General features: G+C 38.0%; 2 protein-coding genes across 3 annotated transcripts in view; one reads left to right on the top strand and one right to left on the bottom strand.

Annotated features, from left to right (window-relative positions):
- Positions 1-70,108: 70,108 nt before the first annotated feature.
- PHF14 (PHD finger protein 14) lies at positions 70,109-254,720 on the bottom strand. Of its 2 annotated transcripts, none has more exons than XM_066239510.1 (18): positions 254,550-254,720; positions 253,997-254,107; positions 239,367-240,163; positions 232,710-232,854; positions 221,412-221,571; positions 215,423-215,534; positions 211,099-211,236; positions 208,148-208,294; positions 207,243-207,513; positions 206,822-206,928; positions 205,270-205,365; positions 203,659-203,762; positions 202,046-202,177; positions 191,904-192,072; positions 174,545-174,595; positions 174,308-174,429; positions 134,883-135,000; positions 70,109-70,483 (listed from the first exon to the last, which is right to left on the bottom strand). In XM_066239510.1, coding segments are annotated over exons 1-18 (2,805 nt in total). In that variant the 5' UTR covers positions 254,551-254,720; the 3' UTR covers positions 70,109-70,459. The 2 variants fall into 2 exon arrangements, with proteins under 2 accessions (XP_066095607.1, XP_066095606.1); XM_066239509.1 differs by lacking the exon at positions 70,109-70,483 and adding an exon at positions 88,400-88,594.
- Positions 254,721-286,965: 32,245 nt separating this feature from the next.
- The window catches only part of NDUFA4 (NDUFA4 mitochondrial complex associated), a 6,301-nt gene continuing 4,908 nt past the window's right edge, over positions 286,966-288,358 (top strand). The window contains exon 1 of the mRNA XM_066239297.1: positions 286,966-287,124. Coding sequence (XP_066095394.1) covers positions 287,083-287,124 — 42 coding nt within the window. The 5' untranslated portion in view covers positions 286,966-287,082. The remainder of the gene's footprint in view (positions 287,125-288,358) is intronic.

Here is a 288,358-nt window from a genome sequence, read left to right as displayed (position 1 = left end):
ACATTGAAGAAATTGGTAGGATACAGCAAGATCATGTTTCTCATAAACACAAAAATGAAAAAACAACACATTCGCACTGGGACCTGCCGAATTTACTAAATCTTACTAAGAATGTATCTATATATATAAAAAGATAACTTTTTGTCATTTTTTTACATTTTTAAGCCCTCTTTTTCTTTTATTGATTTTAATTTATTGTGTTTACATAGATTCTAGTGTGCCCTCGAATGCATTCCCCCTCCCCTGTGTTCCCCTCAACATCCCCCTTGCTGCCCTTCGGGCAATGCCCTCCCTCCTTCCCTCCAGAACTATCCCATCCTATCATCCCCTTCCCTCCAGAACTATCCCATCCTCTCATCCCCTTCCCTCCAGAACTATCCCATCCTATCATCCCCTTCCCTCCAGAACTATCCCATCCTCTCATCCCCTTCCCTCCAGAACTATCCCATCCTCTCATCCCCTTCCCTCCAGAACTATCCCATCCTCTCATCCCCTTCCCTCCAGAACTATCCCATCCTATCACCCCCTTCCCTCCAGAACTATCCCATCCTATCATCCCCTTCCCTCCAGAACTATCCCATCCTATCATCCCCTTCCCTCCAGAACTATCCCATCCTATCACCCCCTTCCCTCCAGAACTATCCCATCCTCTCACCCCCTTCCCTCCAGAACTATCCCATCCTCTCATCCCCTTCCCTCCAGAACTATCCCATCCTATCATCCCCTTCCCTCCAGAACTATCCCATCCTATCATCCCCTTCCCTCCAGAACTATCCCATCCTCTCATCCCCTTCCCTCCAGAACTATCCCATCCTATCATCCCCTTCCCTCCAGAACTATCCCATCCTCTCATCCCCTTCCCTCCAGAACTATCTCATCCTATCATCCCCTTCCCTCCAGAACTATCCCATCCTATCATCCCCTTCCCTCCAGAACTATCCCATCCTCTCATCCCCTTCCCTCTCTTTGCTTTCCCTCTGGTTCCTTTATGAATTCTAAAAAAGCATAACTCAAAAAATGTAGCATAAAAATATTTTTTAATGTCAAAATAAATTTAATTTTGTTGTATTTATTTTGTTTAATAACCATAAAAGCATGCTTGGACTTTATTTTTTTTATTTGACTTAATTATTATAACATATTTCTCATAAATTTATATATACTGTGTCTACAATTATTTGTAGGATTTTATTTATTTACTTTTTTAGATTTTATTTATTCATTTTTAGCAGAGAGAGAGGGGAGAGAGAGAGAGAGGGAGAGATAGAGAGAGAACAGGGGAGGATCAGGAAGCATCAACTCCTATTTGTGCCTTGACCAGGCAAGCCCAGGGTTTTGAACCGGCGACCTCAGCATTCCAGGTCGACGCTTTATCCACTGTGCCACCACAGGTCAGGCCTATTTGTAGGATTTTAAATGCGCCTCGACTTCAAAAAGTTTGAGAACCACTGCCTTAGACACTGGGATGCGAAGAAGCAGAGAGAGGCCACAATCCATTCTGTCAGTCTCAGCAGTAAAGGCAGCAGGTGTATGTTTCCTAAAGGTGGTCGCAGGGGAGGGGGTTCTCACATGATCTCTCTGGTCCAGCATTGAGCAGGGAGGTGGTTCTGGTGGAGATATTCGTTCTCAGCAGTGCTGTCTTGATGGACCAGTTCTGCAGAATGATTTAGATTTTGACTAGGTAGTCTAATTTTCAGCAGCCACAGAGATTATTGACTATCTAACAGTCTTAATAAATATGATGTTCTACATAAATTAACCAGAGGTGGTTCTATCACTTGAAAATGAAATTCCTGGTGGATGCTCCTTTCAGTGAACACAATTCCAGTCTCTGCCACTATGAATGGTTTCCTCTCTGTTTAAAACAGCTTTTGTCAGGGTAAATGCTCAGTTTCACAGAGTTCTGCCCTCTTCTCTTTTTCTCCCACAAAAAGTACCTAGGTGTGCAGAGTCCAATAGAGCAGCCATAGTCACAAGGAGCTGTTGAGCACGAGCAGTGTGGCTACTCTAGATTGAGATGTGCTGTAAGTGTGAAAAACATGCTGGATTTCAAAGTGTTAGTACCAAAAAAAAAAAAAAGTAGACTGTCTCAATAATGTTTTATACTGTGGTGGGATTCAAATAATTTAACAACCAGTTCTTGATCCTAATGACTGTTTTACATATAAAAAAGGTAGTTTATGGCCCTGGCCAGATGGCTCAGTGGTAGAGCGTCAGCCTGGCGTGCAGGAGTCCCGGGTTTGATTCCCGGCCAGGGCACACAGGAGAAGTGCCCATCTGCTTCTCCACCCCTCCCCCTCTCCTTCCTCTCTGTCTCTTTCTTCCCCTCCCACAGCAAGGGCTCCATTGGAGCAAAGTTGGCCCGGGCGCTGAGATGGCTCTATGGCCTCTGCCTCAGGTGCTAGAATGCCTCTGGTTGCAACAGAGCAATGCCCCAGATGGGCAGAGCATCACCCCCTGGTGAGTATGCCGGGTGGATCCCGGTAGGGCGCATGCGGGAGTTTGTCTGACTGCCTCCCCGTTTCCAACTTCAGAAAAATACAAAAAAATTAGATAAAAAGGTAGTTTATTATTTCATGCATTTAATATTTAAATTAAAAAATAAGAGGTATAAAAAATTAGATTATGTTATAAGAAAGAGTTTTAAAATAGTAATGAAAAATATATTAAATAATACCTGACAAAAAACAACTATTATTTAAGATATTTCCAATCACAGCTTGTCACTCCCTGGTTGTTTTACACTTTTTACATATATGTTTGTTTACTGAAGTAACAAATGTGAGGGAATTAAAATGTAGTCTTCCATCAAAGGTACAATGAGTTTTATGTCATTTCATTTATAAATAAATATTACAAGCATAGTTCCGTCAAATTTGTTTCACCTATGGATGGAATGAACATTACTAAGGGTGCTTAGAATACGCTGTTGCACAGATGAACATTTAAATATGAATGTAAGGAGTGTAAATTTGTGATTTCCACTTTGGGTGGCTGCTCAGGCGCCCACATTAGAGAGAACCCTGATTACAAGTGCCATTTTAACAACCAGTTTGCTGAACTCAACAAAATAGTTATTGGTTCTCCCGAACCAGTGCAAACTGGCTGAATGCCACCATTGGCCATAATCTACCTAGCTCACTGCCTAAGTGGTCTGTCTACCTCTGTACTGGTGGGGACTGGGGTCTGGGATAGACTGCTGACATCACAGCAAGTTTTTCGGAAGAATACATTTAACGTATTGAATTCTCCTAAGTAGCTTTACTTGAAAACTTTAAAAAATAAATTAGATGATATCTAAAGGGCCCCAAAATAAGCTAAAAGGAGAGATATAAAGAATGATCTGAGCCTAAAGAAGAGCACAGAATAACAGTGAAGTTGAGAATAATAGACTCTCAGACTTCAAACACAGGAATGATTGCTATAAACTGAATTGATCCAAGGAGTTTATGAGGTCTGAGAAGGGAATGGGCACTGGAGGAGGAAAGCTAAGAGAACCTCAGAAGTGAAAATATAAAGGCAGGGAAGAGAATTGCATTTCCTAAGACAGCTAAAAAATAAAGTTCATTGGAGTAGAATGTGAAAAATGAACGGGAAATCGGATGGAACATTTCTACTGTAGCCTATATTGTGAAATATCTTGAATGCCAGACTAGAGGGTTTGGATATTATCTTATACGTTATGAAGTAATATTAAACAATTTTATGCAAAATGACGAGACTGTATTAGTTTGATGAGATTCTGAGCTAATGAGATCAAAGTGAGGAACAGGAGACGAGAGGCGTATGATGGAACAGGTACTGACAGAACAGTGGCTCTGGTGAGGAATAAGGATGGGGGTTGAATCCAAACTGAAACTGGAGAACCAAGCCTGGAAGTTCAGGAGGACTTAAGTAAGGATAAAAATGCAGATAATATGGACATTGGAAGAGGAGGCTAATTTAGAAGAAGATCCTAAATTCTATGGATTCTGAGTTAACACTACAAACAAGACCCAAGCCACTCGAGGCTGTGGAAAGGATGGGGGGGGGGGGGTTGAGGGGTTTTGTTTGCCAAATGTACTAAATTCATTGAGTGAATTAAAGCAGTAAGAACAGTCCAAATCACTGAAAAATTACTTATTACTTATTAGATTTACCTCTTACCTTGAATTACTTCCTGATTCTAGTTGAAATTATATAATGAAGTGATTATTCAAGAGAAATCCCAAGCAATTGAACAAACAAACATGCATGCAGGAGCAGAGACGACTAAAGGCATTTATCCTTGGAAGCTATAGAACACCTAATCTATTGCTTTACTATTTTGTTATTCATTGGAATGCATCTTTTGTTGAACATGATACAATTTCTCACAACAGATACAGTTCACCTTACGCTTGACTTTTTAAAAATATATCTAAAACATTTCATTTTTATTCCATATCACTTTTATATTGTGCACCCAAATGTAGAAAGTGAGAGAACTAAGAGTGTATTGACTGGTATTGAATTTGTTGATTCCTTTAATATGTTTTATATGTTTAACCAAGATTATTGTTAAATTATTTCAACCATATGATCCTACAAGAAGTATATAGCAACTTGATTTGGGAAGGATTCAATTGGGGAATTGGTTCTCTATTTGACCACATACTCAAGAGTAATTGTTTATAATAGATTGAGCTTTATTAACCCTTCTGGGGTTTGGGGGGGGGGCTTTGTTGTTTGTTTGTTTGTTTGTTTTTTACCTAAAATTACTTTACAAGGTCTTATTCTAGGTCAAATAGTCTCAGAAATTATTATGACTTGGGACTTTAAGAGTATTATAACTTGACTAATGCTTGATGATCCCTTCATTTTAATAGTCAAGAAAATTACTTGTATATTTTTCTTCCTGACCCACCTCTACACTACAACTATAATCGAGACACTATGAACTTCATCTTGATTCACTTGAAAAAGCACAAGTACATAAAAAAAATTCAAAGATAAATGGACTGTATTACTGGCACCACAGCTATTAATATTATTTATAATTGTGACTCCTTCTAAAAGGAGGCCCTTGCCAAAGGGATCATAAATGCTACCGATTTCCACTTTGGTAGAAATGGATTTGTGGATATTAATGTCTCCTTTTGTCACATCTTTTTATTTTATCCAGCAAAGTAGAGAGAAAAGCTAAACTAGGCAGAACAAATAGAAGTTCTGTGACTTGTGTGACAGAAAATTCCCCCAGGTGAAAGCTTCAAACAGCTATAATAAATCTTGATTTAGGGAAGTATAATATTTCATGATAAAAGATATTTCATTTCCCTAAACTGCTGTGTTGCACATGCCTATAACGTGAGAGCAAGAAACATGAAATTTTTATTGTTTGATAAAAAAAACAGGACTGATAGTTACTTAGGGTTTGAAAAAAAACCCAAAAAAACCCCAGTAAGCTAATTTGTGAAGTTAAGATTAAACTATAAATTGTAAGATGGTATTAGTATCTACATCATAGAAACAGACTCATAGATACAGAGAACAGACAGCTGTCAGAGGGGAAAGAGTTTGGGGGGGCTGGGTGAGAAAGGTAAAGGAATGAAGCAAAGAAAAAAGAGACACAGACAACAGTGTGGTGATTGGCAAGAGGGAAAGGAGGTGGGAAGAGGTGGCAGAGAACGAAGTGGGGATAATGGTGGCATGAGACTTGACTTTGGGCAGTAAGCACGTGATGCGGTGTGCAGATGGTGTGGTATGGAATTGTCCACCTGAAACCCGTATGGTTTTGTTAACTGATGGGACCCCAATAAATTCCATTTAAGAAAAAGAAAAATGAGCAAATAACAAAAATAGACACTTCAGAACAGGGGTCGGGAACCTATGGCTCACAAGCCAGATGTGGTTCTTTTGCGGTTGCATCTGGCTCACAGACAAATCTTTAATAAAAAAAATAATAACGTTAAAAATATAAAACATTCTCATGTATTACAATCCATTCATTTCCTACCGCTCATGTTCATGGTTGCAGGTGGCTGGAGCCAATCACAGCTGTCCTCCGGGACAACATCAAATTTTTATTGGATAATGCGTAAGGTACACGGGTCGTTGTATGGCTCTCACAGAATTACATTTTAAAATATGTGGTGTTCATGGCTCTCTCAGCCAAAAAAGTTTCCCAACCCCTGCTTCAGAAGAAGCTACCAATAGGAAAATAAATATATAAAAATAAAGTAAATCTGTTAAAAATGACTGCAGTGAACTATTGTTCATCCACTAGATTTCCTAAAATTAAAAAAAAAAAAAAGACAGTAGTAAGTATTGGTGCGAATGTTATCTTTATTTCAGCTGGAACCAAAACAAAAGTGAGCTGAACTTTTTGAAAAGTGATGACTCTATTATTATCAATTAAAGGAACTAAATACTTGTTGAATAAAAAAAAAAGAGCAAGAATATGAATAAGGTCCTGGTCACAATCAATATCCCACTCTAGGTATTCCATCAAACTATTACCAACACCACTAGTATTATTTCTGTTACTACTAACATAACTCAAGCAACCTAGTAATTAAAAATATTTATATTATATTTAAATGACTTTCCTTATTTTAGAGGTTATATTAGAAACCATGCTATTTTTTCCTATTTATTTTCACACTTGAATGCAATTTAATATAAATCAGGATTAGTGTATAGTCATCATAAACCTATTTGATAATTTTAATGAACAAAGACCAATGTGAGTTAGCCAATTCTTTGCTATAAATATTCAATTTCAGTTTATTTAAACTATTAATAATTAAGCCTAGAAAGAGTTCACAGACTATTTCATGAAGATATGCTGGAGGCCATCAGCAGGTGGTAACCAGAGGGGCTAGACTGGAAAGAATGGGATATTGGCAGAAAGATTAGCTAGCAAGTTGTTGGAGTTATCCAAGAATAAATTAAATAAGAAAGTGTTCATTTTTCCAAATAATATAAAATAAAATAAAAAAGATACAGTAATATCTCCCTTAGATAGAAATCAACTTCTGGCAGTTTCAGAATTTGAAATAAAAATACTTAAAAAAAAAACAACCCAAAAAACGGCCACGGGTACACACAATATAGAGTTGCCCTGAGACCTTACTTTGAGTCTATTTTTACTTTGCAAATTATGCAATCCACCCAAGGTTGTAAAGAAAGTGTTTCAAGATAAGGAAGAATAAAAACATACATGAAAGCAGAAAATCTCTTCTAAAAACAACAATCTGATGCCCTTGATGTGGGGAACATATGACCCAACGCACAGCAGTACCTCTAAGGAACAACGTAATCTAATATCATCATCAAAATGGGTTTGTTATATTTATAACTCAGCGAGAGGGAGAAAGTGTTTTCTCCAGAATTCTTGAGAGCTACAGATGGTTAGTAGCAAAGTGAGTCTGATTCCTAAGGGGGTGGAGAATAGAGGTAGGGAGGGTAGAGCTAGCGGTAGAGAGGGCAGCATCAGAGAGTGGACTTGGGCGGAGCAGGGTGGAGGCCATAGGCGTGGGAGGTGAAGCAATGCCATGAAACACACAGGAACAGTGCAACCGCTTCCTAGCTCCAGCTGGAACCAAGGTTCAGAACAACATCTGCCTGGCTTTCTCAAACAGTAGTTTTCAGTGACATCAACATTCTGATTAATGAGAAACCCTGTTCTATGCAGGTCCTAATGTTTAAATTTTCTGTCACCTGAAACAAACTAGCTTAACAGTTTTAAGAAACTGACTTTGGAGCTAGGCAGATCTAAGGTTAAATCCCTATTTCATCCTTGCTGTATTACTTTGGAAAAGATACTTAGTCCTGACCAGTGGTGCAGGGGATAGAGCATCATCCTGGAGGTCTGAGGGGTCACCAGTTTATTCCTAGGGGTTGGTGGCTTGAACCCAAGGTCACCATCAGGACCCCTGGTCAGGGCACATATGAGAAGCATTCAGTGAGTGCACAACTAAGTGGAACAAGTTGATGCTTCTCTCTCTCTCTCTCTCTCTCTCTCTCTCTCTCTCTCTCTTGCTGCTTTTTTTAAAGTGTGGGGAAAGAAAAGGTATTTAATCACCCAAGTTTCTCTTCATAGTAGTAATAATAATACCTACTTTATTGCATTGTTATAAAGACAAAATAACGTGTTGAAAGTTCTATTAGTTATTGACTGTTGGGTAACAAGTTACCTGAAAACTTAGTGGCTAAAAATAACAAGCTTTGCTCACATCACAGTCACTAAATTCAGCCCACACTCTGGTGAAGGTATTAATTACATTGATATGAATTCAGGCCCTGGCTGGTTGGCTCAGTGGTAGAGCGTCAGCCTGGCATGCAGAAGTCCCGGGTTCAATTCCTGGCCAGGGCACACAGGAGAAGTGCCCATCTGCTTCTCCACCCCTCCCACTCTCCTTCCTCTCTGTCTCTCTCTTCCCCTCCCACAGCCAAGGCTCCATTGGAGCAAAGTTGGCCTGGGTGCTGAGGATGGCTCCATGGCCTCTGCCTCAGGTGCTAGAATGGCTCTGGTTGCGACAGAGCAATGCCCCAGATGGGCAGAGCATCGCCCCCTGGTGGGCGTGCCGGGTGGATCCCGGTAGGGCGCATGCGGGAGTCTGTCTGACTGCCTCCCCGTTTCCAACTTCATAAAAATACAAAAAAAAAAAAAAAAGAGAGAGAGAGAAGCACCCAAGTATAAAACTCCAGTCCCCAAACATTAATCCAGCAAGTTACATCTGAACACATAATAGTAGAAACCATTTGTATCTGGGAAGGCGAAGGAACAGTCGGAGGCAGAGGCCATGGGAGAAGGAGTGTCATCTATCCACTCTGAAGACTGGCACAAGTGGCCCATTCTCTCTGTGACCACCAGATTCTTCCACTCCGTACCTGAGGACACCTGAACTAACTAATGCCCTGCTCTCTCTGCTCGGTGGTGGGTCAGATGTTGAAGTGGAGAGAAGAAAATTAAGAGTCCATTAGCACAGGAATTGGCAAGATGGTTAGACTACAATTTTCATAAATCAAATAAGATTTCACTCAGACTATGAAGATACAAGCTGAAAGAGGAAAGAAAGGGAGAATCCTAAATTCTGAACTAAAATAGCAGTCTTGCTATCTTTGCCAAGAATTATTAAAGATGTCAAAAACGGGTCATTACCACTGTTATAATACATGAACAGCCCTCAGACTAGCACAGTCTTGGATACTGTGGTTACCCTGAAACTGACAAGCTCAAATCTGTTACACTCTAAATTGCATATTCGTCCCCAACCCACCCACCAGCATAATGTCCTAGGACAGCTGCTAATTTAAAGGCAGAATTAATTATAAGTGACTCAGTGACAGATGCTCTGCACTGGAACTCCAGCTGAAAAGCCTCTATGTTCTGGGCATGATGATGGTGTTCTACTCTAAAGATTTCGCTATAGCCACGCAGTGCTTCTTGGTGGATGGCTTGCTTGCAACCTGTTTGGGCGAACCACTGTGACTTAGCCTAGTTTTCTGATTTCCCCGGCTTGCTGTCCTTCTTGCTGGCACTCTCCTTTTCTCCCTGTGGCTAAGGCACAGTCTTGTCACAGTGTGTGAAGGATGCATCCCAGAGTAATGTTTCTGCCCTCCTTTCTATATCAGCAAACAAGGGACTCCAGACGGAAAGACTGACCCTGCACAGGCAGTCATTTCCCTCTTTGGTACTAGTCTTTGCCTTAATAGTTCCCAGCTACTATGTCAGTCAAAATTCCCACTTCCCCACAAACCCTTTGATTCTTCACATGCTAGAAAAGAAACCTCGAGTTTTTTAATACATTGTTCACAAAAATTAGGGGATACTTCAAAATGAATATGAAGCAATCAGAAAAAGAAGCATTTGTGGGTTTTTTTATGAAACAAGAACATCCGAAAAGCAAACAAGTCAAAGAAAGTTGTTCAGTTATGCAAATGAGATGCAAAACCAACTTTTTTTCATTGGTGAAAATGCACTATACAAAAGGCTGAAAGTACTGGAGTATCTATCCGTACATTCCCTGATCTTAAAAGCGCATTTCGAAATACCCCCTAAATTTTGTGAGCAGTATATTTGTTTTAAAAAGTAATACATTTGCATTTTAGAAAGTTGGAAACACAGAACCTTTTTAAAAAAGAAAATACATAGTTGGAATATACATTCCAGTCTGTTAGATGAATTATTTTAAAGAGTTATTCATGTCTTATATTTGCTAAAGCCCTTGGTATGTATCAAGCTTAGAGAAAAAGTTTTGCCTTAATTTTATACCTTATATGCCTGGACTAAATGTTGGCCAATGATATTCCTTATGTTTTTCATTTTGATTAACATGTTCCTAAGTTCCATCCAGCATATTTTGAACCCAGAATTCCAATATGTCTTAGAACAGGGGTCCCCAAACTACGGCCCGCGGGCTGTATGCGGCCCCCTGAGGCCATTTATCCGGCCCCCGCCGCAGTTCTGGAAGGGGCACCTCTTTCATTCGTGGTCAGTGAGAGGAGCATAGTTCCCATTGAAATACTGGTCAGTTTGTTGATTTAAATTTACTTGTTCTTTATTTTAAATATTGTATTTGTTCCCGTTTTATTTTTTTACTTTAAAATAAGATATGTGCAGTGTGCATAAGGATTTGTTCATAGTTTTTTTATAGTCTGGCCCTCCAACGGTCTGAGAGACAGTGAACTGGCCCCCTGTGTAAAAAGTTTGGGGACCCCTATCTTAGAAGATAAGGTAACCGATTTTATTAATTATTTTTCTTTGTAAAAATTAAGCTTCACCCTTTGATAGGTTTGCAGAGTATTTGGATGCTTGGGAAACACTGATTTCCTTTTTGCCAACTTAAAACATATATATTTTAGGATATGCTTGACTCTACAAATGTTACTCTGAGCTCATATCTTCTGCCCACCAAACTACCAGAGCCCTATCAATCTCTCATAGTATCTGCCTTTCAGCCTGACATGCTCATATTGTGTCATCATTATATTCAACAATCATGACTTAAAAAATATAATATAAAGAAAATATATTTCTGTCTCTTAGTAATCTTAAAGTATACTCTGTGGACTAGATCTTTCCTAGTACCTAGAAGAAAATAAAAGCTGGCTTTTTTGACGTTTTCTGGCACATCTTAGATAATAAAAAGCCCTATGCTCATCTCATAATACAGTCACTGTGGAGTAATTGAGTTATTTACTCTGACACACCGGTCAAATTCAATCTTCCTTTAAAGTTAAGACAAATACCTCCTTTGAAAATTTTGCATCATGGTTTTGTACCCCACTTAGAAATATGGTATCAATGTTCTCAGAACTTCAACTAAACCTTCTATGACAACATTCTTTTCCTACATTTCCCTTTCTCTTCTTACGTTCAAATGTTTAGCAGTTATACTGGAGTCCCACAGTATCAGCTGGTAGTATATTTTAAAGCAACTGTTCTCTACGTCAAATAAAAAATAACACAAACCTGATCTGTCAACAGATTTATTTTGTTTACCTTTCAGAAACAAACAACATTGCCTTATTATTTGTTTTATTGTTTACCTTTCAGAAACAAACAACATTGCCTTATTATTTGTTTTATCTTCTACTTACCACAAAAGATCATAGCTTTCTTGAGACTGGGACAACAAAAGATCTAAATTCTAGCTGCAGGACCGTCACTGAAACCCAGAGAAGAGAACTGTATTTTAGTAAAACCCACCTACTTTCCTCTCATAGCATTGGAGTTCCTCCTGCCTGGTCACCTCAGCATTCCTGGTTCCCACTGCTCCGTGAATGATCTCATCCGGTCAGATACCCTGATTTTTCATTACACCCATCTCCAACCCCTGGACCCCCATCAATCTGGCTCCTACCCAAGTTCCAACCCACTGCTTTCTTCATCCTAGTTTTTTGCATCAATACCCCTGGCACCCAAACCCACCACCTTTATGTAAATGAAAAGCTCAACCAAATCAACATCATAATGTGTGAAAACTGGTTACCCTTCCTTTTTTTATTAGCTCTGGTCCTAACTGAAATTAAACAATGCACTGACAACATGTCCCTTACAGGCCTCTCTGGTATAGGCTTCCCTGCCTCTGGCTCTTTCAATTCAGAGCAGACTAGAGACTAAAAGGATGCCCACCGTCTCTGCCTTTCTCTCCCGCTCGGCTGTGTCGTTAGTGTGTCATTTCACATGGTCATCCATAGAGCAATTCAGGTCAGGCACGTCATAACCACGTCTTAGGACTTAGCTCTCCTACATGTAGTTTATGCCACACCTGTGAAATCTATTCTGTCTTCATGTAACTCAACCTTAAATCACTTACCTCCTAAACTTAGGATAGATTTGAGCTCCTGCACTATGTAGCGACCCATCCTTACTACATTGAAGATTGGGTTGCCAGATTTAGCAAATAAAAATAAGGAATTTTATCTAGCAACCCTAAAGGAAGAATAACCCATTGCAACAGAGACCATACTACTCCCCAACCATATGCATGCTATGCTTGCTACAATTTAAAATTCTAAAATATCAGTAGAGCATGAACGTTAATCAGTTGGTCTTCTGCCAGCATCCATGAAACTAACGTTGACAGGCCAACTTGTAAGCTTATAAGTGCAGTAAACTTTCTGAACCTTCATAGATGCTGATACTGCCTTGTTATTGAACTGTTTCACGTATGTAAACCTAATGTCTCCAGCTAGATTATACTGTTATTCCACCTTCCTTTCAGTGACCAGCTCTACACATAGTGATAGCTCCACAAAAAATCTCATTGAATGACACTTACAAGATATATTGAGAGGCAATCGACAAATGTAAAGAGGAAGGGGTAAAAAAAGATGCTTAGGAAAGACTATAAACAAGAAAGAAAATCTTTTTTAAAAATGGGTGTTTGCTAAAAGTTAAGACAAAGGCTAAACTCAGAATGTTAGGAAAAGATGCAGATAAAGTGAAAGGATAAGAAACCATTTCCAGGCCTGACCAGGCGGTGGCGCAGTGGATAGAGTGTCGGACTGGGACGTGGAAGACCCAGGTTCGAGACCCCAAGGTTGCCAGCTTGGGTGCTGGCTCATCTGGTTTGAGCAAAAAAAAAAGCTCACCAGCTTGAGCCCAAGGTTGCTGGCTCAAGCAAGGGATTACTCGGTCTGCTGAAGGCCCGCAGTCAAGGCACATATGAGAAAGCAATCAATGAACAATTAAGGTGTTGCAACGCACAACGAAAAACTAATGATTTGGTGCTTCTCATCTCTTCGTTCCTGTCTGTCTGTCCCCCTGTCTATCCCCCTCTCTGACTCTCTCTCTGTCTCTGAAAAAAAAAAAAAAAGAAACCATTTCCTAATCTGATCTCTGAACCTGTGCTGCATATTGGCACTGCCCAGTTCGAGAAAAGCCTACCTCGTTACCATCCTTGCGCCTCCAGGGGATTATTTCCTTCTCCCTATGCCTCCTTGAGAGCGTTCAGGATTCCACTGTCATGACAGTACAGTTGGACTGCAGGAATTAGGAAGGCAGAAACAGAGAGCTTCTCTAAGCCTTGAACTGAGTACGCATGGGCCGGATGTAGCAATTGTCTGGCTGTAGACCTTCAAACAACTACAGGCCACCCTGGCATTAGCAACTGGCCAGTGTGAAGACCCTGTGAACATTGCTCTCAAGTAGAGGGTCATGGACCAGAGCATTATGCTACATGAAAACTACATTTTCGTTACACACACACACACACACACACACACACACACACACACACGGCCTGACATTAAAATGGCTTTAAGCGACCTGTATTTATTTAGGAGGAAAAACTTGTAGTGTCGTTCACTCTAGAAGCCTAGGTAAAAGTGCTCATATTATTACTGAACTGCCCTCCCCAATGTTCCACAGGTGATCTGTGGTAAAAATACATAACCCATGATAAAGGGAAAAAAAACCCCGAAGGAATGACACTTGATTTTTAAGTGCTAAAGGTCAAATTTGGAAAATCAAAACCTTTCTTGACTTGAAATTTTAAATTCCAAATAGGCACATGATTATGAACTAAATGTTGAGATTTTTCTAGCCCTCTTGCCCTGATTTTTTTTTTAATTTCACAAGACAGTTTTTGATGCCCTCATGCTGAGTCTCATCACTCATCAGAACATTTAAATTAAAAACATCTGACAGACAGACGTGGTTTCTGAATTCATTTCCATAATGTTCCAATATCTACATCAAGGCTCTGTGCCTGGTAAGTGGCTTTTTAAAAATAAGCATATTATAAACCAGCAGGAGTCATCTTGCTAGTTACGTTCTCAAGCAAGAATTAGGTACTAGGAGATTCCTAGGTCAGTGTAATCAACTGCAATTTAAACTTTTTATTTTTTTTTAGAACTTATCAACTTCTAGAAATGGGCTATAATATCTTCCAAATGGGATGAAAATAACAGGGGGAAAAAAAAGATATTGTATTGTGATGCTTTTCTGATATCCTCAAGCTCCTTACTTTGAAACCTTTAACTAAAGTATAAAAGGTGATTAACACAACAGGTTTATGAACATATTCTACAAGTTTTTTTTCCTTTCCCTTTCAATAAGACCGAAAACTTGGATATCAACAGAGATATTCTTGTCTACATCCTTAACCTTGGCCTGACTCACTCCCCCACGCTCCTCATTAGCTGCCGAGGCTCTCAAACCTGCCCCAGGTGATATTGTCCAGATCTCTCTGCTTGAGGCTTGGCTCCAGGCTTTCAGAGTGTAGCCACACCCAATGACTAATTATGCCTTAGTAGAGAAGTCACCATTGGACACATTATTCTTCTGAGCCTCCCCTGCCAAATGTCCTTCATTCCAGGCTGAGAATTAATTTCCTTTACACTAGAAGGTTACTCTAATAGTCAACTAATATAGTCCCTGACACATTACATGAGCTCGATCAATAGCTTTTTAACCGAACTGAACAAATCATGATAATTTGTGGTAGTTCAAGAAAAAAAGATATTCTGGTTCTCACATATTTTGCACTGCACAGACACAGAGAGAGAGAGCAACTGACTGATGAATCTTGCAGAGAGAGAGAGAGAGAGAGAGAGTTATACCAGACATGGCTGAATACAGCCAAAAATCAGACGGAAAACATTACTAAATAATTCATTGTACAAACAAATTTGAGCCACTTGATAGTTATTATCAATTCTTTGGGTCAGATAACAAATCATAATGCCATAAAATAAGAGTTGTAAGAACTCATTATGCACTACGTATTATGGTCATCATGTTATATAGATTGCCTCTGCAGTGAGTTATACCACATGTATCAGTCAGGGCATGTTAATTAATGCTACGGAACAAATAGCCCTAAAATATTAGTTGCTCAAAACAGCAGGTATTTATTTCTGGCCCACATTACGTGGCCAGCAGAACACCATGACAACCCCTGCTTCCACAATCTCCGTGATGGGGAGAGGTTATGGCAACTTGTGCACTGGTTTGTGGAGGTTTCTACCTGGAAAAGACACACATCACTTCTACTCATATTTTGTTGGTCAAACAAATTACTGACTTCATGTGTGCCCAGAAGAAGAACCCAGTATTATTAACAGCTCTAGTGGTACCACCTTACAGACTGAGAGCCTCATAAAATTTCAGAGATTATCTTGTAATATCTTGTCATTTACAGACATACAGTAGAGACTCAGAGAGATGAAAGTCACCTAGCCCTTCAGTGGTAGAGCCAGAGAGAGTTTGGATCCTGATATAGGTCTTTTACCCCAAGCAGTCATTGCGATTGAGTTGCGTAGGTCTGTTTGCATAGGAATAACCATAGATAAGGCAGCATTTTTGCTAAGGAGAGTTGTGTTGGTTTACTTAGCTCAAAGAGAGTCATGCTAAGTTTTAGTTCGACTCTGTTCTGTCTAGATATTTACCGATGCTACAACCTATAATGGTCTTTACATAAAGTTCTTAGAACGACAATAAAGAATTAATTTCTAGTAACTGGACTACCTAATGCTAATATGATATCTTCAAACCATAATAATAGCAAAAGGGTTTGCAGATTTTCTGTGTACCAGGCACCATTGTGACAGTTAATAGATATACTTAATTCTCAGAATAGAAAGTATAATATAGGTAGGTACTAATACTTTCCCCATTTGATTGAGATAACTGAGGAACTAAGAAGTTAAATAACTTGTCCAGGGCCATACAGCTATTAAGTAGTAGACATAAGATTTGAACTTAGACCTTCCAGCTACAATTGAGATTTTGCAAGTGGACAAATGAAAATACTAATACTCTTATACTCCGCCATCCTAAACCACTGCACTACCTGTGAGGACTACATTTACCTATTAATCTAAGTGTAAAAAAATACACAGAACAATTTGCGGTTAATACATTGTATCAGTCTAATTCTAATTTCTAGTTAGCAAAAGAAACATCCCTGGCCTCTATGGCTATTCCATTCTATCTGCTGTGCCCAGTAAATCCCTGTAGGGCAGACAGCAGGACAACGTCCAGCATTATGCTAGCAACATAATTGATGTTTAATAAATATTTGTGGAGTGAATGGATGAATTAAAATTCTCCATTGCTTCTGATTTATCACTGTCACTCATAATATCTTAACTAAAATGTTCTGCTATTAAATAGCTTTAAAAATTTTTAACACATTTAAAAAACCTTTAGGTTCTTGGTCTAAAAGGTCAAATATAGTTTTTATCAACTGTAATTTCTTCCAATGCACTCTGTAAACTTTTGGCTGTGTGTTTTGCCCAAGAAATAGCTTTTTGGTGTCTATTGCACTATATATTATTCCCATCTCCCCCCTGCTGTTCAGCCATTTGGTACCATGTCCTGCCGCCTCCCTGCACCCCCTCCAGCATCCTGAGCAGAAGGTGCTCCCGGAGTTCATGGGAAGAAATTCCGCTGCCTGTTACCCTAGTAAACACGAGTTCCCCACCGCCCCTTGTGCCTTCCCCACTGTCCAGCAGCCAGGCTCAAAATTTGTAGAAACAGGTCAGAAATCCGATACCAAATATAAAATTCACAGAATTGCCCATTTCTGTGTCAACATGTACACTGGAATTCTTTTTTACTTTCATATATTATTAATCACCAGCTGTAACAAAATAGGGAAGAATTAAATACAGAAAGGGAAAACCAGAGGGGGAAAAAAGAGACTGCAAGATAGACTGTTATACTCTTTTTTTTTTTAAGATTTTTTTATTTATTCATTTTAGAGAGAGGAGGGAGAGAGAGAGAGAGAGAGAGAGAGAGAAAGAGGCTGGGAGAAGAGCAGGAAGCATGAACTTGTAGTTGCTTCCCATATGTGCCTAGACAGGGCAAGCCCAGGGCTTCGAACTGGTGACTTGAGCATTCCAGGTCGCTGCTTTGTCCACTGCGCCACCACAGGTCAGGCCAGACTATTATACTCTTAACTCCGTTGTCCATATCAAGAGAAGGACTGTGTTGTGACTCCCTTTCTGATTGCTGTATTAACTACCTAGTTTCCTATATGAACTCTTTATGAGCTACTAGGCTTTATGTAGCTAGTAGGAAGTTTTTAAAGAATTTTTAAAAAGCCATTGACCTAGAGTATTCCCCAAATTGTGTTCCCTTAGCTTAGTTTTCCTCAAAATGATTATGTATTTGTCATGTTAAATGGTTCTTTGATCAAATAGACTGAAAAGAAAAGTGGGTGTAAGACAATTAAATGGTTTCTTTGTACAGACTGCTCAGATACTTTCAACACATACAATTATACAAATTGTATGTAGAAATTCTGCGGTACCTTACACTTACTCTACTTTCCCACTCTTATACCAGCATTGTGAAATAAAGCTATGCTTCTGAATATCCGTTTTTCTATAGAAAATGTATCTTTGTAGAACCATTCTTGACAAGTAATTTCTTCCAAATCCAAAACTGAGGACTTAAATTTTTGAAAAGCTTTATTGTTTAAAACTCACATGTCAAATGAACATGCCATTTTAACACTTAGCCCTTCTAAGCACAGACTGTATACACACACACATACACACACACACACACACACACACACTAAACTTTATCTTGTTTGGTGGAATTAATGATTCAGTATCTTGCAGTACCTTCTTGGGCAGGACCTTTCTGTAAGTCGGACATTCACCGTCCACCTATTAATGCAACAAGAATGACTACTAGGACTATTTATTAGCTCTATACAATCCAGCCATATGCTTAAAACTTATGATCTTTCTCATTATACTTCTTTCCCTTTGACTATTTGAGCGAGAAGAGCTACGTTCAACTTCTATTTTTATCACTTATTCTCTGTGTATGTTATTTCATCCTTGCTAATCTGTTTCCTCACTTACATTGAGAACAGTAATACTTCTCTTGCAGAGTACTCATGAGGTTAAATGAGAACATTTATGAAAGCAGGCTAGCACAACTCAATGACAGGCGGCACACCACAGATGCTACTGCCTAATGTTCTGTCACTCACCTCATCTCTGTCCCCCTTTTACTTTCCCGTCTAATCTCCCTAGGTCTTCTAGTAAGAAAATAAAATATTCCAAAGCATACTGCGTATTCTTCCTAAGTCATTTAACCAATTTCAAAATTGGCTACCTAATTGTTACAGTGATGTTCTCTTAAGAGGTGAAAGGATAAAGGAAAATTGAAGGTACTACCATGCTATGATGGGATACATTTATCCAGGCATCCTCTTCTGATCCGTCCAACCATAACTGAACATATGAGACAGTTCCTTCACGGACCGTGTTGCAGACAAGCCTTGTGAGAAGATGTCTAGTGTTGACTTGGCTGAAGGAACTAATTCAATAAACAAGTACTGAGATGGCTGGAGGATGAGATTGATTGACATCCATAGAAGTGTCATGTTGTCTTTTATAGTACGGCACTTTTGATGAGAATTCAAATAAGACTAAAATATTCTCCAATCCTGGGACCATCTAAAAAATTCTAAAAGTGTTTCTTTTCTTTTAGACCTTTTTGTTACCAATCCTTGAATGTTTCTGTTTCCAAGACCCTGATCATCCAGCCAATCTTAATCATTAGCCATGAGTCACACAGTTCTTTACCTCAAGCCTTTTCTTCTTTCAAAGAGGACAATATGATATATTTTAAATTAAGCCCACTTATAGAATTTTTCCTCCCACCATGCTTCAGAAGCACTATATTAGCATGCAGCACCATCCAAAATTCAGACTTGAATCTTCTGAATAAATAGGCCATAACAATCTCCTCCAGTAGTTATGACTGTGCATTCATAAAGGGATGGCAGTGAGGAGTAGGCATACTGAGAGTCTGAACTACCTACTCGGGCAATTTCCTTGTGCCCTTGGTATCTGCTGGTTTGGCATTCTGTTGGATGATGGAATGCTAGGGGGCATGCGCAATTTAATGGCTAGACATCACCAATTTAAAGGAGGCAGTTTAGGTCACTTAATCTCATGGCACTATGGTCTCTACTGAGCTAGTTACAGATAAGACCTGCTTCTTCATGAGTACAGTGACTAACCCAAAGGGAATTATTTTGCATCCTCTCTGCTATGGACCCTTTCCCTGGAGCTTGACTTGTTTCCACTAAATTTCCCAATTTGCCACAGACAATTTTATTATTCCAATATCTGCTAGTTCATTAAAGTAGAGGGCACAGTTGCTTGCCTGGACCAGTTAGACAGTTCTTGTACTCTGGAAATATTCAAGGTCACAGAACGCATGCAGATATAAAATGCATTACCTCTAAAGCAACACCCCCCCACACACACACAAAATCCCAAGGAACTGTACTTTCTAGTGACAACAGGATCAATGAATTTTTTTTTTTTACTTTGAACAAATTATCTTGCTATTCCCCAAGTATTTCATATAGGTGACAGGATGCTATATTGTTAAGATTTTTATCTTCCCCTTCTAGTACTTGCTAAAATGTTGTCCTAAGGCTTCCAGGGCTTCTTCCACTTCCCATTTTCCTCATATTTTCAGGATCTGGTAAATGTGGTGAACCAATATGACCTCAATGAAACAGTGACATGGCCACTTTTCCTTTGGTCAAGACTGTAGCCCAAAGCTGAATCAAACCCTGAGGCAAGACAGTAAGAGTGTACTGTTTTCCCTTCCAGGTAAGAACAAACTGCTTCTGTTATTTTTTTTTATTATTTGCTGGAAAAAAAGGGAACATATTCAACAGTTAAATAGCTACATAACAGATTCAATAGAATGTAATGATTTTCTCAACTAAGGAGACTTTATCAAGAAAAGGAGCTATAGTTGCACTCACTATCTGATTAAGCTTATAATAACCCACCATTATCCTCTAACATACATTTGTCTTCTGCATTAATCTAACTAGTGATGTAATAAGAATTATTAATTTTCATCTTTCAAGTCTTTAATAGTGGCACTAACACCTACAATTTCTCTAGAGATACAGAATTGATTTTGATTTACTCTTCTGGAAGAGAATGGAAATTCTAGATGCTTCCACTCTGCCATTTCTACCACAGTGGAATTTATACCAGGTGTTCTCAACCCACAGCTAAATTGTAATATAAGAAAACATCTTCTGCCCTGGCCGGTTGGCTCAGTGGTAGAGCATTGGCCTGGCGTGCAGAGGTCCCGGGTTCGATTCCCAGCCAGGGCACACAGGAGAAGCGCCCATCTGCTTCTCCACCCCTCCCCCTCTCCTTCCTCTCTGTCTCTCTCTTCCCCTCCCGCAGCGAAGCTCCATTGGAGCAAGGATGGCCCGGGCGCTGGGGATGGCTCCTTGGCCTCTGCCCCAGGCGCTAGAGTGGCTCTGGTTGCAAAAGAGAGACGCCCAGGAGGGGCAGAGCATCGCCCCCTGGTGGGCAGAGCGTCGCCCCCTGGTGGGCGTGCCAGGTGGATCCCGGTCGGGCGCATGCGGGAGTCTGTCTGACTGTCTCTCCCCATTTCCAGCTTCAGAAAAATACAAAAAAAAAAAAAAAAAAGAAAAAGAAAAAAAGAAAGAAAACATCTTGTGTGTGTGTGTGTGTGTGTGTGTGTAAAATACAACAGAGAAGTACCATCATATGATTTCACTTACATATATAATCTAATGAATAAACTCACAAAATAGTAACAGACTCAGATACAGGAAACAGACTGACAGCTGTCAGAAGGGAAGAGGTCTGGGGACTGGGTTAAAAAGGTAAAGGGATGAAGCAAAAAAATCATGAACTCTGACAATAGTCTGGTTATTACAGAAGGGGAAAATGGGTTGCCAGAGGCAGAAGAGGATAAAGGGGGGATAAATGGTGATGGAAGAAAATCTGACCTGGGATGGTGTATACACTGTACAATATACAGATAATGTATTATAGAATTGTACACCTGAAACCTATAGAATTGTATTAACCAATGTTACTCCAATAAACCCAATCAATATAATAATAATAATAATAATAATAATAATAATAAAGTATCACTATATCCCTCCTTTATTTCCCTTTTCTTCCTTACTCACAACTTGGAAAACTTACTGCTTGGTTTCTAACCTCTTCCTAAAGCAAAGCATGAGAAGACATTGCTGTCATTTCCCTTTGAAATACATTTCATGTCCAATTTTTTTTAAAAAGATATAAACTTCAAAGAACCCAAAGGATTCCTAATTGTAAACCCATCACTTGCTAAATCATGTGAGGCTTTGCCCACATTAATTAATTTCTCTAAGCCTCAGGTTTTTTTGTCTATTAAAGGGTGGTAAGTCTAAAGACTTATGAGGCAAAAATCACTGATCATGGGCATTTGTAGAAACCACAGGATGGTGTAGGCTGATGTTTTGCCTAAAATATTCCAATTCCACAACCTTTCTACACTTCCTTTGGACTTTTTGTGGAAAACATACTGTTCCCATTTTCTGTTTAGGTCAAATTCCCTCTTATATATACATCTTTAGTGTCATCTCTCCCCTTTCTAGTATTTGTCTCGTTTATTATCTTATAGTCATTTTTGTATTTATTGATTATTGTCTATCTTTCTCAACCTCTCTATGCTCCCTCAGGCAAAGCCACATCTGCTTTTGCTTCTTTTCATAGTCAGTGGTTGGCACACGGCTTGACTATTGTGGTCATTTAAAAATTAGTTGAATGAATGGAAAACGATCACAATAGAACAACTAATCAGCACTTGCTATGGGTAACACTCTATGCAGTGTGCTTTATATCCACTACACATATAATGCCCCAACATCCCTTATATTTCTTCATTATAAATTTTAAAAAGTGAGATTTAGAGGAGGCTGAATGCTGAAATCCTTTTCACCATTTTCCTCATTGGTCTGGGTATCCTCCCACTTCACACAACGTCTCTGTCACACATTCGAAAATCTCAGGTCCGTGATCTAATCTGTCTGCACTCTCAAGACCGCCAATACAATACAGTTTAGGAACGCTAGTCTGCATCGGAAACTTAAGAAACGTGGTGTAAGAACTTCCCTGGTGCGTAGAGATTCTAATTCTGCAATTCGGGAGAGAGATCAGAGTACATGTGTTTTTATAAAATACCTCAGTTGATGCTGATGCAAAGACTGCATAGGACAGTTCAGAAATTTTGAAATCTAGGAGCCTGGAGGTAGGGAAGGAAACAGGTGGTGCAGTGAGAATGTTCAGTGGCAGCTCCCAGAGAACTTCGTTTTTAGGGAGAAGAGATTCTCAATCTTGGAAGCTGAACCCCAGTGTTCTGTAATGCTCATGTGTTCTGGTTGGGCAGAGGTTGTTAACTAATACTATAATGTGCAAAGAAACCATAGACACTGACAACTTTAAATATATGTACTACAAAATAGACTGGAAAAATAGTCTGGGAATTTTTGATTTGATGGTAAAAGAAACACAAGAATTATTTATTTGAACTACTTTCCATTTATGCCTAATTACCAGGCAGCCTAGCAATACTCATGCAGACCACTAAATGTGTGTCAGATGCTTTTGTTTTATAGGAAAAGGGATTTGTGTGGGTCTCAGTCTTTTTAGATGACCTGCCTAGAACCTCAGATATCTGATAAAACCTCACAATACATAGTGAATGTCTGATTTCTATAGTTACGTATATCAGAGAGAAAGAGAGATTTGAAGTACTTGTTTTTAGAATTGTCCTATATCCCACTGGAAGGAGAAAACTGGTGTATATACTCTCTGGAGAGCATATACCATCTCTGAGAATGACAACTGAGATTTTGCAGATGGACATAGAATGATCTGGGCTTCCGTAACTACTCCATGTGCTGTCTATAAGCAGTGGACAAAGCAGCCTCGTTTGCCCTCATTGAAACCCATATTTTAAATGCTAACACTGGACTTCACTTTTAAGAACTGGCACTTTCACTCTCAGTTAAATGATATACTTTGCCTTTGTTCGTCATGAAGATTATCAGACCATTTTTCTTTAAAATATACCTATGAAAAACAAATAGGATTTTTCACATGCACATTCCACCCAGCCATCTCCGTCATATAATTCTCTTTATTCTTCAAATATTAACATTTAGACAGGTACGACGAAACTCAACAAACTGAGCTAAAAGTAAATAGATTATCAAATCAAAGAAAATTAAAAACTGATTGTATAGATTTCAAGTTCAGGCAATTCTTCAAAATAGTATTAATATTATATGGATACATGTAATTGTTAATCTAAAACTCTAAAATCATACTGATCATAGTTTAAATATAAGCTCTACAATTTACTAGCTGAGTGTTCAGAAGCAAATTTTCCAACTTTTCTAAGACCTAGCCCATTCATTAGTAAAATGGGAATATCTAATGCACAGATTTGATGTGAGAATTAAACACAAGCTTGTATTTAAGAGTGCATTAGAAATGTACCTGGTGCAAGGCAGATATCAAGAATTATTTTTTATTATTACCAGTCATCATTAATGATAAAAAAAAATCACTGTGAACAATCATCATAGTGATTACCATGGGGATCTGGGAAAAAGGACCAGCAGGTCTTCTATATATCTCAAATCTGGAAGTATAAATATTTTAGATTGTGCCATAGTTGTCTTTAAACTCTGACTCTTTTCAATTCTGCCTTTTTAAACTCTGATAGATACTCTTCTTTCTCAGCTCAGTTGTAAAAAAAAAAAAAGTTAAGAATTTGGGGTTATCCTACTTGTTAAAGAAAATGACAAAGGTTCCTTTGGTTCCCAGTTTTTAAATTTCATGCTTGTTTTGTTGTTTAGTTAATGCTCAAATACTAGGAGCACTTTTACCAGACAGTTCATCAGTCAGTTTTCTTGCTATGAAAAGCTGAACGGGGTCCACAGGGCTGTCATTTAGCATTCTTACCCATGAAAAGAAAAATGGTGGACATGGCTGGTTGGCTCAGCCGTAAAGTGTCGGCCTGGCGTGTGGATATCTTGGGTTTAATTCCCAGTCAGGGCATACAGAAGCGACCATCTGCCTCTCTACCCCTCTCCCTCTCTCTTCTCTCTTTCTCTCTTCTCCTCCCATAGCCATGGCTCAGTTGGAACAAGCTGGCCCCAGGCACTGAGGATAGCTCCATGGCCTCACCTCAGGCGCTAAAGTAGCTCAGTTGCTGAGCAATGGAGCAACAGCCCCAGATGGGCAGAACACTGCCTCACAGGGGGCTTACTGGGTAGATCAGGTCAGGGCATATGTGGGAGTCTGTTTCTCTGCCTCCCTGCTTCTCATTTAATAAAAAAAGAAGAAAATAAAGATGGTGACTTGCTATTTTTCTGTTTCAAAAAATAAGACAAGGCCAGTAAAACTGTCATCAGGTCACCATTCTCAGAAAAGCATTGGCTGTCATCCCAAAGGCAAATTGAATTGTGGAAAACAACCCCGTTTATTTCTGTGGGACAAAGCAGAGTAACTGAGGACAAAGCAGGCTGGGCTGAAAATGAAGAAGAAAACCAAAGTGTAAATGAACACCCATGAACTCACATTAATGCTGCCTTTGCTCTATTTCCTAAACGAAGAAATAATTTGGGATTTGATTTTACTGTTAAATACCTGGCTAAAAGTTTATTAACATACAAGTATTTAATCTGAATCACTTAAATTGAGATGAGGTGTAGCTAACTTCTATGAATGTTAACTTTGGACTTAGAATTAGAGATAATGACCAAGGCAACTCTCTGTCATCCAGACTTGCTACATTAGAATATAATCCTATAGGGTGGTTTTGTTTCAAGTAACTCAATTTGTGTTACTTTGGATCTGAGGGGATATCATAATTTGACTCACATTCTAATGGAATATAGAAGAGAAAGGGAAAATAGTAGTGATGAGTACAGATATAATCACATCATACTTCACTAACTCTTTTTCATTTGGCAAAATAACACTACAAATAATAGCACTGCTTTTATAAAACTTTTATCCTTAAGCATAATACTTCAAAGACGAAAAAAAAAAGACATTATAATTAACTAATAAAATAATTCATGGGAATAAGAAAAGATGGAGAGTTATTTGCTTTCTTCCCCATAGTTCCTCTTCACTAGCTTTTATTAGATGAAATATGCTTCTGAGTGAAATTCCTAATGGAAAATGTTTATATTTATATTATCTTGGGTAATTTTTTACATCCACTTAGATTCAAGTTACAGAAACATCCTATTAGGGTAGATGTCCGTTTAAAGAAAAAGAGGGTGGCCAGGAATTCTAAGGGCAGCTAGAAGTTAAAAACTGCAATAAATAGTAACTAAAAAATAAAGGGTATATTTATATGACTTACAAAGAGGGTATTTTTTCCTGAAAGTTGAGACGGTCCTCTATCAAAGTATTATTTTTGGATTATCAGTAAAGAATGTTAAACATACTAAGCCCTAATTTCTAATGATTTTTGTGGGAAACTTAATAATCTAGTCCAAAAACATAAAGAGGCATATGAATGGGAAAATTATGTTAAAAATGAGGAAATGGGCCCTGGCTGGTAGCTCAGTGGATAGAGCATTGGCCTGGCATATGGATGTCCTGGGTTTGATTCACAGTCAGGGCACACAGGAGAAGTGACCACCTACTTCTCCCCCCTTCCCCTTCTCTCCCTTTTCTCCTCTCACAGCCAGTGGCTCTATTGGCTGGAGCATGGCCTCTGGTGCTGAAGATAGCTCCATTGGAGTGCATCAGCCTCAGATGCTAAAAATAGCTCTGTACTCGAGCATCAGCCCTAGATGGGGTTGCCAGGTGGATCCTGGTTGGGGCATATGCAGGAGTCTGCCTCACTCTCTCCCCTCCTGTCACCTAAAAAAAAAAAAAAAAAAAAAAAAAAAAGAGCAAATAATCATGTTATGACAAAGGGCTATAAACTTTTATGAACAAGTGGATTAGTGAATATCATAAAATGAAGGTACCATATACTTAGCAGAATACAACATAAATTATGAAGCTCTATAAATAGGTTAGTGCCAAGAAAATGAATTTAGAACTATAGGCATAAACCTATATACACTCTTATCTAAACCAGTATATATACTTGAATGGAAATTGTAATCCATAATTTAAATAGTCTTTCATGACATCTCTGTTTTTTAATAACAATTGAGTCAACTAACTATAGTTTTTGCTTTGTTTTGTTTTTTGGAGGTACATTTGACATATAGCATTATATTAATTGCAGGTATATAATGTAATGATTCAGTATTTGGGCAAAATGATCACCATGTATGTCTAGTCAGTGGTCCCCAATCTTTTTTGGGCCATGGACCGGTTTAATGTCAGAAAATATTTTCACGGCCTGGCCTTTAGGGTGGGACAGATAAATGTATCACATGACTGAGACAAGCATCAAGAGTGAGTCTTAGCCCTGGCCGGTTGGCTCAGCGGTAGAGCGTCGGCCTAGCGTGTGGAGGACCCGGGTTCGATTCCCGGCCAGGGCACACAGGAGAAGCGCCCATTTGCTTCTCCACCCCTCCGCCGCGCTTTCCTCTCTGTCTCTCTCTTCCCCTCCCGCAGCCAAGGCTCCATTGGAGCAAAGATGGCCCGGGCGCTGGGGATGGCTCCTTGGCCTCTGCCCCAGGCGCTAGAGTGGCTCTGGTCGCAAAAGAGAGACGCCCAGGAGGGGCAGAGCATCGCCCCCTGGTGGGCAGAGCGTCGCCCCCTGGTGGGCGTGCCGGGTGGATCCCGGTCGGGCGCATGCGGGAGTCTGTCTGACTGTCTCTCCCTGTTTCCAGCTTCAGAAAAATGAAAAAAAAAAAAGAGTGAGTCTTAGACAGATGTAACAGAGGGAATCTGGTCATTTTTTAAAAATAAAACATCGTTCAGACTTAAATATAAATAAAACAAAAATAATGTAAGTTATTTATTCTTTCTCTGCGGACCAATACCAAATGGCCCACGGACCAGTACCAGTCCGTGGCCTGGGGGTTGAGAACCACTGTGTCTAGTTACTGAGTTACAAAAATTCTTTTTCTTATGATGAAAACTTTTAAGATTTACTGTCTTAGCAACTTTCAAATATATAACAGTATGATCAATTACAGTCACCATGCTGAAGCTCTTTGACTTATTGTTAACCCTGCCCTCACTCTCAGTCGTCTCTTTAACCCAGGGTCCCCAAACTTTTTACACAGGGGGCCAGTTCACTGTCCCTCAGACTGTTGGAGGGCCGGACTATAAAAAAACTATGAACAAATCCCTATGCACACTGCACATACCTTATTTTAAAGTACAAAAACAAAACGGGAACAAATACAATATTTAAAATAAAGAACAAGTAAATTTAAATCAACAAACTGACCAGTATTTCAAATGGGAACTATGGGCCTGCTTTTGGCTAATGCAGGGGTCCCCAAACTACGGCCCGTGGGCCACATGTGGCCCCCTGAGGCCATTTATCCGGCCCTCGCAGCACTTCCCGAAGGGTACCTCTTTTCATTGGTGGTCAGTGAGAGGAGCATAGTTCCCATTGAAATACTGGTCAGTTTGTTGATTTAAATTTACTTGTTCTTTATTTTACATATTGTATTTGTTCCCGTTTTGGTTTTTTACTTTAAAATAAGGTATGTGCAGTGTGCATAGGGATTTGTTCATAGTTTTTTTTATAGTCCGGCTCTCCAACGGTCTGAGGGACAGTGAACTGGCCCCCTGTGTAAAAAGTTTGGGGACCCCTGGGCTAATGAGATGATCAATGTCCAGTTCCATATTTGTCACTGCTAGCTGTAACAAGTGATATGACGCACTTCCAGAGCGGTGACATGTACGTCCGTCCGGCGTACGTGAGTAACGTGCTTTGCTGCGCACGTGAGATGCCTGCAAAACTTTTCACTGACCACCAATGAGAGAGAGGCCCCTTCCAGAAGTGCAGGGGACAGGGGAGAGGGAGAGAAAGAAAGAAAACAAAGATGTCTCCCATTATTTGGAGCTGGGCAGATGAAGAGCAGCACCTGCCAGGAAAGAAAAACTTAAAAAGAGAGGGGAAAAAAAGGAAAAAAAAGCGAGAGTTTATTTTTAAAAAAGATGGCAGCCCCTGGCTGCAGTGAGGCATGGGGAGGGGGGGTAGAGTAGAGATTGGGGGACGGCAGAGCCACAGTGTGAAGAGAGCGCTCACTGGCTGGAGTAATAATGCAGAGGCCAAGCGGAGACGGAGCCCACCAGTCAGGAAAAAAGAATAAAATGCACAAACCAGCCTAGAATTAAATAAATTGTTCCTGCGACTGGAGCAAGATGGAGGGCAGGCACTAAGATGGTGCCTCTAGCTGGAGGAAGGCAGATGGACGGTGTAGGATGGCTCATCTGGGAAAGAAAGAAAAACATAAAGGAAAACAAAACCACCAGACTTAACAAATAAGTGAAGAGCAGCTGAAGCAAGGGGAGAGGAAAGACCAAGATGGCGCCCGCCATGCTCCGTCCGCAGGGCACCCAGTGTGATCCCGGATGTGCCCGTCCCGTGCCGCCCCTGGGGCCAGCACCCCACAACCAGCGAACCGGCCTCTCCAGCCTCCAGTCCAAGCCTGGGCCCCCCATGGCGGCTTCTGCCCTGCACCCAGCCATGGTGAGTCCACGGGTGGGAGCCCTAAATTCTTTGTATCTCGGATCTCGAGTCCTGTGGCTTTTGTGGACGTGAGCCTGTTCGTTTGCAAAGCAACGTGTTCTGGAGGCGTGTCGCTCAGGTGCAGATCCTCAAGGTCAGGGTGCGGGTGTGAGGTTTGGGCCTTTGGGGCCTCATGGAGCAGCAGCTCTGGTTTTGAGTCCCTCCTCCACCCCCTGCACCGGAGTGGGGGTGCTGCTGGTGGTGACGTTAATGGTGAAGACATTGCGTCCCAGCTTCTCCTACCACCTGTGTTTGGCCTTCATTTGCCAGAGGCTTAGTAGTAGGTCAGCCTGTTTTTCGGTTTTTGTCCGAGAAGGTTCTTCCATGTGCAGCCCTAGGTTCGCTGTGTGCATCGGAGGCCGTGAGTTGGGGACCTCTTTCGCCTCTACCTAAGCATGACTTTGGTGTGTGTGTGATGAGGACCAAACACAGTGTATTCCAGAAACTCTCACTTAAAATGCAAATATGTTAAACCACTGATACCAACCAACATTTATTCTTTTATTACAAATGTTTAGTAAGTACCTACCATAAACCGGAGACTTTTCTCTGTCCTATAAATAAAGGAAGAAACAGAGTCTATGAACCCATGGAATTTACATTCTAAAGGAGAGTCAATACGTATAATTTAAAATAATGGCAGATACAAGTTTTTAAAAAATAAGTTAAAATTATAGGGTGTTATTTTCCACTGGGAGACCAACAAATTCCTTCTTTTAGGAAGTGGCAGTTGGAGCAGTAAATGGAATGAGGGGAGAAGAGTGAGACGGAGGGAGAAAAAAAACAAAACATTTGGGAGCGGTAGCCATGGCCCTGGTAGAAATATCTAGAAACACTGTTAGTGCATCAGTAGATGCAGAGTCCTGAGGACAGAGAATAGTTGAGTTCGGGAGAGATTTACAGTGTAAGAAAAAAAATGAAAGTATTATTGTACCGGTAGCGTGCACCTCAATTTTCTCATTGAAAACCTGCAAATCTCAGAAGGGGTGGGGGTGGGGGAACTTTTACATGTAAATCATAGACTGTAAAATTAAGAACTGTTTTCAGCATAATGGAAATATCAAATCCTTAGGGCGCTAAGGATTGCAGAAAGAGAAAGCTTGTCAATTTTCTCATTATCCTCAACAAAAGGACAAAATCATTAAAGTCATGATCAAAACACTTACTGTGGAAGGACTGTGTAAAACATAGAGGTGATTACAGCCCTGTAAACCACTACTATTAATGGTTATATTAATTGTTCCAAGGAAAAAATAGAGCATGTACTTATCTTACGATTTGTGATACAAACTATCTAGAACAAAAGATAGGATAGTTTGCTTTATGGTGCTAACCACAGCAAATGATAGCAGGGTGTTCCGTTTATTTGCCATAATTACACATTTTACTCAGAATGTTGCCTTACATTGATCAAGCTTGCCAATAATTTCCCTGAAATGTTAAAATCCTGTACATCAAAAAGAAACATAACATTTTCTTTACCTTCTACCTATTGTTGATAATTGAGAATCTATACATGCACACATATCACACAAACAGCTTGGAAATCTTCAAGGAGTAACAAAAATGTAATGACCATGTTTAATAAACTTTGTTCATTATCTTTCCAGGATAGATGGATGCATGAAACCCAATTGGTGCCCAGATAGTAATCCGGGTGTTTAGTTTGTTTGTTTAATTTTCTAATTCTAGACTATATAAATATATTTGAGATAAAAAAAAATAAGAAGATAGCAACAAGATTAAGCTTTGAAATGTCATAAAGCAAATACTTCAAAGAAAGTATGTTTTCTTTGAAACATTGTAAAGGGCTTCGATAGCATGTTGTCAGCAAACAAAAAGTAATTCAAGACCCTGGCTGGGTAGTAAGGCATACACTTGTTATGCCAAGGATGTGGGCTTGATTCCTGGTCAGGACACTTACAAGAATCAACTAAGCAATGCGTAACTAAGTGGAACAATAAGTCGATGTCTCCCCCTCTCCCTCTCCCTCTCCCTCTCCCTCTCCCTCTCCCTCTCCCTCTCCCTCTCCCTCTCCCTCTCCCTCTCCCTCTCCCTCTCCCTCTCCCTCTCCCTCTCCCTCTCCCTCTCCCTCCCCCTCCCCCTCCCCCTCCCCCTCCCCCTCCCCCCCCTCCCCCCCCTCCCCCCCTCCCCCCCCTCCCCCTCTCCCCCTCTCCCCCTCTCCTCTCTCCTCTCTAAAATTAACTTGAAAAAATTTTTATAAAGCAATCCAGTGTCATCATTTATGACAGAGCACACAACACGATGAAGAGGAATTTGGGCTGAGTAAAGAGATGATCCTAAAATGCTTCCGACAGTTTGTAACAGCACTTTAAGATGGGAGCAGCCTTGCAGTCTTCCTCTTCTTTTTGGTTTTTTTTTTTTTTTTTTAACACCTATTGGTTGCCAGCCCACTAAAATAAGAATTGGACCATGCTGGTATTATTAAAAGTTGAATGAATGAAAAAAAAAAAAAGGCAATCTCATTAAATCTCATTAAACACTGCCAATAGCTCCAGATTACTATGAGTGTCCCCATATAGCAGCCAATAATCCAATAATAATGTTTCCAATAATATATCTAAGTATGTCTGATTACAAATAGTTGTGACTTGACAGTCCATAAATGTGTTGCACAGTGAAATTTGTTTTATTGCACAAAAACTTAATACTGTTTTATAAAATTTGGCTATTGAGTAAAATAAATCAGTACTGTAAGAAACTATACCTAACAACCTAAAGTACCTGAAATATTCATCTTTTCCTTTTTTGAAATGTATAAACTGTCCTCCTATGGCTTCCGTCAAGGTGGACAAACTAAACTTTGCTTAGTTGTTCTAATTCATCTGGATATCTACCTGGTCCCTCACAAATTTTTTTCTTGGTTTGTTTTCAAGGCCTCTTTTATTCTCTGAATCACCCTCTCAGCCAATATACTTGCATGCCAGTTTTCAAATTTGGTGTTTGGCTTTTTAGAACAAGAATGTTTAACCTCAATAAAAAATGCAGGTGGCAGCAACCGTGAACAATAGTAACTGACAATCCATGTAATGGGCTGTCAGGATTTTAGCTGCATTTACAGCATGTATTGTGTTGGTTTTAATGAATGATACCAATCTGTAGAGAAGAATGTGGACAATTGAAATGTTCACTCCATGAATAGAGGGATAAAAATTTTAGAAAGACGAATGTGACACATGGTAAGGAAGGGATGAGAAATGTTATCAGTAGGAAAATTTAACATAGTTAAAATGAGGGGAAAATTTAGGATATAAATATTCTGCTCTGGGGTAAAAGCAGTAAATTAAATCAATAGATTAGACAAATGTGATTCAGAGCATAAATGATGTCTTGGTCCACAGGGACTGTCGTTAAGGTGGAGTTTCTTAAGAAGAAAATGACAGATCATATGGGAAGAAAAGGGTTTGTTATAATGAAAGGAGAATTTTGAGTTCATGAATTCAAATGCATCTGTGTGATCAAGTAAATCAAGTTTTCATAGCTCATGATGCCTCCCAGACCTGGGTTCTGCCATCAGAACCTGAAGAAATTCTAGGGGAGTAGGGCTTAGAGCAGGGTTCGGGAACCTTTTTGGCTGAGAGAGCCATGAATGCCACATATTTTAAAATGTAATTCCATGAGAGCCATACAACAACCCATGTACTTTATGCATTATCCAATAAAAATTTGTTGTTGTCCCGGTAGACAGCTGTGATTGGCTCCAGCTACCCGCAACCATGAACAGGAGCGGTAGGAAATGAATGGATTGTAATACATGAGAATGTTTTATATTTTTAATATTATTTTTTTTCTTAAAGATTTGTCTGCGAGCCAGATGAAGCCATCAAAAGAGCCATAGGTTCCCGACTCCTGGCTTAGAGAATCTATGTGTGGTCATATTTTGCTCTTTTATAAGTAGATCAGTGATATTACTTATCCAAATAAGGAAGTTTTCGAGAGAGGGGCAACTAGATACAATTAAACTAGCATGATAATAGCCATAACTGTAACTATCCCAGGCAAACTACATTTGTTGACCCTACTTTTAAGACTCTAGAATTTCTGATTTCTAGAATGCACGTTGCCTCCGTTCTTGTACCTGTTATCCTTAAAAATTGCCAGTCATTTTATGATACCACAAGTGTAGATGTAATTTCAAAGTCATGAAATTGTATACATTAAATATGTGCAGTTTTTTGAATACCAATTATACATTGATAAAGATAGAACAGAATTGCCAGTTCTAAGTGTTACCTATGGCTTCTGGGATCTCTATGCTAGTGTGGGTTGCTGAGAATAAGCTAGGCATTCTACCTCACACAGGAGGTTTAAAAGGGACACGGAGTGAAGCAGATCTGTGGTTATCAATCACGACTGTCCCAGATCACCCAGGGAGTATTTGAAAAATCTCTAGACCAACCGAATCAGAATGTCTGTGAGTAGGATGCCAGCATACTCACCCCAGGTGATTGCAAAGCACACATTGAGGGTAGAGAAACAGTTGGCTAACCTTGCTACTCAAGTGTGGTCTGTGGACCGGAAGCATCAGTGTCACCAGGGAGCTCATAAAAACGCAGGAGCTCAGGCCTCTCCCCAGACCTGCTGAATCCAGGTCTGCCTTTTAACAAGATCCCCAGGAGATTTCTATGTGCATGGATGTTCATTTTTGTTTGTATTTTGGATGCCTTTTTCACTTTTCCTAGTTATTCGTGTTTCTTGGTCTGTAATAAATTGGAAATTAAAAAATACAGCAGGCCCTCTGTCCCAGACAAGCTAAGAAGCACTGGCCTCTAGAGCCCTTTCCATCTTCAAGTTAGGAATCAAAATGAATTTTGTCATCTACAGCCCCGAATGGGTTCACCCTTTTGAATCATTGTCAGAGGCCTGGTCGGGTAGCTCAGTCAGTTAAGAGTGTCATCCTCATGTGCCGGCGTTGCAGATTCAATCCCCGGTAAGAGCACATACAAGGATCACCAACAAGTGCATAAATGAGTGGGACAACAAATCGGTTTCTCTCTCTTTCTTTCTCCATTCTCTTCTCTCTAAAATTAATAAATAAATTTAAAAATAAAATATTATTGTTCAGTTTATGGGACCCCCAACTACTCCAATGTCTCCTAAATGAGCAACCCATATGCCCACAGTGACATTTTCCCCTCCTCCATCTTCTCCCATATATTCAACCTACCTAAATATTTCTCAGTTCTGTCTTCTTGCCATCCTTCCTTCCACCGTCTCATTTCATGCCCTCATGTTCTCCCTCCTGGCCCACAACAGCCAACGTGTGGAAACAACTAAATGTCCATAGACAAATGAATGGGCTAAAAAAAGTGATTAGATATACAATGGAATATTGATCAGGATATGGATTCCTGGTAGGATACCTGCCTCCAGCTCCTACTTCATTCCCTGAAAACCCATCCTCTCAAAGCCCACCAGGTCATATGTGTGACTCCAGGATCATCCATATCACTGTACTCTTTAAATAGCTTTAGTGAACAGCCATCCCTATGTTACAGAAGCTCCCACATCCACCCAGGTAACCTAGCCACTGCTTGCTTCATCTTTTGCTTACCTTTACTTAACCAATGGATAATATCAAACTGTAGTTTATGATTGACCTCGACACATGACACTGTTGTCCCTGAGACTTCTGCTACTAGATTTCTGACTGACCTTATCTCATCCCTTCACACCTTAAGAACCTGGGAGTGCTAATATCTCTTTTAGATCCTGATATCAATTCATTTAGATAAATACGCAGATGTGGGATTGATGCATTATATGGTAGTTTCTATATTTAATGTTTTGAGAAACCTCCATACTGTTTTCCATAGTAACTGCACCATTTTGCATTGCTATCAACTGTGCAAGGATTTAAATTTCTCTACATCCTCACCAACACTTGCTGTCATATATCTATAAATATATCATCCTGACAAGTTTGAGGTGATATAGCAGCCTGATTTTGATATGTATTTCCCTGATGATTAGTGACATTGAACATTTTTTCATATACCTGTTGGCTTTTGTAGCACTATTTACAATAGCCAAAATGTGGAAACAACTAAATGTCCATAGACAGATGAATGGATAAAGTGAAAGTTGTATATACAGACAATGGAATATTAATAAAAGGAAACTCTGCAATATGCAACGACATGGATGGACACTGAGGACATTATGCCAAGTGAAATAAGCCAGTCACACAAAAGACAAATATTTCATGGTTCCCCCCACTTGAGCTGTACATTTCTTTTTTTGCCTGTGGGAAGGTGGATGGTGATTATTCTGTAGATGCCCTCTCCAGAGATTGTGTGCTGTCCTCGTTTTATGTTTTCATGTACATCTACTGGATAAACTGTTTCATGGCCTTCTATTCATTCCAACAAATGCATGTTTTCTAAAATTTATTGTACATTCTTGAGAGAAAGTAAATGACTCTTCCTTGTTTGGATTAGAAAAGCACCTAAAGTCAGGAAGGGGAACAAAGTTCAGTGAGAAGGAGACCTCCCAGTAGCTTGCAGACAAGCTGGGACACTTTGTCAGGTGGGGTCTAAACCTGGAAGTTTTCCTCTTCTTCCTGTCAGTAGTATTGTCAACAAGTTACAGATACGGCAAAGGAGTCACTAACATCTGAGGATGAAGGGGCAAGCTGTAAACAGAAGTCTGTTCAGCTGCTTTCATCTCCTAACGGAAGGCCATATTGTGTCTAGAAGATTTTACTAGTAGACTTGACACCTTCAAGTTTAATGGGATAGAGAAAGGGAATCGTTAATTGTGATGAAAGTGTATAGCACAGCATGTCAGTGGATTTCTGGGTCATTGTTCAAGAAATGTGAGCTTCCTCAATTAAAATGCGCACTCTTGCTCTTCTTTCCTTTCTTCCTTAGAAAAGGACACCTGCTTGTATTGGTTATGTCAACAGAAGGAAAGTGAAATGAACTAGAGATTAGATAAGTAACCCTAAACATCATCAAGGAGTCTGGAGGAAGAGGGGAGGCCACGTGACATACTTAGGAATTAGAGGTGGCAGGGATTAAGAGAGGAGGAGGAAATGCTGATATAAAAGAATCGAATCAGTTATTTAGCCTCATACAATCTTTCTAAAGACCAATTATATGTTTGAAAATGTAGCTTCCAATTCAGTGAGTATATTTTTAGTGTCTAGCCTGCGGAGGCCATGTGTAATACTAAAGAAATGTAGCACCTTATAACAGCAGTCAAAGAGCTTACAGCAGCATTTTCTGTGCCTGTGATCAGTGTTGTTCAAAAGTTATAAATATTACCTGTGGATGTTGGAGAAGACAAATGAAGCACTGTTGTTAAGAACTTTAATTAGTAAAATATTTCTGGAGAGCAGATTGGCAATATAAATCAAAGGCTTTAAAATTTTGTGCACTTGACCTCCCTGATCACTAAGATAATGCAACTGCCCATCAAGACCATAACAAGATATTACTTCATACCCATTAGGATGGCTGCAGTGTGAGCTTGCTAGGGCTGCCATAACAGAACACACAGACGAGGAGCTTAAACAACAGACATTTATTTTCTCACAATTTGGGAGACTAAAAATCCAAGAAAAGGTGTGGAAAGGTTTGGTTTCCTCTTAGACCCGGGGTTGGGAACCTTTTGGCTAAGAGAGCCATGAACACCACATATTTTAAAATGTAATTCTATGAGAGCCATACACGTACGTTACACATTATCCAATAAAAATTTGGTGTTGTCCTGGAGGACAGCTGTGATTGGCTCCAGCCACCCGCAACCATGAACACGAGTGGTAGGAAAAATGAATGGATTGTAATACATGAGAATATTTTATATTTTTAACGTTATTTTTTTTCTTAAAGATTAGTCTGCGAGCCAGATGCAGCCACCAAAAGAGCCACATCTGGCTCGCGAGCCATAGGTTCCCGACCCCTGACTTAGACCAAAGTGAAGGTTTGGCTCCTTCACTTGCAGATGGTCACTTTCTCACTATGTTCTCTCATGGCCGGCCTTCTGTGCATCCATGGGGAGGGAGAGAAATCTCTGGTGGTGCTTATTCTTCAGAAGGACACCAATTCTCTAGGATTAGGTCCCCATCCTTATGACCTCATTTATTCTCAGTTACAACCTTAAAGCTATTCAAATACAGTCATACTGGGGATTAGGATTTCAACATATAAATTTGTTGTCGGGGGGGGGGGGTAGTGGGGTCACACAATTCGATCTATAACAACTTTATTGTTTACAATAGGTAAAGGTTGCAAATAACCGAAATGCCCACAAATAGGAAATTAACTGAACATACCTCTGTAGGTTCGTACAATGGAATGCTATGCCGGCGTTAAATAAGATGATTTACATGCACAAGCATACCTCAGAGAAGTATTTTGGTTTCTTAGTGCATATAAAAGTTATATTTTTACTATACTACAGTCTATTAAATGTGCAATAGCATTAGGTCTAAGAAAACATTGTACGTATTTTAATTTTAAAGTACTTTATTGCTAATAATATGCTAATCGTCATGTCGGCCTTCAGCTGAGTCATCATCTTTTTGCTGGTAAAGGATCTTGGCTTGTTGAAAAAACATCTGCAAAGCACAATAAAATGAGGCATGCCTGTTTATTTATTAACAAGGATAGATGCTGTGACATAGTGAAATGTTAGAAGACATGTTTCAAAGTAACATGTATGATCTCACTGTGCAGGTATAGAAAAATGCACGAGCAAATACATTTTTGAATTCCTCAGTGTGTTTGTGTATGTGTGTGTGTGTGTGTGTGTGTGTGTGTAAATCATCTGGATAGTTAGATAAAGTAAAGCTAGGAATAATTTTACTAGGTGATGTGTTACGGTTTTTTCATTTTAGAATCATTTTATTGCATGATTATTTGGATTTGAGCGTATTTTATTTATATATTCCCAAAATATAAGGTTATTTTTATTCTTTAAAAATTTATTACAATTGAAATGGGAATACTTAGATTTAAAAGGTAATCTGAAATGAATAGGCAAAGGAATCCGTTGGTTAATTTTTGACATAGGGGCAGTTCCCAGTCACAAATGCGATCGGGTCTATAGGTTTGTTCGAAAGTTGACTTTGTATGTAAGCTGGCACAGGTGCCTTTATCTACTAAATGCAACTTACACAGATGTTTGTCTTAACGTAGCATTTATTTTTACCTTTCTGTGCACATAAATACTTAGACATTTTCAAATATAACCTTCAACAATCTTGGTTGATGCAGATGACGGACATGTTGGAGAGTCTGGGACTGCTGTTAGAGAGTCAGGTGTGATTCTCCTGCTGGAGTCAGTTTCTGGAAGTCGGCATCGATGGAAGTTTGTGCAAAGCTTTTCTTTTCCGCATCCTAAATGGCCCTGTAGCATCTCAGACCCTCAGTAACTGTACCATAAACTTTGGTGAACCTCTTTGTATCAGAATCTTGCTCCTTAACTTTGCCATTTCTGCTTCAATGAGTCAAGAAATATCAGCTAAGTCTTTTGTAGAAAACTATTTTGGTTTTGGAGTTTCTAGGTCCCTGTTTTCTTCCCTAAATGCTGTCGTCTGATGCTCTAGCTCTGTTGGTTAGATTTTTGCCATGGAAGTTGAGTAAGTTTGTAATATCATTTTCACTGACGTCCAACTGCAGTTGATTACCAATAGCCCTTATGCTGCTCCGTTCATAAATAAGTTGTATGTAAGTCGGATATTTGTAACTCGGGGACTTACTATATCCTCCTCTGGGTGTTGTAGCAAAACCCAGAGGCTGTGGATTGGACTCAAGTTCTGCCACTAAGTTTTCAGCACATATATCTGTTTCCTGCATTTTTTTCATCTGGCAGTATCCTTCAGAAGATCTTATGATTAAAGCTGAGAAAATGATTGGTTTTGTGCCTGCTAATAGACATATGGCACCATCCTGACCCTACAGTAATTTGGCATTCAGCTGGCTTTCCTCAGATCTTTGAAACAGTACAGTGAGTCCGTAAAGTCATGGTGCACTTTTGACCTGTCAACAGGAAAGCAACAAAAGATGATACAAATGTGAAATCTGCACCAAATAAAAGGAAAACGCTCCCAGTTTCATACCTATTCAGTACAGTTCGATGTGGGCTCACGCACAGATTTTTTAGGGCTCCTTGGGTAGTTATCCCGTATAGCCTCTACAGACTCGTCATTGATGGCCTACCAGAACGGGGTTTCTCCACCAAACTGCTGGTTTCCTTCAACTGCTTATCCCACCGAGTAATGTTATTCCTATGAGGTGGCGCTTCGTTATAAACGTGCCTATATTCACGTTGCACTTTGGTCACGGATTCGAATTTAGGGAGCCACAGAACACACTGAACTTTCCACATCTCGACTGGCATGGCCGTGGCTGCTCCGCTGTATACGTGGTGTTACATCATCATCTGCACATGCGCACATGCTGCCACATCATCCTACAGAAACGGGGAGGGTTTTCTTTTTATTTGGTGCAGATTTCACATTTCTATTGTCTTTTGTTGCTTTCCTGTGACCAGTCAAAAGTGCACCATGATTTTATGGACACACTGTAGTATGTCCTAGGCCCTGGTCAGCAAACAACGGCTCGCGAGCCACATGTGGCTCTTCGGCTCTTTGGCCCCTTGAGTGTGGCTCTTCCACAAAATACCACATGCGAGCGCTACCTCGATAAGGAATGTACCTACCTATATAGTTTAAAGTTTAAAAAATTAGGCTCTCAAAAGAAATTTCAGTTGTTGTACTGTTGATATTTGGCTCTGTTGACTAATGAATTTGCCGACCACTTCCATAGACAGCAATTTACCAATTCATTTCCTTTTCTGAGTCCATGTACTGATAGACCAGATTGTCCTCTCTATTGTAAACCAAATGACAATTGGTATTCTCTCTGGAAGCCACCCAACCCTACCTGGAAAAGCAGGTCTCATTGAATAAAGGTCATCAAAAAATGGGTTTTTTTATAGTGTGTTTTACCTATTTTCAAGCTGTTGAAATGATCTTGGCAGTACCATTCAGATAATCCCTTGCTCCTCTTCCCCTCTAACATTGTCCTCTGAAACCCGCACTACTCTGCTTTTTGAAAGGTTTGTCTCTCTTTCAGCCCTGGTGCCTATGAGGCCTACAGAAGTTATCAATCAAATCAGATTAATGAAGTTCTATTGTGAAAGCACTGAAAGGCATTAAACCAAATCAATACAGAAATAAATAATGAAGAAACAACCATTTAAACTCAATTAAATGAAGGAGTTTATAGTTTCACCTGAAGGCATTAAGTGTAGTTAGAGAAATGGCTTAGGAGGAAGCACCCAGCCTACTGACTTGTTTTCAAGTTTGTATTCTCAGAATCCAGCTTCAGTTTGGTAGAACCAACACCAGCAATAGCTAGTTTAATGTTCAGAGGAAATTCTATTTAAAAAAAAAAAAAGATAATTTCTGCCTTTACTTCTAGAAGAAATGAAGACTTGACCTAATTCTTGATTATTTGAGTGGAAGTCATTAGTTTTTTTTTATTTCCAAAAGTAGACCAGAAGGTTAATTAATTAAAGACTAAGTTATCTTATATAACCTAGATCAAATGTATTATCAAGTAGCTGGGGAGACAGGAAAAGGCTTTTGGTCAAAAAGATGTCCTTTCCCACAGCAGTAAAAGAGCCTATGGAAGAGAGATGACAACAAGAAATCTCTAACACAGTGAGGCTGAGAAATCTTTAAGAGTGCTGCCATGTATTCAAATTCTGCTATATTGCTGGGTTTCCTTTATGTTTCTCACATCATAAGTAAATGTCTTTGGACACAACAGTCTTACATTAAGGGTGCTCAGAAGAGTGAGGGATGGATTGTGCAATGTGTGGGTCTTCTTGGAGATGACCTCAAGCAGAACAGTTGTTCAGAGACAGCAGAGAAGTAAGCTGTGGTGTCGTATAAGCCAACTCAGGAGTGTATATGACTTCAAATCCTAAAACCTGCAAAGCCTATCAGAGAAAGGCTTGGAGAGGAGGGAGGTGGTCTGGCCCCTGAGCAGGGATATCCAGGTGGCAGTAATGTGGGCTCTAACACTATTGTAAAACTACACTCTGCCCCATAGTCTATCATTATTTCAAGGAAACTATTATAATGGTTCCCAACTTGGAGATAAGAAAACTAAGCCATGAAGAGAGGATGAAGCACCAAGTCCAAGGTCACTTTGGAGACACTGACAGACCAGGATGGAAGCCCAGGTATGACTGCCTCTCTCTCTGCATCTGTCCACCATGCTCTGTATAAACATCCATCTCGAAGCCAAGGATCCCTTTCCACCTGACTTACGTGAGGTTTGTAATGGTCTAATGGCAGCGCCACCACGTCCATAGGAGACAGCGTTCCGCTTTGCCAGAGCAACTACTAGCGACCCCGTGTGGTTCACTACCACCTAGTGAAGTGTCGTGTCCCTTACATATCTATCCATGTCTCCCTGTCTTGAACCTTTGTGCCAAATTCCTTATTGAATAAAAGACTAGTGTTTAAAAAGAAAGTTTGATCTGGCCATTTTTAAATGAATATCGATGCCTAATCTTAATCACTCTAGAAAAGGAATTTCACATTGAATACAACTGATAAGGTTCACTTTAAAAGAGGCTTCCCTTGCCTTGAAAAACTATTACAAGTAATTCACATTCTTATAGATAAATTAGAAATTACTGATAAGCAAAGAGAAAAAAAATGAAACTACCCATAATCCTATTACCTCGAGATAAGCTGTGTTATTGCTCTGACTTGAAGTGACCTCTTCACTGTGACTGATGCTCAGAAAGCTGAAGCTCCCTGTTTCATAAACCACTGGGCATGCGCAGGGATGTGAACTGTTGACGTCATAGCAGCTGGCACTCTGTACTGTTGGACCTGGTTTCAGAATCACTCAGGAGATCAGCGGGGCAAGAGCAGCTGAATAATCTCTGTAAACAAAGCGTGTCTTGGAGTTCTTTTGCTGTAAAAGTTTTAGAAATTCTAAATGCTCTTTTGTAATTTATTTTTATATTTATTTTTTGATTGATTGATATTTGGAGAGAAGGAGGAGAAAGAAAAGAAAGAGAGAGGAAGAAGCAGGAAGCATTTACTCCGCAGTAGTCACTTCCTGTATGTGCCTGGACTGGGCAAGCCTAGGGATTTGAACCCGCAACCACAGTGTTCCAGGTTGTCGCTTTATCCGCTGTGCCACCATAGGTCAGGCCTAAATGCTCTTTTGGACTGACTAGACCTGTGTGATTCTTGCACTATTCTGAAGAAAGGCACTCCCATCCCCTCACCAAAGATTGACTGCACTTTCAATCTGGCACAGAAGTGATCAAATTAGATTACATTTGGAGAATAAAAGCTCTGTTTTTGTTTTTAATTTTTTTAATTGTAAAAACTGTTTATTTGTACCTATTAGATAAATTATTCTACATGACCATTTAATATATATATATATATTTTTATTTTTTTATTATTATTAAATTTAATGCAGTGACATTGATAAATCAGGGTACATATGTTGAGAGAAAACTTCTCCAGATTATTTTGACATTTGATTATACTGCATACTCCTCACCCAAAGTCCAATTGTCTTCCGTCACCTTCTATCTGGTTTTCTTTGTGCCCCTCCCTTCCCCCCACCCCCTCTCTCCTTCTTTGCCCCATCACCCCCCACCCCCCACCCCCGTTACCATCACATTCTTGTCCATGTCTCTGAGTCTCATTTTTATGTCCCATCTATGTATGGAATCATATAGTTTAGTTTTTTCTGATTTACTTATTTCACTCCGTTAATATATATATTTTGCAGCTTAGCAGGCTTTTCATCTTGAATTTGTTTAGTCAGCTATTTAAATTACTATACATACTTTTTTTATTATGAGTAACCAGTTGCTCATATTTTTTTTAATTTATGATTTCAATTTGTGTTTACATAGATTCAAGTGTCTCACCGAATATACCTCCCCCCACTCCCTTCTTCCCCTCAGCCCCCCATGCCCATTCTTCTCAATGCCTTCCCCCTTCCCTTTAGGATTTGCTGTCCTGTTCTCTATAACGCTGTGTTATATATATATATATATATATATATAATATATATATATAATTTCATTAATCTCTTTCCCTTTTCTGATCCCGTCTTCTCTTCTACTTTCTTTCTGACCGCTTTCCCTCTGGTCCCTTTGCTCATACTTTTAAAATATCCCTTATCCTGACACCTCTACAGAGAGATTTTTAAATCTGGGCATATGTGTTTTTTGGTGAATAGGCATAACACACTAACATTTGTTGTGTTTACCTATATGTTTAAATCTATTCCTCCCTTTTCATTTTGGCATCCAAGTTTCCAAGATTTCTAGTCTTTTAAAAATATTTATTTGTCTTTTGCTGGATTTATCTAATCCTTAAATCTACCTGTTTTTTTTGGGGGGGGTGAGGTAGTTTAATTTGTGGGGGTGGGGGTTCTTGAACTTGTTTGAAAATTATCCACTGTTTCTGTTCTTCTTGTGATGATCCTTAATTTTTAGCACATGTTTTGAAACATAATTTTAACAGTCTTGAGTTAATCAACATCAACAGTTTCTACTTAAATAAGAGAAGAGCAAGAATTCCTTTCACTGTCTTACTACCTACCCATTCCTAGTTCATATTTTGATACAGCTTGACATTTTAAATCCAAAATTTTTACAGTTAATACACATTTAAACATTTTTAAACACTAAATTCTTTTCATTACATATTTCTTATAATTCTTTTTTCATCTTGGATTCAGATTTTCCTTGCTAGGAGTATATTCACCAATAGTTTCTTCAGAGAATATTTATTAGCTATAAACTCTTTTGAGCCCTTGAATGTCAAACACTATAGTCTGGCTCACTCAACTGTGACTAAACCCTTCTTCTAACCCTTCCTTGTATTCTGCAGAATCTGCTACCTGAAAACTAGGGTTCCAGTCTTCTAGAAGCTAGGTGTGTCCATGGGACCTCAGTTCTGCCAAGCAGAGGCACCGGTACGAGGCTCAGAGACAGCAGTGAAGGCCTTGTCCAGAGATGGAGCTGATCAGCGGGCAAGCAGTATACTAAGGGCATCTGATTCCTCTGGGAGCTGTAGTAGTTACTCACGTACAGTTCTTAGCACCGTAGATGCTGAGCATTAAGCGGCCACAATCATGGGGTGTTTCTGGCTCTGTCCAGTGATTTGGGTAAATGCTCCTGTCTCTGGCTGCATTGTTCTTGGTGATATGGCCTGCTAGCCTCATTCTCGGACCTTCCCAGAGGTTCTGTGAGCTACCTAAAAGCTACCTTTAATAAGTCCCTTTCTACTTAGACTTGATAGAGAGGATTCTGTGATCTGCCGCCAAGAATCACAATTGAATCATCATTTATGTTTGAAAATATGTTGTGGATTTTGCTCTTGTCTTCAAATAATAGATTCACTGGGAATAAAACGCTCTGTTCAAATATATTTTTCCCTAGGAATTTTTATATTATTCTGTTCCCTTCTTGCAACTTATATCTCTGTTTCTCGTTCCCTAATTTGTTTCTTCTCTCTGGAAGTTTTAACAGTTTTTTCCTTATCCTAAGAGTTCTGAAATATGTCTTTCATTTATCTAGGTGTGAGTCAATGCCGTTCTTTCTCCCTTTATCTTACTTTGTATTCAGTGAGCCCATTCTGTCTGGCATTTAATGCAGAGAAATTCTTCTGTTATTCTTGGCACATTGCCTTCCATCTATTCTCTCTGCTCTCTTCCAGATCTCCTAAATGACTGACATCAGAACTTCTTGATCTGTCCTATATACTTTACAAATTTCCTTCATACCCTCCAAGCCTTTATTTAGTAACTGCATGTGATGTCCTATCTGTGCTTCTCAGACTCGCCTGGGCATACACATCGCCTGGGGATCTCAGTAAAGGTGAAGATTCTGATGTCGTATTGTGGGCTGGCACCTGAGATTACATATTGCTGACAGGTCCCCAGGAGTGGCCAGAGCTCTGGTCTGCAGGACGTACTTTGTGTAGAAGGTCCTAGGCACATGCCAGGCATTCCAGGGACAGAGTGTGTGCTGGAAGCACACGGGCTTTGTGGTCAGCCAGCGTGAGTCTTCCTTCATGACACACCGGCCATAAGACCTTGGGGAAACTGACCTATCTTTTGGGAATCTACTTTTCCCTCTACAAAATAAAGACATTTGTCCCCACGTTCCATATTTGGCATACCTCCTGCAGTGATTCAGTGTGATTTTTAGCCCGCACGCACCATAGGGAGCATGAAGTGGAAGAGGACAGCCCCAGGCTTCTGCTGTCAGGGGGAGGTTTGGATGTTGCTGGTCAGAAAGAGACCTGGCAGCCGCGTCCCTGCCTGTATTCTCCGCTTGACCGCAGCCATGAAGTTCTTCTTTGAGCTGAAGGGTTTAGAACAAAACGCCCACGCCCATTTCATCCCCACGCTGGGGCAACCCCACCTAGAAAACAGGAGCAAGCCTACGCAATTTCAGTAAAGGACAAACCTGTGGGGTCAGTCACAGGTAGAGAGAAAGCACATCATTCTGTGATTACTGTAATATAGTGAAAGGATGGATTTCTGTGAAAAACATAAAGGCATTCGTTAAAGTGGAAGTTGTGAAAAGTCATGAGCAGAGAGTAAGGATAAGAGCCTGACGTTTGGAGGAAGTCTTGCCCTAAAACTATTTGACAGTTACAGTTACTCTGAGCAGAGGGATCTGAGCAGAGGGAACGAAAGAGGAAAAAGGAAAGGCAGAGGGAATAGGAAGGGCGTCAGTACTGATTGACGAGCTGTGTCATGCCAGGTATTCTCCAAGGATTATCATGCAACATGAGGTCCACCACGGCTCAATTCAGGTTCTTACTATCCTACACTCCCAGCGCGAACATGCGCGTGCACGCACACACACACACACACACACACACACCAACCTGTAAGAACAGGGTGAACCGCAAAGAGGACAAGTAGCCTCAGACAGCACAATGAGAAGAGGAATCAACCCAGACCAATGTTTTTAATTTCTTTCTCCATATTGGAAATTTAGTTATAGATACATGTTTGGTAAGTCTTGCTGTCTGCACATACAGACACACATTTGATTACAGTGTTGCTGTTTGGAGGCCAATTTAATTAGCAGGTCAACTTAGTTTTAGTTTTGGTAATGACAGTTTGAGAAACCAGAAAAGATCGAATAACCTTTGTCAGATCAAATGCACAAAGAAAAGAAAAGCAAAGGGTCACTAGACTCTTGAAAGAACAGGTAGCCGTTTTTTCTAAGAACAAATTGTAGCCTCCCTAATGCCCATCACATTTGTAGAAAATGGCTTTGTGTTTCATTAGTCATGCTAGTATCTTCCCAGAAGGAAGTCATGAGTTAGACCACACAAAAGGATTCTGTCTCGAATGAGGTTTGGAGAAATTCTTAGCCAATAAATAATAATCTAGAAATTTAAAAATAATCTAGAAATTTAAAGGTGGACACCACTCAATATAAGGCATAGTTTGCTATATAGAAATGAAAAGGACTTTTCCCCCTTTTCATTAGTGTTAGTTATTTTCTCCTGGTAGGAAGGTTTGCAAAAGAGAGGTCTCTATCTAACAATTTTAGCCAAGGCTCAACTTTCTGGAGTCCATGGAAGGGTTGTGTGGCACCTGTTGTAGCTTGTTCTTCAGTAGGGTGGATTCTGGCCAGGTGGGCTGCATACTATACCAGAACACATGTGAAGTATTTGGCCCTTAGAGTGAGCTCAAATCTACATGTTCTTTCTTCCCTTTACCTACCCGTCATTCTGCTTCTTTCTCCTTTCTTCCCTATAGACATAGACTTATTTATGATAGTAATTTAGGGCAGAAGAGGTTCGCCCCGCTCCACAGTCTTCCTAACCGACTCATATTCACCTGAAACAGATTTAAGAGAATACAAAGCCCTGAATCCCACATTTAGAGAGAAGAAGATTACAATACATGTAAGTAGGATCAGGAATACAAGGTGTTGATTAATTTCTTTCACCAAGTAAATATTTCTTACTGATTTTCTTTCCCTTTTTGATTTGGAAATGACTCAGAAATAAAGACGTATTTGCAGGGTAAGGATAGTACACCTCATTGGAAAGGAAATATCAACATAAAGTGGGGCAGATGCATAACCTAAAATCAACTTCCCAGACCGGCCTTAGTTAATGTCCCTCCACTCAGGTTAAAAACATTGGTGGGAGACAGAGACCCTTCTTGTCCTACTGCTGGTATGTTCTTCCAAAATGAGAGTCCCTTTACAGTCAGAGACAGCAGAGCTGAGAGAAAAGAATTAAACGTGAATGTTACAGAACGTACAAAGATATTGATAGGGTGAAAGAGAAAACACTTAATAACCAGACCGGTCTAGCTATAAGCTACATTGTTACTGAGCTCTTCTAAACTCCAGTTTCCTGCAAAATGGAGCTAATAATGAGCATTCTCTCAAGGCTGAGAAATGGTTAATGTTTAGCATGGTGCCTGGTATATAGCATTATATCAGTCAGCTATTGATATATAACAAACATCCTCCATATGCAGTGGCATAAGAGCAATAAGATTTCATTCTTATTCTCATAGGTCTGGAGTTGGCTAGAGTGACAATTTTAAGTGGCAAGTGTTTGGGGAAGATGAGCTGGCTCTTATCCATGGTGCTGTTCTCCTGAGACCAGCACGTCCCAGGGAATATTCTCATCACCATAATAAAAGCACTACCACACAAGGCCATTTCACTAATATCCTGCTGGCCAAAGCCAGTCACAGAGACGAGCCCAGCACACATGGGACAGTGGGAGGGAGAAAGGAGTACTTGCTGCTAAACAAAGCCACAAACTATTGGATGCAGCTCTTGATCCAGAGACTTCTTAATAAAATGATAGGTTAGCCACCTAGAACACAGCCAACAAACAAAGATGGGACAGGAATAGGATAAAAGTGATAAATACTAGAAAGGAAAGAAAAGAAAGAATGGGAGACACATAAGTCACGATTTCATAGCTATTCTGAAATCCCACTGAAGAAAATGTTTCTAGATCCCACTATTCGGAGGATGGGGAATGTTTCTTGATTAGACTTTGGTTCTGTTCCCGAAAGGGAGTCCCCAGTTCACTGATTCTCATGGCTCTGCCCCCTGGGAATATCTTCCTCTACTATCATCTTTCTTGGCCATGTTGGGAGAGGGCACTGGAGGACATTTCATTTTTTTAGATATTGAGCAGTTTCCCCTGCTTGATTCACCCCAAGACTTTTTATATCTCAAATGACGGCAGCCTTTCAGTTCAGGCTGATAATGCTCTCTCCAATGTAGTTCTTTCAAAAACATTGTTAAGTTTCAGACATCATGGCACCAAAATATATGATACCCATGATCCTTTTTGAGATGTGCCTCTTTTTAGAGACTCAATTACAAATACTTTAGAGGTTTCCAGCATCTGTAGAACGAAGACCTTAATCTTTTTTTTTTTTTTTTTTGTATTTTTCTGAAGCTGGAAACAGGGAGAGACAGTCAGACAGACTCCCGCATGGGCCCGGCCGGGATCCACCCGGCACGCCCACCAGGGGGCGACGCTCTGCCCACCAGGGGGCGATGCTCTGCCCCTCCGGGGCGTCCCTCTGTTGCGACCAGAGCCACTCTAGCACCTGGGGCAGAGGCCAAGGAGCCATCCCCAGCGCCCGGGCCATCTTTGCTCCCATGGAGCCTTTGGCTGCGGGAGGGGAAGAGAGAGACAGAGAGGAAGGAGAGGGGGAGGGGTGGAGAAGCAGATGGGCGCTTCTCCTGTGTGCCCTGGCTGGAAAACGAACCCAGGACCTCTGCACGCCAGGCCGACGCTCTACCACTGAGCCAAACGGCCAGGGCCAAGACCTTAATCTTTGTATGAACGCGTTTGTCCATGTAAGATCTAGTAGGAACCTTAATTTCAAAAGTCTTAGCAAAGGGCCTTACAACCACAGCCTTGAATTAATCTTTACCCCGAGGCAATGTCTTACTGGCAGTACCCTGAATTTGTTCTTTTCCTTGACACTGTGTTATAATAGCCAAATAAATAGCCTTTGGTGAGTAGTTTCATTTTCTATTTCCATTCCCACTGACATAGATTTTAAATATATTTATTAAACAGAGCCTGATTTCTCTACATGAGTAAGGGACAATCATTCATACCACCATTCTTACAAAGGCTATATTGGAAGTGCGTAAAACTCTCCTAAGGCAACCTTTGATCCTTTAAATGTTTTCTCAAACTATGGTTAAATCTACAATAACAGAGGGGATTTATAAACCAAAAGTTACAGAGATTCAGTAAGAGGAACAAAATGAATGATTACACTTCAGGAGAAAGATCTGTTCTTGGTGCTGGTCTTCCCAAAAGCAATAAAAGAAAGTTAATAAAGAGTTTTGGAAAATATTCATACACCAAATTACTGCAACCCGATGAGCATTATTGATGAATTGAGAGCGACTACCAATTATTATTATACCTGGAACCTCGGTGTGAAGAGAGCAGTTAACAGCCACCCAATTAAAAAAACCTGAAGGAAATAAATGTGCTTAATGGATGCCATGCAATTATGTGAAAATAGACCTTAGCACAGTATTACTGGGGACTGGGAAATGGTGCGGTATTATCAGTACAGCTCCATGGATTGACGTTTACGATGGTAAAATATAAAGTTCAACAGAATTTCCTGATACCATGCCTTTGATCCCGTCTTTGCCATTTGTGGCACACAGAAATGGCTTCTGATTCTCTCTCAAATAAGATGAGAAGTCTCATCACAGGACCCCTCACATCAGCCCCTTACCGCTCTAGGCCATTTCCTGAATGCATTTTTGATTCTTTCTCAGTTCCCTGTGGGCTTCTTTAGCTCTTCGTTATCTCTGACCTGAATATGACAGTTGTGCTGTCCCGTCAATCTCCGTCCTGTTCCCCTCTTTCAAAGACTTGTTCCAAAGCCATCTCCTCCATAAAGCTTTTCCTAATTATGTTGCTCAGAATTACTGCCTTTTCACAGTGCTCTGTTTATTTCTCGTTTGGGGATAATCACCATGCATTTCACCAGAGGCTCATAGATCAAGGTCTGTTAGCCATACTGGACAACAGGCTTCCTGAGGGAGCATATGGGTTTTATACCACTATATCCTTTGCACATGATGTTCATTGTTCTAAATTTTGTTTAATGCAAGAGTCTAGCAATTGAATCATTTAGAAAATGATTCCAAACTAGCAATATGCTCAGACCCATTAGACAAATATACCCATCTTCCTATTGACCTAACTCAGTCCTTGATTTTTCTAAGGTATAGCTTTATAATCAATCCCATGGCCTCCAAGCTCTTCAGAATGATCTTCTTATGTAATTTCAAGCCAAATATTCCAACTGGAATACTGCTAGCCATAGCAGTCACAGGGCCTCTCTAAAGTGTGCGCTAGAGTGGTTTTCAACCACTGGTCTGCCGGAAATTTCTTGCTGGTCCGCAAAAGAGAGAACCAGCCTGATGCTGTATAAGGGTTATGGGTACAATGGACTGGCATGAAATTTCTGGTGAGCAGGCCCCAGTCCCCGGGCCAGTGGTTGAAAACCACTGCCAGACAACCATGAATATGCTCATATACATACGTTTAGGTGTGTAGGCAGAGATTTTTCTAACTACATGTAGGTAGACGATTTTTCAAAGTTTCTGAGTCTAGCTGCAGATGTCTGACTAATCTACCAGAGTAGAAGAGAAGGAAAAGCATTAAAATTTATTTATAAAACCAAATAAATTGAAAAAGAGTACTGTCCAAGTACCCAAAGGTATAAGTTATTCTCTGTACTTTCATTGTTATTACTCTTCTAAATAAGTTAGGGAATCTTGTAATAATAAACGTTCTTAAGAAGAGACCTCATTCAAGAGTTGTTACCCCTAGATATTCACACACATATTTTCTATTCCACCAAGTCTCCCTGAACACAGTATTTTCTGGATCAAAGTGGCCTAGAGGTAAGTAGATGTTTACAAGACGCCCGTGTGGGACCCAATGCTAAGGTTAAAAGAAAAGGGCCAATGACAGAAGTCTCCCTGAGATGCAAGACTCTGTTTTGTTACAGTTGCCTTCCTCTTGTCATCTGCATCTGTTAGGCCAACCCCAGTAACAGACAAGAAGTAACTGTGCGATTTAATAGATTTGTTCTTGAGCAGCTGATCTTGCATAACAAGACAGCAGCCAGCTGTCAGTTTGCGTGTCCCTAGTCTCTGGACCTTTGAACTCTCCCCCAGGCTGCCAGCCCGCTGACCTCTTGACCTCTTATCCTATACAGAACAATCAAACGCTCACTGGCTACTTGGCGCAGTCTTTTCTGTGGCACTACACAGTTTGCAAGACAGGGACTCAGGGTTTCAAATGCGTTTCTTTTCCTAACTTGTTGAAGTGGGGCTGGTTTGGCAAAAGGGAAAGGACTACAATATTTTCGGTGTAAAATGCAGTTGGAAATAACAGCTAACACTGTGCCACAAGCACCATGAATCCACACAAAAATGGTAAAAGAATAAAGAAAGAAATGATGGAAAAATCTTTACCATGGAAATCAGGGCTATATGTGTGCCCCGTGTGAGTACTCTAACAATTTCAAAATGGAAAATACACCAAGTGGTTAACCCATGATCAAGAAGACCTCACCTGTTCATCCCATGAGAAGATGTCCTTGGTGCATTCTTCTGCAGCTGTGTTTATTTGCTTTTGTTTATATGCAGTGATGAAATAGTCTTTGAATCGGTTCCATTCTGACAGACTTTCCTAAGGTGTTTAAGCAGTGATTTGATTTCAGAGTCAGATAACTGGATCCTAGAATAATAAAGAAATTATTAGTCACAATATCAAGTCTTGATCTTTCACAAACCTAGTATTTTAAATACTCATTTTTTATCAATTCTGGTTTTTTTTTGTTGTTTTTTTTTACCAAAACGTTCCTCCCTTTTTTATTTATTTGACAGAGCTCATATTGTCCTGAACTAATATGGATACCTTTGTTTATAAGATATTTGCTAGGACGGAAATAATGAAATAAGAAAGACATTAGTAGATCGTTTTACCTGGATCCATTTTTTTGTCTCCTGTTTAAGGATATAACCACCCAAACAGGCATATGAAGGGAGGCTCAGGTGTGTGTATTCACTCACTGTCTTCTGACTTTCATTTGTTTGCAGTGGCCATATTTTATACCTATCAGATTTGAAAAATAAATGATATTTCCTAATTTGTCTATCTTTCTGGAAATGAAGACAGAAAGAACATAAAACATAATCACAGGAAAATGCTATAGGCTGGAACAAAGAGCACTCTGCTGTGGCCAGGAACACAGAGACACGAACTATGAGTGAGCATCTTTCCAGATCCTGTTCTAGTGCTTATGCAAATCCCAGTATCATCCAGCAGATGGCGCAAGGTTAACTCCAAAGTCTGGAAAGCAGGGCAGTTTACATGCCAAAGGACCCCAAATATCAAACTATAGAACAACAAAAACAAAAATGTGTTTATACAGCTTCTGGGTTTTTCGCTTTTAATTCCATTATTTTGGTTAAACATAATCCTGGACTTACCTATCACATTCCTTTTGTTCTCCTTTTACTCTACTTCTCAAGTAAATCTGGGCAAAGCTTGTTAAAACAGTCAGACAAACAAAAATAACCGAAAAATACAAGCACATTTATTCTGTTCAGTTTGATCAGCTGGACCGATTTATCTGTCAATAAATAATTAACTTACCCAGATCTATTGCTTTTTTCCATGTGTTATATTTGTGTAGTATAATTTTTTTTTTTTCAAAGACTATTCATTTTTAGAGAGGAGAGAGAGAAGGAGGGGGGAGGAGCAAGAAGCATCAACTCCCATATGACCTTGACCAAGCAAGCCCAGGGTTTTGAACTGGCAACCTCAGCATTTCCAGGTTGACAGTCTGTCCACTGTACCACCAGGTTGGGCTCATGTGATATAATTAAATGTAAATGGAATTGGTAAGTGTGGAAGACTAGAATGGAAAGGAAAAAAATCTAGTGGTCTTTTAACAATGTGAAGAACTCTCTTGTTTATTTACTGATAGCTGCTACTTTTTGCTTCAAAATTTCTTAATGTTTTTTTTGCAAATGAGTCAAATCTAATTGTCTCTTGTATAATATCTAGAAGGGAAAACTTTTTCTCAATGAACAGATTTGGACAACTACTCAAGAGGACTTTGATTTTGATTGCAATGTTAATTGCAGAAGCAGGAAAACTTACAGGAATGAAAACAGGATGCATTTCATAAATGGACAGTCACAAAATTCTGTAGCGGTGTATTTTCCCACAAGACCATTGTCCTCAGCATTAGATTGTCATTTTACAACATTTTACAGCGCATCCCAGGAAAAGCTTAGAATGAGGACTCTAGGGTGGATCCCTTTAGTTGAAATAAGCAGTTATAATGGGCATGTGTTTTCTAGTTATATCAGTGTATGTGTCCCCAGTGACTATACCTTGGACATAGTCACTTTGTTGTGACTAACATATTATAATTTGTGTGTTATATATTTACTTCTTTATCTAAAATTTAAACTCCATTAACAATATGCACATTCACTTTCATATCCCTTGTCCCTGTGGGGCCTGATATGTAGACAGCGTTCAGTGATGCCCGTAGAGGAAAAATGTGCTCAGTTTACTAAAATGGTCATTTGATCAGGAAAGTTAGTTCAGTTTAACCTAGTATGTGTAGGTTTCCTGCACAAATTACCTTGCCCATCAAACAGTGGGTGACACTTCATGATGTGGTGGTCTTGCAGCTCAAACTTATACGACAACTAGAGATGCTCTTCCTCCACAGTGATCCAGTCCCCTCATCTGCAAAGACACAGCCCACAGCTTCCCACAGAAAAGAAATTAAGAAGGACTCCAACCCCAACCTCTTGGGAGTTGACCATGAGTTCATTTGAAACAGCATTGTCAGTAGAGCCTCGCCCAGAAAGGGCCTCTGCAAAGGGCAGTGGAAGGTGGATGGTGAGTTCCACTTGGTTGATTGCTGACAACGATGATTTTTTTTCTACCATTTCTGGGGATTTTTTTCATAATTCCACACAAACACTTTCCCTCTTTTTTGACATATTTTGCAGTTGCTAAAACTCATCCTGAAAGTGGAAAGAGGGAGAGGAAACCCCGTTGGGGAGTGTTAACAAAAAAATCCTGAAATCTAAATATATTCCCTTTTACTTTTCACTTTTAAGTGTGTTTAAGATTTACATAAGTAAAAGATGCTGGCAACATAATTCTTCACTTCGAACAACAGTATTTAACTTTAGTGTCTACAGCCAGCTCTCAGTTACTTTTTCCAGAAGAACGATTGTTCAGTTTTCATTCTTTTCCAGAAGTGATCTAGGTATATACCAGCACATCCACATTTATAACTGTGTATTTTTTTTAGATTTTACTTATTCATTTTTAGAGAGAGAAGAGAAGGGTAAAGAGAGGGGGGGGGAGAGAAGGGGGAGGGAGGAGCAGGAAGCATCAACTCCCAAATGCGCCTTGACCAGGCAAGCTCAGAGTTTAGAACCGGCGACCTCAGAGTTCCAGGTTGATGCTTTATCCACTGTGCCACCACAGGTCAGGCTTATGTATGTTTTTTAAATGGACTCCTACCCCACAAACTGTTCTACAACTTGCCTTTTTTTCAGTGCACAGTACTTCTTTTACTGCTGAATGATTCTTCATGAGGTTACACTCTAATATGTTTAATCAAGTCCTTTATTGACTAACATTTAGGTTGTTTCTAATTTTTCACTTCTGAAGGACACTTCTGTGATCATCCTTCCGTTTATCTTTGCACATTTGCATGAGTATATCTGCGGGGAAATTTTCCTAGCAGTGAGACTGCAGGGCCAAAGGAAATTCACATTTTAAATTCTGCTGGGTGTTGGGGACCAAATAAGCCAACAGGGTATTTTGCAGTTTGGATATCTAGGGGACAGCGGTGTTGAGGCCAACCCCCCACCTCACCTACCTGATTGAGTTGCAGGAAGCTGTGCTTGATTCTCATTCTGCCCGCCCATGTTCCGGAAGAACTGGTAGCATGTTTCTTCTTGGTGTAAAGTTGGATTGACTAGTATGGTGGAAGTTGTCTTTGAGTTGCCTTGGAAACTTAATTGATTTGCTAACGGCCCACTCAGCCCTATATATTAAAGGACCATGTGCTCTCTAGTGCGGCCATTTTCCTGCTAAAGAAAACAGCAGAGAATTATGGAGCCCTCCTGAGCCCATCTTCTATATCTTATTTATGTCTATTTTCATCAATTCTGCACCGTTTCTACTCTTGACCCTGAAATAAACATGTGGCACGGGTCACGACAGCTGGGTATTTAAATTGACCCCAAAACGGTACACCAAGTGAATTTGCCAAGGACAAGAACACTCCTTTTTCTTATCAACCTCCCTCCCTCTTTTAATCCTCAAGAAAAAAAAAAGAAAAATTTTAAAATCCTGGTGTATTTTATTATTAGCTCACAATTATTTTTTTAAAAGTATAAATATTGATAAATCACTTGTAAAAATGTAGGAACATCAGGAAAGACAGACATTAATGCTTATTCTTCACACGTTATTTATGACTCCAGTTTGTGTTATTTTTATTATATTACTTTTGTAACAAAAGTCAAATGCATGCTGTAATGAAATATAGAAGGATAGCTACATTATCAATGCATATATAAATTCCACTTTGCTCCGTCTCTGAGTCTCCTGCTTGCTGAGATAAAGGAGGCAGGTTGTTGGCTTCACCCAGAAAAAAAACAAAAATTTATTACCCATAATTCCTTACAATGTCTCTGCTTGGTGATGCAACGATGACAATACAATAAATCTGCTGGGCTCGGCATAGCCCAGTTAGTAAAGTAGCACTCGGCGACCTGTATCATCATACATCACCTGCAGATGCTGCTGGCTGGGCTCTAAAAAGGGACGCTAAGCTGAAATTTCTCCTTTCTGTCACTGGCTCCTGCAGACATCACTGTCTCGTTGAGTGCATCTGATTCCTGGCCATATTTCCCTTCTTCCTGCCTCCTTTCATTACTTCTACTCAGATAAATCCCCTCACTTTGGCAGAAGGGGTTGAATGTACAGCCTTTTCCCCTGCAGTGATTAATACTTGCACAGAGATAAACCAGCCAACCAAGGGTGGATGGGAGCAATGGGTCTGGGTCCTTTGATGATTATGTCTCATGTTTGAGGAGCTTCTAATCCTCATGGTATAATCCATAATAATAACACACCTTTTAGGAGGATGTGACCATAAGATGGACACCATCACAATGGTGCTGTAAGCACCTGAAGAGAGGCTTTCGGGTACAGAGTGTGGGTCTTGAGCCATAAAACAGAACCAGGTGTGCTGCTCTCATTTTTTACTTGTAACCCAGATCTTCCAGGTCTTACCTACCCATGGAATCAAACGGGACTCACCATATACCAATTTCAATCTTCTCACTCCATCTACTTATTCCAGTCTCCTGAGAAGTCTGACCTAATTATTTTGGGGAGTCTCCAGGGTTCACCCTGAAATGCTCATACCTACTTGTCAGTTGCAGCCACTCTTATGTTGCAGGACCTACTCCAGTAACTACTACCTACAAAGGCACTTGGAGATGATGGCCCACTAGCTGTGTTTGCTGTGAGAACTTGAAGGTCTCTTCAAGGACACAGTCTCCTGATCTTCCCAGCCTTCAAGGAGGTAGTAAGGTCCTGTGTTCCCTAGGAAGTGGAAGAATTCTTTTCTCCCTAACTCGGTGTTATCTTTTAGCAAGTGGGAACCAAAGCTACTCCCATCGCCTCCCCCCTGCCCATCGCCTCCCCCACAGACACAGCGCCTCCAGTCTTGATCAATACAGAGTCCCTCTATAGGACTCAACAGAAGTCTCCGAGCCACCAGAAATAACAAACCTGGCTTAGACTTCTCCACGACTGTTTCCCACTCTCCTGACGTCTACTTCCGCTCTGCCTGGGTGCTGTGTTCCTGCCAGGAAGGTTCCAGGGAAAATATTGATGACTATATCTAGTCTGATGTGCAAGGTCTCCATGATCTGTCCCTTCCTTTGTATTCTTTTTCCTACTCTGATTTCTCTCCTTCACACCTACTCATCAGTCACATTGAATGACTTTCAGTTTCCCAAACAAGTGTTTCGTTTTTATGCCTATCACCCTTGCTCCCAATGCATCTCAGTCTAGAATACATTTCTCCCCATTTACTTGTCTTTCAAAACCCAGGTCAAGCATAACTGTGATGGGGAAGATTTTTCTCTCTCCTTCTCCCTCTCCCTCACTACCCTCAAAGAATCAATCTCTTCCCCCTCTGACCCAGCTCCACACTCTATAAACATTTTTCAACAGCACCATTTTATTTTATAAAAATCACTAAACTCAAGGGCAGCGTCTTTTTATCAGTGCCTACCTCAATATCTGGTGCTCAGTAAAATTTTCTTTGATGAATTACTTTTAAAATAAATAAATAAAAGGTGTTAGCACATTTTTTTAGTCCTGTGTAAATAATATATTGCTTATAAAAAGTAGGGGATCTTTCTTTTTTTTTTTTTTTTTTTTTTTTTTTTTCATTTTTCTGAAGCTGGAAACAGGGAGAGACAGTCAGACAGACTCCCGCATGCGCCCGACCGGGATCCACCCGGCACGCCCACCAGGGGCGGTGCTCTGCCCACCAGGGGGCGATGCTCTGCCCATCCTGGGCGTCGCCATGTTGCGACCAGAGCCACTCTAGAGCCTGAGGCAGAGGCCACAGAGCCATCCCCAGCGCCCGGGCCATCTTTGCTCCAGTGGAGACAGAGAGGAAAGCGCGGCGGAGGGGTGGAGAAGCAAATGGGCGCTTCTCCTGTGTGCCCTGGCCGGGAATCGAACCCGGGTCCTCCGCACGCTAGGCCGACGCTCTACCGCTGAGCCAACTGGCCAGGGCAGATCTTTCAAAATGAATATGAAGGGTAAAAAAAAGAAGCATTTGATTTTTTTATTAAACAAGAACATCAGAAAAGCAAATGACAAGTCATAGTTGTTTGATTATAAAAAATGAGTTGTTTGATTATAAAAAACCAACTTTTATTTCATTGGTGAAACTGCACTCTACAAAAGGCTGAAAGTGCTGGAGATCTGCACGTTCCCTGATCCCCTAATTTTTGTGAGCAGTGTAGTAATCAAGCCATTCTTTTCCCCAAAATGTTTACTATAACTGCATCTGGCCTTACATAACTTCTTGTTTATAGGAAATGCTCTTGTAAAATAACAAAATATTACATGGAGGAAAACAAATACAGACAAATCCATACCATGGGCTATAGCTCCTGGTCTCTGTGTCACATCTCCCTGGTTGCAGTCACAGCTGGATTGGACAGGCACTAGGTGAGCCTCGCTGCATCCCTGCGGTAGGTCAAGTAAGTTTGTAAATATGATGTATATGTTTGCTTGCTTATAGTTTGCATTGGGTGTGGGGGACAGGCTGTAAGCTGGCAAGGTCCTTATAACCTAAGGCTTAGTTTTAAGACTAAGCCTTTGCCACCCTTTTAACACTAATATCTTTTCAACATCCTTCTAATACTAAGATCTTCTTAAAACTAAGCTTTTCCTCACACCCTTGACTGTTGCATGATGTGGAGTGGTGCACTCTCATGAGGAATCCCATTTATGCCTCAGATAAGTGGCTTTGTATCAGAGACTACCTATTTGTATATTGGCTTAATGGCTTTAATTTCTACACTATAAAATGAGGCAGACCGGGGGCTCTCTCACTCAGATCCTGCCATCAGCATTGCAGAGGAGAGGCAGCCAAGATGGTGGAGTGCTGAAGGAGAAGCCAGTTTGTGCAGAGTTTGTGCAGAGAGAAGGAGATGGGAAACAGAGGTGAATAAGGCTGGTGAGGTAGAAACCTTTGATTCTAGGAAACTCAGATAAGTCAGTGGCTTTGGGAGCCCTGAATGGAAAGGGAAGTGTTTTCCCACTGTGTGTATTTCTCACCCACCAGGTGTGAGCTAGGATTAAAGATAATGGCCCACCAGTTCTTGGCTCCATTGTTTCATTACTGTCTGTCCGAATCCAATGCGAAGCTGCCTGGGCCGGGCGGCTGTGATGGTGGCTGCGGCTACTGGCTTTACTCCTGCCCAGGATGTTCTCTGAAGCTGTGCGAGCTCTAGGCCTGCTCAAGCACAGCTGGAAGCGGGGGAGTAATGCCCTCCTTCCCAGGAGAGTTGACAGTTAAATGCCTCAGGTTTCTTTCTCTCAGGTGGACAATTCCAGGGGCATCCTGGGAGCTTCTTGGCAGTCCTGGCAGAATTGAACCCTGATTCTTACAGTGGCAATGTCAGTACCACCCCAATTAGCATTTCCTTCTTCCTTTTTGCCTTCCTGCTCCCTCACTCCTACTTCATGAGATTGCCTCATGTCAGGCTCTGCCTTTGAGGAAGCTGAACTAAGTCATGGGACCCTGTCCTGGGCAGCTCGCTGGCCACGCTGTCAGTGCAGCAGTGCACGGGAAGGTGTAGCAGCTGGTGGAGGGAGACCTAGGAGATGCTGAAATGAAAGGCAACGTGTGGTTTAGATTGGATGCCAGTTTGGGCAAACCGGATATAAAGGACATTTCTGAGACTGTTATAAAAATGTGAATATGGTCTTGTACTTGAGGAGATGAAAATATAGTGAAGTGGAAAAATAAACATTGTTATATAAGGAAGCGAATTACAAAACAAACAAACACACACACACACACACACACAATCTCCCCAAAGACATAAAATCATTTTTAAATGATCTGGAAAGATATAACTAAGGCATTGACTATTCAGTCTGTAGGTACTTACAGTATCATCTTTTTGTTCTCTTAGTTTTGCTTGTCTATATATTTTTAATATTTTACCACACACATATCCTGCTTCTGTACTTAAAAGAGCATTTTTCCAAAGCTAATGCAGTGTCCAGCGTGCCAAGTGTTGATTGGTTATCACAGGACAGTTTCCGTACAATTCAGTGATAAATGAGTCTGAGAAACAAGGATAAATGTAAGTGGGCTAAGGAGGGTCCCAGAATGCACTGGGGCGGGGGTAAGAATATCCAAGCCAGGACCAGCTCCCCTGCAGACAGGATCCTGTAAGTATCGGAGCCCGAGTTCCTGTGAGTTACCCTCATTCCTCCCTGCAGTCTCATTGACATGCGCTCATTAAGATACTCAGCAAACACAGACACGTCCCTGAGCCCAGATGGAGGAAGACGCTTGTGCTAACCAGCACTTCATAATCTGTGATCGCAGGGATTAGGAGCCAGCCTTCCTGTTTGTGCTAACAGCACCTGATGGGACTCGGTAAGAAACTCCCACCACAGCATTCTCCATGAGCTGGTTATCCTTCTATACACTTAGTCTTTCCAATTCCCCAAAAAAGAAAATAAATATTTGTAGATTAAAGGAGAACTGCCTTCTCATCTTTTCACAGCTGCTGGCGTGCAAGCCGTTCAGCACCGAGTGTTTAATTACTGGGCAGATACCATTAGACAGGCAGCTGGACCTGCATTCAGATGAGTTTGGATTCAAGGCGGCAGGAGATAAAGATCTGGGAGTGGAAAAGCTGGGCTGCAATTGGGTTCATTTATAAAAAAGGCTGTTAAAGGTCAACTGTGTTTTCTTGTGCTAGAGATAAAGAGATGCTATTAAAAACAATTGGAAAGTAATTCATAAGAAAGCAGTAAGTCACTCAGGTTAAATTAATTTGTCTTTCTGATAGCGTGGCACTCATGATGGGAAAGTAAATTTACTTAAAATCAAGATCTTTCAGAAACAGCCATTGATCATGTCTTCCATGCAAAGCCACTAGAATACGCTCCGGGGTTCTGGGACCTCTGGTTCTGTCTAATCGCAGCATCCCGTAGTTCATGGCGGCCCCTTCCCAGCCTGAGAATTCACCGTGTTTCCCTAAGCATCGGAAGTTCAGTGGCATTTCTGTGGACACGCTGAGATGCCTGGGCTTGCTGACATCTTCCTGTTGCCTCTGATGAGCTGCCAGCCAGGCACCAGGACAACGCACGGGCACGTGATCCCACTTCCTGACATTTAGCGATATATTAGAACATTCTAGCCCACTGCACTCAACTCACAACTCCTCTCCTCCTTGTCCTCACTCCAGCCCACCCGCGTTCAAACACACACACACCAGCGTGAAAACTGTGTGCTTGTCCAGAGACCATCTCAGTGATGACTGGCAGTTTCTTTAACTCTGCGTACAGATACCATGGGCCTTCTCTGTCCCTCTCTTTCTCAGGGTAAAGCCTTTCATCCAAGCACAGCAGACATTCCTTCTCTCCTGGCGCCAGCTTGTTGTATGACAAACAGCAATTGCTTTAGTGTCTGGAAAGGGCAACCCACTGAGACACATCTTCATCTTTCTCTGGGCAAGATGGGGGTCATGTCTGTTTGCTGTCAGGCAATGGGATGGGCAAGGACATATGTACTTTATCAGATTGTGACCTTGTGTAGACAACATGGATCTGGTCAGCTTCTCCCTTTCTTGTTGCCAGAGAAAAGCTGCTTGCTGCTCTTCTTTCTTTCTTGGGCTTGGAAAATAATTGGGGTGGAGGTCTTTATTTTCTGAAATCACAGGAATAATGAGCGATTCCCTGCAAAGGTCTCTCTGTGAACAGCCTTCATTTCAAGGCGCACACTAATTATAGCCCAACTCCGCGAGCCCACCAGTTTCCCAGTGTCGGCCAAGGAGAGACAAAGAGGGTTAGCAGCAGTGAATGTCACACATTTACCTTCGCTGATCATTTGCAGGTTTGAATAACCGCTTTGCAATTCAGAATCTGCACTAAAAAGGCTTTCCAGATCAGATAGCACAAGGTTTCTTCCAAGCCTGTCACCTTTGAAAAACTAGGGACGTGGACATGTTCAAAATTTACTGCACTAGGCTGGCTGTACCTGGATCACGTTCAGACTTCACATGCATGATCTTAATGGGATGTGCTTTATACTGCAGTCAGTGCAGAGAGCCCCAGAAATGGAGGCTGCTGAAAGCTAAAGCGAAACAGCCATGACAGAAACAGCCAAGAACAGCAGCCGCAGAGCGGCCACTCTTACTGAGTGCCTGCTGTATGTCCTGTACCGTACCTTTGTGTTACGTACGTTATCTCCTTTAATTCCTAAAAGCATGCTGAGAAATGGGAATTACTGTTTTCATTCTCCAATATTCAAGGACTTTAAGTGAAGCTAAGTGAGTAATCTTTAAGTTGAAGTGCCTGGTAAATGGAAGAGACAACATACACTCTTGCTGCTTGCTCTGTGCGAGGTTTCTGAAATCATCTCCTGTGACTCAGGGCTTACCAGTGAGACTGATTTGAGGAATAACGACAGTGTTCTGGGTGCATCATTCTTGTTTTGTCTGCTCAACCCGCCTCCCATTTTTATGTGGAAACAGCCTCCGTGCCCTTGGGGGAATGCCACTCCCCCAACATCCAACCAGCTCCTTAAAATGGGAGCTGCTCTCTCCTGACAGATGGCCCACCCCTTTGTCCACTGCTGATTGGACCAGCGATACACACCTCCCCAAGGCAGGCCAATCCCTAGGACCCCTCACCTCTCTGGCAACCATTGTTTGTGGGTAGACTGGTGGACATGTGAAACAGTAATAATAATAATAATAAAAATAAATGTTTTTTTATGTATGAGACATTTTAGATTTTAACTCATTCTCTCAACAATTCTGTGATATGGACAGTTATTACCTCCAGGTGGAGAGTGAAATCTAGGTGGTTAGATGTCTTGGGGTCACATATCTAGGAAGTTGCAGAGCTGAGACTTGGTTTGTATTCATCAGCATTGCCACAAAAATTCTGGTTTAACAACTCAATGGTTCCACATAATTATGTATTATCCCTGATCTGGGGTCACGGGTGTGGCCTGGCCAAGCTGGGCTTGGCGGTCAGCTCTGGTGGTCTTGGCTAAGCTCACTCATGGAGCTGGGTCAGCCGGGGTCAGAGGGTACAGCCTGGAGCAGGCTGAGTGGCTGTGCTCCATGTGTCTCCTGTCCATTCTGGGGGTCTCAGGGCTGGCCTGCACAAGCCTTCCTAAGGAATAGCCAAAGAGCGAGAGCACAGATGGGGATGGAGTCCCCGGGGGCTGGGCTCAGAATTGGCATGCTGCTGTCTTCACCTCACCCAAGCAGCATCAGCCGGCCGGATACAGAGTCTGTCTCTTGTGAGGAGAACTTCCAGATGAAGATTCGGGGAGACGTGAAGAATTGGGACCAAGGCCACCAGCCACCGTAGTGCCCCATATGCTTCTTTAGGAACCCCCCACCAACCCGGGTGCTTCAGCTGGTTGACAGTCGCTGATGTTGTGAGACACGAATCTCTCAGGTTGTCAGCACCACGCTCCCCAGTGGGAGGAGGAAGCGGGTCTGCAGCGGTGCGTGCAGAGAGATGTGGGCACAAGTGACAGGCAGAGTCTTAGGATGCCCGTGACACTGGGACCCATGGATATCAGGCCTCGGCTGTTCCCTGCTTTTTCTGTCATTTGGGTATTCAAGCCTGTTTTTGAGGTCCTCACCCCAAACTCTTTAAAAAAATTTTTTTTAAATTTATTGGGTTTTTTTTAGAGAGATAAGGAAAGGGAGAGAGAGGAAAAAAACATTGATTTGTTGTTCCACTTATCCATGTATTCACTGGCTGATTCCTGTGTGTGCCCCAAATGGGGGATTAAACTTACAACTTTAGTGCATCTGAATGATGCTCCAACCAACCGAGCTACCCAGCCAGGGCCCAAACTCTTTTAATTGAAGATAATTTTCTGTCAAATGTTACCCGAAGCATCCTGAATATAACACCCTTTAAATTAAAAGAAAACAAAATAGGCTGACCAGGCAGTGGTGCAGTGGATAGAATGCCCTGGCTGAGGACCCAGGTTTGAATCTCCCAGGTCACCAGCTTAAACATAGGCTCATCCAGCTTGAGCGCAGGCTCACCTGGCTTGAGTGTGGGATCATAAACATGACTTTAGCCCAAAGGTCACTGGCTTCAAGCGCAAGGTCGCTGGCTTGAGACCAAGGTCATTGGCTTGATCAAGGGGTCACTGGCTCAGCTGTAGCCTCCTGGTCAAGGCACATATGAGAAAGCAATCAGTGAACAACTAAGGTGCTACAACAATGATGCTTCTCATCTCTCTCCCTTCCTCTCTATTTGTCTCTGTCTATCCGTCTCTCTCTCTCTCTCTATCTGTCTCTCTCATGCTAAAAAAAAAAAGAAACTTTAAAGTGAAAAGTCGGAAGACTGTCCATGTGCCTCTGTGAAGTATGCATGGGAGGGAGGGCCTTCTTTAGCTGGCAGAACTGTTCTGCGCTACTTACCAGACATGATGGCCCGGAAGTGCCATGGGTTGCGGGAAGTGCCCCTTGAGATTGTCCAGCTCCTTTCTCCTGGCACTGCACGCTCAAAGCAACGTTCCTTCATAATCTTGTTTCCCACGCAGGGTGTCCTCTAGGGGAGAGAGTGCGCTAACAAGCCCAACCCACTGGGCCCTTACAGTTCTCAGCATCAGTTTTAAGATGGACAACCTAGTTTATAATACAAACTCTTCAGGGTTTGTTTGTAGTCAGGGCTTTTTATTTTACAGAAACCCAATGTAAGTTAAACAAAAAGAGTTTCCTAGAAAATTGTCAGTTTAGCTTATGAAGAAGGAACTTCTGGACCAGAGCTATGTCAGGGCCTTCCAAACATAGAGCCTGGAACTTCGTGTTCTGCCCTCACCACTTTGGGGGGGGGGTGTTCTTCATCTGGGAAGACAGTGGTAGCTCTGAGGTCATGCATTTATAGCTCTCAAACAAGAAGAAAGAGAAGTTATTTTGCTACTGCCAGCTGAGAATACCCTAAATCAGGGGCAGTCAACCTTTTTATACCTACTGCCCACTTTTGTATCTCTGTTAGTAGTAAACTTTTCTAACTGCCCACCTGTTCCACAGTAATGGTGACTTATAAAGTAGGAAAGTAACTTTAATTTATAAAATTTATATAGCAGAGTTACAGCAAGTTAAAGCATATAATAATAATTACTTACCAACTACTTTATGTCGGATTTTCACTAAGTTTAGCAGAATAAATCTTTATAAAACAACTTACTATAGTTAAATCTATCTTTTTATTTATACTTTGGTTGCTCCGCTACTGCCTACCATAAAAGCTGGAAATGCCTACTAGTGGGCGGTAAGGACCAGGTTGACTACCACTGCCCTGAATAATGCATCCTATTGTTCGGATTTGCATTATATACTCATTTGTGAAGGCTGCCAAAGGATGAAACGTGATGGTCCAGTTCAGGATCATATGGTGAGATGAGTGAGAATACTGTTCCGAGATTTGGGGCGTGGAGGGGGCACTTCTTTGGGTAGACAAAATCAGCGGCGTCACCATTGTTTGCCGTGAACCAGTTATGCTTGATGTCCAGTGGTCCCCAGGCTAATAGATGAAACTGAGTCTGACCTTAACAAAGGGGACGACCAGGACCCACCCACTTCTAAGGATGGAGCAAACAATTTTTACCCTGGCACTGCATTTTTTTGTCATGATTTGTTATGCTGCAAATTGAATAAGCTTTAGGTCAGGTGATAAATGAACTCGACAAAGGTTAACTATGGGTATGATATTAAGTGTATGCTGAGCTGGAAAAATCTCTGAGCACGAAACAAAAGCAGGGAATGGGTGTCTTGCTCCCTGAGGAGGCACCCATGTGCCTTGCAACACAGACACAGAGGCTTTTGAATCGGCAGTGGTCCAGGTGCTCAGGGGAAAGGTGAGATGAGGACTGGCATGCCCAGCGTATTTGCACCATTCTCCATATCTCAGCCCAGGTAACTGGCAACTGTGCTTCCCCTGCCCCCACCCTACCCAAGCTGGTCAGCATTGCGTTCAGACCAACACAGGAGGCTGAAGTGCTCACACATACAAATGAAGGTCAACAATTGTTTATGATTTCTTTTAGCTTCTTTAAAACAAGAACTACTTAGGCAGATCAAAACCAGCCCATTCATAGAGTACTTACTAAGTCAAGAATAGTTAAAAAAAAAACAAAAAAAAAACAGGATGAATAATACAGTTTTGTAAGTGAAACATGAAATGTAAAGGAAAAAGCCGTGGACATTGGGAGACCAAATCTCTGTTGCTCATTTGGGGCACGCTCTTGAGCAAGGCACATCCTCTTTGTTCCTTTCTTGTTGTTTCCTCATCTGTGAAAAGAGCCTGTTGGACAAGTTAACTCTGGGAATCATTTTACTTGGAAAGATCTAGCAGTTCACTAGAATGCCAACCTTTCGCAGCGTGGATGCCTTAGTGCACCCCAACATGGATGCACCAAGTGCATGAGTGGGCTTCGCAGTTAGTGAGGATGGTGGGAATGCTTGTGTGGGATCAGTGTCTGTATCCCAAACCATCCCCAGGAGTTGATTTATGCAGCCTAGAAGAGCATTCAGAGCTCCTCATTTGGAACCACATAAATCAATGTTGAAATCATGACTCTTCCACATTACCTAGAGTGGGGACCTTGTGACAAAGAATCACTAGGACTTGGCTCCTGCCTTTCAGGTATAGCACAGCACACACAGCCATGGCTCCTTGACTTTGAGTCTGGGAGAAATTGCAAGGTGAGCATGGTCTAGCTCTTAGACATCGGAGACCAAACGTGCAGGAGGCAGAGAGAGAAGTGGGAATGGAAGCCAAGAGATACAGAATTGTTAGTTGGGGAAAAAAGGTATCTTTTTTGTCCTTTCAGCAAAGAGGACTAGGAGCTAAAACATGTAGATTGGCTCTGACGTGTAGCTTAATGGTATTTCCTTAGAAATAGGACAGGAAGGCCCTTGGAGCACAAGGACAGCCCTGGTGCCGTGATGACACGCATGGTGTGGGGCAAGTGCTGCCTGAGGCTCCCGTGGCAAACTCCGTGTTGTTCAGAGACACCTTTCAAGGGTTATCTGATTAAAGCTTCTACTGCCTTGGAGCTATTTTGCAACGGGTGACAAAGCAAATCATACGTGTTCATATGCACATGGAAATGAACTCTGTCTGGTGGAGGGACAGCCCTCTTATGAGTCCATTTGAAAATTCATTTCAATATTCCGAATCGGTAAATGTATCTGTTCTTTGGATTCTGCCTCGTTTCTTTGATACTAATGCATTAAATAACATCTTTAATGTGTGTTCATTTTTTGCCTGCAGAAAAGGCATCATTTTGTGCCCTTTTTAAATCGTATCCTTTAACATTAAGAATTATTTAGAACTGAGTGCGTGTGGATGTTGAGGTCTGGACATTCACTCATGTCAGCCATCCACTAATTGCCCTTGTCTCAGGGTAAAGGCAGTCGTTGAAAGATCTATTTTTAGAGGAAAGAGCTCCTGGCTCTCATCAAGTGTTGTTTTCTCACTTTGGTTTATTTATTTGTTTTGTTTTCTCTTTCTGTTACGCCTATCACCATTGCCAGAAGAGCAGTTATGCAGTATAACATAAAAATCAGGCAACGAAACAGTTTTGCTATCTTCCATTTCCATCCCCACCCCAACTGTTAGGATGTAATGCCAGCACAATACCATAATGGAGCCTGTTCTGCTGACATTTCAAGCTCCCACAGAAAATGCTGTGAATCTTCTGCGAGGACCTTATTTGCAAGATTTGTTCAACAAAGAGGTTGGATAAGCATCTTGGATTAAACCTTCAAAGCAGCAGGCCCTTGGTTACTTTTCCTGATTAACCTGGGAACTCTTTGAAACTCTCTTTCTTATCATAATTCATTTTTTGAAACCATCAGTTTTCATAATGAGAAACACTAGTAAACACACTTCTTTATGCGTTTCCTCCTAATTAGCAAACCTTTATTTTGCACAAAAAATTTTTCCATATTTTAAGTTTATCTGCAAAGAATATTTTGTTTTAAGTATTCTAGAATTAGATGGCTAATGGAAAATACATTTTTCCTACTGATAACAGCGAAATCTGTTAGTCTATTCATTAATTTCTAGCAGCTTAGCCTCCAGGAAGCTCAGAGCCAAATTTATGGCTCGACTTTAATAACTCAGTAGAACCTGCCAGTCTGCATTCTGCCTCTCTCCAGTCTTGACCTTGGTTTCTAATTTATATTTTACTTGTTTCTGATTTTATTTATTTATGTTTATTTTCTTCTATTTTATTGTATAGATTTTTATAAGCCATCTCTAATTCTCCAGGGAATAGTCCAACTATAAGGAAAGAAATTCATACGTGTAGATTATACATGCCTCTATACTTAGTTTTATAAAAGAAATTTCTCGGGAAAATTACAGTTTCCTTTTGTCATTGTTTTTTCCTGGTATACTTCATTCAGAGACAATAAAGCACTTAGTTATCTCACTCAACCTATTCATATGCTGCCTAACGATTGAATACACTTTAGGAATGAATAAACAAAGTCATAGTAAGGTCAAATTGATGTGTCTCAGTTCCTACAATGATTCACATCATGTAAATGATATTGAATTTCAGTTTCTATAAATATTTCTCAGCCATATCGTTATTTATTACAACAGTACTTTCTGATTACCAGAATCTCATCAGTCTTTCTATCCATAGCTCGTGAGCTAAAAAAAAAAAAAGCATGCCGTTATACTTAGAGGTTAAAAATGTAACTTAACAGGCTTGTTCAAGGGATTTGAGTTGTGTTCGTTTAGGAGAAAGAAGATAAAGGAAGTGAGAATCTGAAAATTGATTCCCTTAGAGCAGGGGTCCCCAAACTACGGCCTGCGGGCCACATGCGGCCCCCTGAGGTCATTTATCTGGCCCCCGCCACACTTCTGGAAGGGGCACCTCTTTCATTGGTGGTCAGCATCCATATCCTGTGCTCCTGGAGTACTGTATGTAGCAGCATAGCTCACATACAGTACTACTTCCGGTGATGCGGGATGCATGCGTCACGGCTCCGGAAGCGCGTCATATCACTTGTTAAGGCTAGCAGTGACAAATATGGAACCGGACATTGACCATCTCATTAGCCAAACGCAGGCCCATAGTTTCCATTGAAATACTGGTCAGTTTGTTGATTTAAATTTACTTGTTCTTTATTTTAAATATTGTATTTGTCCCCGTTTTGGTTTTTTACTTTAAAATAAGATATATGCAGTGTGCATAGGGATTTGTTCATAGTTTTTTTTTTATAGTCTGGCCCTCCAACAGTCTTGAGGGACAGTGAACTGGCCCCCTGTGTAAAAAGTTTGGGGACCCCTGCCTTAGAGGATGTGTTCCCCAGTTTAAAGGCTATTTCTTCACAACCACTCTTTTGGGGTCTGATAATTTGAAAACTAGCTTTATAATAGAGTACTAGAAGTTAAGAAATCAGTGTGGGACTGGGCTTCATGATATAAAACATGTTTTAGGTAACTTTGATTTAACAAAGATCCTTCTTTGTAACCCTCAGAATACACTGTGCCTCTCCAAGGTCATGGAGGATAGAGAATGCAACATTCCTGTTGGGCAAATAAATTTTAACAGATATTTAAGTTTGCTCGCTTATAGTTTGCATTGGGCAGCACCATGTGTCTGTAGTCTGTGAAAGGCTGCTGCAGATTGCAAATTGCGAATTGTCTTCCTGCCTGGGAGGGACCAGTGTATTGTTAATGTTGGCTGGAGGAGGGGTTTTTGGTTCCCCAGCCAGATTTTTGCAGAAGAGAAGGAGGGCAAATGTGGAACTGGGGCTTTAGGGGCTTTGCGAGCTCCACTGAAGCTGGGGCCTTTGATTCCAGGAGGAACCGGAGAAGATTCTCTTGGTTGTGGAACTGGAGAATGCGTCAGGGCTTTGGGAGCCCTGAGTGAGGCCAAAGTGGTCTTCCCTGTGTGTTTGTTTGTCCACCGGTGTGAGACTTGAATAAACGGAATGGCCCACCATTTTTTGGCTCCAGTGTTTCTTTACCATCTGCCCGAATCCAGTGTGAACCTGCTTGGCCACCACAACAGCGGCCACTGGCCATATAATTCCCCAAACTGATTTGGATGTGACACCGTTTATTTTCATAGAATCTGATATGAGAAAAGGGGGCAACTGAACCCGCCTTTGGAAGTGCTGACTGTATTAGCTACCTATTGTACAACAAATTGCCAGAAGTTGAGCTTAAAACAACGCACGTTTATTATCACAGTTTCTGTGGCTCAGGAGTCTGGGTACACTTTGCTCTGTTTCCTGCAAGGCTGCACCCATGGCGTTCTCTGCGGGTTGGTCTCATCTGTTTGGGAAAGGTTCATTTCCATCAGGTTATTGGCGGAATTCATTTCCTTGTCATTGTAGGACTGTGGGCTCCATTTTCTTGCAGACTGTTTTTTGCCACTTGGGTCTCCTCTCATCAAAACCAACAGGTGAGCTGAGAGTCTCTTCACAAGATGTATGTTACCGTCCCATGTAACATAATTATATAAATGTCGTCATGCTCTTCCCATCATCTTTGTCGGAATCAGTTGATTAGAAGCAAGTCGTAGGTCTCACCTGTGCTCAAAGGGAAGGAATTTCAGAAAGGCATGGATACCGAGAGTTAGGAATCATAGTGGTAAGGACTGCAAATCTCTTTGTACAAACGACTTTATCCACCACCCACATTGAAAGACATGAAAAAAATCTAGCTTGTGTTCCTAGCATGATAATCCCAGCCCCTTAAAATGGGGAACACGCAGGAGAATTTACTATTTCTTCTGGCTAAAATCTGACTGGAGGCCCCTCTCCCTTTTCATAGAGCATATACTTTAGAAAACTTGCAAATGTAAATCCTTTCTCAGTCCCTTTGAGATGCATCTTCTACAATCTAGGAATGTCTCAAGGACCAAGGAACCATTCCTTAAAATGCAATCATCATGAAAGATTGGATCCTTGCCTCCCATTCTCCGTGGGCGGGTAGGGTAGGAGCCCAACTTCAATAAGCGCCTGTGAGCAGACACAGATGGCCTGCTCATACCGACCAAATTCCCCTCACAGCATCCTGGTACTTTTCCACCAGCACATCCAGCATTTAAAAAGCATCCTGTTTGTCTTTCAGGGAGTTGAACTCACTTTACACTCAAGTGTGTCTCCCCTGCTGCAGTAGCCTGAATAAAATCTGTTTTGCCATTTTTGCAGAATGTCCAACTGTGTTTGTTTATTTGTTTATTTGTTTTACAGGAACAACCTTAAGGGTTTCTCTCTCATCATTGCCTAGAGGTTTTGGTATCACTTTGCTTTCCGTTCTAACACATCTACCTCAGCAAAGCTGAGCTTCAGTGAGCATTTATGGATTATGCGTTTGTAGGTAGTTTGGGTGTTTCTCCTCTTATATAATAGGCATGTTCCTAATGGGTGGTAATTGTTTTAAACTAAATTAATAAGAAATAAAGCACAGGGGGTCTTGGATATTGATAAGAACCACAGACAACAAGTGCAGTCTGGGTTGTAGGTCTAGCTCTGTGACATAGACTAGCCTGTATGGTTAGAGGTGGAAATGAATTCTCTTGGTGGTAATTTGTGGCTACCTTTAGGCACGTTTGGAGGGGGAAAAATAGTCTCAGCCTTGAAGGAAGAGAGGCACCAAGCTGGAATGGTTAGTAACAGTGCGTTACCCGAATCCAGCCCAGTGTGAGTTTACTCTCCCTCTTGAGGGGTAAGGAAAATCCTGAGCAGAAAAATACTCCATTCATCCCGCTCAAGCCTCAGTTAGAAGAACTGACAAAATACAATGAGGGCCTGGAATTGGGCTCTATGGGAAATACGTTTGGTTTCCCAAGCAAAAGCACACATGGTTCTGGGATATTTATTTGAGCCCTTCTGTTCAAAACTCTTTCTGAGGCTGTGTGCTATCTAGAAGTGATGGCCACACATGGGTTCCCTCTCGCTTCCTCTGCTCAGGACCATGGACAACAAAAGAGCAGGGTCCTGCCTCTTGTGGTTGCCGGTGAGGAGTGGGTCACTGCCTACTAGACATCTCTCCTCTGACCCTGTGGGGCCTGTTCCTCTGTGTCCTTACGAGCCTGTACCTTCAGCCCAGTTCCTCAGAGGGTACCTGTGGTTGGTTCGTGGAGCATGATACCCTAAACCAGGAGGAAAAGACGTTAACCAGGTATTGAATGAGTGCAGAGCAAGAGAGTGTTGGTGGTGGTGATTGGTTTTGTTTTTCAGGGGAAGCTCAGGGCTTCTTTTATGTTTTATAATGTAAATTATGGACACTGAGAATTGAGACATTTTGTCTGTTCAGTGAACTGCAGAAAACGTAAACCTCTACAAGCCAGAGAAATACATCTTTCCTGTGTGCTTAGAATATTCAAAGACCAATCTGTGTCTAACTTTCTTGTTTTCTAAATTTTCGAAATAACATTCCACTAGATTTTATCTTTTTTTAAAAAAAAAAAAATTAATTGGTAGCAATTTTGCAAGCGTTTTAAATCAACAATGATTTCCTGAGTTTTGTGTTATCTTTAGTATTACAAACTACATCACTTTTGTCATTTCCATACCATTATATAGTATTCTTGAAAACATGATTTTTAGGAATACCATTCAACTCCTACCCATAGCTGATTGGATCCAAAGCCACAATAGTTCTAAAATTAAATTAAATTCTATGTAGATTTTTGCCTCTTCTTTCTTTGCATTTTCCCTGATATTTAGACAGTACTTTTCAATGAAACGACCTATTTGCATAGGTAAAACTTCCATTTATTATTTTTATTTCATTACTAGTTTTGTTGTTGATTCTTTACTTTAATATTGTCCTGGTTGCATTAAGAAGCTCCAGGTTGCCCTGGCCGGTTGGCTCAGCGGTAGAGCGTTGGCCTAGCGTGTGGAGGACCCGGGTTCGATTCCCGGCCAGGGCACATAGGAGAAGCACCCATTTGCTTCTCCACCCCTCCGCCGCGCCTTCCTCTCTGTCTCTCTCTTCCCCTCCCACAGCCAAGGCTCCATTGGAGCAAAGATGGCCCGGGCGCTGGGGATGGCTCCTTGGCCTCTGCCCCAGGCGCTAGAGTGGCTCTGGTCGCAACATGGCGACGCCCAGGATGGGCAGAGCATCGCCCCCTGGTGGGCAGAGCGTAGCCCCATGGTGGGCGTGCCGGGTGGATCCTGGTCGGGCGCATGTGGGAGTCTGTCTGACTGTCTCTCCCTGTTTCCAGCTTCAGAAAAAAAAAAAAAAAAAAAAAAAAAAAGCTCCAGGTCTTGCTGAGTGTTGGTTATCAATCAAGTTGTAGATTCTGGCCTAGGATGTTGCATATCGATTACTTATCTCATTCAGGGCCAGAGAGACAAGTCATATTCTTCAAGCGTGAGGTTCTAAGTGTAGCTTCCCTGAGCCACTTGGCTAATTTACTAGCTTTCATTTTTTTATTCTTACTAGCTTATAATGACTTTAAGCTTATTTTGGAATAAAATGTTTTAATGAAATTTTAAGACATTAGAGAAGATATTTCATGAATTTGAAACTATTTGAGAAAAAGAACTTTTTGCCTGACCAGGCGGTGGCACAGTGGATAGAGCATCGGACTGGGATGTGGAGGAACCAGGTTCGAGACCCCGAGGTTGCCAGCTTGAGCGTGGGCTCATCTGGTTTGAGCAAAGCTCACCAGCTTGGACTCAAGGTCACTGGCTTGAGCAAGGTGTTACTCGGTCTGCTGAAGACCCACGGTCAAGGCACATATGAGAAAGCAATCAATGAGCAACTAAGGTATCGCAATGCGCAATGAAAAACTAATGATTGATGCTTCTCATCTCTCCATTCCTGTCTGTCCCTGTCTATCCCTCTCTCTGACTCTTTCTTTGTCTCTGTAAAAAAAAAAAAAAAAGAACTTTTATATGATATTTCTCACATACCAGAACACTGTCATGTTTACTACTTATTTAATCTTCATGTAACAGATAAGTCTTAGTGGCCTTGATCTGGGAAAAATGTCTCCTTCCAATGACCCTGTCACTGCATTTGTAGCCTGAGGGCAGAGGGGAGGCTCAATGCTGGCCATTATGTTGGGGAGTTTCCATGTGGGCCCATGAGGCATGCTAGCCCCTCTAGAGTTCTGGGGAAGCTCACCAGTCTACAAGCTGCCCCATGTACGTAGCGCCTAGGCTATAAGTAGGAGTGAGTAGTCAGAGACTTCTGGGCATATGAGGAAAGCCTTCAACATGAAAAGGGACAATGAGGGGGAAAAGGATATTTAGGGAACAAAGGGGGGAAAAGCAATAATGCAGACTAGCTGAAACCTTTCATTTAATGAGAGTTTGGCGACATCAGCTTTGTAAGAGAAGGGCCTCAAATGGGTAAAAATTGGTGGGTGGAAGAAATCTAACAAGAAGATGCTACTTGTTCCAGAAGGCAAGACCTAGAAGGTTATCTACTAATAGAGAAAGAAAACGTGATTATTATGATGGAGGAACAGCTGACGGCCTCGGTCATAGAGAAAGGCAATCAGGACATTAAAAAATGACTTTGTAAACAAAGTCATAGAAAAAATGGGCCAAAAATGTAAACAGTTACTCTAGCAAAGATTATATATAAACAGATGGTAAATAGGCCCATAAAAAAGTGTTCAACATCATTAGTCATTAAGGAATTGTAAATTAAAACTGCAATGAGATGCCCATTTGACTGGCTTAAGACAAATCAAAACAAAGCAAAACAAAAAATACCAAGTGCTAGTGAGAACATGAACATGTGAAGCAATGGTAGCCATCACATTGCTGGTGTGAATGTAAAATATTGCAATCACTTTGCAAACATTTTAGTAGCATCTTATGAAGTTAAATATACACTTGCCATTTGACCCAGCAATCCCACTCCATGGTATTTACCCAAGAGAAAAGAAAGTTATGTCCTCACCAAGATCTGCACATATCAACTTTATTTGTAATCACCAAAACCTAGAAGCCACTTAAATGTCTCCCCACTGTTTATTGGGTAAACACTGGTACATCCATACAGGGAACACTGTACAGCGATAAAAAAGAATGAAGTCCTAGTACATGAAATACCTTGGATGAGCCATTTTACATGAGAGGAGCCCCACTCACAAAGCTGTAGACTGTCTCATTCCATTTATATGATATTCTGAAACAGGCAAAACTATAGGGACAGAAAACAGATTAGTGGTTGTCAGGTTGTCAGACGTTGGGAGGTGGGGAGAGACATTGACAGTTGGGTATAAAAGGGCACAAGGGAATTTGGAAGTGTGGTGGAACTGTGTTCTCTATCTTAATTGTGGTGATGGTGACATGACTGTATGGTTTGTCAAGACACACAGAACTGCACATTAAAAGTGTTAGTGTTACTATATGTAAATCATAACTCAAAAATGAAGGGAAAATCAATGAGGTTTCTGGCTTGAGTGGCAGTTGGAGAGTGAAACTGCTAAAGGTTTTGGGAAAGCTTAGCTGGGCAGCAGGCAAGCCTGAAAGCAAACGATATATTCTGCCTCGGCAAATAGAACCCCAGCCAGCAGAAATAGATTAATGTGGGTCATGTGGTGGGGCTCTTTACTGCTGACTGATACTCTATTGTATGAATAGACGAGAATTTATTCATTTGTCTGTTGAGGGACATTTGAGTTGTTTCCAGGTTTGGTCAATTATGAATAAAATCTCTACAATAGTCCCCCTCTTACATGCAGTTTCACTTTCTGCAGTTTTGGTCACCCATGATCAACCATGGTTCGAAAATATTAAGTGGAAAACTCTAGAAATAACCAATTCATAAGTTTTCAATTGTGTGCTACTCTGAGTACATGATGAAATCTCACACAGTTCTCCTCTGTCCCCCCCCAGGATGTGAATCATCCCTGTACCCAGGGTTTCTATGCTCTACATCGGGGGTAGTCAACCTTTTCATACCTACCGCCCACTTTTGTATCTCTGTTAGTAATAAAATTTTCTAACCACCCACCAGTTCCACAGTAATGGTGATTTATAAAGTAGGGAAGTAACTTTACTTTATAAAATTTATAAAGCAGAGTTACAGCAAGTTAAAGCATGTAATAATAATTTTTACTTACCAAGTACTTTATGTCAGATTTTCGCTAAGTTTGGCAGAACAAATCTTTATAAAACAACTTACTATAGTTAAATCTATCTTTTTATTTATACTTTGGTTGCTCCACTACCGCCCACCATGAAAGCTGGTGGCCCACTAGTGGGCAGTAGGGACCAGGTTGACTACCACTGCTCTACAGCTACCCACCCATTAGTCACTTAGTAGCCATCTTGGTTATCACATCAGCTTTCTAGGTAATGCCATGCTTGTGTGCAAGGGACCCTTATTTTACTTAATGGCCTCAAAGTGCAAGAGTAGCAATGCTGGCAATTTGGACACACCAGAGAAACATAAACTTTGTGCTTAAGTGAAAAGGTAAAAGTTCTTGACTTAATAAGGCATTTTATCGTATCACATCATCACAAGAAGGATGAGTACGGTACAATAAGATATTTTGAGAGATATGGAGATCATATTTACATAACTTAATAGTGTATTATTTTAATTGTTCCATTAATAGTTATTATTAATCTCTTGCTGTGCCTAACTTAAACATTATTATAGGTATGTATGCCTAAGAAAAAATAATATGTATAAATATATATAAACACATACGTTCATACATACATACACAGGGTTCAGGCATCCACTGGAGGTCTTGGAACATAGCTCCTGTGGATGATGGGGACTACCATATACATATTCATGTGGCTACTGAAATATCTGAGCACACAAGCCAGGGATATGTTTCTAAAATGCAAATCTGATCATGCTACTCCTCTGACTAAAATTCTTAGCTTATGCCTGCCTGACCAGGCAGTGGCGCAGCAGATAGAGCGTCGGACTGGGACGCGGAGGACCCAAGTTCGAAACCCCAAGGTCGCCAGCTTGAGTGTGTGCTTATCTGGTTTGAACAAGGCTCACCAGCTTGAGCCTAAGGTCGTTGGCTTGAGCAAGGGGTCACTTGGTCTGCTGTAGCCAGCTGGGTCAAGGCACATATGAGAAAGCCATCAATAAACAACTAAGGTGCTGCAATGAAGAATTGATGCTTCTCATCTCTCTTCCTTCCCATCTGTCTGTCCCTCTCTCTATCTCTCCCTGTCTGACACACACACACACACACACACACACACACACACACACACACACACACACACAGTATTCGCCTATTCCTTCTCGCCCACAGCAGTAGTTCTGCACCGTGACCCCATACTAGAACTGTCTAGAGCACTTTATAAGCTGCCAGATGTTTGCTTGGCCCATCCACAGAAATTCTGATAGAATTGAGCACTGGATGGAGTTCAAATGTCAGTTTTTTTCAAAGCTCCTCATGGTATTTTATTATTTTTTAAGGCTTGAATCTTTTTTTTTTTTTCCTTAAAAAGCCTCATTAAATATAATACCAAAAAAAAAAGAAATATAATGTACATTCCATATAATTTATCCATTTATAGTGTACAATTCAATGGTATTTGTTATATTACATTATTATGTTTTTTAATTGTGGTAAAAATGTATATAATATGAAATTTGCTATTTTAAATTATACAATTCAGTGGCATTAATTATGCTCACAATGTTGAACAGCCAGCACCACTGCTGCCTCTTTGTATTGGACTTTAGTAAATACCCAGTTCTATAATGAAATCCAAGTGCCTTTAGCAAAACCCAAAGCCTTTCTGTCTTCCCGGAGGCAGCTCTCATCACTTCCTGCCCTGCATTCTCTTGGATCATCTTTAACTTTTGAGAACTCTTTACCTGTGCATATTACTATTTCATCTCTCGGAACACTATTCCCACTACTTCTGGTCAAATCTCATGTCTTCAAAGCCAGACTCCAGTTTTGTCTTTATGGAGTATTTTTTCCGCCTCTAGGCTTATTTAGCTGCTCCCATCTGTGATATGTAGCTCCCTTTATCAACTTCTGTCCAAGCAGTTACTTGTGATTCTTTTCTGTGTCTGTTTTTGTTATCTGTCTTCCACCAGATATATTCTCTCTCTCTCTTTCTCTCTCTCTTTCTCTTTTTCTCATGGTGAACACTCAAAAATTGCAATTTTTCAATATATACATATAAATTCATGGAGGCAGTTTTCCCCAAGAACTTCCAAGAAACCACCCAAGACAGTGATGTGAGAAGTCAACTTGTTGCTTTAAGAAGCTGAGTCTTCAGGGATGTTTGTTTTCACAGCATACCCTGGCCTAGCCTATTACACTCATGAAGACTTCATTTGTCACATTTATCAGCTGCTCTTTTGCAATCTAATTAGAAGGAGAATGTGAAACTCTGTCTGAAAAAGATTCTGGGTTTAAGGGAAGGCTGAAGGAGAGCTAGATCTCAGAGGAGTCTGGGAAAGGTGCAGGTGTGCAGGGGAGGACTTGAGCAGAACTTGTTCCCCGGGGAAGACAGACTTGGGCTGGGAGGAGGGAAGAAAAAACTCCTAGATTGGGCGCTGAAGACAAACAGCTGGACTAAAACCTTTTGCAAAGTCTGTGCCTGACTTCCAGAATTAGACATGAGCAAATGTAAAATTTCAAATCCCAAGTCAATGCTTGCTAAAAATATACAGTCTAAGAAAGAAAATCAGAAACAATCATAATTTTGAACAGATGTTCCATTTGTTAATTTGATTTTTCCTAACAGGACACATTTCTGAAGTTGCTGCTGAATACACCACTTTTATCTCTTGTTGATATAATCAGAAAGATGTCTTGGTTCAACAGTGCTCTGGAGGTTGAAATGTGTTCTCCTTTATAATTTGCAGCTCTGATTAGTTCTATTTTTCTGCCTCAGATGCAAAAATGCAAACATAAACCAAGATTCTGTGTCATTTCCGCTTCTTAAATCATCACCATTAAAAAAAGAATTCAAAGAAAATATCATCTTTCGAATCATACTGAAAATGTGGTCTGAGGTTTACAGGGCAGAATGTACAATGGTCCAATCTTCCATTGTCATATTAACCTATTGACTGTCTCACATTATTAAAAAACGGAACAAAATGTGCATCTGTCATAGAAAAACACATATACATAAAACATATCCAATCAGAAATGAATTGTTGAAAGGAGAGAAATAGATGTTAGAAAGCATTGCAGTCTGGATCTAAAGGAAAAATTTTATAAAGAAAATATGGCAAAATCTTAATTATCTTGTTGGTTCTCCCTTATGACTACATGGAGCTTCTCTCCACTCTTGTGTGTATGATATTGTTGATGAGGGTATATAGTAGAGAGATCATAAACTTACAGAGAAATACTTTCAAAGATTTGTAGAAATTTAAGAACACAGCTTACTAGATTAGATTCCTTAATCACAGAATTTTATTATGCCAAAAATAATATCAAAAGTAATGATATTTTGGGCCCTAGCCAGATGGCCCAGTATATAGAGCATTGTCGTGGTGAGCCTAGGTCACAGTTCAATCTCCGGTCAATGCACATACAAGAAGCAACCGACGAGTGTACAAATAAATGGAACAGGCCCTGGCTGGTTGACTCAGAGGTTAGGGCGTCAGCCCAGTGCGCAGATGTCCCAGGTTCGATTCCCCGTCAGGGCACACAAGAGAAGCGCCTATCTGCTTCTCCACCCCTCCCCCTCTTGCTTCTCTCTGTCTCTTCTCTCTCTCTCTCTCTCTCTCTCTCTCTCTCTCTCTCTCTCTCTCTTCCCCTTTTGCAGCCATGGCTTGATTGGAGTGAGTTGGCCCTGGGCACTGAGGATGGCTCCATGGCTTCCACCTCAGGTATTAATAAGAGCTCAGTTGCTGAGCAACGAAGCAACGTCTCAGATGGGCAGAGCATCGTCCCCTAGTGGGCAGGCTGTGTGGATTCCAGTTGCACATGTGGGAGTCTGTCTCTGCTTCCCCTCCTTTCATTGAATAAAAAAATAAATGAAACAACTATGTAGAACAAGTTGATGCTTTTCTCTTTCTCTTGCTCTCCTCCTACCTTTCTCTCAAGTCAATGTAAAAAATAAAAGAAAAATAATGATATATTTGAAAATACTAGATTTGCATCTGCCTTGCGAGCTCTTGCACATATTATTCATCACGTAGCAAAGAACAACAAATTTCTGCAGTGATTATTACCTCTTTCTGATACTGTTTAATAAGCTCATTGCCCTAAAATCCAAATAGCCTGAAAGAGTTCATCTATCTTTAAAAGTAACAATAATCTTGCATCACCTTTAGCATTAGACTCAATATTAAAAACGATAATGGTTGAAACAGACATGAATCATAGAGAGTCAATTTTCTGCTTATATATCAATAAGGAAGGTTATCACGTTCAGACTTACACATACAACATCTGACTCAATTATCTGTTGTTTTCTGAAAACCAAATCTATTGATTTTTCTGTGGCTTGAAATAGCCATATGAAAATAGTGACTTTTTTACTCCACTGACAGTATCAATAAAGGTAGAGTTTATCTTATTTTCTAAAGTGAGATATTTAGTATGCTGTAGGTGTAAATGAAAGACATAAACTAAGAGACAGAAGTGAACCTTTCAAATGTTAATGTGATGTCTGCGTCATTATAAGCCTAATAATATCAAGTGCACACAAGAACACATAGGTGTCATGCTGGGAAACCAATGATCTAGCTCTCATCTTGACTGCAGGCAAAGACTATCTCATTAAAGCTATAAATTTCATGAGTCTGTTCCGAAATTTAAAACCCTTAAGGCAAATGATTCTCATGGTTTGATAGTTTTAAAAAGGGTTGTTCTTACTTGGCTTTGTAACAGGGAAATTAATAGTTTTTCTGAAACAAATCAGAATTATGCCATAGCTGCATGTGTTTTCATGCTGTTGTCGTTAGCACTTAGCTTCCTCTGTAGATTACAAAACCTTGGACTCCATATTTAATTCACCATGGGGAGACATTTATTACTTACTATGATTGCGTGGGATAGTCTGGGGTGGAAATGAAATGTGCTCATTCATGGCTATGTAAAAATTGTTTTCTTGAGGTGATATGAAATGGAGTAGGTTTCTAATCAACCTTCAATATTCAGAGTGAATCCTGTTTAGCCCACTCTCAGGGGAAGAATGTTGTTCTTGTCCCATACGGTGTTAGCACCCAACCAATAGAAATGTGTCCAGGTCCCGGACTCAAGGCACTGGGGCAATGTCAAAGCAATTGGTTGAACTAATTTTTTCTTTCTCAGTGGTCTACAGAATAAATACTGCATAGCCATGTGAGAAATGCATTTGTAAAAGACATTCTCCTTTTTGGTTTTTTTTTTTTTTTTTTGTATACATTCAGTGTAAAAAGCAACCATTTGCTACATCTGGGTGAAAGGTGACAAATTATAATGGATGTAGGACAGTACAGCTCTAGCTAAAGCCTGCAACTGTTTAAGCTTAGTGGAAAGGCATTAGTGATTGTTTTACAGGAAGAACATACAAAAAATGAGAAATAAGAATATAATTATCGCTTTCCAAAAAAAAATTACAAGTAAAATGACCTAGACTCACCTTATTTTATCTGGATGATCAGAAAGTTACAAATGAAAAGCTATTTGTAGCACATCCTATTTGGTGTGTGTGGGAAGGAAGCTCAAAGAAGTTCAACACTTGGGACTCAAATCAGTTCATAAACTCTTAGAGCTGAAGCAACCAGGCACACATCCTGCTTTCTTTCTCCCTCAAACTTTTTAATCCAAAGAGAAGTGGATAGACATTGGCCAGAAGATATAGTTATGACTTAAATTTTTTTAATTGGGTTCAAATGTATTTTCAACTGCAAAGGTCATTAAAAAATCATTAAAACAGAACATGCAATTATTAAAAATCTTTAACTACATTAAATGTTATCAATAAGACATCACATTATTATTTTTTTATTTTTATTTTTTTTTTTCATTTTTCTGAAGCTGGAAACAGGGAGAGACAGTCAGACAGACTCCCGCATGCGCCCGACCGGATCCACCCGGCACGCCCACCAGGGGCGGTGCTCTGCCCCCCAGGGGGCGATGCTCTGCCCATCCTGGGCGTCGCCATATTGCGACCAGAGCCACTCTAGCGCCTGAGGCAGAGGCCACAGAGCCATGCCCAGCGCCCGGGCCATCTTTGCTCCAATGGAGCCTTGGCTGCGGGAGGGGAAGAGAGAGACAGAGAGGAAAGCGCGGCGGAGGGGTGGAGAAGCAAATGGGCGCTTCTCCTATGTGCCCTGGCCGGGAATCAAACCCGGGTCCTCCGCACGCTAGGCCGACGCTCTACCGCTGAGCCAACCGGCCAGGGCCCACATTATTTTTTGAATGTTGACTTTTTTGTATATTAATTTCTTTTAAAACTTTCATTAGTATCTTTTGCAGTTGTTTTTAACTTTTATACTGTTGTTACATAATTCTCCGTTTCCCTTAAAGAAAATAAAAAATTTAACACTAATTTCCTGAATCACACTATTTAGTGTGACAAGTGGCTTCTGAAAAGAATAGCCATTATGAAGTGTATGACTTTTACTTAAAAGGAAAAACAAATTGCCTCTAATTTTTATCTATTATAAATAATGTTTGTTATGTTATTTATGTATATGTTAATTTCTTTTGTGTAAAAACCTGTAGTGGAGTTACTGGGTCATATATATATATATATATTTTAATATATATATATTTTTATTTTATTTATTTATTTTTTCTGAAGCTGGAAACGGGGAAAGACAGTCAGACAGACTCCCGCATGCGCCCAACCGGGATCCACCCGGCACACCCACCAGGGGCGAAGCTCTGCCCACCAGGAGGCAATGCTCTGCCCCTCCAGGGCGTTGCTCTGCCGCGACCAGAGCCACTCTAGCGCCTGGGGCAGAGGCCAAGGAGCCATCCCCAGCGCCCGGGCCATCTTTGCTCCAATGGAGCCTTGGCTGCGGGAGGGGAAGAGAGAGACAGAGAGGAAGGGGGGGGTGGAGAAGCAAATGGGCGCTTCTCCTATGTGCCCTGGCCGGGAATCGAACCCGGGTCCCCCGCACGCCAGGCCGACGCTCTACCGCTGAGCCAACTGGCCAGGGCCTGGGTCATATATTAAAGGTATGTTTAATTTCATATGAAACTTCCAAACTCTTTTCCAAAGTGGTGTACCATTTTATACTTGTAGTAATAATTGGGTAGACAAGAGGACAATTTTGTTTATTGATCAATCAGCTTCTTTCCATGGCTACCTCATTGCTTTTTCAATAGGCTCATGAACAAAATGGTTATTCTGCTGGAAGAGAGGCTATGTATGGACTCAATACCATTAGTGTTTATTCCTGAGAACAGATTTGGGCACCACCGCTGAATGTCTGACTTTGCCAACAGCAGCAGCCTATCCTCAAACTCTTACATGACATCCCAGTTAGTTTCTATTGCTGCATAAACATTGCCATACAAGTAGCAGCTGATAACAGTACACACTAGTCATTTCACAGTTTCCATGGGTTTATAGTCAGGACATGGCTTAGCTGAGTTCTTTGTATAAATTATTATCAGACTTGAAATTATAGCCCAGGACTAATTATGTTCAGTAGAAATGGAAACCACATATGTAATTTCAAATTTTCTATGAACCATAAAAAAACCATAATATTTTCCCATATGAAAATAGTGGGAATTTATTTTAATTATATACTTTATTTAACTAAATCTATTCAAATATTATCATGTCAGCATGTAATCAGAATAAAAATTACTAATGAGCACTTTTACCTTATTTCAGGCTAAGTCACCAAAGTCTGACAATGTATTTTATAATACAGCATATATCAGTTAAGTGCCTAAGAGACACATGTGGCTAGTGGCTGCTGGATTGGACAACACAGTTACAGATCTTTTGTGGCTCTACAGTGGTAACTCACTGTGTTTTAATTTGCATTTTCCTTCTAACTAAACGGTGTTGAGCATATTTACATGTATATACTTACTGGCTATTTGTGTATCCTCTACTGTATAATGTCTGTTCAAATGTCCAGCAACAGGTGAGCAGATATACACATTGTGATATAGTTATACGATGAAAAAGTACCCAGCAATGAAAAGAAGTACTGATTCATGCAGTAAAATGGATGAATCTCAAAATATGCTGAGTGAAGAAAGCCAAACTCAAAAAGGACACATACAACATGACCCCATTTGTTTAAAATTGTAGGACAGGCAAAACTAATAGGAAAGCAAGCAGATCAGTGGCTGTGGTAGAGATGTGTTAATGATTACAAAATTTCACAAGAAAACTTTTGGGAGGGATGAAAATGCTTTATATCTAGTTTGGAGTGGTGATGACATAGATTTACACAAAATTTATTGAACTGCACTTTTTAAGTGGGTATTTGTATGTAAATTATACTCCAGTAAAAATGCTTTGAAGATAAAAGCAGTACATGTTAGTAGTACCTGTAATGCAATTTGTAGGCCAATTGAAAAATATACTGTGAGGCCCCTTATTAAAAAATTAAACATTTTTAAGATTTTCAAGACAGTGACAGCAGAGGAAGTTTGTTTCTCAATCCCCAGTGATGGAGAGTTCATGGCATACAGTAGGTCCCAAGAAAGTTCTGTTGAATGAATCTAGGAATCTGGGCATCTCAGTGTCCAGCACTTTATATTAGAGAACACAGCGCCCCTTTCTGCTTCTGCTGTTTGCTCCAGACCTGAGGAAAGAGAATTCTGAATAAAAAATTTTTAAATGCTGTTCATAAATGTGATAGAGAAAAATACTGATTAAAATCTATTTTACTTTTGAATTCTTTGATTATGGGAAGAAATACGGCTCAATAACTAAAATGAAGAAAACACACTTTGGCTGAGTGGGTGCACATTCCACTGGAATCATGAGGGAGAAGGAAATGTCCTTTAGTTATTTTATATAGTTTCATACAGACTGACTTCTAGTGGCAGTGGTACACCTAGTATGGGTCGGAAAAGGAACGAAGTTATAGGGGTATAGAGCTAAAACAGTTATATATAATTGTGCAGTGGTTTATCTTTTCTAGAAATTAGTTTTTAGATTCTCTTCTAATTATTAACTTTTCTAAGGACCCTAAATATATATAATCTGTATTGTCAGAGACTTTTCATTGGGAATTCACTCTAGTGCTCCGTCACATAACTCAGAATTGTTATAATGGAGGCATATGAACTTATTTAAATAATGTATTAATGACTGAATATGCCCCCCATACTCATGTTAAAGCTCTAATTGCACTCCCCCACTAGTATGGCTGTATTGAGAGTAACGAGTAATTACGATTAAATGAGATCATAAGGTTGGGGTCCTGAGCCAAGAAAATTAGTGTCCTTTTAAGGAGAAACACTAGAGAGCTTGTCTGCTCTTCCCACAAGCACACACTGAGGAAAGGTAATGTGAGGACACAGCAAGGCCACCAGCTGCCAGCAGAAAGTGAGGTCTCACCAGAAACCAAAACCTGCTAGACCTTACCTAGGACCTCCAGCCTCCGTAACTGAAAAAAAACCCCAGTATGTTGTTTAAGCCGCCAGCCTGGTGTATTTTACTATGGCAACCTGAGCTAAAATAATATGTAATATTCCACATATTATACAATATGTAATATGCATAATTTGATTAACGGTCACATAATGTGGGCAGCTTTGTAGAGTATGACAAGATTTATATGTATGTACTTATGGCATGAATGTATGAGCCCTAGAAATTTGACAAACTCATATGGTACATTTCCCCTAAAGGAAACAGTGGTTCTACTGTATTACTCACTGTCCTAAGCCAAGAGCTATATATTTAGAAAAAAAAATTTTAAAGGAAAACAGGGGTTTTAAATGGTTAAAAATATCACTTAATCAAAAGCATTTAAAATGCCTGCTGGTTGGCTGGGTGTCACTGTGCCTCTCATACCCGAAACCTGTTTTAGAAATTAAAGTATTAAGAGCTGAGCCTGACCGGGCAGTGGCACAGTGGATAGAGCGTCAGATTGGGATGCAGAAGACCCAGGTTCGAGGCCCCGAGGTCGCCAGCTTGAGCGCAGGCTCATCTGGTTTGAGCAAGGGCTCATCTGGTTTGAGCAAAAGCTCACCAGCTTGGATCCAAGGTCACTGGCTTGAGCAAGGGGTTACTCGGTCTGCTGAAGGCCTATGGTCAAGGCACATATGAGAAAGCAATCAATGAACTAAGGTGTCGCAACGAAAAACTGATGATTGATGCTTCTCATTTCTCTCCGTTCCTATCTGTCCCTGTCTATCCCTCTCTCTGACTCTCTCTGTCTCTGTAAAAAAAAAAAAAAAAATTAAGAGCTGAGATGACAGTACCTTAATAATTGAATAAACAGTCTACTGAAAAATATGGCCATAAGGTTACTGAAAAATCTTAGAGAAGCAATAAGATGCTTTCATACTTGTTATTCCATCATAACTCAGTGTAAGAAAGATAAAGCAGGATTTTCATGGTTTGGATCAGGTAGAATGGTAGTTGTAATTGTTTCACTTATTTCACTCAAGCCAGGCCAGTCTTCAGAATGAATTAAGTGTGGCTAAGAAGTTGAGGGAAAGAAATAGCTAAAGGAGAAGTAACGGGGAATGAATGACGTGTTAATAAGAAAAGGGGAGAACAGTAGAATGAAAAGAGGTATGGTGTTAAGTATTTCACAGTGATAAAATGTGATATTCAGCAGTGAGACTGCTTGGGTTTGAAGTCTTGCTCTGCCAATAACAAGCTTTGTAACCTTGGTTAACTTATTCCCCTTGTCCAAGCCTCAGATCAATCATTGGTAGAATGGGAAGGGTAACAGTTAACTATGTTATATACTATTAGGGATGGTTAATGGCATAATGAAGTAGCATTTAGCACAGTACCTGCAAATAATAAACATAATCAGTGGCAGCTACAGCCCTGGACAGTTGGCTCAGCAGTAGAGCCTCAGCCTGCATATGGAAGTCCCAGGTTTGATTCCTGGTCAGGGCACACAGGAGAAGCACCCATCTGCTTCTCCACCCCTCCTCTCCCCCTTCTCTTTCTCTCCCCCACCCACCACAGCCATGGCTCATTTGAGTAAGTTGACCCCAGGTGCTGAGGATGGCTCCATGGCCTCGCCTCAGGGGTAAAATAGCTCAGTTGCTGAGCAAAGGAGCAATAGCCCCAGGTGGGCAGAGCATCGCCACCTGGGGGGTTTGCTGGTGGATCCCAACCTCTCAATAAAAAAAAAAAAGAATTATAAAAAAAACAAATATTTGGCAGCTATAATATGAATCATATATTACTGCTTTTTTTCAAGAGTGGCACTATTAAAGTAATTCCAATCTATGTAAATACAGGCATTTTAAAATACATTGATATATATTTCAAAAATAGAAAAAAATAGGGGGAAAAGTGATATTGATTTGCTTACTGAAAAAGCCCTCTGCAGACGCTGACCTGACCTCTCAGACTTTTCTTTGCCTCAAAGTCTTCGCTCCTAAATTCTTGAAGATAGTCCGGTGTGTGGGATATCATAGTTTTCCTGATATCCACTTGGGTTGCATTATTTGGGGCTTACACAGCAGTGAATTTTCCATCTTGTCTAGTTGCAGTTTTGTCCATTTCAGCCCAGTGCATCAGAGCTGCCAGCTTGTCCCGCCTCACACCTTTATTGAGCTTGTCAGACGCGAGTGATAAAACTATGGCCACAGGGCAAGTCGGCGGATTCTATTCTCACGGGGAAGAAGTGGTATTTCTGACGTTCTCTGATAAGCCTTCCAAAGTTCTGCCTCTTATTTTAAGAAACTCTGCCTTAAATAATCAAACAAAGACATTTGTCAAAAAACATTTGGCTCTGCAAACAGAAAGTAAATTCTTCCTCCTGCTGTAGTTGGCCAGTGATAGCTTGGAAATTAGAACCAGGAAGAGAAAAATGGCTGGTTACTGAACTGATAGAGACGGAAATAAAAGAAATGTTACAAAGTTCCTACGCCACACAGACCGGTGGGGACAGTGCTTGTAATGTCCAGGAAAAGTGTGTAGGGCCCAGCACAGTGGGTCCTTAGTAAATATTTTATGAATGAAAAGTCATGGCCCTACTTCTGCCACCGAGAATTTTAAGTTATTTCTTTTTAGCTTTTACCTGCAAGCCTAGAGTTTTACATGATTTATTAGTTGATATATATTTTAAAATCAGAAAATTTCATCTCATGGCATTGGTTGATTTTAGGTGTTTTCTTGTGTTCCCTGTTCAGTTTTGACCAATGCTGGTGTTTCTTTATAACAATAATTGGAATTCTGTTAAGGCCCTTGAGGAAGACAGCAGAGACTAGTAAAGGAGTAAAGGAGTAAAAGACTTCCAGCATTTTCTTTCTGGTCGCTATCTCTTAGGTTGCAGATGAGAACAAAAATTTGTCTCTATTCTCAAATTTCAGTTAAGAATTTTTAAAAAGATATTTTAATGGCCTAACTTTTATATAAAAGTTTAAATTGCTCTAACACATACAAATTTCAAATGCAAGCTCCTATTTCATTTTCAACCACTTTATTCAAAACATTTTGCAGCTTAAGATTTTACAATTTAACATTTTACAATTAGAAATTTATCTGCTACTACATAAGTTGCAAACTTTTCAAAACACTACAGAAAATCCTTTATTTCTTTGGATTTTTCTGTTCCATGCTGAGCTCCTGAGATATATTTTTTCTTTCAGCTTCATTTTCATCTTCCTGTGAAATAAATTTTAGAAAACATTAAAATATAAACTTTAGGGCATTTTATCAGCTAAACTTAATACATTTTAACTCTATTTCTCTGAAGAATTGACTATTGTGCTTCCAGTAATCCTAGGGAAAAGGCTGTAAACAAAGTGGTAAATTTATGTAACATTTAAATATTTACAATGGGTGCTGTTTTATACTACACATTGACTAAGAGTTTCTATGATGCGTATTTTTAAGGCATTTTATTTTATCAGCTACTTAAAAATTTCTTTTGAAATCACACCTGCTACTAAAAAAATGTCCTTTTAAAGGGGTGAATCAGATATTTTTACTTCACTGTTTAATGAAAAACAATAAATTTTACTTCGGAGACACTGTGTGCTTCAAGCATGGCATTTCTGTATCATCTAGCATACTTTCTTGACAGGGCTGCCAATTTTCCAATTACTTGGGCCACCATATGTTATCTGAAGATCAGTCAGCTCTAAAATAGGAAACACGGACATGTCAGGCCATAGAACGCCTGCAATCTTCTGCAGTTTCTATTCTAGGTGGTGGCCTCATAATTCAGAGCCGATTCCTGGGGAACACGGGGAAGAAATGAAGTGACATCAGAATGTCTGGTTCCATAGGAACAGCGTGCTTTTGGTGCTCAGTATGAAATGGTGACCTCCAAAGTGTGCATAATGAGAGTCTGGAAGAATATTTCATCGCATTATACCTGTCCCTTCAACAAAACCCAACTACAAAGCTGTCTTGCTTTTCCAATATTTCTGACTTATCAAGTAAGATCTTTCATTTTTATTAACTGAAGTAAAAAGCACTGCTTTGCTGGGTTAATTAGAACAGGAGTAGCAATTTCTTAAGCATCTCTAGACAACAGTATTAATATCAGTATCACTCTGTATCTCCGTATCTTATAAAACAAAATTCAATTCAGTACTTGTTGAGCTCTGCTTAGTACACTGACCATATCAGCAAATGCAAATCAAAGTATACATATTTGTTTTCAATGAAAAAGCACACCTCACCTGAAAACATTAAGTTGGACAAAGCTTCCTTTCTATATTTTGTTTCTAAATTCAATAGCATCTGTGATTCAGACTTTGTCAACACCAGAAAAGTAAAGAAATGATCAATATTACCAACCAACCTGAATATTATGTGGAATGCAAGGGATGGTTTTCAAATATCATCTCGGCAATGTACATACTTTTAATATATTTCTCTAGGCATAAAAGCCACTATTTTTGTTTGATATCTTTCCAGTTATCTCTACAAAATAGAAATATTATATTTCATTGGCTCTTGAAAATCTATTAATGAACAGGTAGTTACTACTTTTAGATAAGAGTATCCAGTAATTACATTTTAATTATATCCTAATGAACACCGAATTTGTTCTACACTTTCTGCTTCCTTCTTCAGGTGGGATACTGACAGAAAGTATTACATCAGCAGGTAAAGTGGCAAAAAAACTTTTATTGGGTAGCATTGAATTTGTCTGTATGTTCCTTAAGGAAGGGTTTTATCTTCTTTATCTTATAGTCGTACCATTCAAACGGCACATTTAGTATACAGTTGAAGTCCAGTAAATGTTTTCAGAGCTGTGTGAAACAGTAAAAATTGAATAAAACAAAGGTCTGCCTAAACTAATATGTAGTTTGGAAAAGAATAATATTCTTCTTTATTCAGTAGTGACACTTCTAGCTATCTTAACTTACTGGAACAGAACTAAAAACAGAAATAAGCAAAAATGTTTGAAGCAACATCAGTCAAGATAGTCATTATCAAGCTCATATCTTGTACTATGTACAAGAATGGAGCCTTTATCATGTGGACAGTCTACTAACCTCCCACACCAGTAAGACTTACTGGTTTAAGAAGCATGGTTAGGCCCTGGCCGGTTGGCTCAGCGGTAGAGCGTCGGCCTAGCGTGCGGAGGACCCGGGTTCGATTCCCGGCCAGGGCACACAGGAGAAGCGCCCATTTGCTTCTCCACCCCTCCGCCGCGCTTTCCTCTCTGTCTCTCTCTTCCCCTCCTGCAGCCAAGGCTCCATTGGAGCAAGGATGGCCCGGGCGCTGGGGATGGCTCTGTGCCCTCTGCCTCAGGTGCTGCAGTGGCTCTGGTCGCAATATGGCGACGCCCAGGATGGGCAGAGCATCGCCCCCTGGTGGGCAGAGCTTCGCCCCTGGTGGGCGTGCCGGGTGAATCCCGGTCGGGCGCATGCGGGAGTCTGTCTGACTGTCTCTCCCCGTTTCTAGCTTCAGAAAAATGAAAAAAAAAAAAAAAAAAGAAGCATGGTTATCTGGTTTTCCTAGCAACCTGTATGATGCTCTAAGTCCATATAGAAATGTAAAGACTTAATAATAACCTGAGGGGTAGGAAGTATCTATATGCTTTAGTTTCATATTTAACTAACTTTCTTAATATAATGTCAGTCCTTTTATTGTTGACTTTTTCTGAGTAATAATGCATGTCTCTCTCTCTCTTTTAATGCATGTCTCTTTTAACATTGCCTTCTCTTCAGAGCAGGTGCAAAAACTGTTCCACGCTTTTCTTTCTGCTGATGGTATGTCTTAAACTCTCTTGTCTTTCTATGCCTTTAAACCTCTTGTATAAGTTATAATATTCAGTTGTTTTCTTTCTTTATACAAGGACAGGTATGGTCTAGATGTAAAAAGAACTATGGAGGGGTGGGAAAAGCATTTAACCCTAACTGCTAGAGTATAATCCATCATGACTGCTGTAGCATACATCATCAAAATAATTAAAATAACAATAATAGATTTTTATCATTATGAGCTCCAGAAAGAATTTTAGAAGTTGCTTTTGCTTTTTTTTTTTTTTTAAGTGTTAATATGTGTTTCTAATATTGCAGGTCAGTTTTTGTAAGAAGTTTAGATGCAATTCAAGTTGAATAAAAACCTTAAAATAGCTTAGGCAGCAAATCAAGTGTCAGTGACAAATGACTAACGGATGAAATTGCAAAGAAAGGAAGCTTTTTTATTTTTTAAACCAAAGGCTTTCTTCACTACTGGATATTAAAGGCAGGCAAACATTTCTTCTGATACATGGCAGGGTTTTGTCACTCTTTGCTGAGAAAAGACATCTGTTTGTTTCCCAGTGAAAGACCCTTGCCACATGGATCATTTTCTTGGTGACAGCCCCGACAAGTTTGACACTTGTTCAATGAAGTGTTCTGAAGCAGTCAGCAAAAAAAAAATGTGCCCTTTGGGGCTGCTGGAAAGTGGACAGATTACCTCTTAATGTTTACGCTTGTTAATTCATACCCCAAAACCGTGCTGATTGCAACTTGGAGATCTGCTTCTTATATGTGGAATTTCAAGAATACCCACTCATAACAGTAACACACATAACATTAAATAACAAAATATGGTTCCTTAGCATTCTTGCTCTTTTCACATCAACAGTATTGTTCTAGTGAGGACAATAATTTCTAGGCACACATGGACCATGTAATTATGGTCTAATGTTCCAGGTGACAATATGAGACTAAAAAGAGTTATTCTAACAGAGAAATAAGTAAAAATACTGCCATTTTATATGCACTAAATCCCTCTAGCCTTGAATAAAACTTGCAAGATTTTATTTAAACGTTATTTAGCTTGCACCATCAATTTGCAAGAGAGGTGCCCTTCCTTTTTCCTTATTTACAAATTTGACTTAGTGCTCATAATATAATAATCTACAGAATTGATGTCATTTAATAAAACTATCTATCCTGCTTTTCCTTACTCTTCAGAGGTAATCAACTCCAAACACATGCCAATTATTTTAGCGTCTGGAATTTTTACAGCTCAGGTAATATTTAGATTTAAATTATAGTCCACAAGTACCGATGACTGTATTTATCCTGTAGACTGCCAAGTTTGCAATGATTTCTTTTAAGGGTAGATTATTCAAAGGGATAAAGATGGCTTTATAGGTACATATATAATAAAACTGTCAAACACCAGCTTAAGCAAGTGATGAAGATTAACATCCCCAGTGATGCACACTAGCATTAACCCTTTGGTGTGACGCACTAAAAAGGACACATCAACTCTGGTGTGTGGTATCCCTCTCAATAATGTCTAACCACAGTCTAGTCATGAGAAAACATCAGATGAAAACCACAAAATAACTGAATGGTAAGGTAGTCTTCAAAAGTGTCAAGGTTGTGAAAGACAAGGTGAAGCCTGGACTAGCACAGATTGGAAGAAACCGAGGGGACATGATGACTAAAAGCAATATGGGATCCCAGGCCCTAAACAGGACATTAGTAGGAAACCGCAAAGTTTGACTACGATCCGTGCAGCAGTTAGTAGTATCGTCTTGATGTTACTTTCCTGGTTTCAGTAATTTACTTTGGTTATAGAAGATGGTAACACAACAGGGAGCTGGATGAAGGACAAATGAGAATTATTTGTATTACTTTTGCAACTTTTCTGTAAGTCTAAAATTATTTCAAAATGAAAAGTTTTTAAGCAATGGCTACTTACTGAAAGTTTTCTAAATTTAAAGTGAATACAAAAAATGCTCAAAGATTTTATGTAAAAAAAAAAAACAAAAACAAAAGAACTAAAGCACCCGTAGTCCTTACACTGAATATATAGAGCAAAATTACTTTTTTTGCATTCCATTGTTCTACTTAAAATTCCTTTCTTATTTTGCATGCTCATAGTGGTTATGTTGTTCATTTTTATTTTGTCTGTGCTTTCTTGTACTTTCTTATTTTTCTACTCTGGCAAGGTATACTTTTACAGTCAGAAAACATAAGCTTTCTTTTGTTAATCCCTTCATAATCTGGCCATTTGAACTATTTTCAGAAATAATTAAGCCTAACGGGTGTATTTTACAAAGAGAATGATGTAGGTTGTGTTTACTTTACTGACAAAAGTAAGTCACAGCAGACAAAGCCACATGGTAAAAAAATGAAGCAAGAAGGTACAGCTAAACACTAAAGTATTTTTATTTTCTTATGATATTTTCTTTAAATTTTAAATATTCCATTGACCAATTAGAGAAGATTACTGTATTAGATGCAAATGAACAGTCAAAATCATCTGTATGGTTTAATAATGGTCCTTTTAAAAAAGGGTATATATAACTTTTGGCAAAAAAAATATGTAAGCACACTTAACTTATTCTGTTGGTTATAGAACAAGAAAAGCAATATTTTGTTCCAATCTGTGGTCAAAAACTTTCTTTTATTCATTTAAAACACATACCAGATCTAACTCTCAACTGCATTTCAGATTGTGCTTTTCTTAATAGAGAAAATGTGCTAGTGCTGCACAATGAGGAAAAATTTATCTTAATAACTGGAAAAATACTGACGATAATGAAAATGTTTTAGGCAAAATGAGCACGCTCCATGCTTCAGACTAAAATTAATTAGAGTTTTTAACGTTTTACAATTCCACCATAATTCTTTGAATAGTACATTTACTTCATAGTAATAAATACTTGGATCATTAAGTAAAGTGCAAAATGTGTGTGATGTGCTACATTTAACAACCTTTGGCCCTTTTTCCTGTACTTCTGCATTTGGTTTTCCAATGCATTGAATAAGCAGTTGAAGAACACAATTAAATTTCCTGACTTTGCATATTTGAGATTCTTATTTCATTTAATACAAAAGGCAATTAATCTGCCATTTTACAACTGAATTCCGATTTTAGTGGGCCATGATAGATACTGAAATGAACTTACAAGAATGCTTAATTAAATTTACTGAAAAAAAGCATAAGAGGACTTTTTTCCCCCCTTAGGACGGAAGTTGCATATTTAATTAGAAAGTCTAGGGCTATATTGTTAAAATTAAAGTAACTAGAGAGGTTCTTAGGAAACCTAGCTCAAACACATATGTCATTAAAGAGAATGAGCTATTTTATAAATACCTATCTTTTTTCTCTACTTAGTGATTTAAACAAAAGACAGCTAATCAAAGAAATCTCCCTTTGTTTAATACTACAAAATCGTATCCTTTCTTTTAATACCAAGTAAGATAAAAAGGTGATAATGAATACCTAATTTCATGTATGGGAAATACATGAATAATTCCATTTCATTTGCTGGACAATCACATCTCTCTCCAATTTGTGATTCTGGAACAGATCTAGGGGAGTAGGTTTGCTTTTTGAAGTCTTCAGTTCCTCCTGTTACTTTTTACTCCTTTGTGGTGGCTTTTGGTAGCATGGTAATGGGGCATTTATAACTAAGACTTGGGATTTCCCAAGTATGATTTGGGATCAAGAGGGAATGTATCTAACCTGGGAAGAAAGACTAGAAGGATCTGCCCAGTCACCTAGAGAGGGTATATCTATAGTAAAGGAAGTGAACATCAGTGAGGGGAAGGTGAGAGTCTGGCTGAATAAGTGAGATAAAAGAAAGGAAGTAAAATGAATGATGAATGGTGTGTTAGGGTAGATTCTTCATGAGCATAAACCCAACTCTAAAAGCTTATCATCTTCCCATAAACATGAAAAAGGGCTTTTATAATGTGATGCTTTTAGGTGCTTACGGTATATTTAAAAAATGATACTAACTTGCTTATGCTAAAATTACCATCACACTTTATTTAAGTGAATTTATTGGGGTACACGTTGTAGGTGTGCGACTCAATAAAACACCATATGGACTCTTATGTGCCCATTCCCCAATATCACCATACTCTTTTCTTCTGAAGGATGAGTTTCTGTATTATGACTGTTTTATAACCCCTGAGGAGCTAACGGTCTTAGAGATAAAACAAGCAAGCAAACAAAACATTCACCTTCTTTAGTACATTTCTAATAGGGGAATAAGCATAGAAGTGTATGCTAAAACTCTACATTAGAGGCCCCACATTGAGAAATTTTCCTTCATTTTTAACATCTTTGATGTAAAAGATATTACCTGCTATTGAAATATTTAGATTGGTAAATTGGTGTGTAGTCAGCACTGATTATAGAAAAGGAAATCCCTCAAATTCCATAGCTGGCCAACATAAACATTTTCAAATGAGGACACTGTACAATATACATTAATAAAAGTTTGTGGTCTTATGAAGTTATAATATTTAAAGAGGTTCTTTAGAAAATATTTTGCATAAATCATGCACTATTCACTATATGTAACATTTAAAAAATGCAAATGTGTTAATATTTAAAGACAATACATATAAACTAGTTTCCACACAGGTACACAAGAGAAGAGACATTTCTAATTTACATTGTTTTATTTTTTTGCCCTAAATATACACATACAGGTTTAAATTTTTAGGAGTTTAAAAAGTTCTACCAAATTAAAGGTAAAAATAATGTCAAAAAATGTTTGTGCCCTAGCCGATGGCTCAGTGGATAGAACATCAGTAAGGTATATGGACGGCCCATGTTCGATTCCTGGTCAGAGCACATAGGAGAAGTGACCATCTGCTTCTTCCCTTCCCCTTCTCTCCTCTTCCCCTCCCACAGCCAGTGACTCCAGAATGACCCTGGGCACTGAGGATAGCTTGGCTAGCCCTAGTACATGAGCCTCAGGCACTAAAAGTAGCTCAGTATTTGAGCATTGGCCCCACATGGGGTTGTCATGTGGATCCCAGGCGGGGCACATGTAGGAGTCTGTCTCACAGTCTCCCCTCCTTTCACTTAAAAAAAAAAGTTTTAATATATAAGATCATCAAATTATAGTTCCATCATCAAGAGGTTGCCAGGTTGAACAAAAAGAATCAGTTACTGGCCCATTAAAATTTTCAATTAAAAATCGAACTGCCTTTTGACTCAGCTATCCAACTTTTAGGAATATACCTCAAGAATACCATAGCACTGTTTCAAAGGGAGAAATGCACCCCAACGTTGATGGCAGCATTGTTCACAATAGCAAAGATATAGAAACAGCCCAAGTGTCCATCAGTAGATGAATGGATTAAAAAGCTTTGGTACATATATACTATGGAATACTACTCAGCCATAAGAAATGATGACATCGGATCATTTACAATAACATGGATGGACCTTGATAACATTATACTGAGTGAAATAACTAAATCAGAAAAAACTAAGAACTATATGATTCCATACATAGGTGGGACATAAAAATGAGACTCAGAGACATGGACAAGAGTGTGGTGGTTACGGGGGGGGGGGGGGGTTGGGGAGGGGAGGGGCACAAAGAAAACCAGTTAGAAGGTGACGGAAGACAATTGGACTTTGGGTGATGATGGGAATGCAGCATTATCAAACATCAAAATAACCTAGAGATGTTTTCTTTGAACGTATGTGCCCTGATTTATCAATGTCACCCCATTAAAATTAATAATAAAAAAAGGAAAAAAATTGTCAGATACATACAAGCATTGTTTATTATGACGAGAAATTATTCAACAATAACAGCTCATTATACAAACTGGAAAATATATATAGCATGTTTTATTTATTAATATAAATGATAACCAAAGTACTGAAATTGGTAATTTTTCCAGTGATGCATACTCAACCTAATCATTAGAAATAACAAACCCAAATGAGAGCTATTCTACAAAATAAATGCAAAGTATTCTTCAAGAGTGTCAAGATCATGGAAAACAAGGAGTAAGTGACTCTTATGAATTGAGAAGATATAATGGAGAAATAAAATAGAAGTTCTTGGATATGATAAGCAAAACCAGTAAAATCCAAATGAATTCTATAGTTTACTAAAGAATATTAATTGTTCTATGCTTATATAGGATGTTAACGTAAGAAGAGCTATATACACTCTATGCAATTTTTCCAACTCTTTCAAGTTATCTCAACACAAAAAGTAAAACAGATGAGCAAACCAATAATCTTTGTTAGATGATTTAGAAATAAGTATACTTGGGTTTTAAATACTATAAAGTTCCTCACCAAAACAGTATGCAGAAATAATTGAAATTATGGATAATGAGGTTTTGAAATTTCCCTGATATGAATAGATCATTACAGACTGCACACTATAAATATTTACTGCTTGCTGGTAAAACCATACATTCAGCAATACTGAGTGTTATTGACCACATGCAATTCATTGTCATATTTTGGGGACCAATGCAGTTCAAGAACTATTAGAACAGTACTCAACTGGTAAAACAGTAAGATATAAGAAAACCTGCTTCTATTATTTCATTTTATAGTACTGGGGGACAGCAGATGTTCTTACTAATACTGACATTCTATTTCAGTACCTTTATTCAGGGGTTTCAAAATAATTTATCTGAAGGAAAAGAGATACTTTTGGTTAACAAAAGAAATTTCTTCATAGAAGCAACATTTGATTTAAGACTGACTTAACTGTGTACAAGTATCAAAAAAAATGAAAATGTTAGTAAATCAAAAGTGAAAAAACCCTTTTTTTTTTTTATAACGGAATGACAAACTTGATTGTATTGATCAAATAGTCTCATTTTAGAAGAGTCTGAAAGACATTTGTCCCTTGATTCCTATTAAACACTTAATCTTTTAAAGGTGATCTTAACTCTTTAAGTAAATTCTATTCCTTGAATTCTTCCTGTTTTCCTCCCATAAAAGTTTATTGATCAATGATTGTGTGTCAGGCACTGAGCAAGGTGTTAGAAATAATAAAGGTGAATTAAAGGTTGCTTACAGGAGCCCATCTTCCATGTGGTAGACAGCTACGTATAAAATTCCAAGACAATGTAGAAAGTATATAATGAAGTTCATCAGGCATGTAAATGTGATAGCATGAAAACTGAACTGTAACAATATATAAGAAGAATTTATTTCTTTAATGATTAATCTATAGAGTTGGGCTATAGCACTCCAATAGTAATGTGAATATTTAAAACAAATACTTCTTTATCTAATGTACACTGCTCTTTTATCAAGATAACCAAAATTGAAGACTATATCTTTCGGAAATAAAATTGTTTGGAAAGTGAATTTTTAAAACTTTACTCCCAAGTGAAGAGATTAAGTTGCCTCAAATATCTCTATTTTAAATTGAATGCTATTTTCCCCACAGTGAACCCATTAATCTTTGCAGTTTTATTGGAAATTAATTGCTCATTAGACATCCAAGTAACACATCTCCTATGGCACATTAATTTTTCATGGATGATAAAAAGTTGACTTTGCTTCAAAAAAATGAAAAATAGTATTTTAAAAAATCCCACACAAAAAAATTCTCTAATAATGTCAAAATAAACAGTGACACCCATAAACAGTGTCAAAATTAGCCACATTTCCACAGCTTAAATTTATATATTTTTGCTTAGCTACTACTTTGCTTTTTTTCTTTACAAAAAAAGATAAATGATTTAAACTGTTTCTTAAACTGTTACCATGAAACCATGCGTTGATATGTTTTTAAATGGTTCAAAAGAATAAGCCATTTTGCAAGTATAAATGACTTATAAAGATCCTCTGAAAATGCATTTAACCGCTGTTTTTTACAAGTTAATTATAAGTATGAAATACTTTTCAATATTTTATAATATATGGCTATAGGACGTTGGAAAAATATTTCATACAGCAATTTTTAAAATATTCTATATGAAGAAAACATATTTAGAGAGATATATAAGCCATTTATGCAACCCTCTCTGACTATCGGCTATGTATCAGTGGCTGTGCTAGATGCCAAAAACACTGTGACCTGTGAAACAGACACAGTCCCTGCCTTCTGGAGCTTGAAATCTGTGACTAAAATAGTTGATCACTCGAGTAAGTATAGAACTGCAATTATAATATGTTCAATAAAAGAAAAGTGTAGTGCTGTAAAACTTTTAATAGAAGTCTCCAAACCTGCTGGTCTTCCGATTCCTGAACAAATGGCACTAGCTCTTTCCTCCTCTGATTTTGTAAGCCTGGGTTTTTTTTGTTTGTTTGTTTTTTGGGGGGGAGAGGTTATACAGGTCTCAGTAGGTGAGGAGTTCTGTGATTTCATGTAGGAAACCAGCACTTCCGCCACCGCTCATATTGTTCTCTTTAACATTTATCATAATTAAATGATCATTTACTTGCTTGTTTACATATCATGTCTTTCTTCATTAGAGAATAAGCTCCATGACAGCATTCTGCCTTGCCTCCCACCGTATCCTCGGGCACTAGTGCCTTTTCTGTCATATTGTTGTCTTTCAATGAACATTTCTTCAGTCTATGAATGAATTTCCTACTATATAGAAGTATAGGGAACACATAATAGTCTTCATATTTGTATTTACATGAGTTCTATGTAATTCTCACAAGTGCCAGGCAAGATACGTATTATCATTCCCAATTCCCACGAAGAAAATCGAGGAATGGAGATATTAAGAAACTGCCTTTGGTCACATATTTAAGAGTACAAGAGCTGGGTTTCAAACTCAGCTCTGTATGGCTCCAAAGAATTCTCTTTCCAATATAACATGTGGACAATTAGAATTACTCACGACTAATACGTTTAAGAAGCTTCAAATGCCTTTCCAAAATAATTCAATTTTTGTCCAGTGGATATTGACCACATTCATTGCTCACTTATACAAAAAGGTCCTAATTCTATCTTGTAGAATTGATCCAAAAACAATCTTCAAATCCAGAGCAGTTAAACAGTGCTGCCTCCTGAAGATTATTTCGAGAATTCTAGATAAACACATCAACTGCTTCTCATTTTTCAAACATCTTAACAATATTCAGGATTTGTTGTATTTCCTAAATCTCATGAGGATACAGAAATAGGTGAGGACAAAAAAGATCATTGGGAGAATGTTACAACAATCACTCTCTGAGCAACATAAAATTCTGCCGTTACCTTAGGATGACTGCTCTTCATTGAGCGCAGGTAAAGATGGGTCTTTCTCAATTATCTGGCAGCTACTGATACAAAAGCTTACTTTCTGAGGAAGGAAAGAAATAGCCTCTCTTTTAAAAAGAACATTCATAAGGTCCATGAAGGACTCTTGAGAATGTTAAGAGTTCAAACTCAAGGATCTTAAAAAGAAATCTTGGTATACTGTTCAATTATATAAAATTTAAACAATGCAATAGTGAACAACAAATATAAATTTAAATTTATAAAAATGAGAAAAAAGTTAATGATTTTATAGCCATTATTATATGGTAATCTTACTGTTAAATAAAAAATGTTAAAGTTTAGAAAGTGTTAATTTCATAAAATATTCATAAATTACCCAGGAAATATAAAAATTACTCATAAAATATTCATAAATTACCCAGGAAATCTCTATTGTATGATGAGAGGGTTTTAAAAAATTATTATCCTTTTCTTGTTTTTTAAATTACTGGTGTATAGTTTGGTGCAGACAGAAAATAAACAAACAGAATATAGTTTGTTCATTTAATTTGATCTTCAAATAGAATACTGGTTGGACAAAAGTAGTTTACAGTTATGAGTACAGGGAAACACAGTTTATTCTTGTGTTATTTTTTATTAATTAGTGTATTATTTACTTGCATTACAACTGTAAAACCACTTTTTCCCATGCTCGGATAACCTTTATTCGTACTCTATATTTCACCACAGTCTGAAATGCCTTAATATATTCAGTACAGAAGAATAATAAAACAGGAATATAACAGCAACAGCAGGCATTTGAGACTGAGAGCGTTTTGATTTTGTTTCCTCTGAGAGCAGGTTGCCCGAGTGATTGCCAGGACTTAATACACAATTAGTAGACCCCATAATTATTTTGTGTCATGTTTCACATGTACCACAAGCAGCACACTAAATACGTTATAATATTTGATTTCTGAAAATCTGTATGGGAAACTCAGTAACATTCTTTTCTTAAGAAAAAATGTAGGCTCTTAACACAAAATAAATCTATATGCCTTATTTAAACTTTTACTTAAAATATTAATGATGTGTATGAAAGAATGAGAAAAAAGAAGGAAAACTACTAAAAATATCCTCTTTTCCTTCTTTCTTTCCTCCATTTTTTTCCAGTCAATAATCACCTAGTTAATACCTACTACGTGTCCCAGGTTTAGGACAGAAAAAGGAACAAACAGAGCTGATCCCTGCTCGCGAGAATGTTATACTCTTAAAATGTGAAGGTGTGTTCAATGTATGCCTCCTACTTCTTTATAGCTAGTCAACAGATACCTCCGTGTTTTCTCAGAAAATCGAATCATTTGTTATGAAGTGTTGCAAACCTGAGAATCATAACCATAACTGATCACACTTAATGAGGCTTCTGAATAGTCCTTCCCCAGCCCCTTCTTTCCTTCTTCCCTCCCTCGCTCCCTCGCTCCCTCCCTCCCTCCCTTCTTGGAAATTAATCACTCCTTGGTGTGTTTTTTATATTTTAACACTTTATATGAATGGAAATATATTCTTCTAAAACATATATTTAGGTTATACTTAATAGAACATACATGCTTTTGGCTCAAAGCTAGCTAGCATTACATGCTAGAAAGATTACTTCCTACAAAAGTCAAGGTGAAGAAAAGTATACCACTATTAGTTAATCTTGTTTTCTATATTAGAGAATAATACTAGACAAGAGAAAAGATATGAAATATAAAATTGTAGAAGAGGTGGACCCTATTTTGTGTTTATCTGGAAACATCAAGAGAATTAGCTGAATCACTGTTACAAATAGTAAGATAATTCAGTGATAGCCTTTATTGATAATACGAGGAAAACCGATGGTAGGTACAAAGAATAAAACAATATAGATTATGTAAAACTTTTAAATTCTATATATTCTTCCAATATTCTCCCTAAATTTCAAGACTGATTAAAGCAAGAATACGTCCCACTCTGTATATATATTTCCAAGAAGAGCAAACAGATATATTAAATAAACAATTCACATTCAAGAGATAAATCAGAAGCCAAGATAAGCTACAACACATTTCAGTGGTCTTTTCCAGACCACTCTTCTCTATTATGAGCCATAAAACTTGAGAGTTAGAAGGCAGTTTACTTAGAGGGAGGGGGCCATTCTTTTAACTCGCTGATTGAGAAGCCATTCTTGCTGTACATAACTGACTTCTCCAGGGTTCCACAGCTCTTTAATAATAGTAATAAGAATTCATGTCTTCTAAGTTGCTGCCTGGAACTGTCTGACATGATGAGTCAGTACAGACCATAATGAATCAGTATGATTTTAAATCAAATGTTGGCAAAAATAGAGCATGTATAAAAACGAAAAGAGTTGATGAGGTTTGTTGTATGTGCACATATGTATTCTGTGAATCTAACTGATCTTATATTGAAAAACAGTTGAGTGATTTTCTTAGCCAAAACATTTACATGGACACAATGGAAATGTATATATTATTGATCAATGCCATCCCATTAAATTTAATTTCAAAATAAATTTTAAAAATATATATAATTTTGTAGTATGTAAATAAATATTCTATGGTAGAAAATCTCTAAAGCCCTAGAAAATGTCAAAAAACAGAGTGTCAAAAGTCTAGATTTTTCTATGAAACAATTTGATATAATAGAATCAATTTAATATAGTTAGTAATAATGAAAAATTTAGGCTTGAAAGGTCCTGGCTGGTTGGCTCAGTGGTAGAGCATTGGCCCGGAGTGTGGATATCCTGGGTTTGATTCCCAGTTAGGGCACACAGGAGAAGTGCCCATCTGTTTCTCCACCCCTCACCCTCTCACTTCTCTGTCTTTGTCTCTTTTCTCCTCCCCTCCTGCAGCCATGGCTCGATTGGAATGAATTGGCCTTATGCTCCATGGCCTCCGCCTCAGGGGCTAAAAAATGGCTCTGGTTGCAGTGGAGCAAAGGCCCCAGATGGGCAGAGCATCACCCCCTAGTGGGCTTGACAAGATCCCTGTTGGGACGCATGCAGCAGACTGTCTCTACCTACCCATCCTCTTACTAAATTAAAAATTAAAAAAAAATTTAGGCTTAACATATTCAAGTGCTTATTTGCCATTTTTTTATAAAAATGTTTTAATATGAAATATGCTTTTATATATTCCTTAATTTAGTCCCTATTATAAGTTTAAAATACAGTAATGTAAAACATAAAATAGAGTAAAAATAGACGAGAAACAAAAGAACTTAAAAAGCTTAGTATTCTATGACATTGCTAATTTACTCTTTTAATGAAATAAGATTATGGTACTATTACATATATCCATAATACATGTTATTTTTCACATTCATTAGCATAGTTCCCAATGGTAAAATCAAAGCACATGATTATTTGATTAGAAAAATAAGTCTTTAAACAGTTTGATTAAATTAAGTGTAATAATATGAACTTATTACAAAATTGCTATGAAACTATGATAATTTCTTTAGGACAGTAATTAAAACTGGATAAAATAAAATACTTCCATAAAACATAACAAGTGAATCATCAACTTTATATTTTCATAAAAAATAATTTGGAGATGCTAAATTCTTTTCTGCTCATAGGGAAATAATTGCCTAATAGACATTTTGGAGATTTGCTTATTTTCAGTTTATTTAAGTTCATAGCAGTGATAATGATACCATAGTGGTTTTTAAAATAATGTGAATTTCTCAGCTGTGAAAGCTATATGCACACAGGAATTGTTTTTCCTTTTAGATCCTCACTGTAGTAGCCAATGGAATTTTTAAAATACGAGGAAGGGAAGGAGAGCAAATGAGAACATAAGCCTACAGTAGTGTAGGAATCTAAGGAAGAAACCTACCATATTCTGAGAATATCAAGGATATTGGCTGGAACCAAACAAACCAAGTTAGTTCCCCTGCTTCTAGTTTTAATAGTACCTTGGGTTCTTCTTCCCTGACTTTGATCTTATTTGTCAAGATTCTCTGATAGACTATAAGCAGCAAGAGAACAGGGGTTATATCCCACCATGAATACCCAGTACTCCCAGCAACTATTATTGGGCCTTATACTTATAACATGCCCAGTAAATATTTGTTAAATGAGGGCAAGAAAAGGAGCTAGAAAGAAATATACCAGTATGCTAATAATGGTAATTTCTAGAAGGGAAGTTATGACTTTCATTTTCCTTATCTATTTTTCTACTTTTTCCAAATTATGCAAGTTAATGAAAACAATGTAATTAATAGATATAAAAATGCAGTTCTTAAAGTAACCTGCCATTTGATTTCTTATTGAATATACCATAGATAAGTAGCAATATGAAAAAAAGTGATAATTAAAAGAAAAACTTCATGGTTATTTATAGAAAACATTTGTGCTAAATGAAGTTTATATACCTTATTTACAAATTACTATACCATACCATCTTTGAAAATTATTTAAGGCATATTTTAACATATACACCATAGTTCAATAAAATTTTATTTTTTATTGTTGGAAAAGGCAATACCAAGTTAAATCAAGAAATGTAAGTCTGAAGAGCCTAATATCCAAAATATACAAAGAACTCATAAAACTCAACAACAAACAAACAAACAATCCAATAAAAAAATGGGAAGAGGACACGAACAGACACTTCTCCCAGGAAGAAATACAAATGGCCAACAGATATATGAAAAGATGCTCATCTTCATTAGCTATTAGAGAAATGCAAATCAAAACTACAATGAGATACCACCTCACACCTGTTACATTAGCTATTATCAATAAGACAGGTAATAGCAAGTGTTGGAGAGGCTGTGGAGGAAAAGGAACCCTCATCCACTGTTGGTGGGAATGTAAAGTAATACAACCATTATGGAAGAAAGTATAGTTGTTCCTCAAAAACCTAAAAATATAACTACCATATGACCCAGCAATCCCTCTACTGGGTATATACCCCCAAAACTCAAAAACATTGTTATGTAAAGACATATGCAGCTCCATGTTCATTGCAGCATTGTTCACAGTGGCCAAGACATGGAAACAACCAAAAAGCCCTTCAATAGATGACTGGATAAAGAAGATGTGGCACATATACACTATGGAATACTACTCATCCATAAGAAATGATGACATCGGATCATTTACAACAACATGGATGGATCTTGATAACATTATACGGAGTGAAATAAGTAAATCAGAAAAAACTAAGAACTGCATGATTCCATGATACATAGGTGGGACATAAAGACGAGACTAAGAGACATGGACAAGAGTGTGGTGGTTATGGGGGGGCGGGGGAGGAGGAGAGGGAGGGAGAGGGGGGAGGGGAGGGACACAAAGAAAACCCAGAGGACAATTTGACTTTTGGTGATGGGTATGCAACATAATTGAATGACAAGATAACCTGGAGATGTTTTCTTTGAACATATGTACCTTGATTTATTAATGTCACCCCATTAAAATTAATAAAAATTTATAAAAAAATGTAAATCTGGATTTTCAAAGCATGTCATATATTTTGTGTGTGGGCAAAAAATAGAGATCTAGGCCCTGGCCGGTTGGCTCAGTGGTAGAGCGTCGGCCTGGCGTACGGCTTGGGCACACAGGAGAAGCGCCCATCTGCTTCTCCACCCCTCCCCCTCTCCTTCTTCTCTGTCTCTCTCTTCCCCTCCCGCAGCCAAGGCTCCATTGGAGCAAAGTTGGCCCGGGCGCTGGGGATGGCTCTATGGCCTCTGCCTCAGGTGCTAGAATGGCTCTGGTTGCAACAGAGCAACGCCCCAGATGGGCAGAGCATCGCCCCCTGGTGGGCATGCTGGGTGGATCCTGGTCAGGCGCAAGCAGGAGTCTGTCTGACTGCCTCCCCGTTTCCAGCTTCAGAAAAATACCAAAAAAAAAAAAAAATTGAGATCTAGATTTTTCAAATCGACAACTTCTATCAACTAGCCATTATGTCATTAATGTAGTTTATCACTATATTGATATGGAATTTATTTTTTTAGAATTAAAGTAGAAAACTAAACTGTTAACATCACTTTTTCACTTACTTGTTTATATTTTAGGAGTTTTTTGATGATTTTATATATAGAGAGAAAATGTGACAACAAAATCTTACTATAATTTTTTTCCTCTCAAAAATACAGAATCTTCTTTAAGCTAGGTTTGTGATCCTGATAGGTTAAACTTGTCATACTATTTTTAATAAAATACTGCTTTCTTTAATATATGGGAAATACATATATTTTCCTTCAAGAAGGAAAATGCTGATGTTATCTTGGTTATAAGCTTCCTGCTGAAATGATTTAGGGAGTTTTCTCTTCCATGCAACACCAGTATAGGGTCTTTCTTTTCAAGCAATGAATTATAGCTGGTACTTCAAATCTATTTTATCTCGATCTCTTAGTTCAGAAAAATGAGAAAACATAAATATTTATTCTATATAAACAGAACAGACACAAGATGCAGATAAAATGATACAGTGTGGAGTAGTGAACAATTGCTATGTATACCACTATAGAAACAGACCAGGGCATCAAGTACCGTATTTAAATTTGAAATTCTTAGGAAACTGAGAAAATTTAAAATCTGTAATTTTGTGTGTTTAGGATTCATAATTTTTCATTGATAATACATTTAACATTGCTGTCTATAATCCACTTTAGAGAAAACTCAATAAAACTATTTGCTTTAACGGAGAAGCATCTATGGCAGTAAAACAAAAAACACTTGTCTAAGAAAATCTAACATAGCAATAATGACCAGTAAGTCTATTTGTTTAAGCAAATTATTTATTTTGTTTTTTTTCATTTCTGATATTCAGTATTCAAAAGGTAGCCAAATAAAATTTTGTACGTAAATAATTCTTCCAGTCTGATAACCGAGAAAGACATGCCAGTATTTATTTTCTTTGATAAAACAGTATTTTTACATTTTGGGAGGCTGCATGGTAAGGAAAAAGTGAGTATCAAGTAGAAACAGCAATATCTCTAAGAAAGTGAAATAAGGATAAAAACTTAGAGGTGCTCGAAACAATTTGAAACTAGCTTTAACACAAAAATACTAAGAGATTCACATATACTACTGACGCAGAATGCAGCTGGTAATTTCAAAGAACAAATCTGTATATAGATTAAACCTCCTTATGGGAAACATATAGACTATTATATAGTGCAATGCAAAGAAAATTTTTAAATAACTTATGTCAAAATAAAGAAATATTTACATATGTCAAACAATAAGCCCACTCAGATAATCATAGAAATTATACAACATTTGGCAATTTGTGGTTAAAAGAGATTTGACCACAAATGCTCATAAATGAGCACTGGATGTCAGGACTGTACACGGGAAAGACCAGTGGACTTGCATTGGAAACGGAAACTCAAAGTCCTTATCTGGGCCCTGGTACTTATTACGGGTCTTTGATCATTTGTTCACAAATCGTGTGAAACTCAGGATTTCTTAATCACAGAGTTAATCTTGAGGGAAAGGGGTCTAGAGAATTTGACAATGTGATCTGTAAAGTCATTTCTACATTTAAATTTTGATTCCAACCACTCTAAATGGCAACTATACTGTTACGAATAAAACTTAAGTTGAAACTGGAATTCTCCTCAAGTAAAATTTTTTCCTTGGGGAAAAAATTCTCTACCTTTGTCAATGCTTTATAATTCTAACAAAATATTTTTTTAAGGGAGACAATTACTTATTTTCAGGTAAATCCAAGCATGTAATGCCTATCTACTGAATTCTGTTATTAGCAATAATTCAGTATCATATTAAATTCAACCCTAGGACCTGAATTAAAAGATGCTTAAAAAATACAGTATTCATATACTCCTCTGTTGAAAAAATTGTGAAATAGTACTATGCTTTAATTTCATATTCATTCAGAAACCGTAAATTATAAGTGAGGGAAAAAGATCTTTAATCAAATTTATACATGATACTGTTTTTCTCAAGCAATCTTTTTTAACAGTAACAATAATATAAAGAGCTACTATACTGTTCTAGTCATCTCTTGTTCTTTGGGTTATGAAATATCAAACATTCATTCAGCAGAATAGCTCATAAATCAGGATAAACATGAGATTAACAATATTAATAACTATAATAATAATCCCAATGATACATGTTGCCATTTATGGAAGATTTAATAGGCTGGGCTTGGCATTCTGCACATGCTATGCTCTGATCTTCAGAACACATCTTTATAGAATTATCTTTACTAATGTTCTCATCAGTAAACTGAAACTCAGAAGGCTTAAGGAATTTGCCCAGAGTGGCACAGCTACTAAGTGGAGCAGATATTCAAATCCAGGTCTGACTACAGACGTTATGCTACTCAGGTACATTTCACTTAATTTCAATTTCATAGAAATAGACAAAAAAAAATAAATAAAGGTTCCTCACAGATAATAAATATAACAGAAAACAGTATTGGCTTCTTGACATTTATGTGAGAAGAGTCACAGCACCGTATATCAAAGACGTTTCCTGGGAATTAAATGTTTCTCAATGTCAGTAAGTACAGTGATTGGGAACAATTCCAGATAATGCCTAAATTTGCAATCTACTGCCATTCTACTGGCATAAGGCCCTGCGTTAAAATGAAGAATGGAAATTTCATCTTATTGTGTGAACCTCTTTCAAATCCTATCGTTTGAATGTCTGAACTTCTAGTTTTTAAAAATATTTCTGCATAGGATATTCTTGCAGTTTGTATATTGTTTGGTGTGAAAAAAAAAGAATTATAAATCTATAGCTTATCATTGCTGAATAAAAGTTCACATCACAAAAGCTTGAAAAATAACTCTACACAAAATTAAGATTATAAACAAATTATCACTTCCTCCTAGGTTATCTGTATTTGCTCTGGATTGGTATTCTTATGCTGAGACACTTAGCAAAACTACATAGGCCTAAATATCAGGCAGGATGCATTATATCAGCAAGCACGCTCTGGCCTAGACAAAATATAAGTTGAATTGTGAGCATTTGCTTTAATGGTGTAATTCAATAGAAAATAATAAAATAGGATACATCAGAAAGAGTAAGGACAAGGGTAAACTGCTGTAGTGTAGAGTGTGTGTGTGTTGGGTAGGGTCTGATGCAGGGCTGTGTATGGGGTGTGTAGGGCTCCATGGAAAGTTGTGTAGGAACGTATAGAAGCAGTATGGAGGGGTAAGAGGAGGTTGCTGTACAGAAGTATGTATAAAGTCAGGCATAGGAATGTGGATAGGGGCGTATATAAGGATGTGGTAGGATAGTGTAGGAATGTGTAGGGACCTGTGGGTCCCAGTCAGAGATCTTGAGAGATACTGCTGCCATTTGGCCTCATAGGCCAGGTCATCCCTGCTACCCGGACAGAAATCCAGATGTCAATGCCATTAATATATAGACTTGCTGATCAAAAAGATGCATTAGTACATTATTGGGAATAGTAAATTAAGTCATCCTATAGAATATTTTATCGAACTCTCATCAATTCTCGAAATGCTTACTATACCTTTTGGATATTAACTCTACTTTTAAAAGGTACCAAAGTTATTTGTCATATATTTATTTTTTTGCAATTTTCTTTTCAGAAACAAATTTAAATGCTTGGCACACTACAGATATTTGTCTCAACTTTTTAAATTACCTATATTTTAGGGTTTGTGTAAAATAGACACATTCTTCATTTAATGTAATAAAACTTTTTAAAAATCCTTTAAATTTGATTTCAAATCAAAGGCTAATAATTTCTATTTGTCTTTATTTTCTTCTCAATAGGAAGTTCATAAGAGAGTGACAGTTAATTAGGCTAACTTAATAATTAAGCTCTTTTCTAGGACAATGTGTAAAGTTATTCAAATTGAGAACAGAGTTTGTAAAATTAATATTCCTATGTAATACAGATAACACTATGTCATATATTAAATAAGCTCCAAATATCAGCAGAAGCTAGTTGAGTACACATTGAAATAAATAGTGGCTTTAAAAGGTTTAATATAGATTAATGTCTAATTTTTAATAGAAAAACACAAATTATTTAAATATTTTTCTTACTATGTCTCATTAATAAATTTATAAATAAATCAGTTCTGTTCTAGGGACAAGTTTTGCTTTAAATCACTCAAAACTAACTGCTTTCTATTGTCAATTCTGGTAGGACTAAAAGAGCATATCTAAAAAATTTTCTACTATAAAACAAAATTTTGCTTATAAGTATAAATGTGAATATGAAAAACAACACACACTTTTTGAAGACATTCTTGCTCCCAAGATTTTTGTAATAAGAACATTTCCAAGAACTTTGCTTTTACTAGATTTCTAAAAAAACTATACAAGGAAAAAAGTGAAATATTTGTTCTAAAAAACAATACCTTCCCCTGGCTATAAAAATAAATATATAACAACCACATGTTTCTGTTTGGTTAGATTACTTGGGTTCCAGAATCACTTGTTACATGGACTCCAAATTCATGTAAAAAGGAGTAAAGCTTTTTTTTTTTTTTACAATGACAGAGAGAGAGTCAAAGAGAGGGACAGATAGGGACAGACAGGAATGGAGAGAGTTGAGAAGCATCAATCATCAGTTTTTCATTGCGACACCTTAGTTGTTCATTGATTGCTTTCTCATATGTGCCTTGACCACAGGCCTTCAGTAGACCGAGTAACCCCTTGCTGGAGCCAGCGCCCCTGGGTCCAAGCTGGTGAGCTTATTACTCAAGCCAGATAAGCCCGTGCTCAAGCTGGCGACCTCGGAGTCTAGAACTTGGGTCTTCCGCATCACAGTCCAACGCTCTATCCAGTGCGCCACTGCCTGGTCAGGCAGGAGTAAAGTTTTTAAAATAAATTTTTATAAGATTCAAGTGAAGGAGTTTAAATTTTACCAACAGTAAACTAAATGAAAATAAGTTCTCTGTTTCCAATCACAAAGTGATCTATTACTTTGTGAATATTTGTAGATTGCTAGCATTTATGGATTATTTCAAGTGAAATTGATTATAACTAAAGCTGGTAACACAAGTGAATCTACTATTTGTGTACTTTGTATATACTGTTTATCTGTTTATGTACTTATGTATAGCTGTACTTTATATATAAACAGCACAAGAATAAAGTCTAACTTTTTATTTGCTACAAGATTATGAATGACTAAATATAATTTTAATCAAAAGTCAAAAGCTATTAATGTGTAACAATTTTATAATTCCATTTGCTAATATTTATTTATATAAATTATAACATATATAGTGTGCAGATTATAATTTACACAAACATATAATAACAGTATAAAATCAGGTCCTAACAAATCAAACTGTGTTTCCAGGAAAAATAACTAAAAGTTAAATAAATCTTAAGAATCATTTATAATGAACTTTAACTTTTGCTTGATAAGAGAAATTAATTAGCTGTTAAATAATCATACACTGTCAACATTTTCCTATTTCATTTTCCTATTTCATTAATAATCCATAATTAATGATGGATTAAATAATTTTTGTAATATTAAAGTATAAAATATAGTTTATTTTTATTTGCTTCTATAGCTGAAGTTATACACAAAAACACTGATGATCAAGCGGAAACAACGCCCACAAGACAGTGATTGGGCCATGGGCACCCACAGGGAACCACAGGTCCTTGATCAAAAGTTATCTGATCATAACCATCTGCTTGTCCCTGTTTTGTAGCACTGATCATGTATACATAGTGTTATTTCCACAAACTCAGTGCCAGTACTACTTGTGTTGTACCGAAGAAAACCAGAGAGAAATTACATACTAACAATAAGACTTTATCAGAAAAGGTTAAGCTGTGGAGGGTCACAAACCAATTAATTTTTGTTTCACTCACTCAAGAATCAATGTTTTTGCCCCCTCGGGGTGATATTGTTCCCACTGACAATGCATGGCATAGATCACTTGACAGTAAGATCTTAAAAAAATACACATGGAAAAAAAATGTTAGTGGCTATTCCTAAGTAATTTTTATTTTCATCTTTAGATATTCTATAATAAGCATTACTATTTATAATTTCAAAAAATTAATTGAAATAATTATGACCATGTTTACCACAGACATCATAGTTAGATTAACTGCAGTCTTTTCATCTGAATGCCTAACTAGATACCTAAACAATCTCATTGAATAAACTATAGATTTTCTCAGTCTCAAACCTTATATTTTTATGTATATATATTTGTTTACTGACTACTGTTTTAGCTTAATCAAAACATTAGCCCTGTACTAAATGAGATAAGCACAGTTAAATGTGGTAAATGCACTTTTAAAAGTTTCAACACTTTCTAGGATTCTGTAATAACAGAATATGGCAGCGATATGCCCATCCTGCACTGTAATTTCTTTTAAAGGAATGATAACCACATAAAGGATTTAAACATAATGAAGGAAAATGTAATCTATGTTTTGCTTGTGAATGTTGACAGGAAATTTTTGAAAATCTGGCTTTATTCACAGTACAGAATATTTTACTATGGTAGTTGTATTGTTTGTGGGCCAAAAATGAATAATATGCTAAGAAAAAAGAGAAAAACAGCCAACAAGGCAGAAAGCCAAATACTAATTTTTAAGCCCATATAAAAATGAAGAGCTCTAACTCCTTTCAGCATGCTTCCTGAAAAAGGGAATTTGCAATTAAAATGCTGACAGAACTAGTTAAAGGCAGCATTGCCACTGCGACAGAGATAGATTTGACACCATGGAAGTCACAACAGCAGCTAGCTGGACCCCGCCTCACACTGACCTTAACATGTGATGAAAAAGGAAGGACTTTAAAATATAAGCAATGGAGGCAACTGATTTTAGAAAGAAAAGACAGGAAACTAGGCTTGAAATAAGATGTTCAGAAATTTAAACTGTTGTCAACAAGGTTACTTATGTGCACAAAAAGCTTACCAATTATTTTTTCTACCATTCCTCACCACCTGTTCTTTAATACCAGTTGACTTTAACAAGACAGGTCTGAATGTATCGTAAGTTCATTCTTTATCAGTTTTCATATATCATCCTTTACCTTGGTCGGCCAGCTGAAAATTATGCAAGCTATAAATTAGCTTTAAACAAGCTCTGAATCAGGTTAGAACTGGTTTTCAAATTAAAGAGCCTTCAGTATATTACAAGGTGCTGTCATTTTATTACCTCAATCAATTCTGTGTGGCCTGAGGTGGAAGGAAATGAGTGCTGTCTTCATTTGCAATGGGTTTATCTCTTACAGCAGGCTCTGGATACATAACCACAGCGATGAATTGAAAGCTAAAGTACATTTAACATTACCAATGCAGGAAACGGTTACTCCGCAACAAAGATGGCGTTTCAGCAGGAAAAAAACCACAACCCATTTCTTTATCGTGAAGATATACAAAAAATTTAACACTTGATTAAGCTTAAAATTCATAAGAGTATTTTTAAAAATGATAAAGCTGACATTCTATTAAAATAATTGTGTCTTTAGAGAAAAGAATAAAAATACAATGGATGTGCTAGTCTCGGTGTTTCAGAAGTATTGGACATAAGTATGGATTTCATCTTTATCTTTGTGAAAACCATTTCATTTCTTTTTCCTATGGACGTGCAATTAAATAGAAATGTGAATTGGGTACCGGTCAGGCTCATCATCATTGTTAACAGACTCTAAAACACAAGATAAAATAGCCAAAAAGAAAAAGAAAAAAGCTAATAATTAAGTACTATTTATCACTGAAGAAATGCAGCACAGAGAACAAGTCACCCCCTAGTTTCTATAGCGATCATTCGATTCTGCGCCTGTATTCTTGAATGTCTGACTAGGAGTAAAGGGACAGTGAGTACATCTGAGGGACTCATTTCTCAGAAAGCACTGTTTGTACCAGAAGTAGTGAGAAACATTGATGAGGGAAGGAATGAAGTCAAGGCTTGAGGCCATAGAAGGGTACGTCAAGTGAAGAAACAGGTCGGTTCCAGTGCCAGTTGACAAATCAGCATGTTTAAGATAAGTACTCACTGAATGCTCAGATAATGCGAGAATACTTTCAGTCTTTTGACTGAGTTTGCTTAGCGGACTATGTGTTGCTTCTACAGTTTGAGTTTACTCATGTTTGTGAAAAATGATTTTAGACAACTCTATTTTCCCACTAAAGTTGCTGAAATTCAGGGATAAAGCCCTGGCATCTGCCCTAGACTGTGAACAATGGAGAGCTCCTTCTTTGAGTTTCTAACCTGGAGGAACATGTGAAAAATGTCTTTTAAAAAGACTGACTTAGAAAAAGAAAAACGTCTAACATGGATTAATGGGAATAGAAACAGATTCTGAAGAGAAAGATTTTTGGCATAAAGAACAAAAGTAAGTGAGTGATACATATATTTTTCCTTCTGAGATAGGAAATCAGAGCTTGAGGTTGACGCAGGAAAGTACAAAGGCTGTTTCTCGGGGTGAGAGGAGATAAGACGAGGACACGCCCCTTTTCCTCAGTGAAGTAAAAGACAGTCACCTTGATAAACGGCAGTGCTGGAAATAAAGCTGAGGCTTGAGATACGTGGCCAAGACTTGAAGTAAGTGCTGTAAGAAATCTGACAAGGAGCTCACCGGGTGGCTCTGAGGCCTGGTTTACCTCAGGAAGCATGAATTCGTAGAGAACCTAAATTACTAATTCCTCCAGTTATTTTGGGCCGGGAAGAAACAGTTGAGATGAATCAATACGGTGGTCCTAGGGGAAGTTGAGGAATTAGAGGACTCTAATGTTTTATAAAAGTCTACATTAAAACGCTAAATGAAAGTTTAAGAGAGAAGGAGGGCGTTAAGTCAGAGGAAGATGTTGGCCTGTAGGTCTTGAGAAGAGCTGAGGAACTGGTAGAGGGAATCTGAGAAAGTGGAAGGCCTAAGAAAGAATGGTCACGAGTTGAGCCGCGGTCGTAGGGTATTTGATGTACTCACATTGAAGGACTCGGGGGAGGGGGGAGTGACAGTTTTCTCTCCCAAGCTCTCATAAATGGTCTGACATTTATTTTTTTAAAAGATAGGCACTGATAAAATACTTCAGAAACACTTAAGACCCAAAATCGGTCCAGTAGCTCAAAAGGGGAAGCCTGAAGAATGAGGAAGGGTGAGACTGGAGGGTAAGCATTTCTTCAGAAGAGGTGCTTTAAATGAAGTCCCTGGATAAGAGGTATTTTCTGAAAAGGACTCAGAGAATTGTCCCCTAGGGCAGTGGTCCCCAACCCCCGGGCTGCAGACCAGTACCGGTCCATGGGCCATTTGGTACCAGTCCGCAGAGAAAGAATAAATAACTTACATTATTTCCATTTTATTTATATTTAAGTCTGAACGATGTTTTATTTTTTAAAAAAATAACCAGATTCCCTCTGTTACATCCCTCTAAGACCCACTCTTGACGCTTGTCTCGGTCACGTGACACATTTATCCATCCCACCTTAAAGGCCGATCCGTGAAAATATTTTCTGACATTAAACTGGTCCATGGCTCAAAAAAGGTTGGGGACCACTGCCCTAGGGGTTTGAGGGACATGGGCTGGCGGTGATGCTTGTCTGTCTAGTTACAGTGACAGGGCCGTGGGGGAAAGATATGGGGCTGCAGGAAGAGCGACTGCTCTTCTGAGCCTGCCAGGCAAGGGTTTGGGTGTGTTCACTCAGGACAAATGACAGCCATGGAAAGGGAGCAAGACTATGGTTGTCAAGAAAGGTATCAAACCAGAGAGCACAGCCTAGTTGGGAATGCGGTCATACCAATCAGAGAGGAGGGAAAAACCTTAAGTTCTGAAAATGAGTTATATGTAGCCAGCAGGAGAAGGCATGTCTCACAAGGGAACTGCAGGTAGAAAACCCTAACAATGACGGCTAGCTAGAAATCCCCAAAGAAAGCAGGGAAAAGAGTCAAAGTCCAGTAGGCCCCTCCCAAACTATAGATTCCCCAGTGTGAAGTAGACCTGAGCTGGTGTGAAGAGAAGCTTTGAACTGGTTCAGAGACAAGTGAAGCCCTGATGTTATACTGGGGGATTTTTGATATATATTTTTAAAGACTGTTCATACCTCAGGGAGACTAAAAAATTTATGAGATATGCCCTAGTGTTATTTGAGAAAAGATCCACAGAGCTTGTTTAAAGGCCCTGGGTTGGAAGAATTAAGTTGCTTTCCGTTTGCTTCTTGTCTTGAAATCAGGAAAATACTCATATCTGAATAAAAATGGCAAAGTTATTCTTTTAAAAATAGGAATCTGGATAGTCCTTAAAGCATTCAATATGGAGAATAAATAAGACCACTTCTATTGGCTCTTTTTTTTTTTTACTCTATTTAAAAGTAATTTAAAGGGTTTTTTTAAAGGTGTTGATTTTAGATTGCAGCATTTTTACTTTTTTCAAATGGCTCTGGTGAGTAAAAAATAAAATGGCATCTAACTATATTTGACACTGTTGGGAAGTTTCTACGTTAGAGAAACTTTTTACTGATAAACACAAATGTACCTGATAAATATAGTGTCATGTTTCCAAATGCTGCTTTCATTAACTCAGCAGAAAATGAGAAGGAGGTGAAAAAGAGTAGAAAGGAAGAGAAAATTGGGGGATTTGAAAACGACGACAGCATGAAGACAGAAAGTTTACCTCAAGCAAAAATTAGATTCATGACTTGGGAATACTCAAAAAGACGTGGAAGACAAGACAGTACCTAATAAAATCTTCATGTTGTAAACAGGTGAAGCTTCCGCACTGTCACTAAATGTCACAGGGAAAAGGTAGAAAATGTCTAAATTATATAGCAATTTGCCTGCTTGTAAAAGAGAAAAGAATGCTTTCTAAAAATATCTACTTCATTTTCAATCTTAAAATGACTTGAACTGGGGAAAATTAGTGAACTAATAATGGGATACTAGAATAAATGTAAAATTGAGTTATTAAATAATGAAGTTTTGTTGTTATATATTTTGAAAATGCTGCATTTCAATAAGAAAATAATGCTTAATTACCTTATGTTTATGGCTTGCTTTAAGCCACATATATCAGTGCTTTGGAAACTGATTTGCAAATATCTGGTCATCTACATTTATAAATCTGATTTTAAAAACAGAATTGAAAGAGTACTATTTGTCTTTAAAAGTTGAGAAAATAGTCCAGTCCCTCAGGAACACAAAAGTGAACTAATAAAAATGCTCTGATGCAGCTTGAACTTTTCAAAGTGATTCTTAAAAAATCTTAACCTCTACGCGCATACTTTAAAGAGTTTTCAAACCAGTGAAGCAGATAATCATTTGTAGGCATTATTGAAGGAACATTTAACAAAAAACCATCTTAACTTCAATGGAGATATAACACTACAACATAAACCTTTAAGAAACCTTCAGAGAAAACATTAAAATAGATTGCATCTTAGGAAACCGGAGTTTAAATTTGAACATTTGAGCATTGAATATAGTTCAAAGGAAAAAGAAGAGAACGACACAATAAGGCTTAAAGAACCTGTAGAAGTCTGAAACCACAGAAGAAGCTAGATGGCTGAGCTCGGTCACAGGTGCAAGCACAGTAGAGTAAAAACAGATAAATTATTCATATATTTCTCTGTCTCGGAGGAGGTAAACATTTTCCCACATTTTATAGGTGAAGTAGTAATTTCTTACTCTTTCGTTTACAAACAAAAGAATTAACCAAATGAGTCTAAATTGCATTATGATCAGTATTTGATCCACTGACTAACATGGTATTGTTTCTGATAAAGGGGAATATTTACTGCAAAAGAAGGCTGATAGCGGAAAAAATGTACAAAATCATCCAGTTTGTACATAAAGTAGCCGACACTGCACAAATCCGAATATTCCTAAACTATCTTTGCAATGAGATTGAATGTGGTTGGTTTTAGTTTCTTTTCACAACACGGGTTTTTAAACTTCACAACTCATGACAAACATTAAGAAGAAATATTTGACTCAGCTAAAGTACAGTGCTTAGTGCCTAATAAAAAATTCCCTTTTAGGTCCCTTTCTCTCGTCCTCCCTCCAAATATAACAGATCCGTTTCTGCTGGCTCTACATAAATCATCCCTATTTTCAAGTGGCAGCTTTCTTAACACAGATACTTATTTCATTGAATTTTATGAAGACAAAGCTTTGGGGAGGTATAGTATATCTTCCATACTTTACCCTAAAACTGTCTTTAATCAATTTGTTTTTTTTTAAAGAACAACCTCCAGGTTTTATTCATCTATTTGTTAGAAAAACCAAAACAAATCCTACTTAGCAATAAATGTATTTTTCTTTTTCCTATTACCAGAAGTGTTCATTTATAATAGAAAAATTATCTGAGTTTCTACATTAGGAAAATCTAAAATGGCTCCAGGAGAAAACCTAATTTGAGCATCTCTTGCAACAAAGAAATAGAAAAGACTTATTTCAATATATGTAAATAGCAAGTTTCTAAAACAGGCTGTAAAATCAGGAAGAAGTAGATTTGAATCACTGTTAGACCACTTATTAGCTATGTAGTCCTTAAATTCTTTAAACTTCTTTTTTTCTAACCTACAAAAAGGAGCTACAAAACAGTAACTACATACCTTAAAGACTATGGTAAGGATCAAATGGGAAAATGGGATTATAAGCACCTAAAGTGCTTAGATCAGGGGTCCCCAAACTTTTTACACAGGGGGCCAGTTCACTGTCCCTCAGACCATTGGAGGGCCGGACTATAAAAAAAACTATGAACAAATCCCTTTGCACACTGCACATATCTTATTTTAAAGTAAAAAACAAAACGGGAACAAATACAATATTTAAAATAAAGAACAAGTAAATTTAAATCAACAAACTAACCAGTATTTCAATGGGAACTATGCTCCTCTCACTGACCATCAATCAAAGAGGTGCCCCTTCTGGAAGTGCGGCAGGGGCCGGATAAATGGCCTTGGGGGGCCGCATGCAGCCTGTGGGCCATAGTCTGGGGACCCCTGGCTTAGATAATGCTAGGCACATGGAGGTATTCAATAAATGTTAACTGCTATTAAACTTTCTTATTTTAAAAGTGGTCCTTTTTTTATTTTTTGGCCCTGGCCGGGGAGCTCAGTTGATTAGAGTGTTGTCCTGATACACCAAGGTTGTGGGTTCAATCACCTGTGCCCGGCATATACAAGACTCAACCAATGAATTCATGAATAAGTGAAACAACAAATCAGTGTTTCTCTTTCTCTCTCAATATCAGTGAATAAATCAAAATTAAAAGTGTTCATTGTTTTTTGACCCAACAGTCACAATGAGAGTATATGTGTGCAAACAAATGCTGCACAGTACTTTAAAATCTGGTTAGAAAAGCGTTTTTAGGCCTAGCGTGCGGAGGACCTGGGTTCGATTCCCGGCCAGGGCACACAGGAGAAGCGCCCATTTGCTTCTCCACCCCTCCGCCGCGCCTTCCTCTCTGTCTCTCTCTTCCCCTCCCGCAGCCAAGGCTCCATTGGAGCAAAGATGGCCCGGGCGCTGGGGATGGCTCTGTGGCCTCTGCCTCAGGCGCTAGAGTGGCTCTGGTCGCAATATGGCGACGCCCAGGATGGGCAGAGCATCGCCCCCTGGTGGGCAGAGCGTCGCCCCTGGTGGGCGTGCCGGGTGGATCCCGGTCGGGCGCATGCGGGAGTCTGTCTGACTGTCTCTCCCTGTTTCCAGCTTCAGAAAAATGGAAAAAAAAAAAAAAAAAGAAAAAAAAAAGAAAAGCGTTTTTAACATGAAAATTGTTACCGTATTTGCCCATGTATAGACGCTTCCATGTATGAGATACTCCCATGTATAAGACATACCTTAATTTTGGGGCCTGAAATTTGGGAAAAAAAGTATTATATTGTATATAAAGTTATTGAAAAAGTTTTATTCATCATAAAATTTACACAACGCCTCATCACCGTCAAAACTCCCATCCATTAGCTTGTTTTAATCTGTGTCTGATGACGAATCACTGTCTTAAACAAGTGCAAAACAAGCACAAAAAAGCAAGAAATGCAAGTAAAAAAATCTACAACCACTGTAGAAGACATACCCAGTTTTTAGACCCCCAATTTTTCCCAAAATGGTGCATCTTATACATGGGGAAATATGGTATATATATATTGGCATTTAAAAAAATGCTTTGAATGAATGTATATGGCTACAATTTTTAAATGAAAAATATTTTTTAATTACAGTTAATATACAATATTATCATTTCAGATGTACAGCATAGTGATTAGACATTTATATAGATTACAAAGTCTAGTACCCACTTCACAATAACCAAATAGTTATTACAATATTTACTATATTCCCTATGGTGTACTTTACATTCCGGACTGCTGTTATAACTGGCAGTTTGTACTTCTCAATCCTGTCACCTTTTTCACTCATCCTCCTAAACCCCCTCCACCCTGGTAACAATCACTTGGTTCTCTGTGTCTATGAGTTTGGTTCTGTTTTGCTTGTTCATTTATATTGTATTTTAGATTCCACATATAAGTGAAATCACATGGTGCTTATCTTTCTTTGTCTGACTTATGTCACTTAGTGTAACCCCCTCTAGGTCATCCATGTTTTTGCAAATGTCAAGATTTCATTCTTTTTTATGACTGAGGCATATTCCATTGAATATATGTACTACCTCTTCTTTATTCATTTGTCTATCCATGACACTTAAGTTGCTTCCTTATCTTGGCTGTTGTAAGTAATGCTTCAATAAACATAGGGGTGCATATGTCTTTTTGGATTAGTGTTTTGAATCTCTTTCAAATAAATTCCCCGTAAGTGGAATTGCTGGGTCATATGGTAATTCTACTTTTAATTTCTTGAGGAAAATCCATAGTTTTCCACAGTGGCTGTACCAACCTGCATTCCCACCAACACTGCATGAGGGTTCCCTTTTCTCCACATCCTCATCAACACTTGTTGTTTGTTGGTTTATTGATGATAGGCATTTTAACAGATGTGATGGGATATGTCATTATGGTTTTAGTTTGCATTTCCTTTATGATTCGTGATGTTGAGCATCTTTTATGTCTGTTGGCCATCTGTCTGATCTTTTGAGAGAAATGTCTACTCAGATTCTCTGCCCATTTTTTTAACTGCATTTTTTTGGTGTTAAGTTTCTATGAATTCTTCATAAAATTTTGGTGTTAACCCCTTACCACAGGCTTTATTGGTGAATATATTTTCCTATTTAATAGGTTGTCTTTTCCTTTTGTTGATGGTTTCCTTTGCTTGATATGATCGCAAAGAAAGAGTAGGTTGTAAAAGAGTATGCTATCAAAATATGAGCAGAAATGTAATGCCTTTAGGTACTATAATTTCAGGTAATTTTAAATATTAAAAATTGTTTTGAATTTTTCCAAATAGTCTACAATGACCATTTATTACAAATTTAAGAAATTTAAAAGCACACACATCATATATGTAACTTATTTTTTTATTCCAATCTTCTCCATAGAAGTAGAGTCATAGAAAAAAGGAGAAAAAGAGTGAGAAGCACATTTTTTTTTGAAAGCAACATTTTATTTAAAGGTTATTCTGTTCTATTAAAAATTACTATGTTGAATTATTACTTTCTAGCTTTAAAGTCAAATAAAACTTAAGAGTCTGGCACCTCAGTTATAGCACGTTTAATCATATGTCCAAGTGAAATAACTTGGAGATCAGTTAATATGTATTCTCCTACTTAAGTAGATACTAAACTTTGTAGTAAAAGAAGACTGCTAGATAATGAAAATGGCCAACTGGAACTTATTGGTAAATTTATCACTGCATTATGTCTTAATTATACCAAAGGATAATATTTTAAAAGGCAGAAAGTCTCTCTTGATGAACATTAACTGAGAGAAAGTAGATGGGTCATTAACTCTAAATCCCAAGTTTTCCTGTAGCAGACCTGGGGTGTATAGGTGCTAGGGGTATAGGTGCTGTCACCTACAGAGTGAGAAAAGAAGGTTGTGAAAACAAGCCAAGAAAACCCATCAGAAAGACAAAAGAAACGGTCTGCTAAGAAGGGAGAAAACCTGGAGACCACAGGCAAGAAAGGAGTTTGTAAAAAGTAGGAAGTTACCAACAGTGTCTACTACCAGAAAGAAATAGCAAGACGATGGAGCAGAGTAATGGAGGAAGAGCTCAGAGAAGATCCTTGAGACATTACTGGGTCATTTAAAACTTTGGAAAGAAGAATGGGCATATGGTATGTTAGTAACCCGGGAATGCTACTCTACTGAACCTGAATCAGGCATCGTCACTTTACCTGGAACCTGCGGTGGGGTTAAAAAGACAGTCCTAGAAGAGAACAGCAAAAGTCTGAATACTGAAATTAGAGACAAAAGTAGGTGTAAAGGATTTACAGTAGGTGTAAAAGGGATTAGGGTCCAAAGCAGAGGTTTTTAAATTTTAATAACCATCATTGTCATCTACGATGTTTTGAAAAATGCTGATTCTTAAGCACCATTCCAGAGACCCTGGCTTAGCAGTACTGCACGCGGCCTGCCAGACCGCATACTTAATAGTACTTCAGAAGATCCTGGGGCAGGTGGTTTGTAGACTAACTTTGAGGAGAAATCACTGACATTTGGGCCATGTGCATTGACAAATTCTGACATTACAATTTATGATTTAAATTCGATGCAAACTTTTTGGCAATAAATAAAGCACAAGAAGGAATAAAGTGATGTTCACCTAACCTATTAAAGTTAGTTAAAGGCGGCTCATAGGGCCCTGTCGAAATGGGAACTGAAGCTAAGGATTTAATACGGAATATGAATGAACTGAGTGGGGCTGTGAGGCCGTGGAGACCAGTCTTATCATTCGCCTTACTCAACATTCCACCAAAGGAAACTATGTTAATAACAGCATAGATGGTATTCCCAGAAAGAGATACTCAGTTTTAAGTAACATGAAAGTAAACAAAGAAATTTATATGCTGCCATTAAGGAAGGACAGTCATCCCTCAGTATCCATGGGCAGTTGGTTCCAAGTCTCCTGGGGATGCCAAAACCCTGGGATTCTCAAGTCCTTAGGCACCCCTCTATATCTGCAAGCTCCATATCCCTAGAGTCAACTAACTACAATTCTTGGTTGGTTGAATCCATAGATATAAAATCCATGATACAAAGGGCTGACTGGGATTTCTTACACTGGGATTCAGCAGTGGGTGGCGGAAAGGGAGAGACAATGGGGTATAAAATAGGGTTCTGAAGAAGTTACATGTGTAAGTCATTGCCCTTCGACTCATTCATATGAAGGACATGTTGAGATGTACCTTTCTAAAAGAAAGGCGTTACTTTCCTTAAGAATGAGGCTTTTTCTTGGCATAAATACTGTAGGACATATTGAAGACACAAAATTATATCATGAAATTCTAAATGTGTTTACACAGTATGCTCTAAAACAGGGGTCCCCAAACTACGGCCCGTGGGCCACATGCGGCCCCCTGAGGCCATTTATCCGGCCTCCGCCGCACTTCTGGAAGGGGCACCTCTTTCATTGGTGGTCAGTGAGAGGAGCATAGTTCCCATTGAAATACTGGTCAGTTTGTTGATTTAAATTTACTTGTTCTTTATTTTAAATATTGTATTTGTTCCCGTTTTGTTTTTTACTTTAAAATAAGATATGTGCAGTGTGCATAGGGATTTGTTCATAGTTTTTTTTTTATAGTCTGGCCCTCCAACGGTCTGAGGGACAGTGAACTGGCCCCCTGTGTAAAAAGTTTGGGGACCCCTGCTCTAAAAGTTAATAACCTTAATTTCTATATACCACAAGGAATGCGAACATGCTAGCCTAGAATTTCTCACATTTCCATCCTTAAAATTTTTCAAACATTTATACAATAAAAGGATGTTTCTGATAGATGCCTATTCTCTAAGACATTTGTTAGGCTTGATAAATCTTTTATGTTCGAAAACTGCATACACCTTGACAAAGTGGGCACATCAATGATCTTAAACCCGTTTTCAGTGTTTGTTACTTTTAAATTTTATCATATTTTTATTTCAGTTTCAAGTTATAGCTTTTATGACCTTGATATATAATACCCTTCCATCCACAGTGTACAGGAAATTTCCTGAGTATTTCTTTACCTATTAACAAAACATGTCTTCCATTAAAATCAAGCTTCCCTTTTATGCCCACATCAGTTATATCTTCCTAGTGTTCACTATTTGGTGGAGCCACTGGTTTAAATATAAAAGTAAATCTTCACTTTCTAAATATAATGCTATCTACTTATAAAATAAAATAAACACATTAATGTACGATCTATGTGATTCACAGAGGACCATAATTCTATATTTAATGTGAAATAGCCATTGCCATCAACATAAAATATACCAAATATTTGCTAATGGTATACAATAAATTTAGCAAAAATACCTTATGGAGTAGTCCACGATTTTAAAAGCCTAGAGAGCCATAAGTGCCTTAGTTTAAAAATAGGTTAATCAAAAAATCCTTTTCATTGCCTCTTAACTCTAGCAAGAAATTAAAACAAATAGGCGTTTTTGTGTATAAAGAACGTATAACCTTACTGTACTGTGAAATTCTGAAAGAGACATATAATTTTAGTTAGTATGTATGAATACACACACACACACATCCACACACAGAAAATTGCTCTTCAGATTACTTCTTAAAAACATTCTTTACATTTATAAATCATGACATTATCACTAATTTTCAACTTTTCTCTCTGTGGCTATTATTTTTAAAAATATGAAGAGATGTCATTTACCAAGTATCTCCATTATTCCAAGTATTGCCATTAAACTTTTCACAAATGAGCAACCAGAAGCACCTTGCTGAAGGTCACAAGCCTCATAAATAGTTACTATATGAACCCAGTTTAGTTCTTTCAAAATCTCATAAAGCTATTTTCTCTACATCATATTACAGACTTTCGTGAGTATTTTAAATTACTCTATTTTCTTACTCAGCAATGCCTCAAATGTAAGAAACTTCATAAATTTAATGGCACATTTTTATGGAAAAAACTATCACTTCAAGATATAAACTGATTATAGATACATATGCAAATTTCAGAAACTTCAAAAAATAAATGTTAAATGTAAGTAACATGGCATAACACATTTTCACTATATCCCCAAACCCTAATCTATAATTTCTTATCAATCTTGATATTCTATCAGAACATCATAAGTAGGATGCTTGAATATATTTAACTTCAGAACTCAATTCTAGTAACTCAGAATTCATTCTTTGATTTTTCTAACTTAGATTTGAAGAAGTCTATCTTAGTTGAAGGCAAAAAGATACTTCTTAAACCACAATATGTAGGTTAAGAAGACATTTTTTAACAGATTCTGCAAAATGATGAAATAGTTAAATTTTAAATCAATTAGAAGGAATAAACTAACTATATCGACATCTAAAATACATGAAATCTCATTCTCTATTTCAAGCTTATTCAGTCAGGTGTTACTTTCACAATTCTATGAATGGGCTAGTAGTTTATTTCAACTAGGACCATCTATTTTCAATGAACAATGCCTTTCACACTCACATTATATACAAATACTAGGATAACAGGTTTACATATTAATATATTTTACTTTTGTTCTGAATTTTTACATTGATATATTATAAAACTCAATTTTAATATTTCAAATACTGTGTTAATAAGGTAAAAACACTCTTACTATTTTAAAATGGTAATAATATATCTTTCAGCTTAACTACAATATTAGTAGTGAACTTTTTTCCTTCAAAATAATAAGGAATAAAAACTTTAAAAAATTTAAAAATGAAAGGATAATATGAAGCTGGTGAGTTTTGAAAGACAAGCCTCTGTATGGCACCCTACTGTACTTTGATTAATTATCTCCTTTATGATTTAGTTTCTCCTCACAGGTGGCATTCTACTGCATGCTATGTAAGCGCATCAGGCCCACACGCCATCTAAATGAGGAAATGGCTTGTTTTTTAAGTTTGTAGTAAATGTAACTAAAAAGTAATTTAGTTTTTCAGTTTTGTAAATTATTAATATAGAAAACATTTGTCTAATTTTACAGGATCTAGTCATTTTTTTCTCTGTGAATACGATGCTGAATTATATAAAAATGTATGTCAAACACTGATAAATTTTACTGAAAGAAATCATATTTTTTAAAGATTCTTAAAGGAATGCCTGACCATAACTTACGGAAGTAAACCAATATGCTTATGTATATATTACTCAGTTCGCATGAAAATGACCCTAGGTTACAAAACTAAACAGATCAGCATAGATTCTAATTCTATTATAAAGAATAACCATAAACAATTCTTTGCTTTGATGAATACTTTTACTTGATAAAAGTATTACCGAGGGATAGATTTCAGAAACAGGTCTAGGACAATCAAGTAAGCAACCTCTTGAGCAGGCAATCATGACAAATAAATAAGTTCAGCTCAGGACATAAATGTTCAGTTTAAACAAACAACACACTCCAAAAAAAACCCACAGTGGAACTGTTAATGGCTATTACTTTTTATTGAATTCACAAATCATTGTTTCCCATCTGAAAGTATGACACTCCATTAGAAACTAAGGGCTTAAAAGACACGTACACTTCTGCCTGCCAGGGAAAATGCTAGTGTGACTGGCCACATCTTGAACTTAGTCTAGGATAAGGTAGAAGGACAACTGGAAGTTCGTGGGCTTTATCCTACATACTAACTAAAAGGAAGTCTTAAGTTTAAATATTTAACTATAGTCATCATCAAGGATAACCATCCCAGAGTTTTAATTCTCAGACTTTCTACAAACCACAACAGATCTTAATATGGATTTTAATATGGATTAAACTTTAAATACAAACCACAACAGATTTTAATATGGATTATAATGTAGGAGTCTGTATACAACTTTTCCCCAGAATTTTACATACCTGTTTCCGTATAAATGGCAAATCGAACTCAGTAAGGCTTGTCACACAAGTATTATTTTTTTAAGTATTTTAAAAAATTTATTCATTTTCAGAGAGAGAGGAGTGACAGAGAGAAAAGGCAGGAGGAGCAGGAAGCATCAACTCCCACATGTGCCTTGACCAGGCAAGCTCAGGTTTAGAACCAGCGACCTCAGATTCCAGGTTGATGCTTTATCCACTGTGCCACCACAAGTCAGGCGCAACTATTCTAATACTAGAAGAATACTGAATTAAGACAGTTCAGTGGTATAAATTTTACCTGAAAATGACTTTTCTGTCAGCTGTGCTGAATTCAAAGATTTAAAATTTAACCTAATGTAAATAAAATCCAAGAGACCCTATGGATAGTTAAAATATTAAAAAGTCTCCCATGCTTTTAAAGAGTCAGTTATATGCTTCAAATTTAATCGAATCTTAAAGGATAGCTCATTTTAATATTTCCAGGTTCAATTAAATATGCTTGCTTAATATAGTGTGGCAAGATACTCCGTGGAGAGATTGTTCCGTTTTAAAGAGGTAAAATTCTCAATGACTATTTTACTTGAACACACACACACACACACACACACACACACACACACGTTGTTTTGACATAAGTAGATTGGCTGTAGAATTCTAGTTGCTCAATGTAGAAAATTTGGAAAACAAAACAAAAATGAAAAAAAATTATACTTTTGCTTCTCAGGGATTTCTATTACAATGATTATCAAAAAGTACCACTATTTGTCTCAGTTGGCATGTGTAGTTCCAGAAAATCTTGCAGAGGGATTTAGATGAGATTTCCATGCATATTTATGATTTAAAAAAGTAGTATACTAGAAACATTAAATATAAATGTACCACATCTCTCCAAGCTAAGACAGCCCATCTTGAACTAGTCAGATAATGACCCATCATGTTGACTCTATGGCTTTTCGCAAAAACAGAGCTTAAACAAGGATGGAAAGTTGCGATCGTAACTGGCACAGTCACTATAAAAGTATAGCTAAATTCTGAGTAGCACCTGTGAAGCACTTTTAAAATAAATGCTTATATATGTTCATTAACCATGTCAAAATTATTTGGGGTGTTTTAGCAGATAGAAGTTGTTGCTATCTGAATCGAGTATACCCGACAAAAAAAACTGAATAGTGAACTGTGCTCTGTATTTTATATCATACATACTAAGTCTACCTTATATCTTATATCTAAGTATATATTATGACATATAAGTGTCAAAGTTTGATTTGTTTTATATGTATTGTATTTTAAAATTATAAAAAGTTAATTTTTAGCTTAAAAACCGTAATGACTAAAGAATTAATAAATATATAAAACAGTGGTTTTTATTCCTGACTGCTAATTAAAATAAGTTGAGGAGCTTTAGAAAAAACAAACAAATATATACCCTCACTCTCTCTCTCTCCCCTTCCAGAACAATTCCATCTAAAAGCCATCAGATTATGATAAGCAAACTAGGTACCCATGTGGGGTGGAGATAAAGGGGGAAAGACATTAGTTTTATATCAGGGGATTAATAATGTAAAAATATATATTAACAATAATGGGAGCCAGTTTTCTTGTCATGAAGTTACAGCTATGGATAAGGAGAAAACAAATAGTTTACAATACCTATAAAGACATAGAAATTTAGGTGTAAATATATTATGTATAAAGATACATCCAGGCATACGTTGAAGATAATATTGCAGATTTGGTTCCTGACCACCACCATAAAGAGAATACCACATAAAGTGAGTCACACAATTCTTTTGGTTTCCCAGTCCATATACACATATGTTCACACTAAACTGTACAGCCAGTCCCAGGGCTGTGAATTAAAGAGGTTCTGTGGGCTTGTTCTTAAGTCGAATTTGTATGTAAGTTGAAACAGGTATATTTATCTATTAAATAAAACTTGCACAGATGTTTGTCTTAACATTTATTTTTATCTTTCTGTGCATAAATACGTAAACATTTTCAAACCTATACCACGTACCTTGTTTGAACCCCAGGGACTGCCTGTCGTTTATAAAATGTTCAATAGCATTATGTCTAAGAATACAATGTATACATATACCTTGCCAAAAAGTGACACTGAGATACAAAATGAACAAATGAAATCGGGGGAAAAAAATATGGCCAATAGATTTGCTCAAAATAGGGTTGCCACAAGTCTTCAACTTATAAAAACCATAGGATTTGTGAAATGCAATGAAACAAAGTATTTGTGTGTATGCATGTAGTTGTTGGCTTCATCTATTGAGAAGACCTAGCAGGAGCAACATCCCAGCAACCATGAGCATGTCTAGTACCCACATCTTGGTTTCTAAACACTCCTTGGGAAAAGAGCTGGTGCCAGGAGGTGCGGAATGGAAGGTACAAGTTGAGCCTGGAACACTTTTAGTAAGAAAATACTCAAAGATTGCTGATTATGTCAAAAGGACACAGATGCCAAGTCGAAGTGACAGAAGCTAGTCTAAAGTGGCTTCCATTAAACCAAATTTGGGACAATTCTAACACCAAACTAAGCAATGATAATAACCAGAATAACCAAGGGGAAAAAAACCACAGAAAGTGAAAATTTAATGAATTGGATATTTACATAGCTTTAAGGTTCTTCCCCCACAAATTACTTATTAAATAAAAGGGGAAGAGAATGGAGAAGACTTGCAGAGAACTCCTCACACAAGTGAGTAGAGTTAACATCACTATCTGTGTGGTTCAAATCAAAATCATGTGTCACCTGATAAAAAGTATACTCAGCACATCTGTGTTATTCTTATCAAAGGTGCATAAAATGAACCTAAGCACAAGAAAAGATCAGAAATATTCAGAGTGGAAAACATTTTACAAAGTAACTGCCTTATCTTCAAAAGTGGCAAGATAATAGAAGTAAAAAAATGGCAAAGATTGGAGACGAAAGAAACATGAAACTAAATGCAGCAAGTGATTCTGCAGTAGATCATTCTGCTATAAAGGACATTACTGGACAAGTGGCAAACTTGAATGGGGTGTGAGAATTAGGTGGTACAAATGTAACATTAACTTCCTGATTTGAGGCAGTTATTTTTGGCTATGTAGAAGAATAAAAAAACACTAACAGATGTAAAGCAGAGGTGTGATAAATACACTTTCTGTAAGATTACTCGTAGCAGTATAGGTCTGTGGTCTTCAAATACTTTTATTGATATATCACAATATGAAAAGTATTTAAAATGCATCTTAACATAAGTACAAGTGTATGAAGTTATATACCTGTTCTATGGTATTAATGTATTATTTACATTATAAAACAGACTCAGACATAGAAATTAAATGGGATATAACACAGAATTGCATTGATTTAATTAGCCATCTTGTGTACCTCCTGGGGCACAGACACTTCATTTTGGAGGCCTCTGGTAACGGGAATGGATAAAAGGGGAGATGAGTCTAGTAGACCTATTTACATAGCTTGGAAAATACGAGGACCTGATGGAATGAGGGAAAGTGATAAACTGAGTCCAGACAGGAGGAATGGAGAAAAGGAGCAAAGAGGAGACTGGAGAAACATTTAAGGAAGAAAACTTTTGCAGGACTTAGGCAGGGATATTCTGACGGGCCAAGGATGGGGAAAGCCTGGAGATGGTTCCAGGTATTTGGCTTGGGTGCATTGATGGAGGTGGAGATGAAAGAACAAGTAAGAGATGGGCGAGGCGGAGGAGGAAGAATAAAATGCAGTGCTTTTCCAGGAGTATAGCATTCACTACCAATAGTATTTCACAACATGGTAAAGAGCAAGAAAAGAAATAGGAATTCATGCTGATAGGTAGCAATGTACAAGCTCTACTGGAATAAACCTAGTTCACTGTGTGAATAGCTGCTGCTGCTGTCCAATGTCTTCGAAGCATAGACAGCCTATGTAAGAAAGTATGTTTTGTGCATGTGAGTTTCCATGTTTGTGTGCAGATTTGTGTCTCTATGTGTACATATATGTTAAAGATATAGACCTGCATCTATGAAGTGGTTCATTTTTCATGAAAACTAAAGTGACTCCGTAGGTTTATGAAGTGTTGATAAGGCAGAGAATGTCTTGTCATGCCATACCTCATGGGTGTGGGTAGTATAAAAATTCACTCTATGTACAAATACTGTCATTATGTTGTACACCTGAAACTAATACAATATTATAGTCAATTCTATCTAAATTTTTTTAAACCTATCTACTAGTTGTTACTACATAAGTTGTTACTAAATGAATATAATTAAAACTACACGTAGTTGTATTTTCTCTTTCATGTGCTAAAACTTAAAACTGTATATTTAGATATGATGAATCTTTAGACTCTTGTGGGATTTTTTATAAAAGTAATAATCCTATTAGTGACATAGTGACCTAAAGCCCAAAGCAAAAAGCCTGCTACCTGAAAGGCAAAGCCATATATAAATAAAAGGTCTACCGGAAAGTTCTGTCCATTTTGGGAATAAAACAAAATACAAATTTTTTTTACCATCAATAAACTTTATTAAATAATATATTTCCACAACCAATCCTATCCTCCAAATATGGTCCGAAATGATTTGCTGAGCTGAATTAAGCCTTTCTGTAATCTCCGATGTTGTCAGAAAAGGATCTTGCTCCAACATGGTCTTAACAACATTGTCATCGATCAAAGATGGTCGCCCAGAACGTGGCTTATGAGAAAGGTCGAAATCACCTGTTTTGAATTTTTCAAACCATCTTCTACATGTCCTATCAGAAACTGGACCTTCACTAAACACTTTCAATAAATTTCTACATGCTTCTGTAGCATTTCTTCCTTGTTGAAATTCGTATACAATACAGTGGCGTAAATGAACTTTATCAGTAGCCATGGGTACACTGTCACTTCACACATAAGACTAACGTGAATCAACGTTGTTTTAGTTAATTTGCTACGTCAGTATGTATACATTAAGTGATAAAAATAGAGAGGCACACATGCGCCAAATAAACGTGCTTATGTGTCAAAACTTGTTGTGATAGAAACGGACAGAACTTTCTGGTAGACCTTATATATTATGCTACTGAGAGTATACATGGCAATATTCTGGCATTTCCCCTACTGTGTAAAATTTGGAGACAATGTTAACAGTTAATTAATGTTTAAGTATAATACATTTTAAAACATATATTAAACTATATACCCTTACCTGTATTATCTAAAATTCTAAGCAAAATAATGATTTCTTATTTTCGAGGAGTCAGTTCGACCTAACAATTCTGACTACCACAGAGAAGGGAAGTTAGATATATATATATTTTATGGCTATAACAATTCCACATTCACTTTCCCCTACCTAAATTTATTGGCAACTGATTCACTTCCTTTCTCCTGGCAGTAACTTTGCTTTAACTTCTCATATCATCAAAACATATGAACATGGTCAATATACCCAGTATTACCTAACAAATAACATTCTACAAAGCAGAGAGAGAAAAATGAAGGATGAGCAAAGTATATTAACTTTCATTCTGGTTTCTTTTAGGCCCTAAGATGACACTAATTTTCTACAGTGATAATATACTGCTTTCCTAATTTAAAAGCTTCTGTAGCAATTCATTGACTTATAAAGCATGACATTTTCAGTGCTTTCTTCAGGGGACCCAATACTAGCAAATACCTTTTAAGAGAAAATGTAAACAGAAATTTACTACCTGCTGGTCAGGAATGGAAGTCTTCAAAAGTGAGCAAAACAGACTTGATGTAACGCAAATATTCAAGAAAATGAATCAAACTTTCTTAACTTTCAGCTTAACGGTTATATTAAACTTTTTTTTCCATTGGAAAAAAGTAGAAATATAGAATATTCATATTGGTATGATAAAATATAAATCCATTTCACTGTTATGACATTCCAAAAATTAGAACCACATTTGGATGAAATTGCAAAATGTTGGTTGTTTATAGCTATTCAATCACTGGTCAGAGTATAGAAATACAATGCAAGTTTTCTAACAATGTGCCTTCCTAATGGATTTCCATTCAGAGTCCAAACACCTATTCTCGGGTAGAGAGAAGAAACAAAAACACCTTACCTTTCTCAATGGCTACTGCATTTACAAAATGTATGATACGCTCCCAAAGTCTGAAATATGTCCCCTTGCATTTTCAATATTCATTAACATGATTACTATATAACTTCACAAAGCCACTCTGCATTTAATATAATGCTACATATAGTAGTCTAGAGCCTCTTCAAAACGTTACTTTAAAAAGGCCTATTTATAAAAGGCAGTAAATCCCATTTCAAAAATTGCTTTCCTAATTTGCTTATTGAGGGAGCAGGAAACTAAACAAACAACAAAAACACACTTAAAAAATTGTTTTATACTACAGAGTTTCATAAGACAACTATATAAAGTCTATAGTATGCCACTATTTTTTTCCCATTTAAATACAATTCCGGAAAGTATTTTTAAATTATGCAATAAAACCTTTTGATTATGAATGTGCTCCCTCTTAAATCTGTGTCTTAAAACATAAATAAAAATAATTCTTTATATTGTATAGTTTAAAATCTTTGGCAAAAGGTCTTATTAAATAAAATGTATACTCTGTTCTATTTTAATATTACAAATATTTAAAACTTTTAACAAATGTGTTATTTTTTAAATGCCTTTAAGTCATTTTTTTTCTATAATCAAATGCTCTTCTGCACTTTTAAATGAATAAATGTGTACAGATGGCCTCTGTGGTAAACTAGAGCAAATCATTTTAACTAATGATAAAAAGAATAGTTTTGATTCCATGATCAGATAGGAATTCAGCTTCAGTTTTAACTTTAAAAATATGGCTTGAAGTCCATATTACAGAAGACAGGTACTTTCCAATGTCTATTTAAGGGAGAAAATTTTGCTTAACCCGCAGTTGACCAGAATGTCTTATTTCAAATATATTCACTATCTCTGTCAAATGAATCCAAGTACCAGGAGTCTAGCTATTTACTCACATACTTTAATAAAACACCCTAAATCTGAAACTTAAAGTGGTAGATTACCAGCACTTAAGGTTACAATAATGATATTCAAAAGATATAACTTCAATAGTTTAAATTTGGAGATAAACTATTAAATGACCTAAGATTTCATCTTTTCTACTTAGCTAAAATAAATATCAGAAATAAATTTTAGAATATGAAAACTAGTTTTCTCAAAAACAGACCTTATAATCATTCACAATATACTTTATATTATGATGGGTCATCTACTAAATAAAATTGGAATTTATTGGTTATCCTTTTAGTTAACATTTGTAAATATTAATATTTTATATACCTATATACATTTTTTTATCAAAATAAATTGCTATGACTCAAGTCAGAATTTCCCCACTATTCCGTAGGTGTGGTAAATAAGCAAAGGGTGACTTTTTGGGGGCTACCACAGCACTATTTAATATGCTACTATAACATAGAGAATACACAAAACAGCTAAACCATTTCACAGAGCAAATTTATATAATTTAGCAGTGCTATTTATTTTCCTTAACTTAAGGGCAATAAAATCACCATGACAATGTATTTTTAAAAGTGCATTAGATTAAAATGTTGATCCTTCATATTCCAATTCTCTTTAAAGTCAGGAAGCTGATGGTGTGATACAGAAAAGCTATCAGATTGAAGGAGAACAAGACTTTTTCTTATAGGGTTTTCCCCCTTACCTTAGAAGATGACGAATCACACTCCTGACATATCCACCCATAACCGGTTTGCTTAGGAGACTTTTTCAAAGGAGGATCCAAGCAGCCAAAATGGTAGCACAGTCTGCATTCATCACACCTGCAGGGTAAACAGATTTATAGTATATCTAAATAATATTTTAAAACTATCTTTTTTGAAGACAAATAGCAAACTATTGCACATTTCAACCTTAACACTGTTAATTCTACCATTAGCCCACAAGATTATTAATTAATGTTTATGACAAAAATAATCTAAACCTGAAATAATGGTATAAGAACAAAATAAAACATCAAATTTAACCCCAAAAAACTTCATTCAGAACATTTTGATAATAGAAATGTTAAGAGTATATGAATGAGTGTCTGTGACCTGCCGTATGTGTTTAAAGCTAACAACAATTTCAGTTTTGAACTTTTAAGAATTAATCATTTGTCCATTACATAGCTTAAAAATATTTAATAATTTGAAATATATGTAATTCAAAATTATGGATTCAATTCACAACATTGTGATTGTTCTAAAATTTTTTAGAATTCTAAAGAATTCTAGTCTGTAATCAATTCTATACAATTTATATCTCATCACTAGTTCTCCAAGTTAATGCAGAGTATAAACTCTCCAATGTTTATAGCATGCTCTCAAAATCTATAGCAAATAAAAAACCATTCTAGAACTAGATGTTTTCTCAAATATAAATTTTCTCAAAATTTACCTGTCACTTTTCTCAGTGTATTTGGTTTTTCAAAGGACCTCCTAATAATTAAAACTCATTAATAAATGTTTTGCTAGTGGTTTTGCCACCTAAGTTGTACAAAATCTAAGAAAACTATCATACCTATTCTTCGTTTCAGACAATCTCATCCTGCTGACAATGAAGAAAGATGTGTATTATTTCAGTGTCTTACAAAAAGAATATTTTATTCAGTTGGAATAACAAGACCAAAATTTAGCAACAAATAACAAAGATGTATACATCTTATAGAAAGAATTATATTCCTTCTTTTCTTTGTGCTCCTTTACGTTAAAAAAATATTATTTCATAACCAGTCTATCAGATTCTCTTTATATATTGTTTCTCGTAACTGATTTACAATTTAAAAGCTGAGAAATCCACAACTAAGAAACCAAGGAGAAAAATTATAGGGCCCACCCACATTACTTGAATATATGCTTATTACTATTCAATAACCTTTATTAGAAAAAAAGAGGAAACAGCTATTTTTATAAACAACACACAAAAACAGTTGGTTTTATAAAACCCATCACAATAAATGGGACTGTAAATATATATTTATACTAAAATTTTATATCATGCTGCAAAATTCAATTTCCCAAAGACCCATTTTAGGAATCAAAGGTTTTCAGAAAAGGTAGTAGCTTAGCTGAGTTATTCAGGTATAAAGAAGCTTAAAACACAAGTATAAGTCATAAGTTTATACATTTCTTTCTATACAACTTTCTCCTTATGAACCAAATAAACTTATGTACCTTTCCAAAAATCTTTTTTTAGATTCAAGATACAGACTTGGGGGAAAATGTTTATTATAATTCTAGTTATGGAAAAATTAAAATCAAATAACTTTATTTACTATGCCAGTATTGTAAACTAAGTTATATTTAAAAAGTTAAAATATTTAAATCATAAATGATATATAGCTAATAACATCAAATATAGACTAAATGGCAAGCTCACACAATTTTATATTCTTTCTTAATTCAACTTATTTACCTTTCAGTAGTTAAAATTTCAGTTAAATTAAATCTATGGATAGTTATAGGAACCTTCAGAGTATAATAAATATTTCTGAGTTTATGAGAATGTTGAGGCTTCAAGATAGCTGAAGTCATATTCCTTCAAGGATGAAAACTAGTATCTGAATCATCTTTGAAAGGGTAATTTGAAAAGAATCATATTCTTTACTTCATCAAGAAAATATAATAAATATAATTTACACTGTCACTGTCATCGCAGGGTCATGAGTGTGAGTACCAGAAGTTGCTATATGTCTAACAGCGTCCCAGCCTTTTGTGTTTGGCGTGAGTACCATCAGTTTGCTGTTCTGTCTAAATTCCTGTATTCAACCATTGTAGGTTGTAGTTGAAGAGTATCAGCACTGCTTGCTGATATTGTCAGTGTATTTGTCTAAACAGCATATCCCCAGCAGTAATTTGTTATGGATTCAGAAACCACATCAATTTAAATGTAAACTTACTAAGACAAATTGACAGTAGAAAGACATGAAAATGAGAATTTATACTGAGATAAGTACATAGACCCAATTTTCAGTAACTATAGTGTTTTTGCTTAACTTCAGGTTTTTGGACAATGTTTTTATAGCTCAGAATGCCAATAATCTGGGCTCTCGATAGGTGAAGAGTTATGGTATTAATATCTCCCTAGTTCATATAAAATTACAACATAATTACTGCATATTTAGTTTATAACTCTGTGTCATAATAACTTGCAAATTAAGATTTCTGGTATATAACTCAAATCAAAAACTATGATGAGTATAAAGGTGAATCTTAATTCATTATTTTTTACCTTCATGTATGCAGATGATTCTTGTTGGAATATCTATGAATTTCCAGTTAATAAACTAAGAACAAGTTGTTATATTGATAACTCTGATTTGTAGATGATTTCAATTAATTGTAAAATCAATTACAATCAATACAAATTAATTGTATCTTTCAGCTCAAGAATAAATGCAAAGGGAAAAAAGAAAGGTTTTATATGCTAGATTTGTTAGACGATAATGTTGAAGTATATGCCATTTAGAAATGACTTAATCCTTACTGATTCCTTCAACAGTGATACATCTTAGAAAAACAGTCTATATGTGGAATGCTAATGTATTTGTGATGGGTTCCAGGGAAAAGGAAGAATTTGCTTATCAGAGCAACGCCCCAGAGGGGCAGAGCATCGCCCCCTGGTGGGCAGAGCATCGCCCCTGGTGGGCGTGCCGGGTGGATCCCGGTCGGGCGCATGCGGGAGTCTGTCTGACTGTCTCTCCCCGTTTCCAGCTTCGGAAAAATACAAAAAAAAAAAAAAAAAAAAAAAAAAAAGGAGTGATGTGGGAGTTCTGTTAAGTTATAGTTCACACACTAGAAAATAAAAAACTGCAATTCCAAGATGAAATAGCAAAAAATAATAGATAATACATTTAGGAACTGGTAAAATCAAGGAGAGAACACCAAAAAGAAACAACTCAGTCTTGAAATTGGTAGCTCTGTCAGTAAACAAATATAGAAATATAAGCTTTTTCCAGCAATGACTAAAATTATTTCCACGTGAAAAAAAAATCTGATTGTTTCTACACTAGAGTATTGATTAATTTGAAGAAATCTTTTTGTGCTGGTAACAAAAATATCCTGAATGACACAGTGAACTTGAGCAGAATTTGTAAGAATTAAAAAACCATAGACAAATATAAGAGATATCATTAAGAATCCTAGAAATCAAAGAACAATGTAAATGGTAAAAATAGTGGATTACTTATTTCATGTACACATACATCACTTTGTAACATTTAGCAAATTTTGGCTATGTTACAAATTTATATCATTTTAAAACCTCAAAATTCAGAAACTCATATGGGTCTGCAATCATTCTGCTACCAAACACCGAAATAGAATTGAAGTGGTTATTGATTAACTTATTAATGTTGGTCTCTACCTCAACTTCTTACATATACTTGGAAACATATAATGATAGCACATGTAGAATATATATATTTATCAAAAAAAACAGTGAATAAAATGTTTTTAAAGTCTTTTGCAAAAGCAGTCATTGACCCACAAAAGCATAGTGATATAACACCATATACTTTATTAAATAACACAAAAACAGACTATTATAACTTACCAAGAGCACATATATTAAACAGGAAGGAAATGTCTTAAAATATTAAGAGAATATAAAACTAACCTGTAAAGAAACACTCTGAAATTTTTAATAAAAGGCAAACTGGATGCTTAGATATTCTTTACTGTACACATTAACACTATAGGGCACTCTAAAATTACAGTTTTAAATGAGATTAAATTAATCCCATTTATAAGATAAGTGAAAAACTGACTGTTTAGATTCTTACTAAATACAATTTCCTAGGCATCAGATTAATAATGGATACAGATGTGAATAATAAAGCAGCCATATGGTCTTTTACACATTAATTTAATAAAAAGTAGTGAGCAAATAAACATATCTATGTGTTTTTAAAATACTTACTTAGCATAGTTATGTATAGCACCCTAGACAAAGAAGAGGAAGAAAATGATTTATGTTCTTATGTCCTATGATACATATAACAGGCAATCAATCATGTTTATCTGATTGCTGAGAATATACATTCAGGTAAAAAAGAAACAACGTATTTCCTTCTTTGTCTAAGAAACAGGCTAAAAGCCAGTGTTCTAAAGGGTTTCTTTAATTCCCCTAATTTTCAATTGATAATTTTACCAGGAGAGTACACTAACTACTTTTTAAACTAACAGAAACACTTAAAGTGCACGTCTTATGCATATAATTTGTAGCCAGATGATCAGCTAAACTTCAGGACGAAGCTATCCCCAACATGGGATTAGAAAAGGAATGTATATTTTTTAATGATCAAGTTGATCCATAAACTTTTTATGTCAATGAAACATTTTATTATATCCCTCCCAAGCCTATATAGAGTAAAATAAAATACTCTAAACATATGTACTCTTATGTCTGTTCATTAAAACAAAACAAAATAAAAAACACCTAAATATCAAATTCATGGATTGGATTTTCTTACTTTTCCATCATTTCCATGTAAAGACACTAACATTAACATTACTTAAATAAAATTTCACGGGCAGCTTAAACTCCTACATAACCTCCTATTATGTTAATAGGTTAAACTCCTATTAACCACTAGTGATAGATTCTTTCATTGAATAGTAGCCAATTATTTCAATTACTCATTTTAAAAGATGGAGAAAATGCAAGTCTGTGGCCCATGAACTAAATCACTTTTAACATAATGCAAACATGCACAAAATTCTTCATTCTACCAATATTAGAATTACATTTAATATCAATAAAGACATATTTTATTCCTTATATTTTACAACAATTTTAGTGCAAATTACTTATATAAGCATTTTCTGAACAAAATAACTAGAAAATGTCTTTGTATCATATTTCACAAATATAAGACTAATATAGAAGTCTTAAACATAATTTCATTAATGCCACTATAGACTTAAATCACAGCCAGTAATGAATGAATGGGTGGTAAAAAAGACAAAAGAATCCTTTACACATGGAAGTATATTAATTAGAAAAATGCATGGATAATTATCAAAAGTAAAGTTCATATTTAATGATTACTTAAATAATGGGATCACTTCAGTTACCTACATCTGCACAATCAGGTTACAAGATTAAAAGAGAGAAGAAAAAAATGAAACATGAAATAAAGAATTCATATAAGAAGACACAGTAAGGTCAAGTACCTCTTCACAGCATGAGAATGATTTGACATTTCCATACCTAAAACACGTCTGCCTTGTTCTTTAATAAACCCATCTCCACCTGCTCATGCCCTTGGACATTTTCAGCAGTACAACCTGCTGTGCTCAAGCCCCACATAACTTTATATTTACCTGTTCATAATTAACTAATTATGCTTTAATCAATAGTGTAGATCTTGATTTTACAATGTAAATCAGATAAATGAGATAATGGCCGGGGGTCAATCTCATTTTATTTACAAAGCTCAGCGCGAGCATTCAGTTTCATTAAATCTTATGTACCGGAACAGCAGTGAATCTTATCAGCAGACCTGCAGAAAGTCTTAGCTTGAGTGCTGGGAGAAAGAGGCCCACGTTTTCATTAAGAATGCATTTGCAAAGCATGTCCACTTCAGAAATATTTTTAATCACAATCCTCAGTATATGTAACATTTACAAAGTGCTGACTCAGATTGCAGAAAAAGATTTCTGCCTTCACATGCCACACGATGCTAAAACTGAATCTCTTATATGTGTTACAGCTGTCAAAACCAATTGCAGAAAACAAAATTAATAATGCTACTATTCCATTGTGCTGCAGAGTGTATGAGTTCCTTGAAAAGATTTTGGTGAAATATTCATAAAATATTACCATACTGTGAATTAAGTAAAATAGTGTTAAGCTTTGTCAAGTAAAGAACAATAGTGTTTAAAAAAAGGAAAAAAGAGTGGCCTCATTAAGTAGTAGGATCCAAAACCAAGGGAACAAGATAATGGATATGAATATTCTTATTGTTTATGGTCAGCAATCTGTTTTTAATACCATAAATGTCAAATCAGATAAACATTCAAGAAACATAATGAACAAGGATATATGAGTTATGCAGAAACATTATTTCTAAATTTAAGATGAATATAGGTGAAGGCTAAATTTTGTTTTCATGTTCAAATATAACCCTAATTTCAAATCCTTTTAAAAGGAATTAGTGAATTATGGATGAAGACATATATGTTTTTTGATGCATTTCTGATGTAAAACATTGCCTCCTTAATAGGTATAAAGTAAACATTTAAGTGACTTGATAAAAATAAAGACATTATATTGTATGTGTTGTATATGAAACTACCACAAATGTTTTTATATAGAAACAAATATTTTTGAAAACGTTAAGGGGCCTTTTAAGGTGATCAATGCAACATTCAGTCAATCAATGTCAATCACAACACAACGATTCTTTTAAAACTAAATATTATATACAACTGGTCCTCAAGTGAGGTCCCTGGTCAGCAGCATCAGCATCACTAAGGAACTTATTGGAAATGCAGAATTGCAGGCCCCCTCTCAGACCTACTGCGTCAGAACTGCTGGGAGCCAGGAAGGAGTCAAGTGGGGAGAAGGGAGATGAGGAGGAAAATGTGGCAGAAATCTGTGTTATAACAAATCCTTCCTGTAATTCTGATGCACTGTAAAGTTTGAGAGTCACTGCTCTACACTACCATGTCATTCTTGAATTTCAGCAACCTTTAATTGCCTTCCTATTATTTTAGTGCTTTCCTGTCCCTGCTGCGTAACAAATGGCCATCATTTGCCTGTTGTGCTGTTTATTCTCACACATCTATGAATTGGTTCATATTTTCTTAAGTATATATTAATAATATTTCCTTTGAATAGCAACTGGACCAACTGGAAAAGATTAACTTTTATACTGTGGAAATATGAGAGCATATAGGAGATTATCAGGAGCAAATGTTTTCTACTTGCTTCAAAAGTTCTATTCTGAATACATGTTTCTAGAACCAGTAATTATGAACTACACAGTTTATACTTGTGATGTGTGACAAAGATTCTTAGGACTAGCAACAGATCTGGAGTAGCCTATCTACAACTGAAGACTGCAGCTGGAGAATGATGATAATGTAGTATTCTAACCAGAACCAAGGTGGAAAGGATTTTGATTAATAGTGATACCAAAACCACCAAGGCTCAATGATTTCTCAAGAAATCTAAAATAAAATGACCCACTAGTAACTTCTCACCATATATCAAAGGACAGACAATGTCTAATGCATTAGCACACTCTTTTAAGAAAAAGGGAATCAATGATATTTTCTTAAAATCAGCTGGAGTTCAGCAATAGTAATAATTATGAACATTTTTCTTAAACTTGTGTAATTAAGAGTTCTTTCTTAGTCTTAGAAAAGCTTACTGGTTTTGCTACAGGTTATTAATATTTTTTTACAATACTATAAGATCTTTCAATAAGTTAATCTCAGTTTATATGTATTTTATATACATAGTACTCTTAGCAAACATCCAATAATATGGTTGCTTACTATAACTATAGATTACTAGCATACAGCAACATTATATTTACACTTGCTTTTGATTATCTATCACATTGCCTACTCTATTCCTAAAGTTTAAACTATTTTCAGTTGCCACTATACCTGAAAAGATATCCAAGACAACATTTATATACCAGGAAATTCCAAGAAACAAGTTTAACAATTTACATGTATATGTGCATTTCAATTTCAGCCAAGAGTCTCTTCTAAATCAGTTCAAGATGGAGTGATGACACGCAACATATTTCTGTAGTTGACTTAAAACTTGACCATTAAAGCTTGAAGATCAGATTTTAATTCTTTTAACCTCTGAAAAGATAAAGATGTTGATGAAGATCTTTCAGCTGGCAGGTTGTATAGTCAGTAAGTTTTGTATCTCCCTTCTTAACCTTGTCCTTAAGGTTGAGAAAAATAAAATTATACTGAACACAGGAAGTTTGTATTAAATCAATAAAGACTGAATAAATTTGGGCATTACTCAAACATATCTAGAGAGCAACACGGATATATTCTTACTTATGAGCTTAAAATCTGAAGTTGTAGAAATTTCATGCTAATGTTAGTGCTTTCACACCTACAACTAATGAGCCAAAATTAGAATACATTCACTTTACAAGTCTTTCTCTTCTGCTGAATATTATCAGTAGAAACAATGTTTAATGTAAGAGTCTATAGTTGTTTCTCAATGAGGCATTTCATATATGAATATATGTATTAAGTTGGATGAAACAGAATAGCAGACTAATGGAATGCATTGTCTTTCTTGATTGTTACTGGTATTGTTCAACAGCAACAGTAAAGTAGCACATTGCATTTAAGTCCCATAGGCTTCCATAACTCTTCGTTAAGTCCAAATACTGTATATCATCATTTGCCAAAGAAGCAAGAGGGAAAAACATTACTTCACAGGACAATTCTACAAAACATTATCTATAATTTCCAACAATGCACATATCAAATATTTCTGATTAGTGCAAAAAAAAAAAAAAAGTAGAAGAAAAAAAAATATAAAAAAAATCCACACAGGCAAATTAAGTGCCTTGTCAGTCCAAGTAACAAACCAATCAATTACATTCTATCCAAACCTGACAAGCAAAGGCAATTTTTTGCAGTGATAAGCTTATGGGAAGGACAAGATAGCTGTTCTCCTTTACTTTATGTATTCTATTGAGAGTGTTATCCACATTTTTAAAATCACACTTATAAAAGAGGTTTCCAGGATTGGCTCCGAGGATGAGCTGTGGCAGAGTTGGGTCTCATGAAGGGTATCTACACAGTAAAGTGATAAGAAAAGAGCATTAACATTTCAAGATCATAGCAGCTCTGCACTATGTCTTATGAAGCATACTAACAACACCACAGTAGAATCAAATAACATATGATCTGTTCCAAAGAGATAGATACCCTCAACCTAAATGCCACGATCTTGTGTAAGTTCTTACTGGTTAAATGGAACTGTTCTTTCATTTAAACATTGATTGAGTTGCCACTTCTTGTATTATTATTACTTTTAGATGTCAAAATAAAGCTCTTATTAAAACAAAGGAGAAAATATAAATGTGATGATTTGTAATTCATAAGCAAACTTGTATTTGATAAATAAATGTCTTGAAAAATAGCAGTTTGCTGTTTTCATCAAATATGGTATTTGAACAAGGCTTGAGAAAGCATGTGTACTGGGCTGAACACAAGCACACCCAAGCAGGGTGTACAGGGCTGCCCCTACTCGACGGGAGAACCAGCCGGCAGAGCCACAGGGGGAAATATTCAAGACTCTCATCCCCCAGGCCAACACAGCCCTCCCTTTTAGAAAATTATACCAGAAATGTTTGGTTACAATTGTGAAATCTATATCCCTAACTAGTTAGTTTAGTGGATTGTGTAACGGAAATGACAGAGAATATACCACACTGTAAAGACTTGGTCATTGATTATAAATGCACCAATTTTAGCCAGATTTTCAAAACTCATATACTTGCATTTATTTCTCAAAACTTTCTCTAAGGTTTCTTGTATAGATTTCCCCTATTGACATATATTCATTTGCTACCTTTGTGCCTTTATTTTCAGAGGAGAAATTTTAGGTGCTTAGGGATTAGAATATTCTTTTGACTATAGTGAATATAAAAATTTATCACTTCCTTCAGATATTTATATCTGTGTAGATGAGGTGAAATAGCCAAATAATCACACATCATAGAAAAAGTTCATTTTAGCATCTGACTAATAGAGAGATGTGTTTAATGCTTCTAAGTTCCATTGAGAAAAAGAAAGTGAAAAGTGGCAGTCACAGACAGACAACTAAAGCAGGTCCGAGAAGAGCTACCATGTTGGACCGAGTGACCTCAAAGAAAGCCAAAACAAAACTGCAAGGGAAAAAGGACATAGTAGGAAAGTTTTTGGAGAAATATACTTATCCACATATGAGAAATAGAGTTAAATCCTCTTGTTGAATAACAGGTAAATAGGAAGAGTTGAATTCCCTTGCCAAAGAATCAAACATACTACCGTATTTCCCCATGTATAAGATGCCCCCATGTATAAGACGCACCTTAATTTGGGGGCCTGAAATTTGGGGGAAAAAAAATGTATTACATAAGGTTTTTGAACTCGTTTCAATCATCATAAAATTCATACAACTCCTCATTCATGCAAAAAAGCGAGAATGCAAGTAAAAAGAATCTACAACCACTGTGTAAGATGCACCCAGATTTTAGACCCCAAATTTTTCGAAAAACGGTGCGTCTTGTACATGGGTAAATACGGTAACTTCTCTCAATACTTCAATCTCTAAGTGAAGAGCTTGAAGCACATTCTGAATCTGACATTCTGAGAACTGCTTTGTCTACAGGTTAAGCACCACTCGGTAAGCATAATGCAAGAGGAAGCAAACACATCATTTACCACAGAAGCACAATTAACTTTTTTTTTTTTTAATTTTTTTTTTTAATTCATTTTAGAGAGGAGAGGGAGAGACAGAGAGAGAAAGAGACAGAGAGAGAGAAGGGGGGAGGAGCTGGAAGCATCAACTCCCATATGTGCCTTGACCAGGCAAGCCCAGGGTTTTGAACCGGCGACCTCAGCATTTCCAGGTCGACGCTTTATCCACTGCGCCACTACAGGTCAGGCACAATTAACTCTTGATTACATGCACAAATGATGGGACTAGCAAACAACACAAGAGATATATTTCTGTTTAACTGGGACAGAAATTTGAATAGACGTGCATTGGGTATCAGAAAATCTGCTTTAACCACCAATAAAACCTAAGTTGAAGTTTAAACTTTGAAAAAAAAGCTAACAGGCTATCACTAATATTCTTCCATTTTAAAATTTCACTTAATACTCCAGATTTCCCTTAAAGCCAGAATAAGCAATCTGACTCATCTTGGCTGCAATCTTCCTAGGATAAAAACACTTACGGTCTTTTACTTCAAAAATCAAGTTTTGGTTCTGTCTTTATCCCATATGCACCTAGTAAGCTTATTTACAAATTAATATAGAAGAAAAGAAATGAAGTTCAGAGGACTTCCCTGATGAATGCACATATAGTCTGTATTTATATAGTTGGGGTTCCCTGCCAAGAAGCATCTACTTCTTTTGCCCCAACAAAGTCAAGTATGCTAAAGCAGTGTAGCTGGTGCGGGAGGCAGCACACCGTCTAGACTAGAGCATGAGCTACACAGGCAGGACTTCCTAGACTCGAACACCAATTCCACCACCTTCTAGCCGGGTGATCCTGGACACGTAGTTCTCATCCCTACCTTATGCGGTGGCTGTGAGGATTACTTGAGATATACTACAAAAAGCACCAGCGCATTCACCAGCTAATGACAAATAACTATTCTATAAATCTTGCAACCAATATGGAGAACAGTAGATTTATCACACTATAGCAGTGTTTATTGAAAGGGGGAAAAAAACTATATTAAATACACAATACTTTATAATTTGAATATATAATTGGAATAATTTTTTATTTCATGATGCTTAGTATCTCTATACCTCAGTTATCTAATCTCCAAAATGGATATACACACCTTCTAGGACTATTGTGAAAAATGAATGAGCTAGTTAATACATTTAGAAAGCAAAGACTAGAGTCTGAGGCATAAGATCTAACATTAGCATTATTTTAATTCTCAGTCAATAAAGACTTTAAAATAACATTTGTCTGGGCTTAATTACAAATGTTAAAAATATAAGATTCTTATATATCATTACTTAGATATCAAAAGGTTTTGATATCTACTCCAAAATGTGTATATCCAATCTTATTTTCCTATTTTACCATCAATTTTATTACTGTAATATCCACTTACTTTGTCCAAAACTATACAAAAATAATATAAATTAAATCAAGTCACAGGAGGGACAGGTGAAAAGGATATCTGATGTAAAAAAAAAAAAGAAGAAAAACCAGAAATCAATATACATCAGGCCCTCAAATAATGTTTTCAACATAGTTTCATTATAATGTTGTTAGGATCATGTGGGAACTTAAATCCTGTTGGTATCAGTTAGTCTTATGTTGAAATTGATTTTGTTTTCATTTAAAGTCGCAGAATCTGTCATAATTTTGAGGACTTACTATAGTTGTTTTCTAATACTAGAAGCCAGATTGTGCTTGTTTTGTATGACTCCAAGGACAGAAATTATTGAGACTTGTTGGCACTTCTGAAAAGAAATACCGCCAGTGGTCAAAGCCGCCACAAGAGGGACCAGGTTACTAAAAAAAACACTTGTATCCTCTGCAGAAGCTCCTTCCCTTGTCACTTAGTAGCACAGGGCAGGTGGTTCAAGTCTCAGATGAATAGTGAGATAACAGACTTGGAGAGCATTTTCAGGACTGCTTAGTGTTGGTTTTGGCATCCTTTTGAGTTATAAAAGTTACAAGATTGGAGAGAAAAATTAGGTTGACGCCCTCATTTCACAAATGAGAAAATGACTGTAGAGGTAACTTAATTCAAGGTCATTTATCCTGCTGGTAACAGAACTGGAGCTATTGTTCCAGTCCGTCCAATCAATGGAATATATAATAACTAATCTCTTCTGTATAAATTAACAATATTAACACACTGCAATGGGAAATAAGTAAAAAATTACAAAAGTAAATTTTACTAAAAAATAAATGAGTGAAACGAGAAATATTTCATTGCTGTATATATGTGCTTGAAATTATGATGTTTACTACTCTAAAAATGCATACTCCAGAAATACCACACTTCACTATGTAATTAACATATACCATGTTCAGACTTCTGTTTGCGTTGAATACAAATTACTTGTCATAATGCATTTTTTAAATTTTAAATTAAAATGCTAACACAATGTAAAAATATTTATGAATCATGCAAAGTAACTTAAAGGTTAGTATTCAATACAGATTTTGAAAGTCAAGGATGTCATACATTAACTACTAAATGTGTGAGGCAATTTGCCCATTCCACATGTCTGACAAAATAATCAAATAAACTGAATTATAAAAAAAAATAATAATAATATACTGAGTAAACATTTTCTTTTCAATTCAAATTTTATCAGCATACCAACCAACCACCTTAATAAGAAAAATTTAGCCTGGCCAGCTGAGTTGCCAGTTAGAAATCCTAGGTTTGCCTGGTCAAGGCACATATTGTAAAGCAACTAGTATGATGCTTCCAGCTCCTCCCTCCCTTCCCTTTCTCTCTGTTCTCTCTCCTCTCTCTAAAATCAATAAATAAAATCTTTAAAAAAAAATTGCCCTGGCTGGATCGCTCTATTGGTTAGAGCAGGGGTAGTCAACCTTTTCATACCTACCGCCCAGTTTTGTATCTCTGTTAGTAGTAACATTTTCTAACCACCCACCGGTTCCACAGTAATGGTGATTTATAAAGTAGGGAAGTAACTTTACTTTATAAAATTTATAAAGCAGAGTTACATCAAGTTAAAGCATATAATAATTACCAAGTACTTTATGTCGGATTTTTGCTGTTTGGCAGAATAAATCTTTATAAAACAACGTACTATAGTTTAATCTATCTTTTTATTTATACTTTGGTTGCTCCACTACTGCCCACCATGAAAGCTGGAAAGCCCACTAGTGGGCAGTAGGGACCAGGTTGACTACCACTGGGTTAGAGCATCAAACAGCAGTGCAGAGGTTGCTGGTTCAAGCTATATTCCCATCTCTGACTCAAAGTAATGAATTCAAAAAAAAATTCAGTGGCATCTTGGCTACTTTCATTATAAAAATGCAAATATAAGGTCTACTGGAAAGTCCTGTCCGTTTTTGGAATAAAACAAAATACAAATTTTTCTTACCGTCAATAAACTTTATTAAATAATATATTTCCACAACCAATCCTATCTTCCAAATATGGCCTGAAATGGTTTGCTGAGCTGAATTAAGCCTTTCTGTGATCTCCGATGTTGTCAGAAAAGGATCTTGCTCTAACATGGTCTTAACAACATTGTCATCGATCAAAGATGGTCGCCCAGAACGTGGCTTATCAGAAAGGTTGAAATCACCTGTTTCAAATTTTTCGAACCATCTTCTGCATGTCCTATCAGAAACTGGACCTTCACCAAACACTTTCAATAAATTTCTACATGCTTCTGTAGCATTTCTTCCTTGTTGAAATTTGTATACAATACAGTGGCGTAAATGAACTTTATCAGTAGCCATGGGTACTATCGCTTCACACATGAGACTAACAAGACTAACATGAATCAAGCTTGTTTTAGTTAATCTTCTGTGTCAGTATGTATACATTAAGTGATAAAAATAGAGAGGCACACATGTGCCAAATAAACGTGCTTATGTATCAAAACTTGTTGTGATAGAAACGGACAGAACTTTCCGGTAGACCTTATATTTTGAAAATTAAACATCTCTGCCCTGGCTGGTTGGCTCAGTGGTAGAGTGTCGGCCTGGCATGCAGGAGTCCCGGGTTCGATTCCCGGCCAGGGCACACAGGAGAAGCGCCCATCTGCTTCTCCACTCCTCCCCCTCTCTTTCCTCTCTGTCTCTCTCTTCCCCTCCCGCAGCCAAGGCTCCATTGGAGCAAAGTTGGCCCGGGGACTGAAGATGGCTCTATGGCCTCTGCCTCAGACTCTAGAATGGCTCTGGTTGCAACAGAGCAATGGCCCAGATGGGCAGAGCATCGCCCCCTGGTGGGCATGCTGGGTGGATCCTGGTCTGGCGCATGCGGGAGTCTGTCTGACTGCCTCCCCATTTCCAACTTCAGAAAAATACAAAAAAAAAAAAGAAAAGAAAAAAAAAAAATCTCTAATTTTTACTAACAGAAAAGCATTCTTAAAAAATAACTTTTAAAGTTTCATTCAAAGACCCAGTCTGTTTTCCAATTCCCTCCTTAGACTCTGTTCTCTTTATGATGTACAATATCGCATCATGTTAGGTCTAAAGACATTTACTTAAATTATTAATCATTGTTTTTACCACATTTATGCTGGTAAGGATGGCAAGGAACTTGTAAGAACAATGATATAAAACATTCAATTTTATATTTTAGTTTGTTCTGTGCTATAAGACCTGTTACACTAAATAGCTCATTAAATGCTCAAGAACCTTAGGGTAATGGTATTTGGAGAATAAAGAAAAGGATAAGCAGATTCCAGCGAATGAAGAAGCAGGAGAACCTTCTCTGAAAGTTAGGGAGAATCATGGTGGGCTTTCCCACAATGACTGGAGTTCCATTTTTGGCCATTTTACCAAGTAATTCCGATGTATCAGGCAAGAGAAAGACCCAGGAGGTTGGGAATTGAGACATATTAGAGCTACAGAAGGCAGTTATTCGTTAGCAATAAAAATGAGGAGAGCCAAGGCAAACAGAGCCAAGGAGGGCTAAGCCGGCATGAGAAACATGGAAGGCAAAAAGAAATAGCGAAGCAGCTGGTGTACAGAATAAAGTAGAAGAGAACAGTGAAACAAACGTTGGGAAAGGACCCAAGGAAGCCACAGAACGGGGAAGACAGGGAACTGTGTCTGTGAGCATCTGTGCTTTATCTGTGTTTATTTTATGTATCCATTAGCAAGATGTGTGTGAAGCTATCAGAAAAGCCTAAGAGAGCTCCTAAGGGAGTTGTGCTAAGTGTAAAACTGGACGTTAACTGGACGTAATTAAGGGTTTTGATCATGGGGAATGACATAGGGCATCAGGCATGCATTGAAATTTCCTGCATCCAAGCCTGACCAGGCGATGGTGCAGTGGATAGAGCGTCAGACTGGGATGCGGAGGACCCAGGTTCAAGACCCCGAGTTGCTGGCTTGAGCATGGGCTCATCTGGTTTGAGCAAAAGAAATTTCCTGCATCCATTAAAGTATTTTTTTTAAAGGGTACAAGGGTTTAGGGGAGATTTTCAGGATACGTTGACTGCCTACAAAGAGCTATACAACAGAAAAATGAGTGAAGCAAAGAAGTCAAGCATACTGTCCTATTTCAAGTCTTCCATATATATCAGCCACACAGATGATGAATCTCGACTTTCAACATCAAGTCAGGGAGACATAGAAGGTGTAGATGTTAAGTGACATGCCTGCCATGATGGGTCAAATGACAATGAGAAACTAATCAATGACCTTTTCCCCCTTTCTCCTAACCCCAGCCTCCTGTACCTCCCACCGCCCTAACCTCAGTCACTTACCCTGACATCTCTAGCTCTCAGCCTTCTGGTGTGCTCACTGCCTTTCTGATTCCGGCTAAGTGAAACTATACTATACACACATTACTTACACCTTATACTGCCTGTAACCATATCATTCCTGCTTTTATTGTGTTAGTGTTCTTTTAAGTTTTATGTTATTTGTTAGGTTCTTTCGGGGGTTTGGGAATCCTCAAAACTTTTTCCATATAAATTAATAGCAATTGCTTCTCTGCTTTACGCCATTTTAACCTACAGAAGATTTTACAGGAATGCTTTACTTTCAGATAGCAAGGAAAGTCTGTAGTTATACTAAAGTCAACCAGTTTCATGTTACGCTCACTTTTCTTCCTTGCTTTCCCATTTTAGTTAATCATCTGTTACAGCCTGTAGTGTGAATATGTCTCCTGAATCCTTGCCATTTATTTTTCCATCAGTCTAGATTCCTAGCTCCCAGACTGGTCTACTTCTGGCTGCTCATTCATTCATCACAGTCCCCACAGTATCAGCCTAACACTATCCTCCCCATCATCTCTTACCTGCAGAGAATCCCCACTGGGATCCTTAAAATCTTTAGCCTGAATCTAGGCCCCAATCTACTTATACCTGCATCACATGACTCCATCCCATCCTGGGTCATTTTTATGTCCATTTGTTCTCTTGAAGGAATTACTACCTCCCATATTAATCTTTTAAAACCAGCTCATACTTCAAGTTCCAATTCAAATGTCACTTTGGTTTAATATAAAGATTTTCCCTCCTCCTTTTACAAATTATCCCATGATCCTCTGAATTCTTAGTTCTCTCATATACTCTCCATATAACAATTTGATGGATGAATAAATGAATGACTTTAACAGCTTTAATGAATATCAAATCAATTAGAAAAAGAAATTTGATGACAAAAAACACAGGAATCTTATTTTTAAAACAAGAGGTAAAGAATAAATTCTATAATTTACAAATGAAAGCTTCAAAGGAACAGTCAGAAATCTTTGGTCAGTGTGCTCAATGTTCTACATGAGACTCAACTTCTCTTTTAAAAAAGACTCACATTGATAGGCCGTGTCACAATAGGTCCTTGATACAATCAAGCATTTTTTCAATTCTTTGATAATTGACACAAATAAGTTACCTGACAAGAGAAATTCGGGTCTGGAAGATTTCAGTCATTTAAAAGGAAAGTTATTGACTGATGTAATTTCACTGGGATGTGACTGAATCCCATTGATTTAGTCTCTCGTGAGCCTATCTTCCTTGTGCAGCTGTCTGTGTCCATCTGATTTACTGAGCAATTACAGGGAGTGCCTAACAGTTTCATTCAGAGCAGAACTCCTCCTCCACTTGCAATTATTTGAAGAGAACATACTTGAAGAGTTACTTTTCTGCAGTTCAATCTATCAACCCTCACAGTGTTCAAGTGGCTGCTATTTATGAACTAAATCACACTGAGTTCTTGGCTTCATGTAGTACTTTTGTACTAAAAAATGACATACACAGGATACATGGACAATTTTACACTAAAGTCATGTCATACAGTTACTTATCTAATAGTATAGTCACAAGGTAATAATCAACCTCTCTAACTTGTCACTCTTCTCTCCTCCCATAATAGTTCTATCAAATTGCCTAAGTATTTTAGGGATATAGAGATATATAAAAATACCTAATAATAGAGATATATTAAATGCTTAATAAAAAATTTTCCAAGGTATTCATCTACAGTTCAAAGAAAAACCATAAAGCATTCAACATAGGACATAAAGCATTTTATAGAACCTATGAAAGAAAGGCTGAAGAAACTGGGTTATTTGCTTTTTAATAATTTTCTAAATTTCTTTCTTTCTCTTTTACCAAAGAAATAAAGTATGGGTACAATACAACAAACTCTAGATAAATAACAGCATACCTTTGCTAAGGATAGGAATAAATATCATAACCAGTCTGGGTATATAAACAAGGCATTGTTTTGAAGAGAAATGACAAATCCAGAGATTGATCATTTAATTGTCAATAATAATATATGCAAGGAAGTAAAGACCACAAGACCCTTTCTTTCTAATATGTGAACCCTGTGGTGGTGCAGTGGATAAAGTGTCAACCTGCAACGCTGAGGTCACAGGTTCTAATATGTGAGATTTTAAAGAGAAAAATCCAGATTTAACAATCTATTGAAATTTATGGTACATACTCTGGCCAGTTGGCTCTGGATAGAGTGACAACCCAGTGTATGAACATCCCGGGTTCAACTCCTGGTCAATGAATACAGGAAAAGTTACCAACTGCTTACCCTCTTCTTTCTCACTCTTCCTCCCACAGCCAGAGGCTCGATTGGTTCACACATGGCTCCAAGCACCGAGGCACATCAGCCTCAGGTGCTAAATACAGCTCAGCATTTGAGCATCAGCCCTAGATGGGGCTGCCGGGTGAATCCTGGTCTGGGTGCATGCAGGAGTCTGTCTCACTATCTCTGCTCCTCTCACTTGGGGTGGGGGGAAGGGCCTTTAATATCACTCTGGCCAGGTAGTTCAGTTGGTTAGAGCATTGTCCTGATATGCCAAGGTTGTTGGTTCAATCCCCAGTCAGGGCGCATACAAAAATCAACCAATGAACAATAAATCAATGTTTCTCTCCCTCTCTTTTTCTCTCACTTCCTTCCTCTCTAAAATCAATAAATTTTTGTAAAAGGCCATTAAATTTAGCAATTTAGAGTTCACTAGTGACTTCTTCAATTAAAATTATAATTGTTGCATTTGGAACCAATCACCAGTATTCAACTTCCTCAAGGTCAAAAACACAATACAAAAGGTTAAACATTGACAAGTAGCTTCAACATGCTTTGATATTTGCAGTCTCAATATTAAAGAATTTTAAACTAGAGTCTCTGAAAATTAACAAATTGTTTTAAAATCAACAGAAGAATATGACATTTCATTAGTACAAAATAACATTGTTACATTAAGCTAATGCCAAAACAAAAAAATTATTTTTAAATGACATAGTATCAGACAAAGATTTGACTTCAGAGAGTGAACACAATACAATGTATAGAGATATGCTGTAGAATTGGGCACCTGAAACCTATATAATTTTGTTGACCAGTGCAACCCCAATAAATCAATTTAAAATAAAAAGGTAAATGGCACAGCATTTTAGATTTTGTAAAATATTTCAAGTAAAACTACACATTGATTCCCTAAAGGACAAAGACAGTATGTGATGCTGCCTACGTAATATATATCAGTTGACTACTTTATAATAACAGATCAGATTAGTGTTTTTCAGACATAAATATCCCGACAAAATTAAAATTTTGATACAGCAAAAAAGTACCATTAGCAAACAATGCTCATATGCGCACACACACACAAACACACAAGAAAACATTTGCAATTTATACTAAGATGTGACAAGCTTATTTTTTTTGAAAGGAAAAACACCTCAGTAGACAAAGAGGCAGAGGATATGAAAAGAAAATAACATATATATGAAAAAATTCAGATAGCTAATCAACATATGTATAAATGCTCAACCTTATAGGCAGTCACAAAATTCAATCAAATGCCAATTTCTATCCACCACGTTGTCAAAAATCTGTGCCATAACACTGTCACACATTCGTGTGTTTTGGGAAATGGAATAACAGTATCTATTAAAATGTAAAATACACATATATGTTACCCTAGCCTCACTTTGGATAGAAACCAAACAAAAAAAAGTTCCATCAGCAGAGAAATCCTACAACAAATTATGGTATATCCACAATATGATATGCTTTGTTGCTATTGAAAAGACTGATTTAGTTCTATATTTATTGGGGGGGGGAGTCCATTATTCACTAAGTTAAAAAAAAGTTTCAGAGTAAAGCCTATAATAGATATAACAGGGAGAGGGAGGCCAGTCACTGAGCCCTGAATATTTTGTTTGTCCTTTTAAGAAAGAAGTATACATGATTATATACTAAACTATAATGTCTGTTATCTTAAAGGGGCAGGATTTAGAGTAAATAGAAAATATTCTTTTATACACGTGTTAATTACATGATCACAAACAACATATATTGATTTGTTATTTAAAGAATCAATCTGATAAGTCAATAAATGTATTTTAATGCATTATCTTTAAAAATAAAATGCTATCTGTATATTGCAAAACATTTTAATTTTTTTCCAGAATATGTGTGTGAATTGTTTTTCTTTGTAAGCATTCTGGTTTGTTTTGTAATTGTTACTTTTAACTACACTTTTAGCAAATAATAATAGTTGTGAAAATAGCATCTTACAAAATATTTTTTTCTTACTTATACAATGTTAATAGTCCAAACAACCAACCACTAATTGTACTGTTTTAGAACAAATAATTCTCCGTAGATCTCTGCTTGAATCTACCTATTGCCATAACAGCATTTCCCATTTTCCTGATCTCCTTTCTCATCCAGAATGCCGTGTTCCGTTCTTCCGTACTTACTTAAACCTACACATTCCTTTAGAGCCCCACTGATTTCATTTACCCTAAGAGTTCCCACTATATGAAATCCTTGGGAAAACACTATTTTTGTATAACGTATTTCTGTGGCTTTCTGGTCACAATGATGACCAGATGATGTAAGTGAGCCGACTGGCTCTCAGTGGAGGAAGGGAGAGTAAGAGAAAAAAAGGGAGGGAGGGAGGAGGAGAGGAAGGGAGAGAGCAGCTTGCTCAGGAGGCACTAACAAAGCCTTGCAGTTGTTTTTAGTGGAAAGAATGGGGATATAAATCCACACTGCATATCATCCTGATTAGTTCTTCTGATCTAGGCAATAGTTTTTACAAAAAATTAAAATCATATTAAGACAAAGGTAAAAAAATTGTTGAAGTCAGTGTATAAACCAGTGGCTCTCAACCTTTCTAATGCCGTGACCCCGCAATACAGTTCCTCATGTTGTGGTGACCCCAAACCAAAAAATAATTTTGGGCCCTGGCCAGTTGGCTCAGTGGTAGAGCGTCGGCCTGGCGTGCGGGGGACCCGGGTTCGATTCCCGGCCAGGGCACATAGGAGGAGAAGCACCCATTTGCTTCTCCACCCCCATCCCTTCCTCTCTGTCTCTCTCTTCCCCTCCCGCAGCCAAGGCTCCATTGGAGCAAAGATGGCCCGGGCGCTGGGGATGGCTCCTTGGCCTCTGCCCCAGGTGCTAGAGTGGCTCTGGTCGCGGCAGAGCAACGCCCCGGAGGGGCAGAGCATCGCCCCCTGGTGGGCAGAGCGTAGCCCCTGGTGGGCATGCCGGGTGGATCCTGGTCGGGCGCATGCAGGAGTCTGTCTAACTGTCTCTCCCCATTTCCAGCTTCAGAAAAATACAAAAAAAATAAAAATAAAAATAATTTTGGTGGCTACTTCATAACTGTAATTTTGCTACAGTCATGATTCGGAATGTAAATACCTGATATGCATTATGTATTTTCCGATGGCTTTAGGCGACCCCGCCGGGGTCGTGACCCACAGGTTGAGAGCCGCTGATGTAAACCCTTCCCTTTTGTGACATTTGGAAGAAACAGCAGTAGTTACCCTTTGTTGGGACACTAAATCTAATCTATACTTACAGAGTTCATAAAGAGCAATGAAGTATCCACTGAAAAAGTTAGTTGTTTGAAGGAAATTGAAAATTCCAAGTTGAATTCCCATTTCTTTCATTGAAATTGCACCTTTTATAACTACTCTTATCATACTGGAGGTGGCAGTGAGGACCAAAGTAGTGTTTAGTCAAACACTGATGCATTTTTTAAAGTGAGACACTAATAACATGCATTTTTAAAACTAATTCTTAACGTTTTTGTTTTTAAAATAATTGAGTGACTGAGCCCATGCCCAGGCTCTCTGTATCAACATATGCTGAAAACCCAATGTTGCAAATGTCTAACAAATTATATTTTGCAAGTTACTTTATCAGCATGTTCTCACAAGTGTAAATAAGCTTTGTACTAGGTTGTTGTTTTTTTTTTAACCTGTTTTCAAAATTTATCAAAAATCAAAGATAGAGCCCTAGCTGGTTGGCTCAGTGGTATAGCGTCAGCCCAGCATGCGGAAATCTTGGGTTCGATTCCCCATCAGGGCACACAGGAGAAGCGCCCATCTGCTTCTTCACCCCTCCCCCTCTCCTTTCTCTCTCTCTCTCTCTCTCTCTCTCTCTCTCTCTCTCTCTCTCTCTCTTCCCCTCCCGCAGCCAAGGCTCCACTGAAGCAAGGTTGGTCTGGGCACTGAGGATGGCTCCCTGGCCTTTGCCTCAGGTGCTAGAATGGCTCCGGTTGCAATGGAGCAATGCCCCAGATGGGCAGAGCATCGCCCCCTAGTTGGCTTGGTGGGTAGATTCTGGTTGAGCACATGCGGAGTCTGTCTCTCTGCCTACCCGCTTCTCACTTCAGAAAAATACAAGAAAAATACTCAAAGAGTCTGACCAGGCAGTGGCATAGTGGATAGAGCATCAGACTGGGACACAGAGGACCCAGGTTTGAAACCCCAAGGTCTCCAGTTGAGCACGAGGTTGCTGGCTTGAGCAAGGGGTCACTCACTCTGCTGTAGTTCCTCAGTCAAGGCACATATGAAAAAGCAATCAATGAACAAGTAAGGTGCCGCAATGAAGAACTAATGCTTCTCATCTCCCTTCTTGTCTGTCTGTCCCTATCTGTCCCTCTGTTTTTCTCACTAAAAAAAAAGCCTACAGGATACTCGCTGCTCTTCCCGCAGTGGAGTCCTTAATGTAGGGTTACGGTCAATATTGTGAGTGCATCGTAGTTTTATACTATGTGGGACAACTTGATCACTTCATTTCTGGTAGAAACGTATCCTGTCAAAGGTAACAGACCTTACTCTCTTGGAGCTCTGAGCCTATTCCTACTTTGTTTCCTTGTATAATCAGCTCTACTGATACACAAAGTGACAGTACAAAGTAGAAATTTCTGGGTTACATGGTAGTAGATTAGGTCTATGCAATTACTAAACAAGGTTTTCCTGATATATTGATATGTTATTTATGATCAGGGGTTACTAGGAAGAAAAAAGGAGGAAATTTGAAAAAAATTAACTTTAAAAACAACATTGTTGTAAAGATATAATAGAACTAAGTGATTTGTATATCACAGTTAACATACAACATAAAGAGGTAAAAGCCATGTTCCTAAAATATGTTATTTATTTTGAAAACAGATTTATGTAATAGAATTCAGTGCTTGGTCACTCTTCCCCTACATTCCTATCCTAACTTTGGCTTCTTTTTAATGAAAAAAAAAAAGTCAGCAAAATGAAATGCCACCATTAAATCATTTTGCAACATTTTGTGTCAAAAATGTAATGGGAAATGCACACATCAAGGGAAAGGTTACTGTTCTTCCAGAACATCTTTTCACTTGGTTCATGGCTCATTCTTCTACATAACTGTGCAGGCACCACTGATGGTTTTCTCTCCCAGTTTAATGTGGCATTTGAAGGATTACGGCATTTTCAGGAAACCACAGTGCAGTGATTTTAGTGGTTATCTGGCTGAAAGTGATACTGTGATTGAGAATAAACGCACTGTTTATGTGCAACGGTAAAAGTCAGCTACCAAGTCATCCCACAATGTCAAAGCAATTCTTGATTATGTATCTTCTTAATATAGGAGGTCAGTGTAATACGAGAGATGGAATTACAGAAAATCCCTTTTAAATGGGAGCCTTCTATATGTATACAGGTCCACTATATTTAGCTTTAAATCCTATTAAGTACATGGTAATCGGAAGAGCTAATTCAGAAACTGATAACCTTAAGTCATTTCAGATTAGGATAAATGTAATTGCTTTTTGAAACTTTTACAAGAAGGATTCAAATGAATTAAGAATTAAAAGAAAAACTTCATTAAGAATGAAAATGAAGACACCATATGTCATATATGTAAAACAATTAGAAAGTATCAAGTGAATAAGAAGTGTTATATTTACTCAAATAACATGTCATTATTTACAAATATATTTTAGCTTATTTAAAAGCTCAGTGTATAATATTTTGTTTTATAGAATTAAGAAAAGAAAAAATACTTTTCAATTAAGCTACTATAAACCATGCCTTACAAAATTGAGATAAAACATCCCAATTCGTAAAAAATGAAAAGTGTCTACCTTATAATTAATTCGTACTTTTGTGATAGGCTATGATCTATAGCAGTGTTTTTCAAACACAGGTTCACCAGCCAGCCAGAAATTTCATCCTGGTCCAGGAAAGAGTTAACCACCCTGATGTTGTATGAAGATTATAGACCCAATGATCTTAGTTAGGGTGATTTCTGCCTTAGCTATCCTGAAAATAATTCTTTTTTCACTCGTCCCCGAGTGTAAAAAGGTTGAATTTCACTATGATGGGCTAACAATACAATTAACAGCACAATTGGTGGGTCATTTGTTCTATAAATTATTCAGAATTCCTCATATCTAGATATTCTTCATTTCTAAATTTCTTTTTCATTTCTATGGTATTATAAAATCATAGAATGTGAAAATTAAAGGGATCTTCCAATCTACCTAATACATTGTTCATTTTATGAATGAAGTAACTGGTTCCCAGGAAAATAATATGCATGCCTCATGGTGACATAGCCTCTTGCTGGCAGAGCCTTACTTAAAATTCCAGCCTTGGGTCCAGCCCTGTGCCCTCCCCAGCGTTTCCCCTGGTTAGTTATTGATGTTTTCAAGGGAGACTCACTTTTGAGCCTATTACGATAAATAGGAAGTGCACTAGCATTGTCAAAAAGAGAGGAATATTGTCCCTCAGTAAGCAAGAAGATTGTCATTGTCATTTTCTAATTAACAGCCTCTCCATATACAATAATATTCAGTGGAAAATAAGTGATACTAATTACAAATACTCATCTAGGGGAAAAGTGAATGAAGTACAATAAGGGGGATAATAAAGCTTAATAGCTTTTCTCTATACTTAATCATAAAATATAAATGTGAAAGGTTTTTGGTCAAATACCAGTATTAACTAAAGTACACGCACACGCACATGCACACACACACACACACACACACCACATGCTTTGAACCTGAACAAGATTACTTTAAGGTTATGTAATTCTAAGTTTACGTATTTCTCAGATTTAAGTCTCAGAAATGTATGCTAAAGTTAAATGTACATAACTCTCAGTGTCAATATGCTAAAGAATCAATGAGGCAAGACTTCTCAACTAAGGAACAGACTGACATTTTATGAAGATTCTGCAATGACAGTGTTCTTTACTAAATTCCAAAGGACTTCAGTTCTATTTCTTATTGTTGCACTCATTTAAATTCCTCCTCTCAAGCAGACAAACAAATAAACACACCCCACCTCAGATCACAGGTAGTCTAGAGGCTGACTATATGCAAGATGTATATGCTCTCCAAATTTAATTCATAAAATGTAAATACGCTGTGTTTATAATTTTTCTTTTTAATTTATTCTTTTGTACCACTATGGGTTAATAGAAATACCTCTGAAATTTCACGTCGTTGTGCCTGCACATTTACAGATTTCTTCATCCCCCACTACAGCAATAATGTGTGTTCCTCAGGAAAAGACAGCAGGACTATTTAGTAAATAGATGACCACAATTAAAAGTACTAATGACCCAAAACATCAAAATAGAGCACGCATCACAGATTTTCACAAACAGCAACTTCAATGAATATCGAGTATAATATTAAATATATATGTATTAGGTGATTTACATATGTGCCCATACACCATTTTAATATGTATATGTATTGTACAACAAACACAATGTAAGTATGGTATATCACATTCATAAATCCTTTAGATATTAACATATCTTAAAAAAAATCTGAAAAAGACAGAATCTTGTCCACCCAAAATGACAGTTATTTCCTTAAAAACAAGTATTCCAGTGATTATTAGTACTATGATCCTCATTCAATATAAAATGTAAGTAAAGAATAATTCCATAACATCTAGAGTTAAAAAGGAAAAATGTTTTAATTAATTCATTTGATAAGAAAATGAAAATTCAAAGAAAAGCAAATAGCATGACTAGAAGAATAAAGATTATTCTGCACTGCAGTCTCAAAATAAAAAAACCACATCAAACGCAGTCTTGAAAACCCGTTAAATAATGAAAATAAAACATGAGGTATGATCTTGAAAGGGGTGTTATCATTTAGCCTGCAACAACTACACTGACATGTCGGCCATGGAGCTGAAATATAAATTATGCTGAGACCATGTCGGGTCAAGAGCACAGAATCTGGAGGCAGACTGCCTGAATTTAGATATCAGTTCCATCAGTCCCACCACCTTCTACATAGTAAGTATGACCTAAGTGTTATATTATAGTTGTTGCTGTTTGCATGTATAGAGCATTTATAATAATTACCTAATTACTGTGCCAAGCCCTTTACTTGTATTTATTCCATTTAGTGTTCCAACAACTTATGGGGTAGGTACTATTGATTACTGCTATTTTTTGGACAAGAAAATTAAGTCACTGGGAGGATAAAGGCAGAGTTGACAAATAAACAGGTTTCAAACCAATTGTGCAGGTGTAAATTCTCACACTTAATCATTCATTGTACAGTGCTGTCTCCAAAAATGTAGACTTTGAGATTTAATAAAATTTAGGCTCTTCCCATGAATTTAGCAGGCTTCTTTTTAAAATACCCAATGTTAAAAATATCAATTTGAAGACTATAATAGGATTACATATTTTTTCACATTTCAAGACTGACTTCAGTATTTCTTTAATTAGAAGTTCCTTAGTTAAAGGAAAAATATAATCAGTGACACTTATTAAAGCTGGCAAGGCAGACTTTATTCAAGGCCATCAGGATAGATAAAGGGACATCTGCAATGAGATTTCTACAGCAGGGGAGAGAGTTTGGGCTCAACTCTAAATAGTTAGACAAGTGGGAGTTTAGAGCCAAAGAGCAGACTGGGAATCGGTGGATGCAAAGCTACTAAGAGGAAACGTCCGGGGTAAGGGGATTTTAGCTAAAAGAACCTAACAGGATTCTTGCTGCAGACCAGGGTGATCACATATCACGTGCAGAATGGTGGGGCCTCAGGAACCTGATCAGATATCTAGGGTAAAAAGGATGTCAAGGGGGAGTTCTGGTTAAACTGACTTGGCAGGGTTTATGCTAAAACAGGGTTTTATGGGGAAGTAAACAGATGTATGGGCCTAGAACCATGATGGCAAGCCTTTTTATAAAAACCGCCCACTTTTGCAGTGCTGGTCAACCTGGTCCCTTCCACCCACTAGTGGGCGTTCCAGCTTTCATGGTGGGCCAATGGCAGCACCATCTGGTTGCTCCACTACCGCCCACTAGTGGGCAGAAGGGACCAGGTTGACCAGCTCTGCAAAAGTGGGCGGTTTTTATAAAAAGGTTCACCATCACGGACCTAGAAGATACAAATACCTGACTAAAGCTTGGTCCAGCAAAGGATCTTTATTGCCTTTAGTGTATTAGAAATTTTTTGGGGGAAAAAATCTAACATATAACTAGAAACATGTGTAATAGTAATATTAAGATGAAAAAAGTGAGTCAAGAAAGAAAGAAGCTATGAGGAACCAGTGACAAGAAACTGTTTGCAGTGGTGGCTTGGGCTGAGGGTGGAAATGCTCTAAACTTGGCTTGAAGTGATGGCTGAAGAACCATTAAAAATCATTATGTTCTACACTTATAATTTGCAGTATGAAAATTAGAGCTCAATGCAGTTATCTTTTTTTAAAAAAGGAATATTTGCTGTTTATCAAAGAAGTGGGTGTTTTGATAGGCCTTATTTTCCACTCCTCTTTAACTAAATGGAGACAGGGTAACAAGAAAACTGCTTTCACTATAAAAGATTTAATAAAAAATAATAATCACATTCTAACACAGAGTTACAGAGTAGACTAGAAAGACTGCTAAGAATGTGTGTTTATAGGAAAGCCTGTGATGGATTGGAAACCAATAGGCAGGCTGGATTTGGGAACTTGGAATTTCACCTAATCTTTGAATATCAGAGCCAGTGTTTAGACATCAGAGATGTTACAGCCTAAGGTACTCTCCTAAAATATGAAAACTGAGATCCATATAGTGGTGGGATTCAAATAACTTAACAACCAGTTCTCTGCCCAAATGACATATTTTGGTATAAAAAATGATATGCCGCCTGACCTGTGGTGGCGCAGTGGATAAAGCGTCGACCTGGAAATGCTGAGGTCACCGGTTCGAAACCTGGGCTTGCCTGGTCAAGGCACATATGGGAGTTGATGCTTCCAGCTCCTCCCCCCTGTCTCTCTCTCCTCTTTCTCTCTCTCTCTCTCTCTCTCTCTCTCTGTCTTTCTCTCTCCCTCTCTAAAATGAATAAATAAAATAAAAATTAAAAAAAAAAATGATATGCCAAAAGGTACTTTTATTATTTCATGCACTTAATACTTAAATAAGAACAATAAAAGAGGTACACAAAACGAGATTGTATAAGAGTTTTAAAATATTAATGAAAAAATGTTAAACACTTGACAAAAAACAATAAAACCGGTATTTAAGATATTTCCATATTGCTTCTTGACTGGCACCCTCACTTGCAATTTTTTTTCACCTATGGACGGAATGAACATTACTACAGGTACTTAGAATATGCTGTTGTGCAGATGAATGTGAAAAAAGAGTAAAGAATGTAAATTTGTGATTTCTACATTCGGTGGCTGCCCAGGCACCCACCTTAGAGAGAACCCTGATTATAAGTGTCATTTTAACAACCGGTTCACCAAGTTCAACAAAATATTAGGTATCGGTTCTGCCAAACGGGTGCAAACAGGCTTAATCCCACCACTGGATTTATAGACTAAGTGAGTGGTCTAAAAAATACAGAACTGTCAAGTGACAAACTTGAACTAGCTGAGATCTTTAAACTTTCAATGAAGTAATTATCAATCAAAAGTCATATTCACCTACTATTTCTTGTTTGCTTGTAACATGAATATACTATTTTTGGGATTGTTTATAAATTAAAAGTGTTTGTAAATTTAAAAGAATAATAAAACAAATCAATCAGGAGCTATTTAAACAAATGCCCCTGCCCTCAAAGAGATGATAAACTACAGCAATTGTATTAAGCTGCAAATGTATACAAATCTAGCAATGTATTACTAAATAATTTGACAAACATTTATTCTGAATTAACTGCCTGTGCCATATTTAGTTAGACTATGAGGACCATCACAAATAAATAGAAGGCCAAAAATCTGCCCTCATTTAGTGGAAATATTAAAAACAATTTAAAGATGCTTTGCAAGCAAGTGGATGACAGTATGATGTAGGATCCTATGTGAAGCCCCAAGAGCAATCAAGCAAGAAAAAGATCATTATGGGATAAGATAAGTCAGGAAGTGTACAAGAAAGAAGTAAATACTGAGTAGTCTTAGAGGAAGAGAATATTATCCAAAATATTACAGGAAGCAGAAAAGTCTTAAGCAAATAGTTGTAGTGCACATTCAGATGACAAGAATGACTAAAGAGGCAATTGACAACTAAGATGTAATAAATTCCTTGAAAAATACACCTTACCCAAACTAAGATTAAAAAAAATTTCTCATTAGGTCTATATCTGTATAAAAATGGAATTAATTAATAACCTTCCAACAAAGAAAACTCTGGTCCACATAGTTTCACTGGGGAATTCAACAAAAATTTAATGAAGAAATAATGTCAATCTTAAACATGATTTCACTCATATGTGAAATCTAATGAACAAAATGAACTAATAAACAAAATAGCTATAGACTGATAGCCATAAAAGGATTGAGCAAAAAAAAGGGGGGAAAAAAGAGAAAAAAACTCATGGCCAAGGTCAATAGTGTGGTGATTGGCGGGGGGCGGGGCAGTGGGGACAGTAGAGCAGGGTACAATACAGTGTACAGATGATGGGTTGTAGAATTGGGCACCTAAAACCTGTATAATTTTATTAACCAGTGTCACCCCAATAAATTGAATGAAAAGGAAAAAAACCTTAAATTCTTAAATGCTTATGAAAGAGAGTAACGCTTTCAAAGGCCATTGAGAAAGTTAGCATAACCTCATAACAAAACCGGATAAAGGCTTTAAAAGAAAACAATTAACAGAACAAGATTTTTATGAATAGAGACACAAAACCCTTATCCAAATACAGCAAATGAATTCCAAAAATATAGAGACCATAACTTATGACCAGAAGGGTTTTATTCCAGGACTGCAAGATTGGTGGACCTTTTAAGACCTCATTTTATATGGGGCAAGGCTTGTTGAGGTAGAGGTCTTAAAGACACTTTGACCCACCGACTCTTAACTTTTCTACTTGATAGCCCTTATCCCTCTCCTTCTGTCCACAAAACAGCAAAAGCCTTTTCTTCAGGGCTCTGTCAGCAGAGGCATTCAAGCCCCACATCCCACCCAATGTCTCCAGTGATCCACTTGACATTTACCCACTTCTATTTCGTGGGAGAAATGGACTACTTGGGGAACCAGCAACCATTCTGTTTTGACCTTGTGCATATGCTACTGTGATAAATGACTAATTTTAACTGTAACTTCCAGTTTGGTTTGTGATCCTAATTGGCCACCTCAATACCTGGCATCTCCCAACACTTACATACACAGTTACTAAAATTTTCCTGTATCGTGGCATCGAAAACATTAAATACTTTGGAACACAATAATAGATATGTAAGACTTCTACAGTGAAAACTACAAAACATTGATGAGAAAAAGTAAAAGATATCTGATTGTCTGAATAAATGTAGAGATATATCGATTTCATGGATTAGAAGACAGGGCTGTTGAGATGTTAATGCTCCCAAATTCATCCATGTTTTGTATTCAACACAAAACTAATTATAGTCTCAGTAGGCATTTTTTGTCTTTTTAAACAACTGTGGTTAAATATACATAACATAAAATTTATTATTTTAACCATTAAGTGGACAGTTTGGAGGCATTAAATAAATTCACACTGTTGTGTAACTATCACCACCATCCATCTCCAGAAATTATTTCATTTTCCTCAACTGAAACTATGTACCCTTGATAAGAGTGTGGTGGTTACGGGGGGAGGAGGGAGAGGGAAAGGGGGAGGGGGAGGGGCACAAAGAAAACTAGATAGAAGGTGACAGAGGACAATCTGACTTTGGGTGATGGGTATGCAACATAATTGAACGACAAGACAACCTGGACATGTTGTCTTTGAATATATGTATCCTGATTTATTGATGTCACCCCATTAAAAAAATAAAATTATAATAAAAAATAAATAAATAAAATTAAAAAAAAAAAAAAAGAAACTATGTACCCATTAAATATGAACTACGCAGTGCCCTGCCCCTGGCAACCACATTCTACTTTCTGTCTCTGTGAATTTGACTATTCTAATTCCCTAATATTAAAGGGAATCATACCATATTTATTTTTTATGACTGGCTTATCTCACTCAGAATAAGGTCTTCAGGGTTCTTCCATGTCATAGCATGTCAGAATTCCCTTCATTTTTTAAGGCTGAACAATATTTTTTTGCATGTATAGATCATTTTTGTTTACCCATTCACCCATCAGTGGACACCTGGGCTACATACACCTTTTGACTATTGCAAATAATGTTGCTGTGTACATGGATGTACAGTATCTCTGAGGTTCTGCTTTCAACTATTGAGTATAGACCCAAAAGTGGAATAGCTACCATATTTTTCACTCCATAAGATGCACCTGACCATAAGACACACCTAGGGTTTTAAAGAGGAAAATAAGAAAAAAAATATTCTGAACCAAATGGTGTGTTAAAATATTTAATAAAATACCGTAATTTTCACTCCATAAGATGCACAGGCATTTTCCCCTCCACTTTTGGAGGGAAAATGTGTGTCTTATGGGTTGAAAAATACGATAGGTCATTTGTCAATTCTATTTTTAATTTTTTGAGGAACCACCATACTGTTTTCCATAGTGGATACACCATTTCACATTTCTACCAACAGTGCACAAAGGTTCCAATTTATCCACATCTTTACTAACACTTGTTATTTTCTGGGGTTTTTGTTCGTTTGTTTTCATTTTTATTTTCTAATAGCCATTCTAATGGGTTTGAAGTAGTATCTCGTAGTTTTGATTTGAATTTCCCTAATGATTAGTGATGTTGAACATCTTTTCATGTGCGATTAGCCATTTGGACATTGTCTTTGGAGAAATGTCTATTCAAATCCTTTGCTTATTTTTAGTCAGGTTTTGTTGTTGTTATTGATGAGTTTTAGTTCTTTATATAGTCTTGATAATCCCTTCACAGATATATGATTTGCACATATTTTGGGGGTTGGCTTTTCTCTCTGATGATGATGGTGTTCTTTGATACATGAGAATGATATCCAATTTATTTTTTTTTGTTGCTGCCTATGCTTTTTTCCCCTTCTTCTGTCACACTTTCTTTTTTTAATGGAAATAGATAAGCTGTTTGTTACATTTACATGTAAATACAAAGTACCTGGAATAACAGAAGAGTGTACTATAAGGTCCCAACAGTCAGGACTATTGGTACATAAGCTTAATGGAATAGAATACAAAGTCTAGAAATAGATCCACATTTAAATAGTCAATTGATTAATTTTTAAAAAATTTATTTATTGATTTTAGAGAGAGAAGAAGGGAGACAGAAACATGGATTTGTTCCTATATGTGCGCTGACTGGGGATCGAACCCATAACCTTTGCATGTCAGGATGATACTCTAACCAACTGAGCTATCTGGTCAGGGCAAAAGTCAATTGATTTTTAACAATGGCAGCAAAGCAACTTAATGATGTAAGATAAGCATTTTCATCAAATGGTGCTTGAAAACTGGAAACTCACACTGGATAATAATCAAGCCTTCCTTAACTCTACCTTAGACTATAAACAAAAATTAGTTTCAAATGGATGATATATCTCAATATAAAAATTAAAATCATAAAACTTCTATAAGAAAACAATGGAGACAATCTTTGTGAGCTGGACTGATAAGAAGGATTCTAAGATAGGAAATGAAAACAATAATCATAAAAAAGAAATGTTGCTAAACTGTGCTTCAGAAAAATTAGCATCTTCTCTTTAAATGACACTACACAAAATGAATAAGCAAGCCATAGATAAGGATAATGTTTGAAAAATACGTATTTGTAAAAGGACTCACAACCAGAATATATGAAAAACTCCTATAATTAAGTACTAAACATAAAACACATTTTGAAATGGGGCAAAATAATTAGTTCACAAAGGAAGGCATACCCATAGTCAGTGGACAAAAATATGATGGGAATCATATATATCAGGGAAATGCAGAATAAAAGAAAAGGGGGTATCCCTCAGCATCCACTACAAAGGCTGACCTCAAATAAAAACTAAACATGCCATTTATATGAAATTCTACAAGAAGTGAAACTAACTATGGTGACAAATATAGAAAGTGGCTCAAGAAGAACTGATTAGGAAAGGGCACAGTGTTTTGGGAGTGATGAAAATGTTCTGTATCTTAATAGAAATAGGCATTACATGAGTGCATGCTTTCGTTAAAATTCTCCAGTACTTCTACTTAACATTTATACATATCATTGTACATGACTTTTAACCTCCTTCCTCCCACACACACAGCAACTGTTCAGTGTAGATTTATGTTTGCAGTGAGTTGGGTTCGCAGTTCTGAAAACCTGCTATATATTCTAAGCTTGAGCCAAGTGGTCAAGACATTGCCATGAAAATTTAAATGTTAGAGAACTACTCAAGAAAACGACTTGTAAGAAAATTTTAATAAATGGAAACCAATTTCCATAAAATTGTTTTAGCTTGTTTCATCATTTTATCATGACTTCAAAATTTATGACTTAGGAAAGCTGAATTGTTGATATTGAATGTAGTTTAGAAAGTCAGAATTTAAAAAGGCTGAAATAAAGCACATATAATTAAGTTTCTATCTAGGTACTGTAGGCACATGCTATGAAGACATGCAGAGTATTGGAAAACAGAACAGCAAGGTGCCCTTGGGCGAAAGCCCTGAGAAGACGAGAGTCCAGGGGCCTCTCTGATCAGGTACTAGAGACAGTGCATTCCGGAAACAGCAAAACAGCAGGATAGATTCAGTAACAGAACTGTTTAGGCTCTCAGAACAGAGATTAGGAGTCAGCATGTTCCTTGTCCTTTATTTCACCCTATGAAAACTTCCTGTCTGCTTCCTTGAGTTATTTGTACCAGCTAATAAATATCTGAGTAAGGCTGGGGATGGGACTTCGGTCCTGCAGTCTGCTGACCAGGCTGTTGCCTCCCCTCAGTCCCTTGGAGCATGTCATCTGGTCTCTGAGTAGTTCATTGTCACTGTGACAAGGTACAGCCATTGATTTTTACTTAATTTTTAATTTTTTATTGTTTTCATCTAAATTTCTATGATTCTATTTCAAAATACTTACTTTTAAAAACATATCAGCAAGAACATACTATAAAACTTTAAGTAGTAATATTTGCTATTTTTCTCCACTTCTCTTTAATAAAAAAGGAGAGAAAAATACCTTTTTTAACCAATGCTCAGACTGATTTCTTTTTACATTCTAGCATTGTTCATATTAAATATTGGCATTATTATAGAACAGAGGTCCCCAAACTTTTTACACAGGGGGCCAGTTCACTGTCCCTCAGACAGTTGGAGGGCCGCCACATACAGTGCTCCTCTCACTGACCACCAATGAAAGAGGTACCCCTTCCAGAAGTGCGGCGGGGGCTGGATAAATGGCCTCAGGGGGCTGCAGTTTGGGGATGCCTGTTAAGAGTTTTAGTTGTGGTATTAAGCTGAGTCAATTAGGTAGCTTTTTAAAAATTAACAAATGATCAGGTTTTCAAAAATAACAGTAAAGTAAGCTTTTAAAACAAAAGGAGACATTATAGGATAACTTCTTTTTAAAGATATCAAAATAAAATCAATTGCTAAACAAAATATAAATATATGAATTTTTTGTCAAAATAGGGATATAATTATGCTAAAAACTCCAAAATGTGGCAGAAATAAGTATTCCTAATTTTACTAACTTAAATTTAGATGATATTTTTGTTTGGTAATCAGTAGAATTTTCTTGAAACACAACCATCCCTATAACAGTTATTTAAGAAATAAAGTAAATGTATAACTATAATGAGACTGTTAAAAACCTAAAAAAAGAAGGGTTCAAAAAGGTCATAATTCTGTCCCTCTGCTTAAATTTTCAAATAATTCCTATGCTTTCTCAATTTGGATTTAGAATGCCGGATTTTTCTTTTGCTTTTTGAGTTCTTTTCAAAGAGTAAGGCGGCATATTACTTTAGGTTAAGTGGTACAGGTAGCCTGTGTCTTCTAGACATCTTGATATGTTACTTTATCTTAGCCTCTTTTTTAAAAATTAAAATTAACATAAAAATCAGGAAAATTTATTATTTTGCCAATGATTCCTTCACGCAACTTCCTCTGAAGTGTGTGAGCCGCTAACCACCATGGTGGGTAGAGGAGTTTTTAGTTCAGTGACGTGGAACACAGCAACATGGAGCTGCTGCTGTACAAGGATACAACAGCTCTACTTGCAAGAGAGAAGGCCAAGTTAGACATACACCAGATATAATAGCAGCCCAACTTAGAGAAAGAGGTACGTCACACAGGCACTCAGGGTGACATGGGGGACACATTCTACCACATAAAACTGAGAGAAATATTACAAATCTAAGCTTGGGGACAGTCCTTTTAGAATACAGTACGTAATTGCATTATACTGTACTAGTCACTGACTCAAGAATACAAGAGTAATAAAGCAAAACAAAGCCCTGAAATCTATCCCTGAAATTTCCAGTAGAAGTAAAGAATAGACACAGAAGCTTATCCAGAAATCCTTTGTGCAGAAAATGTGTTTTTAATACATTTGAAAATGTATTAGATGACACAAACATTTAGAACTTATGCTTTCCCTGTTTTAATTTTTAAGTATCTAAATAATATATATTTGTACCATCACTTTATAATTTTGATATTCCTTTATATAATGCAAATTTTCTCATGGTGATTATTATGTGATAAACTGCATAAGGAACAGTAAAGGCCTGACCAGGCGGTGACGCAGCAGATAGAGCATCAGACTGGGACGCAGAGGACCTGGGTTCAAAACCCTGAGGTCGCCGACTTGAGCGTGGGCTCATCAGCTTGAGAAAAACTTAAAATGCAAAACAAAAAATAACAATTGGAACCTACTATTATTACAGTTAACTAATAAATTGAGTGCAATTTCCCAGTGATAGTAAAAAAAAAAAAATTACACATATAAATTGGCATACACAAAGTACTGAAAAAGCAAGGAAATTAATTAAGAAGGAATGTTTCATATAGCTTGGATTACATAGAGAAGTGTGGTTTCAAAATCAGGCAGCTAAACAGCAGGTTCTAGTGACTCATGTTTATTTGTTCAAAGGAACTTGAGAAAATAAATATGGAGTATTCAGTAAAAGATTATTAATTAAATTATGACCCAAGAAGTTTAATTTTATAAAAAAATCTAAGAGACATATATAATAAGTATAATGTATCTCTGACCAAGCACTGAAATATATCTTTAAAGAAAATAAAATCTAATTTAAAATGCCATAAAATTAAAGTTACAAAAAAATTTCATGTGTACATGATATTTGAAATGCAACTTAATCATAAAAGTATGGACTTTTTAGGGAATTTTGAAACAGTGATGATGCCAATCGCAAAATAAAAGAGATGTCAAGGGAAATGGTAGATATTAGCTTTTTAAATTACCTTTTTAAAAACATTAAATTCTACATAAAATGAAATTCTTTAACTCAAGAGCAATAGTGCTTAAAATTAATGTGTATTTTTTTTATGGAACAAGCACATTATAACCATGAGAGAGTTTATGGCATTGCTTTATATCCAGCTTATTTTGTCTTCAAAAACAATATATAATATTTATAAAACTTTTTAAGTCCCTCTTCATTACCTCTATATCCTTTGCAGAAAAATCTGTGATGTTATCTTCTTAACAAGGTAAAACCAAGGAAGAAGGCTTTGTATATCCATCATTTCTATAGTAAAAAAGTATCTTTACCTTTCAGAAGACTTTCACAGAAATCCCAGACAGTGGCATGTTATAGTAATGAACTAACTATATAAGAGTGAGAATTTTATAACAGAAACTAAGTGAGAAGAAAGACTAATATCATCAAGAATCGAGGAAAGGTGGTACCTATTTTTTTAATACAACGAACATATGTTGAAGATGCTCTTGTTATGAAAGTGGTTTTGAAAATTAAGTATATTTATTTCCTGAATTATTTTTTTTCAAATAAATGACCAAACAAGTAAAAACTTGTCTTATAATTTAAAAAAAGCCTAAAATCAACCTACTATTTAAAAATAAAGAAGAAAGTAGATATTTCCATAGGTTCATTTAATTAAAATTAAAAAATATAGCCAGCTATCTAAGTTTTTAACTGTGGTTTCATATTGATCATGCTTAACAATGACATCTTTAACCCAAAGGAAATTTCCTCTAAAGGGATTCTTTTGTACTATAAAATATTGTTTTTATATTATTTTCCTTTTCTATTAATTTTTGTTGTTTTGTTTCATGTACTTCATTATGTTATACTTATATTTGGAATTTCTTTTTTTTCATAAATCAGAAAATTATATTGAGATCAGAATTACTCATGGGTATCTTCTCTTATTAGAACTACTTTACCCAAAATTTAAATGAGTTTAACTTCCAGGAGAGCCCTTATAACATTCAAAAAATACTGGCCACTGTTACAGACTTTCTTTACTTTGTTAAAGCACTTTGTATTTCTTCACTGGAATTTTAACTTTATCTTCTTCAATGATAGTATAGGAAACTCATAAATTAAAAATGTCTTGCCTTTATTTGAGGAATTAAAGCAAACAGAAATTATATTTTTAATGACAAACAAATGACATCATTTTGGAAGCAAGAATTTAAAATCATAAAGCAATAATACTAATATATGTTTTATCAGTTTACTGTTTTTGAAATATTTAATGTCTGTGTCCTCAGGTAATTTAATAGTGGTTTATAAAAATAATTTCGCAAGAAATCAGAAAAGTTTCCCTTGACATACTAAAAGATTATTTGTGTCACTGTCTGTAGAAAGAGCAATGACTTTTGTAAGTGAGGTCTCTTTAGTTCACCCCCGAACTCCTCCATCTACCGTGGGCTTTGGGCAATCTCTTCATCTCAGCAGAAGAGGCAAATGGCTAAGATTAGCAGTGGCGGGACCATCCGGAATAGCCACTGAGCGGCATCCGCTGAGATTCCTGATTAGCATTATGTTTGCTTAAAAAAAAAAGTACCAAAACAAAACAAAGAAGAAAACAAAACAAAAATCAAAGTAAAATCTAACTAGGCCATCTTTTCACCTTTCTTTATTTCATAAGAGAGAAGCATTTAACACATTTGTTTTGATAAACAGTAAGGAACTACTGACGAAGCTCTAGTCAATAAAAAGCATCTCTACCTTATCATTATTGCTAAGAAACTTCAAGTTTTATAACATACTAAGAGAGCTTAGTCATTTTATTGCTTAATAAGGTAAAATGTAATAATTTTAGTACAAAGTGTTTGGACTACAATTGTTTTTGTGGCCTCTAAATGCAGAGTATTGTCAACTTCTCTTGTCATGAAAAAAATTAATTCTCTTGTGTTCCAAATTCAGATTATTGCTCTTAATTACATCTAACTCCAGAGAATAACCAAATGTGGCAGGTTAATAAGTGAATGAAATATGCTTCTGAAGTACTGTTAGTCCATTCAATAAGGTTTTAGAAAAGGTCCTGGACTGAGATTTGCCCCCGTTATATCTGTGATGAGAAAGCGTTGAAAATGCAACCTTAATCCCCTAAAGATAAGGTGTCAGCATCCAGCTTACCTGACAAGATTTTCATTGTCTCCGGTCCCTTTGCAAGTTGCACACTCCGTTCGTAAATCTTCGGCTTTCGGCTTCTTCTGTAACACAGACTGCCTCTGTCTCCGCTCTCTAGGAACTCGTTCCTGCCATCCCAGAGAGAACAAGACCAAGTCAAGATGCGAGGAAAAGAGAGGTAACGTGGAGCAAAAAAAGTTTATGAAAGTTCAGCCTGTGTAAAAATGCTTAACTTATTCCAACCTCATGTTTTTCTTCGTCAGGAATGAAGCTTCGTTTTCGGCCTCTGGTTCTCTAAAAAAAGAAAAGAATAAGAAAAAATCCACAAATATATCTAATGTTTAATTAATAATTAAGAGCTCTCTGTTAAATGTTACTACTTATGTTAAGCAGTATTTCTAATTAATGCTGTACTGCTCTCTTGCACTTACAATTTATGACAGGAAATAGAAATAGGACAAATTAAATGCACTTTATAGCACTTTACTTTTAAATAACACAAATATATGATAGGAGGGAAAGTTCTCTAAATTAGTTTGAATAATTTTTTAATATTTCATATCACAAAATTATGATTTATGCAGAGAATTTAAATATTCTTGACGTATATGACTTCTATGCCTGAAATGCTAAACCTAGACTCATTTACATGTACTGTATGCCCATATGTGTGTGTGCGTGCATGTTTGTGTGGCATAAACAATCATTTTAACAGCCATAAAAAATTGGGGGGGAAAAAATCTCAGCTGTCCCCAAATTCTAGTTAAAATAAACCTAACTAAAACATGATATAAATGGCTTATTTTAAACCTTTTAAATTAAAATTTACACCCAATATATATGACAACACATTTACCATCTGAAAAACAACATCCAAATGTTTATGAGTAATAAAGTATGAACACTAAAATATTAACAGTCAGTAGGTTAAAATCTCCACCCACATAGCACAGCCTCCGTGGACCTAGAATACCACGTGCAGACCACTGTCCTTCAGAGAATGGAAAGGCAAGGAGACATCATTCCCACAAATAACCGTGTTGAGATCAAAGAATAGTCCCAGGTGAGAGAAGTTACCAAATAATTCTAAAATTGCTAACCAACATAAATACAATCAGTCAATTGTTTCCTTTTTTAATAAGCTATTTTCAGTTGGCATAATTTTTGCATATAGGACATTTCAATAAGGTGACAGGAATTAACTATCATTTTAGTTCTACAAACATCTCAGAATGCTCAAAACACTTTCACACAATCCCATATTTCTCTTTATTCAATCCATCTTTTTGGTAATGAGTAGCAAATTAATCATTTAGTTATTGAATCATCTCATCAGTAAATTAATTTTTGAAGTATATATTTGAACATTGCAAGTTCATGTTTTCAATTCTTTTGAAGATTTACAATTATTTATCATTTCTAACTAATACTTTAAATCTGCAAACATCTGGAATGACTCCATCTATTGGAAATTTTTCATACCCATACTGCAATTAATATCATAAGGTACAAAAATGCCAATATGTGATCTTAACATACAAGGGCACAGTTATATTTCTCTATCTTTATAAATTCTTTCTTGTGCCTGACCTGTGGTGGCACAGTGGATAAAGCATTGACCTGGAACTCTGAGGTCTCTGGTTTGAAACCCTGGGCTTGCCTGGTCAAAGCACCTATGGGAGTTTTGCTTTCTGCTTCTCCGCCCCCCCCCCCCCGCCTCTTTCTCTCTCTTCCTTTCTCTCCCTCCCCTCTCTAAAATGAATAAAAATAAAATCTTTAAAAAATTAAATTCCTTTTTATATAACTATGTATGTATATATTTAAAGTGCTATTTTAAAGAATGAATAAGTATATTTATAACTCTAAAACAGCCACTTTAAATTAAGTGCATATATTACCAAACAGTAATCATTGATGTATTTCTGTTGTAATTTTAAATAATCATAAGCAACATAAATAATTTCCAGCCAGAAAAAAACTGTTACAAGCAATACAAAATGAGTGTCTCAGAGCTCTGAAAAAGCAGTCCAGCGAAGTGACTTGATCACACAGCTGATAACTGACTGAAGTAAACTTCAAACCCAGGTATCTCAACTCCAATTCAGTGATTTCTCTTGCATGCCAAATCCAAGATGAATAAAGTTAATCCCAAGGAGAGATGAGTAAAGTTATGAGAAAACAAATCTCTTCCTCTCGCTTGAATACTTAAAACTGTAACATCATAATGCCATTTAATGAAGAAATTGTATCTTTTGAAACAAGTAGAGAATTATATCCAATAGAAAGGAGACTTCAGTATCTCAAATTAACACGATCTTCTACCCAATTTGCTACCTTACACAGTATAATAACTACCGTGATCCATTGTCAAAGAAAATTATAGCTAACTTCTTTAGCACTTATCATATCACAAATATTTACAAAGGAAACAAAAATAAGGTGATTTAATCCAAACACAACTCTTTACCATGCCAAGTCCTCCAAGAAAATGCCAAGAGCTGTTGGTTTCTTTCTAGTTTTAATGAAGTAGCTTGTGATCACAAAAGAACAGATCTTAAACATGGTGGTCCTAATATATCAGAAAATGTAAGAGGAGTGAAAAAGTGGGAGAAATGATGCAAATAAGCAAAAAGAAAGAAAAACAAACTCAAGTGTGGCTCATCCAAGAAATTTCAATTATCAAAGAACGTGCCCCCATCTTAGATGTATGGAAGTATTCATAACCCAGTGGTTATTTCATGATGTACATAGAGGCTGACACTAGTTTCGAAACAAAATAAAGCAGTGGGGTGTAAATAACACATGGAAAGAAGAATTTTATTTAAGAATGATGTGCTTAAAAATTTATCTAGAAGTTCCAAATGATCAACTGAGTATTCAGATCTGAATTGTGGTTCCTTTTGAAATTATTAAGCTATTAAAAGTAAATGAAAGTTTGAAACTTGCTCCAAATCTTGACACGTTCCTATTTTTTTCTATTTTGTGGTATTTTAAGAACTTGATTTGCCTTCGGGAACAATGCAATCTGAGCTGCTTAGGTCATCTGGCTCTTGATCTATCTGTGGTATATTTACTTGAAAACAGGAGGCGATAGAAACATTCACAAAGAGAAAGAAATGGTATTAGAGACAACATATCTAAGTTAGAAAAGAATAAAATAATTTTAGTCATCAGGCATCATTTCAGTAGCTTATTCATCTGAAACAAATTAATTAAATGTTTCAATAACTCCATTTGGGTTAGAAAACAATGTAACAAATTTAAATTAATTCTTTGGAGCTGGGGTTATTTTAATTTACAACTTAGTTTGATGCATGATGATCTTCCCAAGGTTAGATGGATTCATTTGACAAATGAGCAGAATTTAAAACTAAAAGACAATGTCTCCATATCTTTAATATCATAAGATGGGTTTCACATAGTCATATGTGCAGTTTTCTCTAAATTTAACAATGTACTGTTTTTATGACAAATTGACATTTATACAAACAACAATTAATAAGTAAGCCATTATGTAACCAGATGCAACACAAGGAATGCTTGCCTATATGATTTATATGTCAAAAGAGAAAATGCTTATTCTTGAGCAAAATTTCAAATTCAGTGTTAATTAGGACAATTAAATCAAACCTTGAAAACCTCTGAAAAGCTAAATATCTTCAGATTTATACCAAGGAATAAATGCCAGCAGCTGTCTGGCAGCTGTTCAAAATGCTTCAATATAAATTGTGTGTGTGTATAAATATATATGTGTATGTTCACATATATATTCCAAAAAAATAAGTATTTGTTTTTCAGTTATAGAACAATATATTCAAAACAATCATATGTTAAAGCTCATGAAATATGCAAAAGAAAAACGTTACATATATAAACAAGGCTGAACGAAGTGCCATCTGTTCCTGTGGCTACTGGCACACAGCAGATGGAACAGCGATCGCGACAAGTGAGTGTCCTCTCTTCTTATCAATTAGCTGTAGGGTTTATTTTTATCTAGTTTAATTTATATTAACAGGGTTTGGAAAATACATGGAAGAATAAAGACAGAACCATGACCAACTGGGTTAATACTATAAATTAAATAACCACAAGCTAAAAAACAAAATGAAATATATATTTTACATAATAGATAGGTATTCCTATAAAACCTTTTCCACAGATAACAGTGTATTAAAAATAAATAAAATCCTGAATCTCAGTCTCTATATTTCATACTCTTGGGAATAAATAAAAAGGATGGATTTCCAAGAGGCAAGAAGCATAGCAGAAGCCCTTGGGTTCCAAGTAAGATGACTTGACGCCCACAGTGAATCTTTCTTCCAAGGGAGCCAAGTGAGTTAAGTATCATTTAGTCCATCCCACCACAAAAACCTTTGCCTGCGTTTCTTCTAAGAATACTAAGAAGTTCTATAATCTGTTTAGTATCTCAAAAGTCACCTTGACTCTCATATTAGACTCAATGATGGCTTTGATATCTAAAGCCTCCAAATAAAGCCTTCTTCTCAGAACTGTAATAATTTAATTTAAACATTAGTATGAAATAATAAGTATGAAATAACAAGTAAATTAAGGCAAGGACATAATGCATAGTAACCTTTAGTCATTTCATTATGGCTAAATCCATCAAAAAGTTATATATACAATCAAGTTAAAAATTAAAATTTTAAAATATAATTAAAAACATTTCAGATTTTCAAATTCTTAGGACTTTTGCTCTAACTTTGTTAAATAGAATACCACTTTGTATTTGTAAAACCAGTTTAACAAAAATGTAGTCAGGGTAGATCCTAGGATATTTGATTCTCAAATGACAACTGCCACTTGGAACAGGCTATTGACTTACAATGTTAAGGTGGAAAACAGATTAACCAAGTGTTTATATTTATTTCCAAAATAATGATCTATAAGAAAAGGTGTGCACCCTTAAAAACAACATGGTTTCAATCAGAGCTGCTAAAAAGTACTTTGACTTTTTATTGTATTTGTTTACCCCCCACAAAGGATATATATGAAATAAAAATGTATGAGAGAAGAAAAAAGATCTGACTTCAAAGATAGCAGAAGATGATGCATGTGTGTAAAAGACTATGAGAAGGTAGGTCCCGACAGGTCCTTTGGCACTTACATGAAAGATGAGAAGTCACTACATGACACAGAATGTTAAAAAAGTAAATTTTTAATCTGAAAGCTTTCAAGTTACATTGAAGTTGTTAGAAAATATATAAAAAATACAAATACCAATTTTAAAGTAACTTCAATGGGGATATATATAGGCAAGCTAATTTATAGGTTCTTCAAAAGTAATTTACTTGCCTAAAAGCAAGTGAAAAGTTTCCACATAAAAAATAATGGAGAGAAAATATCTAAATAATGTGTAAGTATCCCAGGCTGCCTTTACCGTAATTCTTTAGTCTTACCAACAAAAGATGATTAACTTACAAGGAGAAAGGGATTGATTTCCTTCCTAACAATGAACTAGAAAAAAGATTCTTCCAAAGTACACTGACTTCATATGTATAGCCATACTGGAAGAATGAAGAACTTATTTGTGATACACTAAGTACCTCCTGTGACCCAAACCTTGTGGTAATTCATGACTATAGAGTGGTAAACAGGACAGCACCTATCTATGGAATTTCAGGTCTAAGAGTCTACAGATAAGAATTACATAAGTAATTACTTGTAAGTATGATATGCAACTAAGGTGAAGTAAAAGAATAAAATCACACTGCTCAGATCTTTCAAAATCTCTACAATCAAAATTGTTCTTAAATTTAAGAACGAGTCATATTTTTAATATCCTTTATAATGACATTAAATTCTATATTCATCTTAAAGATGGATATAGAGAAAATGCCTAACATTTTTTTTTAAATCTCAAAGGAACACATTTCAGTGTGATGCTGGCAAACTTCAAGGAGGAATGGAAAAAGAATGAGTTTGGGCCTGACCAGGTGGTGGCGCAGTATATAGAGCATCAGACTGGGACGCAGAGGACAAGGTTCGAAACCCCAAGGTCGCTGGCATGAGCAAGGGCTCACCAGCTTGAGCATTGGATCATAGCCATGACCCCACGATTGCTGGCTTAAGCCCAAGGTTGCTGGCTCAAAGCCCATGGTTGCTGGCTTGAGCAAGGGGTCACTCGCTCTACTGTAGCCCCTCCCCCCCAGGTCAAGGTACATATGAGAAAGCAATCAATGAGCAACTAAGGAGACTAAGGAGCCGCAACAAAGAACTGATGCTTCTCATCTCTCTTCCTGCCTGCCTGTCTGTCCCTCCCTCTTTCTCTCTCTCTGTCTCTGTCACAAAAAAAAAAAAAAAAAAAGATAAAGAGTCAAAGATAGTAATAAGAGCATTACTAACATGACTAAACATAGGATCCACATAAGATACTAGAATTATAAGTGGTAGCAGAAGGTATGTGGATAGATAAGTCGCTGGGTAACTATGATAATAAGGATGGCTGTTGGACTAGAAATGTAAAGAAGGGCACACAACATACTGAGTGCAAAAGAATTTAGATTTAATAATGGTTATTTCACATACTTAAAATTAAAGCCAAATATTATTTCATCTAATCCTTTCTCTCCATGCATAGAATCCTTCAAAAAATACCTTTATAGTCATGTAACTCTTTCTTTTTTTTTCATTCAGTGAGAGGAGGGGAGGCAGAGACAGACTCCCACATGCACCTGGACTGGGATCCACTGGGCAAACCCACTAGGGGCTGATGCTTTGGCCATCTGGGGTGTTGCTCCGTTGCTCAGCAACTGAGCTCTTCTTAGCACCTTAGCAGAGGCCATGGAGCTATCCTCAGTGCCCAGGGCCAACTCGCTCCAATCGAGCCATGGCTGCAGGAGGGGGGCAGAGAGAGAGAGAGAGAGAGAGAGAGAGAGAGAGAGAGAGAAGGGAGAAGGGGAGGGGTGCAGAAGCAAATGGGCGCTTCTTCTATGTACCCTGACTGGGAATTGAACCTGGGACAGCCACATGCCAGGCCTATACTCTACCACTGAGAAAACTGGCCAGGACCAATAGTCATACAGCTTTTAATTATTCCAAAGAACAAGCAGCACGTTTCACTGTAAGACAGTGCTAATCATTGGGCCCAGTTTTACTGTCTCCACTTATACTAGGATTCTTGTAACAGAAGCTTAAATATTTAAAGATAAGTGACCAGGTCATTATTATGTAGAGAATCTCTGTTCACTCATTTATTAAGCTGATAAACATACAAAAACAATATAATTGTGATAAGAGCAGCACAAGAAAACAGTACTATGGGAATAATCTTTCAATTTTCCTCAGAATATCATTCTGGAACATCATCATAGTATCATATTAGATTTTTCTTTCTTAGCTCATAGGAACTAAATCTGGGGGATGATGGCAATAATAGAGGATTAGTTACCCTTTACTGGAGGTATATAATCTCAGTCACTTTTCACTGGTTCGAGAGTCCAAGTAGAAACATCATTTTAGCATTATGTTACATAGCACAGTCAATTTTCCAAAAACTTTTAGTTCGACATGGAGCATGTTTTCATTTTGGTACTTTATTATTTATCATCTGTTGTCCAGTGCCTATTAGTTGCTCAACAGATTTAGGTTAAAGAGAAATTAATATGATCATGGTTCAAGAGTGAGACAGGGAGCCACTTACAAAGATTAGAGTATACAAAGACCTGGATTCCCATGCAGCCAAGTTTTACTGCTTAGCATACAGAGCTACAGGCGGGTCCTCGGTGACAACACAGTTCCATTCCTACAACAGGGACATAACCTGGATTTTGGTGTAAGTCGAAACACCCCCTAGCCTAAGTCACTTACCTATCTTAACACAGTTGTAAAATCATAATCTAGAACATAAAAAACTTTCATTTAGGAGCCATGATAAGGGCCAAACAAAGCAACACAAATGGAGCCCTTGCACTTTCAACAGTCCGTAATGGCGCAGGTCAGCATGCCGGGGGACCCAGCTCCCACCCTCACAGGCTGTGCTACTGGGTCTCCTCCACCGCGTGGCACCAAACCAGTTCACCCACATAGTCCGTAAGGATGATGCTAGTGGTGTAAGCTGACACACGTCTCATTGTTTTTAAGTTTTTATGGGAATGAACAACATAAACTTGGAATTTCATATGTCGAGACTGTTGTAACCCAAGGACCCCCTCTAGTCAACCCAGGAATACACATGACTAAAGCACGCACACAAAAGATAATGCCTACAGCTTTGACAATTATGAATAAAATGTCAAATATAACTTACGTTTTTATATATTATAAACGGAAGTTCACCTTAACATATTGTCTTCCCTTTACTGGACTCAGAAGGTTTACCCAAGAGGTAAAATATGCTAAAGATCAAATCAATGAGGCTAAGAATTATGATACATGCATCAGAAGTCATGATCTACCCTCCAAGTGCTGTGAGATACAGCTGAAAATTAGCAAAATCAAAGTAGATGAAATAACTGTAGAACTACTGGGATCTCTAAAGGTGTTGAAAAACAAGACAATTAAGTGTTAAAAGTAGAATATTATAAAGTTGTAAAATGGGCTATGTGATACTAGACAGTGAATGCTTCACAGTTCAGTAAAACAGCAACCTACAAGGTCAGTGGGATTACAACGTTGCTCTGGCGGAATACCAGAGAAGCAACCTGGAGAGGTGGGAGGGCAGGGACGCTACTGGAAACTATTGGAATGGAAGTGCTATCATAAAAAGTCTTACTTGAAAGACTGCAACCACATAACATTTTAACAAGTTCAAGAAAAAGCTTTTCTTAATCCAAGTAATATATAAAGTATGGTGATTTTACATGTGAAGGTAGGCTAGATATATAAATTAATTCACTGCCCTATAAAAAAGCTCTCACGCAAGAGAAGAAAAGCAATTCTCTTGGAACAAAAGAAGTTGAATTATATCATAAGAAGTGAGATTCCAGTCGCAAAGACTAAACATTTTCATTGCTACAATAAAGGAAAAATATATTTATTATTATTACTGGCGATCAGTGCAGTTAAAAGTTACTAGTTTTCTCCAGGATATCTAATTAGGCATATGCAAGTTATTATTTTATAAAGTGATATTACTATGTAAACCAAATGTACAGATTCAAAGCATAAGTTTGCCAGTAAGAAATAAATTATATCAAAGCCAACTTTCAAAATAAACACTGGCAATGGACGGTATAAATTATAGGGATTCTAAGGAGAGTCCCTTAGTGCAACCAGAATATAAGGGACTCTCTTTGCCGAAGATTCTAATGAAGAAAGCCCTACACTCATTTGTGTATCTTCTGTAAATAGAAGGGGAAGCCACTGGATTAATGGAAGCTGACATATCATCTATCACAAGAACCTTTATTTTTTTAAGATTCCCTACTTCACCCATGTTACTCCTTTTTAATTAACTTTAAAAGGGGGGGGGCTGTGATTCATTCACAAATGAATGGCAGACACTGTGAAGGCTCAGCTGGACATTCAGCAAGCCAGGGAAGAAGTTAACCCTCTCTCTGTTGTAGACACTGCTGGGCCTGTAAAAAGCCCGGTTGGTTCACTTTCGTCAGTCTACACTCAGGTTACCGTCTTGGTGTTTGACAACTCTTCAGTTTGCTGTCTGCATTCCTGCTGTCAGTGATTCATGGAACCACTTTCTCAGGGTCTTACTGCATGCCCCACATAATACTCGGAGCTGAGAGAATAGGGATGAAAAAGACAGAAACAGTCCTCAAAGAGGAAAGAGAAGGCGGGGAGGAAAAGAGTCTGGAAATGTTACTTTTTAGGGCAAGTAAGCACTACATTAGCCACTTGTTAAAACCGCAGTTGGTTACTTTGCTAGACTGCCCACAGTCAGCCTGGCATGCATCTACCTCCACCACACCCACACCCCCATACTTACTCCCAGGCTGGAAACCACATCCCCCAGAGTCCCCTACCCTGTGTAGCTCCACGTTAGTAACCTCAGATTTGAAGCATAAGGGAAGTAAAGGTCATTTTTCTCCGGAGGTCAGGGGACTTCGGCGCTTGGCTTTTTCAGATGCTGCAGCCTTACAGACCTTTCCATTAACTCCCACATCACAGCCCTGGCAGGCAGGCAGACTTTCCCGCACACTCATTTTTCCTCCCACTCACTAGTGCTCTTCAGACGGAGCTCCTCACTGTCAAGGTTACCATGCTAACCGAAATGTCAGCTCCCACCACCTGCTCAATGCTTCAGGATAAATATTTCACCGACAATTTCTCTGATGTTCAGCAGAGCTTCTCCATCCTGTGGTGACAGCTTTCTTAACATCCACGCCCACAGTGGAATAAGCCCCAAATTCTCCACAGTGTGACTTCCCTTTTCCTGAACAAACCTTTAGTCACCAAGCTGTCGGAAGCATGAGGAGCCTCTGATTCAGGCCCAAAGAGAAGAGCTGGTAATTTTGTCTAGAAAGGCAGCACAACCAAGTAGTTAAAAATATGGACTCAAGCTTGACCAGTCAGTGGCACAGTGGATAGAGCATTGGACTGGGATGTGGAAGACCCAGGTTCGAAACCCTGAGGTCTTGCCAGCTTGAGCACGGGGTCACTGGCTTGAGCATGGGATCTTAGACATGACCCCATGGTCGCTGGCTTGAGCCCAAAGATTGCTGGCTTGAAGCCCAAGGTTGCTGGAAGTTAGTTCAACTCTGCTGCAGTTTCTCATCGATAAGGCAGTGCTATTAGGTACTACTTCATAGGGTAGTTATGACAAGCAGATTAATACAAAATACACAGTAAATAACAGATAAAGGTAAATAAAAATATGCTTTTCAATTCTTATTCTTCTTTAGACTTAGCCCTCCTACTTGTACCAGTAATAAAAATAAAGGGTAACAGATACTGAGATGCCAGACAACTGGAGATGGGATATTTGTGAGCTGGTCTAAGATGTTACACAGTCACATCTCTGGAACAGTAAACAATATGTGAATAACTTTCTAAAACTAGATCATTCTTCTTTTATTTATTAATACTTGGAATATTTGTATGGTCCTTGAACTATCCCCATACTACTTTCCCATATGGCTCACTGATAATTTTTTCCTTATCTTTTTGACAAAAGAAACATCACATAGTCAAAGCTCAAAATATGTACGCTTGTATTAAAGGTATAGTCAAGGCCTGTGAATTTGGGTGGGGGCACGAAAGTCAGAGAAGACTTTAATGATATTATTAGTTTGTTACAACTAAAAGTATTCACATATTACTTTTATTGTTAAAATTTAATTTTAAAAATAACCCTAACATTTGGAATTATAAATTGCCCCCAAATTGATGGTAACCTAACTAATATAACATTAAAATATGAATCAGAGAGAATCTCCATGTTTTTATAGGAAGAGTATTTTCTGAAAGTCTAGTATTTTCATTTTTACACTTAGGAATTCCTGTTTTAGAAACTACATCTTTAGCACTTTAATTTTTTTTTTCAAGTAACTAATCTTTTTTTATCACCTTTGGGTAGAAAAAAAATGAGAAAAATGTAATACAGGGGGCTACTCACTTTAAAGAGCATCTATATCTTAATGAACTGGATGTCTCAAAATAAGCTGTATTTACTCAGATTGCTATAAATTCTTATTAAGAAAACCAGAGTAGAATAAAATAAAACTTGAATTTTCTCAGCATCCAAATAATAAAAATAGAGGATGGCTTGCTGAAGAATTCTATTCCCTGCACTCTCCGGCCCTGATAAATGGAAACTGCCTGTCAGCAGGAGAAGTGGGCGCCATTCTTCTCCTAGTCGCCTTGCTGGGCACAAAGGGGGCACTAGACCACAAGAGTGCATGGACGAGCCCATCTCTCCAAACACTGATCAGACCATGCGAGCAAATCAAAGATAGTCCTTGCTTAATCAAAAGTGCTGACATTTAATAAGCTAAATTTTATATGTACATTTGGAGAGACTACTTAGGAAAGAAAACTGCTATGTACTTTTCCAATTTCACTCTCAAGGCAAAAGCATACACTCTTTTATTCCCCCCGCACGATTCATTCAAACTGTTCACAATCTGGAGAAAGAAGGCAAACCAACATAGAAGATCAGCATGATAAATATCTACTGGTGGCTCATATATATGAATGCTGCCATCGTACTTACTGACTTGCTGCTTCTAAAAGTTTTCTTTTTGAATTTTCTAATATCAACTTCCTCAAGGTAGAATAACCTTCAAACGTTTTATTAACTTCAACACTATTACACTGTGACAGGAGTGATGCCAGGCTCTTGAACAAGCGTGAAAAGGAAAGCTGTTCACACTCAGTTGAGAATACAAAGAGTGTTGAATCTAATATTTAATGTGAATGAACTCAGTTATACAAGACAGTGCGTGGAAATGTGCCTACATTCCCATAACACTATTGTAAGAAAAAGAACACATGAACATTCCAGTATTAAGAGGACCACAGTCCCAACTATGCTACCTGATAACCAAAGGTTTTACGACATCTCTATTTGTACCTCAATTAAACTCTCCCCCTAGACCTGAGAAAACATGAGTTCTTAATCAGCCTGTCTGGGTTCTATTCCTCTGCTTAGTATACAATCACAGGTAAATTACTCAAGCTTTCTGTTCCTCAGTTTCATTTTGAGTAAAGTAGGATATAAAAGTTAAATACTAACATGTTTTTTAAAGGGAGGAAGAAGGTAGAGAATTATCTAGTACAGTGTCTGGCATGTGATAAATCAACATCAAATGTTAGCTCTTATTATGAAATCATCTTATATAAAAGTAAACAAATCCCCCACATCCTCTACTGATTTACCTACCTTTGAAAAGTGTAATGAAGTATAAAATACCCAATGGATAAGTGGTAGGAAGAAATACAAAATAATAAAATGGTTAGATTTATTAGCAGTATGGATAAACAAAAGCTAAACTTAATAATAGCAATATACTAGATTTTATTCAACTAATCTAGTATGTGTATCCCTTCCCTTCCCTTCCATCTACCTGATTTTATTTTTAAATATAAAGATACAAAGTATAAAAAGTGAGAAAGCAGGAGGTAAGGAAAACTGTTCAGTAAAAATAGGACTTCAGTCTGCCCAGGCAGTGGCGCAGTGGATAAAGCGTTGGACTGGGATGCGGACAACCCAGGTTCGAGACCCCAAGGTCGCCAGCTTGAGCGCGGGCTCATCTGGTTTGAGGAAGGCTCACCAGCTTGAGCCCAAGGTCACTGGCTCGAGCAAAGCTACTCAGTCTGCTGTAGCCCCCACCCCCGGGGTCAAGGCACATATGAGAAAGCAATCAACAAACAACTAAGGTGCCACAACGAAGAATTGATGCTTCTCATCTCTCTCCCTTCCTGTCTGTCCCTCTCTCTATCTCTCTATCACAAAATAAACTTTAAAAAATTTTTTAAAAAATGGGACTTCAATCTAGAGCAGCCCTGATCAGTCCATGTTTTTGATGGTCCTTAGACAACTCCACAGACAAGCCTTTAGAGAAAGATATTAAAGTGTATGCTTAATTACATGATAAAGTCTGAATCCTTAAAAGTAAAATTATTTTAACCGAATACCAATTCTCATATACCACAAAATGAGTATAACAAAAGAAAAATCATTTTACTGATATAAAATAACCGCAAATATTTCTCTAAAAACTGTATTATCACTGTGACCCAAGGAAAATAAGAAATTTAATAGAAATTAATAGAAAATTTTAGAACAAATGATGGTTTTAAGTTTTATTGATTGACATATTATTTTGAAATGAGAACTGAAGCTTAGAGTATAATCTCCTGTGTCACAACGTAAAAGTTTCTTCAAAATTTTGACAGAATAATATGACTATTGTGAAATAAATTATACTGTAATCAATAATGGCAGAAAAAGTATAAACTAACAAAAGCAAAAATATTATTATAAGAAAGTTAGAGGTGAGCTATTCCCAAATATTATATATGTACTAAAATAAAAAGTCCAAGAAGAAAGATATAAGAACAACAGTTAAAAAATTAAAGGGAGAGATAAATCAGTGATTTACTGTGAGAGGCACTGGACTATACAAATTAGTAGACAGTAATAAAGCCGAATTCCCATAATTAAAGTATACTAAAATAGGAAACTAGAACACTTTATTTTAACATACCATCTACTAATTTAAATTGTTAATACAACAAGAAGTAAGGATAAAAACTTAAGGCAACAGTAGGAATTCAGCTTAAATGGTAAGATTCAAATGATTGATCACTCTCTTCTGTATCTTACATTCTTATGTTGATCTGGTACTTGACCAACTGAACGTGCTCATCAAAGGTTGCCAGATAGATGGAGGAAAGAAGGAAGGAAAAGGTAAGAGTAATAATCATAAATGTTATCTAAATAGTCTGCATAAGAACAACACCTAAGAAGTCTGCTTAACCTGACCCCCAATTCCAATACTACAATATCCAAACATCTACATTTCAACAAACTCCCCAGGTGACCTTGATGCAAGTAAACCATGGCCTCTGGAAGACCATTTCCAAAGCTGGTACATGGTACTCTATGCTACAATAAAAATAAAATTATATTATATATATATATATATGATATATATGCCTTGAAAAAAGTACTCTGTGATAAAAAAAATTAGAAAAAAAGATAAGGAAAAGTAACCATTTTTCTAAACAGCAGTATTCCTTAGAGCTTCAATATGCACTTGAATCCTCCCAGGAAAATAACTAAGATACATTTCCTAAAATTGCTGGCATAGAATCTTTTCTTGTGTTTTACCCACCAACATCTATAAGATTAAAACTTTTACATAAGAAAACTAGAGACAAAAAATAAGATGAAAGCAACTGGACTGAATTAGAAAATTTAAAACTTCCTTGTAATTCTAATTCTAAAAAATAGGATCCTCTTTTATCTTAAATAATACTGAACTATGGTCACATAAATATCACTATAGTTATCTCCAAAATTTCTCTTCCTAACTCCAAAGGTAACAATGATAATCCTGGCCATAAAGATTTCTTTAAACTATAAAGAAACTAGAAAAAATGTTTCTTAAAAGGATAACCTTTGTAGATATCAACATGAAATAGTAAGCTTTTCTCTAAGATCTTAAGAATAGCTGCAAATAACTGCTATCAAACAGTTACAGAAAATATTTTAGGAACAGAGAAATAAGCAGGTTATTCAATGAAGGAAAATTCTCTCTAGTTCATTTGTAAACAAAATATATTTGTGAAGCCTTAAAAAATGTTTTAAACTTGTGAAAATTACAAATAAAAACAAGTTGATCCATTTAGAGCACCCAAAATTAACTACCCTGTATTTCCCCATGTGTAAGATGCACCTTAATTTTGGGGCTTGAAATTTGAAAAAAATGAATTACATAAAGTTACTGAACTCAAGTTTTATTCATCAGAAAATTCATACTACTACTCATCCGCGCAAAAAATAAAAAAGTGGAAAATGCAAGTAAAAAAATCTACAACCACTGTATAAGACACACCCCGTTTTTAGACCCCAAATTTTTCAAAAAGGGTGCATGTTATACATGGGGAAATACGGTATTTCAATAAAAGATAACAATTCCCAGATTTGCCTCATCATTTTCAAATGAGCCCATAATACAAAACTGAATGAAATAACATAGGTCACTCTCTTAAATGACACCTTTCAAGTGATTACAATATAGAGGGTTACTACAGATTAAAGAAAACTTTTACTTTATGGAATAAAATAAAGACTCTAAAACTGAACAGGTAACAAAACAAAAGATGACAACTAGCCTGAAAGAATCTTTCCATCTCCCTCGGGAGGTAGATTTTTCAAGTGACTATGTTGGCTCAAAGTAAGAAATTAAAATATCTCCCCAAAGACTTTATAACTGCAAGTCAGCCCTCACGGGTTTGGAGCACAAATTCACATTAGTCATGTCACGGGAGAAACACACCAGGCTGTAGAACTTCCAAGCATCTGGTAATAACAAATATAAATATTTACTGGAAGAAATACTTTAAAGCCTGGCCTCATAGAATTATTACTGTGAAACAGGCTAATGACCTGATAGAAAAACTGGAAAAGACTTGATATACATTTCCTAAAAGGGGAACTACAACTGACCAAAAATATATAATATATATAAATGCTCAAAATTATTAGTTTTCAGGGAAATGCAAAAATAAAGCGACAATATACTATTGTATATGTATAACATTGAAGAGCATTAAAACAAAGGACAAAATAAGTTTGGGAGCAACAGGAATGTGATTCATTCCTGGTATGAGTTTAAACTGGTTTGCAAAATGTTGCAATTATCTCGCAAAAGTGAAGATGCAGTTATCCTATTGCTGTGCAAAGCCACTCCTAACTCCTTGTTGCTATGCTGTAGGAGACATTTACAAAATTATTTAAAGAAAAGTTATTTATATTTAAAAAAATGCAAACAGCAGAACTGATAATCTACAGATCAAAAAGATAAAATGATCTAGTTTTTCAAAAAGAAAATTACACCATAGTAAAATAAATGAATTATAACTACTGTAAGGCCAAGCATCACCATTGTAGTGGCCATGCACATGCAGGTTCTCATTAGATTCAGGCAGACGATAAAGAAACAGTGGAGCCAATAAATGGTGGGCCATTCCTTTATTAAAGTCTCGCACCAGCTGATGAGCAACACACAGGGAAAACACTTCCTTGTTCATTCATTTAGAGCTCACAAAGCTACTGATACATTATCCTGTTACACAACCAGGAGAATCTTCTCCAGTTCTTCCTAGAATCCAAGGCCCCACCGGTCTCTGCGGAACTCGCAGAAATCCCTCAGCTCTGGTTCCCCATCTACATATCTTCTCTCTTCTCTCTGCACAAACTCTGCAAAAACATGGCTTCCCCCTTCTCTTCTCCTTCTTCTCTTTTCAATACTTTCTGGCCTGAAAACCTCTCCTCCAGCAAACATTGGCAAGACAATGGCCCTTCCCAAGCAGGAAGGTAATTTGCAATTTCACTGACCACATTCCTGGGGCTGCCCAGTGCCATTTTTTTAACACTAAAAGTGAGCAAACTCAAATAATACAAATTTTACAAACTCATTTGCCCAACATCTACCCAGATCAACATAGGTGGAATAAAATCAATATAATATTGGTCAAAGTATCAAGTAACAGAAGAAGAAAGTTTGAGTCAATTTATGCAAAATCCAAAACCAGAAAAGCTATGGATTATTTATGAATGCATACATTTGGAGTGCAATTAAGAAAAGAGAATGAGAAATATAAAATTGCAGAAGAAGGCAACTTCTGGGCTAAATGAATAAAAATGTGATTACCCAGGAATTCACAGGGGACTCCAAAAAGCTTTAGTAATGTTCTGTTTTTGAACTTGGTGCATTCATTATATTAACAATGGGTGTCCATTATTATTATCCTTTACATGGAAGACATAACCTATAAGTTCTCAGGTATGTATGGTATATTTTGTAATATAAGATAATACAGTCTTAAGAATAACCAGTAGCAATCTACATGTTTCTTTCTTTGGATCCAGAGTGTATGTTCACCCTTAGTCTTTCTCACCTCTTCAGTTGTGCCCTCAGGACTTAAAAATGATCATGATAATTAGGGAATAAATTACCGTGTTTCTTATTGGAATCTTCTTGGGCTCTGGAGGCATGTCCTGTGGAACAAACTTCACTGGTTCCTTAATCTGCCTCCTGGACCGTTTGGTCCCATCTGGTAAGGTTTCCATGGCCATGTCTGCCTCCATGTCACTGCTCCCAGCCTGGTCACATTCTGAACACTGCCTACATAAAGAAAACATCAAAGTTCATAAATTCTTTTGTACCTTCTGGTGTTAGCATTGGTTTCTATAAATGCAAATTTCAGGTTATGTGAAGAATATATAAAAGTATACATGAGCCTGACCAGGTGGTGGCGCAGTGGATAGAGCGTCGGACTGGGATGCGGAAGACCCAGGTTCGAGACCCCGAGGTCACCAGCTTGAGCACGAGCTCATCTGGGTTGAGCAAATAAAGCTCACTAGCTCGGACCTAAGGTCTCTGAGCAAGGGATCACTCGGTCTGCTGTGGCCCACGGTCAGGGTACATGTGGGAGAGCAATCAATGAACAACTAAGGTGTCAAATGAGAAACTAATGATTGATGCTTCTCATCTCTCTCCATTCCTGTCTGTCTGTCCTTATCTATCCCTCTCTCTGACTCTTTCTCTGTCCCTGAAAAAAAAAAAAAGTATACATGAGTATATGTGACCACAGGGTACACACTGACTACCCATACAGAAAAAGAGAAATTCCTATAAGAATGACAACAGTAGCCCTGGCCAGTTGGCTCAGTGGTAGAGCGTCGGCCTGGCGTGCAGAAGTCCCGAGTTCGATTCCCGGCCAGGGCACACAGGAGAAGCGCCCATCTGCTTCTCCACCCCTCCCCCTCTCCTTCCTCTCTGTCTCTCTCTTCCTCTCCCGCAGCCAAGGCTCCATTGGAGCAAAGATGGCCCGGGCGCTGGGGATGGCTCCTTGACCTCTGCCCCAGGCGCTAGAGTGGCTCTGGTCATGGCAGAGCGACGCCCCGGAGGGGCAGAGCATCGCTCCCAGGTGGGCAGAGCATCGCCCCTGGTGGGCGTGCCAGGTGGATCCCGGTCGGCCGTATGCGGGAGTCTGTCTGACTGTCTCTCCCCGTTTCTAGCTTCAGAAAAATACAAAAAAAAAAAAAAAAAAAAAGAATGACAACAGTAAATTTAAAATGTGATTAACTTAAATAGCCACATGAGGCCAGCAGCTAACATTTGAACAGCAAAAGTCTACACAATGACTGCTGGAAATCTTTATATTAAAATTATTTCAAAAAGTCATACCAAGTTGATAAAAGTCAGATTTAAAAGAATGCTCAGAAAGCAACTCTCTAAAAGTCTAAGCTAGAAGTATTCTTTTCATAAAAATGGAATACTATGTAAAATTATATCTGATAGTTTATTTTTATATCAATACCCTTGAATGAAACTTAGAATTCTCTCATCAAGTATTTTCAAAGATCTCTTATCACCTGAATGCATACTCCAACGAAATTCATGTCTCTCACTAATTAATACAGTAAAACAATATCAAACTATTTTATTTTAAAAAGTAATAGCTTTAAAATTTGAACTTCAGTAACAGTTAAATACAAAGTGCCATTTGAGTTGCTAATAAAAATATATTTATTATTATAATGCAAATTAATTTTTAAGGCATTAATCTTAAGATCTTAAAATTCTCATTTATTTCAGAACTGTTGAGCAAAAATTTTAACAGTAAAAACAATAACCAATAAAAGAAAAACAAGGAAGAAATATATTATGTGTTACTTAAAAACTTTTATGTATCTGAAAAAAAATTTTTTTTTATGTATCTAAGACCAGAACTAAGCACTTTAGTCCTTGGAATCATAGATTACCATGGAAATAAAAGTACAACTAAAGTATAATATATTTCTCTTGTATTGTCCGATAAGAAGAGTAAAGGTTCATCTGAAAACACCATACCGAATCCCCTAATTGAAATAACCTATAGACAGTCCTTAATTGTGAAAACCCCACAAAGGTTAGATATTATTAGTAAATAATAATAAACATAACTATTGAAACAGAAATACCTATAAAAAGATATCAAATTATTTCATAGAAAAGGACCAGTACCTTGTTTATACAGCATATAATCTTAATACTAAGTGATCATTTCTACTAGTTACAGCAAAATATAGTCAAAGTTTCTAAGTTCCAATTGAGTTTTAACATGCATGAATTTCTGGGGTATTAGGATGAATCATTGTGGTGTGTGTGTGTGTGTGTGTGTGTGTGTGTGTTTTCATTGAATTATTCCCCTTCTAACTATAACTCTTGTCAGGACATACTCTAACTTCTCATGTTCATTCTTATTTCCATCAAAAGTAGTACATTTAGGTGACAAACTTGCTTTTGGAGCACTCAGATAATAAAACTGTTGCCCTGAACACCACAAAACATTGAACAAAGCAGAAATCAAAAGATATGTAAACACAACTGCAGAAATTTATCCAGTCCTATTAAGACAACTACCACATGCTAGTTACCGTACAGAGTTGACACAGGCGAACACACTACTTGCAACTTTTTCAACAATCTATTAGATAGTTTAGTTTCCATCTTATAAATATCCACCAAAATACAAAAATATATCTCTGCTATGTTAATTGGCACATAAGACATTAAGAAATAATAACCTAAGATAAAATCATGTGTCTTGTCCAACTTAATCTAATTTAATAATAGCTAGGAAAATGTCATGGTTATATTTCATTATGTCAAAAAGCATACCTGGCCTCTTTTAATACTAAGCTTACATCATCCATGAATTTAGCTAAATTTTCTAATCCTATATATCTTAAGCCTATATATTTTCACTTTATATATTCTACTAGTGAAGAGAATCCTAAAATTTTTTTGAGTAAATTTTACTACGGTGACACTGGTTAACATAGTTATTATACAGGTTTCAGATGCCAATCCTACAACACATTTCTGTATAGCATATTATGTGTTCACATCCCTCCAACTCAAGTCTGTTCATCACCATTTATCCCCTCATACCCTCCATGACCCACCCCACTACTAGAACCGATAAATTCAGTAAAGTAGCAGGATACAAAACAGATATCCAGAAATAAGCTGTAGTTTTATACATCAATATTGATCAGAAAGGTAAACCAAGAAAACAATACCATTCACAATTGCCACAAAGAAAATAAAGTGCCTAGGAATAAATTTAACCAAGGATGTAAAAGACCTGTACTCAGAAAATTATAAGACACTGAAGAAAGAAATTGAAGAACATACAAACAAGTATATACCATGTTTATAGATAGGAAGACTTAACATCACTAAAATATCCATATTACCCAAAGCAATCTATAGATTCCATGCAGTTCCTATCAAGATACCAATGGTGTAAGTCACAGAACTAGGACAAGTTTTGCAAAATTTTATATGAAACTATAAAAGATGCAAAATAGCCACAGCAATCTTGAGAAAGAAGGACAAAGTCAGATGAATTAGGCTACTTGATATCAAACTATAATACAAGGTGATAGTAACCAAAACAACATGGTGCTGGCATAAAAATGGGCATATACATCAATGGAACAGAACAGAGGGCCCAGAAACCAACCGTGGATGCGGAGAATCCTATAATTTATAATTCCCATGCAAAATACTAAAGATCATCTTAAGTAATCAAAGCATTCAATTAATTGAAGGTAGATTTTTAAAGTATAAATAATAAAAAATCATGTCAGGAATTTATGTAAAAGAATCTCAACACTGAAATGCAGAGAGATTTTTCTCAGTGTGCTGTTGCCTGTTCATCTCCAGCACCATACATTACAACATATGTTCAGAATGATTACCCAAGGGACTTTAAAATCCTAACTACTGAAGAAAAATAACTTTAATGTAGAACAAATGCTAAGGTAAAGAAGTATGCTATTTAACCTATTAACTTATAGAGAATTTTATTTGTATAAGTTAAAGAAAAATCAATTTCATGGATCTTTAAATGTAATAAACCTAGTAATACTCCATCTCTAAATTTTATACATAATTCATGATTTACTTTTTTTCTACTTTACAAATAAACTCCTTTAATCTTTAAAGATTCCACACTACAGTCTTTTTTCCCTTATCCTATACTTTCCCCTCTTTTTAGAGAAAAATCTTCCCAGGTACCTATATAAATTTCATCAGGAAAATAAAAATCAAAACCAAAATGCACCCTGGCCACATAGCCCAGTTGGTTAGAGCAGTAGAGCAGTGGTCCCCAACTCCCGGGCCTCAGAGATGAATAAATAACTTACATTATTTCTGTTGTATTTATATTTAAGTCTGAGCAATGTTTTATTTTATTTTTTTTAATGACCAGATTCCCTCTGTTACATCGTCTAAGACTCACTCTTGATACTTGTCTCGGTCACATGATACATTTATCCGTCCCACCGTAAAGGCTGGTCCATGAAAATATTTTCTGACATTAAACTGGTCCGTGGCCCAAAAAAGGTTGGGGACCACTGGGTTAGAGCATCCTTTCAAAGCACAGAGAAGTAGCCATTTTGATTCCTAGTCAGTCACATTCAGAAACAGATCAAAGTTCCTCTCCCTCTCCCTTTCTATCCTTCCTTCCTCTCTCATTAAAATCAATAAATCACAATTTTTAAAAATGAGATTACCACCTCACACCTATAGTATGGCTGTCATCAAAAAGAAGAAATAGGCCCTGGCCGGTTGGCTCAGTGGTAGAGCATCGGCCTGGCGTGCAGAAGTCCCGGGTTCGATTCCCGGCCAGGGCACACAGGAGAAGCGCCCATCTGCTTCTTCACCCCTCCCCCTCTCCTTCCTCTCTGTCTCTCTCTCTTCCCTTCCCGCAGTGAGGCTCCATTGGAGCAAAGATGGCCCGGGCGCTGGGGATGGCTCCTTGGCCTCTGCCCCAGGTGCTAGAGTGGCTCTGGTCGCAACAGAGCGACGCCCCGGAGGGGCAGAGCATCGCCCCTGGTGGGCGTGCTGGGTGGATCCTGGTCGGGCGCATGCGGGAGTCTGTCTGACTGTCTCTCCCCGTTTCCAGCTTCAGAAAAGTACACATACACACACACACACACACACACAAAGAAGAAATAAGTACGGAAACCCTGTGTACTGTTGCTGGGAATGTAAATTGGTAAAGCAACTATGGAAAACAGTACGGAGATTCCTCAAAAAATTAAACAGAGAACTACCATATGATCTAGCAATTCTACTTCTGAGTGTATACATGTACCCGAAGGAATGAAATCACTATCCTGAGAAGATCTGCACCACCATGTTCACTGCATCGTTATTTATAATATTCAAGACATGGAAACAGCTTGTGTCCATCAATGAATGAATGGATAAAGAAAATGTGACACAATGAAATATTATTCGGTCATAAAAAAAGAATGAAATCTGGCCAAGAGTTTGCTTAAAGGCTTTTAATCTCTGTAAAAAAAAAAAAAATAGAAGGCTGGATAAAGATGGGGCACATATACACCATGGTATACTAGTCAGCTAGAAGAAATGATGACATCAGATCACTTACAGCAGAATGGTGGAATCTTGATTAACATTATGCGGAGTGAAATAAGCGAATCAGAAAAAAACAAGAACTGCAGGATTCCATACATTTGTGGGACATAAAAGTGAGACTAAGAGACATGGACAGGAGTGTGGTGGTTACGGGGGGGGGAGTGGGGGGAGGGAAGGAGGGAGGGGGGGAGGGGGAGGGGTACAAAGAAAACTGGATAGAGGGTGATGGAGGACGATCTCTCTTTGGGTGATGGGTATGCAACAGAACTAAATGACAAGATAACCTGGAAATGTTTTCTTTGAATATATGTACCCTGATTTATTGATGTCACCCCATTAAAATAAAAATTTATTTATTAAAAAAAAAGTGAAATCTTGCCATTTGTAGCAACATGGATAGAACTCGAAGTTAGTATGCTAAACGAGTAAGTCAAAGGCAAAAACTATGATCTCACTTACGTGTGGAATCTTCAAAAATAAATGAACAAAAAACTCAGAGATATAGAGAATCGATTGCTGAATACGCCAGAGGCAGGAGGGATGGGTGGTGAGTAAAACGGGTGAAAGTAGTCAAAAGGTACAAGCTTTCCGTTATAAATCCTGGGATGTATGTACAGCATGGTGACTGTAGTTACAATACTATATTGTATATTCAAAAAGGAGTAGATCTTAAAAGTGCTCATCATAAAAAAAATTATTGTAAGTATGTGTGGTAATGGATTAACTGATTATGGTAATCATTTCACCATATATACATACATCAAATCATTATCTGCATATCTAAAACTAATAGTGTTATATGCCAGTTACATCTCAAAGAAAAGAGCGATGGAAGGAGAGGACAAAAAACAAACAAAACACTGATTCTTCATAGAAGGATTTTTGCTATTTATTTTCTTTTCATCTTAAAATAAACAAAGGTATATCCAGTGAATAACAAAATGTAATAAATATTATTCAATTCCCTGTCAAATAATACTCTTTAGAATATTCTTTTTTTTATGAGATTTTATTTATTCATTTTAGAGAAAGAGAGAGAGACAAAAGGGGGGGGGAAGCATCAACTCCCATATGTGCTTAGACCAGGCAAGCCCAGGGTTTCGAACTGGCGACCTCAACATTCCAGGTCGATGCTTTATCCACTGTGCCACCACAGGGCAGGCAGAATATTCTTTAAATAATTAGACAAGTCAAAGGTAGTGGAAACATAGTACTCTAAAATTTAAACACCTATTTATTAATGTAATAAATCAAACCTTTAACTATTTATTTTATATCCTACCAAACTTGTTTTAGAAAGAATGTAAACCAGTGTGCAAGAGTCTATGTTTTTTAAAAGCAAACCAAACATAACAAATTAAAAGCAAGATAAAATACATTGGTACCTTGAGATATGAATTTAATTCATTCTGTAACCGAGCTCGTAAGTCAGTCAACTCGTATATCAAACTGCTGATACTGGACCCGTGCGCCAACGCACCAACTGGTGGCAGCTTCCCGAATCACGACTCGTATCTCGGAATTTTGCTCGGATCTTGAACAAAAATATGGACCGAGTCACAGCTCGTATCTTAAAAAATTCGTATGTTGGTCTGTTCATGTCTCAAGGTTCCACTGTACAGTTCAAACACTGGGCATAAGTACAAACAAAATGAAACCTAGATTGGTGGTTTTCAGCCTTTTTACACTTAGGGACCAGTGAAAACAGGAGAATTATTTTAGGGACCACTAAGGCAGAAATAAAAAACATTATTTGTATTTTGTGCTTTATCTTTTAGTTACCAGATGATCAAGGAAAGATATATATGTATTTCAATGGAATAAAACTGAAATTACTGGAGAGCAAGATTTAATTCAAGTAAAGCTGGTGCTAAATCTGTTGCTTCTTCGCAAGAACACTTGATAACAGAGGCTGCAGTTTGTTTCCAAAAGACGAAGCACTGTGATGACATCCATTTGGTTTCTCTGTTTAATTTTTATTAATAATAGGGCAGAAAAAGTCTTCTCACACAGTAGGTAGCAGAAAAATGATTAAAAATGTAATAGCTTTGTAACTAAGAGACGGATATTCCTCTCCCAGTGATATCCAAACTTGTGACAATGATTGCATTTTTATGTTTGGACACCAGAGTGACATCAGAAGATAAATCTATCAGTTTTTCTTCTTCACAGTGATTAAGGGAGCAGAAGTTGCTGTCTTCCATGAATGGGTTATTGATCCAGGTTAACTTTATGGGGATCCTCATTTGCAGGGTAATGATAGTTAAGGCTTTGAACTAATGCTCTTAAATGTTGACCTCTTATATTAAATATAAATTTCCAGTTGACATCTGCAGCAATCCAAAAATTTGGAAAAGTGGATACATTCCTACATCTTCTGTGTAACATTGAATACTAGATAAATTTGTCCAAATGCTTTTTTCTATTGTGCATGATTTGTAAATGTTCTTCATGATATCCAGTGATATCTAAGACAACTTCAATAGCATTTCCATTGATAATACAGGCTGATAAGAGGCAATCACCTTGAGCTTAAGCAAATCTTATCAAGATCATTGGGTCTATAATTGTCATACAACATCAGGCTGGTTAACTCTTTCACAGACTGGCACAAAATTTCTGGCTCACCAGCAGTTGAAAAACACTAGCCTAGATTGACCAGGCGGTGGCGCAGTGGATAGAGCGTCAGACTGGGATGCAGAGGATGTAGGTTTGAGACCCTGAGGTTACCAGCTTGAGCGCTGGCTTATCTGGTTTGAGCAAAGCTTACCAGCGTGGACCCAAGGTCGCTGGCTCGAGCAAGGGATTATTCCGTCTGCTGTAGCCCCACGGTCAAGGCACATATGAGAAAGCAATCAATGAACAACTAAGGTGTTGCAATGAAAAACTAATGATTGATGCTTCTCATTTCTCTTTGTTCCTGTCTGTCTGTCCCTATCCCTCTCTCTGACTCTCTCTCTGTCTCTGTAAAAAAAAAAAAGAAAGAAAAGAAAAACACTAGCCTGGATTACACCTTCATTAGTCCATCTATATCCTGCCAAATTTCTCACCTACTTAATATGATTCTTCATTGGCATTGCCTATTCCTATTCTAAAGTATGGAACTCTCATATTCCTGGGCAATTGAGCATACTGGAGAAAAACAAATTAATCATACTAAACTAGTTCACTGAACATTCTGACTATATAGTTTCAGCAAGTCAGTTATCTCTGAATTTTTTCCCCACAGAAATATTGTAAACTCTCCTAAAGCCCATCATCATCCTGTGCCTTTTCCCTCTCAACAGACTATTTCTGTTTCACTGAAAAGTCAAAGCCTGCCTAATGTGAACTCTTACCTTCCTACTCTCCACCAATAATTACTTCTGTATCTTTACCCATTGCATCTTTCCTGTGGCATGTCTTAAGTCATCCACCATAGCGCAGTGAAATATTATGGAATGGACCAAATAGAAAGCAACCAGATCTAAAATTAGTGTCTCTATAAAAGCAATACTGACATTGAAAGAAAAAGCTGAGGAGCAGGCACTTAGAACAGTCTAGCAAGTGGGATGCAGTATCTGAGAAGGCAAGAGATTGTATAACAGTGAACATAAGGGGTATTAGTATACAGTAGTAAGGGTGTTACCATAGGCTTGCATAGCATAAACAACTTTAATACTATTTTCATTGATGATACAGGCTGATAAGAGGCAATCACCCTGAGTTTAAGCAAATCTTATCAAGATCATTGGGTCTATAATCGTCATATAACATCAGGCTGGTTAACTCTTTCGCAGACAGGCACAAAAAGCAAAAATTGATGATATTCAGAAATTATACTAGTGGGCTTTGTAGAAATTTAAGCCCCTCCAAAAAAGACTGAGGAAAGCTAAACAGATACTAAAGCAGAGGTTAGGCAGTAATATTATATTAACTATCACCTGGCTCTCTATGGGAAAAAGTCCTAATTTATAGCATTTGCCAATCTCCATGGTAAGAAAATTCCTAACCATGGTTAATTTCAAGCTACCAACATGGCATCAGAGAATGCATAGAATGGGAAAAAGATGAATAATGGCATACCATTGTACAGTTTTTATACCATACATATACAATAGATTTAAATAAAGAACATGGAAAATTGTAAAATATTTAGGAAGTTAAATTTTTTAGTATTTATCATCTTTAATATAACATTTAAAAATCTGAAAATGTTAAAAAGCAAAAAGTAACAACTGCCTCCCCCATTTGAGATAAACTAAAGAAAAATAATTCTCTAAAACTTACTCCAAACATATACTGTACCCAATTAGCTGCTAAGCAAAACTAAGTTGATTTTAGAGACCAATTTGATCACTAGAAACCAAAAGATATTAAAGATACTTTTATTTGCTGCAACTTTAGCTTCAACTTTTTCACTTTAAAACATTGCAACCAATGCATAGGGTCTTATGCAGTTTAGGTCTTTTGGAGAGAGCTCTCACTAAAACATCTGGGCTATTTTTAAATACCTCTATTGATTATACCTCAATAGAGTTGGATAAAATATTTATGAAAGTATCAACTTTAAAATGTGCCAAAAATTTTATTAGGAAATAATGTTACACTTCCATTTTACACTGTTGAAATGAAGCCAACCCAATTCTAACATCTAAATCCTCTCCATTTTACTTACCAATAACTGTTTTTGGTCTTTCTTGGCATCCTCGTAAGAGGAGGGTCCAGACATCCAAGATGGTAATGGAGTTTACAGGTATCACACAACAAAAGAAGATGCTGATCATGGTTCTTCTTACAAATTCCACAACTTTGAATAAAGGCAGCAAATAAAGTTTTAGAACAATAATGATCATAATGAAACAGTTAATTTATATATTTTTTAAATTTCACAATTTCCTCTCAACTTAATATTTCTTTTGTTGAAATCAAATGTTTTTTCATAACGTCTTTTTATAATGTCAATAACTAATTATTAGTTCTAATTACTTTTGAGAATATAGAAAAGTAACTTGGATCTAGTATAAATTTAAATAGTGCTAGAGACAAACCTTTCGGAGTGGGAAATATATAAGATATTCTTACCTTAATTTTAAATATCACTTAAAATTCATTAACATTAGCTCAAATTTTCTCTAAAAATATAATTAAAACAAATATTTTCTAATGTTCTACTTCTCTAAAACTACAAAAGAAGTGACTTTAAAAACAAAATTCAGTTTCTTTTGTACCGTTAATTATAAAGTAAATGTATTGATAAAACTCAGAAGAACATGGATATGCCTAATGGTTCCAAATGAACTAATTTTGTTTGGAAGAAGCTGGATTGAGAATGTGCTAGTCTTCACACAGTTCACTAAGATACTAGTGGGCTTCTCCTACATTTCAAGGAAGTTATTTGCTATTATCTATGGAGGGAGCCTTCAACCAGGAATGGAAAGTAATTATAAAGATTGATGATGTAGCTATTGCTGCTATTTCTGGAAAAGGAAGGGGTTGTAGGGATATTTATGTATTATATAAACATATATACATGTTTACATGAATATAAACATTTATTTGTGTATGTATATATATCTATATATACACACACAAACATAAATTTACTAGCATCTTCTAAACTTTTCCCATTTAATCAATATAATCAGTTATACAAAATGATTGTAACCTACTAAGGTACAGAAAGAAGTCCTGAACATGTAAAACTACTATAATAGTGAGCATTATAAAATATTGAGCCAAAAAAAAGTAAACAACAAAAATACTTCTGTAAACAAAATTATACAACTAAGCATAGAGAGAAAAAATTGTACAGATTCAACTCTAAAACTTATCTTCATTATCTACCACTGTACAAAGGCGATAGTTCAGAGTATACATATATATATATATAATACCCATCATAACCTAAAAACATATGCAAAACCCTAAAACCTATTCAAATAAAATAAAAATGCCTATTTAGTGTATTGTTTAATTATTCATAAAAATAAACATCTACATTATTTATAGTCACTTTTCATTTCCATGAAGCTTATGCATATATATTCCCAGTTACTTAAAGGATACAAAAAGTCATTTCATTCATCTTATTAAAAGAGGAAAAATCTCTTCTGTTATTAAACTTGAAAGGCATCTTTGATGAAGGTATTAATAAAATGAACTTTAAATGCATTTAACTTAAGTTCCGGTCTGGACATAATGCATTCTCCAATACTTGGAACATCTTGTTACTAAAAAGTATTCATTTAAAAGTATACAGTATCAATCTGTCATAATTTCATTACTTGCCTATAAAGCACAGTGGGAAGAATAGACGTCTTTTGCGTGCCTCCTTCTTTTTTACTTGGCTTTCGCTCCTTGGGTGCTCGCAAAATTGCCGGTATGTTCAACTTCTATTGATTTGAACAAACGCAGTTTATTTTGTTTTAAATAAGAAATACAAAGCAACATTTTCTTCTCTATGCCATTCAAGTCAACTGAAAGTGCTAGGATTGTGAGAGGGAAATGTTATACCAGCTATTACACCAGCGAAAAGGATTAAAATGAGTTTTTGTTTCACGGTTACTTCCATTAGAAACCTATAATTACATACTTCCATCAGTTTTCAGGGGAACACTAAAACGTTATGAAAATTAAACTACTTTAGCTTTAAAAAGTGAAAGACAAGGACAGGCATTTAAGAATGTTTTTTAAAAAATACACAGTTCAGTTGACAAAAAAGAATATTGAAGCCGTTTATTTTCCTCAGCATCCCAACTACACTGGGGCTCCATAGGTTAATTAGAAAAATTATCTTATTGGGCCAAGCTCTCCACAAAGCAAATGAGATTCTCTCTGGGTTTCTACTAATCTGTAGTGTGCTGGCTTCACGGACAGCAACCATCTATCAAAGTCATTTCTCAGTGGCCCCGTGGGCCGGCATCTGTTCAACCAACTGGAAGAAAGTGTCATGCAAGCAGTACAAATGAATTCTACCTCTGCCGTGTATTTCACATGTGCACTAGGAAACCTGTGAACTTCTGTTAAAAGTCACCTATTAATTGAAAATGCCCTTTTACAACAGATTCTTATGAGACACTTGAAAATCAAGCCAAAAGATATCGCCAGCTTAGCAAATAAACTAATGATAGGCCTGAACTCAACATTAACTTCTCTAAATATAAAATATAAAACACTACGTATAATCTTCCAAAAATCCATCAACAGCCTATCAATAGGACAAAGATCAATTCTCCATAAGTGAGTATTCAGTATCACCTTTTAAATTTTGTTATTCATTATAAGCCACATATACCCTGTTCACAAATGTATCTTCAAAGCTAGCATGGTGCAATACATATCAGAATGTTATTACTTTATAAAATAGTATGTCTGCACGAATTTGTATGATGAATTTGACCCTTTGTAAATCTGTGAAAAGAGCAGAATGAAAAAATCTGTTCTTTGAAAATCATCCTTCACAAATAAAATTATTTTCACAATGAAAGGACCACAATGAGTCTCCAACATCCTTAAAAAAGTATAATTAAAATTACCTGACTGAATTCTTAACTTATGAATTATGACACAATACCAAAATAAATTTTTTTTTCTAAGAAATCTATTTGGCAATGATTCTTCTTTTCAACACCAAGAACTTTAACAGGCTAAAAATGTTCAAGGATAAAGTAAATTTTTTTCACAACTGCAATAATACCTACTGAAGTCAAGCTACATGTTCTCAGTAGGCAGCTTAATGCTCTAGATGTATTTCAGGCAGAAATCATCATCATAGAGAATTAATTGGCCCGAATCAAACAGAATTTCTCAGTTAGCACAGTGACAGCTGAATCAGAGATCTGATTTTGGACAATGCAGAGAACAAGAGCAGAAGGAGACGGCGATTGGAAAGAAACTAACCTGCCCTGTGATTCTGCCAAGTAAGGCCCAGATTCCTTGCCCTTCGCTTCGAAGTTTCCCGTTCAGGTTCTGTAATTCTTCTAAAGACTCACACAGCTACAAGGCAAATCATTCAGACTTGGAAACCATTAAAATATTTAGGAAAATATGTGAAATATTTAAACAATAAATATCCAAGAACATCTCCATTTATATTCCATAGAGTTTTAATATATTCAAGTCACAACCACTGAGAGATAAGGCTATCCAATTAGTTAGGAAGCCTCAACAAAATGTAAGCATTTTCTTTTGTTAGCATTTTAACTAATGACAATGATACCTACATTTATATATTGCTATAGTTCACCATATCATTTCACACATTTTGCTAGTTAATCTGTGACTATCAACATACCTTTCTACCATATCCCAGTGAAAAAACTAAGGAAGAGAGTTTTTGTGACTTGGCCAAAATCACAGAACTAACAAGAACCCCCAGGCCTTCTCAGTCTAATCACAGAACTCTTTTCACAACTGTATGGCTAATTATGGGATATTCCTTTTTACTAACTCTTCATCACTTAAAACATTATCGAACAAAAGTCAGTACCAGTTTTGTATGGACATGTTATTTATTTATTACCTAACATTTTTACTACACCTGCTTTTTTATTTATTTATTTTTTCTGAAGTTGGAAATGGGGAGGCAGTCAGACAGACTCCCGCATGCGCCCGACCAGGATCCACCCGGCATGCCCACCAGGGGGCGATGCTCTGCCCATTGCCCATCTGGGGCGTCGCTCTGTTGCAACCAGAGCCATTCTAGTGCCCGAGGCAGAGGCCATAGAGCCATCCTCAGCACCCGGGCCATCTTTGCTCCAATGGAGCCCTGGCTGTGGGAGGGGAAGAGAGAGACAGAGAGGAAGGAAGGGGGGAGAAGCAGATGGGCGCTTCTCCTGTGTGCCCTGGCCGGGAATCAAACCCGGGACTCCTGCACGCCAAGCCGACGCTCCACCACTGAGCCAAGAGGCCAGGGCCTTTACTACACCTGCTTTTAATACAATCTTTCTTTTTGAGTTCCTTCATCATTAGAATGAAGAAGCAGAATATAATTGTAATTGGGTGGGGTTTTTTTAAATAAAAGATAACATTACAAAACAATTCAAGATAAAAATAGTAATTCATAATAAGTTTTTACGTTTTAAGCTCCATAGTACAGGGGTCAAATTTAAGAAATGGAGTCAGAATGGTTGGCCTTAAACACCAACTCTATGATCTGACAACCAGCATGAGCCTAAGCAAATTACTTCACCTGTTCAGGACTCAGTTTCCTCCTCCAAAAATGGGAGCACTCAGCATAACCCACACTATCAAGTCGAAATGAATGATTACAGGTCAAGTTCTCAAATGGGCCCGACACAGAGCAGGTGCTCAGTAAGCGTTAGCGGTGATAATGCAGACAGTGGGGTAGGCGTTGCAGGCAAGGGCGCAGAAACTCCAGTTTCAAAATGAAACGTAACTGGAAATGCTGTAAAATCATGTAAAAGGTCTATTATGTTTGTAGCCAACTTACCTTATTGTATTCCACATGAAGCTTTTCTTGTTCATTCTCTAATTTGTCCTTTATATTCTTTTGTTCAGCCATATTTTCCTGAATTTGGATCATGCGCATATTTCTCTCTATTTAAACGAAAGATCCAATTTTATTTTCGTAGAAAAGAAAAGCTGATATACAAGACACACAAAAGAAGCAGCTCGCCACAGAGGATCACATGGATAAAACTATGTTACATTGTTTAAAACATTTTTAACTCTGTGTTACAAACACATGAACCTAGCATTTTACAACAACCCACAACTTATTAGGAAAATAAACATGCTTTTGTTTTGATATATGTAGCATGGCTAATAAATTAAAAATTGACAGCAGGTCAAATATTCTCATAAGCAAATCATTCTCATTCAAATGTGCATGTATCAGTGTCTATACTGACCAAAATAATAATTCACAAAATCAGCAGTGAGAGCAGGTTGCTTGTGCTTTCTCCGTCCATCCACACTCGAGCTAGTATCAGAATTGTCCACTGGGAAGATATCTGTACTGATCCCCATTAGTTCTGCTTTCCGCATCAGTTTACGAATGGCCGAAGCACTGCTAGTGAGTGGTCTGGGCAGCTTTTCCCTGGGAACCCAGGCCTGGGGCCTGGTGGACCGAGCTAGTTCTGCTTTGGCACGATACTGCTGGAGCCGGGCATTGATCCTCGCCTATTAAAAAAAAAAGGTATACAAATTTAACAAGATATTAAAAACAAATATGCTCCTTATGATTTTAACTTCCATGCTTAGAGAAAGGACAGATAGTCAGAATTCTCTATAGCAAGGCAAGTTATATCCATCAACGGTCCTTACGGTATACTGTATAATTTTGGGGTTATAGTGAATTAGGTCTACTCCTAGCAACAGCAGTGCTACTCTATGATCAGAGTTGTCACAAACTAATTTGATTAAGCTGCAGTTTCTCTTCTTAATAACTGTACAGAGTATCCATAAATTAATTTACATCGAAATATATTTTAAGGGATAGGCAAAATGATCAGATCGTTTACATAAATAATCATCAGAACAGAATTAAAAAGATGTGGTCAATATGTTGCACTAATACAATAATTTCTTATACGGCACATTTTTCAGTGTGCTTTAAAAATGGCTGCTCTGTTGACTAGATGAGGAGTAACATATTTAGCCACAAACTATACTAGCCATTTAACTTAATGACAGTTCATTTCCTAAGTGACAAGCAAATTTCATGACTATACTTCATATCCCATTGGCAAACACACATGAGACCTGAAATACGTACCCTCAAAAGAATAAGTGAGTTTTGGCATAAACTCCATACCTGTGCTTCTGGTGAGAGCTGCTTCTCTCTTTCTTGTAGAGACATTTTACAATAGGACTGTAGCGCCAAGTAGTTTTTCCTCTTCCACTTTCTGTCTAACCTATCTGCATGTTGCTTACAGTAAGCAAAAAATGGATCTGCTATATCCTATAAAAAACGGGGGGTTGGGGTGGAGGGAAAAAGTGAACATTTTTACTTCAAAGGGTCATAAAAAACCTAATACAGGAGATAATTTTTTAAAGAGCCTCCAACTGTGTTGCTTATTTCAAAAACAAATTACAAAAGCAATTTATACATATAATGATAAAGACTGCTTCCTTAGAAGCTGAGTCCTGTATATTAACACCAAATTAACAACTTTTCTTTAAAGGCCTGTATATTTAAAAATACTGAAATCAAATCTTATATAGTATATTTAATTAATCTTGTATACCTAAAATAATCCTGCTTAGAATAGATAGGATTTAATCATCTTAAGTGGAAATTATCATTAAATATTGAAGTTACGCATACATAAATATTATAAAACAACAATATATCCATAAAATACAGAACTAGCCAACACAGACAAGTGGGAATTTCTATCTGGCTAGCAATGCAGGGACAGTCTACCCAGGACAGAAACAGGTTAAGATGGCCAGGTTCTGTCAATAAAAACACTCAGGTCTCCCCTTTAACTTTTTATATAGCCCTAAAACCTCAAATGGAAACACAACTCTCTCTCTTAGCCATCTTTCAAGGTACTAGACTAATAGGTACATTTTTAAAAAGATACAAAAAAATGAAGGAAAAAGAAATTTACTCTATCAAAAACAAATATTTTAAAATACATAGCCAAAAAAAGTAATCTACAATATGAATGCTAGCAAAATGACAGATAGTCTCAAGGAGGAGAAATAAAGATAATCTATCCATATAGTTTTTATCTGGTATAGGAAAAGGGCCTCTTACAACCCAAAGAGAAGTGATGACACTAAAAAAAAAAGAAAATATAAGACAAGAAGAATTAAGAATGAATAGAAAGAATAATAATTTTAAAATAATCTAAGATATTATTAACATTAAAATGTACATGATGCCATTCTGTGGTGTGATATATAGAGATGTCATAGTATAATTCTGTGGATAAGATCACAGAATTTGGAAATATAAAACCATGGATATAAATCTTGGCTCCACCGTTTACTGGTTTTGCAGCTTCAAACAAGTTGCTAAACATTTCTGGGCCTCTGATAACTCAGTAGTCAAATGGACTTAATAATAACTATTTCATATAGCTGTAAGAATAAAATAAAAAGATGTGGGTAAGACAGTGCATTCACACACTCACACACACCCACATACAGCTGCTTTCTCGTGGCATGCTCTAAATCCTGGTGACAGAAAATGCTAAATAGAAATAAAGATTATATTGAACCTCAGCCAAATGGCCAGGTATGAAGTATTATTCTGTTGTTTTAAAGTAGGAAAGGTTGAAATTGAGTTATCAGATAGGTTTTATGTTTGCATAGGTCAGTTAAACATTAGGACCCAGCCTGACTTAGGAAAAAGACCAGTCATCTTTGCACTACAAGCTATCTGAAAGGAGTAAGCACTCCAAGTGATTTTTGTTTTGTTTTGTTTTAATCAGTTAATTTTGGATCGAGGGAAAATAAATCTTCATTCTAAGGCTAGCATGACCAAGGAATTCGTTTTTTTAGAAAATGGAAGAGATATATCAAGCAAATATTAACTCTTGTAAAAACCACGGCCTTCCAATACCCATTCTCCCCTTTTCTTCCCGTCATTACCAGAACCTTCTGAATGTTTACTGTCCACAAGCTACCCTGCCAAAAACACTCTGCTCCAGCCACCCTGCAGCTAGGGATGGCCATGTGATAAGTTCTAGCCAATGAAGTGTGTGAAATTTCTGGACCATGCCCTTGGAAAAAGGCTGCCCACTCTTAATCTCCTTTTTCTTTCTTCTAATGGAGTGGAACCCAATCAGAGTGGTGATAAACTCTCTCTGACCATGTGAGAAAAATACAATAATTTATGCACACACACACAAAAGAAATAGTAAGAAGAGTGGCACCATTTTACATTTTTGCAAATCATTTTAATGTCTAGATAGCTGACATAAAAAAGATAGCTGGATTCTCAAAAATGCTTCCACATTAGCCCTGGCCAGATCTAGCTCAGTTTGTTGGAGCATCATCCTAATATGCAAAAGTTGCTGGTTTGAGCCTTGGTCAGGGCACATATAGAAACAGATCAATGTTTCTGTCTTTGTTTCTCCCTTCCTCTCTCTCTACAATCAATAAATTTAAAATTTTTTAAATGTTTCCACATTCAAACTGTTATATTGTTAAATTATATAATCTCTGGACCACTGTTACTCATGAAAAAAATAAGAATAAAAACAATATGTACCATTTTTATATTGTCATAAAGACAGTTTTAACCTCACAGACCTCTTGAAAGAACATTAAGGAGTCTCCAAAACACACTTTTAAAACAACTGATTGCTTAATCTAAACTCAATAAACCTAGAAGGAAAATTATAGAGTTAAAAATAATTGTAAAAACTAGAAATGCAGATTCTAAAGACAAGTTAATGATTTTATTTAGAGAGTATCAGAGCAAGATTATTACCCAAATACATTTTCAGATTCTCATATAAAATATGCTGACATTTTAACATTTTAAAACACTTTGGGTGGTGTTTCATTTCATCTATCAGATCTCACTAGCAAAATTTTATCATGTTTTCCAAATGTCTGACTTGCTTTAAGACTGGAAAAAAATTCATATATATTGTTTACTCTTCAAGTTTTAGACCAGTGATCTAGACAAAGACTTTCATAACAAACTTGTAAGATAATGTAAGATGCATACCTATTGTAGGATATAATGAAGTTGTGAGAGGTCTCGTGAACATACTCATCAGCTGGGGATTTACATCCACCTACCTCTTCCGCTGCTGCCTCCGAAAGCAGACCTTCCTTCTGGGCACAAGTCACGTGGAAATAGGCTCTGCACATACCTGCATCACAACTAATGCAAACGCCAGTTCTAGCAAAACGAGGGTCTTCGCAGAAGCTGCACTCCTACAAGGCAATACAGGAAAGAACTCAAGTACAAAGAGTTCCAGAACAAAGATAACACACTCACACAACGCAGCCACAAAATACAAATAGTGAACCAACAAACAATGACACTAGGCAAGCCAACAGTTTATATGTGGTTCAAATAAACCGAAACTCCACTGACACAATAATAATGATAATGTGATTTGAGGGCTTACCATGTACTAAGCACTATTCTAAGCACTTTATATATATAATATATATTTATATTTGGTAATAGCAAATTGGTAATATCAAACGTCATTAGGTTCCACACTAATGTGTGAATGAGATACTATAAGTATTCTGATTTTAAACATGAGAAAATTGACGCGAGACAGGTTAAGAAATCCACTCAAAATAATGCCAGAAATAACTGGGAATCAGTCTTTAAACCGTGGTACTCTTACTTGATAATAGTCCATGCTCTGAACCATAAAGCTACACTGATTAAAACAATATAATACTGCTTGGAAAAATGAATGAAATAAATAAAAAGCTGAAGAAAATTCACCAAAGAATCTAGGTATTACAACCAAAGAAAGCAAGTATTTTAAAAGTATTTTTAAAAGAATTAAAAGTAATCTTAAGTAAACAGTTTGGTGAAATCAGTAGTAATACAGAATGTAGCCAATTCTTTATATTATTTCTGTGTATTAAAAAAAAAACTATAAAACTAAAAGTATAAACTGCTGAAATTTTCCTAAGTACCCTCCAATATTTTTTATCATTTTATCTTAGCTATGGAAATAAAATATTTTTTATCATTTTAGCTTAGCTACAGAAACAAAACTCTCAAAATATATACTTCTCTGGTAATAGGAATCATCATAAAAAAAAACAACTTCTGAAATTGTGGAAGATTGCCAGTAAGCAATTAAGGAAGTACTATTTAGTAAATGTATTCTAAGTAAATTAAATATGAAGGAAACATACAAAGGGAAAACGTTTCAGTAGGCAATAAAAATATCATTATAATACTATAACAGTTAGTGACCACCTACTGGGTAGACATCACCAGAGTCACACGTCAGCAATGAATGAAAACAGCAGGAACAGGGCTCTGGGTACCTATGTGAAAACATTCCCGAATCCTGACACTCTACTGCCTACTTAAGGGTCATTTTTCAGTAACAGCAGAAATGTTTGTACTATGAAATACCAGCAAATAATAATCTAAACATGACCCCAAAAAGAGAGATAGAGAAAAAAATTTAAGTTATTTAAAGGCTGTCAATACTATGGACAGAACCAAATTGTTTAGAATAATTCCCCGAGTGAGTTATTTAATGTAATGTGATAAAATTGAGCAAGGGATTTCAGAGTAAATAGAAAGAAAAATTCCTGACAATAAAGTGTTATAAAAGTATAGAACAACCTATTAGAGAAAATAGAATATTCGTAAATTGCCTAAATCATTTAAAATGCTAGGGAGCTAAGCAATTGAGAACACAGGGGAGAAAGCAACCAGGACTAGGAAATGGGCAGGCAATGTGGTCTAGAACAGTGGTCCCCAACCCCCAGGCCGTGGACCGGTACCGGTCCGTGGGTCATTTGGTACTGGTCTACAGAGAAAGAATAAATAACTTACATTATTTCCGTTTTATTTATATTTAAGTCTGAACGATGTTTTATTTTTAAAAAATGACCAGATTCCCTCTGTTACATCCATCTAAGACTCACTCTTGATGCTTGTCTTGTAAGTTCGGCAATTATATTTTAAAATACCACAATTTTTACGCCAGCCGCATAATTTTATTTTGTGCATTTACCTGTCCCACCCTAAAGGCTGGTCCATGAAAATATTTTCTGACATTAAACCGGTCCGTGGCCCAAAAAAGGTTGGAGACCACTGGTCTAGAAGATCTGTCCCTGTTATAATTCACAACACTGATTTCACAGATAAGTGTTGGAGAATATATAATTTTCGACTCCATTTCCTAGTAATACTTTGAAACAAAATCAAGTGATAATGAAAAGATCAGCCTGACCAGGTGGTGGCACAGTGGATAGAGCATTGGACTAGGACCCAGAAAACCCAGGTTCAAAGCCTCAAAGGCACCGGCTTGAGCGTAGGATCATAAACATGACCCCATGGTCGCTGGCTTGAGCCCGAGGTTGCTGGCTTGAGCAAGGGGTCACTCGCTCTGCTGCAGCTCCCCAGTCAAGACACATATGAGAAAGCAACCAATGGAAAACTACGGTACCACAATGAAGAATTAATGCTTTTCATCTCTTTCCCTTCCTGTCTGTCCCTATTTGTCCTTCTCTCTCTCTCTCTGTCAAAAAGAACGAAAGAAGGAAGGAAAGGAAGGAAGGAAGGAAGGAAGGAAGGAAGGAAGGAAGGAAGGAAGGAAGGAAGGAAGGAAGGAAGGAAGGAAAGAGAAGAAGAGAAGAGAAAAGGAAAAGAAAAAAGGGAGGGAGGGAGGGAGGGAGGGAGGGAGGAAGGAAGGAAGGAAGGAAGGAAGGAAGGAAGGAAGGAAGGAAGGAAGGAAGGAAGGAAGGAAAGAGAAGAAGAGAAGAGAAAAGGAAAAGAAAAAAGGGAGGGAGGGAGGGAGGGAGGGAGGAAGGAAGGAAGGAAGGAAGGAAGGAAGGAAGGAAGGAAGGAAGGAAGGAAAGAGAAGAAGAGAAGAGAAAAGGAAAAGAAAAAAGGGAGGGAGGGAGGGAGGGAGGAAGGGAGGGAGGGAGGAAGGAAGGAAGGAAGGAAGGAAGGAAGGAAGGAAGGAAGGAAGGAAGGAAGGAAGGAAGAAGATTAGTTGACAATTGGACATGTAATGACTTCAGTTTAGAGGTCACTACTTCTGGCTTCAGTTATATGAAGTAAAATCTAATGACTGGTTTTTTGTTGCTGTTTCTAGCTTTATATTTATGATAATGTATGCCTATTAAAAATGGCTTAAGCTGTCTCTTTTAGTGTTTGTAAATTATGGTGCTAATATCAAAAGTAGTAACTTCTACTTCCAATAATGGTGGCTAGGTAATTTGTATTAGTATGTGGCTCAACTAGAAAATGTGGACAAATGTTTTTTTAAACTATTGCTTAAAGGCATCAGAGAGGTAACAAGATAGTTACAATTACCTGAGGACCAGGAAAGTAAGTTCAATGGTGGGCCTGCTTTCCTCCCTGGGGTTTTAGCTAATTCTGGAAGGGGAAGCTGCAGATAGTTTAACAAAAATTACCCAAACGAAAGCACAAAGTACTGGAGTGCAGGGGTGGGGGTGGGGGTAGGGTATAGGGTAGTTAATGCCCAAGAAAGATACTCTGAATATAATAGTAGAAACTGTCAAATTTCTAAATTGTCAATATCAAAATTTTCCAGCAATCTGTAAGTTCCCCACTCCACCTTCAATAAATTACTGATGCTATTCAAATGTCTTCCTTCCCAATTACCCAATAAACAAGAATGAAAAGAGAACATATCAGTGCTCAATTAGTTCTAGTATTCTAGGAATGTTTGTAGTAGTTATATACCAAAGGTTAAATTAATAAGTGGTGATTTTTACCATTTACAATCCTAAATGTCAATCAATATAAACACCAATTTATAAACCATCAAGGCTGAGAATCACTTGCTTGGCAGGTTATGCTGTTATAAGGATAAAACCAGCCCTTGAAACCTTAGTAAAATAATGAGTGTTTCCCATACTCTTTTTCACAATGTATTAATTTTTTTATTAATAGAGAGAGGAGAGAGAGAGAGAGAGAAGGGGAGGAGGAGCAGGAAGCATCAACTCCCATATGACCTTGACCAGACAAGCCCCGGTGTTTGAACCGGCAACCTCAGCATTTCCAGGTTGATGCTTTATCCACTGCGCCACCACAGGTCAGGCCTTTTTCACAATTCTGATAAACTCCACTTCAAAAGTACAGTCAGAAATTAGGTTTGTATGTAATTCAGCTAATTAAAAAGAAGGATTTGTTCTGAGAACTCACTATGTACTGGGCAGTGTGTTAAATTGCAAGGAAAGAGCAGTGTCGATTACCATTTTACTTCCACAGGTTATTCCAAATTAAAAATGCATGGAAGACTTTCTAAATGACTTAGTGCTAAATACAAACAGCATGATTACTACTAACAAGCATCTCTGTAGTCGCCAACATTAGAAAAAAGCCACATAAATAAGTAAAAACTTTCTTTTATAGACCATCATAAACACTTTGTCTCACCTTGGCACCGTATTTGGAATAGTTCATTTCGGTTAGTGTTACTGGTCGTAATTTGTCAATATCTCCAAATGCTACTCCGGGAACATACAGGGCACAGACAATGTGAACCCATCTACAAGGAGAGAACATATGACTTTGCTATCAAACCCTTTTATAAAACGTCCACTTGGAAAATAGATATAAAATATACCATTTCAAATAACTACTGAAAGAGTTCTATGGTCAAATTTCAAAACCTCAAACATACAAATGAAGAATATGGAACACACGAGGAATGATATCATTTAGTTACAGAAAAAGGACTGTGACAAGCACTACCTTCCCAACTGCTTAACCATAGCTGAGAGTTAACTATTTATATAATTGCCTTTCACTTAAAACTCACTGCGCTTTGAACTTATCTGTTATTCTTCAATATTTGCACAAAACCATTACTCAGATAAAACAAAACATTTTCCTATGCATGAAAAAGTACTCACATTCATTATTTTAAGTATTTTGAGAATTGAGGATCCTAATTTAAAAACTGTGAAGTTATTCTGCAGTAATTAAGTAAAATTGTTCTTGTTACTTTTTTCCCCAAAAGTTGTTGAATAATTCTTAAGGAAATGGTTTCAAACAATTTTTGGTATGCATCTTGACTTCCTTCCCAGGTTAAAACAGATTGCCAGAAAACGGTGCAGAAGAGTTATAATAATATAAGGAGTCATATTTCATTCCTTCAGCTCTTCACTGTATCACCTATGTACTAAAATCTACATTCCCCACATACAAATATTTTTAATGTCAGAATGATGCTGCAACACTAAACAAAGAATGCTCAGTTTCAGTACACTGAAAAGAAAAAAATAAATGGAAGTTGAATCTAAATCTGTTTTTTTTTAAACTGCTCTGAACTTTTTAAAATATGCGAGGCTCCGTTTCTATTTGTTCACAACCAAACAAAATATGGATCACTGGATTTTGAAATTTAAACAGATCTATATCATTCTGTAAGAAAGAGGGTGAAAATGAGATGGCAAATCTTTCCTAACCTTGTGAATACATTAACAACAAATTCTGCTTTATCACAGCTCAAGAGGTTATGATAACTACATCGCTCTATTTTGTGATGCACTACGAGTTTTAAAGAAATAAGACTAAGAATCTTTTTATAGATGTACTGGAGGAAATAGTTACAAATCTTTAAAATTATCTTTATTGGAAAAAAAATTCCAGGTTTTGAGATTTTTCTTGATATAATGTGTGTTAATCCAAATTCCCAAATGCGCCTGTGGAGTTCAATATAAAGATACACATCTTCAACAAGCAGCCTTCTCAATTTAATTTGGGAAGTTTTTTCATGCTCCACTGGAGTATTAAATGCCGCTGTACCCTGCAGGAGTTTATCTTTGATAAACCCAACAGCTGGCTGCCTGCTTCATACTGACCTTCTTAAAATGTTTTAGGACAAGTCACACCAGTACTACAGATTTAAACTGCCATTTCTGCGTGATTGGCACACAGGGTATCATTTTTCCCAACCACTCATGAGAGGATGCCAACATGAGTCTTTATTAAAATGCATATCAAGAAGCTGAGACAATGTTGGTCCTTATTAATACCTGTTATAAATATCTTTGGGTTAATTTGTTTAGCTGCACATAATACTTTAGAACTTTGTAATTAAGACAAATCCAGAAACCAAAAAGAGATAATCTTCCTTGTTACTTTACCATCCATTTTGCTTGGAGCTATGATGACAGATGTTGATTGGGGAAAGGAGCAGAAAACAAGCACCACATAAAACCACCAAAAACAGAGTCAGGATTGCCATTCTAGTATGGAAACTATATATTAATAGATTCTTTTACACTCATATTATTTTTATTTTTTATTAAGTGAGAGACAGGAGGCAGGGAAAGAAGACTCCTACATGTGCCCTGACCAGGATCCACCTGGCAAACTCCTACAGGGAGCTCTGACCATCTGGGGCTGCTGCTCCATTGCTCAGCAACCGAGGTATTTCAGCACCTGAGGTAAGGCCATAGAGCCATCACTCAGCGCCTGGGGCCAAATTGCTCAAACCATTTGAGCCATGGCTGTGGGAGAGGGAGAGGGAGAGAAAGAGAGTGAGAAAGAAAGAGAGGAGAAAGGGTGGAGAAGCAGATGGGTGCTTCTGTGTGCCCTGGCCGGGAATCGAACCTAGAACTTTACACCACAGGCCAATGCTCTATTGCTGAGCCAACAGACCAGGGCCACATTCACAGGTTAAAATACTCTAAGATATTAAATTAAAGTATAATGACAAGACTATACTGATGATTTTCTTACATGCAATCTACATCATTTGACTGAGATAATGTGTTAATCCAAACTCTCAAATGCGTGTAGTTCTGTATAGTTCTGGTGGCTACTATCAGAAACAGGGAAATAAGTCTAGTTAGTCCATGTGATAGAGGTAAATTTTAAAACCTTTTTCATTACAGGGAGTCCTCAGGTTACAACAGAGTTCCATTCCTACAACAGTGATATAACCCAAATTTTGGTGTAAGTCGAAACACACCCTAGCCTAACACGCACTTGCGCTTTTAACAGTCCAAAGTGGCGTAGATAAGCGAACTGGGAATGTCACCTCCCTCAATCATAGGCCGTGTTACTGTGTATTCTTCCACCACATGCAACCAAACTAGTTCACCCACGTAGTCCAAAAGTATGATGCTAACAGTAAGCCCAAACACACAACTTTTTAAAGTTTTTATGGAGTGAGCATTGTAAACTTGGAAACGTCATATGTTGAGACTGTTGTAACCTGAGGACCCTCTGTATTTCCATCCACTGTTCTTTTTTTTTTCTTCCATTTTCCAGGTGAAGCTAGAATACTAAATGCCTCATTAAATCTTCTTGATCTCTTTTTGCCTTAAATCCAGCTAATGTTACATCCCTCAAACTTTATCAAGACTGATAATTTCTATTGTAGCCTATAGATGAGTGTGGGCATAAACATAAATAAATTGTTCAAATAGTATAAAAAACCTTTTGCCAGACAGCACAATCAAAGAAGGTGCCCATATAAGTAAAGTCCACAGGAGTCAATACAAATATCTCTCAGTAAATCTAAACAGTAAGAGAGGCTTCCCTCTTCTTTATTCAGCCACAACTTTACAAGTTGCTTTGTGGATTGTGATAGCATGAAGAGATGGCTACTTTCAAGTTTTTCAGTAGAACTTTCAAATTATTAACAAAAGAAAAAATGTTAAAAAAAATAACGCCCTGGGCCCTGGCCAGTTGGCTCAGTGGTAGAGCGTCAGCCTGGCGTGCGGAAGTCCCAGGTTTGACTCCCGGCCAGGGCACACTGGAGAGGCACCCATCTGCTTCTCCACCCCTTCCCCTCTCCTTCCTCTCTGACTCTCTCTTCCCCTCCCGCAGCCAAGGCTCCACTGGAGCAAAAGATGGCCCGGGTGCTGGGGATGGCTCCTTGGCCTCTGCCCCAGGCGCTAGAGTGGCTCTGGTTGCGACAGAGCTACACCCCGGATGGGCAGAGCATCGCCCCCTGGTGGGCATGCCGGGTGGATCTCGGTCGGGCACATGTGGGAGTCTGTCTGACTGCCTCCCCGTTTCCAGCTTCAGAAAAATACAAAAAAATAAAAATAAAAAAAAAATAACGCCCTGGCCAGTTAGCTTTGTAGTGGAGCTTTGACCTGGCATGTGGATGTCCCACATTCAATTCCCAATCAGAGCACACAGGAGAACTGATCATCTGCTTGTCCACCCCTCTCCTTTCTTTCGCTCTTCCCATTTCGCAGCCATGGCTGGATTGGTTCGACCACATCACCCCGGGCACTGAGGGTGGCTTCATGGAACCTCAGGCTCTAAAAATAACTTGGTCATGAGCATGGGCCCAGATGGGGGTCACTGGGTGGATCCCGAACAGGGTGCATGCAGGAGTCTATCTCCCCTACTCTCACTTGAAAAAGGAAGAAAAAAATCAAAATAATAACAATTATCCTCCCTGAAAGGAAGCTCTGTGTTTTCCAAAGTTGTCTTATTTATTATTCACCACAATTTACCACCATAAACTTCAACTTTCAGAACTAAAGAATTACCAAAAAGAATGTATGCAGCTTGTACTCTGTGGTTACCATAAATAAATAATATTTTAAATTAGAAAGTACTAGTAGCAGCAGCAGCAGCAGCAGCTGAACTAAGGAGACATGCATTGACACTTATGTTCCAGAAACTGTGTAACTGTTTTACATGAGTCATCTCATTTAATCTCAAAAGTGCTCAGGAAACTGAGGCTTAAAAAGGTTAAATTACTTGATTAAAATTATAGTTACTAAGAAAATACAAAAATCCAAATATAGGTAGTCCGACATGGAAGTACACACTTTAAATGCTGTATGAAACTCCTTATTTCTAAGCCAAAGTCAGTCCAAACATGACTCATGTCAATACATCAAATCACTTGGTATATATTCCTTTTATTTTATGTATCAGATGGGCAATGAGGAAGACGAGGTAAGAAGTTTAGCCATTTTTTTCCTAGACATCAGCACACAGGGTTCTCTCCTAAGAGTTTACGGTAGAGGCTATCCCATAATGTTAGACGGCAACATTGCTTAAGGGCCTGTGTGCCAAGTGAGGCAAATTTAAAACTCCATTCTTTACTCTGAAACAGAATGTATCCTCTCCTTCCCAATGCTAAAATATGAGAAATGACATGGATAATTTGTGTAGGTGATTTTGTTCTTATTAAAATAGTTAACATATCTGATAAAAATACTGAAATCTTTATGTTGCAAAATGAAAAAAAAAAATGAGCACTCCCTCTTATAAGCAGGGGGCCAGGGTGGGAGGTAATGCACAGAATAGAAAAGGTTAAGAACTACTCTTACATTTCAGTCATCCATCCCAGATCGTAGTCTCCTGAGAAAAAATATCACCACTGAGAAAAAAGAGGTCACCACTATTCTGATGACAACTGCTCAGATGTGACCCTGCAGATGAGCGTGACACAACAGTAGAAAGAACGTAGGGCATTGTGTCTGTTAACAATTTATTGCTTCTCAGCTCCAAACAATTTATTGCTTCCCGCCTTTTCATATCACTCTGCGGTAATGGACAGAAGCCCTTCAGCCAGCATTTCGGCTTGACAGCCAGCGTGATGTTAAGCTCTTTAGAGTGGTGGGGACACTGCAGGAGGCAAAGGCTTCTCAGCAGGGACAGAAGAAGGGAAGAGGACGCCTGCCAGAGCCCAGCCCCAGCCACACGCACATCCCCTAGTGACCCGCAGGCCTCGCCTGGAGATCACTCTTCCGTGGCCCTCACGGCTCAGACACCGCATCTAGGGCCACGGCTCCCTCTGCACCCTGTGCTCAGCCCTCTGTTCTTGCCAAGAAGCACAGGGCAGCTTTGGCCGAGGCACACCTGCAAACCCCTCCGCCATCCAGCGGGCTGCAACTACACCTTCTCCAGCAGGTCTGAACCCCGGCCCGGGAGACGGGGCTCTCCTTCCAATCTTTTCAAGTTCTTTTATATCTTATGGTAGTTTGTTTTTTTTTTATCATAGTGTAATAATCCTTTAAATTAAACTTCCCCTTTTAAGTCACTATATGACTATATGGGTTCTGTCTCCTGATAATTTCTTGGAATCAAAAAGATGTGGGTTCCAAACTGACTATTCACCAGCTTGTCATTTTACAGAAAATTAAAACTACTTAAATGATCTGAGCCTTGGGTACTACATGTATAAAATCAGAAACTTTATAACTTGTCTCACCATAGAATAATGGCTATAAAAGCAAATGTAAGTACTCGATAAATGGTCTTTCCTCCTCGCCCTTCTGATTTTTTTAGCCCGCTGTTAATTTACCTCTATGTCAAGAAGATATAAAAAAGCAAGCAAATGAAAGGGTATAAGTCAGGAAATCAGAGTTAAAAATGGAGTAGTCAAATGCAGACACATTATAAAGCAGGCATATTAACCCAACAGAATTATGACATCAACCTTCCAGCATCTGTCTCCTTGAAAATTCCATCCTGATTAGGACACAGTTCACAGCTGGGGGAAACACCACATTTACAGGCATCACAAAACCAAGGTTCAGTGGAGTTTTCAGAAGCTGAACTCATAATAGAATCACTCTCTCCATCAACTCCATAACAACCTAAAAAAAAAAAAAAAGATTAAATAATGTAGTTTTTAAACTTAGACTTATAAAATCACAAAAGAAAACAGAAAGGACAGAAATATCAAAAATAGTTTATACTGATATTAATATCAAAACACAAAGATGAAATCATTTTATAAAAAAATACTTTTTCACCTACCATGCATGGTACATGCATTAAAATAAATGACCTTTAAAAATAGTTTTAGACCTACTGGAAAAGCATTACAGGAGGGGGAAATTTTATCATTTTTAATTATTTTTAATTAAAAAATACTTAAATATGAGTTTTCACTAAATAATCAGACTGAGTCTAGGAACTATTGATTAGTAAATATTTTTTAGCTCCCTTTGTACTGAACACTAAAAGACCATTTTCATGCAAAACAAACAAACAAAAATGCCTCTTATCTAATTTTGGAGGTGGCATATTAAAACACAAATGCAAACAACCATAAATGCAAAGTTTAGAGAAAGGGAAATAATACAGAAACATGTGCATACACACACACACACACACACACACACACACACAGAGAAGGGCTATAGAACATTTGAACAGTTCAGACTAGAGTTAGACAAGCTGATTTTCATTCATGAATGTGCCAACTTCTGGCTAATGAGGTATTTTTTCTTTTGAAACATTTATAAGTCTATCTTCTGTAAAAATTTATAACTGAAAATAAATGAAAACATTCCTCTTCTCATTCACTCAAAGCTTGTGTTCTGGAGGAGTTAGTATGATAAAAAAATTTTAAGAATACGGACAGCCTGACCAGGCAGTGGCGCAGTGGATAGTGCATCGGACTGGGATGCGGAGGACCCAGGTTCAAGACCCCGAGGTCGCCAGCTTGAGCACGGGGTCATCTGGCTTGAGCAAAAAGCTCACCAGCTTGGACCCAAGGTCGCTGGCTCAAGCAAGGGGTTACTGGGTCTGCTGAAGGCCCATGGTCAAGGCACATATGAGAAAGCAATCAATGAACAACTAAAGTGTCAGAACGAAAAACTGATGATTGATGCTTCTCATCTCTCTCCATTCCTGTCTGTCCCTATCTATCCCTCTCTCTGACTCTCTTTCTGTCCCTGTAAAAAAAAAAAAAAAAGGAATACAGACATACCAAAGAAACATTATTTAGCATAATTCTTTACATTTTAGAGTAAGATATGCTATACTTCAACTACCTTCTCATTCTCAAAGGCAAAATGGTTCCTTATTAACTCAAATACATGTCTGGAATTATAATAATATTTAAAGTTATTTGGGTTTCCAGATCTGTCTAAAATTTGTATAAAATCAAAAAGATTTTCTCTGCTATTGGGCTTAAAAAAATAGATGAGCTGTCAAAAATGTCAGCCAGCAGGAAACTCAGGCAGGATGTCGCTGTCAACATCTTGTTAAGATCAGGTTCTCACCATTAAAATTCCTGTAGTTCATTAGTCTATAAACTCAGAACCTGACAAACCAACCAAACTCACTAGAAAGTGATGTCACATCCATTATGAATAATTCTTTCTCAGCATAAAGATACCAAGAAGAATGTATTAGCACCAACAAAGTACCAATAATCATGGAATCCAATAAAGGGGAATTCAACTCTGAGTAGAATGAACGTTCATGTATGTCCTCATGCCTCCTGACCATTTAGAGTACGATTGTACAACAATTTTTATTTTAAAAATGTGTAAGGCAACATTAAAAAAAGGCAAATGTATGTTCTTTTAGTTTCTATAAATTGGTTATCAAACAAGCATGATTTTAAGTTAATAAAACTGTAACTGTAACTAATTTCATTTTTTGGAGAAAAAAAAAACAAAACTCACTCTCGGGGGTCAGTGAGCATGAAAAAACTCAATACTCAAAATGTTAAACGTTGAGAGATTATTTCTCCCAGACTCTAAAAAACTATGCTGTACTAGGGAAAGCTTACAATCAAGATCATTTCTCTGGTGACTCTAATAGTGATTCCTAAATAATTTTCTTGTTCTTTTTTTTTTTTTTGTATTTTTCTTAAGTGAGAAGAGGGAAGGCAAAGAGACTCCCATATGCACCTGACCGGGATCCACCCGCCATGCCCACCAGAGGGCGATGCTCTGCCCATCTATGGCTGCTGCTCTGCTGCAACCAGAGCCATTCTAGTGCCTGAGGCAGAGGCTATGGAGCCATCCTCAGCGTTCTGGCCAACTTTGCTCCAATGGAGCCTTGGCTACAGAAGAACAGAGAGATAGAAAGGAGAAGGGGAGGGGTGTAGAAGCAGATGGGTGCTCTCCTGTGTGCCCTGGTCGGGAATACAACCCGGGACTTCTACACGCTGGGCAGACACTCTACCACTGAGTCAACTGGCCAGGGCCTTTCTTTTCCTTAAATGGTGCTGGACCCATACCAATGTTCTATAATCCAATTTCTCTTCTTCAGGAAAGGAAGACGCACCCCTCAGGTTTAAACATCCTTCAGAGAAACAATTTAATGCATTGCAGGCGTGAAATAGATTACAACCTAATTCTAGTCCAGACGTGTGCCCCTGTCACCTTAGGCTTGGGCATTTTTCTGACCTCTTAAGACACATTCATTATCTCTCAAGGTCTGCCGTCTACAGATTGCCAAATATCAACCATCCCAGGACATTTTTTGTGTATTTTTTGTGTGTGACAGAGAGAGAGAGAGAGAGAGAGAGAGAGAGAGAGACACAGATAGGGATAGACAGACAGGAAGGGAGAGATGAGAAACATCAATTCTTTGTTGCAGCTCCTTAGTTATTCATTGATTGCATTCTCATATGTGCCTTGACCTGGTGTCTACAGCAGACTGGGTGACCCCTTGCTCAAGCCAGTGACCTTGAGTCCAAGCTAATGAGCTTTGCTCAAACCAGATGAACCCGCGCTCAAGCTGGCGACCTCAGTCTCAAACCTGGGTCCTCTACATCCTAGTCCGACGCTCTATCCACTGCGCCACCGCCTAGTCAGGCCTAGGACACTTTAGACCAGGTTTATTCTAGACAGTAATCTTAGTGACAGATTCTAAGAGGCATCCAGAGTAACCTCCAATAAAATGAAACATTATAAGAAACATATAAATAATGATCATCTCTCAAAAGGTTTCACCACTTAGTTACGTTTATATATCCAATGTAATGTCATGTGACTATTTGAACTGACTATACACTAAACAGACAAAAAGAGCCTAAACTAGAGAGTGCTTTCCTACAACTACCAAAGACCCTAATTTAAATAAATAAATATATAAATGAGTAAATACTGAAGCAAGTCACTCAGAAAGAAAAAGGATGACATACACTCATAAATAAATTTAAAATAAGAACATTAATTTACTAGATGTCACTTAAAGGTCAATAGTCACGTGTAAGTATTCATACATCACTACCATTCAATACAGACCATAATTAAAACAACCTAGGAGGCAGAAACCTAAAAGTTGATTTGCAACTATGATTTACATAAGCTGCCTCCAAAAAATCTAATAATTATTGTCATCTATAAGCTATTCAAAGGCTCTATGGTAGAGAAACTTAATATAATGTAAACAAAATATTGTATTTAAAGAAAAATCATAAAACAAAATAAAAATAGCCTGCTTTCTGAAAGGGCTATACAATAATACAAGGAAAAAACACTTTTGTTTAAAAAATAATGTTCTCTTTGAATCAAATTCTTTCATCTGTATGCACACAAAGGAGGCAACTACCAAATTAGTAAGGCCCCAAAGGACTATCCATTTTATTCTTTTCATTCACCAAAATCAAGGTAAATGACAACAGTTCGGTTTTTTTAGACTAAAGCAAAATTTCAGTTCTGCTTTTTGAAGAATATACTACACATACAGCAAACATTTGCACAGAGATTTATCACCTAGGAGCAAACTCTGGAATGATTTCTGAGAGCCTCTCTTGGAAAATTTCTACGTGTAAGCTAGAAGATTGTATCATGCCAGCTCAAGGAACAACCAGCAAGTGAACAAGTATTTGTCCTTCAGCTTCACTGCCCCTGAAAAACAACCCACACTGTGTAATCACCTTTGTGGAGTGATTTCCTTGCCTTTCACCTGCCCTTTTCCCGTATTTCTTTCCCATACCTGTTCGGTTTAATCAGCTCTCGACCAAAGTTATAGCACTCAATATCCAATCTACTCCTTGGTGATTACTGATTAAATACATGTTTAAATCTTTTTTCTTTCTTCCACACAAAACAGAATTTAAACAATATTTGTTCTATTTACTTATCTAATTCTGAGTAGAATATGCAAAAAAAAGTACATCTTTAATACGATACAAGAGTTGTTTTATATGGGTAAACATAAAATAAAAAATGTATAGACAGAAAATCCATTTCGGATAGATTAATCCTGTTTGCAGATGAGTCAACCTAGAAAACGTGTCTATGGCTATCTAATTAGGATCAACCTCTAAGCAACATGCAACCTACACAAACTACAGCAAACAAAAATAATATATATAAAGTATGTTTATAATTGTTTTCAATTACACAAGGGTGTGAGTAGTCCAAGTGAAAATTTCCCCCATTCCACTTGTCCTGAGGAACCAAGTCTTTTACCTTCTAACCAAATAATTGGACAAACGGCATCTCTGAGACTGAATCACCTCACCTGTAATATGTACTTAATTATATCTATTGTAATTATCATGCAGTATAGAAAGAAAATAAATAGGAACACAAAAGTTGCCATTTAAACATTTAAAACACTTCCTAGTTATTTAACATCCTATCACTAAACATCTGAATACAAAATCCAGTAAACAATTGTTTTTAATTTATCTATTGATTTTAAACAGAGAGAGGGGAGGAGCAGGAAGCATCAACTCATTGCTGCTTCTAATATGTACCTTGAACAGGCAAGCCCAGGGTTTCGAACCAGTGGTCTTAGCAATCCGAGTTGACACTTTATCCGCTGTACCAGCACAGGTCAGGCCAGTAAAAGATTTTAAAGTGAGTAATGTTGTTTATGAGAAAAGAACTTACACATGATAGCTGTCAGAAACATATCCTAAAGCATAAAAGAACCAAAGTGCCTTTTGACTTATAAGTCCCAATGGTTATAAGTTGAACATACTTTCTTACCCAGTAAGCGCTCATGCAGATATAGTTTTCATACACTAAGAAATAAAAAGGGCCCAGGGCTAGGCTAACAGCAGAATGAAAATTAAATAAATGGGAAGAAAACATTTCTTAGTAGACCTGACCCGATTTAAGGCATAGCAACTGAATTTAAGGATAATTGCTAGCGACTGTACTCCCTAATGCTCTGTCATGTACCATGACACATACCTGACGTTTTTCTTCAGACACGGTGCAATCAGCGTATCATGATAACTGACATCACAGTCAGGGGTACCCTAGTATTACAAGTCAGTTACAAGATCTTGTCACAAAGGTGTTTATATTAAGTGACAGTTTGGAACCCATCAGTTTCAAAAAGAAAAAAAAATTATCTACATTTAGATAAAGTGAGTCCTCTGAAAATAATTAGACAATCACACATTTGAAAAGCAACATCTGGAGTACTATCTTTTATCTTTTTGCAAAACCTCAGAAGTCTCTGTTCATTATGACTACTTAAAGAGTATGTTTAAAAAGGAGGAGGAAGAGGAAAATGAGGAGAAGGAAAAAAAAAGATAAAGAAAATACACCAAAACACTATGATTGTCTGGACATGGGGATTATTAGAAATGTCTTTTCTTCTCTCTGTTCTCTATTTCCCACACTTATTTAATATTCATATATTACATAATTTTTTTAGATTTATTAATTTTTAGAAAGGGGGGAGAAAGAAAGCGAAGAAGAGAAGGAATGACGGGGGAGAGTGGGAAGCATCAACTAGTAATAGTTGCTTCTCATATGTGCCTTGATCCGACAAGCCGAGGGCTTTGAACCAGTGACCTCAGCGTTCCAGGTTGATGTTTTTCTTATCCACTGTGCCACCACAGGTCAGGCTCATGTATTATATTATGGTGGGCAAATAGTTTCTCTCTAAAATAAAGCATTGAAGAAGTTCATGTTTAACCATTAGATGTTTAAGGGAAAGTTGCATGGCTGGGTTACAATATGGAAATCTGTCATTTAGGCATCTGAATTTTTTTTTTTTACAGGGACAGAGAGAGAGAGTCAAAGAGAGGGATAGCTAGAGACAGACAGACAGACAGACAGGAACGGAGAGAGATGAGAAGCATCAATCATCAGTTTTTCGTGGCGACACCTTAGTTGCTCATTGATTGCTTTCTCATATGTGCCATGACCGTGGGCCTTCAGCAGACTGAGTAACCCCTTGCTTGAGCCAGCAACTTTGGGTCCAAGCTGGTGAGCTTTTTGCTTAAGCCAGATGAGCACGCGCTCAAGCTGGCGACCTCGGGGTCTCGAACCTGGGTCCTTCTGCATCCCAGTCCGACGCTCTATCCACTGCACCACTGCCTGGTCAGGCTAGGCACCTGAATTTTTTAAAAAGCAAACAAACCTTAGTAACACTAGCTTCTTATTATTCTGTAGAAAATTTTCCTTTCTCTGAGTTAATTCTAGATGATATTTTATTTAAGGATTTAAAAAATTAGTAGAGAAAGATCTACAAATGTAACTGTATGAAAAAGAACATTCTAAACAGTACAAAATACCACAAAGTAAAAAGGTACAGGACAGGGTGGAAAAATACTGGCAAGGGTGGAAAAATATTTGCAAGGATGGAAAATAGTCGTAACATACATTTGACAAAGGGTTAACACTTTAAAAAAAAAGGAATTTTTACAAGTCAATGAGAAAAAGACAAGCAAAGCCTATTAAGAAATGACCCAAGAAATGTACAGCAAGTGACAGAATGAGATGCAATGGCTGCTGGGGAAGGCCATCACCGGTCAGATCCTGGAGCCTGACCCCGGCGACTGGAAGCGTCCCACTCCCTGTCCTGTATTTGGAATATGTGTTTCCCTGCACTAGAAGCTGCCCAATGTCAGACACTTGAAATAGAAACGTGCTGATGAGATTATCTAGACTCAGTGCATAACTGAAGGCCTCCTGTATATGTGACTGACCCCATTTAAAGCTTCTATGTAAACTTTTCAGACTCTGCTGCAAGTGTGGAAAACTACTCATCCTGTGGCTGCCTACAACAAGCCTTCTAAGTTCCTTTGCTCAGTAAACCTGCCACCTACCGACCTGGATGATCTGCCTTCTTCTTCAATGGCTCCCTGCCCTCCAGCATAAGGGGGTCAGTTTCAGATTTCACCTGGGAGCTCTCCCATGGTCTCCTCCTTCCTCACTGGCCAGCCATGTGTCCCCATCTGCTGAAGTGCTAGGACCACTTTACTACACTCTAGATTGCACGTGCAGTCTCACAGCTTTAAAACATCTGCAAGCTGACGAGTCCCAAAGTACATCTCTAGTCCCAACATCTTACCTACTGCTCAGTTTCAAACCAAACTTACATTATCTACCTCCAAACATATTCCTCTCTGGCTCAGGTCTCAACAGTCCCTTGGATAAAGGCCTTGTTGGCTCAAGTTCCTGGTCCCATCTGGAGGACTCAGCACTTGTGGGAAGTAACTTCTAAGGCCACGGGTTACAGGGTATCGTGTTTTCCGAAGACTGAGAAGAAATGCTCCCACCAGGAGGCATCTGAAAAGGGGGAGATTTGGGAAACTCACTACAAGGGTCTCCTTAAATTGTCCTCCTAAGTCCCACCTTAGACGTAGTAGAGCACTGTGATGCTGGTGGCCGAAGCCAGGCACTTTCACGCTGGTTCGGGCAGACAGTAGGGGACTGCGGAGCCGGAAAGTGGTGGGTCATTCCCATTGATAGATTCTTGCAACAGCAGGGAAGCAATTCCCATTGATAGATTCTTGCAAACAGGCAGGGGAAAACCTCTTTCTATGGCAGCAGGTGAATGAACAGCAAAATGGCCCCTCACGGTGGCGGCCAAGCGATCCACAGGGCAACCACCCGCAGCCTTACACAGACTATACACACGTGGCGCTGCCATGTACTCAGGCACCAATCAGACAAAGTGCAAGTGAGCAAGCCTGACACAGCTGTTTCCCCAACAATCACTTTCATCTATTCTCAGTCCAACAGTGATCCTTTTAAAGTATAAATCAAATCAGATAATCCTCTGATCAAAACTCATGCATGTCAGCCTGACCTGTGGTGGCGCAGCGGATAAAGCGTCAACCTGGAAACGTTGAGGTTGCCGGTTCAAAACCCTGGGCTTGCCTGGTCAAGGCACATATGGGAGTTGATGCTTCCTGCTCCTCCCTCCTTCTCTCTCGCTCTCTCCCCTCTCTATAATGAATAAATAAAATCTAAAAAAACAAACAAAAAAAAAACCTCATGCATGTCTTCCTATACCCATAATACAGTGGTAAAATCTGAGATCAGTACCATGACCTGCAAGGCCTCATGGGGTTTGCCCAGTCTCTGCCCCACCTCTATACTAACCTGGCTCACTCGACTCAGTCCTAGCCATGCCAATCTCTGTGCCATCAGACAAACACGCCAAGCATGTTCCCACTTCAAGCTCTTTACACTCACTAATCCCTCTCCCTAGAGTGCTTCCCTCAAATATACACACGGCTTCTCCCTCACATCCTGCAGGTCACTGCTCAAACATCACCGTGTCAGAAGGGTTTCCCTTACCACCTTCTAAAAATACAAATTTCCACCTTTCCACTCTTTGTCCTGGTACATGTCTATTTATTCTTCTATGTTTTCATCACCTGTCTCTTTTTACCAAACATTAAGCTCCATGAAGTCAGCAATTTCTATATTCTGTTTATTCCACATGCGTAAAACCTAGAGAGTGTCTAGTTTCTGGAAGGTTCTGAACAAACATTATGGAAGAAAAATAAAGGAGTGAATAACAGAAAGAGGAGACATTCCCACTGTGAGCCTTGGCAGCGAGAGAGGGGGGCTTCATATGAAGGCAAGAGGCTGGGTTAAACAGTGCAGCCCCCCAGGATCCAAAGTTCCCTCACGGCCTACAGACTTCCAGAACCCGCTGGGAGGACGGCTATAATACCAGAAAGGCGAGGAAGAACAACGTCATAGAAATACTGGTCTGTGAAAGTCATGGTACTAATGGGAAAAAGTAACTGATAGGGAAGAAAATAGTAACTTTACTGCAATGAAACCTGGAGGACACCTTCTCAATCAAGCAATCAAAGGAGCATCACCAGTGTAACGCCAGTGGCCGGGGCCAGGCAGGTTCCCACTGGACTTGGGCAGGGTAGAGGAACTGCGGAGCTGGAAAGCCTTACGCTTTCATTCCTGTTTATTAGAGTCTCGCAACAGCAGGCGAGCAGACAGGCAGGAGAAACCCACTTCTCAGGGCAGGGGGTGAGCACAGAGCAAAATCACCCCTCGCAGTGGCAGGCGCGCGAGGAAAATGGCCCCTCATGGTGGCAGGCAAGCAATCCGCCAAGTGGCCCCTCACAGTGGCGGGCAAGCAACCCACCAAGTGGCCCCTCACAGTGGCGGGCAAGCAATCCACCAAGTGGCCCCTCACAATGGCGGGCAAGCAATTCGCCAAGTGGCCCCTCACAGTGGCAGGCAAGCAATCCGCCAAGTGGCCCCTCACAGTGGCAGGCAAGCAACCCACCAAACGGCTCCTCGCAGTGGCAGGCAAGCAGTCCACCCTGAGTGAAAGCAACTGTAACCTTACATAGGCTACACACACGTGGCTCTGCCACATGCTCACGCACTAATCATGCAAAGTGCAAGCGAGCGAGTCTAACACACAGCTGTTTTCCCTACAAGGAGCAACCTGACAAATAAACATGATATGCTTCCTAATATGATACACTGAGAATACCATGTAACTTCTGTGACATTCCTGCTTAAAGCACATAACCTGAATATAATCATGAGGGGAAAAAACATATTAAGGACATTCTATAAAAGAGTTGTCCTGTATTCTTCAAAAATACCAATGGCATGAAACACAAAGGCTCAGGATATGTTCCAGATTAAAGGTGACTGAATAGTCAAGACAACTGAATGCAATTAGTGATCCTGAATTTTACTTTGCCAGAACTGACATTATTAGAATGATGGATAAAACGTGAATACAGTCAATAGATTAGATCATAGTATTCCATCAGTGCTACTTTACTGACTTTGATAATTATGTGGTTATGTAATAGAATGCCCTTTTTCGTAGGAAAGACACACCGATACTGTATTTAGGAGTAGAGGGGGCATTATGTCTACAGTTTGTTCTCATAGAAGTCAGGGAAAAACCTGTTATATGATAGAGAAGAGGAAACAAGTACAGCAAAATGTTTCCATCTATGAAAGCTGGGTGAAGAAAACATGGGAATTCTTATTACTAATAACTATTCTGTAAATCAGATATTACATCAAAATAAAATTTTAAGCAAAAAAAATATATAACAAAGACGGTTCTAAAATAATAATGAGGAAAAAACTCGTTCAATCTATTACAGTGACTCCTTTTTCAGATTTTAAAAGATGACCTCTATATATTTTCCTTTCAAGTTCAAAATTAAAAATAAATACGAAAGAAGAAAGTGTGTAATACCGCTAGACTTAGAATGTAACCTTTCAATACTAACCTTTTAGTAACTAATATGTTAGTCCATTCTATTGGACTAACTAACATATTAGACTCCATCTAAATTTCACTTAAAAACTAGAAATAAATAATGCCATGAAGAAAAAGTGTAACGTAACACTGACCATCAAAGAAATACTGTGGTTTCCACATAATAACATTTCCATTTTAATTATTTAAAACATTTAAAGTGGGGGGGGGGGGGGTTGAAGAGGGTAAGGAAGGTCAAATATATGGTGACAGAAGGAGAATGAACTTAGACCGATGAGCACACAATGCAACAGAGATGACGTATTATAATATCCAACACTTGAAGCTTATATAATCTCACTAACCAACATCATCCCAACAATTTAATGTAAAAAATTTTAGCTATTCTGAAAAGTAATACCCATCATACTTTAATGATTCCATGTCCCATAGGAATTGAAACATCATGAAATATTGTAGAAAAATCTTAGAACAGAACAAATGTAAAGGAGTTAATTTTACTTTTTAAAATGCAGTATCAATGAGCCATTGCTAAAGGGAGAAAAGACAGCAAAATTACCTTCATGGACTGTAATGCCACAATTGTCACACTGAATTATTTCATCAGCATCTTCGCTATTATCTCCAAGACAAACACAGCAAATCAGAATATGGTCCATTTTTTGAGAACTCCAGTTTTGACTCTTTTCAAGAATCAGCGAGTCCTAAATATTAAAATATATCAGAAAATCACATATTGAAATGAAAAGGTAATTTAAATAAAACTCTCACTTAAAATTATTTTATGCGTTTCCAAAATTACGTTGCTTCTCCATTCTTTTAGTAATTTAAGAAAATGCTACATATGAGAAGTTCACCTCTGTTTCAAAGGACCCTGTAAGAAGCACCCTAATTTGTCACTTCCCTGCAAGTCCCAAGTATGCTCCCCTCTAGAAAATGAAAACGCAAGCACGCGACTCACAATTCTACATCTGCTTTGCCATTCTGAATTAGTCTAACCCCTTAAACTAGGAGAAAGGAAAAACTAACTCATAAGTAATTATTACATAATCCTATACATTGGTTTAAAAAGTATAAACATTAGGCTCCTACTCTTTGGAAATCTATAATTCCACCTATGGAAAACAAGACACACATATATTAAACAGGAATAAATCAATTCAAGATAACATATAAGCAACTATGTATGTGATGGCATAGTTACAGACTATAATTCTTAAGTGTATAAGGGGAATTCAGAAGTTCCAGGGTCATCCAAGTACTAGATGATAGGTACAGAAAACCATATAAAAATAATCCAGGTTGACTAGTTGCTACAAGAGTCAGAGTACTCTATTAGGTTTATGTCAAGAAATATCTAGTATAGCCTGACCAGGTGGTGGCGCAGTGGATAGAGCGTCGGACTGGGATACGGAAGGACCCAGGTTCGAGACCCCGAGGTCGCCAGCTTGAGCGCGGGCTCATCTGACTTGAGCAAAAAAGCTCACCAGCTTGGACCCAAGGTCTCTGGCTCCAGCAAGGGGTTGCTCGGTCTGCTGAAGGCCCGCGATCAAGGCACATATGAGAAAGCAATCAATGAACAACTAAGAAGTCACAACACACAACGAGAAACTAATGATTGATGCTTCTCATCTCTCTCTCCGTTCCTGTCTGTCTGTCCCTATCTCTGCCTAAAAAAAAAAGAAGTATCTAGTATAAACTGATAATAAAGATACCTAGCTAATTGTAATATAAAAAAAGATATAATAATAGATAAATATAAAAAGATAAAATTTCAAGAAATGAGTTTGCTTTTTTAATTTAAACCTTCTACATTATGCATTTAAATTTTAAAGGATAAATTAACAAGATAATTCTTGTCGTAGTGAACAGATTGGGCTTAGACTTACATAACAAAATATGGTATTTGAGTCTATATATTTTCATTTAAGAACCTGACCATATTCAGAAACAAAATTTATAAATTAGTTCCATATTATATATTCACTAAATATAGGTTCATATTAATTTTGTTTATATTTTTATATTCTTTTAAACTAACCAATATTGAAAGGTAACATTTAAAGCCATCATTTCAATAGCAACTTGTGACATTTGAATGACACTCAAATGTCACAATGAATAACACTCATTCAATATACTCTTTCTGTGTAATGCATCTAAACTTGCAGTTGATCTATAAAGCAAATCAGGAAAGAATGCAAAAGTCAACAAGGAGGTATACCATATTTCTCAAAAACCCCAATAATTTAAAATGTTATCCTTTGCTTCCTTTTGTTATAAAAGCAAAGCAGTTTAAGGGCTTTGGACATGGCAATCAAATAAAGATAAAAAGGTTTTACAGTTCTTTGGTCCAGTGAGCAAAACAAAATCCACCCAGAAAAAAAATCTGCTCAGATCTTCCTCCCATTAGCCATGCTTCAACTGGAACAGCATTTAATTTAAAAGATCTTTGGTTTTATTTTCATCTCTCATTTAATAGCTGTTGAACCTTGAAACTGCGGTCTTCTCATGTGTAGAATGGGATTATAAAAATAATACAGTACCTACCTTGCGAGGCTGTTGTTAGAATTAACAACATAATGTATGTAAGAATGTTACTGAGACATCCTAGGTACTCAATGATATGCTGATTCCCATTCTCCTTTCCTCTGTACTTCTTGTAGGTGGGTTAAAAGAGAAACATGAGCTAACCATTTATTACACGGGGGAATCTTTCTTGATACCCCAAAGAAAAGTTATAAGCCTCAATGACCAAGCTGCTGTAAATATTTTCCTATTGTTAAGTCCAAAAGACATTTTTCTTAGAATATAATATCTAGGTTTAAAAAAAAGACAGACTAGGAAAAGACCTAACAAACAACTGGAGTGTGATGACTGAGAAGATACATGTTCATGGGCATTGACAGTATTTCTCTGCTGGAATTACAACTAATCAGCCCTTGAGAAAGGTTTATCCATGTAGGAAACAAGTAAATTACTATGGATCAGAAAAATTAATGTCAACAGGTGGCTCTAATTCCATTACTTTCCTTTTTTTTTTTTTTTTTTTTTGCTCAGGAAAACAAGAAGTGGCTAAATTATATCTCTGCATCAATTTCTATACATATCATTTAGAGGCAGAGAAGACAAATTTAACTGGTATCTCTGGCCCTCTGTTCCCCATCATTAGAAATTCTTACTAGAAATGTAATGCAGAGAGAGAGAAATGAGGGTAAACTAGCACTTTGTAATAATACTACTGGCTGATGCAATGACTGACAGGCAATTCTTCAAGGGGAAAATCTAAATAACACATCCTCTTAAAAAAAGATGCTCTATGTTGTCTTTACTAGATAAAATATGGGAATATGAATGCTTACAAACAAAATATTAAAGCCAATTTAGTATCAACTTTTATTGGCACATTTCTAAAGCTGTATCTCAGTTTTCAAGTTTCTAGAGATAATAGTTAAGCTAAAGTTTTCACCCCAATTATATCATTTGAAAAGATCATTTTTACATAAAAATAGAAATTGGGAAAGTCAGTTTTGAATGGCACAAGAGTACTACCTAGAACATTATTTTAATATTATGGAATAATTTAAAGGAATCTAATGGTAATTATAAGAATAAATGGGATGCTACAGTAAATTAATTATAGTAAATTATTTCATTTTTTCCCTGGGGATTTAAAATTTATATCAAGAATGATAATATTGCTCAATAGTCTTATGGCTCTAAAGTATGTTAGTGTTTCCTTATGTGTGTGTTCCACATAGATGATTAGAAATATAATACACAGCAGGGCAAATTCTAATTTACATGTGTTTTTAACAGAAGGAAAGAGTCCATCATGCTTCATGTCATACCAGAATTAAAGGAATCTACTGTCCTGAAGAGAAACAAAATTAGTATACCCACAAGTTTGACTTCTGTGTTTTTAAAGAATAAACTCTTAAGAATCTCAAGTAATTTTTGTAATGTGTTATAAATTGATTTTTTGGGCCTCAGAGAAATTTGTTTTATTTTGAAATGTGTAAAACAGCCAATTAATAAGTAAGAAGCTCTAACCTCAGTGCCCATTTATAAATTTCAGCAAAACTTTTTTATTTTAATTGGCAAATCAGAGGACAACTGCCATTTTCTCATATGGCTAGACACTAATATCCATTTATTATAAATGAGTCTTTTATTAAAAAAACTTCCATTTGAAAATTTCTATTGATATGATTTTCTCTCATATATTAATCCAAAGCTCTGGTTTCAAAGCACTGAAAATGGGAACCAGTCTCTGAAAGTACTGCACAGCCCTCCCCCCCAAAAATCTACTTTAGAAAACTAAAAGGCAAGATAACCTTAGTGAATCTCAATGCTTCAAGATAAAACTGTGAAAAGACACATAATCATATTCCAAGAGGATTGTTCAAACTATACCAAATTCATAAATGCCATAATACCATTGACAAACACAACTATCCATATGCAGAAAATGCCCAATTCTAGAACAATAGTTCTCAAGTTATGATTGGTCTAGGAACTCTGCTTTAGGGAGGTCTACAAGGTCAAGGCCATTTTCACATTAATTCTAAGGTTATTTGCCTTTTTCACTCTTTATCATGGGTGTAAGGTAAAGTTTTTCACAAGCTACCTGACATGGGATGGCAATACTAATCTGACAACTTAGGTGATTCTATATGTCTTAGTTTTTGAAATTTCAGAGTTTTAATTTGAAATGGTAAATATCAATATATATCCTAATAACTGGGGTCCTCAGTAATTTTTAAGAGTATCAAAAGGTCCTGAAACCAAAATATAATATTTAAGAATCACTGCTCTAGAGTATTTTAAGGCCCGTGGCATAGATATGTTAAGGCCTTTAAGAGCCAATAGTTATAAAAACAAACAAACAAACCTGATCAAAAAAATATCAAGCTTAAAAACATATCAAATTCCCCTAAGAAACTTCAATATTATTAAAGTTCCTGGGCCTCATTTACATGACACCCAACATCCTTTCCCTACAAAGTACCTGAGAACAGCAAAGGAAAAGGTGTACTGCTTACAAACTAAATATAATTCTATTATGTACTTCTAAAGCCACATTTTAGCTAGGTCTACTACAAAGTAGTATTTGAAAACCTAAAGTAAAAGCAGAGAAAAATACTTCCAATATAATAAAATATACATGTATTAACGAATGGACACTCGGCAAGCTGTAACTACCTAAAAGAGCCAGGAAGATAGGAACAGTGGCCATAGGCAACAAGGATGAACTTTAATCATCTTTTTACAAAATCAAAAAATTTAGAAACATAAAAAATAATCTCAATTGATTCACTTTTTATTAAAATTTAATATCTAATTTGAGCAACCTTTAAATAAAACTAAAACCAAAAATTTTGAAGAATTCAAATAGTCTTGTAAAAAAAAACAGTTATCAAGCTTTCAGGTAGACTATTATTGAGGAAAAATGAATTTTCTGTAAGTTCTACATTTCTGCAGAGGGTAGAACAAAAGGAAAATTAAAATAAAATAACAAAAGAGAAATTAATTTCGCTAATTAAGAAGAAACAAGGCACTTTTCCAAGAAATGTTCTGCAATCTCATTCCTTTGGGAATGTTAACCTAAATCTATCAAGGCCCATTATAAACTAAAAGACTCTTCCAGTAGGAAAAAACTAAACAGTGCATGTGGCCTTTAAATGCTTCGTAAAAATAGTCTACAATCTCTTAAGCAATACATTACATATTACACATTATTAACAAATGGATAATATACTGGCTTTACGTGGCAAATGTCTAAACATATGAAGGTGTCCCCCACACCTTAGCATAAATCTAATCCACATTGCCTCTATCATTAGCCAGCCTACTTTTGTGAATGTCAGGCTAATAAAAATGAAGTAAGGAAATGATGCCAATGGTAAGTTTATTCAGTAAATACAGGTGGAATACTACTAAGTGCTATGAAATTAACTGGATACATGCCTAAAAATCAAATATGGATTTTCCATATTTCTATTTCCATAAATTAGCATTGAAGCTATGGAATTGCCTGTGCTACATCATTATAAATGCGATATTATATTCTAAATGACAATTTTCCTTTACCTAAAGATAAAAATTAGGATAGCACTAGAGACAAGCAATACACTTCATATGAAAGTGGGCAAACTAGAAGTTAAGAAATGTTTATAATCTAAAATATAAACTGTCATATTTCATCTCTACTGACATATAACCCCTCGTAGACTGCTATATATTTAGTTAAGAAAATCAGCAAATTTTTCTACCAGTTTAACCTATTTCAATGGGATGAAAAAAAACAGTGCTTGATAAAGTGAAAGAAGTGAATTTTCATGACTATAAACACACTAACAAAATGACAGACTGAATTAGTCTAGTTCTACATGTGATGTAACAAATACATCTACAGATGAGAAGACAACTCAATCTTTCTTTTGGATAAAAACATATACATAAACACACAGACAAAAAGACACAAATGTGTTTGACTGAAGAGTCTTGAATGTTGCATCTCGGGCCCAATGGATAACCCTAACTTTCAGTAGTAGAACTTCAAGTGGCAGAACTGAGTCATTACTGCAGATTTATGGTAAGAATGTTTGTTTTATGATAGAAATGTTTGCTTTTATTTCTTTGTAGAGAGAACTTATTCACTAAGTACATGTAAACATATAGTTTGTATTTCGCATATATCTAAAGCAAAGATTTGGTGACTATTCAGATGATGGTGCTATAACTGGTAAAGAAATTAACCTTGAACATGAATCATTAAGCTGCTTGTTGCCCTGTTATAAAGTATTCTAAGAGTCTAAATTTTTATGTGGATATGAACATAACTAAGTTGAAAGGTGACCTTTCCCATAATCCACTTAGCACCATTCAGCAGTCCTATGAACAATGTGGTGAGAAGACAGAAAGGGGAGGAAAACCCTACCATTTCCCGAGTCTATGGAAATACTCCTCTAAAGATATAGACTGTGAGCTCCTTGAGAACGATGATTGTGAGCTCCTTGAGAACGGTGACAAATATCAGGTACTCAATAAAGGTTGGTTGGCCAAATGAATAAATGTTACAGGGCGTTCATTGACTCCCCCAACTGTCTATAAATAGGATTTCAAGGAAGCCACTTAATATAATGAGTAGAATGGTTTAGAGAATTCCCTTTTCCCCAGACAGACAGATATCATAAAAATTGGGTTGATCTACCTCATTGCTCTTGCTTTGAGATAGTGTCAGGCTATCATTGGTCAGTTCCTCATCATCAGCACTGTTTCTGCTAAGAACTTTACTCTTCTTCTTCTTGCAACCCCCTTCACTGGCAGGGCTGCTATGATCTTCATCATTGCCTTCATCATTTTCCTCCTCATCACTCCCGCTTCCCTCATCTTCATCATCCTCATTGTCTCCATCACTTCCTTCTTTCTGAGATGCAGATCTTCCCTTTCTCTTTACTACAGTAGGTCGCCAATCATTGTCATCTTCACTGTCATAGTCATCCATGTCATTCAGTTCTTCCATGGATACAAAATCCAAAAGTGGTCGATTTCGACGAAGGTTCCATTTTTTTGGCTCACTGACTTGTTCCTCTGTAGCAGTTGTAGTGGGGACTGAAGGAGATGTGTTAACAACAGGAGGACTTGTGGCTGGTGTGGTGGCAGCAGCAGAAGCAGCCACATTATCAGACACTGTTGCTTTTTCTTTCTCCTTCTCTCTCTCTTTCTCTTTTTCTTTTTCCTTCTCTTTGTCCTTTTCTTTTTCCTTCTCTTTCTCCTTTTTCTTTCTAGGTCTTTCTCCATTTTCTTCTTCTTCCTTCTTTTCCATTTTAATTAACTGTTTTTCTGATGACAGTATTTCTTCCTCTGTAGAATTTTTAAGTTGTTCTTCTTTTACTTTAATATCTTCATTCAGTTCTTCTTCTAAAATATTTTCTTCAGAATCACTACAGGAACCTTCTCCACTGTCCTTTGAGGGGTCTTCACTTCCATTACCACTCCCTTCAGAATCTGTTGAAAATATGAGAAAAAAAACCACACATATGTATATACATACACACACACACACAACACTGACACAAATGAAACCACCAAAAATCTGTGAGTAACTTGCAAAACAATATAAACAAATTTAAGTCAAAGGATGGTAGACATTACTAACCTGATTAAATAATAAATCAATGAAGTTGGTGCAATGATTTTAGTTCAATATAGCACTAATGAAGATGAATATATGTAACTAAATTAAAATAACCTTTAAAAAGAAGAGCATTGTTTTGTCATATAGTACATGTTATATGATGATACCCTAGAGACCTTTTTTTCCCCTTAAAAGTAAATGTCATTCTTTTTAAATTGGGCACTTGATTTTAACTTAATAATAAAATATATATCAAATTCTTCTTCCCTTACATCTTCCTTTTATAAACTAGATGGACTTACAAGCATTGAGTAACATTCAGAACAAGAAAATCCTGGCCCAAATTATTTTGTTTTCATTGTTTCATGGTTTACCCATCAAAATTAAGCATCAATATTTGTGACAGTCACCTTATACCACATCCCTAATAGACAAATCAATTTTAGGAGCATCAAGTACACAGATGAGAAGAGACAATAGCAATGGCACAGAAAATGGAACCTGAAAGAAAAGTTACTGATTTTCCTGCTTATTAGGATACATATTAGATATTAGTAAAAGAAGCACCTAAACTATTAAAAATTCTAGGCAGTAACTGCTATATTCCCTAGAATGAAAGAAAGAAATAAATTTTTTAAAGTAAGTCATCTTGCAAATGAGCAACCACAGTAGTCACTAAAAGGATAGGCTAAGGACATCAAAGAGTTCCTATAGAACAATAGGCCTTCTAACAAGGTTCTTCCATTCTTACCTACTACAGCCCAGACCCTCTTAGCCCAACACTACTCAGTAACCTTCCAATCATCTTTATGCCTAATCCAATAAATAAAAATATAAAATATATCTGGAAAGAGGGATAAAGGAGACGAGAAAAAAATAAAGGAGAACAGGTGGAAGTGGGAAACAAAGCAGTCATAGTCAGGCCATGGTCAATATCAATAGTATAATCTGTAGGGTGATGAATATTTTGCACCTATAACCAAAAGAAGGGTAATAATAAATGATGAAAAGAGATTGTTTCCATTTTATTCTAATTCTGTTAACTCAATCAGCCTTAGCCTCTATAATTAATTGGGCATTAGATGTAAAGAAAGTTCTTTATAATTAGTATCTGATATTTAAAATAGCTCAGAAATCCTTTATGAATAGCTGATAAAAAAATCCTCCTAGTCATATCACATTAAAAAAAAATGGACTAACATTCAGCAGATGTCAACTGACCTCATAAAATCTTTGTCAATCTCTAGATGCTCATGCAGGTACCCACAGCTTTATCAGGACCATTGAAAAGAAAAACAACCTTGCAGAGGACACAAAATCATGTATATCAGCCATCCTTATCTGAAATTTTTGGAGCTAGATATGTTTCAAAATTTATATTTCTTAAAAAAGTATTAGAAAGGTCGCATGGCTTATGCACAATATGTCACCCTAGCACCTCTAGTCAAAGCTACGGTCCTGTCCTATAATCAAGCACATTATTTCTGCATAAATGAATATTTATGAATATGAAAATAAACATTACAAATAAACTCCTATCAGTACCAGTCGAGTTTTTTGCCACCAAATCAGTCTGTGCCCATCTTAGGAAACACCTCTGGATTTGTGAGCTCCTTGGATTACAAGAAGTATGTGGGTCCAGTATCATTCACAAAGAGGTAACTTCGTTCAATGTAATAGCTCTACAAATCAAGAAAATTATGATTTTTTTATACCACCCACAACAATTAAATCCTAAAATAGTAAGGATCTATTAAATAATAAGTAGAATTGACTAAACACTTCTAAGGCACGTTCACTAAAGAAAATGGAGACGTGTTGCAAGTAATACCATCATTAAGAGAGCTGAGAGAAAAGATATTTTCTTCTGGATTAATCTTCTAGAAGTCATCAAAAGTACCTAAAAAGTACTCCGAAGTATTTTAACGATAAAAACATAACAATGGATTCAAAAGTATATTAACTGGGACACAAATGCAAGGACCTGATCAATCCTGAGAGGAATCCAACTTTGCTATTAAGTAAATTTTACAAAACATGGAGAACTTTTATAGGTTATAATTTTGTTTTGGTTGTTGTGCTAATACGAATTGATTATTTTTCAAAGTAGGGGGAAATTGATACTTTGATTCTGTCTTTTATTTTGTAATCATGCCTGAAGAGAAAGCAATTTTTAAAAGGTTTAAATGCTTTACATTTGTGAACATCTCATTAGAAAAATGTGAGATTTCCCCACAAATTCAAATCCTAGGAGCTTACCCAACCCTTCATTCTCCAAATATAACTTGGAGTATCAGCCATACTCCAACTGCAGCCATCAAGAATATATCAAACTTTATTTTTCTTTGACCTCTGAAAAATAACTTCATCTGATTAGTCACCACTTTTTTTTTTTTTTTTGGTACATATGCACTTGAGGGATGGAGATAAAAATATTTAATTATAAGCTAGCTTGGTAATAATGAAAACAGGAAGATGAGACTCCTTAGCTGTCTTTATTTTTGTTGACTGCAAGGAAAAATTTTCTATTACTATGAATTCAAAGACTGTCTGGCATATTCCAAATCTATCTCTCTTATAGTCTTAAGATAAATTAAGGACAGACTAGAGAATTAATCCAAATACTTCAAATACAGCCAACCTTCGGCATAAGGACTAGTTAATTCTAAGTCTATACAAAAATTTTAACAGCCTGACCAGGCAGTGGCGCAGTGGATAGAGCGTCGGACTGGGATGCGGAGGACCCAGGTTCGAGACCCCAAGGTCACCAGCTTGAGCGCGGGCTCATCTGGTTTGAGCAAAGCTCACCAGCTTGGACCCAAGGTGGCTGAATCCAGCAAGCGGTTACTGGGTCTGCTGAAGGCCCACAGTCAAGGCATATATGAGAAAGCAATCAATGAACAACTAAGGTGTTGCAGATTGATGCTTCTCATCCCTCTTGGTTCCTGTCTGTCTGTCCTTATCTATCCCTCTCTCTCTATCACTGTAAAAAAAAAAAAAATTAACACATAAAAAAATATTTGGCCCTGGCCGGTTGGCTCAGCGGTAGAGCGTTGGCCTAGCGTGCAGAGGACCCGGGTTCGATTCCCGGCCAGGGCACATAGGAGAAGCGCCCATTTGCTTCTCCACCCCTCCGCCGCGCTTTCCTCTCTGTCTCTCTCTTCCCCTCCCGCAGCCAAGGCTCCATTGGAGCAAAGATGGCCCGGGCGCTGGGGATGGCTCTGTGGCCTCTGCCTCAGGCGCTAGAGTGGCTCTGGTCGCAATATGGCGACGCCCAGGATGGGCAGAGCATCGCCCCCTGGTGGGCAGAGCTTCGCCCCATGGTGGGCGTGCCGGGTGGATCCCGGTCGGGCGCATGCGGGAGTCTGTCTGACTGTCTCTCCCTGTTTCCAGCTTCAGAAAAATGAAAAAATATATATATATATTTGAAATTAAAATCCCAGTCTACAGAGATGTGTTGTAGAATTTGGCACCTGAAATTTGTATAATTATGTTAACCAGTATCACTCCAATAAATTCAATAAAGAAATAAAATAAATAATATTGAAGTCCCAACTTCCTATTCAGTTATTGAAAAAGTAATCTTTCTCAAACACACCTTATATCAAAATCTCTCCAATCAATAGCTTTTTCAACTTATAAACAGTTACAGAATGTTTTACAGTTATAGAATTAAGAAAAAAAATAACCTTTAGGAATGCCTTCACAATATTCATTGTTTAAACTTTCCCCATGATGCCTGACCTGTGGTGGCGCAGTGGGATAAAGCGTCGACCTGGAACACTGAGGTCGCCGGTTCGAAACCTTGGGCTTGCCTGGTCAAGGCACATATGGGAGTTGATGCTTCCTGCTCCTCCCCCTTCTCTCTCTCTCTGTCTCTCTCTCTCACTCCTCTCTCTCTAAAAAAAAAAAATCAATAAATAAAAAAAAAAATATTTAAACTTTCCCCATGATAAATACCACACAAGAAAAGATAAAACAACAACAAATATGAGACAGTATGATTTAAATCAGTGTTATGTTAGTTTTGCAATATAAAGAATCATTTTTGTTCATCAAATCTTTTTTTTTTTTTTTTTTTTTTTTTTTTTTTAGAGAGGAGAGACAGAGAGGAGAGACGGGGGAGGAGCTGGAAGCATCAACTCCCATATGTGCCTTGACCAGGCAAGCCCAGGGTTTCGAACCGGCGACCTCAGCATTTCCAGGTCTACGCTTTATCCACTGCGCCACCACAGGTCAGGCCTTGTTCATCAAATCTAATTATCTAATTATTCTGTTCTTTGATGAAGTCCAACCATATTAGTATTATAAAAATGCACAGTAGATATGAGACAGATCACCAGTACACCGGTTATTCAGTTATCATCTTATGACCATGTTGACTAATCCTGTATAGATTTTTTAAAAGCCAATCAGTCAACACAACTCACCCTCTAATTCCAGCTGTGGCAATTTTTGTCCCACAGAGGATATGTGGCAGTGTCTAGAGGAAATGGTTGTCATGAAAGGGCCAGAGGTGGGGGCTGCAAAGTAAGGAAGATGCTAATGGCATTTAATAAGTATGTGACAGAGAAGCTGATGAACATTGTACCATACAAAGAACAGGCCTCCACAACAAGGAATATTTCAACACAAAATATTGACAGTGCTGGGGTTGAAAAACCCTGTTCTAGCATTTAAGGCTACAACATGACTTCATTTCTCTTTCGTAGCTCATCTCTTCTATTCTTTTTTTTTTTTTTTGGTTATGATCCAGGATTAATCAATAATATTTTCCTGCCTCTACACTTTGAACTTAATATTTCCCCCACTTAGATTTTAGCATCTAATTTAACTTTTATCTCTTCAATGAATTCTACTAGATCATTCTAGTCTAAAATACTACCATATCCTTTGAAAGACTTGAACTGTATAAGTCAGAGGTCTCAAACTCGCAGCGGCCCGCCCACCAATTTTGTGCGGCCCACAGACTGGCCCGCAGATTAATCCACGAAGTTTGATTAGTCTGTGGGCCGCACAAAATTGGTGGGCGGGCCGCATGGCAACGAGTTTGAGATCCCTGGTATAAGTGATCAATCATACCTTGTATTATCTATCCATTATTTTATCCAATTATTCTAATATTACCACTATTTGTTGTGAGTTCACCATAACTCCAGAAATGTACTTTTAAATAAAACTACAGATGGTCAATGGACACATCTTGATTCACTTTGGCTAGTCAGATTAAGTACAGAATATTACCACAGACAAGTCTCAGCCTTTCAGTTAAATTATTTTCTGACAATTTGACCTAATTAAACTATAACAAGATATAAAGTTAACTATTGTACTTTGGCCAGCGGTTTGAGGGGATACAGCATTGCCATTTTTGTAAAGTACTGTACCCCAGATTCTGAAAGGCACTGTACCTCACTTCATCGGGTTTACGTAGAGACACCAAGTCCAGATGAAGTTTGAAGAGTTTTATTGAAGGAGGAGATGGGTTATTTATGCCAGCCGCATATGACTGACACGGGGCATAGCAGACCCAAATCATGTGCGCCAAATACATCTCAGAGGTTGGTTATATACCCTTTGACCACATACAGGTTGGGGAGGTATGACAGCATGACACAATCATTAACAAGATTATAACATTTGTCTAGAGCAGGGGCAGTCAACCTTTTTATACCTACTACCCACTTTTGTATCTCTGTTAGTAGTAAAATTTTCTAACCATCCACCGGTTCCACAGTAATGGTGATTTATAAAGTAGGGAAGTAATTTAACTTTATAAAATTTATAAAGCAGAGTTACAGCAAGTTAAAGCACATAATCATAATTACTTACCAAGTACTTTATGTCGAATTTTCGCTGTTTGGCAGAATAAATCTTTATAAAACAACTTACTATAGTTAAATCTATCTTTTTATTCACACTTTGGTTGCTCCGCTACCGCCCACCATGAAAGCTGAAACGCCCACTAGTGGGCGGTAGGGACCAGGTTGACTACCACTGGTCTAGCGGATTTACAAAGAATGTTAAAACTTTCCAGGTAATACAATCAAAGGCATTCACAAATCCTTTTAGTATCTATCTCTCCTCCTTTGCCTAGAGGTACATGTTAGTCTCAGATTCCAGGGAGGGAGAGCTAAAATCAGTGTAGGGTGGTATGTAAATTTTGCCTCTTATTGAAAGGGAAAGGGAGTTCCTCAAATAACTTTAATCCTTTCAGAGAACTTAAAACCTAATGACCCAAGTCGTCCTTGTAAGTCAGGAGACTTCCACATTCTTTTTCCTCCTTTTTCCAAAGAAAGGACAGGAAAGCCTGACCTTTTCCTCCTAGAATATCAATATTAATTTTGCAGCTTTTTGGTACCATACAACACTGTTTTATCTTGTTTAATAAAAGTAATACATGTACTTTTCTTCAAAAAATTTTTTTAAAACTTCACTTATTAAATGGATTCATCCTAGCCCTAATCCTTGGTCCAAGTCTCAAATATCACCCCTTTATGCTGAACCATAAAATTGCCAATATTTGACAGTTTTATACCTACAAAACTTGTCATTTTATATGGTTTTGTGGTAAGGTGCCAGAGAACTGTAAAACTTAATATTAGCAATGCCATTCTAAAGAGGAAAAGTCAGGCTTTTTGTCCTGTCCTTTCTTTGGAAAACGGAGGGAAAAGGATATAGCCATGGCGGCGAACCTATGACACACATGTCAGCACTGACACGCATGGCCATTTTCGATGACACGCAGCATGTGGCCGCATACCAGAGAAGTATGGGGCTGCATGCCAAGAAGGACGTTTCCTCCTCAGCTCCTGCACAGCCAGGTGCAGCAGCCGAGGACAAAACATTTGCTGTAGAGTAGACACAACAGAACTCCAGCACAGAGTGTCTAGTTCTGGGACTTTCGGTTAGGCCATTAGGGGATCTTTGACCTCACTTCCAGCCAGCGAGCAGGGAGCAGCGTAATGCCGTGGGGGACGCATCTCTGGGGACCCTGTGATCGCCATTACCAGCAACCACATAACCACAGCAACCCTCATCCAATCTACTGTTCTGGGGTGTTGTGGATTTCTAATTGACTGTCATTACTGAGATAAGTGAGGGGGGGTGGGGAGAGGCGAGGGCCTGTGCTATGGGTGCCATTTCCCACCACTAGAAATAGTGGCAGCCATCTTAATTTACATAAGATGCAACTTGCTGAATTTCAAGACAGCATCTGGGCTCAAGTGTTTGTCAACTTGAGGTCAAAGCTTGAGAATCTGGAAAGGTGCCGCTTGAAGAATCAAGAGAAGTACCACTATGAACAGGAAATTTGGAGTGCCTGGACCCGATTACCAGATGCTTTTAGCACCCTGAAAAATATAGCAATGGCTTTACTCACAATTTTTCTCTCTACGTACTTTGGTGAGACCTTATTCTCAGGGTTAAATAATATCAAAACCAACAAAAGAAACAGTTGACAAATGAAGTTAGTAGCCCTTGCTTGGGCTTGAAGTGTACAAAATACCAATCTTCAATTGAAGATTTAGCCAATGAAATTCAGCAACAAAAAAGTCACTAATAGGTTAGTTAAAGAATTCCCCCTCCTCCTCACTTATGTTAGTTCACGGAACCCCACTAAAGTTAAATAATATCAAGACCAACAAAAGAAACCAACTGACAGATGAACAAAGAAGTCACTAAGCAGGTAAGTTAAATAATTCATTTTTGGTTTATTAAATAGTTATATATTACAATTATACATTTTTGTTATTTAAACTATAAATATCATGAAATTATGGTTTTTTTCTCAAAGTGACACACCACCCAAGTTATGCTCGGATTCTTGGTGAATTTTGACACACCAAGCTCAAAAGATTGCCCATCACTGGGATATAGAAATCTCCTAACTTATAAGAACAACTAGGGTCATTTGGTTTTAAGTTCTCTGAAAGGATTAAGGTTATCTGAAGAACTCCCTTTCCCTTTTAATAAGAGGCAAAATTTACATACCACCCTACACTGATTTTGACTCTCCCTCCCTTCCTGGAATCCTGAGATTAACGTGTACCTCTAGGCCAGGGGTCCCCAAACTTTTTACACAGGGGGCCAGTTCACTGTCCCTCAGACCGTTAGAGGGCCGGACTATAAAAAAAACTATAAACAGCCTGACCAGGCAGTGGCGGAGTGGATAGAACATTGGACTGGGATGCAGAAGGACCCAAGTTCTAGACCCCGAGGTCACCAGCTTGAGTGCGGGCTCATCTGGCTTGAGCAAAAAGCTCACCAGCTTGCACCCAAGGTCACTGGCTCCAGCAAGGGGTTACTCGGTCTGCTCTAGCCCCACGGTCAAGGCACATATGAGAAAGCAATCAATGAACAACTAAGGTGTCACAACGAAAAACTGATGATTGATGCTTCTCATCTCTCTCTGTTCCTGTCTGTCTGTCCCTATCTATCCCTCTCTCTATAAATAAATAAATAAATAAATAAATAAATAAAAAAAATAAAAACTATAAACAAATCCCTATGCACACTGCACATATTTTAAAGTAAAAAAACAAAACGGGAACAAATATAATATTTAAAATAAAGAACAAGTAAATTTAAATCAACAAACTGACCAGTATTTCAAAGGGAACTATGGGCCTGCTTTTGGCTAATAAGATAGTCAATGCGCTCCTCTCACTGACCACCAATGAAAGAGGTGCCCCTTCTGGAAGTGCGGCAGGGGCCGGATAAATGGCCTCAGGGGGCCGCATGTGGCCCGCGGGCCCATAGTTTGGGGACGCCTGCTCTAGGCAAAGGAGGAGAGAAAGACACTAAAAGGTTTATGAATGTCTTTGATTGTATTACCTTGAAAGTTTTAACGTTTTTTGTAAATCCCCTAGACAAATGTTATAATCTTGTTAAATGATTGTGTCATGCTGTCATGCCCCCCAACCTGTATGTAGTCAAAGGGTATATAACCAGCCTCTGAAATATACTCGGGGCTGCACAGTTTGGGTCCGAAGAATCCCCCGTGTATGCCACCGGCTTAATCAGTAAAACTCCTCAAAATTCATTTTTGCACTTGGTGTCTCTACATAAACCCACTGAAGTGAGGTACAATACTTTTCAGAATCTGGGGTACGGTAATTTACTACAGTTTCACTTAACATTTCTACATGTTTTTTATCTTTTTATATGGTTTTTCCAGTGGTTATCACCATCATTCTAATACCCTTATATCCCATTAGGAGTTCTTAGTTTTAAAATTTATTTATTAATACTCTTCAATCAAAAGTGAGAAATGTAGCTCTATCTTCACATTAGATATAAAAGGTAATGTATTTTCAGTTTATAATTTAATAGTGGAGGTGTTGGGAAGATAAAATATATTATGCTCACTTTGTTAAAGATGGCGCTGCCCACATGGAAGCCCATCTCCCAGGTGATCTTAATGTGTGTTGGGGGTGGGCTGTGGGCAGGCAGGATCCTTGTAGCTGGGGCTTGGTTTTAGGACTAAGCCTTTCCCACCCTTTTTGTAGTGGGGTGGTACAATCCCATCATGCCTCAGATAAGTGACTTTGTACTAGAAACTTCCCTATTTTGTATATTGAATTAAAGGTTTTGATTTCTACACTAAAAAGTGGGGCAGACCGGAAGTTTGCTCTCTTGGTTCCTGAGATTAGCATTAAAGGAGACAACAGAGAGCAGAGAAAGGCCATGTGGAGGAGGCCAGGAGAGGCAGCCAAGATGGCGGAGTGCTGAGAGAGAAGCCAGTTTGTGCAGAGTTTGTGCAGGGAGAAGGAGATGGGGAACAGAGGTGAGTAAGTCTGGTGAGCTAGAGACCTTTGATTCTAGGAAACTCGGGCAAGTCAGTAGCTTTGTGAGCACTGAATGAGTGGGTTTTGGAGCCCAGTGTGTGTTTTTACTTGCCCACTGGGTGCAAGCTAGGATTAAAGATGATGGCGCACCAGTTCTTGGTTCCATTGTTTCATTACCGTCTGTCTGAATCTAATGCGAACCTGCATGGGCCAGGCGGCTGTGATGGTGACCTGGGATACTGGCTTTACATTGGAGGCTTATTAACTGCCAATAATCACTTGCTAATCATTTTGGCAGATAATTTTTAAATAATAGTTATCTTTTTCAATTTTATCATCTGAGAAACACATGAATAAAATCATGTTTATCTGTAAGAACCTTAAATATAATAACCTTTGTCTATAGAATTGTCTGTATTTATTCTTAAAGCCAAACAGAAATATGAAGTTTTGTAAGAATCTCAGGGTTCAAAATGAAAATCAGAAGAAATTGATGCACAGAAACCAGATAAAAGTTGAAGTCAATAAATCCAACCTTTTTAACATTAAGTTCTAAGGAAGTTAGTAGTTCATTCAATGAGTCATTTCTAGGAATTGTTTTGAAAGAAGCTAAGATAGACAAATGGTTATTGATATTTCTCTACTTTCAGTTTAATCTTCTTAAGTAGAATTGGGATTGTACAACATCAATATGTTTGAAAACCAGTCTTAAGTCTAATATCTTATTACCTGTTAAGAGTCCAAATATTTCAGGCTGAGGAGAGAAAAGATTCAAATAGGAACCACTGGCAATCTAGAATAAACCAACATCTCAGCTATGGGAGACCAAGGCACCTTAACCATGAGTAGAAAATATCATTCAATTTCTACTGACTATGAACCATTATAAAGAAAATAATTTTCTACTAAACTCTCATTTACAATAAATCAAGAACTACACAGATAAATTTTGACATTTGGTCACAAATTTAATTTCCCCAGAAAACAGGAAAGTAATTACAAATAGAGCCAGCTAGGTATTTTAAGAGGGAACAGAATATATATTATAGAATATATATATATATTTAGAGCTTTTAGATAAAATAAAAAATTAGATAACAAAACTCATCCACAAATAATAGATAATTCCCATAAACTCTGATTAAGATTTAACAAGGTAAGGAATCTCTACTTAGCTTAATAGCATAAATTATTTTGAGAAAGTAGTTTATACCATTAAATTCTTTTAACCATTATAAAAGAGAAGTAATACCTGTGCATAACTCTATCACAATAAGCAACAAGTAAAATATTACCTACAAGGTCAGAATTTATTGCCAAAAATAATTATGGAATAAAGAAATTAAGCTCTGGAGTTTTTCCCATATGGTATTCAAATAAGCCATGATTTCTGAGACCCAGCTATTTTTGTCACACTTTACAATGTGTACCATAACAAATCAAAACATTCTATTCTTATCTGCCAAGGTTTCATCAAGAGAACTAAAGTAGGCTTGGATTTAATCCCATTGCCCTTCCCTTGCTTTCTCTTTTTTGGAAGTACCAACCATCAGTGAATCAACTAAATGGAAGATAAAGAGCTGAGAAGCAAAGGTTAAAAAACAGTCAATCAAGATACAGTTAACAACTTTTGAATTACTGGGAGTGACTTCAATTAGTCACCACAACATCCAAGTAGTTTCGGTTTATGCTTATATACTATCTCTTTTTAGGATCTATACCAGGGGTAGTCAACCTTTTTATAACTACCGCCCACTTTTGTATCTCTGTTAGTAGTAAAATTTTCTAACCACCCACCGGTTCCACAGTAATGGTGATTTATAAAGTAGGGAACTAACTTTACTTTATAAAATTTATAAAGCAGAGTTACAGCAAGTTAAAGCATATAATAACAACTTACCAAGTACATTATGTCGGATTTTACTGTTTGGCAGAATCAATCTTTATAAAACAACTTAACTATAGTTAAATCTATCTTTTTATTTACACTTTGGTTGCTCCGCTACCGCCCACCATGAAAGCTGAAATGCCCACTAGTGGGCAGTAGGGACCAGGTTGACTACCACTGATATATACAAAGAAAAGATTGTAAATTTTGGAATCAAAAGACATGGATTGGGCCTTTCATCCTTTATGACCTGAGTGACTTCATGCAAATTTTTTAAACTCAGTTCCTCTGTCATCTGTAAAATAATATCTCTTTCACTGTTACTTTAAAAATTAAATTAAATTTTGGCTTAGTGGTAGAGTGTCGACCCGGTGTGTGGAAGTCCTGGGTTCAATTACTGGTCAGGGCACAGAGAAGCGCCCATCTGCTTCTCTACCCTTCCCCCGCTCCTTTCTATCTCTCTTTTCCCCTCCCGCAGCCAAGACTCCATTGGAGCAAAGTTGGCTTGGGTGCTGAGGATGGCTCCATGGCCTCGCCTCAGGTGCTAGAATGGCTCCAGTAGCATCGGAGCAACGGCCCAGATGGGCAGAGCATCACCTCCTAGTGGGTAGGCTGGGTGGATCCCGGTCGGGTGCATGCAGGAGTCTGTCTGCCTCCCCACTTCTCACTTAAGAAAAAAAAATTAAATTAAAAAAAAGTTTAATTATAGAGACAAAAATTTCTCATTACATCACAAGCAGATTTTGGTTTTGATTTTTTTTTTTTTTTTTAGGTGAGAGGAGGGAAGATAGTAAGGCAGACTGCTGCATGTGCCCCCACTGGGATCTACACTGAGGATGCTGGAGAGCACCAACCTATTTTTAGGGTCTGAAGCCAAGGGGGTCCAACAGAGCTATCCTCAGTGGCAGGAGCCACTCCAATGGAGCCACTTCCTGGATGCAGAAGGAGAAGAGGGAGAGAAATGGAAGCAGAATGGGGTGAGAAGCAGATGGTAGTTTCTCCTGTGTGCCCTGAAGAGAATCTAACCCCGGAAGTCCATACTCGGGCAGTCCCTCTATCCATTGAGCCAGCAGCCAGGGAAAATTCTGATTGCTGATGCTATTAAAAGCAATAATACATAGTAACACAACCTAACTTCATCCCCTCCCTATTACGGGGGGGGGGGATAAACAGAAGAGAAATATGACTAAGCATAGAAAATTCTATGGAAGAATACTTAAAAACTGTTAAAAGACTTTCACTTCTCACTTTATTTAAATTTCCTCTCAAAAGGGGCCAAACTGCAAGTAATTTTTATTGTTCATGTCTTGGTATTTTTCACCTAAAATAAACATCATTTGTATCCATGTCTCAGATTCCTGCAACTAAAACATTCTATGTATCACTATATGAGTTACAATGAACAGAAGATACAAAGTAAACCACACTTTTCTACTTTTCCAATTTTGTACAATGTGAATATATAACCTTTAAAAAAGTACATTGTTCCTAAAATCACAAAATACAGAGCTTTACACCTCAGTGATTTTTGAAAGGCCCAATTCACAAGGCCCAGCAGCTACTATGAAGTGCAACTTCTTTTCTCTGGTCAGTTTAATTCTGGTAGAGAGCTAATACACAATGTTTAAAACTCCCTCCACAGGGTGCCAAGTGATCTGAACAGAGAAGAACCCTGCTCATAAGCAGTTCATATCTACTTTCAGGATATTTACCTTGTGATATCTCTAAATGTTCTCCCTTTATCCATAAAAGAAGCATAAACATATCTTGAAGGAAAAAATAAAGAAAATGTTTTTGCATCTTTGGAATAAGTCCTCTGCCGGCTCATTAAGTACCAACAAAAACAGATGCAATGATAGGACCCAGTAGTGATAGGATCTTAAGGAAATGTGGAAATCAAATGGAGTTTGTGTGCTTTATGACATTTTAACTAAAATCAATTCTTTAAAATAAAGAAAAGAGGAAGAGTGTCTGAAACTGAACCCAAACTCCAAAGCTGGGAAAGGGAAGAGAGAAGAAGCATTTACCTGAAGCATCTCCAACTTTAAAATCACTGTCATCTGAACTATCATAATCGAGAGCTTCTAGCAGCGAAGCTGCCAAAGGCTTCACCTGCCTCCTCTTGGAGCTGCGATCCACTGTTAAGAAAAAAAAAAAATTACAGCGTCATTGAAAATCACACCAAGCACAGGGGAGGGCTGCGTGCTACTGCAGACCTCGTGCCGCGCGGGGACCTGCATCTACTGGGGAAAGGCCAGGCCGAGGACGCGGCCGGCAGGTCGGGCAGCAACGTGGGCAGCGCAGCCCCGGCTGCGGCGAAGGCGAACCCAGCCTGATCGAAACCGAAGCTGAGCCTCTGGCACATCTTGTGATGTTTCTGCGACTCGCTCGTAATCCCTCATTAGACACCGTGACGGTCAATGGGAAACGCAAAGCCCGGAGCGTGAAGGCAGCCGCGATCTCCCCGCGCGCGGTGAAGGGGCAGCGGCCGCGCAGCGCCCCACCCCCGCCCCGCGGACCCCGCTCGGACTCCTATCCGGGGCGGAGACGACTTCTCCCCGGGGGGCCTCCGACACTTACTAGGGAATCCGTGAGGCGGTCGTTGGGAGGAGACCTAGGGAGCGGCTGCGGGAGCCCAGACGGCGCCGAGGTCGGGGACTGAGACCGCGGGAGCCAGCCGGAAGGATGCTAGCTACGATCGGCGGCGCCGCCGAGCGGGTCTGGGCGTCCCCGCGGCGGCCCGCGGTCCCTCCCGCACCCCCCGCCCCGGCCCGCCCCCTCGTCCTTGCGGAGCCGGCCCCGGCCGCTCGCGCCCCTTCCCCCGGCGCTCCCCCGGCGCGGCGCCCTCGGGTCCAGGCGGCGCGGCCAACCCCGCGGCCCCGGGCCTCAACTTGCCCCGTTAAAACTGTTAGGAAAAAAAAAGAAAAGAAAAGAAAGAAAAACTTTATTAGCCTGCACCAGAAGCGACAAAAGACCCAGAATTTGCACAATCCAAGGCCGGTTGCCTGAGACAATAGGGAAAGCAACGACCCGGATACAGCTCCGAAGAGAAGGAAGTAGACACACAAGGCAGAGCGGGGCGCTAAGTGCAGCAGGAGCCCAGAGCGCCTGCGCGGGACTCGCCGCCTTTCTCCCTCTCGGAGAGGAACCGAGCAGAGCCGAAGGGACCCGAGCGGAGCCGAAGGGACCCGAGCGGAGCCGAGTAGTGTCACAGCGAGACCGTAGGACCCGTCCACACATCCGAGCCTCCGCTCAGCCCAAATCTGTAGGGGCTAGTTTTCGTTTCTGGTTTTTCTTCTTAAAGAATACGATTTCCACAAAGGGCCATTTGCTTACTTAAATCACTATCAAAAAACATTAGTAATATCATCTCTTCTGCTACTTCTCCCATAAATTGATGCCTTAAAATATCTTGGAAATTGGGGAAATTGATTTCCTGGAAGCAGGTAATGTGAGAATAGCTTTAGACCTGTTCGATTGCTTCTTTGATAATTACAGCTCTACCAGAGGGGGGAAAACATTCACTTGATTATATTAACTAATGTTACAATGATTGTACTGTGGACAGACACATAAGTAAAATATACACAGTATTTAATTTTGCTAAGAGAAAGAGATAATATGCCTAAAGGAAAACATTCCCGCTCACAAGTATATTATGTATTAACTCATGATGTGTGTCCACATGAATATGTAGTGGCTTGCATCCACTTAGAGAATTTATTTATTAAAATGAATTTTTTAACCCATAAAAAAATGAGGACAGTATGTGCAACCAGAAATGGCAGTCCTTTGTCAACTGATGATTGTTGGGCCAATTCAGTGCCACCAGGAATCCCCAGTTTAGGGCACAGTGAAAAAGGAAAGTTTATTCCATGCAAACTGCTCAATTGCGCCTGACCAGGCGGTGTCATAGTGGATAGAGCGTCGGACTGGGATAAAGAAGACCCAGGTTCGAGACCCCGAGGTCGCCAGCTTGAGTGCAGGCTCATCTGGTTTGAGCAAAAGCTCACCAGCTTGGACCCAGGGTCACTGGCTCAAGCAAGGGGTTACTTGGTCTGCTGAAGGCCCACGGTCAAGGCACATATGAGAGAGCAATCAATGAACAACTAAGGTCTCGCAACGAAAAACTGATGATTGATGCTTCTCATCTTTCTCCATTCCTGTCTGTCTGTCTGTGTCTATCCCTCTATCTGACTCTCTCTGTCTCTGAAAAACCAACAAACTGCTCAGTTGCGACCCACCACTGCTGCGGGCCAGCTCGATAGTGTACAGCAGTGGTCCCCAACCTTTTTTGGGCCACGGGCCGGTTTAATGTCAGAAAATATTTTCACAGACGGCCTTTAGGGTGGGACGGATAAATATATCACGTGACCAAGACAAGCGTCAAGAGTGAGTCTTAGATGGATGTAACAGAGGGAATCTGGTCATTTAAAAAAAATAAAACATCGTTCAGATTTAAATATAAATAAAATCGAAATAATGTAAGTTATGCATTCTTTCTCTGCGGAACAGTACCAAATGGCCCAAGGACTGGTACCAGTCCACGGCCCAGGCGTTCGGGACCACTGGTGTACATCTTAATTACGAAGCAGCACAGCCTGGCCGGGAGGCAGCCCCTGGGGCCAGACCCCTCTCGGGCTAGCCCGCTCTGCTCCGGGTCTGCTCCCCTCTGCTCCTGCGAGACATTTGGCAGTTCAGCTGCACTTTCCAAGTGAGATGGGAGCTGATGTACATGGAAGTCTTCCACCCTGGGACTTTTGCAAAGGATTCCAAATCCTCACAGTTTGATTGGTCCAAAAAGCACTGTCCTGAGCCATCAAAATGGAGCTTCCCCCATAACACCAGCCTTCTCTTCCCACCCACCCCAACCATCAGAGCAAGATTTCTATAAACAGAACCTGCATTCATGCTGGATGAACAGGGCTTCTTATTTAGGCAAGGTATAATATATAAATTCTGGCTGACAGTATCATGCAAGCTATGTATATAGACATAGAAGCAACCAAGACTCATTAAATATTTAAGCTAAACTAACATGGGAGAAACTAAATTTTAAAAAACCTTTAAAACAATCATATGGTTCAGATATATCGAGTCGCCTATGTACACCATGAGATGTAGAAGGGAAAATGGAGGCAGAGACCTTTTCTTCGCTGTAACAGCAGAAAAAAAAAAAAAAGGCTGCATTATCTATGAAAATAGAATCAACCTTCGAGCTTCTACCTTCAAAAGTATTAAGGTCATGGTGGAGAAGCAGTTCTGGAAAAGGTCAGCAGCAATAGATGCACCTGTTTTCTGACTTCTAGATTATAGCTACAGTTGTACCAAGTTTCTTTTCAGTATAAACTTCCTATGATGGTTTCTATTTTCTCTACTAATATCTTTTTTTAAAATTCATTTTAGAGAGGAGAGAGAGAGGAGGGGGGAGGAGCAGGAAGCATCAACTCCCATATGTGCCTTGACCAGGCAAGGCCAGGGATTCGAACTGGTGACCTCTGTGTTTCCAGGTTGATGGGGTTTTTTTTAAATTTTTTTAAGATTTTATTTTTATTTATTCATTATAAAGAGGAGAGAGAGAGAGAGAGAGAGAGAGAGAGAAGGGGGAGGAGCAGGAAGCATCAACTCCCATATGTGCCTTGACCAGGAAAGCCCAGGGTTTTGAACCGGCAACCTCGGTGTTTCCAGGTTGACGCTTTATCCACTGCGCCACCACAGGTCAGACCAGGTTGATGCTTTATCCACTACTTCACCACAGGTCAGGCTTCTCTACTAATATCTTTTCTGACACAGTATTTGGTACAGAAAGGTGTTCATGAAATAAATAAAACCTCAACAATAGTAATTTAAGATTTATTATTTGATTTGGTGTTGCTCAAAAGACAGTGATAACTTCATAAACTTCATTACCAGTGGAAAATAAGATATCGGTGGTCAAAGGCACACAATGGTAAAACAGTTATTCAGATCACCACATGTAATTATCTGGAATAAAGTGCCGTTGAAGGCAAGCCTTTGGTAACAAGTGTTTGATAGAATATTAAGATGGAAATAAGAAATACTGAGCTGGGCTAGAGCCAGCAGCTAGTCAAACAGCTGTCGTTTATTTATTTATTTATTTTTACAAAATCAAACATTTATTTGTGATAAAAATACTCAACAAATTATGAATAGAACTTTCTCAACATAATGAAGGCTTTCTACAAAACTCCACAATTAGCATCACATTTATTAGTTAAAGACTAAATAATTTCTTCTTGAGATAAGAAAGAAAATAGGAGCGGTAGAGCGTCGGCCTGGCGTGCGGGGGACCCAGGTTCGATTCCCGGCCAGGGCACACAGGAGAAGTGCCTATTTGCTTCTCCACGCCCCCCCCCCTTCCTCTCTGTCTCTCTCTTCCCCTCCCGCAGCCAAGGCTCCATTGGAGCGAAGATGGCCTGGGCGCTGGGGATGGCTCCTTGGCCTCTGCCCCAGGCGCTAGAGTGGCTCTGGTCGCGGCAGAGCGACGCCCCGGAGGGGCAGAGCATCGCCCCCTGGTGGGCAGAGCTTCGCCCCTGGTGGGCGTGCGAGTGGATCCTGGTTGGGCGCATGTGGGAGTCTGTCTGACTGTCTCTCCCCGTTTCCAGCTTCAGAAAAATACAAAAAAAAAAAAAAAAAAAAAAAAAAAGAAAGAAAATAGGATGCCATTTCTTGCCATTTCTGTTTAACATTGTACTGGTGGTTCTACCCAGGGCTATCAGGCAAAAATAAAAAGTAATTAAAAGCACCCAATTAAAATAAAGTTCTCTATATTAACAGAAGAAAATTCTAAGGAATTTACAAAAACTATTATAACTAATAAATTAATTCAACATGGTTGCAGATACAAGATCAATACACAAAAATCAATTTTTATTTGCTAAAAATAAATAATTCAAAAAGGAAATTAAGAAAAAATTTCATTGTCAACAGCATCAAAAAAATACTTAGGAACAAAGTTACTCAAAAAGTGGAAACTTTGGACACTGAAAGCTATAAAACATTGTTGAAAGAAATTAAACAGAAGACCTAATTAAGTGGAAATACATCCTATGTTCATAAATTTCAAGACATAATAGTGTTAAAATTCCAATACTCTCCAAAGTCATCTACAGAGTCAAAGGCATCTTTATCAAAATCACAGCTGCTTTTTTGAAGAAATGACAAAATGATTATAAAATTCATAAAGAAGTACAAGATCACCAAGAATAGCCAAAACTATTAGCAAAAAAATTGGAAGACTTATGTTTCTTATTTTAAAAAATTACTACAAAATTACAGTAATCAAGACTTGTACTACTGGCAAAAGGATAGACATACAGGTCAATGGAATAGAATTTTTTTAATTATTAATTTTAATGGGGTGACATTGATAAATCAGGGTACATATGTTCAGAGAAAACATCTCTAGGTTATTTTGACATTTGATTATGCTGCATTCCCATCACCCAAAATCCAGTTGTCTTCCATCACCTTCTAACTGGTTTTCTTTGTGCCCCTCCCCTCCCCCAACCCCTTCCCCCCTCCCCCCCCCCCCCCACCCAACCACTACACTCTTGTCCATGTCTCTGAGTCTCATATTTATGTCTGGAATCATATAGTTCTTAGTTTTTTCTGATTTACTTATTTCAACAGCTGTCATTTATGACCCCTAAAGGATATGTTTTGCAGAAAGTCCCTGTGTCATTTGATCTCTCACTATAATTAATATTGTTAGAGATATTCAAAATATAACAATATTGATGAAGTAGGAAAAGGTTGTACTGAAATTACTGAACTTCAAGAGAATTTCAAAAGCTCCCAGAAAGAAAAGACAGCATATCTACAAAGGAATGGGAATCAGGTTCAAATTAGAAATTCTAACTGCGACTTTGGATGGCTGAGAACTTCAAAATCATTTCAATGGTACCTGACCTGTGGTGGCACAGTGGATAAAGCGTCAACCTGGAAATGCTGAGGTCGCCGGTTTGAAACCCTGGACTTGCCTGGTCAAGGCACATAAGGAGTTGATGCTTCCTGCTCCTCCCTCCTTCTCTCTCTCTCTCTCCTTCTCTCTCTCCTTTCTAAATGAATAAATAAAATAAAAATTAAAAAAAAAACACATTTCAATGGTTTGTTAATGAAGGGTTTATTGGTAATCACCCTTTTCAAATTATATAAAATATATTGACTACAAAATTTTCCTCAAGGATTTAGGCAGTAAGACTCTACACTCATTTTACATGAGTAAAAACTGTTCTTACATATAACAAAAGAATAATATTGAAAACATGTTTAAGTTAATTTCTTATAGATACACATATACATACTATAAAACTTTTTAATGCATAAATGGGCATCATGAAAATATTTGCATTTTATTTTTAAAGATTTTATTTATTCATTTGAGAGAGCAAGAAGGAGAAAGAGAAAGAGAAAGAGAGAGAGAGAGAGAGAGAGAGAGAGAGAAAGGAGGAGGAGCAGGAAGCATCAACTCCCATATGTGCCTTGACCAGGCAGGCCCGGGATTTCTAACCAGCGACCTCAGCGTTCCATCCAGTTTCAGTCTTTATCCGCTGCTCCACCACGGTTCAGGCTATTTGCATTTTTAATCTGTGCTCTAGCCAATCAGTCATCTCTCTAGACATAACAAGATTAACTTTGTAAAAAAGGCATAGTTCAGGGCTAAGTTTTATTTTTGGAGGGAAGGAGTCTGAGTTTTTTATAACAGTTTTATTGATGTAATTCACATACCTTGAAATTTAACCTTTCATGATGTAGAACTTAATGGCTTTTAGCATATTCAGAGTTTGTACAGCCACCACTACTATGTAGTTTCAGGACATTTACATGGCCCCAGAAAGAAACCCAGACCCGCTAGCAGTAACTCCTCCCCTGGCAATTACTGATCTACCTTCCATCCCTATGGATTTGTCTATCCTAGACATTTCATTTAAGTGGAATAAAAAAATGTATGTTCTTATGTGTCCGACTCCTTTTTGCTAGCATAGTGTTTTCATGGTTCATCCCTAATGCAGTTTAGCTTTTTAAATTAACATGGTACTGTAAAACTGATTGGTATTTGTTCTGCATGGAGAAGAAACAAAAGCAAGAGATGAGTACCTCAATATTTGTTATAATAGCTGTTTATTCGACAGATCTCTTAGACAAGACAAGGCATTTTATCATTTCAGTGCATATGAATGGCAGTCTTCGGCGCTGAGTTTCACGAGGGGCAAGTCCCAAGACGGCAAAGCAGATGGGCAAAGACAGCACCAGTGGAGCAACCACATCAAGTGCCATGTTAGACAGACAAGGTTAGTTAAAGAAAGGAGGTTTCCTGTCATCAACTCCAAAGGTGGAAAAGCTTTCAAACAAACAAAAATGCATAAATTATACCTTCTGTTCTTTTTACTCCATCAGATCTTTAAGTGACAAATCATAAGCAAACTTACTAACCTTCTACATCTATACAGTTACGTTTTCAATTTTTTTTTGTTGGAAAATATAACAGTGAAAAGTGAAAAATATATGAATGTTTAGATCAAAGGATCATCAAGAAGCAAATGGCCTTACAAATGTCATCCATGCAAAGGCCCAGTAATCCTCTCGAGTCCTCTCAATTAATACTACAATAGATTGGTGCCTATAACGATAAACATTATCCTGTCTATGGCCATACCACCCTGAACGCGCCCCATCTCGTCTGATCTTGGAAGCTAAGTAGGGTCAGGCCTGGTTAGTACTTGGATGGGAGAAAGATAAACATTATCCTGAGTCTAACGCTATTTTAAAATGTTATATAAATGGACTCATAGTATGTGTTCTATTGTTTCTGGTTTCTTTGACTAATTTTTTGGTGAGGGTCATCTATGTTGTTGTGTATAATAGTAGTTCATTTACATTGGGGAAATACATGCTTAAATGTGCCACAATTTATTTATTCATTTACCTTTGATCAACATTTTGGCTCTTTCCAACTCAAGGTTATTATAAATAATGATTCTATATGTATTCTTGTCTCTTGGTGTACATAAGTACACATTCCTTTGGGTTTTTATCTCAAAATGATATTACTTGATCATATAGTATTCAAATATTCAATTTTAGTAGAAGGAGTCAAACAGATTTTTTAAGGGTAGTACAAATTTATGCTCTCATCAGCAAGGCATTTAGGTGTGACTTTCTTTTTCTTCTACATGGTACTTGAAGAGAGTCTTGAATCTTTAGGTTAATATAACAGATTTGGGGGGAAATATTATATTTCCAAATATTTTTTATGTTCTAGTCCAGAGATTTTAAACCCTTTTTATCTCATGGCACTCATAAACTACTAAAATGCTGCAGCACACCAAAAAAGATATTTTTTGCCAACCTGACAAAAAAATTTGTTATAATTTTGATTCATTCATACCATATGGCTATTGTTTGTTGGCTGTGGTCATTTTTTTTATTTGACAATCTAAGAGAAAAGAGATCAGTCAGTGCCTCTAACTAAATATTGAGGTATTGCATGTTTGTGGCACACCAATTCATCATGGCACACCGGTTCCAAATTGCTACTCTAGTCTTCTGCTCTTCTCCAGAACATCAACTTCATATCTATTGGACAGTCTGATCTTCTATGTCCCTTGCACTATCTCCATTTTGCTTCACACACAGTTTCCTTCCTTCCTTCCTTCCTTCCTTCCTTCCTTCCTTCCTTCCTTCCTTCCTTCCTTCCTTCCTCCCTCCCTCCCTCCCTCCCTCCCTCCCTCCCTTCCTTCCTTCCCCCCTCCCTTCCCTCCCCTCCCCCTCCCTTCCCCTTCCTTCCTTCCTTCCTTTTTTCTTTCTTTCTTTCTTTCTTTCTTTCTTTCTTTCTTTCTTTCTTTCTTTCTTTCTCTCTCTCTCTCTCTCTCTCTCTCTCTCTTTCTTTCTTTCTTTCTTTCTTTCTTTCTTTCTTTCTTTCTTTCTTTCTTTCTTTCTCCTGGCTACTTGTCATCTTTTTCCCACTTGGTGAAAGGCACACAGTTACGGAGTGTCAGGAAGTTTCACATGTGGCTTGGATGGTAAATTTCCTTTTTGATGTTTTGCTGTTTTCATTTAAAAGAACCCCACTGCTTCTGTTTGCTGCAGCCTGACTAGTCTATAGGGTGGGATAGGGAGGTGCTCAAAGGAGCCTAACTCTTCTGGAGGTCTGGTGTCTGGTGGTGGCCACTCAGGATAGGGGCCTGGTGTTGGCTTTGCAAGGTTGGCCACCAAGCTGTTTCTTGAGCCAGGTCACAGGTGAACATGTTGCTGGGCCCTGAGGACATTCCCACTATGGCCACAGATGGCAGAGTTGACTTTCCCCAAAAGAAGCTCGCCAACCAGTGACCCAGTTAGGCCTTAGGAGACCAGGGTGGTGGAGGGTAACTTCCTCAGGGTACTCAGTGTTTCCACAGGAGCTGTTCCTAGAAGTGGAACCCAGGTGGTGCTGGTTGTATTTGTGGGTGACCACCAGGAAGCTGTTGGAGGGGGTGGCTTCATGCTTTTGCTCGTGGGCAGGTGGAAACCTTGGTGGTGACCCCGCAGAGGCCTTGGCATGCAAGAACTGTGGGGAAGGGGGCACCAGGCTTGGGGGCCCAGTTGCAGGCACATCTGTGGGAATCCACTCCAGGACTGAGTCCATGAAGTAACAGTCCCTTCTTTAACTTACCTCTTTCCTCTTCGATTTTACTGTGAGTAGCAAAGAGAAACAAGGATTTGCCTTCAACATTTCACTTGGAAATCTCCTCTGCTAATATCCAAATGTATCATTTATAAGATCCTTTTTATGCTCAATAATAGAACACAATTCAGTCAAGTTGTCTGTCACTTAAAACAAGGATCACCTTTTCTCCAGTGTCCAATAAACTGTTCCTCATTTCATTCTTGACCTCACCAGAAGCACCTTTAATGTTCATATTTCAACCAATGTTCTGCTCATGACAATTTATGTATTTTCATATGCGCCTTACCAGGGATCAAACCCACAACCTTGGCATATGGGGACAATGCTCCATTCAGCTATGCTACTCAGCCAGGACAGACAATTGATGTATTCTCTAAGATGACAGAAGCTTTCTGTAGCATGCTTCCCTCCATTTGAACTCTCACCAGAACTGCCTTTGATAGCCTGACCAGGCGGTGGCACAGTGGGTAGAGCATCGGACTGGGATGCGGAGGACCCAGGTTCAAGACCCCGAAATCGCCAGCTTGAGCACGGGCTCATCTGGTTTGAGCAAAGCTCACCAGCTTGGACCCAAGGTCACTGACTTGAGCAAGGGGTTACTCGGTCTGCTGAAGGCCCATGGTCAAGGCACATATGAGAAAGCAATCAATGAACAACTAAGGTATCTCAACGAATAACTGATGATTGATGCTTCTCATCTGTCTCCGTTCCCAACTGTCTGACTCTCCCTCTGTCTCTGTAAAAAAACAAAAGAAAGAAAGAAAGAAAGAATAAAAAAATGCCTTTGATGTCTATATTTCTAGCAATTGTCTCTTCAAGGCAATCTAGACCTTTTCTGTTACGTACATCAAAATTCTTCCAACCTCTACCTATTACCCCATTCCAAAGACATTTCCCCATTTTTAGGTTACAGTAGCACCTTACTTCTGGTACCAAAATCTGTATAGCTTTCAAGGACTGCTATAAAAACGATTATAAGTAGGGTGGCTTAACACAATAGGAATTGGTTTTTCTCACAGGTCAGAAATGTGAAACCAAGGTATGAAATCAAGGTATGGACAGGGCATACTTCCTCCAAAGGCTCTAGGAAAAAATCTTTCTCTGCCTCTTCCAGTTCCTAGTGACCTCTTTTTTTTTTTTTTTTCATTTTTCTGAAGCTGGAAACAGGGAGGCAGTCAGACAGACTCCCGCATGCGCCCGACCGGGATCCACCCGGCACGCCCACCAGGGGGCGATGCTCTGCCCATCCGGGGCGTCGCTCTGTCGCGACCAGAGCCACTCTAGCGCCTGGGGCAGAGGCCAAGGAGCCATCCCCAGCGCCCGGGCCATCTTTGCTCCAATGGAGCCTCGCTGCGGGAGGGGAAGAGAGAGATAGAGAGGAAGAAGGGGAGGGTGGAGAAGCAGATGGGTGCTTCTCCTGTGTGCCCTGGCCGGGAATCGAACCTGGGACTCCTGCACGCCAGGCCGACGCTCTACCACTGAGCCAACCGGCCAGGGCCTCCTGACCTCTTGATAGCTTAACTCCAATCTCCAGATGGTTCACATGACTTTCTTCCTTGTGTGTTTCTTTGTCTGTATGTCTCCTCCTCTTCTATAAGAAAACCAGCCGTTGGATTTAGAGCCCAGCCTAATCTATTAGGACATTATCTGAACCAGTTACCTCAGCAAAGACCCTATTTACAACCAAGTTCAGATTCTGAGGTTCCAGGTGTTCATGAATTTTCAGTGGACATTATTCAACTCACTGTACTCTTCAATGTCTTTGAACTGAAAAACAGCCCACACTGTCTAAGTAGTCCAGAGGGTCAGTCTTGGAGTGAAAGTCTGTAAACAGTTTTTTAAACAAAGTAATTTTAAACTGATATTTTACTAGGGCCTCACATTTTGAAGGATCTGATATTTAGCTGATAAACTGCTGTCATTTAGTCTGGTTGGGATTAATGAAAACATGAGTGGACTATTCATGTCAAGTTTTATTATGGGGTTAATGCTTGCTTTGTAACGTGAATTTGGAAGTCTCCTTTTTCGATGTCATGGGACAAATATGATAGCATAGGAATCATCTATACCTTGCAAGTTTGATAGATGTTATGGATTGAATCTTTGTGTCCATACATTGAAGCCCTATCCTTCAATGGGATAGTATTTGGATATGGGGCCTTTCAGATCTCAGGTTTAAAGGAGATTATGAGGGTGGAGCCTCTATTGTTGGATTAGTGTCCTTACAAGTAGAAGAGAGAAATCCATGTGAGGACACAGTGACAAAGCTTCCGTCTGCAATCCAAGAACAAGGTTCACACCAGGAACCAAATATGAGGGCACCTTGGTCTTGGACTGGTGAATACTTTCGTATTAATAGCTGCTATTAAAGACCATTAAACGTAGTTTGCTTTCTGTTGACTAGTAACACACTTTGAGTGTCATATCTCAGGGATACATTAACCCGGCAGCCCTCCTGCAGGGTCCTTGGTCTTCTCTTAATTCCATAGAAAATCACAATGGCCAGTTACATTGATGGTATCAGTTGATTGGACCTAGTAAGGAGAAATAACAACTACTCTGTCATATTGGTAAGATAATTGTAGGCCAGATGGTGAGAACTAAATCTGACCAAAAAATAAGGCTCTGTTTTCTCAGTGATATTTCTAGGGCTCCAGTGGTCTGGGTCATGTCAATATAACCCTTTCAAAAAAAAAAGGACTACACCTGTCTCCTCTTATCACAAAGAAGCATAATACTACGTGGGCCTTTTTAATTATGGGAAGCAACATTTACCTCACCTGGGTGTGCTACTCTGACCTATTTACTGAGCAAACTGAAAGCTGCTAGTTTGGGGCAGGGTGCTGCAACCAGCTTGCGATGCCAGGCAAATTGCTCTTCGACTGAGGTGTGTAACTTAGGAGATCTGTTAGTGCTTGAAACAAATTCCCAAGCTACCTGAGTTATCTATCATGATTGGGTCACACCTGACAAAGTCATAAGATTGAACATGCACGCCAAAGAAACCAGATGGGGTTGAGCAGGTCCTGAAGGCAAAGGTAAGCTGCATGAGCAAGTGTCCCAGATGCCCATATTCTACAGCCCTGCAATAAAGCCCCCTCTCAACCTGCACCAGTGGGTATAAGGAGCATTCACTGTGACCAGTTAAGTGAGGAAGAAATATCTGAGCATGGTTTACAGATGACTGTGTATGAAGTGCTGTCAAGATGCCAAAGTAGACGATTGCAGCACTATAGTCCCACCCTGGACTGACCCTGAAGGACAGACAGTAGTGAGAGACAATAGAGGAGTAACTCTTCTTACTATTTTCCCTAGTGATCCACTAATTAAATTTTGACTTATGGTCTCTGCAACTGTGATTTCGCTGGTCTAGATGTCTTAGTTTCAAGGAAAGAATGCTACTATCAGAAGATAGGGCAATGCTTCCATTTTACTTGAACCTGAAGCTGCCATCTGGTCACTTTGGGCTCCTCATTTCAATCAATAAACAAGCAAATAAGAAGGGTTCCTCTGCCTGACCTGTGGTGGCACAGTGGATAAAGCATCAACCTGGAAATGCTGAGGTTGCCGGTTCAAAACCCTGGGTTTGCCTGGTCAAGGCACATATGGGAGTTGATGCTTTCTTCTCCTCTGCCCTTCTCTCTCTCTCTCTCTCTTTCCCCCTCCCCCCCTCTATAATGAATAAATAAAATCTTTTTAAAAAAAAACTTTAAAAAAGGCCCTGGCCGGTTGGCTCAGCGGTAGAGCGTCGGCCTAGTGTGTGGAGGACCCGGGTTCGATTCCCAGCCAGGGCACATAGGAGAAGTGCCCATTTGCTTCTCCACCCCTCCGCCGCACCTTCCTCTATGTCTCTCTCTTCCCCTCCCGCAGCCAAGGCTCCACTGGAGCAAAGATGGCCCGGGCGCTGGGGATGGCTCCTTGGCCTCTGCGTCAGGCGCTAGAGTGGCTCTGGTCGCAACATGGCGATGCCCAGGATGGGCAGAGCATCGCCCCCTGGTGGGCAGAGCGTCGCCCCATGGTGGGCATGCCGGGTGGATCCCGGTTGGGCGCATACGGGAGTCTGACTGTCTCTCCCTGTTTCCAGCTTCAGAAAAATGCAAAAAAAAAAAACTTAAAAAAAAAAGAAGGGTTACTCTGTTAGCTTGCATGGTTGATTAACGGGAAAATTGGAATACTGCAGCTCAGTGAGGGTGAGGATGATTACGTCTGGAATGCATGAGATTCCCTGGGGTGCCTCTTTATACTCCTGTTCTTGCCAAATTACTCCTGTAGTTTCTAAATTCCTGGACTAGATTTATGTCTAGTTCTGTGACAAATGGCTCTCATGTCTTCTGCAGAACCCATTCATCATTGAATTTGAGAGTTTGGAGACAACAAAGGGATCCAGTGGGGTCTTTTGTCCTCATGGGCTTCATCCATTCTCACAAGTTCTAATGTGTCTTTCCTTCTGCACTTCATGTCCCACTTCCCTTCCTGACTGTCTCCCCTGCTGACATTAGGCTGCACTAAGAAACACTGCTCCACAACTGCATAGTATCAATACATAATGTCCCTTATAATACACCTATCTATATCTATATCATCTATATCTATATCTATATCTATATCATCTATCTATCAGATGGATAGATAGATAGATGATGGATAGATAGATAGACAGACATCTATTCTAGAAGTTCTGTCTCTCTGATTGAATCCTGATTAATATATCTTCCTACATTTCTATTCTAACTTTTCTGTTCTGACTCCTCCCTCCTGGCCTGGTCCTCATTTTGTTCATGTTCTTTAGGGTTTGAACACTGACCCTCTTCTCTCCTTACACTTTCCTTCTTACTCATTCTTTGTAGACAAGCTCACCGTTAGGCCCTTTTCTTTTAAACTATATCTCCAGACCAGACTTAACTCCTGAGTGATGTTTCTGCCAGTGTTCAGAGTATCTCTAATTGGACATTTCATAGGTATCCTAGACTTAACATTCCAAAAATAAATTCACATTCTTGATCTTGGTATGGACACTGTAATATCAGTAACCTACAACATATATCAGTGTCTATTGTAGCACTTACCATAAAGCTTTGTAATTATAACCCAAGGCCTTTTAGACTACAAGATGTTAAAGTAGACAGCAATGTGTTATCCTTCTTTTCCTAAGCACTCAGTATTTTGAACAATACATTGTACGCACCTGATATATGTTTGATAAATTAATACATTACTAAAAAAATGACTGGATGGATGGATTCATAGAAAAGATAGAAATTGCAGAGAGATAATAGAAGCAACAGAAGAGTAATAGAACATAGTATTTCTAAAAAAGCTATAACCTGACAATTTCAGTGTATGGTATAATAGTTTAAAAATTGTAAGTACAGTTTTCCTAAAATATTATCTAACCATAAGGTCCCAGTGACAAGAAGTATCACTTATTTCAAATTGCTAGAATTTCTTTTCTTTTTAGTATTCATTAAATTTTGCACACAAAGTGCTTCAAGTATTTAATTTAAACTGATGAGAGTATATGAAGCTTTGAGATTTATAATAGTGAAAGTAAACTTTCACAGACCAAAATGTTTTCATTTTTCTAATAGAAATTTTATAATTAAATACAGTTTATGCTAAGTAACCAAAATACTAATGGAAGAACATATTTATTTTTAGATTAAGGGTAGCTGCAGAATCTTTATTAACATAGGAAGGTATAACTTGTATTTGTATTATCAGGAAAACAACTCCAGTTGTCAATTTACCTGCTAGAAAAATAATTAAATGCCTTAATGCAAACAGAGTAAAAAATATAAGACTCTGCCTTCAATTTGCATTAATATAATTGTACTCCATGGCTCACTTATCAAATTATTCTTCTCTAAAGAAGCTATTTCTTTGCTGTCACACATTAATAACAACACATAATTATTATAACTTCCAGAATTTTCTAGGCTTGAATATTCAGAGAAACTATGCAAGAGAAATCATTTTGGGGGGTCTTATTGATATGCTGCCTAGATCAGCAGTTCTCAACCTGTGGGTCACGACCCCGGCAGGGGTCAAATGACCAAAACACAGGGGTCGCCTAAAGCCATTGGGAAATACGGGGTCGACCCCTGTGTTTTGGTCGTTCGACCCCCGCTGGGGTCGCGACCCACAGGTTGAGAACCGCTGGCCTAGATTGTTTTGAGAATTATTCACTGTAGAGGTTACATTTAGTTTGGGCAACTAATATTTATACTTTCTTTTTGTATTTTAAAATTATCCACAAAATTAAATCAAGCAAAGGAACAGAAAGTGTCGAGGGCCCAAGTCTCAGAGTGGAGTGATAAAACACAGCTCCAATTCATTTAGTAAGATTTTTTGAGCCCTGTGGTTGTTTTATACCATGTTTAGGTACGAAACTTTTTGTGAGTCTTCACTGCCTGAAGGATAGTTCCAAACCTAAAATTCTTAAATCTCTGGGTTAGTCTTTTCCATTTCATTTCCTCTAACACAGGGGTCCCCAAACTATGGCTCGAGGGCCGCATGCAGCCCCCTGAGGCCATTTATCTGGCCCTCGCTGCACTTCCAGAAGGAGCACTTCTTTCATTGGTGGTCAGTGAGAGGAGCATAGTTCCCATTGAAATACTGGTCAGTTTGTTGATTTAAATTTACTTGTTCTTTATTTTAAATATTGTATTTGTTCCTGTTTTGTTTTTTTACTTTAAAATAAGATATGTGCAGTGTTCATAGGGATTTGTTCATAGTTTTTTTTTATAGTCCGGCCCTCCAACAGTCTGAGGGACAGTGAACTGGCCCCCTGTGTAAAAAGTTTGGGGACCTGTTGGGCAGATAAAATGTATTATGCTCACTTTGTTAAAGATGGAGGCCGTCGCCCCGGTGATATTAATGTGTGTTGAGAATCCTTGTAGCCTGAGGCTTGCTTTTGGGATTAAGCCTTTCCCACCCTTTTTGATGTGGGGTGGTACAATTCAATCATGCCTCAGAGAAGTGACTTTGTATTGGAGACTTCCCTATTTCGTATATTGGATTAGAGGTTTGGATTTCTACACTATAAAATGGGGACAAAACGGGAGCTTGTCCTCTTGGTTCCTGAGATTATCATTAGAGGAGAGAGCTGAGCAGCGAGCAGAGAAAGGCCACGTGGAGTAGGCCAGGAGAAGCAGCCAAGATGGCGGAGTGCTGAATAAGATGCCAGTTTGTGTAGAGTTTGTATCTGGGATAAGGAAGGAGATGGGGAACTGAGGAGAATAAGGCTGGTGATCTAGAAACTTTTGATTCTAGGAAACTCGGATAAGTCAGTAGCTTTGTGAGCACTGAATGTGAGTGGGTTTTGGAGCCCAGTGTGTATTTTTTTACTTGCCCACCGGGTGCAAGCTAGGATTAAAGATGACAGCCCATCAGTTTTTGGCTCCGTTTTTCTTTACCGACTGTCCGAATCCAATGCGAACCTGCATGGGCTGGGCAGCTTTGATAGTGGCCCTGGCCTTGGCTCCTGGCTTTACAGGACCCCTGCTCTAACACCTTCCTATGCAACCTAAGCTCATCACACTAACCTTGTAAAGCCAGTATCCTCGGCCACCATCACAGCAGCCTGGCCCATGCAGGTTCACATTAGATTTGGACAGTCGGTAATGAAACAATGGAGCCAAAAACTGGTGGGCCATTGTAAAGCCAGGAGCCAAGGCCAGAGCCACTATCACAGCAGCCTTCTGGCCCATGCAGGTTTGCATTGGATTCGGACAGTCGGCAAAGAAACAGCGGAGCCAAAAACTGGTGGGCCATAGTCTTTAATTCTAGCTTTGCACCCGGCGGGCAAGTAAAAATACACACTGGGCTCCAAAACCCAGTCACATTCAGTGCTCACAAAGCTACTGACTTATCCGAGTTTCCTAGAATCAAAGGTTTCTAGCTCACCAGATTTATTCACCTCTGTTCCTGTAGAGCCAGGAGCCAAGGCCAGGGCCACCATCAGAGCAGCCTGGTCCATGCAGGTTCGCATTGGATTCGGACAGTCGGCAAAGAAACAGCGGAGCCAAAAACTGGTGGGCCATTATCTTTAATCCTAGTTTGCACCCGGCGGGCAAGTAAAAATACACACTGGGCTCCAAAACCCAGTCACATTCAGTGCTCACAAAGCTACTGATTTATCCGAGTTTCCTAGAATCAAATGTTTCTAGCTCAACAGCCTTATTCTCCTCTGTTCCCCATTTCCTTCCTTATCCCAGATACAAACTCTGTACAAACTGGCATCTCACTCAGTACTCCGCCATCTTGGCTGCTTTTCTTGGCCTTCTCCACGTGGCCTCCTCCCGCTGCTGGCTCTATTCTCTCTGCTCTCTCATGCTAACCTCAGGAACCAAGAGCGCAAACTCCCGCTCCGTTCCCATTTTATAGTGTAGAAATCCAAACCCTTAATCCAATATACATAATGGGGAAGTCTCTAATACAAAATCACTTCTATGAGGCATGATAGGATTGTACCACCTCACACCAAAAAGGGTGGGACAGGCTTAATCCCAAAACCAAGCCTCAGGCTACAACAATTCTCAACACACATTAATATCACCTGGGCAATGGCCTCTTTAACAAAGTGAGCATAATACATTTTATCTGCCCAACAGTTCCCCATCTCCTTTCCTTATCCCAGATACAAACTCTGCCCAAACTGGCATCTCACTCAACATTCCGCCATCTTGGCTGCTTCTCCTGGCCTCCTCCACGTGGCCTTTCTCTGCTCTCCTCTGCTCTCTCTTCTAATGATTATCTCAGGAACCAAGAGCCCAAGCTCCCATTCTACCCCTATTTTATAGTGTAGCAATCCAAACTCTTAATCCAATATACAAAATAGGGAAGTCTCTAATACAAAGTCACTTCTCTGAGGCATGATAGGATTGTACCGCCCTACATCAAAAAGGGTAGGAAAGGCTTAATCCCAAAACCAAGCCCCAGGCTACAAGGATTCTCCCTGCCTTTAGCCCACCCCAACACACATTAATATCACCTGGGCAATGGCCTCTTTAACAAAGTGAGCATAATACATTTTATCTGCCCAACAGCCATCATCTTTAATCCTAGCTTGCACCCAGCGGGCAAGTAAAAACACACACTGGGCTCCAAAACCCACTCACATTCAGTGCTCACAAAGCTACTGACTTATCCAAGTTTCCTAGAATCAAAGGTTTCTAGCTCACCAGACTTAGTCACCTCTGTTCCCCATCTCCTTCCTCCTCCCTGCACAAACTCTGCACAAACTGGCCTCTCACTCAACACTCCGTCATCTTGGCTGCTTCTCCTGGCCTCCTCCACGTGGTCTCTCTCTACTTTCCTCTCTGCTCTCTCCTCTAATGCTAATCTCAGGAACCAAGAGAGCAAGCTTCTGTTCTGCCCCCATTTTATAGTGTAGAAATCAAAACCTTTAATCCAATATACAAAATAGGGAAGTCTCTAATACAAAGTCACTTATCTGAGGCATGATGGGATTGCACCAAGGGTGGGAAAGGCTTAGTCCTAAAACCAAGCCCCAGGCTACAAGGATCCTGCCTGCCCACAGCCCGCCCCCAACACACATTAATATCACCTGAGCAACGGGCCTCCATGTGGGCAGCACCATCTTTAACAAAGTGAGCATAATATATTTTATCTGCCCAACACATGATATAAACAGGGAGGTACAAATATAATCTTTTCCCAATAAAGACATTAAATATGGATGAACAAAAAGACAGTTTACCACAGTTTGCCCTTCTGATTTCAATCATTCCAATCTTTCTCCTTTCCTCTTTCAAAATATACTCACCCACCTCACCAAGGGAGACCATCTAAAAGTCCCATATTATTATTATTGCTGGCTCAAAGCATCTCTGAGTGATGCTGTAGTTTCTTTGTTTGTTCTGGGAATGTTTCCTCTTGATCTGCAGACCTATGAAGTAACAAAATCAGGTTATTTGCCTGACAACATGCAAAACACAATGGTGGTACTGGGAAGGGATAACCACAATGAGTGATCCTATTCAGAAAGGGAAAGAATAGAAAGTCCACACACTGGTCCTGAAATCTCACAAGGCAGAAGTTGCTGCTGACTGCAGTTGTGGAATATTCTTTTATTAGGTCCTGATTTTGCTATCTGGGGCTTAGTTCTAGTTCACTCTTCCCTGTGGTTCCTGTCCCTCCGTCTATGAAGTCTAGTCTTAGACCCACTAATGAGAATATGATTGAATAGGACTTGCTTGGAAGATAAGCACATCTCTCAAAGTGCTCTTCATTTCCTGAAGATAGGGGAGACCAAGTGTAATTCCCATCCGAAACAGTTAGAGACTCTTTATTCCAAGGCTGATGTTTCTTTTAGCAGTACTCAGTGTACTTCTTTCCTATTTGATTCCACTAAACTCCATCCATCAAAGGCCATACTGACAATTCTTTTTAGAGATACTTCTTTCTTTCTCTGGATTGAATTTCAGTCACTTTGATCCTATCAGGCTTTGGTGAGAGAGCTACAGCTCTATTTGACTTTCAAATTGTTCAGTTGAGAGGATTTACTGAAACAACTTACCTTACTGAGAAATTTCAACAAAGATGTGATGGCTACATTCTCAAATGGGTCACTACCTTGAGGTTTCGATTGACCTTTTTAGCCAAACATCTTCTCACTTTTATTTTATACAGCTGGAGATGAGAATCAGTTTAATTATCCAACTGCGCAACTCTCTAAATTATTATACGATCTATTCCCTCTCATTAAGCGTGCAAACTGATCAATTACTTTGAATCCATATTGTCGGTCAAATAAGTTTGTAAATATGATGTATATGCTTGCTGGCTTATAGTTTGCATTGGGTATGGGAGACAGGCTGGAAGCTGGCAAAGTCCTTGTAGCCTAAGGTTTAGTTTTAAGACTAAGCCTTTCCCACCCTTTTAATACTAAGATCTTTTCAACATCCTTTTACTACTAAGATCTCAAAACTAAGCTTTTCCCCACATCCTTGACTACTACATAATGGGGGGTGATGTGCTCTCATGAGGAATCCAATTTATTGCTCAGATAAGTGGCTTTGTATCAGAGACTTCCTTATTTGTATATTGGTTTAAAGGCTTTAATTTTCTACACTACAAAATAAAGCAGACTGGGGGCTCTCTTTCTCTCTCAAATCCTGACATCAGCATTGCAGAGGAGAGGCAGCCAAGATGGCAGAGTGCTGAAGGAAAAGCCAGTTTGTGCTGAGTTTGTGCAAAGAGAAGGAGATGGGGAACAGAGGTGAATAAGGCTGGTGGGGCCTTTGATTCTAGGAAAACTTGGGTGAGTCAGTAGCTTTGGGAGCCCTGAATGGAAAGGGAAGTGTTTTCCTACTGTGTGTATTTTCTTGCCCATTGGGTGCAAGCTAGGATTAAAGGTAATGGCCCACCAGTTCTTGGCTCCATTGATTCATTACCGTCTGTCCGAATTAAATGCAAATCTGCCTGAGCCAGGCGTCTGTGATGGTGGCTGCGACTACTGGCCCTACACATATTTTTGTCAACTGTTGCTAGAAATAGTGACATATACTGCTAACATACCCTTTGCCTGCTGTTTCACTAAAATCTAGGAGTTCATCAGTAATATTGTCTTTCAATTAATTGAGAACTGTTTTACCAAATTTTTCAGCACTGCATTGACATATATATATTGCTATCCTTCTAGCCTCTGGTAATAGTTACCTTGTCACTTGTTGCTGGAACCTGAATCAAATACCACATATTTTAGGATTTTTATTATAATACACACCACACTTTCAGTGACAAATTCTTTATAAGTCAGAGTAGGCTTTGTTAATGTTGCAGTTACAGACTACTCTCAAATCTGGTGACTTGTAACAATACAAGTTTGTTTCTTTCTCTCTCTTTTTAATTCAGTGAGAGGAGGTGAGGCATGTGCCCTGACTGGGATCCACCTAGAAATTCTACTAGGGGGTGATGCTCTACTCACCTGGGGTGTTGCTCTGTTGCTCAGCAACCAAGCTCTTCTTAGTGCCTGAGGTAGAGCTCATGGAGCCATCTTTAGTGCCCAGGACCAACTTGCTCCATTCTAGGTATGGCTGCAGGAGAGGAGGAGAAGAAAGAATGAGAGAGAAAGAAGTGAAAGGGGAAGGCATGGAGAAGCAGATGGGCACTTCTGTGTTCCCTGATGGGAAACCGAACCCAGGCCATCCATCTACATATGATCTGATGCTCTACACTGAGTAAACTGGCCAGGACTTCTTTCTCATTCATAATACATGTCTACTGTGGATAGTTTCCATCTTGACACCCAAGTCACTATCTAGAACATTGCTGATTTTGTGGCAGAGAGAAAAGAGAGACTATGGCTCCTGTTGGTTCTTAAAGCTTCTACTTGTGCATGACATGTTTCTTTTCACATCCCATTTGCTAATAAAATAAGGCATCTTATGAAGCCTGACATTAATGAGGCAAATGAATGATACCCTTCAAGGGAGAGGCCAGCAAGTAAAATATAATCTTACACAACACCACTCCTTGTTTTAAGGCTAATTTATATTTTTTTAATACGTATCCTCTACTGTGGCTTGTTCTATACCATCACTTGTACTCTTCCAATCCCTGCTTAAAATATAGGTCACAGAATCTTTAACCTACCTTTAATGTTTGAAATGTAAACCTTTACAATTTGACATTGTGGTTAATATTTAATGAAATTTATACTCTGTATCCCTGCTTTGTTAACATTCCTAAAGGCATCACTTGACTAACTATATTATTGATGTCATTATAAACTAGGTCAACAACAAAAAAAGTGAGCCCCTGGATTTTACTTTCTTATTAACAGTGGTGTTCCTGATACTTCCTTCTCTCTTCTTTCTTTTCTTTTCTCTTCTTTTCTTTTCTTTTCTTTTCTTTTCTTTCCTTTCCTTTAAGTGAGAGGGTGGGAGATAGAGAGACAGACTCCAGCATGTGCCCTGACTGGGATCCACCCCCCATCTGGACCTGGTGCTCAAACCAATCAAGCTCTGGCTGCAAGAGGAGAAAAGAGAGAGAAAGGGGAGAGGGAGGAGAGAGAAGCAGATGGTCACTTCTCATGTGGCCCTGACCAGGGATCAAACCCAGGGCATCTGCATGCCAGGCCAACATTCTATGCACTGAACCAACCAGCCAGGGGTATTCCTTATATTTCATCAATTATTTTCAAGAAAAATTAAAATATTGCCAAGGAGATGTCTTTCCCCTTCATAATTTTGCTGAAATCTTGCCTACTCTAACTACTATTAGGTTTCTCTATTCACTTCTAAATATTTTCCATAATTTTTCTACCTTTTTTTTTTAAACATAAGATCAATTTCAGAGAGGCCTATATAATCCCTCTGATATCATTTTCTTCTCCTTCTTTGTTATGGACCAGCCAGAGTGGCCTCCCTTGAGCATTTTTTTCTCTCTTTAACTTCAAAACCATTTCTCAGCCCTGAAGATGATGATGGGGTAGGTGAACATTTGAACTCCTACCTCCCAGAACCAAAGTGGATTATAACCTAACTTGGGAACAATCATCTTGAAAAGCCAACCTTGGACTAAACTAAGAGGAATCTATAACCAAGGATCACCAAAGAAACCACACTGAGACTGGTAGGAAAGGTAGAGACACAGAAAGGGTTGTCCCGCTCACAGGAGCAAGTGGTGGCCTGGAGGTACTCTCACAGCAGGGTGGGTTGCACGGAAAGTTGTGAGATCTCAGCCCCAGGACCAGAGCCCCAATGTAGAGACCCAGAGTGTAGAAAGGCATATGGATAGTGTTTAGCTGAGAGATGAGCCGGGTTACTGTTTGCAAGAGGGAGACAGAACTCTCAGACCCAGGCTCCATCTTACAAAGACCGCACAGAAAATCTCATTCACAGCTATGTGCCCAGGGATCTGGGAGCAGGGAATGCTGAGAGGACTAGAGTTGCAAGAGAAGAGTGTAATCTCAGAGGCCCAGGGAGAGACACTGGGAGCCAGCCACCCTAACCCCTGTGCTGAGTCACTCCCCAAATCTAAAGTGACCATTTTTCCTGGGAGAAGCAACACCAGCAAAGGGAAGCAATTACCCTGCCCACTGCAAGCTCTCCTACATCACTCAGAGCAAAAATTTAGAAGCAGAGGGTGCATCAGAAACACAGGTTTTGAGTGCTGAAGTCTGGGCTAGACCGTCTCCCACTATGTTGCTGAGTACCCGCCAAAGGGCGGGCCCAGCTGTGGTGGCAGCAGGAGCAGAGCCCAGCCTGTGTACTTGCAAGCCCATGCCAGCCCTCATGCCCAAGGCAGCCCACGTGCCCTGCAGTGCCAGTGCCCAACTCCCGAGGAGGCAGCAGTGGTGGTGGGCCAGCGGGCAGACCACACCTCAGGAACACAGAGACCACACCCACTGGACAAGAGAAGATAAAAACCAACCCGGGAATGCAGCTGATATTTACAAAGGCACATGGGCCCAGCAGAGGCAGCCACAAATTCTGGATTGCCTGTAGGTCTAAGCACATTGCTAAGGGGGAGTCATAGGCAGTGACCCCCACTGATTTGCACCCGGTTCCAGCCAGGGAGGTCCAGGGGTGGAACATCCAGCAGCCAGATATGGAGAGCATCAGCTCAGGACCTAATAATTCTTGTTAGAGTGGTATCTTAAGGAAGGGCTCCTCACACCTGACCCAGCTAAGGCATAGAGAACGCTGACAAAAATAGCAAAAAGAACAGTAGCAGCAGACAAGTAGCCCACACCAGATTACAAACAACAGCTGATGCCAACCCAAGATCTAGAAACAACACAACTGGAGGCTCGAGGCAGACAACACCAACCCTATACTCAGCTAACTACACAAACAGCACAGCCAAAGGAGCAGTCTATACAGAGACAAAATGGGAAGACAGAGAAATGCAATCCAAATGAATCAACAAGAAAAATCCCAAGAAAAAGAACCGAATGATATGGAAATAACCAAAATACTGGATGCAGAGTTTAAAATAATGATTGTTAGGAAATTCATGGATCTTAGAGCAAAATGGTTGGACATAATGAGCACCTAAATAAAGAGATAGCAAGCATAAAAAAGGACTGATATCATAAAAAGGAATCAGTCAGAAATGACAAATACAATATCAGAAATGAAGACTACACTAGAAGGAATTAACAGCAGGCTGGATGAAGCAAAGGATTGAATCAGTGATTTAGAGGACAAGATAAAAGCATGGAAGCATAGCAGCGAAAACAAAAGAGGCTCAAAAAGTCTGAAGAAACTCTAAGAGAGCTCTGTGACAACATGAAGAGAAACAACATCTGCATCATAGGGGTTCCTGAAGGAAAAGAGAAAGAACAAGGGATAGAGAGCCTGATTGAAGAAATCATAGCTGAAAACTGACCTAAATTAATGAAGGAAAAAATCACACAAGTTCAAGAAGCATAGAGAATCCCATTAAAGAGGAACCTGAAGAGACCTACACCAAGACATATCATAATTAAAATACCAAAGTTAAGAGATAAAGAAAGAATACTAAAAGCAGCAAGAGAAAAACAGTCAATCACCTACAAAGGAGCCCACATAAGGATGACATCCGACTTTTCAACAGAAATACTTGAGGCCATAAGGTAAAGGCAAGAAATATTCAAAGTAATGCAAAACAAGAGCCTACAACCAAGACTTCTTTATCCAGCAAGGCTAGCATTTAAAACTGAAGGAAAAATAAAAAGCTTCCAAGACAAAACAAAACAAAAAAAAACTCAAGGAATTCATTACAACCAAACCAATGCTGTAATAAATGTTAAGGGGTCTGTTGTAAACAGAACAAAGGGGGAAAAAAATCTAGAAAAAGAGGAATGCAGATTTAAATAATTAAATGGCAATAAACAACTACATATCAATAATAACCTTAAATGTAAATGGATTAATTGCTCCAATCAAAAGACATAGGGTAGCTACATGGATAAGAAATAGGGCCTGTATATATGCTATCTACAAGACACCCACCTCAAAACAAAAGATACACATCGACTAAAAGTGAAGGGATGGAAAAAAATATTTCATGCAAATTGAAATGAAAAAAAAAAGCTGGGTTAGCAATACTTATATCAGACAAAATGGACTTTAAAACAAAGGATATAGTAGGCCCTGGCTGGTTGGCTCAGTGGTAGAGCATCGGCCTGGCGTGCAGAGGTCTCGGGTTCAATTCCCGGCCAGGGTACACAGGGGAAGTGCCCATCTGCTTCTCCACCCCTCCCCCTCTCCTTCCTCTTTGTCTCTCTCTTCCCCTCCCCAGCCAAGGCTCCATTGGAGCAAAGATGGCCCGGACGCTGGGGATGGCTCCTTGGCCTCTGCCCCAGGCGCTAGAGTGGCTCTGGTCGCTACAGAGCAATGCCCCGGAGGGGCAGAGCATCGCCCCCTGGTGGGCAGAGCGTCGCCCCATAGTGGGCGTGCTGGGTGGATCCCGGTCGGGTGCATGTGGGAGTCTGTCTGACTGTCTCTCCCCATTTCTAGCTTCAGAAAAATACAACTCCCCCCCAAAAAAAAAACAAAGGCTATAGTAAGGGATAAAGAAGGTCACTACATAATGATAAAGGGAGCAATCCAACAGGAGGATATAACCATTGTAAATATTTATGCACCTAATATAGGAGCACCTAAATATATAAAGCAGATTTTGATGGACATACAGGGTGAAATCAACAGCAATACTATAATAGTAGGGGATTTTAATACCTCACTAACATCAATGGCTAGATCCTCAAGAAAGAACATTAACAAAGAAACAGCAGCCTTAACGGACACACTAGATCAACTGGATTTAATAGATATCTTCAGAACCTTTCACCCTAAAGCAGCAGAATATACATTCTTTTCAAGTGCTCAAGGTACATTCTCTAGGATAGACCACATGTTAGGACATAAAACAAGTCTCAATAAATTTAAGAAGATTGAAATCATATCAAGCATCTTCTCTGATCACAATGGCATGAAACTAGAAATCAACTACAATAGAAAAACTGATAAATATTCAAACACTTGGATACTAAACAGCATGTTATTAAATAACAAATGGGTTAATGAGGAAGAAATAAAAAATTTCCTTGAAACAAATGAAAATGAATGTACAACTCAAAATTTATGGGATATAGCAAAAACAGTCCTGAGAGGGAAGTTCATAACATTGCAGGTATACCTTAAGAAGCAAGAAAAAGCTCAAATAAACAACTTCACCCTGCATCTAAAAGAACTAGAAAAAGAACAGCAAGTAGAGCCCAGAGGAAGTAGAAGGAAAAGAATAATAAAGATCAGAGTGGAAATAAATGACATAGAGGCTAAAAAAGCAATACAGAAGATCAATGAAACCAAGAGCTGGTTCTTTGAAAAGGTAAACAAGATTAATGAACCTTTAACCAGACTTACCAAGTAAAAAAAGAGAAGACTCAAATAAATAAAATTAGAAATGAGAGTGGAGAAGTAACAACTGACATAGCAGAAATACAAAGGATTGTAAGAAAATACTATGAAGAACTGTATGCCAAAAAGTTAGACAACCGAGATGAAATGGACAAATTCCTTGAAACATATAATTTTTTAAAAATCAATCTGGGGCCCTGGCCGGTTGGCTCAGCGGTAAAGCGTCAGCCTGGCGTGTGGGGGACCCGGGTTCGATACCTGGCCAGGGCACATAGGAGAGGCGCCCATTTGCTTCTCCACCCCTCCCCCTCTCCTTCCTGTCTGTCTCTGTCTTCCCCTTCCGCAGCAGGGCTCCATTGGAGCAAGGATGGCCCGGGTGCTGGGGATGGCTCCTTGGCCTCTGCCCCAGGCGCTAGAGTGGCTCTGGTCACAGAGCATCGCCCCCTGGTGGGCAGAGCGTCGCCCCTAGTGGGCGTGCTGGGTGGATCCCGGTCGGGCGCATGCGGGAGTCTGTCTGACTGTCTTTCCCCCTTTCCAGCTTCGGAAAAATACAAAAAATAAAAAAATAAATAAATAAAAATCAATCTGGAAGAATCAGAAAACCTAAACAGACTGATTACAACAAATGAGATTGAAACAGTTATCAAAAAACTCTCAACAAACGAAAGTCTTGGGCCAGATGGCTTCACAGGCAAATTCTACCAAATATTCAAAGAAGAACTACTATCTTTCTGAAACTATTTCAAAAAATTCAAGAGGAGGGAAGACTTCCAACCTCTCTTTATGAGGCAGCATAATCCTCATTCCAAAACCAGGCAAAGACACTACAAAGAAAAAGAACTAGTGGCCAATATCCCTGATGAACTTAAAAATGCTAAAATTCCCAACAAAATATTAGCAAACTGGATCCAGCAATATATGAAAAAAAATCATACATCATGATCAAGTGGGATTTATTCTAGGGATGCAAGGTTGGTACAATATTCACAAATCAATCATGCGATTCATCACATAAACAAAAGGAATGCTAACAATCACATGATAATATCAATAGATGCAGAAAAAGCATTTGATAAAATCCAGCACCTATTCATGATCAAAACTCTCAGCAAAGTGGGAATACTAGGAACATACCTCAACATGACAAAGGCCATCTATGACAAACCCACAGCCAACATCATACTCAATGGGCAAAAATTCAAAGCAATCCCCGTAAGAACAGGAACAAGACAGGGGTGCCCCCTTTCACTACTCTTATTCAACATAGTTCTGGAAGTCCTAGCCACAGCAATCAGACAAGAAGAAGGGATAAAAGGCATCCAAATTGGAAAAGAAGAAGTAAAACTATTATTATTTGCTGATGACATGATACTTTACATAGAAAACCCTAAAATCTCAGTTAAAAAACTACTGGACCTGATAAATGAATTCAGCAAGGTGGCAAGATATAATATTAATATTCAGAAATCAGAGGCATTTTTATACACCAACAATGAACTCTCTGAAAGAGAAATTAAGAAAACAATCCCCTTCACTATTGCAACAACAACAAAAAATAAAGTATCTAGGAGTAAATTTAACCATGGAGGTTAAAGACTGGTACTTAGAAAATTATAAAACATTGATAAAAGAAATCAAGGAAGATATAAACAAGTGGAAGCATATACCGTGTACATGTATAGGAAGAGTAAACATTATTAAAATGTCTATATTACCCAAAGCAATCTATAAATTCAATGCAATTCCTTTTAAAATACCAATGGCATACTTCAATGATATAGAACACATATTCCAAAAATTTATATGGAATTAATAAAGAACATGAATAGCCTCAGCAATCTTGAAAAAGAGAATAAAGTGGGTGATACTCCCTGATACCAAGTTATACTACAAGGCCATTGTACTCAAAACAGCTTGGTACTGGCATAAGAACAGGCATATAGATCAGTGGAACAGAACAGAAAACCCAGAAATAAACCCACACCTTTATGGACAACTGATATTTGACAAAGGAGGTAAGGAAATACAATGGAGTAAAGACAGCCTCTTTAACAAATGGTGTTGGGAAAATTGGACAGCTACCTGCAAAAAAATGAAACTAGATCACCAACTTACACCATTCACAAAAATAAACTCAAAATAGATAAAAGACTTAAATGTGCCTGACCAGGCGGCGGCGCAGTGGATAGAGCGTTGGACTGGGATGCCGAGGACCCAGGTTCGAGACCCTGAGGTCGCCAGCTTGAGCACGGGCTCATCTGGTTTGAGCAAGGCTCACCAGCTTGAGCCCAAGGTCGCTGGCTCAAGCAGGGGGTTACTTGGTCTGCTGAAGGCCCGTGGTCAAGGCACGTATGAGAAAGCAATCAATGAACAACTAAGGTGACGCGACGAAAAACTGATGATTGATGCTTCTTATCTCTCTCCGTTCCTGTCTGTCTGTCCCTATCTGTCCCTCTCTCTGACTCTCTCTCTGACTCTGTAAAAAAAAAAAAAAAGACTTAAATGTAAGCCGTAAAACCATAAGCATTTTAGAAGAAAACAGGCAGTAAGCTCTCCGACATCTCTAGCAGCAATATATTTGCTAATTTATCTCCACAGGCAAGTAAAATAAAGGACAGGATGAACAAATGGGACTATATCAAGCTAAAAAGCTTTTGCACAGCTAAAGATAATATGAACAAAATAAAAAGACAAACCACACAATGGGAGAATGTATTCGATAATATGTCTGATAAGGGGTTAATAACCAATATTTATAAAGACCTTCTAAAACTCAACACCAGGAAGGTAAACAACCCAATCAAAAAATAGACAAAGGAAATGAATAGACACTTCTCCAAAGAGGACATACAGATGGCCAATAGGCATATGGAAAAATGTTCAACATCACTACTCATTAGAGAAATGCAAATTAAAACCACAATGAGATATCATCTCACACCAGTCAGAATGGTGCTCATCAACAAAACAACACAGAATAAGTGCTGGCGAGGATGTGGAGAAAACCCTCCTGCACTGCTGGTGGGAATGCAGACTGGTGCAGCCACTGCAGAAAACAGTATGGAGATTCCTCAGAAAATTAAAAATGGAAATGCCTTTTGACCCAGCTATCCCACTTTTAGAAATATATCCTAAGAATACCAAATCACTGATTTAAAAAGATATGCACCCCCATGTTTATGGCAGCATTGTTCACAATAGCAAAGATCTGGAAACAGCCCAAGTGTGCATCAGTGGACAAGTGGATTAAAAAGCAGTGGTACATTTACACATTGGAATACTATGGGGCCATGAAAAAGAAGGAAATTTTACCTTTTGCAACAACATGGATGGACCTGGAAACTAATATGCTAAGTGAAATAAGCCAGGCAGAGAAAGAAAACTATCATATGACCTCACTCATTTGAGGAATCTAATGAATAATTTGAACAGAGGAACAGAATAGAGTCAGAGGCAGGATCAAAGAGACCAGAGGGAAAGTGGTCAGAGGGAAATGGGAGGAGAGCACAGGATGAGAGAAGGGAAAGAGATTAGTGAAATTATATGTACATAACACAGTGTTATAGAGAGCAGAACAACAAATCCTGGAGGGAAGGGGGCAAGCTGTTGGAGGGAGGGGGAGGGAGAGTGCCAAGGGGAACCCCGGGGGTGGGGGGAGATATTCGGTGGGACACTTGAGTGTATGTATACACAATAAACTAAAATCAATAAAAATAAAAAAACAAAAAATAAAAACAAAAAACACTTTTTTTTGGACAATTGAAATGTTCTTCCCTCACATGTTCACCAGGCTACTTCCTTATTATCATTGATGATTCAGCTGAAATATTAATTACCTCCTGAAAGGGACCTTTTTTGTTTATTCTCACTAAAGTAACCTTTCATCTACTCCCCCATGTCCTTCTCTCTCATTTTTTTTATTGGTTTATCACTATCTAAAGTTATCTTAATTGTTTGCTTATAGTTTATCTTTCCAGCCAGCATGGAAGCTCTATTAAGGCAGAACAATTTTCTCATTTTCGGATATCTCCCTGGTGCAAGGTAGGTACTTAATAAAGGTGTATTGGATGAATGAAAAAGACATCAGTCTTCCAAAGCTTTATGATACATCATATTGATAATAACCATTTATCTTTTTCTTTTTCTTACCTCACTGGCCACAAGGCCTCTCCCAAGCATTGCATGTTAGAATTCCTTTGTTCATGCCTTTTGTCTCTCCTATTACTCTCCCTTCTCTTCCTAAACAACTTCGTTCAGCCATATGGCTTCATATTACGTCAATAAACTGAGTCCTAAATATATTCTTCTAGTCCAGATCACCCTTCTGCTCTGTACAAACCCACTTGAATTTTACATATGTATTCATCATTCTGTTTCTTATCTCAGTATTTGGCATCAACATCCACACAGACCGTCAAAATTGAACTATCCTAGATTCCTCCCTCTTCTCACTCCCCCATATTCAACCAATTACCAGATTCTGTTGGGGCTACCTCCTAAATATCTCTGGAATCTTGTGTCACATTCCCTACAGTAGTCCAAGCCTCCATTATCTTACAGGTGCACTACTGCAATGGCCCCTTACCAGCCCCTCCCCTTTCATGCTAACCTCCAACCTATTTTTTTTTTTTTTTTGTATTTTTCTGAAGTTGGAAACCGGAAGCCCTCAGACAGACTCCAGCATGCGTCCGACCGGGATCCACCCGGCATGCCCACCAGGGGGCGATGATCTGCCCATCTGGGCCATTGCTCTGTTGCAACCAGAGCCATTCTAGCGCCTGAGGTGGAGGCCATGGAGCCATCCTCAGCGCCCAGGCAAACTTTGCTCCAATGGAGCCTTGGCTGCGGGAGGGAAGAGAGAAACAGAGAGGAAGGGGAGGGAGAAGGGTGGAAAAGCAGATGGGCGCTTCTCCTGTGTGCCCTGGCCGGGAATCGAACCCAGGACTCCTGCATGCCAGGCAGACAAAGCCATCCTTTAAACCACAGTATCTGGTTGTGCTTAACGTCCTAATTCTCAGGTTAAAATACATGATGTGTGTAAATGGTCAGTGGCCCTTTCTAGAGGAGCCTTTTCCTACTTTTCCCACACCCAATACTAGTATGATTGATTAATGCTTTAAATTAAGATTATCCCTAGCAACCCCTAAAATCTGACCGAAGGCTTTCGGCTTAAAGAGAGAGAGAGAGAGAGAGAGAGAGAGAGAGAGAGATAAATGAAAAATGTACTGCGGTATTACCAAAAAAAAAAAAAAAAAATGTGTAGGTACATGATCTTGAAACCACATTTTAAAGTTTAATTTGGGCCCAGGGAGAGGGCAATGTCGCACAGGCTTTTGTGGCCTTGAACGTTAACTGAGGGTTCAGGGAGCACATTGACAGAACTTCTGCCATCTTTAAGGCATTTACAAGTTCTTAACCTCTACCCGCAAGCGACAAGACAGGAAGCAGCTGCAGTCTTTCTAAACCGCAGCCGGTGACCTTAGCGACAAGAGACTCGACCTGCGCTCCAGGCGCCTGGCGCCCAGCTGCTCCCAGAGCCGTCCGCTCCCAGAGCGGCGGTCACGGCCCGGCGGCGCGCGCCCGGCACGCGCGCTCCCAGCGCCTCGGCGCGCGGCCCCGGCCGGCAGGCGCCTCGCGAGAGGACTAGGCTGGCGGACCGCACGCCCGGCCGTCCGCCCGCCTGCATCCATCTCTCAACGCGTGGCCTTCTGAGAAAGTGCCTGTCTGGTCAATACGAGTGTTCCAGTTTTGACGGAAAAAATTACCCGTCGAGAATATACATCGCACAAGAATAAGAGTGTTTCCCCTGGAGGGGGACGCTGAGGGTCTTCTCAGGTTAGAGCAGAGGCGTGAAGCGCTGGGTGAAGCAGGCACTGTGATGGACGGCCGCATCCGGGCCCTCCTGCCGCACTGAGCTCTCCGAGCCAGGGGTCCTTCAGGTAGGAGGTCCTAGGTGACTTTGGGCGTCCGCTTACCCTCCGTGCGGAGTACCTGCTGTCGGTTAAGTACTGTTTTGTGTTTGTCTGCTTCCGGGCCTTCTGCCGCAATCATGCTCCGCCAGATCATCGGTCAGGCCAAGAAGCATCCAAGCGTAAGTTCGTGACCCCTTTCCCGGGGTCCGTCCTGTGTGGGCTGCGGCTGCCTTAGTCCCCCGGGAGCTTCCTCTTCCCCGGCGTTGAGGATGGACCCGGCCCCACTTGGTTCCGTCCTGCTGCATGCTCCAGCCCCTTGAGCTCTGACCTTCCACGCCCTGCCCTGTGCGGCTGGGGCTGCCCGGCTGAAGGTGAGGTGTGCGTTGGAGGAAAATAGAGTAGTGACTGTTGACAGAGTCTGGCGGCCGCGGCTTGTCGGTTGCTGGGACCGAGAGGGTCTGCAGCGCGCTGTGTGCACAATAAAGCTTGGGTTGGGTTACCCCTGTTTTTCTGTGCGGTCTGGTAAGGATCTTGTACATTCTGTATTGCACCCCCAGACCTTATGTCAAATGTGGAGTATATGAGCTTGGAATCCTCAGTTTGTCTTGACATTTTGGGGGAGTTTTGTAGCGCAGAATTTAATTGCAGGTAAGATTTTTTTTTTTTTTGTATTTCTCATTTCCCGCAAGCACAGAACGGATTGTTGAAATACTCAATTACAGACATTGGTCTGGTAGCTCAGTTGGTGAGAGCGTTGTCCCTATAAGCCAAGATTGCATTTCACTCCTGGTCAGGGCACAGACGGAATCAACCAGTGAATGCAGAAATAAGAGGGGCAATAAATTGATGTTTCACACAATCTCTCCCTCACTCAAATCAATAAGTAAAAATTTAAAAACCCCTCAATTACACAGTATTTAATCCTTATCTAAAGTCCTGTTGTCTACTCATTAAGCATTGGTAGTGGTATGTTATCAGAGATTATGCCTAAAACTAATATTTGTAACAGGTGTGTTTCTCTTTGCTCATTCAGGCTGTTTATTTTACAAACTGTGTTTTTTTACAACGTGTATATTGGGACAGGCTTAAGTAATTTGCCAAGAGCTTGTTTTCAAACCTCGGAATAAAGGAATTGGGGAAATTTAATAGGAATGGTGCATAAATGTTAGAAAGGTGAAGTAAACAACATATTTTCTTGGAAATTTAAAATTTGAATAATTTTTTTTCCATATTAAACCAGAATCCTCTTCCCATCCTTTGGAGATTCCACTTTGTTTTGTTTTATGATTTTATTTATTGATTTTAGAGATGAGAGAGAGAGAAGGGCGCGGTGGGGAGGCAGGAGTAGGAGTGTGAAGCATCAATTCACATGCTTCTCGCATGTGCCTTGACCTGGCAAGTCCAGGGTTTCCA

This window comes from Saccopteryx bilineata, chromosome 7 (assembly GCF_036850765.1).
Source record: "Saccopteryx bilineata isolate mSacBil1 chromosome 7, mSacBil1_pri_phased_curated, whole genome shotgun sequence".
Lineage (NCBI taxonomy): Eukaryota > Metazoa > Chordata > Mammalia > Chiroptera > Emballonuridae > Saccopteryx > Saccopteryx bilineata.
The sequence above is the reverse complement of the archived record's forward strand: the minus strand, read 5'-3'. Positions and strand labels throughout refer to the sequence as shown.

Coding starts and splice junctions, on each gene's coding strand:
- PHF14 (XM_066239509.1), bottom strand. Junction 221,572..232,709: donor TGGCATTACAGTCCATGAAG/GTAATTTTGCTG, acceptor TTTTTTTTTTAG/GTTGTTATGGAGTTGATGGA. Junction 215,535..221,411: donor AAGGAGACAGATGCTGGAAG/GTTGATGTCATA, acceptor CTCTCCTTGTAG/ATGGGTTCACATTGTCTGTG.